Genomic DNA, 288,358 nt, shown 5'->3' with positions numbered 1-288,358 from the left:
TACCAAGTACCTCATCTATAGGTGCCTCAAAGAGGTTTTCACCGTTAGATACGTCTTTATTTTTACTATTCTTAGGTTTAGATACTGCCACAATGTGGTTTTTGCCATCTGACCATTTATTTTTTCTTTTAATTTTATGTCTAAAGTACTTGATATCTTATTCTATCATATGAATTGTGGGTTCACTGGTGGAAGAAGTCACAAGTTCAATGGCATTTAGGTAACATGCAATCTCATATATATTGTAGAAAGACAACATTTATGGTGTTTGATATTGAATGGACTAATCTATGAGATCAGGATGGATCAATGAGTGCGAGGTAGAAGCTTCAAGGTGATTAATGTGGAAAGAGTCATCTCTAGTGACATGCGAAGGTGAACCTATATTGAATGTTGCTAAGGTATCCAGATTAGGAATAGCCCTAGAGGAACTAACGTGATCCACTAAAGCATATTATGAGCCAAACTCATCTGACCCTACACTAGACTCATCGACTACATTTGGTTGAGTTACATAGGCATGAATAACATCCACTCCTAGTTCATAAGAGGCATCTGATAAACTTTCCCATTCATACTCTTGAGAATCTATACTCCAATCTCTAGCAAAAGACGAGCAATATTTTGTCAAATCCAGCCTCTATTTAGGTCCTCATGGTCGTATTCATCTTTTTCTAGTTGTCGAGAAGGGGAAGCTTCAACATCATTAGTGGTACTTAGAGTGTCTTCCCCCCAAAGAAGAGAACTTGTAGACACAAAGTCTTCATCTTGCAAAGTAGTAGCAACAAAGGGAGGATCATCATCTTCTAATTCATTAGATATGGGTGCATTTTGAGTAGACATTGTTATATCATCCTCTAGCCCAAATCCTAAGCCAACAGTTTCTTGGGCTTCATGAACTTGGGTATGACTTTAAGGTTTAGCTAGAGCTTTTTTGTTACCAGTTAAAGACCCATGACCTTGATAGCCCATATTTGCAAGCATTTTATATTCTTTTCCATATTGTGTGGGAGAAATAGGAGTGGTAACTATAATATCCTCTTCATCATCCTCTCCCCTATATATCCAGTCTTTAATAGCTTGTTCTTCTTTTTCCACTTCCAAAGGAACTGAGGACTAGACAAAAGTGAAGGGTCATGGCAGATGTAGAAGGTTTCTTTTTGGTGGATGATTTCCCATAAGACCAAGTGGAAATTGGTAGAGAAGCAATAGAGTCCAAAGTGTATTCTCTCATACTAGGACTCATCATTTTTATTTTCCACTCACACTCTGTAAGAGATGGTGTTGGCTCATGAGAAGAGCAATTGTTGGGAACTAGTGTTTTAGCAGTAGACAATGTGTTGATGGACATTGAGTTGTCACCAAGGACAACTACTTGAGTGCCATTGAAAGGGAACTTGATGCATTGATGATACGTAGAAGGTACCCTTGCATGTCATGAATCCATAGCCATCCCAACAACAAATTATATGCAATGGGGATATCTAGAACTTGGAAAACAACATCCTTTTCCATTGGACCAACTTGAATTGGTAGTACAATTAGACCCTTGGAAGGTCTTTCAACTTCATCATAAGCTTTTATGGTGATCTTGCACCTAGGATCAATAGCAAATTCTAACATGCCCAACTATTGGATGACATTAAAGGAGATAATGTTTAACCCTACACCATTGTCTACCAAGACTTAGCAAGCATGAGTGTGAAAGATTTGGACTTTGACATGGAGAGCAACGTTGTGAGGATGATTAGGAGCTCAATCATCTTCTTTAGAAAAGGTGAGGTAATATGATTCACCATAGCTTGGAATCATTCTGCATCAATAACTGTAGGAACATTGGTAGAGCGTAAAGCCTTTTCAATGATATCCTTGTGCAAAGGAGATAACTCCAACAACTCAAAAATGGAAATTTGAGCTGGAGTACATTGTAACTGACTGACAAGGTCATAGTTCAAGATCTTGGAAGTGGTTGGTTGTTTAGAAGATGAGGCATTTTTGGAATCTTGAGCAACTTTTAGAACAACCTCATATTGCCTCCTAGTACTAACATTAAGTGGTTCACTTTGTGATGAAAAAGAATCGGTGACCCAGAGCACCACCTTAGGTCAAGAGTCATTATGGTTTTGAGGAACAACACATGTTTTTAAGACAATTTTAGGTCATTCATCTACATATCAATTGTCATCATTAGAATTTGCCATGCATAAATACTCAACAGGCTCAAGCATACCTATGACATTGTCTGTGTTAGCATAAGCATAGCTGATCATGGCATCATGATTCTTTTTAGTAGCTGTAGAAGTTTCACTCTTCTCATATTCTGGTAAGGGTTGCTTAAAAGCTTTGTGATCAACATTTTTGGCAAGACCATCTGTGACAACTTTGCCTTCCTCAATAAGATCTTGAATCACATCTTTGAGCTTGAAACAATTTTTAGTGTTGTGACCCTTGCTTCTATGATAACTACAAATATGATCTTCTTTCCATCATGGGGGTTTGATGGGTGGGACATAGGGTCAAGAATTATCTCTCAAAGTAATCAAGTTCTTTGCAATTAAAGTTTTCAAGACCGTTTCATAGGGCTCAACCATTGGTGTGTAAACATGTCATTTCTTGGTAAACTTAGAGCTTTTGTCAAATGTTTGTGGTTTCACATTTTCTTGTTGCTTCATGGCGTAGATGGTAGTGGAAATATTAAACACAGGTTCCTTGGTCTTAGGAGTATCCACCACCCATCATTGACAACATACTTGTTTCTATTCCAAGGTTTACCTTTATCTTTACCATTTCCATTATTGTTCTTGTCTTTGTTTATGACAATATCACCCTTTTTGATAGCAAAATCTTCAATACGATACACACTCTCAACCATGGAATTGAAAGATGTGTATAACTATTTCCTTAGAACAAAGTATAATTTTGGTACAAGAGTATTGATGAAGATATCAATTTTTTAAAGCCTCAGGAACTTGTCGGGGATATCAAGAGTATAATGACCTCCATCATTGAAGATATGTTGCAAAAGGCTCTCCCAATTTTAGTTTGATGTTGCATAAGTCCACCACTATAATAAGATGTTGAATATTGTAGGAGTATTGCTGGATAAAATGTTGTGCAAGCTCATCAAATGTCTTAATGGGAGGGCTCAATTTAGTGAACCATTCCATAGCTTGCCCTTATAGACTCCTAGGAAATAAATTCATAAGAAAGGTGTCTTCATGCATAAAGTCCAACTTTAGTGGGTTCTCATTTTGGAATTATATGCTCTATACCAAAATCTTGGGGAAGTTTCCATCCTCTTATTGCCATGTATCAAAAATATTGATCTCCGTTTTCCTCTAAAGCTCTAAGCATCAATTTTTGAGCAAAGCCATTTAGTTGGAATTTTATAACATCTTTATTGGTTACTTCTTCATCACTTTCATGATGAGAAGGGCATGTGCCCATTGTGACTCTAGGAGTTTTTGGAGGTGCGTTGTTTTCATCATTGCCATCAAAAGGATTTCAAGAGCAAGTCCCTTTGTTCCCTTCATGGTGAGTATAGTTATTATTTTTAGCTTGTTGAAGCTCTTTCTCCCTAGCATACATGGCTTCAAATATCCTTTGGTTTTCACATGCTTGTTCCTCTAAATGACATTGGACTTCATCAAGGTGCACTATGGTGACCAAACCATTCTCACCCTTAGGTGTGTCACAAGGTGTGCTAAATGGATTTTCAAAACTGTAAAGCAGATTATGCCTAATGTTAGCTGTTTGTGTTTCAATTGGCTCAGGGTCTTCTAGACAAGGCTATTTGTGAGGACATCTAGGTGGGGTTTCCAATTGTTTGAAAACAAAAGGGGTATGGTTCCCACTCCCAACTTGAAATCTAGTTGTTACTAACATATAAAGACTTGTCTTTGTTTAATAGGACAATAAAAGTAAGTTATATTTGAAGCTTTTACAATCAAGATTAGTCACTTGTCAAAGTGTGATAGATGGCTTGTCAAGCAATGCTCAAGAATTTTACAGCACTAGTGACTCAAGTTGAGTAAGTGAGCAAGAAGCTTAATAGCAAGTAGCTAAACATAATGGTAACCATATTTTGACAAGTGATGTATCAGTGATGTTTCAAGACTTTCATTTGAGTTACTAGACCCATCTTTTCAACCTTGGATAGTTTCCTAACATATAAATATATAGCCATAATCTAGGAAATAGGGGTGACACACCCTAGACTAGAAAGATCAGAGTGAAGATGCTATTTTGGTAAGAAATAACCCTAGATGATGCTTTCTTAGTTACTAGGCAATAGTAGGACAACATAAAATTTCATACGATACTGTTCAAAATAGGAGGACAACACTTTTCTAGCAGGTGACAATTTACACAAAGCAATGCGATATACTTCAATACTTAGGACGATATAACTTACAATTACAATAGGCAGGTGATACAATTTTGAAAATTTTTAGTTGCGCAATATTTCTTTAGAGACCATGTGATAAAGTGCCAATTTTTGGACAAAAGACCAATTTTGACTCTAAAAATTTGTGTTTCAGTCTTGACAATTAGGTGATTTTTTGAATCAGACAGTGTAGGTTTCTAGTTTGTGTTAGTTATCAGCAAGGTTTGCAAATAGTAAATGTTTTAACATGTCTTCAAACAGTTGAAACAAGGGTAAAAACAACCTTGCCAACATGCACTTGTGATATGATGAAAACCTTTCTACTAATATTACCGCGATTGTTTGATGTGCAAGAATGTTAACACTGGTCAACATATTCAAAAATAGTAGCCAAGCAATCTACCTTAAGGTCATGGTTCATTACTCAACAACTTGGCCCACACTTGATGCTCCTTTGCCTCACACCAAGTGGTTACCTACAAGAGATATTGGCTTTTTCATAGAAGCGCCACAAGCACAACTAAGGGAACACATATGTTGAGTGTAAATCTTGGGATGATTCGGGTAGTCCACTAGGATCGATCCTTGTACCAAGAAATTGAGCAGCAAAATAGGGTGGATACTAACCTAGTGTGTCTAGATAGGGCTTCTGTTTATAATGTTCCTTTTGCTCCCAATTATGAGACACCCCACCTTGTAGTGGGTAACAAACCTTGTGACCACACGAGCATAGTAAGCATTCTTGCCTAGTGATCTCCCTATGTTTAAAATCTCATAAGCAATCACACTAAGCAAAGAAAAACACTACGTCTACCAAGGTTTTGTGTCCTTGATAGCCTTGAGTTTATAGTAGGTTGGAAGAGCCAAGTAATTTGTTTGTTCCCACTTGGGTCATTCCTCTCATGTTGTCCAAGAGTAGGCCCACGAAAGGATCTTAACTAAACATTGAGTGGATCAACTCTTGGAGGTTAAGATTTCTGATTCACCTAAGGGTGAAGAGCATACTCTCCTATTCCGACCACTTCACCCAAACACACCAAGAAGAGTAAATTATCCACTTACTTTCAAAATCCAAAGGTGGGTCAAGATTTCTGATTTACCGCAAGGGTGAAGAGCACACTCTCCTATCACCAAGGAATCTCGATAACAAGTTTTAATGTGCCTACGAAAATGGACAACTAGTATATGCCACACATTAAATAAAAAGAACAAGCAAGTTTTTAGTTTTTATGCGTTGGGTAGCCCTGCAAACAATCATTAGTAGCCCTTTTGCATTTGGAGCTTTAACATGCATTCTTTTAAGCAATGTTTCAAATTTTCAAAAGTGGTAACCTACAACCACAACCATTAGCACCATGAGTTAGCTTCCAAAAACAAAAATAAATCTACAAATGGACTTCTGTAAAACCATTTAGAGACTTGTAAAAACTAACCAAGACACCTCAAATAGCAAGAAAATATCTCTTAGGTGATAGTTTTTGCTGGAAGACTATTGTATGATACTTCATAGTATATCTATGCAACATAACTTCTTTGTGCGATACATTTTTTTAAGCCAAGCAATAGAAGTTTGCATACAGAGGTGATATAGTTTAGTATGTTCATGCAACACTATTTCCAAAAAAAGTATCACATAAAGTTAGTAGGAACTCTCGTATGAAACTAAAAAAAATCACCTAGAACTGCGACTATTAAAAAAAAGAAAATGTGGAACAGAAAATGAAAATGGTGAGGAAAACAAAAAAACTAAGGACAAAACCATTGTTCTACCCCATGGTGGGCACCAAAAATGTACACTAAAAAGAGTGCACTTCCCTAAACCCTTCTATTCAAGGTTTTCCATGGATTGGAAAGCTTGAATGCCAGCTTAGACCTCCCTAGTCATGGAGTGAAAAAGCATACAAATAAGCAAAAAATGGTTCTCAGCTAAGCCTTAGAGATGTAGCCCTTGCTAGTAAACCATGAAATGAGAGATTCTTTGAGCAAGAGCAAGGATGCTAGTGTCAAAGAACTCTTGATACATGTAATGCAAGAATACAACTATGCTAAAATGAGATGCACAATGCAACTAAGCTACACAAATGGAAGTATTACAGCCATCCTATTCGGACTATGTGATTTAATCTACTTGCAAAAGAACTACACTACATGCAAACTAAGCTAAGATGCCATGTAAAAAAAATGCTATGAATGCAAGGAATGAAGACAAGAAGATGATATTCTCCACAAAAGCTCTTAAACACTTCAAATAAAAATCATGTAGCATAATAATACTCAAGAGTGTGGATCCTTTGAGGGGATAAACCCTCTTCCTTTTAAAGCTATATGGACGATAGAGATCAATATTGAGAGGCTGGATGATCAATGGTTGAAATAAAAAATGGGAGGGATCCGTGTGCACACACAAGCCATCCAATAGAAAATGAGTTGACTTATCATATAAGACAAAATTCTTATAAGCTTTTCTTTTAATTTCAAAAATAGAAAAGAACTTTATGTGTACACTTTAGGAATGGGGTCTTTTATTTAATTAAAAGGGGACTTGTTCTTTTAATCAAACTATAGGTTATTATCAAATTGATTATTAGTAATATGACCTAGGTAAATGATTAATTAAATTAACCAAAATGTTGAGAAAGGGGCTAATAGTCTAGATGACCATTTTTAGGTGATTATAGATGTCAAAGAGAAATCTTCATTAAGAAAAATCTTATTAGGAGACTAAGAAATAGTAGACAAACACAACTAGAACAACTGGTGACTGACGCATTAGAGATCTTCTTTGAGAGGAATCTCAATAGTAAAGTAAGTGATTGTAGATAGACATGGCTAGAATAACTGGTGACTGATGCATAAGGAATTGTCTAAGAACCATAGGGTGTTGCTGCCTAGACTATGACCAATTTCAATCCATGTGGATATCGGGAAAAATCCTGAATGCAGCTGAGATCATATGCATGAGTGAAAGAAGAAAACTAAAGGAGGAAAGCAACTATACATGAGCCAGAAGATGCACTACAGGATGTAAGATTTGAAACAAGAGGCACCTATTTACTAGGTTTTCACCTTCTTGGCAAATATTCTATTTTTTCTACCACAATGCCTGTTTGCCAGGTTTTCATCAATGACACTTTTTCTTATTTTTTGTAATTTTTGATATTTTTTTTAGATTTTCAATTTTTTTTGGTATTACCAACGTGGCCATTGCTAGGTTTTCACCAAAACAATAGATTTTTTAGGACATTTAAGTATGTACAAAGAGATTTGAAAGCATGTCAGCTATAGAACCATTTTAGATGAAGGGTATTGATCGGTTCGTTGAACGATTCTCCTTCAGTTGTTGAAAGTTGATAAGCACCAGATTCAAACACTACAATGACTATGTATGAACCAATCCATTTAGGTTCAAACTTCCCTTTCTATATTAATTATTGTTGTTTCTTAGGATTTTCCCTGAGGATGAGGTCACCCACTTGGAAGTCACTTGGTTTGACTTTCTTATTATAGCTTTTAGACATTCGCTTTTGATTAGCTTATAGATGATCAAACAACACTTGTCAATGTTTATCTAGTAGTTCTAGCTCTTGAAACTAAGATATTATGTAATCATCATCATTAATGAGGCCTTTTAGAAAGATTTGCAAAGTAGGAATCTCAACCTCAATAGGAAGCACAACATCCACTCCATATACCAAAGCAAAGGGCATTGTTCCCATAGGAGTTTTGATACTTGTTCTATAAGCCCATAAAAATAGATTGATCTGAAGGTCCTAATCCCTTCCAAATTTGTCTATTGTGTGATGCAAGATCTTAAGAATAGTCTTATTGGATGCTTCTAGTTGTCTATTACATTGGGGATAATAGATGGAAGACTAATGTTGTGTGATTTTAAATTTTGAACACAGTTCCTTGAGATCCTTATTTTTAAATTGTTCCCCATTATCAGTAATTGTGGAGGATGGTACACCATATGTGTAGATGATGTAGTTGAAATGAAAAGAGCTATGGTTTTTCTATTAGCCTCAAAAAGAGGGACTGCTTCTACCCATTTTGTCAAGTAGTATGTAGCCATGATAATGAACTTGTGTCCATTCAAAGAAGATGGATGAATCTGACCCACTAAATCAAAGGCCTATTGTTGAAATGGCCAAAGTGTGATGAAAGGAATTAGCTCCCTGGCTGGAGCATGAATCATATTTCCATAAATTTGGCATTTTTTGTAGGACTTACCATATTTAATTGCCTCTTTCTCCATATCTGACCAATAGTAACCATCTCTAATAAGTTTGCGAGCCATTGTCAAGCCATTTGAGTGGGTTCCACAAATTCCTTTGTGTACATCTATTAATGCATGTTTCAACTCATTAGGTTCTAAACACCTAAGGAGTGCATATTCAAGACCTTTCATAAACAAGTCATTAACAATGATGATGTACCATGAAGCATTTTGGATTAGGTGACTTTTTTCATCCTGGGTTAGATTGTTTGGAACAATCTGGTTACATAGGTAAGAGTAGATACGATGGTAGCAAGAAGATTCATGTCATATGATAGAAAAGATCATCTGGGATTTAGGTAAATCATAAGAAGGTTAGGATAAGATCTCTACCAGGAACTTGTGTCAAAAGTTATTTTTTGGCATTTGTAGCATGGAAGCGAGAGTGGCCATTACATTGACTACCTTGTTATCTGCCTAAGAAATCTGTTGAAAAGTGACATGTGAAAAGTAATTTAACAAATAATCACCATTATTTTTTAGGGTGTCAAATTCTCATCCTTTGTCTAACAAACATCATTGACTTGATTGATTACTAACTATGAGTCAACAAAGATATTTAGTTCATCTACCCTCCATTCAACTACAATTTTCATGCCATTGATTAAGGCTTCATATTTTGCAATATTATTTGTATAAGTAAAAATAATCTTGTGCACCTTAGGTAAAGAATATTTCTATGGGTTGTAAATAAAAGTCCAACACCAGATCCGTGTTGTATGAAGAAACCATCAAAAAACATTGCCCATGTTTGTTTTGTTAGCAATAAAATAGATTCACCAAGGAATTCAATATTCAATGGTAAAAGACTTTTCATTGGTGCTTTTGTTAGTTGATCAACAATTTCCTATCCTTTGATAGATTTCCTTTTGACATATTCAATGTAAAACTCACTCATGATCATGATTCATTTAGCTAGCCTTCTTGTCAGAGTAGCCTTGCTAAGAAAATACTTCAATTAATCAAATTTTGCAATCAGTCACATAGTATGAGCGAGCATATAGTGTCTCAACTTTTGGGAAGTGAAAACAACTAACAAGAAAGCTTTCTCAAGAATGTTGTAGTTTATCTCAAAGGAGACTAATGTACATCTGAGATAATAAATAGTTGGTTCCTTGATATTGTTGTCTTCTTGAGCTAGCAAGATTCCTAGAGATGAGTCTATTGCAGAGATATGCAAAATGAGAAGCTTCACATAAATAGGAGGCATCAAGATTGGTGGATTAGAAAGGTATTGTTTAATCTACATTAAGCTCTGATTACAATCCTTGTTCCAGTTATATTTTACAACTATATGGAAAGTCTTAGTAAAAAGTTGTGACTTAACTGCTAACTAGGAGATGAATCTACGAGTAGATTGAAGTCTTCCTTGTAGACCCATCATTTGAATAATATTACAAGGTGGAGGCATTTCCATTATAGCTTGAACCTTTTTTGGGTCCACCTCGATTCCCTTTGTAGATATAATATGATCAAGTAGCTTCCCTAATGTAACACCAAAAGAATATTTATCAGGATTTAACCTGAGACTAAATTTCTCCATACGATCTAGGATAGGTTCTAGATCTTGAAGAGGAGTTTTTAGTTGTATTCTTTTGATCAAGGTATCATCAACATAGTATTTCATCATTTTATGCATCATGTCATGGAAGATTATTGTAACAACTTTTTGATATGTGGCACCAAGATTTTCCAAATTGAATGACATTACATTCCAGCAAAAAGTACCCCATGCACAAGTGAAAGTAGTTGTCTCCTGGTCTTCTAGTGAAATTTTAATTTGATTATAGTGAGAAAAAATGTGCATGAGTGAGTACATTTCATATCACACTATCATGTCCACTATCATATCAATAATGGGTAGTGGAAAGTCATCCTTGGGACATGCTTTGTTCAAATCTTGAAAATTAGTATAAACTTTGATAGACTTATCATGTTTTGAGACTGAGATTATATTTGAGATCCATTCAACATAATAAATAGCATAGATGAAACCAACTTTCAAGATCTTTTCTAGTTCAACTTTAACAAGTAGTTCCACATGAGGATGCATTTTCCTTAGTTTTTGTTTGACAAGTTTCAACCCTAGTGTGATAGAGAAATGATGCATTATGAGATTAGGGTCTAAACCTAGCATATCTAAGTAAGTCCATACAAAATTGATCTTCTTTTCTCAAAAGAAAGAAATAAATTCATCTTTTTCCTCTTTAGATAAAGACTATGCAATATGTATTATATGAGGGTGTTCCTCAATTCCAAGATTGATTGGTTGTGTTGATTCTATCAATACTCATGATATATCCTAAAAGTGACTCAGAAGCACATCAAATATCTCATCCTTAGGTGCCTTAGAGAGGTTTTCACCTTTGGATAGGTCTTTTGTTTTTACTATTTTTGGTTCTGATACTTCCATAATGTGGTTTTCACCATCAAAACATCTATTCTTTTTTTCTTAATTGTATGAATGAGATATTTGATTTCTACTTTAGTCATATTATTACTCTTTTCACTAGTGAAAGATGTTATTGGTTCAACAACATGTAGGTAATAGGTGAGAGCATAGTCATTTTGGAACATAGGGACTTCACTAGATGTAGTATTTGAATTCCAGTCTATTAACTCAGGATAAGTGGGCAAAAGAGAAATGGCAGGTTCAACAAAATTCATAATATAGTCATGAAATGCATGAACAAGTAATTTGAGATCTAAAATGATTTTTTCCAAAGGTATATTCAAATTCCTTTGAGTTTTAACAACATTAATCAAAGGCCTGTCAACATCAATAGGATGAGACTCATTCAACCAAAAACTAGATTTCTCTCCTATTTTGAGCTAATTTTCATATGTATGAACTTGATCTACATCCTTATTGGAAGTTTCCTCAGAGAGAGAATCAAATTCATATTTTTGAGAGTCTATGCTACATGGAGTTAAATTGTAGAATTCCCCAATAGTTTTGGGTATCCATTCTCCACTCTCATTATCATCTTGATTTTTACAAAGTCATTCAACAATGATAGTATGACTAGATTCACCCTGTTCCTATTGAATTCAAGGAGTATCAATAGTAGTTTTAGAGGAGTCATTGTCAGCTTCAACAATACTGACATATTTTACAAATTCATCTAGTTCTATGAAGTATGTAGCAAGATCTAGTAGAATAGGATAAGGACAAGTATCCTCATCATCAGAGTTGTTCACTTGATTATCATACTCAACTTGTGACTTGTGTTTAGATGAACTATCAGATTTTGGCATAAATTTATTAATCCTTAAATGAAAGGGACCTTTCTTGAATCCTAATCCTACTGTGTCATGAATCCTTCTAGATATTTCCTTGATAAGATCAATCAACCCATTTTTATTACAACAAATAGGACCATTTCCTTTTTAGCCAAGGTGTTTTATCAATTTAAGACTTACTCCATACTTTTCAGGAGTTATCTCACAAGACTGGTCTTTGAGATCAGTTGGGATTTGTTCTTTCTATAACAACACAATGATGTCTCTTTTTTCATCTTTGTCTTCTAGAGGTACAATGACCTTTACAAAGGCACCATTGAATATAGTCGTAGGTGATACTAAAAAAGGTCTCTTTTCTTTCAATGGTCTCTTGTAATAATGAGGAGATTCAAGAAGAGATGTCAAAGACAAAACTAGTTCAATGTGATATTCACCCATTCTTGTTTCTGTTAACTTGAGAGTCTTCTCCATTCATTTGAGCTTGTTGACATGATTGTTTGTAGATTCTCTATTATTAGGAACAAAACCATTAGCAAACTTGTGCAAGTTACATGTGTAACTAGTATTAGCAGGTATAGTAACTTCTTATTCTTGGAATTAAAAATTGATGGTATGTTGAAGGTACTACTTGCATTTCATGAGTCCATAGTCTCCCTAACAATATGTTGTATGCTATAGGAATATCAAGAACCTGCCAGGTAACATCTCTTTATATAAGACCAACTTGAAGAGGCAACACAACAATACCTAAGGATTTGTGTTCTATTTCATTATATGTTTTAATGGTTATTTTGTGATAAGGATCAATAGACTCTTCAACATAACCTAATTATTTGAGCAAAGTAGAAAAACAAATAATAAGACTATCTCCATTGTCTATAAGCACATGATGAACATATTTTTGATGTATCATGACTTCAATATGAAATGATTGATTATGAGGATGAATCAACTAATTGTCATCCTCTTTAGAAAAGGACAAATAATGAGGTGAGGTCAAGTGACCTATCATTGATTGAAATTTTTCAAGATCAAGATCTTGAGGTGTGCTTGCCTCATTGAGGGCTTTATCAAGAATCTGCCTACGAGTAGATGAGATTTTAAGTAGATCAAAGGATTTTATTTGAGCATTCATTCATTGTAATTGTTCAAAGATATTATAGTTTGTAGCTATGGAGGATGTTGCAATTTTTGTATTTTTGCCAAATGGATCAACAATAGGTTTGTCTTTATATTGATCTACCTTGGGAGCAAAAGACATCAATATGAAATGATTAATTATGAGGATGAATCAACTAATTGTCATCCTCTCCAGAAAAGGACAAATAATGAGGTGAGGTCAAGTGACCTATCATTGATTGAAATTTGTCAAGATCAAGATCTTGAGGTATGCTTGCCTCATTGAGGGCTTTATCAAGAATCTGCCTATGAGAAAATGCGATTTTAAGTAGTTCAAAGATTTTTATTTGGGCATTCATTCATTGTAATTGTTCAAGGATACTATAGTTTTTAGCTATGGAGGATGTTGCAATTTTCATATTTTTGCCAAATTGATCAGCAATAGGTTTTTCTTTATATTGATCTACCTTGGGAGCAGAAGACATAGGGCCTTTGAGTACTATCTTGGCATGAGAATATGTAACAATATTGGCACAAGATTGTGATTGTTCGTGATCAAATGTAAGAGATGTAGCACCTCTTAAGAAAACTAGAGTCTTGGATTTTGTATCATCATTTTTCCCTTTAATTGTGATAACATCACAATGTTCAAAGTCTAAAGGTTCATCACAATGTTCAAGATCCAAAGGTTCAACCATGTTGATTACATTATCATCACTAGTATATGTATAATTGACCTTATTATTGTTTTTCTATTTAGAACTTTCTCCCTTGTTACAATGTGGAAATGGTTCCTTAAAAGCTTTGTGATTTGAATTCTTGTTATGTCCACCCACAACTATTTCACCATCATCAATGATGTCTTGAACCTTATGACGTAGATTAATATAATTGTTTGTTTGACCCTTGTTTTGATTGTATTCACAATATGCATTCTCATTCCACCATGTGAGTCATGGTTGTGGATCATAACGATGAAATTTATCAAGTAGATTAATAATTTTATTTTGAAGTTAAGTTTTATAGACCATGTCTAGAGGTTCACCCAGGGGTTTGTATTCATGTTTGGGTTGAGCAATCCAAGATGAATTCTTTGCTTTGTTTCCAAATGTCTTGTTATTTGAAGTGGGTCTTTCACTGGTTTTAGATGCATTAATATTATTCATGAGATTAAAAGCTACCTTAGAAGGCTTGAAAGTGATATTATCCACCACTCCATCATGTGCTACCTCTTATTTTTTATTAACATAATTGGATTTATCTTTTCCATAGGTAGACCCTTGTTCGATGTCTTTTTGAAGGGTTAATTCACCTTTCTTTACCATGAACTCTTCTATGTAGATACCTTGTGTAATCATGTCTTTGAAGGTATGTGGACCTTGAAGTTGTATTCTATACCCAAAATCAGGTAAAAGATTATCCATGAAGATATCAAGTTTTTTAGTTTCGAGGATTTTACGTGAGTATTTGGTATACAATTGTTGCCATCTTTGGAGAAACATTAGGAAATATTCTCTAATTGTTTGTTTAAGGTTACATAGATCTCATATGTTGACTGTATGTGTATATTGTGTGAGTACTGCTGAATAAGCACATGAGAAATCTCATATATGTTTTAATTCTAGCAGGTAATCTTAAAAATCATTCCATGGCTTGACCACCTAGACTTTGTGGGAACAAACACATAAGATGTGTTTGATTCTACATGAATTCCATAGACAAAGTATCAAAATCCCTCAAGTGATCTTGGGGATCAAATGTTCCTAAGTATTTTTTGTATTTGGGTAACTCAACTCCTTTAGGAAAAAGAGGCATGTACAAGTCCTTGTCAAAAGGAAATGGACAAATAGTGTCTAATGTGTATTGTTTAGTTATTTTATTTTTGTCTTTCAATATTTGGGCCAACTAGTCTTGCATGGCCTAGAGTTATTTTTGTAACTTGGAGGTTTCAGTTTCCTCTTCTTGTGTGACAATTGTTTCAACGTTGAAGTGTTGAAGTATTTTTTCTCCTTCTTGAGTGAGTTTGAGGAAATATTTCTCTTTCTCACCATGAAGTAAGATTTCCATCATTTTCTAGAAGATTTAGTCATTATGACATTTCTCTATGTCTTTTAGGGGTATCTCTTCAGTATCCCCATAATCATTCATATAGGTGTAAGGATCCTTCTGTTGTAAATGTAGAGAAGGATAGGTGACTAAGAGGGGGGGGAGGTGAATCAAGAACCGATAAAACTTTTACTTCAATTCACCATTTAATCCTTCATAAAATAATATGATCTAATTGAATACATGAAAGACTAAAAGCAATAAAACATTCATAAAACTTGACACAATATTTGGTAACTCATAAACCTTCCAAATAGAAAGTAAAACTAGGGTGGGGATGATAGCCACAAGATTTAGTATTGTAGTATAAAGTTGGCCTATTAAGGCTTACAAATGGTTACTTCTAGTGATCTTCCCTATTAGGAGCAATAAGGACTATTAGGTCCACCTTGTAAAAGGATTTATACAATACAATGAAGTATGTACTTGGTTAGGAGATTTTGCATAAGACTGTTAAGTCCACCTTTTTAGAGGATTTGACTGATGCACCTGTTAGGATGAACCAATATTTGATGTCTACTCTGACACTCAGTTTGTTGAATGAGATTCTTTTGATGTAGAGTAATCACCTTAATGTGATGGATGAGACTCTACTTTTCCTTATATTATTTGTATCCTTCAAACACACATGTTCTTCATACTCATGGTTAATTCCATACTACTTTGGATATGACAAGATATATCTTATTTATACCAATCCAAATAATTACCTTCTGAAGTTGGCTACAATATTATATTAAACAATATTCACCTAGTCGGCTCAGTGCTGACACTCAGGATCATAAGTCCACTCAAGTGATATATCGGTACTCAACAACACACTAAACTTTGCAATCTGTGGCACTTGGTCCATATTGATCACTCAGAAGTAGGCATGAACTCAGTTAACACTGATGACTCAACAAACATTGAAGAGCTTGGTTGACACTACAACAACTTGGTTACTATTGTAGCTCGATCGGCGCTACTATTTGCTCTGCTTGGTTAACACTCCATGCTAAGTTGACACTATCTACAAGGCTTACTCAGTGGTGCTCGGTGCCAATGTAACCAACCAAATGACTAAGTGTTTTTGCATTGATTGACAAATAGTCTGGCCATAAGGTCAACAATATCCCCCTTTGGCATTAGTGAAAAAAAAACTTATTGTACCAAAATTTTTGAATACTCAAAATGATGAGTCAAAACCCCCTATCAATGTACCTAGGTCTATAGCTCAGTTTTGACTACTGCGCTAATACATGGCTGACACTGACTTTGCTTTTTATTTTTCAAAATTGATTTTGTAGCTTTACTATATACATAGATTCCTTCTTCCTTGTATAAAAGAATCGTTATATGATATTTATAACTATATTTCCCCCCTTGGATTCCTCACATGCTATATTTCCCCCTTATTTTTGACACAAATGCCAAAAATCCAAAAATGTATATGTACATGGTATGAATGCGTATTCATGAAATTTTAATATAGAATGCAAATAGACTGACAACAAACTAGACTAAACCCAAGAAATCATTATCAAAATGTAAATTCCATGAGCGTCTCATGTTTCCCTAAATACAACTGCTAAGAAAGCTCTTAGACCAACATCTTAGTGACAATTCTAGAATGGGAGTATGTTTAGAATGTAGATCTACAAGAATGCATGCAAGATCTATGACTATAATGCATATTATATGAAGATAAAAACTCTTAAAATGCTATGAAAATGGACATACAATGATCTACCATGTAATAAATGATGCTAAATGATATAAAAACAATGCTAAAATGCTATTAATTCACTAGAATGATAATGCTAAAAATGATAACTCAGAGTGTGCCTATAGTGCAGATGCTTAAAACTTGGGTCCTTTGGCTCTTGGATTTCCCTCCTATTTATAAGATTTTGGAAGGGGTTGGGGTAAGAATCAAGATTTTTACCTTTGACTGGTGGATGGAAGTGAAACTGAATATATCTCATAAGAGACCAGGAGGAAGAATCCAATAGACTTGGTTTTGAGGATAATTGAGGACATTTCTAATTCTTTTAAAATGAAAAAGGGAGATTTTCAATTTTGTGAGGATAAATGGTTTTTTTATAATAAATGTCTTATTTATTCATAACACTTTGTCTTTTTCTCCTCCTTTTTTGAATTTGAATTATTTTTCTCCTCTTTTAAAGTTGATTTAGTTCTTGTTGATTTGATAGATAATTAATGACCTGATGTGAATTTTGATTTGAAAGTCTATTGTGTTTCTTCTATTTTTCTCTTTAATTTGCATTGATTGATTAGAATTGCGTGATTTAGGTCTTTGCCAATTTTTGGGTGTCTACAAATTCCCCTCTTTGAGCTAATATGTGAATCATACTAGTTCAAAGAGTGTCTTGTCTTTCTGATTTTAGGTAAAATTTTGATGATTGGGTGTCTGTTTGATGATGTTTTGACATTTTGTAGTTATCGTGGTGTTTGTTTGTTCATGGTTTGATGTCTGATCATTGATGATTTGATGTTTTGGTTATTGTGGATTTGATGATTGGTGTTGTGATGTTTTTTTGCTTAGATACCCTAGTTTCGATTAATTTGATTTTTGAAATTTTGGCTGGGGTAGAACATTTTTTATTTTTCAAAAAAATTTAATGCCCCAGTTTGAATGCCCCAATTTGATACATCTATACTGCCCCCTCAGAAATGAAATTGGAAAAAAATATGGAAGTACAAAAGTTAATAAGGTTCCAATTTTATTTCTGAAAGTTGGATATTTGACGGATAAAGATGATAAGGTTGGATTGATACAATGCTCATTCATGGAAATGAGCAAAAAGATTCCATGGGTGGGTAAATAGGGTAAAAAGTGATATAAATGCCCCTTGGGAGGGTTAAATAGGTCAAAGGACCTTTTATCCTTGTCATTTTCACACTCTCCTTTTGCATTTGGTGATTTGGAGCTTTGAGTCAGTGAGGATGGTGGTCCCCTTACAAGAGCACAGATTCAAGAGGGGTCATTGGTATGAGCATATGGCAAACTATGGTGCCTCGATAAGTCGTCGAGATCTACCATTTTTGAGATTTTGCATTTGTACCTGTGTTTTTGGATTTTTGCATGAATTTTTATGATAAATGTGGTAATTTGAATCTTTTAGCATATTTACATTTTCTTTCAGTGCATATGCATTCTTTAAGCTCATTCGAATACTCTTGTAGCGCATACATGCATCAAAATAATGCATTCAAAACCCTAAGTTAGGAGTAAAATAGTGCATGCATTAGGGAAACAATGCATTTGGTTGTTTTAGTAATGCATATGCATGTTTTAGCACATACAATTGGTCTTATAGTGTATAAGTCTGATATTTCAATGCATTTGTGTAGAATAGTGCTTCCGACTATATAACAGTGCATATGATCATTTGAATGGTGCTTAGACATGTTATTGTGCATATGATGTGGAAAAGAGTACTTTTGAAAGTTAAAGTAGTACATCTACCTATTTTAACGCATTTAATTGATGTGGCAGTCCATATGCCCTAGGAAATAGCACGAATGATTATTGAAGTGCAAAAATTGAGTGTAGGGCCTTAGTTGAGCATAAGATAATGCAAAAGGCTAGATTTTAGGTCTGTCAACCAGGGATGCATCGTAGTGAGGAAACAATAATGATCAAGTATTCATGAAGTGGTGTTGTAGGATCAATTTAATGATAGATAGGTAAAGAGTGATGACCCAACTTAGGATATAGAGTAGGGAAAACAAAAAAGTCTAACTCAGTATAGAGAGAGATGAGTAATAGGTCCAAGATAGAACTAGTAGCTAGGTAGCTAGATATAAATATTAGACTAATGTCTGAAGATCACTTTGTGATGAAAATTGACGTGTTTTATTTGTCTGATGAAAATAGGTACATGGGCAAAAATTCATGGTACGAGGACTATATCCTTGGCCTTTAGAGGTAGTGGGCTGATTTTCAGGTGCAAATTGTTAGGTGATAGATAGATGTGGGTTCACATATTTGTTACAGATGCCCCAGTTCTGAGTGAATCAGGGGCTATTGATAGATGTGGCTGAGCGATGACACTTAGACCACAACACCTTTCATTTGCTGATGGGGGAGATGACAGTGACTCTTGAGGATGTATATAGGATACTTTGGATCCCAACAATAGGATATTTGGTTTATTATAATCAGATTGTTGATGGTGCTACTTTCCAAGATTTGTTTGGAGATGCTAGCATTGGTGATGACAACACGTCATGGTTCCAGATGCTGCAGTATGATGCATTACTAATAGTTTTGGTTGGTTTGATAGGGGGATTTTTGTTGCCAGATCAACAAGGGTGATGATGTCTAGTTGGATGGGGCCAATTGATACAAGATATGATTGATCAACCACATATATTTGCATGGGGTAGTTGCATTTTGTCCCACTTATATCACAATTTACATGAGGTGGTGTATTCTAATGCATCGTCGTTACCAGTAGGGGTGATTTTGTGACAACTATGGACATGGGAGAATTTTCCCATTACTCATCCAATGTGTGTGCAACAATGGCCTCAGGGTATGCCATACATGTATACTTATTCTGGTATGATCATGCAGCCCCATTTGGGCAAGGAAAAGTATTGGTGATAGATTTTGGATGATATTGATGAGGTTGTGTGGAGACCTTACCAGTTCATAGAGCCATGGTGAGACAATTCAGTCGATGGTAGGGCATGCCACAGGGGTCAAATCATTATGCTCGAGTGCATTCAGAGGGTAGTTTAGGGGCCAACATTGGAGTATGAGGCTTTCCTAGAGGCCTTTTTGCAAATGATAAACACACCACAACCATGGGCCTTGTGAGATGAGGTGGCAGATGTAAGGATGGAGGGGGATTATGCATAGTGGTTTCAGGAGCATCCCTTCCCTAGATACACAGATCTAGCAGAGCCTATTTCAAGGATTGATAAGCCATCAAGTGGGAGAGAGGATGATGATGATGAGGGTGGCCTAGGGATAGGCAAAGCGAGACAACAAGCTAGAGTCAGGGTGAGAGGTGTGGTCAGAGCACGGGGGAGGTGAGGCTGAGTAGTCATGGTACTACCAAAGAGGGGAGTGGCACAAGGCCTAGTGTAGGGAATAGTGGGTGCAGAGAGGGTTGGAGGGATCCAAGGCCGTGGTGGGGAAAGAGTGAGAGGAGGTTCACGCAGATGTTGGTCAACGGGATAGAGGGGCAGAGAGAGCTAGAGCAGAGCAAGTGAGGGTTAGGTTGCTAGAGGATGTGTAGTTTATCTGGTGCCAAAGGCCATGGGTGTAGGATCCAATCAAAGATCCACCAGGTGCACAACCACATGGATAACAATAGGTGTTACTAGAGGCACAACCATAGGTATAATAGTCGATACCACTAGATGCATAGCCGTCGCCTAAGAGGCTAGGGGGATCAACTGGTTTGGAGGCTAGGATGAGTGCCATGGAGGCTCGGATGGGTGAGGTGTTGAGTACCCCATAGACATTTATAACTATGATAACACCAGGGCCACCACCGCCACCACCACTACCGAGGATAGATGGGGCATTAATAAGTTAGGCAATTGTGATCAAACAGGTTGTACCTACGATAAATGCAACAGAGTAGGTGCCTTGAGAGGGGACGAGTGCCCCTATGGAGTAGGGACCATCAGATTAGGCACCTACACATGGATGAGTGTACATTATGTGTTGTGGCCTTACTCCTCATTATGTATGATTATTCTTTTGATGTTCATTTGATACTCATGCTGATGTTTCTTGGTTGATCCTTGGATGCTATGATTTATTGACATACATGTTATGTGATCTTTGGATGTTCTCATTCATGCAGTTTATCTAATATTTATGTGGATTTTGGCCTATGGATGTATTGTTTGATTGTTGTTTTTGCTATATGAGATATCCGAGCTTATTGATGTTCCTGATGTGTGCACTTGTTATATCATTGACTTATGTATGCATGTGATGGTTTGATTTGATGGATATGGTAGTAGTAGATGCAGATGTGTATATATATGTGAATGATTAATGGAGCATGACAAAATGGATAATGATTAAAATAAATGACATGGAAATAATGATGTAATGAAAATGTAATGCAATAATATGAGTGTAATGACATGAAATGAAATGTGGTAGAATGATATTGGATTTAATGAAATGAGATGTAATGGAATGTAATAAACTGGAATATAATGAAATGCAGTGGAATGTAATGTAACGACATGAAAATATAGTAAAATGGAAATTAGATGCGATGAGATGAGACGTAATGGAATGTAATAAAATGTAATGTAATGAAATGACATTTGGTGTAATGTAACATGATGCAATGAGATGTAATGTGATATAATGAAATTAATTGTGAAAAATAAAATTGTAATGGGATGAATGCAGTGGTAATGTAATGAAATGTGATAAAAACATGATAAAATGTGGAAAGAAATGATATGTGATGAAATAATATGTGAGGCAATGAAATGAAATAGGTAAATGAAATGTCTAATGAATGGAATGATATGTGATGAAATGAGAGGTAATGAAATGATCAGAGTTGATGTAATAAAATGAAAAGAAATCAGTAAGTGAATAAAAAGGTGATGAAATGACAAGAAAATGGAAGTAATACAATGTAATGAGAGGAAATATGATATGAGATATGATAAAATAGGATTGTAGGTAATGGAAATAAAAATGAATGTAATGTAATGATAATGATATGTTATGAAATGAAATTTGTTGTGATGTGATGTAATGTAATGTAATGATATGAAAATAAAATGAATATGTAAATGAAAATAAAAATGTAAATGAATGAATGTGAGGCAAAGTGTCATTGAATGGAACATGATAAGATGAGAATAGAAATGTGAAGATGGGATGTAAAGAAAATATGGGAAAATGTAATGAGAATGTAATGGAATAAAATGTGATAAAATGTAATGTGACAAATGGAATGTGAATGAAGGTGAAAAATGGAAGGAAATGAAATTTTTTGAGATTCAAAAGTTATGATATGGGATGTCAACTTTTGAGATTCAAAAGACACGAAATGAAATAGTTGAAATGCATGAATTAAAGGTATTGCGAGGAAGAGCACGAAATGCAAGTCACAAATGTAGAAAAATAGGGAAAGTGAAATATAAAGAAATGAAATGAATTGTGATATGTAAGGAAATGAAATGGGGGGGATGACATGTGATGTAGTGAATTATGGTGAATGAAAAGGAGATGAAATGGGATATGAGGAAATGAGATTCAAAAAGCCATGTAATGTAGTAGATGATGGGGTGTGATGAGGAATTCAATTTGATACAAGGCAATAGTGACTAGAATTGTTTGAGATTCAAAAGCTACATAATGCAATAGGTGGGATGAAAATATAAGGTGATGATGTGAAAAAATGAAGTGTGATGCATGGTGGTGATATTGTGAAGAGACAAAGTCCATGATAGTTGAGTGCTAAAAGCTTATCTAAGTGTTGATATTGTTGCCTGTCATTGGATAACCAGTCATGATTTTGCTGAAGGAATGTGTGAAGGTCTTCTTGTGTAAGCCTAATTTGTGTGCCAACTGTTTATTTTTAAAGAACCCAAGATGAAAATGTAAACTAAATGAATGCAACTAACTGTCACTTTGTAAAGAGATGCAAAATTAATTGTCATCATAAAGTGTTTAATAAAAAATGACTGAGTACAATCACCACTAGCTCAGCTATGGTGATATGAATACTCTATCACACCAAGGAGTACCAAAAAAATGAACAAAGTACATAAATAGTCACATGTCAGATGGAAAACCAATAAAATATCATGACTTCATCCTAACACCTCTAGGAAAATAGATAATTGAGGCACTGGAAGTACATAATAGTGAAAAAACTAGTATTTGTAGACCAGGTGTGCTGCCAGTTGTGTGTAATAGTGTCAATTTTGTTCAGTTCTATCTAGGAGCAACTATTTGTACTAGACATATAAGAAAATGTGGGATGTTTCAGTAGTAATTTAGCAGCAGATTCTATCTGGCAGTGTGTGTCGGCAGGAATTAGGATGTTTGAGTGGTGAAGCCAAGGGTCAGGTGTACCTAGTACCAACATGGTGGGATGTAGAGAGTAGATACATGGTAAGACTAGTAGAGAGAAAGTGACAACTATAAGTAAGTGGATATCGTGGGAATGGAACAAGGTGAGGTGGAGAGTAGAATGTGACTAGTGGATATATTAAGAAGTTGTAGGAAACATGCAAGTGGAAGTATGTCGGGGTCACCAAATTAGTCACAACATGAGGGTGATGTTAGCCAAGGGAGGTGGACGAGGCAAGGGTGAAGAGTGAAGCATGTTTGGTCATCCTCTAAGGAATTGGTGTATCAATCAAAATTACAAGTGGTAATTCTAGAGCTTGGTGAAGCGAGTCATGTGGGACAATGGTCAATGTAATCTAAAGAGGTGGGAAGTAGGGTAGAAGAAACACCCTTATTGATGTTGTAAGGAAAATCGACAACAAAGAATATAACCATTTCCACATAACCCATAATAGATCTAAAATAAACACGGAATTAAAATCCACATGCAAGAGAATAGACAACATACCCACAAAATTGTGGCACAAGATATACCCTGGGAGACCCTCACTAAGGGAAAAACCTAGCCTCCAAAAGCATCCATCACCATGTATTATTCAACAAAAATACCATTGCCATACAACCATGGAAGCCTTCATGGCCATAGACACAACCGAGCAAACTATGCGAACAAGCATGAATCCACACATCCCATGCCATGCTTTCAACATTCACAAATGCTCCCTTGGCTAACCTGTCAAGCCTTGTCCCACTCGACTCTTGCCTTTCTCACTCTTACTCCTTGTCACTCTCTACAACAAATACCCTTGTAGCTGCTTATATAGTAGCAAGTCCCACAAAAACCACCAAGTGGTATTACATAAACCATATGCTAAAACCATGTGCTACCTAACCCATTGACCCCACATTTAATATTGGGCATTTAATTCTTTTCCCCAATATTAAATAATTACATAAAATATTATCACAATGTTACAATACAACTCATCAAGAATATTCTATGGGAATCTTTACATGTTGCACGCCCATCTAGGTGGAACATTACATGCTAAAATAAAATAATAAAATATAACAATATTATGCAATGTGTGCAACACCCATTATCTCAATAGACGCTAATGATGTTGTTGGGGGCTACAAAACAATAGGCATTGTAGGTGATATTGGATGATGAGCCAATGGCGCAGGTGGAAAACATTCTGCCTGGGATGACAAAGAGTGTATTGGGAGTGGAGGAGGAGACAAGGGAGATAAAATCTTCTAAAAAGTCCATGGGAGAAGCTCCAAAGGATGCAGGAGGCGTTAGTGGGGTAAGGAGTGGATCACATTGGTTGCTTAGCCTCGAGATTCTGGGACAAGGGTTACCGATAGGGAAGTGAGCGAGGTAAATGTGGAGGAGCTCTGGCTAGAAGCGAAGGGTGGAGATCAAGCATCAAGTGATGTGGGGGAATTATGGAGAATGTTGGCCATAGAGAGAGTCTAAGTGGAGAATGTGGAACAGGAAGTCACATTTCTTTTAGGATTGATGGAGAAGGTGCGAGAAGATGGAGCACAAATAGAAGCAAGATGAATACAAGTAGTGGTGGATGTAGAATGAGTGTAGGTGCAATCACTAGAAGTGGAACTATGTGTGGAGCAATCACTGGTAGAGGGAAATGATGCAGGAATGCAAGTAGAGCGGTTGCGGGCTTAGAGGTTGCAGGAATCACTAAAGATGGCGCAAGTAGGTTTAGAAAGTGCTTAGAATGAGCTGGTGTTGTTGCAATCATAGTCTAAGTCATTTAGGGAGGCGATTGCAAAAGAAAACTCCCTTTCATTGAAACTATAGGAGCAGTTAGCATTGATTGAGGGGAAGGTTAGACAGTTGTATTAGCATTTGGGCGAGGAAAAAGTAGATGTGGAGTGCTAGAAAATGGTGACTGATCATATGTAGTAGGAGTGGGATGTGGCCCAATGAGTGATTATTGCACCAGGAGTAAACAAGATGGTGGAGAATGTGTTTATAGAAATGCTTCAGACGACAAAAGTACATCGAGAAGTTGCTTATTATATGGGACATTTTCATCAAGCATTCTTGAATGATGACCAACAAGAGACACAACTCATGGATAGGGAATTCACCCAACTGTTAAATGTGCAATTATATGGTGGGAGGTTTCCCCTACCCATGGATGTAATGTGGGCACATAGAGGATGAATGCAAGGAGCTTCTTCTGGAGCTAGGTCAAAAGAAACACCATTCGTTGGACACCCTGTCTTGCCACCTCCTCTAGGGAGGCCAAAATAAATGATTTTTCAAACATTTATTGAACGCAAAGTTGTTATTAGTGTCATAGTAGAATAAAAAGTTTGTGCTTGTTGTTGTGGCATGCAAAGGGACAATTGATGTTGATTGTAATATATTGTCATGTTTGTTTTTGGTATTTTAGAATATGTTTAGATGTTTTTAGCATTTTGAGGAATATGTGAACGTTTTTGGGATTTTTGATAGATATTTGAATGTGTTTGTGATTTTTGGAAAATGTTAGAAGGGTTATAATGTCCATAAAAGTGGGAACAATATGATCTGTAGAGGAATGAAAACCTTTACTTATTTGCGTTTGGGCCTAAAAAGGCACTAGAGGGGCCTTGAAAGGGGTGCTTAGGCATGAAATGGCACTTGAGGGGCCTGAAAAAGGTGCTTGGGCCTAAGAAGGCACTTGAGGGGCCTTGAAAAAGGTACTTGGGCCTAAAAAGGTGCTAGAGGGGCCTTGGAAAAGGCACTTGGCCTAAAAAGGTGCTAGAGGGGCCTTGAAAAATGCACTTGGGCCGAAAAAGGCACTGGAAGGAAGGCAAGCTCTCATGCTTACACTTACTTATTCTATGCCCCTAGTTGAGTGAGGATGAAAGAGTTTAACATATATCTAGGCTTTTGAGATAGCATGGCCTAAAAAAGGTGCTTGGGCCTAAAAAGGTACTAGGGAAGGCGAGCTTTCATACTTACACTTACTTATTCTATGCCCTTAGTTGAGTGAGGATGAAAGAGTCCAACAGATATTTGGGCTTTTGAGATAACATTGATATATTTGTTGAAGGAGGCTAGACCAATCATGGCCATTGCAACATAAATAAGACAAATGATCCATTGGGAATAGTTGTTTGTGACAAGAGGAAGGAAAAGGGGGCACCTCTTGCACTATCTGCATTGTGCCAAATTTTCTAAAGCCTAGCGAAATGTTTCAAGACTACGCTACTTCGAGGCACATTGGATTCAAATATTGATTGTCTTGTTGTATAGCCTAATTCAGCTAAAGTGAGCCACGTTTTATAGGAATATTGAGGTGTTGTCAAATTTTTGAGCTGTTATAGCCATGTTTGGCGATTATGTCCCCCTTTTGAATTTTTTGATAATTTTGGACAATTTTTGAATTTTTTTTGATAATGTTTGATAATTTTTTTTTGGGTGTGGAATGAGGATGTGAGTGAGATTTTTTGGAATACAGGAGCAAGCAAGACCATATGAGGTACCTAAAGAGACAATGAAGGGAGTGTGGGACATCAAATGGGTTGACTAAGGGCTAAAATAAACATTGGAGATTGTTGGTCAAGGTGGATAGCTGAGATGTGCATTGGTTTTCCTGCAATTCATGTCTATGGTATCTCAAGACATAATCTGACTCCCTATTTCTCCCAATTTGTGGTTCTTCCCTTTGTTGTTGTCATACTGGTTGTCTCTGCTACTACAAGCTACACTGGATGCTAAGGGACTACTATAGCCCATATGTGTTTCTCAATTGGGTATGTGTGATGTAATGCCCCACCTGGAGATCCTTGGAAACAAGGATGAAAACAAGTCAAAACAATTTTTTTTTTTGCAAGGGTAAGTGCACATGATACAACCTACACAAACCAAAAGATCGCAACAGAAGACTGAAAGACAACCAAGCACCAATGGATCTCCAAACACCACTACCAACAAGAACACAACCACGAAAACCACAAAGACCTACCAAGCTGAAAGACATAAGCTGACTCTTGGAAACTGGCTAAGTCTGAATTTCTGAAGCCCTGATTTTTCCTAGAATCTACACCTTAGCTCGTAGAGGTCTGAAACCCATCTCAAATGAATCGTCGCATATATTAAAATATATCTTAAGTATAAGCAACTTATACTTAAATGATATATTTTAAACCTCGAAGGACAACAACAAAAACCCAAAATTGAATTTCAAAGGAAACCTCCTGAATTCAAAATGCAACAACATAGGCTTCAACAACCCCCAAAAGGGTATCTAGATCAACTCTCAAAATGATCAGAACACTAAAAAAAATGCCCGCTGTTGGCACACACAAGTTTTAATCAAAAGGCGTGCGACACTTTTTACTAAGGGAGGGCGACACTTCTCCCTTACTGCGTGCGGCACTTCTCAAGAAGGCATGCGATACTGGAAAAGTATCACGCAACATTTCTCATGAAGCCGTGCGACACTCTTCCAGTGTTGTACGACACTTCTCTAGTAATGTGTGCAACACTTTTTTGTTTCGTGCGACATTATTTCTATTGGCGTGCGATACTTTATTAGTGTCGCACGATGCTAAAAAAATGTTGCCCATAGAAAATAAAAACACTTCCAAAACTCGAAAATGGGGAAAAACTGACAAGAGAACCTCCACACCGGGGAGTACCAGATCCACATCTCGAGGCCAGAGCACTCGAACTAGAATTGAGTAACTAAAATACAGAAAACAAAATCTAACCATCTATCAAACAAGGAAGGGAAAGTACATAAAGGAAACATCACGACAACTGAAATAACATTGCAATAACATAGATAACATTGCAATGAGCAAAAATAACCAACTAAGTACACGGTTCCTCCCAACCATCAATGGCATCATAAGACCATCGTGGGCCCTAGCCATCCCCCGCACATAAAATCCCAAGTCACCGATTAGATCATCGGAGCTGTCGTGATAGGGACATCACTACTAAACATGCTACAATATAAGTGAATGAAATCTAACATGCTAGTAGTAACATAAGATAACCCTATAATCAGATAACATCATCTATTATATGCTAAACATCATAACAAGGAATGCGTCAAACCAACATCATGTAAACATGGAACACAACATCCCAATGAAAGCATAAATCACTAGAAAGCATACTCTACACATCGAAGTACCAAGTGACACATCAGCAACGATCATGCTAGAACAATAGACCGTCTCTGTACACCAATCCCTAGCAGTAGTGAAGGTAGCTATGCCTCCCAACCACGTGGCACCTGTAGGTCCACATCCGTCGTGCTGATGGAGATAATGATCCAGCCACAAACACACAAAAACACAACAACCATGGCTAACACTCATGCCAAGCAGTATGATGATTGAAACCAAGACATAGACAATGCATAAACTATAGGTCCTAGTCAGACACCTCAATGGACTTACTATGTAGGGACTAACATCATGGAGAGTCGCTTGGCATCGAAAAGCCCAAGCTAGGACTTGCGCAGATTCAACATCGCTCAACGGAAAGGCTCTTGCACCCCAAATATTTTATTATCTTAAGATTATTACCACCCAATATTTATTTAATTTTCACTTAATTAAAGCTTCCTTCGCCAACCCTCTGGGCACAATGATCACCAGGCTGTGAGGTAGAAGCCCCCTCCATATGCTACCCTACCCTACCCATGCTCATCCAACGATGAGTGCCCGTAGGCATGCAAAATCCCAACCCAACCCCAATGATCACAACTTTTGGAAGTACCACAGAAGATCGAGCCCCGCAGGTTACCCGACAATGTACATGTGTGTGGCGCACCACCATCATAGAGATCATACACAAGGACAGGATGAGAATGCAAACAGAAGTCGATCGACCTAAAAACATAATCGGGATGACGGATGCTACACGCATCCCAAAGAAATGAAAGATGCAAAAGTGTTCTGACTGGTATCCAAATGGATCATCCAGGTCCACGAATCACAATATGCCAAGAAAACTTGAGAAAATAGGGCAGCACACAAAACGAGGTAAAAATCCCAAATTTTGGAAAAATTTCAAAATTAAAACCCATTTGGCCTTTAGGTCCAAAAACCCCAAAAATCCAAAAATAATTGAAAATGGGCACCGTATGCAAAAACGGCCAGCATAACAGCCCAAAAACCCAAACCCCCATTTTAAAAACAGGGAAAACGTTCATACCCAACCAACCGGGTAGAACCAACAAACAGAAACGGAGGGGAAAACTAGTTCTCATCCTCCTAACATACAACTATAAGAAACGGAAGAAAAAATGGAGTAAAACCAATAAAACGGGAAGGCCCTACCTGATGGAAAAAGGGGCAGAAACCGAAACCCACACAATAAAATAATCAGTCTGCCAAAACTGCTGAAACTGATGGCAAGGCAAGAACTCCTCGAGCTGAATCCAACGAAACCAACCTCGCAAAGATCCCACGCTCACAGCTCCCAGAACGAACAAAACAAGAATCCTACAGAAGAGGATTTCCAAATTGCTCTCCAAATTTCCATTTTCAAATTGTGAGAAGTGATTTATGAAATCACTTTTCCAATACTTATTTACTTTTTGGGTGAATAGTCGATTATGGAAAAATAGCTAGCTAGAGTAGTTAAACTCCGAATTGACCCAAACGAAAATAGGTTATTATCCGCAACGGGATTTCACCTAAGGCGAAGCTGCCAGAAATTAAGTCTGAAAAGATTAAAACCTGAAAACCCCAAAAACATAGAAAAACACTTAACACTTTTGCGACAAATGTGAACTTCTAGATGCACAGACATATTCACTGGTCTAATCACATAATGCAAATGAGTTCGGATTTACTAATCACCGAAAGGTTTTGATCTAAACAATAACAATAAGGGTACGTCGACCATATAGGAACGACATGGGTAAATATGAATAGCTGAATCACTAACTCCATGTGCCACTGCCAGGGATATAATTCCTGCACACTAAAACACACAATCAAGTGCAATGGCAAATAATATCATAGCCGAAGCAACATGTATTAAAATACCTATTTAATCCATTTACATCACTCACATTCGCAGAAAGCGTAAAGATACAAGAATGAAGTAAATAACCATAGCATAAAATCCATCTCATAACATAGTCAACAAATAGGTCCAATACATCATCTACTATCATCTCAAAATAACATCAACATGCAAATATGATAAACTGAACAAAATAGCAACAAAGCATCTATGGTATGGAAATCAAAATATAACATTTGACCCTCAGGTCGTCTCAAGGTACAAATATCAAAAGAGTATCAAGTATCTCTCGAATCAAAAATAGACAAGGTATAGACTGCAAACACGAGAGGCACTACATGTGAAATTAACTCAACTATGCTAGATAAGCCTCAAACAAGTAAAATTTGTCACAGAGATAGTTGATTAAGTACTGTCTTGATTTTTTTTCAGCATTGAAGGACTTCTGTTGTTCAAGGAAGTCTAAAGGTGCTATCTCTCGCTCCTTTTCAAACCATTTTAATTTTTTTTTTAATTTGGTATTTTTGAGTTTTGTCAAATTTTTTGGTATTTTTTATGTGCTTCTCAAGGCTCTAGACATAAAATCTCTTAAGATGGATGCTATTGATGGGTTTTGCTAGGTTTGTGCCATCAAATCTAAAAGTCTATAAGTACCAGTCCTAAAGGACTCTATGATAATGTAAGGACCAATCCAATTGGCTTCCCACTTACCTTTCTTTTCTCTAGCCGCTTGGTTCTTAGGGTTTTCTCAGAGCACTAGTTCACCAATCTGAAAAACATGGGGCTTGACATTTTTGTTGTAATGTGTTGATAGCCTATTCTGATACACTTTGAGATGTTCATGTGCTACACACTGATGTTCTTCTAACAATTCTAGCTATTCTAGATGGGCCACTCTGTAATCCTCATCTGGTAGGATGTCCCAAAGAGTAACTCTCAAGGATCGAATCTCCACTTCTAAAGGAAGAATAACTTCACAACCATAAACCAAGGAGAAGGATGTTGCACCTATAGGTGTTCAAACACTTGTCCTATAGGCCTAGAGGGTAGGGTTTGTAACGCCCCGCTTGGGAACCCAAGAGAAATAAACCTAACATGTTACAATGTTTACTGAACTATTTTTTTTTTGAATTTTAAACAACATCAAGATAACATTAATGCGGAAGCAATATGAACATACACATCAAATACACATATGCAAATATAGATACAGTTTGAATTCCTCAAGAGTTGCTTTACGTTGAGTCACATTTAATAATTTTTAAATTAATTAGTTTAAGTTCCAAGTACAATGTCTCAAGATCATAAAGAAATAACAGATACATAATCGCATAAGCAAATGCATAAGTATAAACAATACAATGAAAGTACATCCACTGCACATGTTGCAGGGTATGTGAAAATAGATACTGTACAACAGAATACATGATAACATATATACTTCATCTAAAAAGGAGTCTCTGAGATAAGAAGTAAGAATGATAAAGGTACATCTTCTACAATGAACATCCAACAGCTGGCAATGTGAAGGGGAACCCAAATGGTAAGAAGGCACTACCTCCCGACCGCGTGGTTACCTAGTCAGGCTTCCACTCCCACCGTGCAGGGAAGATAATGAAAGATCCACAAACGGCTATCAAACATAAAACACTCCTAAGCATGGAATACCTACTAGCCAAAACTATCTCAAAGGTAACACATACTACTCAAGAAGATAAAATAAACCAGAAAGAAAGAACACTCAATCCAATACTGACATCACATAACCAAACATCATACACAAACCAAGTATAAACCAAATACCAAGATCACAAGATAAAGTCAACAAAAGATAATCCTCCTCAAGTCAAAAACCACATGTCAAAAGTACAACATAATGAAACACCAATCATCATCAATGAAAGTAAGTAACCACAATAAACACATCCAACAATAGATACACCACCAACAATAAGTACACCACATCCAACAATAAGTACACCACCAGAGATACACAAAAACTACAGAGGAGACTTAGGCTACATACTAGGGAGTGTCATCACATGGCTACTTGAGTTACCCTGGACTGATCTCTTAATAGACCCCGAACCCTCAAGCGTTGAGTTACCCTAGACTAGTTACTCTGAACCCCGGACCCTCAACATCACACATATGGAAACTAGAAAGCCCTCTCAAGAAGACGAGGCACTCATCTCATTCCCATCCTTAGTCTGTACAAGCACTCAAGGCATGGGTAAATCAAAAATCTCTAACTTATCTTTTTAGTGTGTTTTCCCCCCCATAAATTTTAATTACTAGGTTATCACTTATTACATAACTTGCATTAGGTTACCCTGGTACTGACCACTTTGGGTCCCGGACCCCTATGCAAGCCACTCCCAAGTCACATACCTAGACAACCTCTCCTAACCACATAAAAACACAGTTGTGTCCCATACCACAACACCCATAAAGATCAAACTTGGTTCCTTAATAGGCAACCTGATAACAAGATGGATCAAACTAAATCCAAATACACATAAATGCTCACAAAACAAATCTCATAAGTATAAACTCCAATTTGAATCACAAGAATCATAATAACATCTAGCCACATAATAGTATCCAAGAAATCTCACAAAACCTCTGGTGTACATCCTAGACTGGTCGACATCTAAACAACACCAAAATCCAAAAAGAAATATAGATAGTACATAGAAAACATCATAGTCTCACAGTTGGATTTGATTGATAATATATAGTTGAATTAATGTAAGGTTTCAATTTTCGTTTTCAATATAAGTTTCAATTTGTGTTTCAATGTATGTTCAAGTGTATACGATTCTTAGTATTACTCATACAATACACCCGTGTATTTGTTTGAATTAAGGTTTTAAATTTCCAGTTTAATACATGTTTTCAAGTAAGTAAGTTTTTCAGTTAACCTTCATAATTAACCCTTGCAATTAAACTTATTCTTGTTCATATAATAACATATCAAGACTTAGAAGTAATATTAATCATTTATTAAATTATTCGATTACTAAATAGAAATATTTCCCAATTCCATTAATAATTCAAATGGTTAAATAGTAAATATTATTAACCATACCACTGCTGTCGTAGCCTGTGTCAGCAGCGTACGGCGCCGGCAGGGGTTATAAAAAATTTTTTTTTTTAAAAAAAAAAAAATAAAAAAAAATTGATGTAGTGCTTGCCCCTAGTTCACATTCTATTATCATTGTCAAATTCTTTTAAGCTAATTTTATGCATTGATTAGTTTTAGAGATACTAGATTTACATTATTATGATATTATTTCATGACTTTGATTACAAATGCATCGGTTATTATTGCTTAGTTGATTTCATTCATGTGTTGTTAATGGTATTTTGATGATCCTAGTTAGTAAATGTGGTTTCTTTCATAAAAATGTTAACATGATGTCTTTAATGATGATTATGTTGTATTGATAGAGATGCATTATTATATGTACGCATTTGATCTTAGATTTGTGATTATTATACTTACCCCATACTTGCATGTGTATGGTGTGTGTGTTTATTTTATCTTTCTGTCTGACGTGTTTGATGTGGTTAAGGGAGGGAGTCGTAGTCACCTGCTAGTCGGGATCTACACGATGAACCACTCCCCGCCATTGTCTGTTTAGTTTAGATATATTATATACATGTACATGCTTGGCTTTTATGCAGGATGCAGGTACCGGGCATCGACTTCCCTGAATTGCCAGGATGAGCGTGCCCTATTACAAATACTCAAATGGTGAGAATGGGAAGATAATGATCAGGTCCAATCCTAGCCATAAACCTATAATACTTGTCCTGCAAGGAGGACTCGTAACAGACTGTCTACCCTTTTTAAACCTGTGTGTATTTTGTGCGTATGTTGTTTTGTGAGTCTTTGATGAATTTCTATTAATTAAGTCTAATTAATAGATTAAATTAATAATTTAATTTAATGGAAAATTATTATGATATTATGAATATTTAATTATATTTAATTAATTGAGAAATTAATTAAATATAAAGAATTAAATTGAAGATAAAAGTTTTAAGAGTAAATTTAGAACATGATAATATTTATTTAATTTAATAATAATATATTTAGAGTTCATTTTTAAATAAATGCTAAATATTATTGTTATCTAAGTTAATAAATATTTATCAAGTTAAACGTTCAAAAAAATATTAAAAGGAGAAAGATATTAAATTATGAATATGTTTTAAGTTCGCATGAATAAGTTTAAAATATAGAAATTAATTTAAAAGATAAAAACATGTGAACTTGAATAAAAGTATTTTAATAAAGTACGCATGAGATTAAAATTATAAATTAACTTTAAAAGCAAAGTCAAAGTGGAAAGTTAAATAAAGTAATTTAACAATTCACTTAAAGTGCATGAAGGATTAATAAAAGAATATCTTAATTAAAAAGAAAATTAATTGTGCATGAATGAATTAATTAAATAAGAGAGAATTAAATATTGGAGATAAAAGTTAAAGTTTAAATTTAGAACGTGATTATATTTATTTAATTTAATAATAATATATTTAGAGTGCATTTTTAAATAAATGCTAAATATTATTGTTATTTAAGTTAATAAATATTTTATCAATTAAGTTTCTAAAAATGAAATTAAAAGTGAAAAGATATTTAATTATCATAAAGATTATAGTTCGCATGAATTATGCATGAGTTAAAAATAAAAATAATTAAAAGATAAAAATGTGAACTTGAATAAAGATATTTTAATAATGTGCACATGAGATTTAAAAAGTTATAAATTTATTAAAGTAAAGTGGAAAGTTAAATAAAGTAATTTAACAATTCACTTAACGTGCATGAAAGGAATAATAAAATAATAATTTTAATTAAAAGGGAAATTAATTGTGCATGAATGAATTAATTAAATAAAGTAATTATTATTTTAGAGTTGTGGGGACAGAAGCCCTAAAAGGTAATTAGATTCTATATTAGAGGGTTTTGGGTCATTATTGCACACACAAGTTTTCAGGGAACACACTTTTGGAAAGGGGAGCAAAGAAATCTTTGGAAGCTTGGAAGGGTTCGGATTAGCAAGGGTTTCACCAGATTGTTAGCATCAGATCAAGGTAGGGTTTGTGAACCATTCTAGAAACACTTTCGGATCTTTGTCTTCTTCGTGCTCGTTGGAAATTGCTTTCTCAAATTTTATTGAATGAATCTTGCTACTTTTCTTCTGAATCTTTTGCGATTTGATTTCTTCTGGGAATCGGGATTAAAAAAAAAACTATTTAGAAAACCTTGTTTTACTTCTGAAAGAAATTTAGTATTAAATTGAAATTTGGGTTTTGAATTAAAATGGAATTAAGAAATTTAAATTTGGAAGGGGTTTGTTTTTGGAAATGAAAAGCTTAGGATTGAAAATTCGAAGGGTTCAATTTATTTTTCCTATCAGTTTAATATCGTAAATGTTATTAAAATATGTATATATTAAAATAATATTGTTATGAAGTTCGTTGAGAAAAATATTATAAAATAAAGAATATAGAATTATAATACAATTCTTAAAATTTTCATATATAATAATTTATCTAAATTTATTAGAAGGGTTGTTCTTCTAATAAACAAAATTATTGAAATTTGACTTAGTTAAAAAAAAAAAAAATTAAAAAAAAAAATTAAAAAAAAAAAAATAAATAAATAAATAAAATAATAATAATAATAATAATAATAATAATAATAATAATAATAAAATAAATTAAAAAAAAAAAAAAAATTTTAAAAAAAGAAATTAAAAAAAAAAAAAAAAAAAAACGAATTTTTTATAACCCCTGCCGGCGCCGTACGCTGCTGACACAGGCTACGACAGCAGTGGTATGGTTAATAATATTTACTATTTAACCATTTCAATTATTAATGGAATTGGGGAATATTTCTATTTAGTAATCGAATAATTTAATAAATGATTAATATTACTTCTAAGTCTTGATATGTTATTATATGAACAAGAATAAGTTTAATTGCAAGGGTTAATTATGAAGGTTAACTGAAAAACTTACTTACTTGAAAACATGTATTAAACTGGAAATTTAAAACCTTAATTCAAACAAATACACGGGTGTATTGTATGAGTAATACTGAGAATCGTATACACTTGAACATACATTGAAACACAAATTGAAACTTATATTGAAAACGAAAATTGAAACCTTACATTAATTCAACTATATATTATCAATCAAATCCAACTGTGAGACTATGATGTTTTCTATGTACTGTCTATATTTCTTTTTGGATTTTGGTGTTGTTTAGATGTCGACCAGTCTAGGATGTACACCAGAGGTTTTGTGAGATTTCTTGGATACTATTATGTGGCTAGATGTTATTATGATTCTTGTGATTCAAATTGGAGTTTATACTTATGAGATTTGTTTTGTGAGCATTTATGTGTATTTGGATTTAGTTTGATCCATCTTGTTATCAGGTTGCCTGTTAAGGAACCAAGTTTGATCTTTATGGGTGTTGTGGTATGGGACACAACTGTGTTTTTATGTGGTTAGGAGAGGTTGTCTAGGTATGTGACTTGGGAGTGGCTTGCATAGGGGTCTGGGACCCAAAGTGGTCAGTACCAGGGTAACCTAATGCAAGTTATGTAATAAGTGATAACCTAGTAATTAAAATTTATGGGGGGGAAAACACACTAAAAAGATAAGTTAGAGATTTTTGATTTACCCATGCCTTGAGTGCTTGTATAGACTAAGGATGGGAATGAGATGAGTGCCTCGTCTTCTTGAGAGGGCTTTCTAGTTTCCATATGTGTGATGTTGAGGGTCCAGGGTTCAGAGTAACCAGTCCAGGGTAACTCAACGCTTGAGGGTCCGGGGTCTATTAAGAGATCAGTCCAGGGTAACTCAAGCAGCCATGTGATGACACTCCCTAGTATGTAGCCTAAGTCTCCTCTATAGTTTTTGTGTATCTCTGGTGGTGTACTTATTGTTGGATGTGGTGTACTTATTGTTGGTGGTGTATCTATTGTTGGATGTGTTTATTGTGGTTACTTACTTTCATTGATGATGATTGGTGTTTCATTATGTTGTACTTTTGACATGTGGTTTTTGACTTGAGGAGGATTATCTTTTGTTGACTTTATCTTGTGATCTTGGTATTTGGTTTATACTTGGTTTGTGTATGATGTTTGGTTATGTGATGTCAGTATTGGATTGAGTGTTCTTTCTTTCTGGTTTATTTTATCTTCTTGAGTAGTATGTGTTACCTTTGAGATAGTTTTGGCTAGTAGGTATTCCATGCTTAGGAGTGTTTTATGTTTGATAGCCATTTGTGGATCATTCATTATCTTCCCTGCACGGTGGGAGTGGAAGCCTGACTAGGTAACCACGCGGTCGGGAGGTAGTGCCTTCTTACCATTTGGGTTCCCCTTCACATTGCCAGCTGTTGGATGTTCATTGTAGAAGATGTACCTTTATCATTCTTACTTCTTATCTCAGAGACTTCTTTTCAGATGAAGTATATATGTTATCATGTATTCTGTTGTACAGTATCTATTTTCACATACCCTGCACATGTGCAGTGGATGTTATTGATTGGATGTACTTTCATTGTATTGTTTATACTTATGCATTTTCTTATGCGATTATGTATCTATTATTTCTTTATGATCTTGAGACATTGTACTTGGAACTTAAACTAATTAATTTAAAAATTATTAAATGTGACTCAACGTAAAGGAACTCTTGAGGAATTGAAATTGTATCTATATTTGCATATGTGTATTTGATGTGTATGTTCATATTGCTTCCGCATTAATGTTATCTCGATGTTGTTTAAACTTCAAAAAAAAAAAAGTTCAGTAAACATTGTAACATGTTAGGTTTATTTCTCTTGGGTTCCCAAGCGGGGCGTTACAGGGTTCAACTATAAATGCTAATCTTTACCAATATCATTGATGGTTCTTTTGAGGATGTTGATAATGGTTTTCTTGGTGGCCTCTACTTGGCCATTGCCTTGGGGGTAATAAATTGACGAGGAGTGGTGTATAATGTGAAATTTTTCACATAATTCATCAATTATTTCATTTTTAAAGTATAAGGCATTGTCTATGAGAATGGCATGAGGTATGCCAAATCGACAAATGATATGGTTTAGAATGAAGGAAGAGATTTATTTTCCCATAGAGTTAGCAAGTGGTGCCACTTTGACCCACTTGGTAAAGTATTCTATGGTGGTGATAATCCATTTATGTCTTTTGGAGGAAGGTGAATGAATGGCTCCAATCAAATCAAAGCCCCACTGATAAAAAGGCCATGGTGTGGCCATAGGGTTGAGCTTTTGGGTTGGTGCATGAACAAGGTTACCATGGATTTGGCATTTTTTTCAAGTTTTAACATAGTCAATAGAATCCTTTTCCGTGGTTGTCCAGAAATAGCCCATCCTAAGAATCTTCTTTGCTAGTGTAAACCCACTAGAGTGCGATCCGCAAATCCCTACGTGGACTTCCTATAAAGTGACTCTAGACTCATCCTTTTGAAGACATCTAAACAAAGTACCTTCAAGACTCTTCCTATACAACGTATCGGCAACCAAAGTGTAATGTGAGGTTTGTTACATGAAATTGCATTTTTGATTACATGAGAAGTTAGAAGGAATGGTGTTATCATGGAGGTAAGTGATGATGGGTTTATACCAAAGGGAATTAGAGGCGTCTAGATGGAAAATGATAAGGGAATTGGGTTGAATAAACATGGGTTGAACCATCTCTTCTAATAAGAACTCATACTGCTCGTGCTGCTCTGGGAGCTAGAGCAAGGAGGCCAAGGTGGCCACAACATCTGCTACTCTATTTTTATCTATGGGAATTTGTTCAAAGGTAATATGAACAAAACATGCCTTGAGGGTGTCAATCATATGTTTGTAAGGCAATAACTTTTCATCTTTGGTCTGATAAGTGTTAGTGACTTGATTGATGATCAACTGGGAGTCTCCATAAACCTCTGGTGCTGTCAGTTTCCACTCTAAATCTAGCTTGAGACCCAAGACCAAAGCTTCATATTCCATGATGTTGTTGGTGTAGGGGAAAAATAGTTTGTAAGATTTAGGGATGATAATACCTAGTGGCGTGATGAACAAAATATCGATGCCTGATCCATGATGTGTGTAGGGACCATCAAAATAGAATTTCCACATTATTGGCTCTATTTGAAGAATGTGCCTATCAAGGAAGTCAACTAGGATAGGGTTTGAACTCTCTATAGGTTCCTTTGCCAATTTATCAACAATGGCATGTCCTTTTATTGCCTTCCTATCAATGTATTCAATGTCAAATTCACTTAGGATCATCACCCATTTGGCCAACTTGCATGTTAATGCTATTTTGTTGAGAAGATATTTGAGGGGGTCGATCTTGGAGATAAGCTTGACTTTATGTGTTAGAAGATAATGGCAAAGCTTTTGGGAAGCAAAAACTATGGCTAGACATGACTTTTTAATAAAAGATTAATTGAGCTCATAGTTGACCAAGCTAAGACTTATGTAATAGATGTCCCATTCATTTCCTTGGTCATTTTCTTGTGCTAGGAGGACTCCAATTGATTTATCCATTAGAGAGATGTATAGTAACAAAGATTTGTGTGATACTAGAGGTACCAACATTGGCAGGTTCATCAAGTAGGTTTTGAGTAAGTCAAAAGCTTTCTAACACTGATCATCCCATTAAAAAATTATATCTTTGTGTAGTAAGTGGGTGAAAGGTACACACTTTTTTGCTAATTGAGAAATGAACAGATGAACTAATTGAAGCTTGCCTTGAAGAGTGTAACTGACTCAAGTTTTTTAGAGGCTACATGCTGATTATGGCTTGGACCTTTTCAGGGTCAACTTCCATTCCTTTGGCTGTGACAATGTATCCTAGAAGTTTTCCTAATTTAATGCCAAAAGTGCATTTCTTGGGATTGAGCCTAACTTTGAATGCTTCTAGGCGGGTGAATATCTTGGCTAGTATGGAGAGATGTTCTTCTTGACTATGGGATTTGGTGAGGATTTCATCCACATAATCTTCCATAAAAATATGCATCATATCATGGAAGATAATGGTTGTAGCTTGCTGATAGGTGGCCCCTGCATTATTTAGCCCAAAGGACATCACATTCCAATAGAACGTGCTCCATGCATAAGTAAAGGCTATTTTCTCTTGAACTTCTGGTGCTGTCCTGAACTAATTATACCCTAAAAATCCATCCATGAGTGAAAATGTGGAATTGCCCACTGTCAAGTCTACAATGGTGTCAATGTTGGGAAGAGGGAAGTCATCTTTGGGACATGCTTTATTCAAATCTCAGAAATCAATGTAGATGCGTATGATACCATTCTTTTTTGATATGGGAATAATGTTGGATATCCATGATGTGTACACCAAGGGCCAAATGAAATTGGTGCTAATTAACTTCTTTAATTTTTCTTTGACTAGTAGTGCTATATGGGGACGCATCTTTTGAAGATTTTGTTTTACTAGCTTGACCTTTGGAGAAATGTTGAGATTTTGGAGGATTAAGGTAAGGTCTAATCCAAGCATGTCTACCTAAGACCATGAAAAGTTTATTTGTCTTTCTTCAAAGAAGCAAAAAAATGCATTTCTTTCCTCTATGCTTAGGGACTGTGCTAAATAAACAACCCTTAGTTCTTGTTCAGTGCTAATATTGACCTATTTTGTTGGTTCAATCAAAATAGAAGATCTATCCTTGGAGTGTTTGGGTAAAGTATCAATCACCCCATCCATGGGTGCCACAATTAGGTTTTCACTTTGGTATGCATCACTTCTATTTGTTTCCATTTTTTTCTCAAGATCAACTACAACTTGGTAGTGATCATTAAGAAAATGAAATGCTTGACCTATTTTAGTGTGACTGAGGTGATTGATATCAAACCCAATTATATGCCTCTCTTCTATTCTTCATTGACAAGATGGTTCAACCACGTTAAGCTAGACAAAAATGTGATGGTCAGTGTCAAAATGAGGAATGTGGTGTGGCTCAGTTGTATCCCAGCTAATAAGTTTGGGATGGACTAGGGAGAGTGGTTCACAATATGGAAAGGATCCAGCGGGGTTTAAAGACATGACTTCATTGGATGGATTGTACGCTGTATCAGTTAGATCTATGACATGAGCTTCTTCTAGAGTATCAAGAATAGTAGAGCTTTTGAGTAGCTTGTAGTAGTCATCTTCAACTTATATTGGAAAGAAGTTATAAAATAGGGTTTGAAACCAAAAACCTTCAACGTATTCATCCGTTTTTAAGCTGCTTTGTTTTACATTGACTCTCGGTGAAGTGAGTCTTAGACAAGAGGGTGTTCCTTGTGTAGCTAAACTATTAGATGCAGGTATGTGAACAACATCGCATTTTTTGTCATGGAGAGACTCCTTGGATAATGATTCAAATTCCTATTTAATGAAATCATCATCATCTTTTTTAGGGGTGGGATGTGAACCTAAGAGGGATAGATTTACATTTATAATGTCATTTGTTGCCTGGAAATTATCATCCCTTTGTTTAGGTACCCACACCATGGTGGAAGAGGAGGGATCACTATGCTTAGGATGAGCCTCATGAAAGGTTTGTGTCTTGTCTTGTTCATCATACACTACCCCTGTTTTGGACCTGTTGGACCTAAATTGTGCTATCAAAGGTTTGACTATGCCCGTTCCTTTCCCCAAAGGATCATCTCCCATATATCCCATTTTTTTCATGAGATCAAAACCTTTTCCATGTAGGTGGGGGGAAATGTCAATGTTTCTTTGGCTGATTTCTTCTATTGAACTTGGAGGGGTTCCACTTGCTTTGATAAAATGTGTGTGATAAGGCTTAGTGGCAGATGCTGGTTTCCCATGTGATTTTAGAGAAAGTGGGGGATCAAATAAGGAGACTGAGCACTCACCCACCCCTTTGTGTTGCAATTTATACTTTCTATCAAATTCTTTCATCAATCTATCCATTTCTTCATAGTGTGACTATTTAGGGTCTTTGGATGATGATGGTGAAGGAAGGGAAGGACCTGAACAACCAACTTTCTCTTTTCCCTTAGTTGATGTTGATGAGTGGTTGTCATTTTGACTAGTAGAGCATGAAGCATCTATAGGGGTAGATTGATTGATGTTATCTGTCGATGTGCCAATTTCTTCCCTATTATGAGGGACAAGGGAATTACAATATTGAGTAAACTGTTGATCTCTGGGTATGGTCACCTCTTGACCCATGTAAGGAAATTTAAGACACTAATGGTAGGTAGAGGGAATGGCCTGCATGTTATGAATCCACAGTCTTCCCAATATGATATTATAAGTTAATTGTAGGTCTAAGACCTGACAAATAGTTTCTTTCATAACTGGTCCTACACTAATTGACAGAATAACCATGCCTTTGGAGGATTTCTCCTCATCATCGTAGGCTTTGATGGTGATTTTCTTTCTTGGGTCAATAAAATCCTTTCCATACCCTAGGGATTTTACTAGATTGAGTGTGCAAGTATTAAGGCCTACCCCACCATCGACCAATGCTCTTTTAACTCTATTTCTGTGGATAAAGACTTCAATATGAAAAGGAGAGTTTTGTGGCTGAATGATAGACATGTCATCTTGTGCTGAAAAAGATACATAGTGAGGGGAAACTAGATTGATGACCATATTTTGAAATCTACTCACATCTAGGTCATTTGACACAAAGTGTTTTGTGAGTATTTCTATATGCTTCGAGGAGATTTTCAATAGTTCAAAAATGGAGATGTGGGCTAGAGTCTTAAGTAATTGGTTGACCAGGTTGTACTTAGGAAATGAGGAACTTACAATTGCATGATTGAGATTCGTCACAAGTCCTGGTAGAACAACTTTAGAGGCCTGGCCTCAAGTGACAACATTCAATGATTGTTTCTTATTTTTTCCCTTAACTATGATAACATTCATGACATCAACAAAATTGGAGATCATGTTAATTGTGTTGTCGTAATGATGCACATAATTAACCTTAGTCTGATTAGCTTTGGAGGATTCCCCCCTTTCATGGCTCATGAAGGGTTTCTTAAAGGCCGTGTGGTCTTCATTATTGGTAAGATTGTTCACTTTGATGGTTCTGTCATTGATTAATTGCTATATTGCTCCCAATTATTTGTCAGGTGCCCTCTGTTTCAATGGTAGGCACAGATGTGCTTATCATTCCACCACTTCAGTCTGACTTGGGGTTCATAGGGTTTGGCCTCAGGAAGTACGATGCACTCATCAACCAAGAGGTTTGTAAAACACTTTCTTAAGGCACCCTGATAGGAGTATACACCTTGGGTATATCAGAGGATTGATATCTATGGGAAGCAAGAGCTTGATTGTAAGCAACTTATTGATTGGTTGTTGAGGGAGTTTCCATATTACGTTAATAGAATGGGTGGGTATTGTCTTGTTGGGGTGTGTTGGAGTTGTTATTTTTGATGATGGGATACGAATGACTTAGACTGGTTTGAGGTTTGACATGGTTAGTTTTGACCATCCCATGATTAAAGATGTTCTTGTTGTTATTTCTCTACCATGGCTTTTGTTTATCAGTTGCCTGATCAGAGGAATTATGAGTCTATGTGGAGTTATTTGAAAAGCCCTTACCATCTTTTGATAGTTTAATGATGTCATTATTTAGTAAGGTCTCTTCTACCTTAGCAACATTCTTTAAGTTAGTTTTGAAATCTTTAGGCCTCTGGAGTTGGAGCTAGTAATTCATCAGTTTGGAGAGACTATTAACAAAGATGTCAGTCTTCTCTTTGTCTAGTATGTCTCTATGATACTTTGTGAATGTGTGTCTCCACCATTGTAGGAAGGTCTTAAATGACTCATTGGGGAGTTGTTTTGTGTTGCATAAGTTTATCATTGTGACTTCTCTTTTGATATTGTAGGAATGTTGGGAGATGAACATGGAAGCCAATTGGTCAAAGATCTTGATATTGGAGGGTAGCTTGGAGAACCACTCCATGGATTTCCCTCAAAGGCTCCTAGGAAATAGACACATCAGGTACGTCATGTCATGAACAAATTCCATACCTAGGGTATAGAATTGTTTGAGGTGGTCTTGTGGATCTGATGTGCCAAAATATTTATCATATTTTGGTATTTTAACATTTTGTGGACAAGGTGTGAAGGTAATGTTTTTATCGAAAGGGAGAGGACACACCTTTTTGAGGCTGAATTCTGTGGGTTGTGTTTTTCCTCTCTTCATTCTTTCCATTTCCATTTACAGATCTTGTAACTTTTGCATGAAAACATCTGGGGGTGACTCTTCTTCATCTCATTTCAAGTTGGTCACATCAAAATCAGATAGTAATTTCACACCTTGTTGTGCTAATGCTAGTATATAATGCTCCTTGTATTTCTCGAGTATCTTGTCCATGATATCAACAAGTTTGAGATTTTGTTGAAAATCTTCAATTTTAGTTTTGATACTCCTATCGTCCCATATGTTAGATGAACCCATTGTGGCCAAGGATTTTGAATTTTTATTGAACAAGTGTGACTTGTGAATAACTACATTATGTGAACAATCTATTGCTGTAGTAGGTTCAAGGAGATTTAGAGGTTTTGTGTATTTGATGGTTCTGCTGGCTATTCTAGCACTCACTTGTATAGACGATCATTTTAGTTTTGTAGCTATACTAGTTTTATGCAGTGGCATGAAATGTGAATTGGATTCCTTTAGTTTTTAGGCATTTCTAAAATGTGAGGGTTTCCATTGAATGTGATTTGTCTGGAGTAACAAGCTAGGTTGGCCAAGGTGTTTGCTAATGTCGATAGGATGAGCTTTACTTTTGTAAAGTCAGGTAAATGATGGATGTGTGCCTCTAAATATCTTTGGCTTGATGTGAAATGATAACTGTTGGGTTGATAATGATGTTTGTAGCCTTGCTTATTTTGAAAAGATATTTTTCGGTCAAATATGGAATTTCTCAGACTTTGTAAAATACCAGTGAGGAAAAAGGTATCCAAATTTTTTGCTTGTTCGCAATTATCATAATGTAGATGGCCTTTGTTTAGTGTTTTTTCTTAGATGCGTTACAAGATTGGTCAAATGCACTATTTTATTGACCATATGCACTTTTTAAATGCTCAAATGTGCTATTCTAATTGTCATATGCACTATTTAATGTTTTAGATATGTTGTTTTACTGTACAAATGTGTTATTTAATGGCTTAGATGTGCTATTTTTTAGGAATATGCATTATAACAGAGATCAAAAGCATCATATGAGTGTTCAAATGCATTGTTTCATGTAGTATACATGCTACATCAAGATTGTTCAGCAATGTTCTTGTTTTGGATTTGGTTTCTCAATGTTTAGTTTGAAGTTGCATCTTTCAGAAGGATAGTGATCCGTACTGGTGTTCTTTATTAAATTTTTAAGACACACTCAAGCAAAATGGTAGTATAAACCAAAGTAAAACATAAAACCGCACACACCTATAAAGTGAAGGGAAAGAGCTTCCTAACAAGGTTATCTAAAGTCAGTGACTAATGGGTCTTAGTGTTTAACCATGTTTGGATTTACCTCTCTTGTGACAGAGAGCTTCTCGCCAACACTAAGGAGGTTTGGCACAACCCTTATGGAACTAATAGAGGAAGGCTATATTCTGAATATGGGTGGCTTGCATTCAATTGGAAATACAAGATTGGGAGGCAATCCCTCTCACCAACCCTACTAAGGCAACTTGGGAGGTAGCCTTTCTATGGCTAGATAATCATACCTAGTGAAAAGTAGGAAATGGAAGTCACAAACAGGTTTAGGAATATGATCACTTGAGAAGATTGAGAGCATATCCCTATTGTTTTGGCTTCCCAAACATAATAGACACAAAGGTTTAATCACCAACCCTTATACTACTAAAGATAGAGGGGCTCCTAGTTAAGCTATGTGTGGATTCTTTCCTCATTCAAATGTAACTGATCTTTACAAAAGGCCATGCATTCTGATCAACTCGAAGGAGTTGAGAGCATAGGCCTAGTTCTATTTTGGATCAACGAGATTGAATGCTTCTATTAAGATATCTTTGGAACTTTGAAATGTTGCACTTTATATTGAAAATAGTCGAGGTCCACTTACCTAATTTGGAGCTAGCAAAGGCTAGGGGCTTTTAGGAGGGTCTTCATTCCTATCTCATGCTGTCTGCAATCTAAGAGCTTTTCGTTAACTCAAAAGGGACCTGTAAGTAAATGATATTCAGATTTGGAAGTTAGATTCGGGAAACTATAATTTTTACCAGATGTCTTATAGAAATACTCATGTGCATTACATAAATCTTTGTATGCACTATTAAATCTATCAAATGCACTATAATAAAAGAAAATGTGTTGTAAAACACTTTATATGCACTTCAAAAATAATTAGATGCTTTACAAAACTATTTAAAAGCACTACAGAAAGATGTAAATGCATTAAAAAACCATTCAAATGCACTTTAGAAATATTAAATGCATTAAAACTAAGTTTAGAAGGATCAGAATATCTCTCAAAAGTGTTAAAACAGAGCTCATAAATGTTAGAAGGTTTAGATCTGGCCCTTATGTGCTCGGGGAAGACTTCAGGACATTGTTTTCACTGATATGAGGCCTCCAGAATGCCGTAGAACCTGTAATTGATCACATCTGCACAATGAAATAGCAATAAACACAAATCTATACTAAAAATGAATAGAGAGGCTTTGAGCTCAAGCCCCATAGTGGGTGCCAATTTGTACATGGTATGAACGCGTATTCATGAAACTTTAATGTAGAATGCAGATAGACTAACAACGAACTAGACTAAACCCAAGAAGTCATTATGAAAATGTAAATTCCATGAGAATCTCATGTTTCCTTAACTATAATTGCTAAGAAAGCTCTCAGACCAACATCTCAATGACAATTCTAGAATAGAAGTATGCTTAGAATGCAGATCTACAAGAATGCATGCAAGATCTATGACTATAATGCAGATTATATGAAGATAACAACTCTTAAAATGCTATGAAAATGGACAAACAATGATCTACCATGTAATAAATGATGCTAAATGACATAAAAAAAATGCTAAAATGCTATGAATTCACTAGGATGATAATGCTAAAAATGATAACTTAGAGTGTTCCTATAGTGCAAATGCCTAAAACTTGGGTCCTTTGGCTCTTGGATTTCCCTCCTATTTATAAGATTTTGGAAGGGGTTGGGGTAAGAATCAAGGTTTTTACCTTTGATTGGTGGATGAAAGTGAAACTAAAAATATCTCATAAGAGACCAGGAGGAAGAATCCAATAGACTTGGTTTTAAGGATAATTGAGGACATTTCTAATTCTTTTAAAATGAAAAAGGGAGATTTTTAATTTCATGAGGATAAATAAATTTTTTTGTTTTAATAAATGTCTTATTTATTCTCAATACTTTGTCTTTTTCCTCCTTTTTTGAATTTCATTTTATGAATTTGAATAGTTTTTCTCCTCTTTTAAATTTGATTTAGGTCTTGTTGATTTGATAGATAATTAATGACTTGATGTGATTTTTGATTTGAAAGTCTATTTTGTTTCTTTTGATTTTCTATTTAATTTGCATTGATTGATTGGAATCGCGTGATTTAGGTCTTTGCCAATTTTTGGTTGTTTACAGTATATTTACAAGGTAATACCAAAATGTGAGAGGAAATCACTACATATCTTTAAAATTAGAGACATGGTTTTGTCCCAATTTTCTTGGAAAACTTTAGAAGTACGCAAAGCTATATGAAATTCAATTGATAACTCGATCGTATGATCCACAATAGAAAATTTGTTGTCATGGATTAATGTTTTTGCAAGAACAATGTGTTTTTGCATTACATCCATCTTTCGAATCATCAAACTCTAAATTTCTGATGGTGTAGCCCTAGTTCTTGCTTCTTCTCTCAATAACTCTCCCTACAAGTTGGTCAAACACCTGATCTTGACAAAATGTGTTGAGCTAGTACTAGGGTCAAGTGACAACTATTTTACACTTTCCTTTAGATCATTATCAATTTTTGAAAACTTGTCTATGATTTCCTTGGTAAAATTTGTGGTATCACTTAATTTTATAAATAAGGAAACAAAATATTTATAGTGCTTTCAAAAGAAATAAGAATAGTGGATAGTTCCACTTGATCTATGGAAATCTTTTGTGCCACATTATCCAAAACCCTATTCTCAAATTTTCTTTCTACCCTCTATAGTAGTTTCTCTTGACCATTCAAATTGTCATTAAACTTGTGGACTATGTCAACAAGTTGGTCCAAAATAGAGTTTTTTCATCAACTTCAATACTTAGGGCATCAAGAAATATACCTTTAATGTCTTCCAACACTTAATTGATTTTCTTCTTCCTTGCTCTAAGCTTCTACTATTTGGGTTTTTTCTTCCAAAGTTCTCCAAGAGTGTCATTTGATTAGGAGTAAGATTGAATAGATCTCAATTTGGAATTCCTATGTCTTCATCCAAATCAACTTCATCAATGAAATCTTCCATCTCTTTCCCTTTAGCCTTTGAAATGGGTGAAGGAATGATTTCCTTACCTTTACTCATATCTTCAGTGCTCAGTTTAATATTGACTTTAATTGGCATTGCACTTGTTGTATAATCACTTGCAATAGTAACAATATGACTGATTAGAGAAACAACAACAATTGTAGGAAAAATTATAGTGCCTTTTTGTAACTTGGTTTGATTTGATTTTGAAATGAGTGGAGCCTATAGCTTGGTAGATGAAGTAATGGTAACAATACTCACCTTTAAACTTGATAAGACAAATCCAACAACCAATTGAGTGCTATGTTGAATAATATTTATCCCAATGGTCTAAAACTTAGATGCTATCTTCTTTGAACTTGATGTTATCGATGCTTTCCTAAAATAATTAAGGAGGGAGGCCATTACCTCTACTAAAAACTTTTTTGGATCTCAATGTTCAATGTTATGAATTTCAGGTAGATCTTCACTAATTGTTTGATCTCCCTTGTCCTCTTCATCATCATTCACATCATCTATTTGAACAACTTCCTCAGTGGCCTTTAAAAAATTCAATCCATAAATGTTCTTCCATGCATTTGTATTAGATTGCACTATAGATTTAACATCATTTGATATAATTAAGAATGCATTGAACTTAGGAGTTAACATTTGTTCATGCTTTTTTAGTGCATCCTTCACTTCTTTTTTCTGATAGGTTTGGTATTAGCTTTCTCAAGGTTTGATCATGAATATCCTTGAAAACCATTACTGCATTATCCCAATGATGTGATACTACCTTAAGTAGAATATCAGGAAATGGTGTTCTCAATTCACTTAGAAAGTATTTCCATTTTGCCATCTTTTCTACTAAGGCTTCTTCTATTTGTATCTACTCTTCTTTATTTCTAGTTTCATATTTAAGAAATTTAAAATATTCCATACCTCCACCTTCTTTGAATAATTTCGTCTTTCTTCAGAGGTTGGAGTAGACATTTTTAATGATATACATTTTTCTTCCTCTTCATCTTCTTCTTCATCTGCAACTTTGAGTTCCTTTCTTGATCTAGTGGCTTTGCTCATGGTAAAAGTAGGAGTTGACCTTGTAACTCTCCTTGATGTAGACTTGCCCTTTTTCTTAGGTGGTTCTTCTTCTTCTTCATGTTCCTTTTCTTCTTCTTCATCATGCTCCTTTGTTTCTTCTTCCTCTTAATGTCATCACCCTTACCTTCTATGAGTAGAAGAGGGGAACCAGATTTCACATTCTCCTTCTTAATTTTATCTACCTTCTTCCTTCTTCTCTTCAAAATTTGAGGAATCTTGGTTTCAAGTGAAATTTTTGTTTTAGCTTCTTCATAGGTTCCAAAGTAAAGTGTTTTGGGGTCCACAAGCTCATTGACAAGAGCCTTAATGATGTCCTTAGTATCAACAATATTCACCTCATAGCCAAGAGGTCTTATCCATGCAACTCTAGGCCCGACTACCTAAATATATACCTTATCATAGTCTACAAGGAAACATATGTCTTGTTCATAGTCATCCACTAGTTGCTTAGCAATTCTGAATTTGATTTTCATTCTTTCCTTGAAAGTTTCAAAATATGCATCCATGATGCCCTCAGAGTTGTTTCCCATTTTAGTTATGAATTCATTAATTTGATACACAATGGGTCTATCCTTGAAATGGTTGAATCACCCAATTCATTGACTTTGGTGTCAATGCTCTCAAGACTTTGACTTGCATTGTTTGAAGATTTGTTTGCCATTGCTACCTCATTTGATTTATGACATTGTTAGCCTTTTCTTTCTTTTCATCTTCATCTATAGCTTGGTTCATACAGTTCTTGGCTAGAGGACCAAGTTTATTGCATAGAAAACATCTCTTTGTAGGGTCCCTCTTCCTCATGCGAGTTCTTATACAATTTTCTCCAATGTGTCCATGCTCAAACTTGGTTTTCTTTGTGCATTCACTTACTTTGTAACCTTTCTTGTTACAACTATAACATTTTCCACTGAATTTTAATCTACCATTTCTCCAACACTTGTTTGATCTATGCTCTATCTTTCCACAATGATTACATGTAGGCCTTTTGTTCTTCTGAGCTCCTTGCTGTGATGATTCAACTTCATCTGTATAGCCTAATCCATCTTTTCCTTTGTGTAAGAATTGAGTTTTCTTGACCAATTAATTCATGCTTTCTTGAGATTTCATAATCCTTTCATTGGTTTGCTTTTTTATGATGAGACCATTCTGCAATTTTGCATTATTTGTCCTTAAGTTGATAAGCTCTTGATTTGCACAATTGAGTTGATTTCTCAAATTTTCTTGCTGAAGAGATAGGTGTTAAATTTCATTATCCTTTTCTTCTATCTTTTCAGTTAGCAATATTTTCTCTTCTTTTTCTATCTTTTTGTTCCATGTCTTCACACATTCTAACTGATTGAATTTCTTGTTCTCTTTTAAGCTTTCTGACTTCTTCATGTAGAGTAATATTATTTTCAAGTAGATCTTTAATTGCTACATCAGCTTCATCTAAATCTCTGTCTTGACAAATGTCTTCAATTATTTCTTCTATGTAGAGATTGTCATTCATCTGTGTTGTTAGTTCTTTCCTTCTTTGCAAGGATTTAGAGAGTTGCTCCTTTAGTTTCTTCAATTGATCCATGGCCATCTGTAGATCCAAATTTTCATTTTCAATAGCTTTCTCTAGTCTGTACACTTCCATTGCCTTTGATCTTTTCTCAAGCTACTAAACTTTTGATATGAGAACCAAATTCTCTGATACCAATTGTTGGAAATGTAGAGAAGGCTAGGTGACTGGGGAGGGTGAATCAGGAACCAATAAAACTTTGACTTCAATTTTCCATTTAATCCTTCATGAACTAATTTGATCCAATTACATGCATGAAAGAATAAAAGAAATAAAACATTCATAACACTTGACACAATATTTGGTAACCCAAAAACCTTCTAAATAGAAAGTAAAACTGGGGTGGGGATGATACCCACAAGCTTTAGTCTTGTAGTATAAAGTTTTCCTGTTATGGCTTACAAATGATCACTTCTAGTGATTTGCCCTATTAGGAGCACTAAGGACAATTAGGTCCACCTTGTAAAAGGATTTATACAATATAATGAAGTATGTACTTGGTTAGGAGATTCTACATAAGATTGCTAAGTCCACCTTGTTAGAGGATTTGACTGATGCACCTAGTAGGATAAACCAATAGATGATCTTTGTTCTATAACTTGGTTTGCTGCATGAGATTCCTTTGATGTAGAATGATCACCTTAATGTGATAGATGGGACTCTTCTTTTCCTTATAGTGCTTGTAGCCTTCAAACTTGCATGTTCTTTATACTCATGGTTAATTCCATGCCACTTTTGATATGACAAGATATGTCTTATTTATACAAATCAAAATAATTACCTTCTGAAGTTGGCTATAATATTATATTAAACAATCTTCACCTAGTCAACTCAGTGATGATATTTGGGTTTAGAAGTCCACTTGGGTGATATGCTGATACTTTGCAACATAGTGAACTCGACAATCTCTAGCACTCAGTTGACACTAGTGCTTGGTCCACATTGATCACTCATGAGTAGGCATGAACTTGGTTAACACTGATGACTCAATGAACATTGAAGAGCTCGATTGACACTACAACAACTTGATTAAAACTATCTACAAGGTTTACTCGGTGGTGCTCATTGACAATGTAACCAACCAAATGACTAAGTGTTCTGGCACTAATTGACAAATAGTTTGGCCATAAGGTCAACACCTTTATCCTTTCATTTCTTTGGAAGTCTTCTCTGTATTGTCTCCTACCATTTTCCTCTGTTTTTTGATCTTGATCTTGATCTGCCATTCTAAGGGTGTAGAAGTTTTTAGTTTGTTTATGTTGTATAGGTGTTTTGAATAGAAGTTTAGCTAGTTTTCTTAGAGATGTAGGTGTCTTTTCAATGTTCAGATGTGCTTGGAATAACCAATTCCTAATTTGTTGCAAGTTTATCAAAAATACTCTTCGAGCACAAGGTGGACCGATAGGTGAAAGAGATTGTGAGGACCCTTCACTATACTCGAACTCTATGTAATCCTAGCAATGCTACCAAAATTTCTAGCTCTATCTCTACCTTATCTTGGCCTATGGGGAGGAAACATGTTTCCACTCCTAGTTGCAACAATCATAGACAATGACTTATGACAAAGTTTGAACAAGGATCACACTAGAACATTGTCTCAAAGTCAGTAAGATTTAGTAAGTGTGTTGTATACCTAGGTACTTGTAGTCAGAGAAATGGCTGGAACAACCAAGAGTTTTGACTAGCATGACACAAGATATGACAAACACAAGAGAGAAAATAAGACAACAAAGTAACAAGACTAGTTTGTGTGTAGATCACAAGTGATCAACTAAGCAAGATGTCTAAGTTTTAGAATACTGTAGATAGAGGAATGACTTCATATTTTCAGAAAAAGACCAAATTTGGATCAAGATTTGATGAGGGAGCTCAAAATAGCTCACTATTTTTGGACAATTCTTGATAGAATTGCATAAGGAAATGACTCTAAGGTTGTATGACTACCCTTACTTGACTTTTTTGAATTGTATTGTTGGATTCTTTTAGGCCAATTTTTTTATTGTGTTTTATGATTATCGGTACTTGGTTACTGGATTAGATTAAATGTATTTCATATTTAGTTGATATGTGTGTTGAGTTACTAAGTTAATTTACTTATTTCATGTGTTTATGTTTACCCTTTCAATAATGATATAGGTATGTTTAGTTAGTGATTTTAGTTATCTCATGATGGTTAGATAGATGGATTTATTATATGTAGTTTATATGGTTACTTACCACACACTTGCATGTGTATGGTGTACCTATTTGTTTTACTTTATGTGTGATGTTTCTGATGTGGTTGAGGAAGGGAGTCGTAGTCCCCTGAATTGCCAGGATGAACGTACCCTATTGCATTATCTCAATGGTATAAGTGGGGACATAACTCTTGAGTCCAAATCCTTACCTAAATCAATTGTCCTAGAAAATAGGACAAGTATCTGAGTTAGTTTACTCGCCCAAATTTGTCAAGTGACATGAATTCATGATTTTAACCCTGGAATTTGATTATGTTCTTTGTCTTTAGTTAAATTGTCGTATTTGGTTTTGTGGGCCTATTGTGATTTTTAGTTATAATTAAATCAAATTAAAAGATAATTTAATGAAAATTTTATAACGAATTTTGATATTTAATAATATTTAATTAATTGAGAAATTAATTAGATAAAATATTAATTTTAAAGATTTTATTAAAGTTCTATTTTTGGTATATTTATATTTATTTAAGAGTTTTATTTTAATAATAAAATCTAAATAATATTATTAGTTGAACTAATAAAAATATTACTAAGCCGTCTCATGATCTAATAAGAGAGAGAAAATATAAGTTAATAAAGTTTATTTTAATTAAATTGCAAAAAGCTTATGCATGAAATTAAAACATAATAAATTAATTAAAGAGAAAGAAAATTAATTTAATAAAGATATTTTAAATTGTAAAAAGTGTGCATGAAAATGTAAAAGATAATTAAATATTAAGAGACTATTGATTAGTGAGTTCCCTCACATGATTGCACAATTAGAGCCCCAAATTAGGGGAGAACTCTTTATCAGAGATCTAGAGCTCATTTTGCAAGAACTGGGTTTTGAAGAAGCAATTTCAAAAAAGAAAGTTTTCAAAAAGAAAGGGAAATACTTGTGTGCTTTGTGTGTTGTCAGATTAGCATCAGATCCAGGTAGGATCTCATGGTTTAATTGTACAGTAGTTTTCGTTCTTCAAATTCTTGTCTTGTTTGTGTCTATTGCATTTCTGTTTTCAGAATGTTATTTGGATTGAAATCCTTGTATGGGAACTTATTATTCTTTGATTGAGAAATATCTGTTTATGCTTTGAGAATTTGAAACCCTCATATTGAAATTATCGTTCTTCATTTCTTGAAAATATCGGTGAATGAATTTAGTTTTGAAACCCTTGCTCAATGGATTTGAAGGGTTGTTTTGGATTGTTAAATCGGGTTGTGGGTTTTGAAATGATAACCAAGCTTGTTTTATTGATTTTAACTGTTTAGTCCAGATTTCTCTACTAGGTTTAAGTTGGAAATTTTATTAATAAAATAAAATAAAAAAATTACATAGTAATTTATAATTACTATGTAATAATATTATTGCATATATTAAAAATGCATTGGGCGGGGGGGCTATTGTTTTGGTTTAAATATAATAATAATTATAATAAAAAAATAAAAAAAAAATATTTTTGGGTGGGCGGGGGCCACCACCACCCCCACCCTCCTTTCTCCTCCCCATTTCTTATTTTCTAGAGGCAATCTTAATGCTACTACAATGACAACTTTGTTGCCGGTTGTGTGGGCCTAAAATGCCTTTCTTTTTATTTTTTAAATTATGATTTTGTGTTTTGTTTAAAATTTAATTTATCAAATTGATTAAATTTATAAAAATATTTAAAATTTTAGTTTATGATTAATTTAAATCAAATTAATTTGATTTTAATCAATTAAATTAAAAGGTATGTTAATATTAAATATGTTAATATATATATATTTTTTTCAAAGAGGGGTAAACACTTTGACCTGGAGCTATGAACTAGTGAGGCCACAAACAGGGGACCTCATCCCCATAAGATTTGAACCTTGATGGCAAGGATAACAACTAGACAACTTAACCATCACAACATGCCACTATTGGCTAGATATGTTAATATTAAATATGTTAATATTATTCTATTAATTTTAGTAATGAGATTATTTATAAATTAAAATTATTTATTAATAATTGATATTTATAATTATAATAGTTAAAATTTTGTTAAGATAAATTTGAAACTATCATGTTAGTTATTGAATTGCAAGTATTTGGTTAATGGATTTTAGTTTCATTATCAATCGAGTATATTGGGATTATTTATTTTTAAATCTATTAGTGATTTAATTAAATAATCATTTATATGTTAAAGAGGAACTTGTCAACTTTTTTGAAGTCTAAGACTTAAAATGAAAACTTTATCAATCTATCATGTTTGTAAAGACAAAAACTGTAATGTGTATGCTTAGTGAATATTGTATTCTGGAAAGAAATTGAACTATGAAACTATGTTTAAACAACTTTATATGATTTGTTGAATTGTCTGGAATTCTAGTGAACTCAGAAAACCTTAGTGAATCTGGAAATAAGAGAAATGAAAATTGAAACCCAAATTGTGATCGAAAAATATTATGAATTGATATACTTGATAATGAAACTAAAAACTTGAAAACCTATAAGTGAAAATGAAACTGGTGTGTTTTCAAAACCTAATATATTGTGAAAGTAAATTTTATATGCACTCTTTTTATGATGTTTGATTTTACTATTGGGTGTCAGGTTGACTTAGCTTTGACCAAATCAAGATGTTTACCAGAGGCTTGGGAGGTCTATTTTGTGATGTCATGATGATGTTTTGATCATGATATTTTATACTCAACCATGGTAATGTGCCTTGTATGCTCTATGAGGTGTTTTGATCTATTGATTGTTATTGCTTTCCAATGTTCTTGTGTGAAATTGACATGAATGGTGTGACCTATTTGATATAACCTTTGAGTCTTTAATTAGCTGTATTTGGATTTTTTTTTGTTGCTTGTATAGGACTGAGGTATTTGTATGATTTTTTCTTGGTGATGTCATGTTATGACATGGATTGGTTTATGTGTACTTGATTTTTGATTAGTCTTATTAGGATGATTGTAGTGGTGGAATGTGCAATTTTGATCAATGATTTTGGTACTTGTCAGTTGCTTGTGTAAGAATTGATATGTGGTTTATGGTCGTATGAGACCTTTTGATTTTACTAAGTATGTCATGTTGGGAAGTGACTTGCAATGCAGGTTGAGGCCCTAAAGAGGTTGATGAGTAACCCATTGTAGGTTATTTAATAAGTGAAAACATTTCATTAAATGGGTTTAAAATGAATTAATAAGATATTGGCACCATAGAAAGGCACTAGGGGGCCAGAGGATTAAAAGACTAGCTGGGTAACCTTAGAGCTAACTTGTTAGTATGCCTTGTTAGTACAAAAGGATACTAGTGCAACATAGAGTCACTAGGGGGATGGAAGATTAAAAGAACAGTTGGGTAACCTTAGATTTGGCTTGTGTGATGACACTTGTCCACATTCATAATAGATTTCCTACATGTCTTTGTTGCCTCTACGTTTAGTTGATACTTGTTTCTTTGTACCCTTTGAGATAATTTTCTTTCAAGTGATTCCTTTAACCTAGATGTTGATTTTGACTTTTGAGTTTGTTATCCTATTTGGGACTTGAGTTTATCTCCTCAATGTGGTGGGAGTGGACTTTTTTGGGTTCTAGGAGGTCAGGTGGTAGTGCTATTTCTTATACCATTGAGATCCGACTATTGGATGTCGTGACTAGAGTTCCCTATTTTGTATTCCTTTCATTCTATTCTTGTGTACTATGATGGTGGGTTATACCTTTTGTATTGTATTTGATTTCGTGAATCTTATGAGATGTTGTAATCTATTTTTATGTTGTATATTCGTTCAATCCTTCATACCCTGTGACCTATATAGTGGATGATGGTGCATTATGATTATTGCTAAGTGTCATTCGAGATGATTGTATATTATATAAATGGATTCATACTAGTATTTTATTATTTGGTGTGAATTTATTATATATTGGATTTAGTGTTAATTAAAATTTAATTTGATTCATCATATTGGGACCCTTAAGAATTGTAACATGTTTATGTGTTGTTGATGTATAGGTGTATGTTAGCTTCCACTATTCTATAACTGTTGTTGTATCTTTATCTTAAAAAAAAATGTTTGACAAACCTAGTGAAACTTTAGGTTAACTTCCTTTGGGTTCCTTGGCAGGGCATTATAAAGGTGAGTAAATTTTGTGAACCAAGTGAGGAAAGACCTATGACAGACCAATTTTGAACAAATTTTGAAATTTTATTGACCAAATCTCCTGCAAAGATTCTGGAAGAACTGTGTGAGGAAGTACAAAGACCTGTGCGAGGAAATAAAACAACAATATATAGGGTATTTTCTCGCACAAAGTTATGCTTTGAACCACATGAGGAAATGATATGTTGATTGTTTGAACAATGATTTTACCAATTTGATACCAATTGGTAGTATTTTAGTAGATTATTGTGCGAGGAAACTTAGCCTCCCGTGTAAAGAAGGACAAAGAACTGTGCAAGGAAATGCAGATTGATAGACCTATAGGTCTTGATCACACTAAGTTTTACATAAGTGTAGGTGAGTAAAGGACACACTGATAGGTTTTGACTAAAATTGAAGAGATTATGATAAGTTATGATAGTTTTTGGATAGAGTACCAATAGTGTTTGTAGTTTTTAGTCAGATGTGCACATTGTTTTCAGATTTGGACACCATTTTGGATTGCAAGTAGATAGTTTATTTTAAAAAAAGAGAATACAAGTAGTAGTTGTAAACAATTTGATCAAGAAAAAAGAAACTTGAAGGGATGGGGGAGTCTTGACCTTTTTGTTTGGACAGTTTGGACAATTTGTAGACTTGAAAAAGACACTCTTTTATCCCTATAACTAGAAATGATAGAGGCAACAAAACCTTTATCTCACAACTTATGTGCATGCATTCACATTACAAAATCGTGTCATTCCAATAGAGGGTGCCTATGTTTTTGGTGTATTCCAAGGACTCAATAACATATACACTCAATGATCACCTTGTGGTAGGAGTTAAGGACATATACCACCTTCTAGCATCTAGGTACATGCCAATGGTGAGGATCTACAAGAGAGATTCTTCCCCCACGCACAAAAATTATGCCCCCTTTTAGAGGTGAACTTTGCAACAACTAACTACAAGGTTTTTTTAATAGGCTTCCATTCACATTAATCCTTGGTGGCCTCACAAACAAGGTTAAGGCCAATAGCTCACACCTATACCTAAAGATACACGCACTTGACTAGTAAGATTGGGGGCAGCATCGCCCAATGCAATAAACATAGCCTCTTCTTAATATGTGATATTAGGATCAAGAAGAAGAAATTAACATAGCTTTGGATTTTTTGACTCTACAAAGCTTCTTTATTATAGTGAGATAGAATCAGTGGCATTAGGTACATGCTCACTTGGGTTGTTCCCAAAAGTTGGATCACTTTGGTAGGCCCTCTAAAGGTTGACTCAGACTATAGCTTGGATTCAAGGGTCCAAGGTTTTGATTTTTCCAAAGGGAAAAGAGCATACTCCTCTACCTCTTCACCTTACCCAAACATGTAGAACATATTCATCACCGAGCTAGCTTATCAATCCTAACTTGTCTTTTTCTAAGATTTTGATTTTCCTAAAAGGAAAAGAGCATCGTCTTCTTTTCGTGGGAGAACCACTACTTTTCTTTCCTCCCTTGGGTACCATCTTCCAAAGGTGTCTAGGTTTATAATTTACTCTTGGAAATCACTTCCAAGTAGCAAAGAGTATATTCCCTTATTCCTTTGTTTAGAGCCCAACAAAGTTCACAAGCCCTATTAAACTATGTGTATGAAAAAGCATGAAAAAAACACATTGTTTGAGTGGATTTGAATTGTTCTTTGACAAATGAATCTTTAACAAAATGTCTTGCAATCAAACCATTAGTATTATTTATATGTTTATTTCAAGGAATCTATGATAGATGTCCTACAAACCACTATCAAGTTGCTTTAGAAATCAAAATCATAAAATAAATGCTTTAGAAACAAAGGTTAGATAAAAAGAAACTGATGAATTCAGACTTCTAAATGTAAATTTTCTCTATTCCGATATCAAGTCTCACGTGAGACTTTGTAGCTTATTGCATGATGATTCTCTTTGTACCATGTGAGAAAGTACTTTCACCGCGTGAGCATATGAGTTACCATGCGAGGAAGTATAGTAATTGGCATGAACTTTTAGTTTTCTCATGTGAGAAAACTTCTCATTGCATGAGGATTTGCTATTTTGTATGGACAGGAAATAAATTAATGTCAAAAAATGAATAAAATGAGGCTAGAAAATTGATTTTTCTACCCCACAATGGGCACCAGAAATGTGAGTGTTAAATATGGGCCTCTAATACCACACACACTTTAATATCATTATTATTTGTTAGTAACATGCCGAAATGAATATGAGATTATTCATTCGATATGCTTGTACAAGGCAATCTGTTGCCTTCTAACTAAATGGGGTTTTACTATTCACTCTTAGAATTGAGAGTTTAGTAGCCAGACCAAACTAGTATGAAGGATTTGTAAATGAAAATGAATTATAATATATGTTTTTGATGTTTTTGAATACACATATTATGAATTAATCTAAATGAATTAATATAAGAACAATGAAGAGTAAGTTAAGCTAAATAAGCACTTGAGTGATCAATCCAAAAATGATTCGATACTCTTAATGTGCGTCCTCCCTAATGAGAGGTCGGGGGGGTCTCTTTTTACAGAATCTTGGACCCAATCAATGATCAAGATTAAACCTAGTGTATGGTTTAGATTGAAGGTGAGATTGAGTCCTCCGTTTTTGATGGAGTTGAATGAGATGAAATAGGAGATAACATTGACCCATTCAAATTTGTGCTTATAATTATTTTTGTAATTAATTAAATAATTAGTTTCAACAATTATGATGAACATATTTGATTTAATCAATATATTTAATTCATTTTTCATATGAGATGAATTAGGAAAGTGATCCATTCAAATATGACATCATAATAGAATATTCTAATTAATTAAATAATTAGTTTCAACACTTATGATATATATATTTAATTAAATCAATGTATTTCAATTCTATTTTTATGTGTATTAGCTAAAGATGGTGGATTTAGTTTAATTAAAGTACTTAGGACTTATAATTAAATTAATTAAATTAGGATATTGATTTAGCTAATTTCAATCAATATTTAGGAATTAGATGAAGTATGTGATTAATATAGATTAGTGATTTTCTACATTTGATACTTAGGTCGAGTAAAGATGACAAAAATAATAAATGGCTAGTACAATAGGACTTAGTTGATCAACAAATAGATGTTGTGAGATTGATGCACTGAAATTGGTTCAAAAAACCAATGTGCCAATTTAGGGGCATTACAAAGATTTGTAAATATTCCAAGTCATGTGCTAAGCATTAGTTACCGTCGATGGGCTAATGGTCTTTGAGTATTCCAATGAATGTTGAGTTTGTTAGGGATATCATTTGACATCAAGTGATACATAGGTTAAGTTATTCAAATCATGCCAAGAACAATTAAGGTTGATTGGTAACATGAAGAAACAATTTATGTTGAATGTTTGTGTGATGTAAGTGCTGAGCAACACAATTTAAAATATTTGTTTGGAATGACACAAAATCTTATATTAATAGTTTTTATCAAGCTAGAATTTTATTTTTGAAGATTGAGGAGGTAATCAAGGAGGTGATTACATGTTTAAAGGAAGATCATTCATCCCTAGGTAAGGGAATCCACTTATTAGAATAATGCAAATACTAAGCAGAAAAGGGATTGATTCTAGATCATTGATTTGGATCTAGAAGGTTCACCTAATAATCTATTTAAGGAGGGTCTATGATATAGTTTGATGCATGAGTTTATGGGTGCATATGTGTGAAGATTCTGATTGCATGCAAAGTTTTGGAAGTGAATTAGAGTATAGAGACTAAGTAGTGTTGATTCACCCTCCCCCCCTTAGTATCACACTTTCTCTATTATATTTCCAACAATTGGTATAATAGCAACGTGTTGGTGTTTTGAAACAACATGGTTCCAAATTACCCTGATGAGAACAAGATATATCTAGGGGCAGCTATTTCCCATCTTTAACATACCCTTTTAGACACTAGGCCAACTGTAAGGCTTTGAACCTTCTTCTACTTCAGGCTCTACAAAACCTAGGTGGGTGGACCTCAAATTCAATTTATATGGTACTAGTGCTAAACATATTCCTGATTCTTGACAAAGTAGATATAACCCTTAATCTTCTAAGAGGGATTACTTTAGCGGTGAATCTTCGCCTTTTGGAAATCCCGTCTGATGGGTCAATCATCATTTGGCAAATATTTATCATATTTGGGTCTAACCATGTTGTCGGATATTTATCATATTTGGGTCCAATGCCGGGGTGGTCGCCCATTAGTTATCACATGATTGGTCAAAAATATCATTGCAATTGCCAATGTGATATACAGTTTGGATACATTTATTTTAAACATATTGCCAGCCTTTGCATGCTATTTCTTATTGGCCAACATTATTTCACCATTACTACAACCATATAAATTTTACCTTGGGTTGGGTGTCGCCAACCATTTTACTGATGTGTGTCGATGACAAGCCCCATTTAGCCAATTCTTTCCTACTATGAGCTTGCATAGGAAGGTGCATTTTGCCTACATTTGACATTCTTGCTTGTTAATCCCACCTAATTTGCCAACCTAGATTAGACTATAAGAAATTATTATTCTACACAATTCACTATTTTCTAGTCTAGAGACTAACATTTCTTATTGCTGCCAAACTTTCAGAGTGCTGAGTGCATTGGCCATTGACTTGTGGACCCTAGTTTTTGTAAAAGGCAAGTGATTTTTAAATTATTTTGTAAGTGGTACTGGTTTTTTTTTTAGTTTCACTATCTAGTGTCCACTGGTGACTGGACATCTCACATGCTAAGATAGCCTATAGGTATTAGGTTTGCAAATTATATTGGGTAGTACTGTAGACTGTAGTACTATAGTAGTAGTACCTTTTTTTTGAGAATGAATCATATTATTGTTATTATATGTAGTCTAAGTAGTTAAGTCTTTTGTTCAACAACTAAGTTGATATTTTTTGCAGCCTTTATTAGTTTGCCATGTCAAATAAGAGGGGTCTAATCCCTGAAATCCAAGAGAGGCCACCATTACCAAAATGCAGAACCATAGCGACATATTTTGGTGGTGGAAATTTTGGAAACCTAGAAGATTCACAAGTTAGATCTCTAGTGGTTACTGAAAAAGGAGATTCATCACAAGTTGGACCCTTACACAGTATTGAAGTTCAAGTTGGTGAACCTGATATCTCAGTTGAGGAAAAACTTGAACAAGATCTGGAGAAACTTCCCTCGAGTAGGGAGTCACAAAATAAGATTATAGAGTTGGAGTCAGTCTCAGACTAGTCAGTTGAGAAAACCAAAATTGATTCCATAAATCAAGTTCATGCACAAAAGGGGAAAAGAAAACTAGAATTGAAGAAAGATCGATCTCACTGGGATTTGTCCAAAAGGATTTTTTAATTAGAATGGGTGGAAAAGTACTGGTTCATGGAATCAATGCCCAATCCAAATGATGGTGAACCTCCTATAGGATGCAAATGTAAGATTTGCACAGAGATAACAAAGAAGGATAAGATGCTGTAGCTTAAAATTGATACCATAGAAAAGCATGTCAGTAAAGTTTACAAGAAGGAAATTATAGATGGAGTCAAAAAATTTGTGCTAACTTGGAAAACAAAGGAGAACTATCTACATATCAGGAATGCTGAAATATACGAGTTACATCAGCAAATATGGGAGAAGCATTTTGCAATAAAAGGTTCCATTGAAGATTTCATTTGGAAAGAAACGAAAGTGCAAAATATGGGAAAAGTAGTTCAATTAGGTGTGGTCTTTTATATATTGAGTAGAGGATGCCGTATGATGGACTACCCTTCAATGACTACATTATTGCATTTTTTGAAAACTCAAAACTATCCTAATAGTCAATTGTTAGTAAATAGTGGGTGGGAATGGGCTAAATGTCTTGCACAGGTTGAAATAGAAGATATGAAGGAATCTATAAAAAATTTATATTTCATTGCATTGTCTCTAGATGAAGTTGCAGCATTTCATAATACTTCTTGGGTGTGCATACATGTTTATACTATAAATAATCTTTGTCGTCAACCATTTCTACTATCTGTTGTTAAATTGAATCGTAGTGCGACAGTTGAAAACTTATATGAATTATTAAAGACTACTCTAATTGAATCTAGAGGTTTGGATAGCATGGAGATTGCCAAAAAGTTGGTGTGTGTTCTAGTGGATGGTGCTTCAGTTATGCAAGGTCATAATGCGGTCTTTGCAAAAAGATCAAGAATGATTTGGCACCCTATGCTATTCCCATTCATTGCATGGCCTATTAATTGAATCTAACTTTTGGAATTGTCAGCGATTTTGGTTGTGTAAGTAAAGTGGAATCTCTGATCAAAGAGATTTACCAATACTTCTATTGAAGTCCAAAACAAGTCCAAAAATTTCAACACTTTGCTACAAGACTTACTAATGGGAGGAAGCTTCTTAAATACAATGATACCAGATGGATCTCTTTGGATGGACTAGTGCATCAAGTAATGTCTGAATACTCATCATTGCTTGGACTAATCCACTCTATGCGAGATAGATCCCTCAGCTATATTCAAGCCTAACTAATGTTAAGGTACTCTTAACTTTAGTAGCTATTCTCCCCATGCTATAGGACATGCGAAATATTATAAAAAAGGTTCAACAAAGAGCTATGTACATTGCAGAATATAATAAGCTGCATAAAATGACATGTAGTAACCTGGATATTGTGTACCGATTATTACCATTAGATGAAACAAAGTTTGCAAAGTGGTTAGAAATCTCAAATTTGAACAATCTTAGGAAATTTTTACATATTGGTGCAAACGATGAGGTATATGCCAGGGTATGTGGAGTTGACATACCAATGTAGTACTATGCCTGCCTCAACCCCAACTCCAACCCCAACGAAGAAAGAAGCAAAGTTGAATCAGAACCAAAGAAGGTACTTTCACATGTTACAAGTGAAGCCTTCAAGAAGATCAAAGACTCTTTTCTTGACTTTGTCAAACGAGTTTGTACAATTTGTCATCAGAAATCAGATTTAGATTCCCTCCAGAAGAACTGCTAGAAACAATGTCAATTGTTTTTCCACAATATTGGTCTCTAAACAGTCCAACTGATTTTTGAAGAAGGATGGTGACTTTGATTCAAAATTTTTGTACACCTAAAGTAATGGAGTCACCATAAATGAAATTTTAGATGAAACTCAACTGAGAGATCAATCATACTCTTTTGAAAACATAATGAGAGAACAATATGCTGTTATAGAGAACCCAAATGAAGAGGGGGTGATAAAAAAGCTTTGAAAAAACCTTGGTGAGAGCAATCAATTGAGAGAGACAATACCAAAATATTTCAAGCTTACCAATTTATGTTCCACAATGATATTGGGTTCAATGGAGGATGAGAGAGTTTTTAGTACTTTGGGCTTCCTTACATCAAAGGTTAGAAACAAATTAGACAAAAATTTGGATAATTGTCTGAGTCTCTATAATTCTAGGTATGAGGTAGAAAGTTTCCCTTATGATAGAGCTATCAGAATTTGGAGAAAGCAATGTCAAAGAAGAGGGATTGCCAACATTTCAAACACAAGTGGCATTGATAGTGGTGGTGGCAGTGGCAGTGGCAGTGGTGGTGGCAGTGGTTCATATTGTGATATTGAAAGTCAAAGCAATGAAGATGATATTGAATTTGGCATACATAGTGATTCTGACGTTGACACTGAATCTAAAGAAAACACAACAAACAATGAAATTTTATATACAATAAATGAGGAGGATTTTGATGATAGTGATGCTGAGCCGGTCCAGGCAGAATGGCAATTATAGCAGCTTCTCAACCTTCTGCATCAGTCAAGTAGTAGGCTAGTAGCCCTGATCTAAGACTTTGCCTACTAATTAATTATGTAACATGTTTGTAGAAGTTAATTTATAGCCTTCATTCACTATCCATTTATAGATGCTTTTAATTTATTAATTTTTTTTTGAACATGTTGATGTTACAAATTTAGTACTTACATGTGGAAATTTTCATTGATTGTATTTTTTTAACATGTTGAGATTTTCATTAATTCTAGTTTCTTTAAGAAATTGTAACATAATGCATTTAATAGAATAAGCTCCATTTAAAAAAAATTGTATTATAATTTATAATTACAAATCAGCCTATAACATAATACATTTAACGATTGTCAATTACAAATAATTACAACTCTTTGCAAATGACTCAATGTCAAATTGCAATGACCATGAATTCCCTTTTGTAGATACAAGAGAGAAACAATAGCTATAGGTCGGTTTGTAATTGTATATATGATCAGATATGCTGGTTCTTGATTCCTGATATGCCATACTATGCTAGTGCCTAGCTGCCCAACTATCCTGATATGCTGGCTCTTGATTCCTGTAACAATTAACATTAAACAAAGTTGAAATTAAATCCAAAATTTGAAATTAAAGAGTAACAAGTAACAAAACAATTATAGTTCTATCACTTACTAATTTATTACAGTGTTACTACTTAGTGCTATCAGCTATGACTACCGCTGATAGCAACTGTAATAGTTTGAGAAGATGAACTAGCTTCACTGAATTTCTTGAGGGTGCTCCATTCTACATCATTTGGAAGCCCCATTTTTTTGAGGTTGTAGCTAGTTAGTTGTAGTCTCGTCAACAAAAAATCCTTCTGAGAGATAGAATCATATGATAGGAGGAATCTATCTATAACATCACTCATTGTTTACAATGGTTTGATGCAACTTGCAATTCCCTTTGGAGTGAATTCCTCAGGCAATTTCCCTAAATTAGAACTCATCCTGCCCTGCAAATTTTTCATGTAATTTTCATTTCCAATGAATGTGCCTTCTGAGTTAGCTGGATTTGGTAATCCAACATTCAGCAAGTTCACTATGGTGTTATTTATCTTCATCAACTCTTTGGAAGTAGAATTGAGCAATTCACCAATTCGCGTTACTTCTTCACAATGTTGAGAGACATTAATGGCCATTACACAAGCATCCAAGTGGTTTTTTATTCCATGGTTTTCCAAATCCCTATCATTGGATCTCTTTAGTTTATTGAGAACTTGGTCAGAAAGATCTTTTAAGGAACTGGTGAAGATTTGTCTTTTAGCCTAAAAATCAATTTTTACATTTTCAAAGACAAGTCCGAGATTGCTATTTAAATCAAGTCATTCAACCAAACCATCACTGATCGTTATTATTTTGTCCCAAATTTCTTGTTTGATAAGCTTAATTGTGTTTATTATAGTATCCTTCACATGATAGTCTTTGGAAGAGGTTGTTCTATTTTTTTCCATTACATTCTCCACCTTTTTCTTCATTTCAGACATTTCTTTTTCACTCTTTTTCTGCATTTCCTCTAGTTTCCTTTGCCAATTAGTTGCTCTTTTTCTCTCATCCTCCAATTTTTTCTTCAAATCTTGGATTTTATTTGCAGTAGTTACCTCTTTTTTCTTCTTTTCCTCGAGTTTCCTTTTCAAATCATGGATTGTATTTGAAGTGGACTCCTCCTTTTTCTTCACACTATCCAATTCCTTCTTCAAATTATGGAGACTTTGAGTAGACTCCTCTTTCTTCATGTTCTCCAATTCATTTCTCAAATTGAGGTTTTTCTTTGTAGTCGACTCCTCTTTTTCTTTGCATTCTCCAATTCCCTCCTCAATTTGTGAATTGTGTTAGTGCTTGTGGTAACACTAGACTCTGTTTTCTTTGCATTCTTTAATTCCTCCTTCAAATCATTGATAGTTTTTGCAGTTGAAAAATATTTTTGTTTCATATTCTCCAATTGCTTATTCAAATTGTGGATTGTGTTTGCAGCAGACTCCTCTTTTTTCTTCTCATTCCCCAACTTTTACAAATTAAAAATCATACTTGCCCTAGACTCCACTTTTTTCTTTTCCTTCTCCCATTCATCCTTCAAAATTTTATTTTCCCTGGCAGCAGATTCCAGCTCAGTTTTCAATTAATTGATGACCTATACACTACTCTCTACAGACTTGAACAACTGTGCAGTAGACACTTGTTCATTCTTAAGTCTTTTTTGGCACTCATCCAATTCTTTAGTCAAATGTTGCACTTGTTCATTCATCTTTTCTTGTTGGACAATTGCCTCTATAGGAGAAGATTTCTTTATCCTATATTGCAATTCTTTGAACCTATTGTCTACTGCTTTCTCCTTTGCCTTTACATTATCAAGGTCTGCCTGTAAGTTTTCTATTTGCTTTGTAAGCCTTTTGTTTTCCCTCTCCGCTTTCAGAAGTGTAGAGTAGACCATTTTGTTGCTCTATTTTGATATATTGATTTTGTCAATATTTTTCACTTTTGACAAATCCATTTGAAGACTGGTAACTTGTATATTGTTACGATTTGTTACATTTTGTGGTGGATTATTATGTCTACCTAGGGGCATAACAGCCATGAAGTTCATCATTTCATTATTTGGATCATATGTTGGAAATATTCTGTTAGTAGATCTTTGACATTCGACAACTGCATCACTTTTCAAAGTCTTCATAATTTTCCTATTTCTTTTGCTTGTCTATTCAAACTTTGATGCAAATTCGTTCAAACTAAAATTCAGGTTTTTTGACACAATTGAGTGTTTGAAAGGTGAATTATCAATTGTATTGTTGAATGCTGATGCTCCTCCATCTCCAGCTAAACTTACTCCACCTACAATTGTATTTTGAGTATTGCCAACATATTGAAGATGGCCCATTCCAAATCTTGGCGTTTTAGGACTATTTTTAGGGTTTTGTACAGAAGCCACTGGTGCATACACTGCTGAAGTAACTACTGACATTTCGTACAGTGTAATTGTCATAAGTTTTTTCTTTTTTGCACAAGGTTCATCCATGCTAGTGCCAATGCTAGTGGGATCAACTACAACTGGATTTGAAGATTTACAAATAATGTGTTGGGATGACCTTCCGAAGCAGAAATATAATATTTTTTGCCCTTTTTAGATGAATCATCTTCAATCTCGGAGCTTCCAATGATTGGTTTATTTCCTCTTTTGGGTGGGTCTTGTATTGGAATTGGATTCCAAATCCCATCACCACTTGCACCAGTGGGCCCTATACCAGCATAACCCATTTTTTGTATCATAGTTGCTCCTTTACCATACATTTGTTTAGTAGAATCACTCATTTGAAGTTTAATAATATCTCTGCCCCTGGTTGACTCAAAATCCTCAATACCTTGAATGTTAACATCAGATTGGAGGTCCTCCTGTCTTTGAATATCACTATCACTGCAACTGCCAAGTTGATATAGTACAGTTGGATGCTCTTTATCCCAATAAGTGCTGAAAAGGTCATCCTCATCAATTTCTTCAAAATTTGCTGATGTCTTTGGTTCACCCAAATTTTGCCTTATTTTCCAAAACTTAGTTATCTTGGTTTGATACCACATTTCAGATATGCATGCCTCTTTAATTGCTTTCAACATAGACTTCTTAGAAGGTTCAGATGCTTTCTTGTAGAAATTTAAGTATGTCAGAGGCCCTAATTTGTGTGACTCTGATATGTGCAATGTCATAATTTGGGATGATAGTTGTTGCATTGAAATATTATTCTCTGCTACATGTTTCTCCATCTCTTTCTTAACCTCATCCCACGAAATCCTTATTTTTTAACTTTTCTATCAATGGCATCTCCTAGTGTTGATATTTGCTCCCAGAGTTCTCATTGGCAATAAGTCTTATTTTTATTATGTTTAGTGGATCATAATTCCAATGACTAACAAAATGAAAGCCAAAAAAAGTTACCAATTCATTTGCCACTTTGAAAGCCTTTCTCTCAAATGTGAGGCCTCTAATTGTGAAAGGCAAGGAAGGAAATATCATTTTCTTTTGTTGTCTACTGAAAAGTTCATCTGCACTCTTCATCTACCTTAGATATTCCAGTGTAAAAACCCTTTCTGTAACATGCATTAGAAGTTTGCAAGGTTCAACCGCTGAACCGTAAAACCTTAAGACAATGTACTCTTCCATGAAGAACCAGTTAGCCAATTGAATCTGACTTCCCAATTGAATGCAATCTTTACAAGACATAGGCAATCTAGGTATTGTAGTGCCTGTGATTTTTTTGTAAATAGGTGCAAAAAAGAAGTCTAAAAAATGGTTGTAGTTTTTATTGTTAGTAGTCATCCTCATCTTATGTGTCCATTCATATATTGGACTTGGTGTCTCTAATTTCTTCTGATTTTTCTCATCAAACTTATAGACCTCAATATCAAGCTTGTTGTTCTCTGTCTCAAATATTGGGTGATGCTCTGCTAAAAGAAGGTAGCAAAAGTAACTTGTGAACCTAAATGTCTTCACCTTGCTTGTAGTTGTACTTTGTTTAATCATTAGTAATTGTTGTTGCATAGATTCAACAACGTACTGAACAAAATCATATCTTACTGCTCCATTGTCAACTGACTGACCTCGACAATGAATATTATAAATCATTTCAAGAACATTGGCCCTTACTTCCTTGTTACTGTCCAATCCTAGAAAAAATGATAACAAAGAAATAATATTTTGAACCCATGGCACAAAAATATCATACTGATAAGGAGGCTTATGGTCTTTGTCCAGTGTAACAGTAACACTAGTAGTGGACTTTGAGGGTATTAAACCATTAATATATGAATCTTGAAAACTTCTTTCCAGCTTGTCATAAGCCTGAGCTAGTTTATCCAAATCAATGCGCTCCTTAGAGCTTTTTGTTCTAAACCCTAACCCTAAGTCTAATAGAGTGAAAAATTCACTCTCGATTATTGATAGAATTTTCTCCTGAGTGTTTTGATTTACAATTGCCTTTCTATTTTCATCATAATTCTGAGCACATAGCATTACAATTTCAGGGCAAGGGAATACTTGGGGTACAACGAGGTTTGCTAATGCAGTAACTAGAGCAGCTAGTTTATTTGTATATGCACCAATACTATTGTTATATTTGTAATAAATTCTCCCCTTCTGGGGATCTTTCCACTTACTAAACAATGAATGTCTAATTTTCATAATTCTAGAATCTCCATGGATAATAGGATAAAAAATATCATGACATTCATTGGTGAAACTTGAGGTTTGTAGCACTTGTCTGAGTTGTATAATGGTGTTCTTTTCCTTTATGGGTGCACTTGTTTGGGAGGTTTTTGACTTTGTTTTGCCTATGCCTGGGTGCTACTGGTTATTAGATTTCAGACCCTATTCAAAATAATTATAAAGTGTAAACCTAAGACAATTAAAATTAAGATTTCTATTGCTGCAAATTGCAATATATTTTTTTTGAAAAAAATTAAATACTTGGAATTGAGATTAGATAATTGGTGTTGTCGTCTGATACCCAAGTTTCACACTTTCAGTTTTCAGAAATCAAAACACAAAATGGAATTTTACTAGTCTTTGAAAATTTAAAATTTGAAAATCCTACGGCTATTGTATTGGACTCTCGTCTTACAGTTCCAGAACTCTCAACTTCATACTCTAAAAAGGTAATACTTGAAGTTTAATAGTTAAAACAAAAGTAATAAGTAATTAATGGTTTTAACTTTTATGTAAAATGTATATCTAACCGTAATAAATTGTTAAGATTCAAAGTCAATATTAAATAATGTAGTGATGTATACAAGTTACACGTGTCACGATTCTGGATGAATCTTGGCAGATGGGAAAGCATTCTTCAAATCGGCTCGAAATTCATCTCAGTCTGTCGATCTATAGACTATCAAATGGTTATTAAATTTATTATTGTTATTATATTATATTATTTAATATTATTTATATAATATTATATTAAATAGTATAATATAATAATAATAATGACTATCTCAATCTAATAGATCGACGACCCGAGATGAATTTTAGACCGATTTGAAGAATCTTTTCCCATCTGCCCAGATTCATCTGGAATCGTGACACATCGTGTCACGATTTCGGATGAATCTGGGCAGATGGTTAAAGATTCTCCAAATCAATCCAAAATTCATCCCGGGTCGTCGATTACTCGATTGTCATTATTATAATAATATTATTATATAAATATTATATGGTTATAATTATATTATATTATATGGTTATGATTATATCATATGGTTGTAATTATATTATATTATATTATAGTATAAATAATTATATCACATGTTCTATTATTTTTAATTAAATTATTAAATTATTATTGTTGTTAAATATTTTAAATTTTTTTTAATGTAAATGCATTGGTTTATATTATATATTTTAATAATGTATTTTTTTATAAATTATAATATGTTTTTTGGCATTCAATTAAAAATAATATTACTTATATTATGTATTCATTTAAGATTTATTATTATTATAAAAATAATATTATTTTTATTTATAATTATTTATTATATAATAAAACATATAATATAATAATTTATACTATAATATAATATAATTATAGCCATATGATATAATCATAACCATACAATAAAATATAAATATAACCATGTAATATAATATAATAATATAATAATAATAAATTTAATAAAATATATAATGACCATCTCAATCTGATAGATCGACGACCCAAGACGAATTTTGGGCCGATTTGGAAAATCTTTTCCCATCTGCGTAGATTCATCCAGAATCGTGACATGTGTCACAATTTCGGATGAATCTGGACAGATAGGAAAAGATTTTCCGAATTGACTCGAAATTCGTCCCAGACCATTGATGACTCGATGGTCATTATTATTATTATTATATTATATAAATATTATATGGTTATAATTATATTATATTATATGGTTATGATTATATCATATGGTTGTAATTATATTATAGTATAAATAATTATATCATATGTTCTATTATTTTTAATTAAATTATTAAATTATTATTGTTGTTAAATATTTTTTATTTTTTTAATGTAAGTGCATTGGTTTATAATTTATATTTTAATAATGTATTTTTTTTATAAATTATAATATATTTTTTGGCATTCAATTAAAAATAATATTACGTATATTATGTAATCATTTAAGATTTATTATTATTATAAAAATAATATTATTTTATTTATAATTATTTATTATATAATAGAACATATAATACAATTATTTATACAATAATATAATATAATAAAATATAAATATAACCATGTAATATAATATAATATAATATAATATAATAATAATAAATTTAATAAAATATGTAATGACCAACACGAATCTGGGCAAATGGGAAAAGATTCTTCAAATCGACCCAAAATTCATCTCGGGCTGTCGATCTATCAGATTGAGATGGTCATTATTACTATTATTATTATATTATATAAATATTATATAGTTATAAATTATAATTATATTATATTATATTATAGTATAAATAATTATATTATATGTATATGATATGGTTATAATTACAATTTAAAAATATAATTGCAAATGCTCTATTTTTATTCATATGTATTATTTAGTTTCAAAATTAAAATATAATATAGTTATAATATCTATAAATTATTAAAATTTAAAATATATTGAAAATTGTGATAATTGTTTATAAACTATTCTTCATCATTTAAAATATTTCATAATGAAAAAAAAATTAGAAATAGGTGACAAGATAGGTATGAAATAAAAATTTGACACATAAATTATCAAAATTATATTTAACTTTGTTAAGGTTATAATCTATTAATCTTTAGTTTTCCTTGAAGCTCCATTTGTTAACTTTTAACCAATCAGATTAAAGGAAAATAGTTAATTATTAACAGTTCACTATTTTTAACTAAGTCGCAGACTAACAGTAATATTTCAACAGTGCATAATTTGAGAAACAAGATACCAAAAACAAACTTACAAAGTCGTAGACTAAGAAGAACAATGATTTGAGAAGCCAAAAACTATTGTTTTTATTGATAATATTTTAGACTGTACAATGTACATAATTCTGATTCATAGCTTACATATTCAAAATAGTTGATTAAATCACTAATCAGCCTAATTTTACTATTTCATAATTTACAAAAAAGGGCAGGGCTCAATCCAAAGAAAATTACAGATATCTTGAAAATATTTTTTTGGCAACTTTTTCCCTAATCAAAACATTTTTTTCCCTAAAGGGCCAAGAGAACAAGGAACCAGGGAGGCTGGAAGCATGAGCGGGCAGAGGGACCAAGGGATTAAAGCCTTTAATTAGAAAGGTCTTCAATTCTGTTTGCGAGGAATCTATTGGAGAAGATGATGTCACTAAACTTGTCCAGCCATGTGAAGTCCGTCTTGCTGACATCATCATCCAACAACAACCTTTTTCGCAAAAAATCCCTCTTGAGTTGTGCCCACTTCCGATGGCGAGTTAGTTGTTGTTCATTCATGCCAAGCAAGAAAAGATGCTTATGTATAATGCACCTTATGCCTTCCTCCTAGCACTTGTCTTCTACATCTGCAAAAGGGATGCCAATACTTGGCCCTGGTACCTACTCGGCCAATACAATAATTTTGGCATCATCTTCTAAAAATGTTTCCTTAAAAATGTTATGCAGAAGCATCAACATGTTTATTTGCCTGCCTCCAAGGTCAAGAAGAGATGCAAGAAAGTGGGAGGTAATATTTGTGGACACATGGTACCTCTTATCATTTCTCAAGAATTCATGGCCAAGTACCATGCATATAGCATGGTGAATAAAATAAATTTAACCATCTACCTTGCAAACCATGGCAAGGACATCATCAGGAATTTTGCCTAGAAAGGGCTTTTGCAGAGCCATATTAGTGCATTTAAGGTGAATTGGTGTATCCATGACTACGATTCAAGAAACTTAAAACTCTGCAAAGTGCAACTACAAACCAAATTTAGATTGAAGAAATTAGAATATGAGAAATGATATTGAAAGAGGAATTGAAGAGCCTATTTAATGGTAGACTGCAGTTGCATCTAATTCTTTGGCGTTCGCGATCTTCCATATCTTATTTTTTTGTATTCTTATTAATTTTTAAGTGTGTGAAACGCCAAAATGTGCTGACATTAATGTTGGTCAGTCAATAGTGCCTAAAATGATTAATGATTTCCATGCAAACTTTTTCACATGTCTCCATTCTGGAGAATTACTTGCAACTCCAAGTCTTTCCAAGCGAGTGGCCTTGAGATGCATCTACTATCGTTGATCTCTAACTAATCAATGGTCAATAAAACTATTATATTTACTATTAACATAACAAAAGTGACGGTAGTCAACTTGGTAATTGTGACACTAACATAATGATGTTACGACATTATTAATAACACACATAAGACAATACACAAGTTGAAACTTGAAAATGAATACTCAATAGTCAGTACAGTCACTAGCCAATACATGTGCAAATTTCGCTTTTAGATTAAACAATTTTTCAGTTTACCACTGAAGATTAGCCAAGACCATTATTATTAATTTTCCTACAAAATAAGTAACTCGCCTCTAACATTATTAATTCATTTTTGGCAAAGGAAAAAATAGCCATCATTTATATATCTGTCAGTGAAAAAAAAACATTAATTCGCTACATTTAAAATGATTTTTTATAGGGCAAGAAAAAAATTGCCACCATATAATATTTTATTTCCTTATATGGAACAAAAAAATCGCCCTCAATATTAAAATTTTCCTGTCCCCAAGATGTTTGATTCGCCAACATTTTAGGCTTTTTTTTTGGGACGGGTTTCTTAAAATTATCCCTGTCTTCTAATACTTATGCACATATCTCAAAAATGGAATAGCTAATAACATGACCTAAGAAATAGATAAGCTAAGTGAGGGCATCCTTTTCAGTTCTTCAACATGAAAGGGAAATACATTTGATTAATGATGTTGATTTCAACATAATCCCAAAATATGTAGCAGTAAGAACAAGTTGATCATGTAGCTGATTAGTGCCTTATCTATTGGGAAATTCTATGAATCAAACACATACATCTATGATATCAAGGATGTCTTCCATGCACCAAGATATTAGATCTATCTTATCACTTTGTGAATCAGACATTAGTGTTCATAAAGACCTCATTCTTATGAAGTATCCTTCTCAAAATAACCAACAATCCTATCAACACATCAAGCATTTACTTGGCCCTCTGTTCCAATAGTAAAACATATCAGACATACAATCTTAAAGGGATGCAAATGGGTCTCAGTTCTTTGTCCTTATACCACATAAGATTACATATTATAGAGATAGGAGATGAGAATCAAAATGAAACTAAGGAAATTTTTTCTCATTTGTATTCATTTCTTTGAAACTATACATTCAGATGCATGAAATAAAAAACATAAAAAACACTTGACAGATTAGAACTAGCTATATTATCTTCACTATTGCTATTTATACAAGAGCAATATGCTGAAGAATAATGGTGGAATCATAGTTTTTGGATCCAACAATGTGGTCTCACAAACAAATTGGAACCAACAATGAGGTATCACACTAAAAATTTCCAACCATTAAAATGGATGAGAAAGAGAAAGATATAGACAAGGAATGAATTCTCAGATCTGATCTGAAGACAACATGTGTCCACTTGAAATTCCTTCCTCTACTATTGTAAAACCTCTCTTATCTTTCAACCCATGAAATTTGATTTAGTTTTCATCATTATTCTGTAACAAACTTGAAATATCTCCTGTTCAATGATAAAAACAATTTATTTGCTAAAATATTTAAAAGCATCATGAAATGCTGATGAAATCCCCATTTAACTGATTTGAAGGTGACCAAACTCGACCCTAATTGCATTTTTATACCTTTTACCCACACTCAGCTCATTACCTTGCTCGAAATTAGTTTTGAACTTCAATACCTAAATGCGGTTGCAAGTTGAGAATCTAGGAGAAAACCTCAAATAACCTGAACAGATAGCCTCCTGTGCAAAAACAAACTCCAAAAATGGAAAGTTCATCTTCTCTCAGTTCTGATGATATATAATATGCATATACTAGCCAATTGGAAACTCCTAGAATACTGTTTTGAAAATCATGGCTCTACTACAAATCTTTGGTCTGCAACTTACTTTTTTAAAAATTTGAAAATTCCTAAAGTTTAAACTTTAAGATAAACCTTTTAAAGACTTAAAGATTTCTATACATGCTTTTTTTGAAAAACATTTAAAAATTGACATTTTGAAAACATTTTATTTTTTCCTCACCCTTGAATTTTGGGTCAACCCTACTTGACTGGGCTACCATGTGGTAGCACCTGATTGGCTCACCTATCCACCCAGTCAACTACCACTTCACCACTCTGTCAGTACTTTACTAGCAACTGCTACATCACCACCATGTGGCACAACACTATTGGTCTAGAGGTATGAGCAATATTAGTATGCTAATAGAAACCAAATTTAAATAAAGCTTCTACAAACTAAACAAAATTCATAAACTTCAAGATAGACTAAGATGAGCTCTCAATTGAGAATATGAGCCATTGATGGACTCTCTCAATAAAAAGCTCTCTTGTTGAGTGGCTTTTTCTAAATAGATAGGATGTATGCTCAAGCTTATGCTTCAAAAATGGCTTCAAATGGAGTTGGAATTTGGGTGTGAGTGTATGGTTTTGATGTAAAATGGCTTCTTAAAATGACATTATGAATTTACTTCATGGATTGTGTTATTTTGCAAAGGGGAAGGATCCAATTTATAGGCAAGAGGCTTGAGGGATTGAGGGCTAAGATGCAAGGATGAGAAAAAGCTCATGGAGGGCTCAGATTGCATGAGAAGAGAGCACATGGATTGTGCTTCCTTACAACCAATTAGGGAGTGACACATATCACAGGGTGAGAGGATGGAGGAAAGGGGAAGGATGAGTCAACAAAGGAGGCTCAAGGGATAAAATCTTCATAAAGACCCTCATAATGACTTGTAAGAGCAATAAAAGGGCTTGGAAGAGTCATTTATGGCCTAGTGGGCTTCATAAAGTTTTATGGTTGAGATATTTTGAGGGAGATGAGAGCAATTTCGACTTGGGCTTGATTAGGAGGGTTTTAAGCTTGCTTAGGATTGTGCAAATGATTAGAGGATGGATTAGGATGGTTTAGGATTAGCTTAGGGATAGGCAAGTGGATGGCATTTAATGAGGGTGGGTGAAGGAGGAGATATTTGTTAACTTTGGCTTGGGTTAGTAAGTCTTAACCCATGTTTAGGGAATGTGACAAGGTTAGGAGGGGATTACGATTAGGTTTAAAGACATCTTCTAGAAGAGTCTAGACTTTGGATGAGGATAAAGACTTTCAAAAATAGTCTAGAACTTCCTAGGATGAGGATGAAGACTTTCTAGAAGAGTCTAGAACTTCTTAGGATGAGGATAAATTATATTTTTAGGAAATAAATAAAGTTTTATTTATTTCAAGGGTTTGGGTTGAGGATATATTTATTAATTTTTTTTTAATAAACATGAGGATTAATATTTAATCTTAATTAAATATTTTGAGTTGGGATTAGGGGTAGGAAATGATGGGATTAGCCTTTAATCAAAATTAAAGAAGGATTAGAAGATTTTGGAAGAGGTTAGTGGTCTTAAGGAAATTGGCCAAGTTTTGGGCAAAAAATAATTTATTTATTTATTTTGGGTTTTTTGGTCAATTTATTAATTAAATAATTAATAAATAAGGAAATAATGTTTAAATAAGATTTAAACATTTTTGGGAGGGATTCCTTAATTGAATATTTTTAATTAAGATAAAGGGATTTAATGGCATAAAAATAAATAAATTAATAAATTAATAAATGATGATGTCATCAGGATTTTTTCAGAAAATAAAAATACTTTATTTTCTAAATGTTTTTAGGTGTCGACATTTTTCCCCTCTTTGATGTGATGCTGCAAGTGGCATGGCATCAACGATAAGAAAATAAGATGCCCAAGGCTAGATCAGAAGAGGAGAGAATGGACTATGAGATGCCCCCTCAAGAAGGCGACGGGGAGAGAAAGCGAGGCTTGATGGCTTCTTGAAAAGTACAAGAATCTCGGATGAGCAAGGAAACTTAGATTGGCAAAGAGAAGGGGCTGAATTAGCTCAAACTCTCACTATGGGAGAATGATAAAGGAGAATTAGATGCACAAGAGGAAGCAAGCTTAAGACTTCAAGGATTGCAGAGGATGAAGGAGTGGAGTGCTATAAAAGGAATCTAGGATGGGGAGATGGATGAGGGGACTATAAAGCTGATGCAACAAAATTTCAAAGAGTCAGATTGGTGGAAGATGGGTTTCGGAGATCCCTAGGACTAGGATTGTGGATCTCAAAAGATGAGGCTTGGTGGATTGATTGGATTGGTGGATCCCTAAGACTAGGATTGTGGATCCCTAAAGCTAAGAGTGATGATTGATTCTGAGAGATACGGTTGCACAAGCTGGGGTAGGAGAGACATATGTTGGATATGGATGGGGGATAATGGAGATGAAGAGATTCCATTAAAGCATTTTGACCAGGAGGATACTTCAAAGAGAAGTACCACCATGTAGTTGAGCACTAGATTTGCTATAGGACTGTTGGTTAATTGCCAAGGTTACCAAGAAAATCAAAGCCTTTTCACCAACTGTCCAGAGGACTGACGAACTGACTCAAAACAAACACACAAGGATTGCTCTAGCATCACACATGATTCCTAAAGGAAGCAACATGGAACTGACACTGGGTAACCCACAAGCAGAAAAGAAAAACAAATGAAAGACCTAATCAAGACCTTATGCTCAGATTGCCCCATTCGCAGTATACCATGATATGGAAGATCGTGGCAACCTTGAGGAGGGAACAAAAGGATTGCTTGGAAAAGATACTTCAACACCCAAAAGGGAAGATTTCAAATCGAAAGAAAGTGAAAATTCAAAAGAGAACTATTTGCCAACGAGATGGGTAGGACAAGGTACTAACAGACCAAGATCAGACATGAGGAAAGCTATATCCTGCAAGGATCTATCGAAGAGCACCTAAGCTGATGGATCTAGATGAGTGATGTGTTTGGCAAGCTGAACTAAAAAGGATAACACTTTGGTGACAGAAGATCTAGTTAAAGGATGCATTGGAATAGCTAACCAAGGGTTGTGCGATGTGTGCAAGATGCTAATCAAGGAGGAACTGACATGAAAGCTAGATAGATACAATGGTACTAAGCTAAAGAGGATGTACAAGTTGATGGACCAAGATATTTACAAGTGGGTTAATCAACATATGGTACAAGCTAACGGACCAATGATAGGTATGCTACAGATGGATAAAAAGCTCAGGATGAGAGGATAGCAGGATGGCTCAAGTTGGTGCAAGAGGCAGAAGCTAAGGATGAGGTGATAATGAAAGATATGGATTTGACAAGATGCATCCAATGATGATGATGGGGATAATGCTAAGGTTGGTGGTAGCTGAACGGATAGATGGCGCTAGAGTGAATGGCTAATGAGAGGATGACATTGGATTTGCATGAGGATAGCCTAGAGCGAGATACTAATGACAAGGGAGGATGGACAAGACAAGATCTCCAAGGAATACAGTGCCCCTAGTCAGAAGATGACATGTGGAAGGAGGTCTTACGATGGATGTGATAGGATTCAAGCTAGGATGGAAAAGCAAAAGGTGCTAGGGAGATGGATGATAGCTAGGATGATTGGCTGAAGCTGTAGAAGATCAGTGGATGGTGTGAGATGGATGATGGAGGGTGGAGGATAGGTGGATAGATTGGAAGATGGAGTTGGATGTCAAGAGATGACCAAAAGCATGAGGGTGATAGGCTAAGCTGGGGATGGCGGGATTACGCATGATGCTTGTTTGCCAAGTTTTGATCATGGTACTTGTCCAAGGCGCTTGAATTGCCAAGTTTTCACCAGTGGACGCTTTATTTTTCTTTATTATTATTTTTGACTTTTTGACTTTGGACTTAGCTAGAATGATTTTGGCTTTCTTCAGCTATTTTGGCTTTTTTGGGATTTTTCACTAGTTGTTGGAATGTTCAATTTTGTTGTTAGCTGTTGGTACACTGGATGTGTGATTTATGCAATAGATTGGATTAGATGGGATTGATGGTAGGAGATGGAGGGATGAAAAGGTTGGAAAGGAGCATGAGATGGGGATGCTTGCAAGAGCAACATTGGCACATGTTGGGATGGGTGTGAAAAGAGCATATGGGGGATAGATGGTAGATGCGGGCGTGATGGAGGATTTGTGGAAGCGTGCTTGGGGATATAGGCAACCAAGATGGAGTTAGGAGATGGGGGACATGAGTCAGTGGATGGAGGATTAGCAATGGTGGATGCCATTATGCATTGGGTTTCAACTTTTTTCTTTGGGATCCACATTGTTTTGGATTTTCTTTTCATAGGCTTTTGCATTATTTTACATTCTTTGATTGGATTTTTCCTTTTTGGAGTATATCTTTTAGAATAGACATATGATTTTCTAGGATGTGAATTTTTAGCTTTATGCATTTTGAAGTTGGCATTCACATTGTTGTGGTAAGCTTTGGGAAGATGTTTATGAGAAGCTTTGCGAGATGGAGAGAATATGTAGGAGCTTATAGTGGGAGGATGATGATGGATGATGTGCCTCGATATGTGCCTTTGCTGATCTTGCATAGGAATGGAGGGAATAGGATTTGAATGATGGCTGATAGGAGGATGGAGGATGGTAAATTTTGGGACATAGGGACCCAAAATGGATTTAGCGGATGAAGGGGGGATATGGTAGGTTGTTTTAGTTTGCAAAGATGGTGGAGGGGGTATGACATAAGATTTCTTGAAGGAGTGATGGGAGGCTGGCATGGGGGGTTTGGAGATAGGCTTGGTTTGGGGGTGTGGTGTACCAACACCTTTAGATCGTGAGCCTTTGGATACATATACAAGACCATGAAATCCTAGATTTTTTTGTGCAATAATAGGCTTTTTGATTCCTTGCTCTTGTGGTCCTAAATCTTGACCTTGATAATGCCATCGATTGAGCATTTGAACGAGTTGAGGAAACTTTTCGCTTGTAGAAAATGGTAGAAGTGCTTTATTAGATGTATTGCAATGGGGAGATACTGTGCTTAATTCTTCTACTGAGAGGGGGCCACCATGGATGAATGTAAGTGAACCAAGAGGGTAGATTATAGATGGTGGAATAGCTTAGATAGGTGGTAAGATGGAAGCATGGAGCGGAGGAGATGGTAAGATAGGATCTTGATTTAGCTGATGGGATGAAAAGATATCTTGCAGTAGAGGAGGTATGGCTTGAGGTTTTGGAGATGGAGGGGATGGTGACTGCACTATGGATGAAAGAGATGGTATGATGATATCTTCGTTTATGCTTTGGGGGATGTCATCGAGTGTGCCAAAATGTATATGAGCAATATTAGTATGCTAATAGAAACCAAATTTAAATAAAGCTTCTACAAACTAAACAAAATCCATAAACTTCAAGATAGACTAAGATGAGCTCTCAATTAAGAATATGAGCCATTAATGGACTCTTTCAATAAGAAACTCTCTTGTTGAGTGGATTTGTCTAAATAGATAGGATGTATGCTCAAGCTTATGCTTCAAAAATGGCTTCAAATGGAGTTGGAATTTGGGTGTGAGTGTATGGTTTTGATGTAAAATGGCTTCTTAAAATGGAATTATGACTTTACTTCATGGATTGTGTTATTTTGCAAAGGGGAAGGATCCAATTTATAGGCAAGAGGCTTGAGGGATTGAGGGCTAAGATGCAAGGGTGGGAAAAAACTCATGGAGGGCTCAGATTGCATGAGAAGAGAGCACATGGATTGTACTTCCTTACAGCCAATCAGGGAGTGACACATGTCATAGGGTGAGAGGATGGAAGAAAGGGGAAGGATGAGTCAACAAAGGAGGCTCAAGGGATAAAATCTTCATAAAGATCCTCATAATGACTTGTAAGAGCAATAAAAGGGCTTGGAAGAGTCATTTATGGCCTAGTGGGCTTCATAAAGTTTTATGGTTGAGATATTTTGAGGGAGATGAAAGAAATTTCGACTTGGGCTTGATTAGGAGGGTTTTGAGCTTGCTTAGGATTGTGCAAATGATTAGAGGATGGATTAGGATGGTTTAGGATTAGCTTAGGGATAGGCAAGTGGATGGAATTTAATGAGGGTGGGTGAAGGAGGAGATATTTGTTAACTTTGGCTTGGGTTAGTAAGTCTTAACCCATGTTTAGGGAATGTGACAAGGTTAGGAGGGGATTACGATTAGGTTTAAAGACATCTTCTAGAAGAGTCTAGACTTTGGATGAGGATAAAGACTTTCTAAAATAGTCTAGAACTTCCTAGGATGAGGATGAAGACTTTCTAGAAGAGTCTAGAACTTCTTAGGATGAGGATAAATTATATTTTTAGGAAATAAATAAAGTTTTATTTATTTCAAGGGTTTGGGTTGAGGAAATATTTATTAAAACTTTTTTAATAAACATGAGGATTAATATTTAATCTTAATTAAATATTTTGAGTTGGGATTAGGGGTAGGAAATGATGGGATTAGTCTTTAATCAATATTAAAGAAGAATTAGAAGATTTTGGAAGAGGTTAGTGGTCTTAAGGAAATTGGCCAAGTTTTGGGCAAAAAATAATTTATTTATTTATTTTGGGTTTTTTGGTCAATTTATTAATTAAATAATTAATAAATAAGAAAATAATGTTTAAATAAGATTTAAACATTTTTGGGAGGGATTCTTTAATTAAATATTTTTAATTAAGATAAAGGGATTTAATGGCATAAAAATAAATAAATAAATAAATAAATAAAATAATTAATTAATTAATAAATGATGTTGTCATTAGGAATTAAAAAAAAAATAAAAATACTTTATTTTCTAAAGGTTTTTAGGTGTCTACAACTCGTACCATGTCATTGTTGACTGGGCCCGCTGCTATGTGGTAGCTTGGGGCTTCCCCACATTACAATCAACAACTACTGACTGTGCATGTAGGAATACACCTTTGCAACTCGTTGCACCTCATGCCACATGTCACCTATTGATCTATCTCTTACCACCTCATCTCTAATTGGGTCCTGCTAACATGTGTTAGCTAGGTGCTTCCTCGCATTACAATTAGCAAGGTGCTAACTGTGTATGTGGGGAAGTGCCTTCACGACACGTGTCCCCCATGCCACGTCAGCACCTAGAAATCCATCCCATGCTAGGATCCCTTGCCACTTGTCATTGTCTATTTCACTCATAGGTTTCCACATGTCATTCCTCAATTCGTTAGTTGCCACATCTGCATGACATCATCACCTTGAATTGTGTGTGTTTAGTCAAAAATTTGATCTTCTTTCCTCCAGCTAGGACCCACGCAAGAGCTTGAGGCTTCCCTAAATGGGTAATGTCTTTAAGACATTCTATATTTGGTGTGTTATTATATTTAAAAATCTCTATGCTCATGTGTACAAGCAATATGGGATAAACATCTAAGGTTTTTCATTTTCTCATCCCATGCCTTGCCTCTCAATCCTCCATCATCTTTAGGTAAATCATCTCTAAGGCCTTTTATTCTCTCCTCATTCTCTATCAACAACTCTGAATGTAGCATGGATGCTTGCCCACTACAATCAAAACAATCACTTGATATCCTCATCGCTAAATCCATGATTTCAACTAAAAATTTGGTCAATTGTGGATGTTGCAGATGCCATAGGAAACCTTCTATGGTTTTCCTCACCAACTCCCATTACACCTTCTATGCCTTCTATCTGACGTAGCTATGGACGCCCTTCAAGTCTGTTGCATTCCACCTCACATTGGCCTCTTAGATAGCTCAATGTCCTCTTCTTTCCATGCTGTGAATTCTCCCCTTACTTTGATGTGAGCTATGGGTGGAGCTTTGTTTTTATAATGCCGCTATTGCCTTGGTCGTGGGATGTTGTGCTGTGGGATGCCTCCCTTGTATCTAATCTGCATGTGCTTTAATGTCATGCCCTACTTGTCTTGGACTTTAAATTCCTCTTACCTTCCTCTAGTGGCTTCTCTACCTATGGATGCTTGTTCACCCAAACAAGCATGAGTACTGAACCCCACATGGAGGCGAATCTTTTGGCACTAGTTATTCTCCCCTGCCACTACTTCTGTTGTTCCATTCTTTCGATGGCTGTGACTGGAGATGGCTTAATTCTACAAACTACCTCCTCTTTTGGTGTGGGATATCTTGCAATGGGCATGGGAGATTTCTTTAATTGCTATAGCTTGGATTTTGATGGCACAAAATGATTACAAACTCTCTAATGATGCATGCAAGTCGCATTGAATATATATTGCTACTTGGTGGAATACATACTTTTATTATGTGATGACATGCAAGTTACTTGCGTAAGTGTATTTTGTGATTGTAGTTCTAAGACTTGCACGATAGCCTCCTATAACTATTGCCAGTAGATTCCTACTACCGGTCATGAGTTTGAGCCTTTGTCTTTGTCCCATGTTTTACTTGTTCCTGTAGATGAAAAAAAGGGGGCTCAAGAATAGTGAATAAGAGAAAAGTGAATAGAAAAGAATTTTCAGTGCACAATTGTTCAGATTTTAGGCCAACTTCCTCAAATAGTTGTGTTGCCTTGTAGTGTACAACACAACATGAAGCATTCACTGAATCAACATCCTCTAATTTAGGTTTTCTATTTGGTTTACTCCTTGATTGGATTCCTTCTATTGTTGTAAGTCTTAATTTGGCTTTTGGAATTCTAAAAATATGTCTTGATCTAAATCAAAGATTTTGAAGGAATATTTTCTTGTGAAAGACTTCGATCCCTACCATGTTTCCTTAAAATATCCTCAAAATTTTCCTTCTCATCTTGGGTCCAAGATGTAGCTTCTCTTTGTGGTTTTGATTCCCCACCAACTAGGTTTCCTTTGGACCTTGGCAAAGTAGTACAAGCAACTATATATACATTTGATATGACAGGCTCGAGATGTGTCTGACTAAAACTACTGTGTGATTTTGGAGTAATATCAGGGTAGTCTTATAAGGGGTGATTGGCAGAATACTATGGATACAATTCCACATATTTAATCACCCTCAAAAATGATATTTCTCCACTTACACTTGATACCCATGTTACTACTTTATAAATCAATATCACTTTACAACTCACAACATCTTTAGGATCCAGAGACATTTCATTAATCTGAGGCAGTCACTTAGACCCCAAAATGGGTCTGACTAATTTTTTTTTTGGTTTTCAAACACCCAAACCCTCAAATTGATCTATAGAACATTTGATACCAATTTTATCAAGAATCAATTAGTTTGCATCATTGATTTTAAATTTTAAAAACTCAATTCACCTCTTTCTGCAAGTAGTCAACTTTGTGCTAAGAGATCCTTTGACCGTCTTTAAAAATTGACCAAAAGACCTAACCGAGCTCTGAAATCAAACATACTAATTCTTTGCTTCATACTCTTGTACCTTGTTGAATCTCATCTCATGAAAAATTCTCAGTCAAAAGATATTGGCTGTCAAAGTTGCTCTCTCAGATCTTCTTACAAAAAAACATGTTAGAAAACCATAAATCACAATCGATTTCAGTTCCTAAAACTAGGTAAACTGATACTTGGGGGCACAAAAGCTAGGGCATTGGTTAAATGTCATGAGGAGAGTATAAATCTATGATTAGGGATCATGATGAATAATATGGCACAAATGATGAGTGGTCAAAGTAGGTTACTCAAATTTTCAGATTGGAAACAATGGTAGAAAAGTGGTTTTTGCAAATGGAATGGACTTGGGAAAGTGTGCAGACAAATTCGCCAAGACTTGAAAATTGGTACAATTAAAGTATTTTTAGAGTAGAATGTAGTGGTGCAATCCATCGATCTCACCTATCATGGATTCAAATGACATCACGAACAAGGGTACTGACCAATCTACATTTATTGACACCAGTAAAAAGTTACAAATTGCATTTGGAATCATGTTTAAAAACTGATCAAATAGATTTGTGATAAGCTCAAAATTGAAACATAGTAAGTCTATAACCTCTAAAATTCAATGCAAAAGGAAATTTTTTTTAAAGTCAACTGGTTCAAAGTTATAACAATTCAAATAGGGCCTCCCAGAATTTAGAATAATTTGCATCAACATGACAACAGTAAATGACCAACTTTGAGGGACTCAAAACCTAGTTAAATAGATTTGAAATGACTCAAAATCTGAAAGATAGGTTCTCTAGTATGGACACTAAACACTCCTAAAGTAGTGAGTCATGAAACATTAATGAGTGTGATATATTCAATTTCAAACACGACCTCCTGTCGCTGTTTGACACAGGCAAAAATGCAGATTTTGAAATTGCTCAAAACAAGACTTCACAAAATGGCTCAAAATGGAAATTTATCTTCATGGGAAAAGTGGATATACTAAATGGAAGGTTTTATAAAAGTTAAACACCTCTTAAAATAAACAAGGATAGTTGGGTGCACATGCATTAAAAAGTTCTTATAGGGCATTAGTTTTCAATTGTACTCAAAATTGGGGATTCAATTTTGAGTCCCAACACAATGCACTCTTAGAAAATAGTCTAACCACTTGGGAGTTAGAGATCTTGATGATGGAATGTTACAAACTGGGAAAGATCATTAAGAACCAAAATATTGATGTTCAACTTGCTATCACTATGGAAAACTAGGCCATACAACAAATTTTTGTAGGAGAAAGATTAGTAAGTCCAACCCTAAACCTAAATTCAATGTTTATTTCTTTACTTGCAACATTCAAGGTCATCAAGCACATGCATGTAGATCAAAAGTCAATAAGGCACCAACTACTTCTAGATTCAAAGGTTATTATTATACATGTCAAAAGTATGGTCGTAAGTCACAAGATTGCAGATCTAAGGAAAAGAAAAATTGGACACTTAAAGATTAAGACAAAGAACCTAAGCAAGGTGATACCGTAAATTTGGATTATAATACGTGGGTAAATTGTCAATATTATGGAAAGTATAGACATATTGTAGCAGATTGTGCTAGGATACGTCCTAGAGGAAAATCTAGTAATAGAAGGAGTTTTGGATGAATATGTTTCAATTTTTAGAAGGCCAGTCATCTAAGAAAGGACTATATGAACCAAGCACCAACACCAAATGTTGAGGTAAACAATAGAATGGAAAAGGTCAATACTAAAGAAGTAAGGTCATCATTATGACCCAACCATCTTATATAGGTCAAGCTAAAGACTGAAGACTTGTAAATATTCCAAGTCTTGTGCGAAGCAGTAGTTACTATCAATGAGCTAATGGTTGTCAAGTACTCTAGTCAATGTTGAGTTTGAGTTTGTTAGGGATATGAGTTAACATCGAGTGATATACAGGTTGAGTTATTCAATTCACGCTGAGTATACTTAAGGCCGATTAACAACATGAGGAAACAATTTATGCCAAGTGTTAGTGTGATGTAAGTGCCAAGCAACATAATTTAACATTTTTGTTTGGAATGACAAAAAATATTATGTTAATAGTTTTTATCAAGCTCAAAGTGTGTTTTTGAAGATTGAGGAGGTAATCAAGGCGGTGATTACATGTTTAAAGGAAGATCATTGATCCATAAGTAAGGGAATCCACCAATAAAATAATGCAAGTACTAAGCAAAAAAATGATTGATTCTATCTTGTTGATTTGGATCTAAGAGGTTCACCTAATCATCTATTTAAGGAGGGTCTATAACCTAGTTTGATGCATGAGTGTATGGGTTCATTTGTGTGAAGATTTTGATTGCTTACAAAGTTTTAGAGGTGAATTAGAGTGTAAAGACTAAGTATAGTGCTGATTCACCCCCTCTCTTAGTATCACACTTTCCTTATTATATTTCCAACAATTGGTATAAGAGAAGTGTACTCTTGGAGAAATTCTAACCACTTGGGAGTTAAAGATCTTGAAGATGGAATCCCACAAACTAGGAAAGATCACTGAGAACCAAAAGATTTATGTTTAAGTTTCTTATGAACAAGTTAAGGTTGTAAAAGAAATATTAAGGTAATCTTTGAAGAGAAGGAAGGATATAAAAATACAACAAAATGACACCCAATACAAAGAAGAGACTTTTGAAGAGCTATTTGATGAAGAAAAATCTAGTGAATCTGATGCAATAATTGCATATCTTTTGGAGAGGAATAATGACTTTTGTGAGGCTATGTGAAGTGATGAAACAAAAGAAAAAAGGCCGAGGAAGATAAAGAAAAGGATGAAGATGACAAGGCACTAGTTGATGAAGACAAGAGATAGTTGGTTACAAGACTTGATGAAATGATCAATGAAGTGTAGAAGCTAACATAGAATTAGTTTGATATTCTCAATCAGTTACTAAGTGAAAATTATAAGATTCCATGAAAAGAGTTGGATATTGCAAATTTGAAATCTAAGAATGATAGACTGATAAATAAGTGCAAAGTTGAAAAGGAGTTTTTGAGAGGTTGAATAAACCTAAAGAGGCTATGAGATTTCTTAATGAGTAGATTAATGCACCAATGAAACCTCATGGCACCTATGGACTAGGCTATGCTGAGTTTCTATCAGGTGCCAAGCAAGGACAATCATCAAAGAAAGGAGAACAAAGGAATGCAAATAAGAAGCCAAAGAATAAGAAGCCTACATGTTATCACTATGGAAAACTAGGTCATACAAAAAAAGTTTGCAGGAGAAGGATTAGTAAGTCAAACCCTAAACCTAAATTCAATGATTATTTCTTTACTTACAATAAACAAAGTCATCAAGCACATGAGTGTAGATCAAAAGTCAATTAGGAACCAACTAATTTTAGATTCAAAGGTTACTATTATACATTTCAGAAGTATGGTCATAGGTCACAAGATTTTAGATTTAAGGGAATGAATAATTAGACACCTAAAGGTCAAGACAAAACACCTAAGCAAGGTGATACCATAAATTGGGATTACAATACTTGGGTAAATTGTCAATATTATGGAAATTATAGACACATTATAGAAAATTATGCTAGGATACATCTTAGAGGAAGATCTAGTAACTAGAGGAATTTTGGATGAATATGTTCAATTGTCAAAAGGTCGGTCATCTAAGTAAGGACTATATGAATTGAGCACCAATGCCAAATACTGAGGTAAACAATGGAAAGGAAAATATCAATGCTAGAGAAGTAAGGTCATCACTATGACTGATCTATCCTTATAGGTCGAGGTAAAGAGTGAATACTTGTGAATATTCCAAGTTGTGTGCCAAGTAGTAGTTACTACCAATGAGCTAATGGTCATCAAGTACTCTAGTAAATTTTGAGTTTATTAGGGATATTAGTTGACATCGAGTGATACAGATGTTGAGTTAGTCAATTCATGCCGAGCACAACTAAGGCCAATTAACAACATGAAGAAACAATTTATGCTAAGTGTCAGTTTGATATAAGTGGCTCACAACACAATTTAACATATTTATTTGGAATGACACAAAATGTTATATTAACAATTTTTATGGAGCTGGAAGTGTGTTTCTAAAGATTGAGGAGTTAATCAAGGAGGTGATTATGTGTTTAAAGGAAGATCATTAATCCCTAGGTAAGGGAATCCACCAATCAAAATAATGCAAGAACTAAGAGGAAAAATTATTGATTCTAAATCATTTATTTGGATCTAGAAGGTTCATCTAATCATCTACTTAATTAGGGTCTATGACCTATTTCATTGCATGAGTGTATGGGTGCATTTGTGTGAAGATTATAATTACTTACAAAGTTTTGGAGTTGAATTAGAGTGTAAAGATTGAGTAGTGTTGATTCATCCCCCTCTTAGTCTCACACTTTTCTTATTAGATTTCCAACAATTGGTATCAGAGCAATGTAATCATGGAAAAAGTCTAACTACTTGGGAGTTAAATATCTTAAAGATAGAATCCTACAAATTGGGAAAGGTCATTGAGAACTAGAAGATTGATGTTCAACTTTCTTATGAACAAGTCAAGGTTGTAAAGGAAATATTAGGGAAATTCTTGAAAAGAAGGAAAGATATGGAAATACAAAAAAATGATACCCAATACAAAGAAGAGACTCTTGAATAACCATTTGATGAAGAAAGATCCAATGAATCTAATGCAAAAATTGAAAATCTACTAGAGAGGAACAATACCCTGAATGAAGAATTTAGAGCAATGAAAAGAGAACATGAAATTCAAGTAGTGAAGCTATGTGAAGTGATCAAACAAAATAAAAAGACTGAGGAAGAAAGAAAAGGCTGAAGATGACAAGGTACTATCTAATGAAGACAAGAGATGGTTACTGTAGGACCAAAAAATGGGATAATATCTAACATACTATGATCAAATAACAAACTCAAAAAACATAAATTGATACCCTCTAGTCTAACAGGAAATCCAAATAAACAAAGAAAGCAAGACAAAGTTAAAACCCCCTCTTTCATTTGTAGCTCCCATGTCCTTCTTTCCTCTCCATATGATGTAGCTCTAATTGCCTATAATTCAGATAATTAGGAAACAAAAGTCTATGATAATGATAATGATATGAGAGTACTAGAAGAAGTGATTTGAAGCATCAAGAAACTAAGAAGTTAGGACCTTACAACTTAGGATGGGAAATGAGAGGAAGAATGCTCAATTTATAATCAATATGCAAGATGAGAGCATTGGACTTCTCACCTTGGATATGTGACTTGGTAAGAGATTCCTTTGAAAATCCATGACACAAATGACAGAAGATGCCAAATTAAGATTGTATGACACTTGGAAGTTAATAATGGCTAAAAATAGAAGTGGATCTATGATGCGTCATGTGACACCTCAAACCCACTTAAAGCCAAGAATCTATGACAATAGAAGTCAAATATAGATGTGCGGAAGGGAATACAAATCTGTGGATTATGACATATCTTAGCAAAGTGTAAGGATAAAATCCATGATGTAAGATGCCCATGTGTCATGATGATGTCAATCAAGATTATGTCAATATTATGTGGAATATCTAAATTAAAAATCCATATATCCACACAAATATAAATTAGGAATGGAAATTAATGGTGGAAAATATGACTTAGGAAATTGTGAATTTCTATAGTTTGCATAGACAAATAAATAAATTAATGAATATAAATTAATTGAGAATTTTAATTAGGAAGAATAATTAGAAAATGTGAGATGAAAATGATGGGGAAGATATAGGATTAAATTATGGGTTATTTAATCCTATAGAGAAAATTAGTAGATGATTGGCCAATTTGATTAATAAATGTGACAATATCCTTTGATGAAAATGTGATGAAAATGTAGATCGACTGGGATGATGATGAATAGACTAAAGCCATGGTCAAATGGATTGATTGAGTGAAATTGATAACATGCGAAGGACACATGACATGAATTAAGGACACACAACATTTAACCAATATAATAAATGCTACATGATTGCACACTAGTACATTTGGGCTCATTTTTTGACCATTATTGGTCAAAATTTGGACCAACCAATTGGTCATAATTTTTCTCATTGAAATTTTAACCAACTTACTAGTTGGTCAAAATTTTGTCCAATACGATGGTCGAAAACTTTCAAAATTGCCAGCACAATTTCTACCAAGCGTTGGTCAAAATTTTGACCAATGCTGGTAGAAAACTGCACAAGATTGGTTGAAATTTCAACCAATGCTTGGTGGAAAATTGCCAGCATTGGTTGAAATTTTTGAACAATGCTTGGTAGAAAACTGCTAGCATTGGTTGAAATTTTTACCAATGCTTGGTAGAAAACTGCCAAGCATTGGTCAAATTTTTTTTAGGCATTCCATAAAATAGTTCACATGCCTTGCCTATGTTTTGAAATTTTGCATCATTTTTTTAGATCACTCTTTGTAATCCATCATCAGCTAGATGAGAGAGTGCATGATGCATGGAAAATGTCAAATCATAGGTAAGACATGTGAACTATTTTATAGAATGCCTAATGGAATCCAAATCATTGCAATCAACCTGTTAGCAACCTATTGAGATAATAATCATCCCATTGATACATATATCAGCAACCATTATGTTACAATTGCCAATAAAATAAATGCAACATGAATATATATACATTGAAACTAGAATGTCAAATACTTATAATAAGAATTCACTTTTCTAGAACTATGATATTAGAGGATGAGACATAATCCTTACATAAACCAAATTGATGTTATTGATGGATACACACAAATTACAATAATCACCCAACATCCACACAAAAAGAATTCCAATACCCAAAGTATAGTGCCAGTTGCATTTTAGACAACTACAAATATTCGTGGATGAGGGGCAATCCTACAAAAATCCAGTTGGATGCAACAACCATGCATTGATGCCTACCCGAATAGTTCCCACATACATGCATATATCAATAACCAATCAATTAATCAAATAAGTAGAGGGAAAATAATTTAATGAAGTCTAAGAATTTAAATACCTAAACAAACAAGCTAGCCAATTGCCAGAACATCAAATGATACAAGGAAAAATCCTTACAAAAACACCAAGTCTATGGATACATCCATATACATATACATACAATAATTAGACCCGTTTGCACACACATAAAAACCAAAAATCAAAACATAGACATACACTATGTTTAGTAATAATACAAGTGTCAAGAGTTCTTAGTTTACAAGTGTCTCTTTTCAGAATCCTTACCTATAAGCCCACTGTCATGCTCAAGAAAACAATGTCATTTTTTCTTGCTATTAAATGAATACAATGCATGCATAACATGGGTTAGTATGACCTTGAGACCTGTGTCCAAATGCCAAGAGCACATAGTACATGACAAAGACAACATTAAGCTCTGTTACAGAGCTATAAAGAACAAATGGTTGCTCAGATAGTCCATTTTTCTAATTATTGTAGCTTTGATATAGCCTTATGGATAGAGACCATAGTACAACATGAGAACTATAATACCAAACCAAAAAATGCCAACCCACTGACTCATTATTTCCAAGGAGCTCATGTCTACATGATTTGGTTAGCATTATCAGATTGACATACCAACAGAAATAGCCTGTCACCAGAACCATCAAAAAACCAAGCATCTTTCTCATAATGATGGACTCCAACATATACATAAGAGATATTAGAAACAACCATCCTTCACACCCAATGCATAACCCCCCACCCTGTGTTGTAGTAGCTCAAATCCCTAAAAATAAGGAACAACTAATATTTAAAAATATGAAAACAAAGAGGCTTTCACAATAACAAATATCAAATTGAAAAAAAAAAAAACTTGATCAACCAAAGTTAAATCCACCAGATGGCACTATTGGTTGATTAGCACCAAAATTGAAAGTTGGCTGAGCAACCTCAGTTCCAATAGGTAATGCTTAATCATCTTCTTCATCTTCTAGCCAATATGTTTCTAATATGGTTATAGCTTTCTCATAAATCTCATTGTTATCATGACTTTGCAAGTTCTCAATCTTCTCAAGTCCTTTAGCATCATCAATATACTGAGCATATAAATTCACACCTCCTGTATTACCAAGGTCCTTCTCTTCTTCTCCTACTTTCAATATGTTCTCTAGTCCTTCAAGACAAATAGTTATAATCCTTGGATCTATATAGACTAAAAGGTGACATAGAGGCTTTATGAATCCTTGATTATAATCAAAGTAGGCATTGAAGGTTAAATGCAAGAGAATGAAAATTTGAACATATAATTAATGATTCTAGTACATCATTATCATTATTATACCCATTCAATTATGCTAATATCTCCCACACCAATTTAGATTCACAATTTTATTGTGAGCTATCAAAAAATAAAATACATACTTAATCTGTTCATGTGTACCACCGGAAGTAGCATTTGATATGGCCCATGCTGCTTCCTTTTTAATATCAAACTTAGTAGTTTGAAGGAGTTGAACTAGGGGAGGAATGATGTTTGCATCAATCACAAATTGAAAATGAATATATTAGTTAGTATAAAGCAGGCCTTCAAATATCTTAGTTTCACACCATTCTACATTTATGCCTCTATACTCTAGATAATAAATTGAAAGACCTGAATATGTTCTTTATTGCTAGCAGTTATGTTTGAAATGGTCCAACAAGCTTCCTTCTTGATACTCTTCTTATGATTATGGGTTAACAATGCTAAAAGGCAAGGAAGTGCTTGGTTGTTGATTATGTACTAAATTTACACAAAACAAACATAATAGAAGTAAATGAAATTAGTCCAATGACACCAACATACACTTGTATAACAACTAATTATTAGTATGTAAATCTAACAAAAAATAATGATATGAACATGTATACCCAAGTCTATAAATCATCACCAGTTACAATATTACCCACTATTTGGAGAGCTAGGATAAGGATGAATGGAGAGAGGTGACTGAAGCATGCATGCATTTTTTTATAAAAATCCAAAACAAAGCTATAGTGCACATTAAAAACATCTATTAACAATAAAAATCAAGCCAAAAAGGATTAATCCATTATTTATGGCACCTTACAAAAAGAAATAAGAATGATAACACCTATCTATCATTACCAAAAAATGATCTACACTTACATTAAGAGCTCAACAAGCCTACAGAAGACACCGGCCTCAATCAGAGCTTAAATTTTATCATTTGTACCATCAGAGAGATAAGAAAGAGTCCAACAAGCACCTGTTAGAACTTCTTCATAATTTGAGTGAATAAGTCACTGTAGTGCAGGTAGAGCTGGCTTTTTATGGGGGAAAACATAATTCAACAAGTGCATGACACAAAAAACAATATAAAACTTAGTTTTTTAGAAAAAATGTGGGTAAATTGACATACTTGCTCAAATGTTGGTTGTGGTTTTCCTCGGCAGAAATACTTGCTCAGTCAACTGAGCAAGAAGTGGCATGAGAACGCCATGAGAAAGAACTAGATCTCTACATTTGGGAGAGTCACCAGCCACTTGAGTTAGTAGATCTTTGCATTTCTAAAAAGACATCACATTTACATTAAATTCCACTAAATATTAGTAGTCAAACATTATTGGAAACAAATATTCAAAACATGATATTATTGAATTAGTACGGATAATTTTCAACTCTTTGCATGTAAAAAATCACATCCAATGATTCATTAGAATGTGGAAAACAAAAAATAAATACAAGTAGAAACAATATAAAGAGAGCAATCAAACTCAGGTCTTTTATGGGATCAGTCATGGAACTAGGGCAATATGTCCAACCCCATCCCTTCTTAGGAATTGGGGAATTATCTTATAGGTAGTGACACAACTGAATCTATGAGTCATTCCCTACAGGTGTTGGAGATGCAGGTCAACTTCAAGACTTCCATTAAATCCTTGAGAGATTCCCTATTGAGCATTGTCATTCTTTTACCGTTTAACTTAGACATCAATTAGAGATGTTAGAAAAAATTGATTATTTTGAATCACTGGAACTGTACATCAAAGATATTGTTCACAAGAGCATTTAACTCTTCCATTAATAGTGTAGCCTCCACCTACATAATCATTCAACATCAATGCTTGTTTTCTAACTTATTTTTTGATGTGTCTAGAGTATATCGCTTAACCCTTCAAAAAATATACCTTTGTGATACTGATAATAATATAGCACGTGAATACATTACTTCATGAGCTTTTCTAAATAATGGACTAACAATTTTATAATTAATAAAATTATATATGAATCTATCCTCATTCCTAAATGTTTGCATAGCTTTTCCTATAAATTGCAACTCCTTCTCTAAAACTGGTAGAAAAACTAGAAGGAAACATCTTCAAGAAACTAGTTCAACTGCTACTTTTGATTAATATATTTCTCAAATTCTTCACTATCAGACTCTTTAGAACTAGTCTCTTCATTCTTTGCAGGGACTTTCCCTTGTGTATTCTATGCATCAAGATTTTAAATTTTCCATAAGAAACAAAGAATCAATAAAATGTATTAAAAATATTGCTTACCATTTTTTTGTTTATTTGATAAACATTAGCTATAGGTTCACTTGTACATGAATACAAATTAAAACAGAATGCAGAAGAGAAAAATAGCTATTTCTACAATAGTATAATAGGATTTATTAATCTAATTGATGCAAACACAATGTACTATAGTCTATAATCTCTATTCACAGATTATCAAAACTCAAGTCACCACTCACACCCTAACTCTCTAACATTTACCATTTTCTAAAACTCAAAGCCTCTTTGTAGTCCTTCAATATATTTTACACATTATATGTAATATACCTTAGCTTTCAAATTTTTGGGAGCAAGTTCTTCATCACTATCCTTGGAAGTTTCTTCTTCACTAGAGCTTTCTGGTTTGGATATCAATTCAGCAATGGGTTTCGAACCAAGTTTCTGACATTTGAAAAAAATTAACAATTCTACAAAGCCTTTTTTTTGTTATAATAAGAGAAACAATAGAAACCCATAGAAGAATACCAATTTATAGTATATACACAAAAGGGGAAAAAAAATATTGCTAGAATAGTATAACAAGATCATCAATTTAATTGGTGTAGAGATAATAGCTATAGTTTATCATCACAAGCATAAATGAACATTACACATCATATTTCACTGATGTTTACCAATTTTATCACCTCGAACTCTCTTTCTAGCACTACAATACTATTTAGTAATACACCTTAGCTTCCAATTTTTGGGGTGCAGGTTCTTCATCACTATCCTCAGAAGTTTCTTCGTCACTAGAGCTTTTTTGTTTTGATACTGATTTAGCAATGGGTTTGGAAACAAGTTTTTGACATTTGAAAAAAATATTAAAATGCTTCCACATAATTTTCTTTCTGGTGCAAAGACAATGAACTATACTTTGTTTAACATAAACATAATTCAAGTTACTACACATTCTAATTCACTAATATTTACCATATTCATGACCTTGTAACTATCTTTTTGGCACTAAAATACTATTTAGTATTATCGCATGTTTGTAATATACCTTTGCTTCTAATTTTTGGGGTGTAGGTTCATCATCACTATCCTCATAAGTTTCTTCTTCATTGGAGCTTTCTTGTTTGGATACAGATTTAGCAATGGGTTTGGAAACATGTTTCTGAAATTTGAAAAAAAATTAAAAAACTTCCTGAACACAAATATTTTCATCTATAATTCAGAAATATAAAAAATAAGTTGAACCAACCAATTGTCACATTTGGAAACTAACATTGTTTTCACATAAGAAGCATCTCATAGAAGTATATGTCCCATATAAGAAACAAACATATTTTAATAAATAGGTGACCTATCTTTTGAGAAAAACATTCTTAAAACTAAACCATCAAACAAGTTATAGAACATGACCAATAATGAGAGCTAAACATTTAACATATCTTAAACTGCATGTTTTATATCATCAAAAATGAAAATACCAATCAATTTAAAAAAAAACAATTTCAACTACACCCCATAAAGTCATTTCAAATGAGGAACTAACTTAACTATAAACAATTAGCAAAGTATACTTAATTTTTTGATAATATTTATTTAATAAAACATGTATTCAGGCATGAAAAAAATAAAAAAGGAGTTGTGTAAATAAATAAGATTTGTCAAGAATACTTTTTGACAATTGAACTAGTAGTAGCACACATAAATAAATGCTTTGATATCTGTCAGGAATTACAAAGAAGAAAGTATTTGAACAACAAAATGGTTCACTCTTGATGAAAAAACTCAAATAATCTACCTATGCAAATAGTTCCATGCATGCAACTATGAGAGTGATCTTCAAAAGCATCAAATGCCTGCTGAATAGACGTGGCATTCTGCCTAGGATTTTTGAAAATGCAAAGATAGAAACAACTTGAAGAAAACTCACATGTTAATTAGCATTATCCTCATTGCAAAGAGATTAAGCAATCTACCTTTTGTATAGTATCCTCTTTAGACTCTTTACTGTCTGATTCTTTAGAGACTATGTCTTTCTTTGGGGGGGCTTTCACTGGTAAAAAAACATTCTGTAAATGCAAAATACAATAAAATTGTTATACAAAATATATTAACAAGCAACTTGAATTTCATACAAGAGAAACCAGTTGATATTCTCACACAGAGAATGGACTTCATTAGAAACAACATCAAGAAAAAAGTGGCATTTTAGTTTAAAAAGAAATTTTAGGCACACCATAAACCCTAAACAAGAGCTTAACTACTTGACGACATCTTTTATTTTATTATGAATACATAACAAATTAATAGGATAATTGAACATTTGAGGTCAAGAAACTAGGTATTGAAAAGCTATGTTCCCTAGTCAAAAATATTTAGATAGACTTTCCATACATAAAGGCATACATAAAGGATCACAAGGCTATGTGCTTCAAAGAAAAAGTACATTTCTTTTTAAATGCATATAGAAAAAGAATACATTAAACAAAATGAAATATAATGCTATCTAGAATTGCCTCAACTTCAAATAGAGTATGCCTCTATACCATTCTCTTCAGATTCTTCAGTATTAGATTCTTTAGAACTGCTGTTATCCTTCTTTTTTGGAATGGCTTTGACTAGTATTGAAGCATTCTATGAAACAAAATGATTAGCAACTTTTTAAAAAACATCAATTAACAAAAAATAATATTAACAAGAGAAAAGTTATAAAAATATGAACTGGTATCATGGATTTTGTAGGGCAAACAAATTAGGATGTTATACCTTCTTAGTGCCTGAAATAAGGGTGTTAGTTTTTATTAGATATGTACATATAAGTATATATGTTTAAAAACATATATAACATGTGTGTTTATATTCAAGAAAATGCAATTGGCAGGTATAAAGCTAAATCACACAACCTTTTCTAGCATTATTATTGCCTATGCCAAAAAAAGAGCTTTGGATGGTGCAGATGCTATTGACATGCCCATGATACTTGGTTAGATTTTGTAATTATGCAGATTGTATTTGTTGAAAACAATCTAGTTTTTCATTTCCAGGATACTTCTCTTGTTGAACCTTTAATTGTTCTTGATGTGCTCACCTTGGAGAATTTTTGAAATCTTTGAGTTGTAAATTGGGGACTCTAATGGCAAAAATATAGTAACAAAATAGCGAGGAAATTTGAGTTATTCCACTTTACACTTCTGTCCAACCTTGGTAAAAAATTGCAATGATCTCAATAAAAAAGAAAGTCAATATAAGACTAAAAGATTTCGATTAAAATTGCCCAATTCGAGATGACTAATGGATGTATTGTAGTTATGATATGATGCAGAGAAGAGTTGCAGTGCCCTACAATTGTAACTTAGGCAGATCAAGGCAACAGGGTAGAGCAAGGACAAAAAGAGTGTTAGGTAAGGTTACCAAAGTTGCTAGATTAGGTACAATTATTGGCCCTGTCTATATCTTGGCCTGAACTTTGGTACTTGAAAAATTGCGTAGAGGCTCATTTCCTCATATGAACTCATGGATCCCTATAATTGGTAAAATTCATGAAATGGTAGACACTTCAAGGGAAAAAATGCACGAGGAAATTTTAGTATATTACCATATGGAAGTGCAAAGAAAGAATTCCCAAAAGGCATAATCATACTATGGAAGGACTTCAAATTAGGTATCAAAAAATATGACATGATTTAAAGGAAGAGCATATAAGAAAAGAACAGTCTCGCATAGCAAACTTGTACCTTACTCATCTACCACCCATAAAACTACCTTTACCTTTTATCTTAAGAAAAATGACTACTGCTTAGTATAGAAAAAATAGGTAAAACTGGAAGGGCTTATTATCTAAATTCAAGAGATAGCACACTCAACAAGAACAAGAGTAGTCTCACACAACAAATTTCTATCTCGTTGATCTACAACCCATAAAACTACATATACATTTTGCTTTTAAACAAAAGGCACTATTTGCTATATGGAAAACATATAAAAAATGAAGGTATTTGTAAGTTAGAAAGAAATAAGTACTAAAGGATAGAATTGAAGGGCTTGTCACAAGCACCATTATTTAGTTACCTTTCCCCATTTTCCTAAAAAACCAAAAAAAGGTTAGCAAGTGGAAACAACTAATAATGGAAGCTCTCAGTAAGGGAGAAATTGACTTAAAAAGTATTACTTTGCAGTCAAAATGTGAGTAAAGCCATAATAGTTATATTTATTATACAAGGAGTAAATACAAAAAAATATAATACCTTCATAAGGGAAGTATGTAGAAATAAATTTGCTTCGTAAGGGGGGTCAATAGATTAATCAGGATTACTTGGTATAGGAAGAGCCTAGTTTTTTTAAGAGAAATTTCTTGGCAGGGGGAAAATAAGCAAAACCAAAATTGCTTAGCAGTTAGTAAGGAAGGTAATTAGAACAAACAGAAATAGGCCAGTAATGGGATGCAACTTAAGCCACACTAGGTGGTAAAGCTCAAATCTTGAGTTTCCAAACAACGAGTCTTGAGTTTTTGAACCATGAGGATTTTCCCATAAAGAATTGGTTGGTAAGGAGGTGTCAATTAGCAAACAACTTAAGGGCAACTAATTCATGGGTGGGCTTAGCCAAAATCTATGTTCACAATCTCCAGTATCCAATACGAGGATATGCCAAAAAAGTACTCATATTGCAAACTCCATCTTTACACAAGAATTGGTAATTTCACAATAAAAAGGTAGGATGAGAAATGATTTAAAAAATTATAATTGCTTATTAGTGGTAAAATAAACATGTACAGAATTGAAGTTAAAACAAAATTGTTAACTCACAGAAAATAAACATATATGGAATTGCTTCGTAGAGGAAAACAAGAAAATGCATATTTACTTGGCAAGAGCTTACAAGAACAACCATAATAGATTAGCATGAAAATTATAGGAAAACATATAACTGCTCAACAGGGAGAAAATAAACAACATACAGATTGGTTTAGCAAAGGATAAAGAAGTCACTTACCAGGTGACTAACAATGTGAAAACCCAAAGTATTCCCCTTGGAGTTGTGTAACCACTTCCTGCAAGATGGTACATTACAATGAATAATACATGCCATATTGTGAATCCCATAATATTTATAGGCATTCTTAGGAGTATCCCTCTTAGAATAATCATTATACCATAAACTTAAATTCAATGGTTATTGCAAGGGCAAGGCAATTGGACACCTAAAGGTTACAAAAAGAACCCAATCAAGGTGATAGCATAAATTGGGATTAAATTAATTAAGTAAATTGTCTATATTATGGAAAGTATAGACACATTTTAGCGAATTATGCTAGGATTTTTTTTTTGGATGAATATCTTTCAATTGTCATAAGGTCATTCATCTGAGAAAGGACTATATGAACTGAGCACCAACATCAAATGTTGAGGTAAATAATGGAAAGTAAAATGTCAATACTGAAGAAGTAAGGTCATTACTATGACTGAGCCATCCTATATAGGTCAAGCTAAGGAGTGAAGAATTGTAAATATTCCAAGTAATGTGTCGAGTAGTAGTCACAACCAATAAGCTAATGGTCATTGAGTACTCTAGTGAATGCCAAGTTTGTTAGGGATATCAGTTGATGTCAAGTGATATATAGGTTGAGTTATTCAATTTATGTCGAGTATAGTTAAGGCTGATTGACAACATGAAGAGACAATTTATACTAAGTGTCAGTGTGATGTAAGCGTCAAGAAACATAGTTTAACATATTTATTTGGAATGGCAAAAAATCTTATGTTAACAATTTTTATCAATTTGAAAGTGTATTTTTGAAGATTGAGAAGGTAATCAAGGAGGTGATTGTGCATTTAAAGAAAGATCATTAATCCCTAGGTAAGGGAATTCACCACTCATAATAATGCAAGGATTAAGAGAAAAAATGGTTGATCCTTGATTATTGATTTAGATCTAGAAGGTTCACCTAATCATCTATTTAAGGAGGATCTATGACCTAGCTAGTTTGATGCATAATTGTATGGGCACATGTGTGTGAAGATTCTGATTACATGCAAAGTTTTGGAGGTGAATAAGAGTGTAGAGACTGAGTAGTGATGATATCCCTCCCCCCTCTCAATATCACACTTTACCTATTAGATTTCCAACAATTGGTATCTTAGAAGTGTACTCTTAGAAAAAGTCTAACCACTTAGGAGTTAAAGATCTTGAAGATGGAAGCCTACAAACTGGGAAAGATCATTTAGATCTAGAAGATTGATGTTCAAGTTGCTTATGGACAAGTCAAGGCTATAAAGAAAATATTAAGACAATCCTTGAAGAGAAGGAATGATATGCAAATACAACAAAATGATGCCCAATACAAAGAAGAGATTGTTGAAGAACTATTTGATGAAGAAAGATACAATGAATCTCATGCAATAAAGTGCACTTCTCTAAGCCCTTCTATCTAAGATATCCCATGAATTGGAACACTTGAATGCCAGCTTAGAGCTCCCTATCCAAAGTATGAAATGAGCTCTCAAATGAGCCTTAGAGATGCAACCCTTTCTAGTAAACCATGCAATGGGAGGTTCCTAAGACAAGAACAATAATGCAAGTTTCCAAAGGAGTTCTGAAGAACACAATGCAAGAAATGATCTAAGCTATAATGTAATGCACAATGTAACTATACTAACAATATGACCATGTTACCAAGCCATACTAATTAACTAGGTGATTTGAGCTATTGTAAAAGTAAGCTAAACTATTTACAAATGTATCTAAGATAATATGAAGATGATGATGAGAGAATAAGATAAGAAGTAGGAAATTCCCCATTAAAACTCTCAAGAAAACCTCCTAAGAAAACTATAGCATAAAAATATTGAAAAATGAGATCATTTGAGAAGGAGAGAGCTCTCTCTTTTAAAGGTAGACAAACAGTTGAGATCAAGATCAAGGAATGGATAATGAAGGGTGGGAGTTGGCTTTTGGTATGATCCATGTGTAAGAGCAAGTGACCCAATGAAAAGGAGTTGACTTTTAATGTGAAACAAAAGCCTTTTCTTTTAAATTGTAAATAGAAGAAGGACTTTATATGGGCACATTGAGTGGGTTAAAGGAATGGGGTCTTTTATTTAATTAAAAGAGGGACATGTTATTTTAATCAAATATAGAATTAGGATACTATAGGAAAACTATAGATTAAAATAAAATAAGTTGATTTTTAGAATTTTGGCCTAGGCAAATGATTAAATAATTTAGCCAAAATAATGAGATGGGGGCTTATAGTCTAGATGACCATTTTTGGGTGATTAAATTTTCCCCTCTTTGACTAATGTGTGATCAATCTGGGAACACATGGGATCAAAGATACATAAGTGAAGTAGGTAGCAATAGGTAGAGAGATTTGATTTTAAAGCATGAAATGCAAAATGAGATAGCAATTCTTTAATGTGCAGCTTGGTAGTGATAATACTAAACACTAGGAGAGAGAATAAATGCTTGTGTAATAATTATGGGGTCTAGTAGAGCTCTAGTAGGTGAGAACCTGGTTGGTAGGAATATAGCTAAAGGGATTCACCTTGGTGGTATAGGGATTTTGGAAGCGAGGAGTTTAGAAGGGGGTGCAGGGAAGGTAGATACATATTTTAGTGGGCCTTTGGAGTAGGAAGAAGACAAATTTTTGTTGGGTTTATGTTCTAGAAGATGTGGGGTCTCTGAATATAATCATTTTGATCCTCTAACCAAGAGCTTAGTCCAAATAAGGGACCCACTAAAGGAGGGGAATATCTCAGTGGATGTGGGTAGGAATGCTGAAGGATCACATGCTAAGGAGTAGAAGAAAGAGGATTTTGAAGTGGGTCAATGAAAGTGGTCTTCTTTTTTTTGAAAAAGGCCAGGAGGAAAGTCATCTTTTCCACCTGTTACTTCAAAATCCTACTGGGAAAAAGGTGAGTTTTAGATTTTTATCCTAGATTTGATAGTTTATTATTCTATTTTGAATATAAATTTTACCCTAGTTGGGAAATTTCTGGGGCCCTAACCAGATATTGGTGCCCTTAGAAAAATGAATAAAAGGAAATGGGCTATTTGAGGTCAAGTAGATATCACTATAATGGTGAAAGAGTTCTTCTCCTTTATTTTCACATGTAAGGAAGATTTAAATATGGTTTTATGTGGAGGTCCTTGGTCTTTTGGTAATAGCACCTTGATGATTAAAAAGTGGGAACCAAATATAGATCTCTTTGATGCTTTCTTCCTTACTACTCTAGTATGTATTAGACTCCCAGGGCTCCCTCTTGAGTTTTGGCATGAAGATATTTAAAAAGGGATAGTTGTTTCTTTTTGAGAACTTATAGCTATTGAAAATATGATGAAATCTAGACCTAGAACCTTCCCCAAAAGGTGGAAATTAATTCAAAATTAGGAAAGTGGATGCAAGAGATTTGTTTTCAAGATCTTCCTAATGCTTGTTTTGTCTTCAAAAAATAGGGTCACTAGGCAAAAAACTGTCCATTGAAAAATAAAAATAAACTAAAGATGGTGAATATGGAAAAAAGGTTGAAAAAAGGGTTTGGAAACCTAAAGCTCTCTCTGATAAGATAGTCTTGCATGAACTGAAAGATGACCAAGTGAATCAAAATAAGGAGAAGCTGAAGCAGGAAGAGGACAAAATCCAAAACATTGAACATATTAGTATCAAGGATAATGAGGATGCCAATATTCCAATGAACTAGATGGTCATATATCGAATTAAGGATGATGAGCTAGAAGAAATAGAAGATTTAGAGAAATTCTTGAGGAAAGGAGTAGTCAACTAGATGAGATTGAAATTTTAGAGGAATCATAGGATGAAGAAACCCTCTCTCTATTGAATCCTCTATGTCAAGATTTTCCTCTTATTGAAAGTGTATTAGATTCTAAGTGTTTGGATCTAATATTTGAGAAGAAAAAACCTAAATAGAAGTAGGGTCAAAGGAAGGAAATAGATAAAAAGGCTAACCCTTTTCTCATAGGAGTTGTGAACCAAAGAAGTAAATTGGAAATTGGCTCTCTTAAATTGAATCGAATGTTGGGACTCTAGAGAAAGTTGGTAGAAAAACAACTAGGAAGATAAGAGAAAGTGAAAGTTTGCAAAATATTGTTGATGGGAAGCAGACAACTATTCTGGATTTTATCCCTAAAAAGTTATTATGAAAGTTATCACCTAGAATATTGGGGGGATGAATAGTATCCATAGACTTGATGTTGTTCAAAATTTTGTTAGAGGGCACAATCCTAATAAATTGGTGCTCCAAGAAACTAAAATGGACAAAAATAAAGCTTTAAATTAGAAATATTTCAATAACTACTATATCATGGCTAGTAGTTCTGAAGGTGCTTCTAGGGGAATGATGATTATGTGAAAGCATTCTTCTTTCTCTAGTACCCTGATGGATGCCAAAAAACTTTTTATTTCTATTAAGATTCAAATTTTATCCCTAGATAACTATTGGTATGTTGTTAATGTGTATGTTTCTAATAATAAGAATTCTAGAAAAAAATTTTGTGATTCTTTGTCTAAGCTTAAGAGTGTTGACTATTATGGTAGATGGTTATTTCTAGGGGATTTTAATGTTCCTCTTTATGAACATGAAAAAAAAGGAGGTAATGTTAGTCAACTGGAAGGAAGACTATATTTTATGGACTTTATTAATAATGAAGGCTCAATGGATTTAGATCTTCAAGGGATTGATTTCACTTGGAGTAATAAAAGAGTTGGAAATGATTGTATCCAATCTCATTTAGATAGAGTCCTTATATCTCTAGATTAGACTATAGATATTTTGTGTAATCTCAATGCTATTTAGAAGATTGCCTCTAACCATTTTCCTCTTTTTCTTAAGGTAGACGCTATTCAAGCCAGGAATAATTTCCCATTCAAATATGAGAAAATGTGGATGTCAAAAAGAGAATTAGAGAATGGAATAAAAGATCCTTTGGGAATTTTTTTGAAAGAAAATCAAATCTAAAAAATGATCTTAAATCTATCCAAGATAAAATCCAAAATGAGGGATACTCAATGGAGTTGGTTAAGGAAGAAAATGAAAAGTTATGGATGACCATGACATCATTTCTAAAGAAGAGGTCTAGATCCTTTTGGCTAGAAGAAGGGGACAAAATACTAAATTTTTTCATCTGTCAACTATGAAACATAGAGCCAAGAATCGTATATCTAACCTTATTAAATGAAGACAAAAAACTAATAATGAAAAGGATATTCCTAATGAAATAGTCTCCTTTTATTTTCTCTATTGTCTTCTAACCCTAATGTTGATGAAACTAAATAGTTTGAGCTGCTTGAAGCTATTTCCCTTCTGGTGTCCAATGAGAAGAATAAAATGCTACGTGCTTTTTCCAAGTGAGAGGAAATTTTCAAAGTTGTATGCTCTTTTGAAGGAGATAAATCCCTAGGGCTAGATGGATTCCTTATGTTTTTATTTAAGAAAGGGTGAAAACTATTATAAACAATAGTCCACCAAGATAACTGAGGGGAGGGGGGGCTGAATCAATTATCCAACAATTAAAACATTTATCTTCTTTTAAAAAACTTAACCATTCAACCAAAGTAAACAAAAAGCATACAAAGATGCACATAGACAATTACACCAAATATGTTGACTAGGGAAACCCTTGATCAGAGAGAAAACCCTAGTGGAATGATGCCCACAAGATGATGTAATAATATAAATATTCCTTGTTAGAGGATGGACCCTATTAGGAGTCTATTACAACATTTAGTAAAATGAGTCCTTGTTAGGAGACTTTGAATCCTTGTTAGGAGATTCCAACCCTATTAGGAGTTGTGGCAACCTTGTTAGGAGTTGTGGTATAATGTATGCAAGAAGAGCCCATCGCCCAAACATGCAATTTCAACTACAAGAAGAGCTCACTACTCAATCATGCAATTTACTATTATTTTCTTCTTTCCTCTACTCTTTCCTCTATCCTATCAATTAGACCAATCACTATCAAACCTTGTAGACTAGGTCTCAAACCTTGGATCCAAATACCAAACCTCAGATCATTTAGTAAAACCTCAGTAATGAAGTTTCCTCACTTCCACACTGCTTTGTTCAACTTTTCATTCCACACTCTCTACTGCTTATCATTGATCATTCAATCATATCTTCACATTCCATGATAAAGGAAAACATCCTTCCTTTATACCAAGTCCATAACAACAATTCCCTAAGTTGACTATTAGACCTACTCAATTAATTATTATAGGACCACATTAAGAACATGTTATACTTAGTGATAACCTTAATCTTTTTCCTTGAAACTTGAATAACTTTTTGTACATGCAATAATATGATGAGTGAGCTTAGCCATGTCATCCTCAGCATGTCTTCTCCATGTCCTCAACCTTGATCATCAAGATATAAAATCTGCTAAGAGATATAACAAGTTTACTAGAACATGCCTCTATAAACTCTATCTCAAAATAGACATCACCAAAACTTACATAACTTCTTTTAGACTTATCCTTTCTACTTCTAACATTAACTACATATATCAGATACTTAGAATTATCTTCCATAACCTTTGGTGGTTATCATGCTCAATTAGGTATTTGTGCCAACTTGATCTTTCCAATGTTCTTTTGATAGATACCACAGAAGACATTAAACATGCTATGTTGATATCAATGAAAAACTTAGTCATGAATGTAACATATCATCATATCATCAAAATTCATGCTTCTAACCAATCTTCTAACAATATCCCCAATCTTCCAATAGAAACTGGTTGGCAAAGATGTGTGTGATGCTCTCAAAGAATTATTTGGAGCTAAAAGAATGCTAAAGGAAATTAACTCTACCTTTCTTTGTCTTATTCAAAAGAAGATTGGAGCTGACTCACCTAAATAGTTTAGACCTATTAGCCTTTGTAATTCAAGTTATAAAATCATTTCTAAAGTCCTCACTTTGAGATTATTGAGCATCCTTCCTAATCTAATTTCTAAGTAGCATAATGGCTTTATTCCTGGAAGACAAATTCTTAACTCTATTATATATGTTCATGAAAATATCCATTCTTTATCTCTTTCTAATAAATAAGGATCTATTAAGATAGTTGATATTGATAAAGCTTATGATAGAGTTGAATGGAATTTTCTTAACAAGGTTTAACTTTCTTTTGGCTTTAGTGATAATGTTATTAAGTTAATTATGCAGTTGGTCTCCACTACTTCTCTTGCAGTGTTAGTCAATGGGAGTTCCACAAATTTTAAAAAATCCTCTAGGGGGTTGAGGCAGAGTGATTCTATCACTCCTATTCTCTTTAATTTTATGGAAGATAGCTTGGGAAAATATATATGGAAGTTGGTTTTAAGAGGGGAAATTCAAGGTTTGAGACCTTCTTCTCATCCTCTTATTTTATCTCATAAAAAATTTGTGGATGATACTATTTTGATAGGTAAAGTTGATGTTAGGGAGGCTAGATGCTTTAAAAAGGCTCTCAATCTTTATTCCTGTATTTATGGGTAGCTGATTAATTGGAATAAGAGCTCTTTATTTTTTATTAACACTCCTATAATTAGAAAAAGAAATATTGCTAATATTCTTGGATGTTCTATAGGATATTTTATGTGTTCCTATCTTTGTCTCACTCTAGGGCTTAGCCCTTCAGATACCTTTTGGGAGAATCTAGTTAAGAAATTCAACAAGAAATTAGTTGGTTGGAAAGGTAATATGTTGAGTCAAGAAGGTAAAGTCACTCTTCTCAAAGCTTTCCTTCAAAGTATCCCAACCTATGCTTTGAGCTTCTTTAGGATTCTAGCTAAATTTGTAGATGCTACTAATAAAATTCAAAGGAATTTTTTATGGTCTAGAACTGAGGAAAGAAGATAATGGCTTTGATTTCTTGGGAAAAGATATGTAAACCTAAGATGGATGGTGGCCTAGGTATTAGATCTATAAGAAGTATGAATAAAGCTTTATTGGCTAAACAAGGGTGGAGAATGTACCATGATAATAAGGAATAGAGTTCTATTTGTAAACATAAGTATCTTTATGAGGCTCCAACTATTTCTAACTTTTTATCCTCCCCTATTATTCCTACTTCTTTTTCCATTCGGAGTGCAGTCCAAGGTGCTAAACATATCTTGAATAAAGGCTGTAAATGAAAAATTGGTAATGGATGTAAAGTCATATTCTGGGATATGAGTGGCTTTTGGATCACCCTTTAGTTGAGGATTTTGAGGATATTGATTCTATAGAAATTTGTAAATATATTTATGGTGAATTTTTGGAGAATTATTGGATTAACAATGAGTGGGTTAATATTGCTGAGATTTATCAAGAATTTTCCACTATCCAAATTTCCCTAAATGCTTGTAGCCTTAATCCATAGTAGGAGGATCTTATGGTGTGGGGGATTGATCTTGGAGGCTACTTCAAGGTCTCTTCTATGTTTAGATATGAGAACAAGGATAATTATCCAATATGGGCTAAACCATGGATCAAAGGACTTATTTCTAAAATCAATATCTTTTTCTGGACTATGATTCAAAATAAAATTATAACCCTGGATAATTTGCAAAAAAGAGGGGTTTATTTGGTTAACACATATTGTCTCTACAAGATATATTTAGAAGATAGAAATCACCTTTTTTTGAATTGCACATTTAGCTAGAATGTTTGGGGTCATCTTCTTCAATATTGGAACATCTCTTGGGTTCAACATAATAAGATTGATCACTATTTTTAGAGTTGGATATGTTGTATAAAGAATGCTGAAATTGGTTTTCTTTGGAAGATATCTCTTCCCCATCTCTGGTGGGGTATTTGGAAAGAGAGGAACAATATAATTTTTAGAAATAAGGAAACTCTAGATTGGGTTTTGGGTCAAAATATTATTAGAGCTATTAAGGAGAATTTCAAATCTCAAAACAATTTTTTTGATGAAACCCAAATAAGTCATCCTCTAAATAGTAAAGGCACTAAAACTAAATAGGATGACCAAAGAAAATATGTGAAATGGAGATCTCCCCCTTTGGGATGGGTTAAAGGTAATTTTGGTGGCTCAGCTAAAGGGAATCTTGGAAAAGTGGGGTGCAGTGGAGTATTGAGAGACCATTATAGTAGAGTAGTGGATGCTATTGCTATACCTATAGGTCAATCTACTGGTCATAAAGCTAAGGCTACAAAAAAATTATTCATGATAAGGATGGCTTTGGAATATGAATTCCCAAATTTATGGCTAGAAGGGGATTCTCTTAATATTGTCAATATGTTGAATAGTAAGAGTATGATAAGTTGGAGTATTGAGGGCAACATCATGGAAATTAAAGATCTTATTAAATTTTTTGGTAATGTGATTATTACTCATATTTTTTCTTGAAGGTAACATATTCAGTAACTGGATAGCCAATAAAGAAGATTATAGGGAAGCTAAGATGAGTTGGTAGGATTACCTTAGCAAGGAGTGTGAGTTGATGACATTTTTAAATTATGATATCATTGAAGGAAAGATTACATAAGATTGAGAAATTTATGATGAGAACTGATGATTTAATGATAGATTATTTGTGTATCCCAAGAGGTACCATTGTGCCATCATGGAAAGTACTTAGCACATTTTTAGGGTTAAAAGTTTTGTGGAGATTAAATATACTTTGTTCTCTTTTTTGGTTACCATTTTTTAGATTTGTTGCAGGTGTAGAACTAACTACGAGATGGGTGGAGAGCTAGGGAAATAAGAGCTAAAGACTTGCAAGGAAAGGAAGGTGAATTTGGCTATGTGAAAAATTCTCCAAAAAGGGAAAGTTAAGGTGTATATTAAGAAGCTTCATGGTTACAAGTCCCACATAATAGAGTATTTTTTCAAGAACTGGAATGAAGATAGTGTTACAATACATGGGGCTACTATGAAACTGTCTAAGAAATTTCTCGTTGAGATTATGGGATTTCCTATGGAGGGCCTAAAATTTAGCAAGGAGACCAACATTTCGAATGTTACCTTCAAGAAATTTCCAAAAAGTGATGAAGAGGAGAAAAGGTGTGAGAAGAGTGACAATTTCTATGACTTAAGTCAGATTAAGGTTATATGGAGGGATGTTTTATACCATATTCATGAGTATTTCATCCTTGATGGAAGATATAAGAAGGTACACAAGTTTCATTTTGTGTTTTTAAATCACTTTTGGTATATAGATAGGCTGTCTTTCCCATTTTATTTGAAGTTCTCTTTGATTCATAGTCTCCAGGCCCATAGGAAGAAGGAGTCTAGACCCATGCTCCATGAGGGGCTAATTTTACTTATTGAAAATTACTATAAAAAGAAAGATGTTAATTCCTCTCCCATTGTGGAGAAGAAGCATAAATAGCTTGCTAGTGAACCTTATGCAAAGAAAATTAAGGTTAAAAATGAGGAGGGAGTTAGAGATAGTAAGGATGCCAAGAAGGGTAACAAAAGTGAGATAAAGAAGAAAAATGTGGAGGAAGTTATGAAGTCTAAAAATAATGCTGAAGATGAAGATAAAATAGAAATGGGGGACCTCAGTTCAAATCTTGATGGTTACTCTAGAAGAAAAGGTATTTTAGCCAGTAAGGATAACATGGATAGTAGTAAAGAAAGGAAAACAAAGTCTAATGTTGGGTTTGAAGACTTGGGGCATAATGAGGGGAATCAAAGTGCTCACCCTTCACCCATAAAAAGGGATTCTACTGAGGATAAAATGGATATGGAAATTGAAAAGAATAATGATGGAAAAGAGCTTATCATGAAAGAGCATGGTCTAAGTAAGGAGAATAAAGAGGAGCTTAATGAGCAACATGGCTTAAACACCAAGAACCAAGTCAATATAAATGATAACTAGAAAACTACCATTGACTCTAGGAATAAGTCTGCTGAAGGGCTTAGGGATGATTCTCATTAGGTGAACTTATCTTTCCTCCATAGAGCCAAGCATAAAGCTGATGCATCTCTTCAAGGAGATTCATGGCTTTATAATGAGATTATGGTGCTAAAGAAAAAAGTTGGTGACATGCAGAAAGAGTTGGATCATGAAAAACTTTTGAGAGCCCATTTGGAAATCCAAGTTGGAAATATTCCTAAGAAAATTAAGGAGTATGAACTAGAACTTTGACAATTGATCAAGGATATTGGGAAGAAGATGGATCTTTTTACCTCCAACTTATGTGTTGCTATGACCAGTTTAGGAAAGAAAAGCAATGATGAGATTATATCTCCAAATACAGTTGGGGTTAAGAGTCAGGCAATCCAAGTAAGAGAACAAGGTAGAGTATGAAGAAAAAGGTTATTGAGGCTCCTAAGGTTCCTAGATCTGCAATAGAAGACATCATCTAGAGCACTATGGAGGCAAGTAAGGAGATAGTGAAGATCATCAAAGAGCTTCTTTAAGAGCTGGTCGAGCTCACAAGAGTGCTAGTTTCTGCTATGTTCTCAGTTGTTGGTTCTATTTTTTTTGTTGTTTCAAGATTTTTATATTAAACTTTAGGTTCCAGGTCCTTGTAAAACCAATGTTTTCTTCTGTTTGTTTTCTCTAGTGGTTTTAGGTCCTTGTAAAACTTGGTTTTTTGATGTTTTGTGGTCAACTTCAAGTTTCAAGTCCTTCTAAAACCTGGTGATGCATCCTATTTATCTTTAGCTTTTGTAAAGGGTTTTGGGTCCCTTCAAAACCTATTTTTGCATTAATCTAAAACATCAAGGAAAGTAGATAGATCAAGAGAAAATGAAAGATTGAAGTGTATGCTCCTGAGAAATAGATAGTTGTAGCAAGCAACCGATGATAAAGTATTTCTACCCCCTTGGGATTGAAATCAAAATGAGGTAAAGGAAATGCAAAAATTAGATAAATATGAGGAAATCAAGATATAGAAAAATCCATGATGGTAGATAAGCGATTAGAACCAAAGAGTGAGCATAAAGAAGTGATAAAATGCCCCAATTTGACTAGAGTTGACCAACAAGGATAAAGCATGAAAATTAGGTTAAATCAAGTAGAATGATGAATTAGAAGTGAAGGACGTGAATTAAAGTTTTAATGGAGTGTAGAAATGATGAAGACATGGAGAAGTGAAGATGCCCTAGTTAAGATTCAAAGATAAGACCTTAAAAGGCCAGCTAACTGCATAGAAGAAGACATGATTTAAAAATATGATTTTAACCATCATGATGAACCCAAATTTTGATTTTGATATCTAAAAATGAATCTAGGATGTCAAAATTAGGCCAAAATAAGGTCAAAAAGTTCTATGGATATGATGACAAGTATGGAAGAAGCAAGAAAGTGGATATGATGGACAAGGAATGAAAGACATGTTTGAGAGAAATATTGAGAAGATATGAATGCAGTTAGCTAAAGTGTCCATAAAAGATGAAGAGAGAGATCTCTCCATATGCAAAATGAAATACTAAGCTAGAATAAGCCTATAATCAAAACTAGCATACAAAATAGTTTACTTGCAAGGGACACAAAATATTTAAACTCCAATTTCATCATTGAGCATTATTAGGGACATCGAAAGATCATACAATGCTCACTCGTATAACCATGAGGATATGAACAAGATAAATGTTAGATAGAGATGTGGGAATCAAACCTAAGAATCAAATGTAGGTCAAGATGACTAATGTAGTTAGATTCCCTAGGTTTAGTATAGCAAGATTACACCTATATCAAGGCATAAGTGCCAAGATAACCCCCAAGTGTGGTCTTGTGAAAATAAACAAGGATGATACATTGTAGGCTCAAAGTGTCAAGTAGGATAGGTATGAATTCTTTAAACACCTTAGGATAAAAAGTATACCCACAAGAAAAAAGCAAGCAAAATATGCTCCATGCACCCAGTCTTCTAGTCCATGACATCCTCGAAAGATTATTAGGGAGCGAACACTTGGTAAAGAAATCATCATAAACAACACACAAAGATGATAAAGTTCACCATAGCTTAAGAATTTTAATGTTTAAGTGTGTGTGTCTATATCACATGGATATTTCATCATAACTAGAATATGATAGTGAGAAATATTGTAGCACCCTAGACAATAGGTAGAGTATCCAAAAAGTGTTAAGAAATACTCGATGTCAAGGTGGGGTAGTGTTGAGAAACACTATTTTGCATGAATTCTTCCCCCAAGATGAGGACAAGAGACAATTCTAAGCTAGGAAATGTGTTGTGTAGGGAATGAGTAAGACTGATAGACATAGGTGCGAGGGTCTCAAGTAGTGCCTATTTCCAAGTTTTCACCACTTGGTAGATTTTTTCAAGATTTTTTTCAAATTTTTTGTATTTTTCAAAATTTTCATATTTTTGAATTTTTTTGGTGATACATCATTGTGCCCATTGCTAGGTTTTCACTGACATGATCATTTTTTAGGACATTTTCTAATTTTAAGGATTTTTTAGGATCAATAGATATATACAAATAGCTGAGTTGCAAGCCTTAAGAATAGAATTTCTTTAGGTATAGAATGTTGATAGGCTTAGTAAATTGTTCCCCTTAGGAAGTGGAATGTTGATAAGCACTGAATCCAAATACTATTGTGACAATGTAAGAACCCAATCAGTTAGGCTCAAATTTCCCTTTTTGTTCCCTATTTTGTTGATTCTTGGGGTTTTCTCGAAGCACAAGCTCACCCACTTGGAACTCTCAATGATGAACCTTTTTGTTGTAGGTAGTAGACATCCATTTTTTATGAGCCCTCATATGATCAAAAGAAGCCTTGTGGTGCTCATCAAGGGTTTCTAGCTCTTGTATCCTCATATCCCTACGATCTTTATCATTTATCAACCCATATAGGGAGACTTGTAGTGAGGGAATCTCAACTTCTAAGGGTAAGACAACCTCAAAACCATAGACTAACAAAAAAGGTGCAGCCCCTATAGGAGTATGTATAGTGGTCCTGTAGGTCCATAGTGTTGAATTGATATGTAGGTGCCAATCTCTACCTGATTTGTGAACCATTCTATGTAGGATTTTGAACAATGTCTTATTAGAGGCCTCATCTTGGCCGTTCTCTTGGGGATAGTATATTGAGGACCAATGTTGCTTGATATTGAATTTCTTACAAAGCTATTTTAGTTCCTTGTTTTTAAATTTTCCTTTGTTATCAATAAAAATAGAGGATAGGATACCACAGAGACAAATAATATGGTTAAGAATAAACAAGGCAACATGCTTGCTTGTAGTAGTAGATAAAGGTACAACTTTAACCCATTTTGTGAAATATTCAATCATTGTAATGATGAATTTGTGACCACTAGACAAACTTGCATGAATATTTTCCACCAAATAAAAGTACCACTAATGGATAGGCCAATGTGTAATAGAAGGTATAAGCTCACATCCAGGAGCATGAATCAAGTTACCATGTAGGTAACATTTTTTACAAGATATAACATGTCAAATAGTGTTAGCCTACATGGTTGACCAATAGTCGCTCACTCTAAGTAGTTTTGAGAAAGTGCAAGGCCATTAGAGTGTGCCCCACAAATGCCATCGTGAACTTTGACTAATGCCTTTTTGGACTCTTATAGTTCTAGAAACCTATGAAACATTCCATCTAGAACCTTCATATACAAGTCACCAGAGACTAGGGTGTAGTGTGAAGCATTATGAAGGAGTTAGCATTTTTGGTTTCACTTGAGATTTTTAGGAATGATTTGATCACATAGGTAGGAGAAAATGGTGTAGTAACATGAGGAGTCCTTACCAAAAATAGTGCAGGTCACATGATTGTTGGAGAAGTCATATGTGGGGTAACATAATTATTCCACCAAGAACTCAAATCATGATTCATGTTCTTGTAATTGAATAATAGATGCTAGAGTGTCCATAGAATCTACAACCTTATTTTTTTCCTTAGGAATTTATTGGAATGTCACAAATATGAAATAGTTACATAAGGCATCAATCAATTTCTTGTAGGGTACCAACTTGTCATCTTTGGTTTGATAATCATTAGTAACTTGATTAATAAAAAGTTGGGAGTCTCCATAAATGTGTAGCTTTATGATCCTCCATTCTAAAGCCATTTTAATCCCATTCATTTAATCCTTATGCTGGACTATATTGTTAGTGTATTGGAATAAGATTTTGTAAGACTTCAAGATTGTGTAACCATGAGGTGTGATAAACATAATGCCTACACTAGCCCAATTGTGGGTGTGATAACCATCAAAGAAGATCTTCCATGTTCTTTTAGTGATATACATAATGGAAGCATTAGGAAATTCAATTTGCATAGGAGCGATATCTTGCAATGGAAAATTAGCAAGCTGATCAACTATGGCTTGCCCCTTGATAGCTTTGCATTTAATATACTGAATGTCAAATTTGTTGGAATACTTTAGAATAATTGAGAGGGAGGTGGTGGTGGGGGGGGGGGGGGGGGGGGGGGGGTGTTAAATTAGTTATCCAAGGTCCAGATGTATAAGTAAAACTTTTCACAGCTTAATGAACCCATAAAATATTCATATCCATGCATGCATCCATAAGATTATGCAATCACTAAAACTTGTAGGTTACTGTCAAATCAACTTGCAAAAATGTAAAGCATGAAACATAACATATTCATCAACACACTTGACATAATGATTTACATGGAAATCCAATTTGGAAAATACCACCAGTAACATGCTTCTCTTTTCATTCTTCTAAAGTGATGCCCTATGAAAGGCCAACCCTGTTAAAGGTTACAATACACATTGTTAAATGTGACCTAGTTAAGGGATTTCAATCACCCTATTAGAAGTGAGCCTTGTTAGAGGACTTTAGGCCATTCACTTGGAATGCCACCTGGTTAAAGGATTTACAAATGACTATTAGATCAACCTTAATCCAAAGGATTTACCCTAGATTGATACAATTGTTAGAGAGTAACAATAGAGCTTTGATCTAATACAACCTACAACTTCTCTTGCATATTAAAAATCTCTATTCAGTCTTAAATTCTACCTGGATTTCATGCTTTGCAACTTTGATAGCTTGTTCACCCTTCAAGCTTTCATCTCGTTAAGGCTTCTTGCTTAACATGCCATTGTAGACTCTTCTCTTAGGTCACTTGATGAAGCAAAACCCTTAATACCTTCTCTTCCTTAGGTTCTTGCACATGACAACTTTGCTTCATGACCAGAAATTCCTATAAATATAAATTAAGATATCTTCCCACTCATTTTCCATCATCAAAATCTAGGGTTTGGATGGATGAGGTAGGATACGATGTATCTACCCCATATCTCATATCTCTTCTAGAAACTTCTTCTAGAATCCATTTGAATTCACCTAAAAATGGTTTACCTCAAATTTTATGCTACCAACTCGTTAGCCTTATCTTCCACCTGATTCAAAAAATTCAAGAAAACAAATTTGTTAGCTCAGATTCAACAAATCTTTGATCTTTTAAATAATGCAGTAGCTCGACATTATCAATCTTATGATGCTCACCATATATTGCATTTCTTGGCATCCTCTATAAAATCACTCAGCATCAACTAAAGTTTATTGATGCTTGGTGTTAACTAAAGTTTACTCAGCATCAAGTATCTTGTTCGACATCCACTAGAATTTTCTTTTACTTGGCTCCAACTAACTTTCTACTCGGCTTGCACTGAATTTTCTCGACATATACTATCTACTCAGTCAAGCTTGGCAAACAAACTTTGTGTAACTTGTTCTTCTAAACTTTCTTAGTGTAGCCATCATTTGTAACCTTAAGTATATTATAAATAAATCATGCCATCACCATCTTAACTAATCCTTGCACTTCATTACATAACCATAGCTCAACCTTTCCTCTAGGTTCTTTTGTTACATCTTATTGATCAAATTCTCTTCAATAATCAACTAAGTGATAGTACTTGAATCTTATAAGTAGTTGTCTTACCAACAACTAGTAGGTTTGACATCAATGACAAAAAAATTATTGAAACACATAGTCTTCTTCAACAATCTCCCTCTTTCGATGATCTCTTTCAATAATGATCTTTTCAATGTTATCTCAACAAAATTCAAAGAGAATCATCATCCATTTAGCAAGATGTCTGATAAGTGTAGCTTTACTCAATAGATATTTGAGGGGGTCAATCTTTGTGATGAGATGCACTGTGTGAGCCAACATGTAGTGTCTAATATTTTGGGAGGAAAATACCACTACAAGGCAAGCCTTCTCAATGTTTTTGTAGTTCATCTCAAATTAGACACCAAAGTGAGATTGATGTACATGCTCTTTTGTGGCCTAATCACTTTGTGCTAATAATGCTCCTAGTGAAGAATCTATAGTTGAGAGATATAGTATCAAAGGTTTTCTTGGTATGGGTGACATCAATACTGGAGGTTTGGCAAAATATCCTTTAATTTGATCTAAGTTTTGTTGAAAGTATTCATTCCAAATACATGTGGAGCCTTTGTGCAAGTTCTTATTAAAAGATTAAACTTTATCAGCCAATTGAGATATGAACCTCCTAATAGATTGTGGACATCCTCGAGGACTTCTTAATTGATTGATATTCCTATGAGGAAGCATTTCCATGATGGATTGCACCTTTTTGGGATCAAATTCAATGCCTTTTATTGATATGATATAGCCCGACAATTTTCCTAATGTGACACCAAAGGCACACTTTTTGGGATTTAACCTAAGTTGAAATTGTTCCATGCAGTACAATATCAAACTAAGGTCATCAAGATGTGTATCTCTTTTTAAAGATTTGGCCAATGTATCATCAACATAGTTTTCCATATTTGTGCAACATATCATGGAAGATGGTGGTCATGAATCGTTGATAGGTACCTCCTACATTTTATAACTCAAAAGGCATGACATTCCAAAAAAAGGCACCCCATGCACATGTAAAGACTATTTTCTCTTGATCTAGAGGGGAGATTTTAATTTAATTGTACCCAGAGAAGCTGTTCATTAAAGTACATTTCATAACCCATGGTCATGTCTACTATCATGTCTACGTTAGGTAGTGGAAAATTAGCCCTAGGGAATGCTTTGTCTAAGTCTCTAAAATCAGTGCACACTCGAACGGACTTATCATGTTTGGACATAGGTATAATGTTGGAGATCCACTCTACATAATCAATAGCTCTAGTGAATTTTTCACTTAAGATCTTTTCTAGTTTTTCCTTAACCATGAGAGCTACATGTGGATGTAGTTTTATCAAGTTCTTGATAGGTTTGACACCGAGAAAGATAGACAAATGATGCATGATTAAATTAGTGTCAAGGCCAGGCATATCTAAATAGGTCCACATGAAGTTTATCCTTTTGTCTTGGAAAAACTTAGTGAAGTTCTCCTTTTCTTCCACTAATAGAGATTGAGCCACATGAATGATTTCGGGGGACTCTTCTATATCTAGATTAATAGGCTACATAGGCTCAATAAGAACTAAAGATCTATCCTAAAAATAGCTTGGTAGACTACTAAGTACCTCATCTTTAGGTTCCTCAAAGAGGTCTTCACCTTTAGATACATATTTATTTTCACTTTTCTTTTGGGTTTAGATACCACTACAAAGTGGTTTTCACCATTTTACCACTTATCTTTTATTTTTATTTTGATTTTATGAATAAGGTACTTGATATCTATTTCTATCATGTTAATTGGGGGTTCACTAGTGAAATATATCCCATGTTCAATGGCATTGAGGTAGCAAGTGATCTCATAGTCATTATGAAAATATGGCAGTTCTGGTCTTTGGTGTTCAACAAACCAATCTATGAGATCTGGGTGGATTAATGAGAGGGATGTGGAGGCTTCAAGGTTTTTGATATGGAAAAAGTCATCTCTAGTGACATGAGAGGTCGAGCCTATAGTGAAAGTTCCAAAGGAATCCAAGTTAGGAATAGACCTAGAGGGACCAATGTGACCCACTAGAGAAGATTTCAAACCAAACTTGTCAGACCCTAGACTAGAATCTTTGACTACATTTGGTTGGGTAGCATAGGAATGGATTACATCTACTCCTAATTCACAAGATGCATTAGAAAGGGATTCCCATTCATATTCACCAAAATTTGTACTCTAGTCCCTAGTGTTCAAGAAAGAAATGTTCTCTTTGATCCTTCTTTTATTTAGATCTTCATGATCAGATTCATCTAATTGGTGTTGTCTAGAGGTAGAAGCCTCAACATAATTAGAGGTAACCATATGTTCTTCTCCATAAAGTAGGGAAGTGGGAGGCATGAAATCTTCATCATGTAGAGTAGTAGCAAAAAAAGTTGGTTCATCATCCTCTAATTCACTAAACATGGGGGCCCTTCTATCAAACCTTGGTAATTCATCTTCTAGGCCAAAGCCTAACCCAGTAGTATCTTTTTTTTTGTGATGCTCAGTATGACTTAAGGGTTCTACAAGAGCTTTCTTATCATCGATTAAGGACCCTTTGTCCTGATAGCCCAAGTTTTAAAGAAATTTTTAGTCCTTTCTATAGTGCTTAGGAGAAATAAGAGCAGTGACCATAACTTCCTCTACATCTTCCTCTTCCCTATAAACCCCATCTCTTATAGCTTGATCTTCTTTTTTTGCTCCTAAGGGAATAGAGGAATGAACAAAAGTGCTAAAAATGGTCATAATAGAAGTCAAGGGCTTCAAATTTTTAGAAGGTTTCCCATAAGATCAAGGAGAAATTGATAGAGAAGCAATAGAGTCTAGAATGTACTCACCCATACCCAAGCGCATCATTTTCAATTTTCGTTCACACTCTTTTAGGGACAATTTAATCTCATGAGAAGAGCGATTATGAGGGACTAGTATTTTAGCAGTAGACAATGTGTTAATAGACATTGAATTTTCCCTTGGAATAAATATCTTGGTACCATTGAAAGGGAATTTGATATATTAATAATACGTTGATGACACTACTTGCATATCATGGATCTAAGATCTTCTTAGCAAATTTTTTTATGCTAGTGGGATGTCTAAAACTTGGAAGACTACATCCTTTTGAACATGACCAACATAGATTGGTAGCACAATAAGACCTTTAGAAGGTCATTCAACCTCATCATAGGCTTTGATGGTGATCTTCCACCTAGGGTCAATAGTGAATTTGGACATGCCTAGCTATTGAATAACATTGAAAGAGATGATGTTTAACCCTGCACCATTGTTTATCAAGACTTAGGAAACATGAGTACAAAAGATTTGGACTTCTATGTGTAGGGCTAGATTATGGGGATGATTAAGTGACTTGTCATCTTCTTCAAAAAATGTGAGGTAATGGGGTGAAGATAGGTGATTCACCATAGCTTGGAACTACTTAACATTAATATCTATGGGAACATTGGCTACGTGTAGAGATTTTTTGAGAATTTCCTTGTGCAAAGGAGATAGTTATAACAACTCAAAGATTGAAATTTGTACAAGGGTTCCTTGCAATTGACCAATATAGCTGGGGTAGCTTCTTGTTTGTACAATGACAAATTCTTAGGATCATTTGCAACTTTAAGGACAACTTTTGATTGCCCCTAGTGCTAGCCTTAAGTGTATCACCATGCAAGGAAGAAGGTTCCATCATTCTAAGAACTACCTTAGGCCAAATGTCTCTATGATGTTGTTGAGTACTGCACATTTTTAGGACTACCTTAAGTATTTCATCATTTGTATCATAATTGGGTTCCTTGTCAAATTTAGGACTCATCACATCAAAGATATTCAACAGGTTCTAGCATGTTTATGACATTGCCAACGTCAAGGTAGGTGTAGTTGATCTTTGCATCATGATTTTTCTTGTTATCCTTGGATGATTCCCCTTTTTTATACTCAAGTAATAGTTGTTTGAAGGCTTTGTGATCATATTATTTTTACTAAGCCATCCATTACGAATTTTCCTATATCAATGAGGCCTTGGATAACATCTTTGAGTTTAAAGCAATGTTCCATGTTGTGCCCTTTGCTCCTATGATAATTATAGAGATGATCCTCTCTCCATCAATTAGGTCTAATGGGTGGGTCATAGGGGAGGGAGTTGTTTGGAAGTGTGACAAATTGATTTGCAAGTAAGGTCTTCAAGACCACTTCATAAGTGTTAGTTCAAGATTTTTTCAGAGTCACCATTTTTATTTTCCTAGTTCACTCCTATTTTCAATTGTTTATTTTGAATCATTGGTTCTACTTATTGTTAGTCAAAATTTGAGGTACAAATAAAATCTTTCAGTAATTCATTCATGAACCTCATCTTATTTTCATTCGCTCCTTTATGCTTATTGTTGACCAAGTCTAATCTCCATATTTCCTTGGAAAGTGTGTTGATTGAAGCCGCAGCCAAAGATTTAAATTTTTTGTATGTAACTTCTAAACCCTTTGTACCACTTGTAACAAGAACAAATTCACCTTGAACATCTTGTACCATTTAAACCAAGTTCAAAAGGTTCAACAAGTTCATTACTTCAAATGTGTTTTGGTTCTTATGTAATATCATTGGTGGGCCCTACCCTAGTCTGTCAGAGAATCCAAAAAGGAAATTTATTACAACTAGATGCCTCGTTGAGTTTGACACACTCCTGTGTGAATTCATCATTTGTGGAAAGGCAGTAAGATTAGTAATGTCTAAAGTAAAGCAATAACTAATAATCGCCCCATGATTTAGATTTGAAGGAAAAAAAGTGAAGATCTAGCACATGCAAAGGCAAAATATCATTTAAATATCTTACTTTCTATTTAACATTGGATGCCACTTTGTCCCATCACCCTTTTCTCACAGCATTTGTAATTTACTGTGTCCTTCCCATAATTAATGCCCTACCTCTAGTGTGAAGTGTATATGATGAAAATCTTTTCTTTTCAAAAGGAATAAATTTCTTCAACTGGTTTAAGTGTTAGCAATGAGAGTTTGAGGAAGGAGAACCAACTTTCATAGTTGTCATGGTTGTGACTCTTCAAGTAACCCTTCTGTTAACCAATTATTTTTCTTCACCTATTAGCATAAATATTGTGACTACTTCTTGAATTTAATTCAAAGGGGGGAATTCTAAATCATGAGGTCCACATCACATATATTTAGGAAACCTGCAACTTACATAGTAAGTCATCCTTCATGTCTGATACAAACCTCTTAGGAGTTGATTTAAGAGGAGTAACAGAGAGGTTATGTGAAAAGATTTCAAAACCCTTTTCAACTAAAATCATGGATACCAATTTCCTTATGGACTCCACCTTTCTATTAGCATACCCATGTCTAGAATTCATTAAAACATGTATCCAAATGTATGATACACCTAGTGGAAATATTTTGAAAATGGATAGAAGTGTATTGTTGAGCGTCACTAGAGAAAGTATATCCAAGCCATTTCATCTTGAAGAGAAAGAATTTTCTTATTTGACCCCTGCATTGTCATTGTCCAAATTTTTAGAAGAGTCTAACATTTATAGAAATATTATTGCAAAGACTCAGACTGAAGCTTCTTACAAAGGTGATTCTATGTTACCCAAAACCCTCAAGAAAGGCCAAATGACCTCACAAGTGCATGATGTAATGGTTTTGTTGCACCAAATTTTTGGCTCTCCTGACGTGTTTTCTTTTGAAGAATGGATGTACTTTTATATTTAGATTATGTTGAAAGGGTCTCAATTCTTGAACTAGGCTGAGTTGATTTCTAGTTCCCTGAGAAATCAGCTCAGGGGAGCTTTAAACCTGAAGAAAGACTTCTATATGTCTTCATATCTAACATATATGTTGGCTAGTACTCAAGACTTACAATATTTACCCCATGAACCTTGGATTGAAAATATTACTATATATAATTACTATCCTGTATTACATAAAGATAAAGCCTTGGGAAACTTTAGGAAAATGATATTTTTCAGGGAAATTGTGCTTTAAAATGAAGAGTTTTCCCCATCATAGATTCTCTCATGAATCTCAGAAGTTTGTTCAATCTTTTGGTAGCATATACATCCAATTTCCCAAATTCACTTATGTGAGGATAACTAGTTTTGATGAAGAACCCTTATGGCTCCCCAAATTTTCTTTAGATTGTTTTATCTTGGCAGAGGTGTCTTAGCAATTGATTTTAGTCATAAACAAGTATACTACTGATGAAGCTTCTAATATAATCTTCCCACTCAAACTAACCTGTCAAAGTATGGAAGACGCTACATGTATAAATTCATGTTTGATTATTTTTCATCTTGGTTTTATTCATGCTAGAAAAAATTTTGATAGCAAGGGGATACCTTATAGCTTGTTTGAATCTTGTGTGAAGTTTTTACATGTCCCTAATATCAAAGAATTTTGGGAAGAGTGTGCAGATGAATTGGAAGTTTGGAAAAGGGAGTCTACCAGGCTCACCTTTTCCCAAATTATGTTTTTTCAATTAAATTTGGATGTAGATGTCATGGGTATTGAAGAAGATAAAGAAGATTTGATAGACGTCCAACTAACCGAGTCTTTGATTTCCAACAAGGCCATTATAAACTAGGATTTTGAGGAAGAAGATAATATTCTTGAAAGAACAAAGATTGTGCTTGAAAGAAAAAATGCTTCGATAAAAATGAAAAAGATCAAACATGCTAAAGAACCAACTAATTCTAGTTTTGATTATAATCTCAAATGTGCAAGTAGTAGGAGATCCTCAAGGATTAATAGAGTGCAAGGTAGTAATCCCCCCTTAGTACAAAAGACACATTCCAAGAAAAAAACCAAGATGTTGACACCTATTGGAACTAATGAAGCTATCTAGATTGATAGTGAACCTGACAAAGATATGGCTGGGGTGCTCATCAACAATCTCCAATGAGTTCAAATGACAATGGGAACCTCTCCTAAGAGGATAGAGAAGCCTAGTCCCTATTTGTTCTCCTATTGATGACATTGTGATAAAGTATACTAATAAAGCCTCAAAATCCAAAAGAACTAAAAGCTTGATTAGAAATAGTGTTCGACCAAGAAATAAGCAATATCATTGTAGAAGTAGCCACTTACAACCACAAAGAGGACACAAGTACATTGGATTTGAGTAATTTTGAGATTAATCTCACAAACTTAGGGGTGATCAACCGAGAGATGAAAGAACACTGGGTGGAATCATCCACTAAACAAATTATTCTACAATTACAAAAGGATGATGTTAAAAGAAAAAATTGAAGGCCAAAATATATGCAATGACACACACACACACACACACACACACACACACACACACACACACACACACACACACACACACACACACACACACACATATATATATATATATATATATATATATATATAAATTAAAGCTTAAAAATAATTAAATTGGTTTTGATTGTGAATTCAATAAAATTTTTTACAAGAATTAGTTATTTTTATTTTTTAATTTTGATGTGCACTCTATATGAAAGAAATTTTTTGTTTAAATCATAATTAAAAATATTAGTATAACATAATCTTAAAACAAAATTAATTTTGTTAGTCTTCTATAATTATTTGGTTTAATTTTTATTCAATAATAATTTAATTCACAATCTTATAATGCGTCATTTAAATACTAATTTTACATTACTTATTTTAATTAACTAAATAATTATGAAATAATACTTATAATTAAGTTTTCAATAAAAAAATATTTAATATCATTTTAAGAATTATTTAATTATTTCTAAAAGATAATAATTATTTTTAAATCTTTTAATATTTTTTTATTCTAAAACTATATAATTTTTTTTTCAAAAAATTTATAGACGTGAATCTGAATATTTAAATAAAAAAATATTATTCAATAATTTTTATGCACATTAAACTAAAACTAGGAAAACAAATACACATCTTAAGCCAATAAAAATATTTTGCAGGCAATAACTATTTGGCTGATAGCATCTGACTGTACTCTCAACAGAGGACATCATAGTGTGGGCAGCAGGCATGTATACTTGCCTGGCTCGATGAAAATATGTTGCATCGTAGCTGGTGCCGTATGAGATGGAGGCAAGTATAATCCATAAAAAGTACTTTTCTGATCTGTTTGACAGTCAACTTTTAAATGTACACCGACAGTCTTAATTTGTTTCTCCCCAAAAAAAATAACATGCTCTACGTTTTCGTATGCGTCTCACATCCTCTATTTTAGTTTTAAAGCTTATTTATAAGCTATACCAAAATTAACATGTAAAAAGTATTAAAAAATCTAAGAATATTAGTAAAAATAAAAATATTAATAAGTTTTTGAAATATATTTACATGTAACAAACTATTTTTTGAAAAATAACATTTTAATGTAAAACAATATTTAAATTTAAGATTTTAATGATAAGAAGCAAGAGTTTATATGACGTGTTAATTAAATTTTAAAAAAATACATTTTATGGAAAATCTATGATTAACAGTGTAAACGGCACTGGCTAACAACCAATGCATATATTTGGCTATTTAGCTAGGGCATCGGCTACGGTGCAACATATTTGCACCGGCCAGATGACTGTCATGTCCTATGCACTTCATGTACCTGCACTTGAAAAATAAATGTTGTCAGAATGTATGTAGTGCCGTATTGGCAAAAGTGCAAAGTATTGTTTTTGGAATTAGCATATTGTTTTATTTAGTTTTGTTTTTGTAACTATTTTGTACTTTTAAGTCAATTTGTTCAAGTAATATTTTTTAATGAACATTATCTTTATATCATTTTATATTTATATAATTTTTAAGTTTGAATTTCATAATAGATAGGATATCTACAAATTCATTTTTAAATCAAATCATTTTAGAAATAAAATAAATAAATGTAAGATAATTTAAAAAAAAGTTTTATATAACAATATATAAAATTGACCAAATTTAATTATGTTCTCATTTATTTATTAAAATAAAAAAAATTACATCTATTTTCTTTTTCTCCATGTTATATTTCTATATACTTTTAAAACTTAATATTTTATTTAAACATTACATTTAATAGGTTATATATATATATATATATATATGATGTGTGACAATTAAATAATTTGAAAAATGCAATGTATTAATATAGTGACAACTAATTATTATATATATATATATATATATATATATATATATATATATATATATATATATATATATGTTATTGTTTATATTTTTATAGAAAAAATCTAAATCTATTTTGTATCTTTATATATATTTTTAAATATAGATAATACAAATCTATAAAAGTACAAACTATTTATTAATATTTAGAAACTTAAAATAATTGACAAATATATTTATAAATATTTAACTATTAACTAGATTATATATTTTTAAATAGGTAGAAATATTTTTAGATTATATCACTTTTATTTTTAGAATAATTTACACTTACTAATAACTAAATGTCAAAGTTTGTTAAAGAATTTTTTAAAAAAAATGATGTCTTAATTTTTAATTTTTTTAAATAATATTTACTACCATCTTTTTTTACATTCTTATCTTTACGAAATGATCCTTTAAATAAATAGTAAGACATTCTTATCTTACTTTTTAACTATTTAGAGATCCAATTCAACTCTATCATGAATATAACTACACCAACTTAAAAATTAACTAATTTATTAATCATATTCTTTCAAATTATTCAATTTAAAAATTAACATTAAAAAAAAAATTAATGATAGATTGTAATAAAAATAACTAATATTATTTTTAGTTAATATAAAGCAATAAAAATATTATTGTTTTGTTTAATGTAATTTATTTCAATTATCATAATGTTTACATGCAAGAGCCTAGAACACATCGGTAAATTGTGAGCCTCTCATCGGAAAGGTATTTTTATCATAAATTTTAGTATATTTGTTATTTATTTGAGATTAAAAAAAAATATAATTTTATTAAAATTTTGAATATATTATTATTATTATAAAGACAAAGTATTAGTACATAGTTAAATTAAATTTTAATTATTAGTATAATTTTATTAGTAAAAGTTAGTAGTAATTTATTTAATTGATATGATTATACTATAATTTCTATTATTGTAAACTCTTCTATTTTTTAGATATGTCTATATTGAAATAAATTTGAAAAAATTAATATTTAATAATAAAATTAATATTATTTATTTTGACATTTATATTCATAAAATCTAATCAAATAATTTTGCACATTATTAATTAAATTTATAATATAACATAGTTACATATATTTAAGATTTCTAATTATTATGACAAAATATTTTGAAAAGAAAATAATTGTAAAAATAAAAATGAAATCTACCAGTGCCTGTTAGAACAAAGAAACTCTTGTAATCATTTCAATTTTATTAATATACTATAATAGAATGCTACGTTAAAACTATTAATAATAAAATTATATTATATTAATTAATTTTTTTATATAATATTATGAGAATTTTATGTATCATTCAGATTTACTTTCTTGTTTTGTCTATTATATATTATACACATATTTTGGTAAATTGTTTTTAATTTGAAAGATGCATAGTTCATGATGAAAATTTTACATTTTATTACAAGTAAATAAAGAAAGAAGACTTGTATAAGTATTTGTTAGTGTAGTTTTTTATTTTTCCCATTTTGCTAGGTTTTTCCTACACTTTTAATAATCTCGCTTAGGTTAATAAAGCATGTCTTATTAGGTGAATGGTTGTGAGGTGTCACCTTCCTACATGTGAGCATCCATTAGCTATCTTGGGAAGATACTTTTCTATCTTTAGTCCGATAGATGGTTGCTCCTCATTGGTTGGTGTTGCCACCTCCTCCCTCTTCCTAGCCTATATAAGCATGCTGCCTGGCTTGTATTTGCATCTCTTGTTTTTGCATCCTCTTAATGCTATTTTGCTTCCAGTATTTGCATTACTCTCTTGGAGACTAACTCTATGATGCTATTTTGATTTTGTATCATTTGCATTCATAGTTTAGATATTTACTCTTTGCACTAGTTTTCTGGGTTATTAATCTTATCAAATTCTAACATGGTATTAGAGCTTTTCTATATGCAAGAGTAGATTTTAGTTGCCTTATTTGAGAGATTCGGAGGGGGCGAATAAAATTTATTGTAGTTTTTTGAAAAATGAAGTATTCTCTTCTCTTGAATCTTTGGATGATCCTGAGAATAAAAAAAGTTTTGACAAAAACAGTTTTCCTTTGGGGTTTCAATCTCAAATTTGACAACCAACTTGCATATTTAGAGTTTTCAATCAGTTTTGCAGGTTCTAGCATGCCATTGAAGGACTTAGGAAGCTGATCCAACATTTGCATGTCATATTCCAGTTGCTGGGGTCATTTTTTGATTTTTGAAGCCATTTTTTATTGTTAAAGGTGTCTGATTTACACTACAGCAACATCTTCTGTACATCAACAAGAAAAACACTTTTTGAGTTTTGTTCGCAGCCCCGAAAAACCATCTGGGTATCTTTTAAATTTTACATGCAAGCTGTATATTTTGCAGAATCTAGCATGAAAGGCTACAACCATACCCCTCGCCGTTGGCATTCGCAGATTTGAATGCAGTTTTCAAATATCTCGTTCTTGCTCATACGGACTCCGATCTTGATGATTCTTGTTATGACCTTGGCTATTTTTTTGTGCTCTATCCACTAGTGGAGTTGTTTTTTGATTTTCATGCATGAATTCTTCAAAAATTGCAGATTCTCAGCTGTGACTGTGCACAGTTCTCATTTTGGAAACTTCGGAGGATCATAACTTTCTCATACGACCTTGTATCGAGGCGATTCTTTTTTTCAAAGTGCATGATTTTTCAAGTAGATCACAGTGATGCTATTTGTTACCTTGATTATTGTGCCCAAGTTTCACTTCTAGCATATGCTCTTCATGAGGGTTTGTAATGCATTGAAATCAAGACCACTAAGTATTTCTTTCTAGTGGTAGTTGTAAATGCACTAAAATAAAGTGCCAAATAATATTTCTTTGGGGGGGTTCTTTGATTGAGTAAAAAGGGGGGGGGGGGCATTGTCATGGCTGGGTTCTCTTCTTTTTAGCATTTCTTCTCTGCATTTCTTCATCATGGATCAAACAAATATACCCATCCTAACTCCATACAATTACTTTGAGTGGAAAATCACGCATGACAATTCACTTAAAGAAAGCTGGATTAAATAGGATAACTATGGGACTTGAAACTGAACTTGCTAAAGATGAAGATAAGCCTAAGTGGTTTAACAAATGTGATGAGGCATATGGAACATTGTGTTTGTCTGTTTCTCCTAACTTGCTATTTCACATTGAGTCTTTGGATACACCAAATGAAGTATGGACAAAGCTAGAAACACTATTTGGCACACAAGATTCAATGAGGGGTCATATGTTGGAAAATGAATTAATTAGTTTGAGTCCAGGCAATTTCAACACAATCCAAGATTTCTTCACCAAATTGAAATCACTAAGGCTGTAGTTAAAACAATGTGGAATTGAAAAGAAAGATGAACAAATAATTCTTAGTATTCTCTCTAAGCCAAGTTCAGAATATTCTGTGTTTGTCTCTACCTTCTATGCTACTAAGGGTGCACTTGGTACTCAATTCACCATGCCATCTTTAGATGATTTTGCTGTCAATCTCAGTCGAGAACAGGACAAGCTAATCCAGATGGGCACTCTTAAGTCCTCTAAGTCACATGCCTTGGCTACCAACCAAGGCACAAAAGAACAACAAGGACAAAGTAGTAACAACAATAGTAAGGACAAGAAACAAAAGAATAGCGAGGAGAAGAAGGATCAGATATCAATTTCTTCAAAAGAAACTATTGATACACCATCTTCCAAGAGCGATAAGCCTAAGAAAGAAAAGGTCAAATGTGCCTATTGTAAAAGACCTGGTCATGATGAACATAAATGTTTGCAGAAACAACTTGATCACTTGAAATATATTCTTGAGAAGAATAATATCAGTGTTTCTGAGTTTATCAAACAAAGTTCTAATGAAGGGCCTAACAAGGAAAAATAAAATAGCAAGGGGAAAGGAAAGGGCAAGGCCCTTTTTGTAGTTGCTTCCTCACCATCCACTTGTGTTCTTGATTCAGGTGCTTCACACCACATGGCTTTATCTAAGGAAGAACTTGCATCCTTGGAGCTGTGTACTATGCCTTCTATTTTGATGGGTGATAACACTCTTGTTGAGGTGTGTGGGAGAGGGTCTGTTGATGTAGGGGATGACACATTCCATGATGTTCCTTATGTACCCTCATTGTCAACTAATCTCCTATCAGTAAACCAGATCACTCACATAGGTTTAGGCAAGCGGGTTGAGTTCACTCCTGATTCAGTGGAGATACATGAGTTGCACAATGATTCTATAGTTGCAGTTGGGAGAGTAGATCATCAGTCATGACTCTATATGTTTTCTCACTTTGTTCTTGATCCTCCTTTGACTGTTTCACTCACTCACTCTAATGATGTGAGCAGATTATGGCATGAGCAGTTTGGCCATCTTAACTTCCACTACTTGCATTAGCTTAACCAGTAGAGCATGGTCATATGGTTGCCTTCTATTTTGACATTGGAGTCACTTGGAATACATGATAGATCTTCTAATGGGTCAGATTCACTTGAGTAGTCTTCTACCTCCACTTCTGATGTAGAGAGTGATTCAAAGGATTCACCTCCTTCCTCTCCTAGTCATCATTTACAGGTTGATGATTCTCCTCTAGATTCTCCATCTTCTGGTCCACTTTGGGCTAGACAGACCTTGCAGGTTGCATGTGATTGGGTTGGGGATCCATCAGACACCAAGCAGACTCGTTCACAATTCCAGTATGCTCTACATATCTTCATTGCTATTGCCTCAAATCCACAGTCCTTTCATGAGGCTTCTAGTATTTTTGAGTGGGATACAGCTATGCAGGAAGAGTATAGTTCCTTGATGAGGAACCACACTTGGGATCTTGTCTGTTTTCCTAAGGGAAGAAAACTTGTTCGATGTAAGTGGATCTACCGGACCAAATTTGCAAGCTTTGGTGGGGGTGTGGGATGCTTCATCTTTTGGGGGGGCCTCTTCCTCTCACTTGGAGTCCTAATTTTCTTTGGGGAGTCTCTTTTCTATCTCTTTTGGGGGAATTTTATGTACATGGGTACCTCATTAGGCTTGACTTGTCGGGACCCATTTCTACATCCACCTAATCTTCACTTATGGGGGGGTGTTAGTGTAGTTTTTTATTTTTCCCATTTTGCTAGGTTTTTCCTACACTTTTAGTAATATCACTTAGGTTAATAAAGCATGTCTTATTAGGTGAATGGTTGTGAGGTGTCACCTTCCTACATGTGAGCATCCATTAGCTATCTTGGGAAGATATTTTTCTATCTTTAGTCCAATAGATGGTTGCTCCTCATTGGTTGGTGTTGCCACCTCCTCCCTCTTCCTAGCCTATATAAGCATGCTACCTGGCTTGTATTTGCATCTCTTGTTTTTGCATCCTCTTAATGCTATTTTGCTTCCAGCATTTGCATTACTCTCTTGGAGACTAACTCTATGATGCTATTTTGATTTTGTATCATTTGCATTCATAGTTTAGATATTTACTCTTTGCACTAGTTTTCTGGGTTATTAATCTTATCAAATTCTAACAGTATTTTAGTTATTGAAAAATCTAACTCCAACTAAATACAACAATAAAGAAAACTTACAAAAGAATTAAGTTATTTATGTATATCTTGTCAAATTATTTAATTTAAAAATTAACATAAAGGTTTAATATTAAATATATTAATAATATTGTCATTAAAATGGTAAAATAATAATCTTTAGATTATATATTATCTAAAATATAATAAAAGAAAAAGAACTTTTTAAATGAATTTCTAATGCCCACACTTTGTACAGGCACGACTACTATTATTGTCATTGCTAGTTGTCACAAAAAAAATAAAAAAAATTAAAGTGCAAGACAAATATTATTTTATGACTAATATAATCATGTTTTTAAAAATTTTATGTAAATAAATTTATAACTTTAAAATTTAAAACTTCTAATTGAATTTATTTAAATAGTTTTTCTTTTTTCCTTGTAGTATATAATTTTAAATTTAGAAAAACTAAGTTTAATTTTAAATTTAGAAAAACTAAGTTTTATTATTATTTTTATTACAATCTATTATTAGTTTTCTTTTAATTTTAATTTTTAAATTGAATAATTTGAAAGAATATGATTAATAAATTAGTTAATTTTTAAGTCTTTTTATTGGTGTAGTTATATTCATGATAGAGTTGAATCGAACTCTAAATAGTTAAAAAGTAAAATAAGAATGTCTTACTATTTACTTAAAGGATCATTTGGTAAAGATAAGAACGTAAAAAAAGATGGCAGTAAATATTATTTAAAAAATAATAATAAGACATATCATTTTAAAAGAAAAATTCTTTAACAAACTTTGACATTTAGTTATTAATAAGTGTAAATTATTATAAAATAGAAGTGATATAATCTAAAAATATTTCTAACTATTTAAACATATATAATCTAGTTATTAGTTAAATATTTATAAATATATTTTTCAATTATTTTAAGTTTCTATATATTAATAAATAATTTGTACTTTTATAGATTTGTATTATCTATATTTAAAAATTTATATAAAGATACAAAATACATTTAGAATTTTTTTATAAACATATAAACAATAACTCACACACACACACACACACGCACGCACGCACACACATATTGCATTTTTAAAATTATTTAGTTGGTAGACATCAATGTAATGTTTAAATAAAATATTAAGTTTTAAAAGTATATAGAAATATAACATGGAGAAGAAGGATATATATATATATATATATATATATATATATATATATATATATATATATATATATATATATATATATATATATATGAGAACATAATTAAATTTGGTCAATGTTATATATTGTTATATAAAACTATTTTTTTGTAAAAAACTATCTTACATATATTTATTTTATTTCGAAAATGATTTGATTTTAAAATGAACTTGTAGATATCCGATCTATTATCAAATTCAAACTTAAGAATTATATAAATATAAAATGAAAATGTTCAGATTGAAAAATATTACTTAAACAAATTGACTTAGAAGTACAAAATAGTTACTAACAAAAACAAAACCAAATAAAACAACATGCTAATTCTAAAAACAACACTTTGCACTTTTGGCAATACGTGCACTATGTGCATACATTTTGACAACATTTATTTTTCAAGTGTAGGTACATGAAGTGCATAGGACATGATAGCCATCTAACCGGTGCAAATATGTTGCACTGTAGCCGGTGCCATTTAGCCAGTGCTGAATTTTTCCCTTTGGATAGCATTCAATACATTGGGTTTTTATGGCACTTGGCTACAGTGCATATCATTTGATGGATGGACGCATGACATCTCTCATTTTTGTACTTGTTGCATTTTTGTACTTGTTGCAATGTTCGAGGTGTACTCAGATGGAAGGGTAAAAGGTGAAATAAGCACCCCTTACTTTTCTTTTTAAGCGTTCTAACATTTAAATGTTTTTTCATACCTTTTTAAATTTTATTTTAAAAAGTTTTTAATAAACTAAAAATCAATTTTATAAAATAATTGTAGAAGATATTAATGTGGAAAATAGATGAATGTTATAAATAAATTTAATGGTTTATTTCTAAAAGTAATCTTGAAAATTAATATAGTTTTAAATTAAAATTTATTTAATTTTTCTTAATAAATTTTATTGGAGAAGAATTAAATTTGGTCAATTTAGATGTTAGAAATCTATTTGTATTCGTAATTTTTATAATGTTTTTAAAAATATTACATGTGAATTTTTAATAATGTTTAAAAACTATCTATAAGAAATCCATACAGGTTGCATAAATTTGTACACAAAAGAGAATAAATAGTAGATTAAACACTAAAAAAATTAGGTAGATGAAAGATTCATGAGTTAGATGAAAAAGAAAAAGTATAATAGCCGTGTTTAATATTTTCCAAAAAAAAATTATAGCTATAATTATTATTATAATTATAATGTTAGTTATAAATTTATAGCTATAATAATAATAATAATTATAATGTTAGTTATAAGAAATAGCTCTTGAGGTCTTGGCTTCAATTATACTCAATCTTAAGTAATAATCAAAATAATTAATCATAATAAATAATAATTATTAATCTTGAGCCTCTTATTGATTAAAATACAATATGTAGAAAACATAAGGTAACAAGTGCCACATATGACATGTACTTGCCTTATAGTAATTTGTATTGATTTTATTGATTATAATTATTTATATGTAGTATATTTTTATAAAAGTTTATTCAAAATAATAACATTATTGTAAATTATTGTAAAAAGTAAAGAAAAATTATAATGAATAAATTTTAAAAGTAGTTAGATAAAATAGTTTAAAAAAATTTACATTTCTATATATATTCTCCCAACTTAAATAGTTTTGAGTTAGAATATGTCCAAAAAAAAGAGAGTATCAAATGGAGCATATTCATTAATATATTTATGATATTTATCATTGTGAATTTTCCTTGAATGAAATTAAAAATTACATAAAATTGAATAGAATACATATAACTAAATCTTAAAAGTTTTTTGTTTGTTTGTAATTCAATAATATTATTATTAAATATAATTTATATTTAGAAATTATATCAATTGTAATGCATTAATGTCTTGTAGTATTAATTACAAATATTTATTTTATATTAATATATCTATTTTTATATAAAATTATTTTAATTTATTAAATCTAAGAAATTTTTACAACAAGTTCAAATATAATCTGTTGACAACTTATGTAAAAGATTAAGTATAAATTAAGATATAATTGAAAAGTGCTATGTAACTATCCATTTACATGAATTTAGCAATAAAATTATAGTATATAAAATTTATAATTAAATAATTAAACTTTAAAAAGACTTAAAGTATTTAAAAATATTTTTATGTGATTGGTTTAAACTAATTGAGTTTTAGAGAATGCAGTAGTACTAGTACAATGCTAATCTATGACAAGTACAATAAGGTAGTGGATTCTAAAATATTATTTCATTTAAATCATTTTAGTTGTATAAAATCGATAAATAAGTTTGATCATATTATTACTTAAAATTTTATCATTTACACTAGAAAAAACTTTACGTTTTAAACAGATTAATTAAATTCTAAAAAGATAAATTTACACTAATTTTAAACAAACAAAGTAAAATACAATTAAGAATTAGAAAATAGAAAAACTAAAAAAAAGTACATAGTATGTAAGTTTTAAATTGGAAAATGGAAAAATATAGATTTTCTAAATAGAAAAGGATAGATTCTACAATTATAAAAAATACAAAAGACAAATTTTAGAATTAATTAGAAGAAATGAAGTAAAATATAAAATATAATATTAATAAAATATAACACAGTTAAGAGTTGATTACACTAATAATTGCAAAATAAAAGGGCTAAATTCTACGATTATTTAAAAGAGATAAATATTTTTTATTTTTATAATGAAAAAATAGAAATAATACATTGTACTAGCATTTAAATATAGTAGCTAAAAAGTGGTCAAGAAAATATAAAATAGGAAAAAAAAAGAGATATGTTATAGTAGCTAAAAAGTGGTCCAGAAAATATAAAATAGGGAAAAAAAAGAGATATGTTGCTTGATTTTGTAAGGTAAATAGAGTAAGTAAAATTTATATTTTAATTTATTTAAAATAAATAAAATAGAAATAGGATTGCAAATTTTACAATTATTTAGATAATATGAAGTAGAATCTAATTAATAATTTAAAAAAAAAGTATAAGAAAAATATATTTTTACAATTGTTAGAAAAGATATATAGCACAAGTTATAAATTAAAAAGTATGAAATATAGGCTTCTTAGGTAGCTTTCTTTTATAACTTTGTATATCTTCTTGTTTGTAAATATATGGAATGATGCTAGGTTTTCTTATTGGTTCTTCCTTTTTGGATCAGTTTTTATTAATAATATAATGGTTTACCACTTTTGCCTAACAAATTTTTAAAAAAAAATTAAAGTTTTAAAATAAATTAATTTTCAAAATTACTTTTACAATGAACCATTTCATTTATTTATAACATTCATATATTTTCTAATTAATGTATTTCTACACTTCTTTCTAAAATTATTTTTTTATTTAAAAAATAAAATAAAATAAAATTAGAAAATGTATGAAATCAACGCTTAAAAGAAAGTAAGAAATCATACACAGATGCTGATTTGTTGATTTTACCTTTTACCTTGCCATCTTAGTACACCTCAAATAGTGCGACAGTTACAGAAATGAGATACCATCCATCACATGACATGATCCACATTTGGGCACAGTTTTCTACAGGAGCAAATAAGTTGCAGTATAGCCGGTGTTGAGTTTTTGTTTGTACAATCTGATTATGAGCCCATCTAACTCATCAATGTTCTCTTTGAAAAAATACATGTTTTTAAGTAAATAATATTTTAGTCTTTTTCTAAGCATAAGCATCAGAAAATGCTTTTTTTTAAGAAATAATGCTTTAATTGTATGTTTAGAAAAATGATAATTATTTCTTTATAAGATTTTAGATTTGTATTTAGATATTATTTGAAGGTTAACCATGTCTTTATGTACTTAGTGAAAATCTCTTGTGTGCCCATGGCAATTTCATGTCTGTGGCAATTTTGCATCCGCTTGTAGCCTTGCTCATTGCTAGCCCCAGTATGTTTTGGTGGATGGATTTGGCCCTATTGTTTCTTATGTGGCTAGTGGACTATAGAAAATCCTTGTCCAAAAAGAAAGTAATTCAATGCATTTTTCACCATTTCAGGAAGAAATCAAGCTATCAACAATTGGAATTGCAAAGAATTAGAAATATGAGGTCTCTGAAGTTGCGATTTCAGGAGTAACCAAATATTTGATCTTTGAAATCACTATTTTTCTAGCAACCAGAAGGAAAGTTCCCGAAATTGCAACTTTGCAAAAGACAAAGAATGAGTTCTGAGATTGCAATCTCAAGAAAGGAGTTGAAGAAGCATATTGAGATTTTGAAAATCACAATTTTGGAGATGATTTCATAACGATGGTGCAAGAATGTGAAAGTAACTTTTATTAAGTATCAAGAGGGAAATTATTAATTTAATAGTTAAAAGTATGAACCAAGTACTCAAGTGATGTGACATATTGGACAACTTGCAAAGTGAATATATGCACAAAAAATTATGAACCATAAATGCGAAATAAAAGTGAATTAATCACCTTGGTGAAAAGTGTCCTTTTCATAAACTTCATTCAAGTGAAGTTGCAAAAAAAGTTGGTGAAAAGATTTGGAGGCCTTGGAAACTTGCAAAAAATAGTAAGTTCAAAGCTTTCTTCTTGCTCTAGACATTACTTGTTTGATAAAGATGGTTGTTAAAGAAGATCCTAGTACTAAAGAGTCAAAGGAAATTCCTATTGAGAAAAATATTTAGAAGATGTTGTTAGAAGTATTTCTTGATTCCTCTTCTAATGGTCAGAAGTCTGTCTTCTTGAACAAATTTGAGAATTGTAGAAATTCTAACCTTCCATTACACGGTAGAGCTTCATTCTGGTTTTTCTGTGCAAATAGAGATAATAAAGAACCTAGAGAGAACCCCTGGAGGTTAGATTTAGGCAATATTGTTGCCCCTAATGTTTTTGTGGATACAAAGCTCATAGATATTATAGCAAACCATTATGAGCCAGCCACACGGACTGTAAGGAAGATCAACAGAATGCCTTTTTTGGTCATTACAAAATCTTTCCCTAAAGAATGTTTTGGACTGAACACTCAAACCCTCACAAAAATCAATAGGTAACAAGACAAATACAAATATCAGAGAACTATGAAGTTCGACAAGTTTAGATAAATTGTAAATTTTATGTATAGAGGTCACAAGAATAGAGTTATGTATGCTGATCATATGGATCCTTAGTCCATTGAATCCTTCATGGATTTTTTCAAATACACCTTCTATGCATGGTTTAAATTGTTTGGAAAAGATGGTCAAGAAAAGATCTCGTTTGATCACATTTACGTGTGCATGAAAATTTAGAACCCTCACACAGTGGAGTTTGATTTTTCTAGTTGGATTGTAAAAACCCTACACAACCAATTAGTCAATTGGAAAATTACCAAGTCCTTTAGGAACTATTCTCTGCTATGCTATTTAATTCTTCATCAAAATGTCAACCAATTGAGGAATTCTATGAAGTTAGCAACAATTGATGGGGAAGGTAAAATACAACCCATTCAACTATGGTGCCCACTTTGGGATACACATGCTAGGGATGGGGATCTCATAACCTTCAAGGATGTGCTTGTGTAGTTGATAGTGAGAGCACTTGGAGGAACAATTAGTAGTATGCCTCAGATAATTAAGAACATGTTGAGACCCAAGGAATTTTTAGCTCGTAAAGATTATGAGTACAACTTGGGTGATTGGATTCTTAAAGAAAAATACTCTTTGATAAGGTTATATGGGTGTAAAAAACCACCTCACATGCTTCCTATGTTTGTCCCTAAAAGATTAGGTTTCCTATAAGTCACGTGGCAACTTTTTATGGGTTGTGAAGGAATATATTCAGCCAAGAAAGAAGGGCATTATGATACCTATTTTTATAAGATTTGATGGGTACGTAATTGGATGTAACAAGATTCAAGATGTTCGGGAGGTCCGTATGAATAAGTACTAGTTGGATAGTGACAATAGCATGGATCATGACCTTGAGGGACATTTTAAAGCTATAAAAGATACGTATTCTCATCAATTGAACACTGAAGATGATATTATAAAAAAAATGTGATGATATACAAAAAATATGTCAGAGATTCAAGAAATCTAATGGCATGAAAAAAATAGAGAATCATAGGTTAAGCAAAGGCTTGCCTTGCTTTCATTTTGATGAAGATATTGAAACCCTTAGGATTGAAAAATGTATTCAAGACTTTGAGAATTTACATAAGGAGTATGTTGAACAAGAAATAGGAAAGGGAATAGAGCAAGTTTCTCCTCCACCCTCCAAGTAAAAAAGAGAAAGTTGATAGGTTCTAGTTCTCACCCTCTTGGCCCCAAACCTTAGAAAGAAACAATCAATGCCCCTTTGGTGGCTTATGAAGATTTCAATGACAAAGGTTCAATAGAAATTGTTAATATTCTTAGAAAAAATGAAAGGAGATAAGAATGTTGAGGTATTAGAGCCACCTCCTAGGTTTTTTGAGGAAAAACATGGCTATTGTGCTTAGACAATGGAAAATGATGTTCTAATTGATATTGAAGATAAGAGGGAAGATATTTTCCTTAGATTTATTGAACATGAGAATTTCACCTAGACACAAGGATTCAAAGATTTTTGGATCAAGTTTAAAAATAGGGATTTTGAAGAAAAGAAAAGGAAGAGACTTAAAGGTGTTGATGAATCTCAACATACTTCAATAATTCAAAAAATGATGGGAGAATTGAATTTGGATGATATATCATGCACTAAAGAAGAGGCTAGAGAGATGGTGAAAAATAGTGATATTTTGATACTTTCCAGATTGAGTCTGAAAGAATTGTTTTTGCTTGATCAAGTAAGGAAGCAAGAAGACCAAAATTTTGTGTTAGAATTTGAATCATTAGACAAATAGAAGGCATAGGGTATGATCCAAAAACTCAAACCCTTGCTACTTGGGTTACATTCAAGGGAAATATGCCTAAATTGATTGATATTGCTAAAGGAAAAGAAGGGATGGCTCTGGTATAGACTATAGATAATACCGATCCCATGGTTGTTGCATCACATTTGATACATACATCTATGTTTAATCAAGCCCAAATTAAACATATTAAAGAGAAAATCATAGAATAACAAAGAAGAGAAATGGAAATGAATTCAACCATAAATAAGATGCATGTGAAAACTAGGAGATTGGAAACAAAACTACATGATTCAAAATCTGAAAGTGCTCTAGTCATTGTGATACATAAACCTTTAGATGTTGATGTTGAAAATCAAAATAAATAAATAACCACAAAAGTTAATCACAAGGAGTGTACTTTCAAATTACTGGATGAAATTATTGTTTATAGAATAAATCTTATTTTGGCTAAATGCGATGAAGTGTATGATGGGTTTAATAACATTTTCAATATGTTAGATTTCTTTATAAAAGGAAAAGATATACTTTTTGAAATAGAGAGGAAATGGGGACTCTCTAGGTATGAATTAAGCATACTCTTTGGAGTTACAAAGAAGGATCCTGATGCCCCTACACAGATAAAAGGTGCTATTGATTTCATTGATATCGTTACAAAGAATTTGAGTTACATAAGCCAAGAACATCCAAAAGTGGAGAAAAAGATGAATCTAATTGTTCATGTTGACCATTCATGCATCCCCACTCTAAAAAATGAAGAAGGGATGATCAAATAGTTGGAAGAGTGGAGACATGAGTTCACAAAATTACCTCAAGTAGTATCAACAAAATTTAGGGAGGAACACAATTTCTAAATTTATTTATTTCACAAGTTGTTGAATAAGATAATTGACACAAAGGCAAAATTTGTAAAGTTCATAACATATGTGAATATTGCTCATGGAAAGAAGTGGGTTGATTTGCAGCCTTTTCCCCCAATAGTTACAAAATTAATATGGCCTACTCATACCCAAAATGCCAAATAGATTGAAGTCTACCTCAAGGTTCCTGAGGATATTCCTAAAGAGATCGTGGCTGCTAATGAAATTGAGGATAGTTAAAATCATTTTTATGTTTTTCAATTATGCTTTTAGTTAATGGGTAGTTATGTTTATGAAGGGGACCGAAGCTATGTTACACCTTTTCATTTTTATAAGAAAAGGTACCAAGGCCTAATTAAAGAAGAAACATTTTAAAGACATATGGGATGATATATTTTTGGGGGATATACAATATAAGATACTTCTTACACTGGATAGTATGAAGTAATTTTCTATTTTCATGTAATTACTTGTTTGGATATGCAATGAAACTACTCTATTGTATTTCCTTGCAAATGAATTAATACAATGTTGGTTTCTCTATAACTAAAATATTTGGTGTATGAATATTTAATTTCTCATGTTTTACATTGTCCCTTTGGATTATGCTATTGTTTTGATGGATGAGAATAATGCATGAACTTGATTCTTCAAATATTATCATACAGAGTTATGATATCTGTCTCATTGGCCTCCTTTAATTGAGCTTAAAAAAAATTAGACTAGGAATTGTATTTATATCTTCTCTGTACAATAGTTGATGGGGTGCACATTGTCTCTTAACGTTTGATAATAGGATTATATGGCAATTGAGTCTATACTGACCAAATGAATTAAGGATTGATCTTTGTATATTTATTTTGAGTCGATATGTACAATTGTAGACAAGTAAAATTTTATCCACAAGTATTGCATGAATCTATTCTCTTATTTTTCATTCACATTTTAAATATTATTACATTTGAGTTCTCCTCGAGAAGAACTTTTCTAAATAAAGGTATAGATTATAAAGTTTGTATTGTTAAAGCCTTAAGTTTGCCTTAGCAAACATCAACATAGGTACAACCACCTAGGTCTTGAGGAGCCTGGAGTGTGGAGATTGATTAATTACTTTTTCAACCTTCTTCATTGACCAAAATTTTGTTGAGATTCCCAACATCAAGAAGACAAGGCTTGTATGAATTAAACCAATAATCTTGAGAACTAATAGTGGTTGCTGAGGCTTTTAATACTATTTCTTGTGTGCTTGGGTGCACCTCTATTGGTGCCAAGGCTCCATTGGTTTCTTATTCTAGTTGCTTGGTCCCTCCTCTTTCTACAACTAGGGGAGCTAGTAAGGTCTTATCCTCTATCACTCCTCCAATTTCTAGGCTCAAGATTTCTCACGTGGATTCAATTTGGATTAGGTCTCCATTTTCTCATTTTGTTGTTGATGGGGTGATTATGTAGGAAGTTGTGGCTTGGAATGAGGCTTTTGTGGGGTTTTGCGGGGTATGAAAGGGCCTTCTTACACCCAATCTATTTGCAAAGGTAGGGGTTTGGGGGATGACACTAAGTTTTCAATTTCTAAACCTTTTCCTACCCATAAATCTATTATAGTTGATTTGGCTAAAGATATAGTTTCAAAAATTGAGCAAATATTGTGGCCCTTAGGGTGGATGAGATTATCTATTGATTTAAGGGCATTTGACCCTCTCTCAAGGAGCTTCACGCTTGGATCATTAAGCTATGAGAACCATATCTTATTAAAATTTCCCAAATCTTTCCTCTCATGAAAGGTATTTTTATTGCTAAATTTGATAATGTAGATGATACGAGAAACATTTTATATGACCATTTCCTCACATGGGAAAATTTATTTCCTCTGATGATCAAACCTTGGCCCATAAGGATTTCAATCCTTTCAGTGGATATTTTCACAAAATACCTACCTAGGAACAACTCCCTAACCTCCCTCTTCATCTCTAGCATGATCTTGTCCTTGATAAGATTGGTGAGGCATTAGGTGATTTCTTTATGGCAGATTTAGATTCTTATGCTATTTTGCATTCTACATATGCTTAGATTCTTATTGATATAGATGCTTCTAAAGGACTTTTGAAGGAGATTAAATTACATTCTCTTATTGGTTCTTGGATTGAATATCTAGATTGTAAAGGTCTTCCACTTAGATGTAGAAAATGCTTTAATATTGGGCATGTTATGAAAAAGTGTGAGATTGTCAAATCTAAATCAAAGAAACCCTCCTCATGGTGGATGGGTGCTTTGAAACAACATTATAGAGTGGCCAAGAAGCCTACATATAAAGTGGTAGCTTCCTCAGATGCTACTTTTTCTTCTCAACATCATGAAGGTGATACTATTCCTTCTCATGATAATTTGTTGGAAGTTGGCATTGATCAAAAAGATGTTGATGTAGTTGTTCATGTGGTTGGCTCTATTCATGGAGCCTATGTTGTTGATCAAAATAATTTTTTTGGCTATGACCAACATGGTCTTGTCATGCATGTTGGTACAAGAAGTGCCATTGTTGTGGCTTTCATGGGAAAGTCTAATGTTGTTTGCTCTACTTCTGATAGCCCTTTCATCATTTTTGTTGAATCAATTGGTTCATAGTTTTCTATTGGTTTGTTAGCTTGGTAACATGTGGCTCCTAAGATTGGGGAGGGATGGATATTGGTTAAGGGACAAACTTCAAACATTTTTCCTTCTCATTCTTCTCCTAAAACCCATAATGTGGAGGCTAAGGGGAATGCTTAATTCTACAATCTTTTAATTATTATTGGGTGGTCAGTTTATTAAAGGCTTAGTCTTTCCTTGGCCACCAATTTGTGTAGGTGGGGGTTGTGAGATGTTTGGATCTACACCTTTTGTTTTTGTTATGTTGTGTCTCTATACTATTTCTCTTTGGCAAGTGTATTGTAAATCTCTTGATTTGGTTTCCAAGTTGGCTAGTTTTGCACTTGGCTTATATTTGGGTTTTAGGGCCCTTTCAAAACTTGTTTTACTTCATAAAAAAACTTATTTCTTTTTGTAGTTACATTATACATTTTTTACTTACATTTAAACATTTAGAATATAGAAATATTTCTCTATTTGAGTAGACCAGTCTATCTATTTGTAAAATGTTTATGGCTTTAGAAATTTTTTCTTGTAGGATTTTATTTTCCAAAAATAATTGTACTATATTTTATTAAAAATATATAAATAAAGATAAAAACAAGCACACAGTTACTTAGGGGCCACCAGTTGCACAAATTGTTGCTAAAAAATGAATAAATTTTTTCTTCTATTTGCCTTTATATGACTAAAGTTTTAGTTTACTACATGAAGAATTTCCCTAAGAAGTGCTTTAACATTTTCTTTTGTTGATTAATAAAAGTTGTTAGTACATTTTTGTTTGGTTAATCAAGTGGGTCCAACATAAATACCACTTAAATTTTACACTAATAGGTGTTAGAAAGTAAAGTCCACCTTGATAACTAGGGGGTGGGGGGGTTGTGAATTAGTCATCCAACTATTAAAAACATATATGAATCTTATTAATCCTTAACCATGTGAACGATTCAACTAGAAACCATAAGAAGATACACATGCACAATAACACCATATATCTTAACTAGGGAAACCCTTTGTTAAGAGTTGTAGAAGGCACATGGACCCATTTTCCAAACCACTTTAGGGGAAAGACCATCAAAATCACTATCCAACTAGCCTATATATTATTGCTTATAGAATAATAGAATGAAATAACTTGAACTCCTTCTCTATACTCTTTACTAGAAAACCTCTTCAAATCTCAATACTAGATCTTCCAACTTGCATCCAATAATCCCTTGGATCACTTACACACATTTATCAACTTTTCATATCACTTGTACAATAATTTACATCACTTACATACTTCACCACAAGGAAAATAACCTTCCTTTATACCATATCCTCAAAATAAATATTTGAGTCAACCTTGAGGCTTTCTCAATTAAGTATACTAGGACCTTATTAAGATACATATTCATTTTATAGTTACACACAACTATTAGTGTTGGAATTCTTTAGAATAATTGAGAGGTGGAGTGAATTAGTTATTCAAGGTCCAAATGTCCAAATAAAACTTTTACAATTCAGTGAACCCATAAAACTTTCTCAACCATGCATGCATTCATTGTGTGTTAAACTAAACTAATATGTTACTATTAAACTAATATGCAAAAATGTAAAGACATAAAATATAACACATCCATAAGTACACTTGACACAATGATTTAATGTGGAAACCCAATTTGGAAAAATCCACAAATAACATGCTACTCCTTTCTCACTCTTCTAAAGTGATGCCCTATTAAAGGTTACAACACACATTGTTAAATGCGATCTAGTTAAGGGATTTCAATCACCCTGTTAAAAGTGAACCTTGTTAGAGGACTTTAGGCCATTCAATTGGAATGCCACCTTGTTGAAGGATTTTCCAATGACTGTTAAGTCAACCTTTCTCCAAAGGATTTACCCTAATCTGATACAATTGTTAGAGAGTAATAGTAGAGTTTGATGTGATACAACTTACAACCTTACTTGTAGATTAAAAATCACTATTCAGTCCTCAACTCTTCTTGGCTTCCTATCTTTGTAGTTCTGACAGCTTGTTCACCCTTCAAGCATTCATCTTCATTAAGCCTTCTTGCTTAGTGCACCATTGCAGACTTCTTCACTTACGTCACTTGATGAAGCAAACCCTTCTTCCTTCTCCTTGTTAGATTTTTGCATCCAAAAACTCTTTGACCTCTCAACCTTTGCTTCATGACCAAGCATCCCTAGATATAGGGAATTAGAACTCTTTTTCCCACTCATTATCCATCTCAAAAATTAGGGTTTTCAATGGATTAGGTACAATACAATTTATCTACCCCATATCTTGTCTTCTCTAGAAACTTCTCCTAGAATCCATTTGAATTTGCCTCCAAAATAGTTTACATAAGATTCTGTGCCTCCAACTCATCAATCTTATCTTCCTCCCGATTCACAAGTTCTAAGAAAACAAACTTGTTAGCTTTTATTTGGCAAATCTTAGATCTTTTTCATAATGCAACAACTTGACATTATCAATTTATGGCATCAACTGGATTTTACTAGTGCTTGGCACATACTGAAAATCACTCAAAATCTACTAACTTTCTTGGCACCTATTAGTTTTCTCAACATCCACTAAAAAATGCTTTCACTCAGCTCCAACTTACTTTTTCCTCAGCTTGCACTAACTTTACTCAACACCTTCTATCAACTTTCTCAAGCTTAGCAAATGAACTTTATTCAACCTTTTTCATTTGAACTTTCTAAGTGTAGCCAAACATTTTGTAACCTTGACTAGATCATCAATATATTATATTATCACTGTCTTAACCAATTCTTGCACTTCAATACATAATCATAACTCAACCTTTCCTCTAGGTACTTTTGTTACATCTTGTTGATCAAATCCTCTTCATCAATCAACTAAGTAATATTGCTTGAAACATATAAGAAATTATCTTACCAACATATAGCAAGTTTGACATTGGTGACAATACAATGATTCAAAACACTTCTTACAACAATTTTCTAACTCAAATGATCTTTTCAATCATATATTAGCAATCTTTCTCTTTGGCATTGATGGAAAACCAAACTGATCAACCAGTCAATCAAATGATAAACTAACTAGGTTAAAATAGTAAGGCAATACCAAAAGGAAAGCTTATAAATAAAATGTATCCCTCTATTAGCAACTTCTTCTTAGGTTACAAATCTCACCTATCTGATTCTCTTTTGTCATTGATTAGGAGATTATTAGAATATCTCCCTCTTTCTTGCTTCCAATCTTTTGATCTTTTGATGATGTACCTTTACTTCATTTTTCTTCTTTTACACTATACTTTCTCCCTCTAACTTGATTTTCTGCTTTGATCATCTCCCTCTTTGATCAATATGCACTTGATCAATTTACTGAACATTCTCCCTCTTTGACAACAAGGCCAAAGACATGTGCTTCAACACTTGGCATCTTAATATATGCAAACATAGACTTTTGCAGGCTCTTCAATTTTCTCCCTCTGTCACCTTTCTTGTGACTAATTTGAAATTCCAGCTTTATGATTACTTTAGGCAACTTCCTAAATTAAGATCCACTGCATCAATTTGTATGAAATGAATGTTAGCTTGTTTGATGTAGGGTACTCCCTATATCTTTTAAATAGTCTTTAATAGGGGTATCACCCCTAATTTACCTCTCAGATACTCATAAGCATCCTTAGGTAATGCTTTGGTGAAGATATCAACAATTTGCTCCTTTGTGTTTATATATTCCATCTTCACCTCTTTGTCTTGAACCAACTTCATTACAGAATGATACTTTATTTCAATGTGCTTTGTCTTTGTATGCATAACATGATTCTTTGATATATTTATAACACTTGTGTTATCACAATAAAGTGTCACTGGTTTAGTGATTTTTTCCTTCATTCCTTTCAGCAACTGTTTGGTCCATACAATGTTTGTGCGATTGATAGTAACAGCAATATACTATGATTTAGTAGTATATTGAGAAGTATAGCTCTACTTCTTGCTTGTCCATGTGACAAGTCTCCTACCTAAGAAAAATGCTCCTCCACTAGTTCTCTTTCTGTCATCAATATTTCTAGCCCAATTAGCATCAATGTAGGTTTTTAGCTCAAACTTTTCATTCTTCTTATAGTATAAGCCATACTCTTCTATTCCTTTCAGCTATCTCATTATTCTTTTCACTACCATCAAGTGATTCTCTCTTGGGTTAGCAGAGAATCTAGCAACTATCCCCATAGCTAATGCAATATCAAGTCTATTGTGTACTACATATTGCAACTTGCCAATCATGGATCTATATAATGTTTGATTGACCCTAGCTGATTCATCATTCTTTGATAGCTTGAGTGCTATTACCGTAGGTGTACTTATTGGTTTTGAGTCCTCAAGTCCAAATGTCTTCAATAACTCCTTGATATATTTTAACTGAGTAATATATACACCATATTTCATTTGATATACTTCTAGTCCCACAAAGAATTTTATCTCACCAAACATTGACATTTCAAACTCTTGCTTCATCTAATTTACAAAATCTTTACATAAAGAATCTTGTCCTCCAAATATAATGTGATCAACAAAATTTTTAGATAATAGTATACCTTTTTCTTCATTTATCTTTGTGTACAAATTGTTGTTATCATCTGTTCTTTCAAATCCAATCTTAACAAGATAAGTAAGAAGTCTTTCATACCATGCTTTTGGTGCTCGTTTCAATCTATATAGGGCTTTGTGTAGTCTACATACCATGTTATTATTGCTTTTATCTACAAATCCTTCTAGTTGTTCTATGTAGACCTCCTCTTCTAATATTCATGCAGACTTGACATCCATCTAATAAACTTTAAAACCTTTGTAAGCAGCATAAGCAAGCAAAATTCTTAATCCTTCCATTCTTGCAATAGGGGAAAATGTTTCACCATAGTCAATTCCTTCTTCTTGTGCATACCCATTGCAAACTAGTCTTTCTTTTTTTCTTGTTACTTCATCATTCTCATCTAGCTTGTTCCTAAATACCCATTTTGTGCCAATCACATTCTTGTCCTCTAGTCTAGGAACTAGGCTCCAAGTCTTGTTCTTTTCTATCCACTAAATTTCTTCTTCCATGGCCTTGTACCAATCATCATCTTCCAATGCATCTTTTACTATCTTGGGTTCCTTCATCCTTAGCAGACATGATTCACTTCTTAACCTATTTCTTGTCATTAGCCTTGTATCCTTGTCTCCAATGATTTGATTTGTAGGATGGTGTCTTTTGACATATTTGGACAATCTAGGCCCAGTTCTTATGGCTACATTTTGTCTCTTAGCTTCAGTATCACTATGTGCATCTCTATGAGGTATAAAAACATCTCTTTCATGTGTGCCAATCTCAAAATCAGATTGTGCATTTTCTTAATTTTGCAACTCGGCATCTAAATGCAACTCAACATTCATAGGATCTGACTTAGCAGTTGTTGAAACTTGCTACTGATTTGCTGCATGATTTGTAGCACCTTTTTCAGTAGGCATTCCTTCATACTAGTATACAAATGTCTTGTAATCTTCTAGTTCTTTTATAGGTTCAACTTCATGTGCTTTTGTAAACTCATCAAAATTCACATTTGCACTTTCCACAATTTTGCTAGTGTTAGTAATTAAACACTTGTAAGCTTTACTTCTTGTGGAGTAACCAAAGAATATAACTTCTTTGCTCTTTGCATCAAACTTTCCACTCCTAATATCTTTGAGAATTTAACATTTTCTTCCAAATACCTTAAAGTATTTCACATTAGGTGGATGACCATACCATAGTTCAAAAGGTGTTGAGTGAGCACCTTTCTTTACTTGCACATAGTTCAGAGTGTATACTTCAGTACTTACAGCTTCTCTCTAGTATTTCAGGGCAACATTAGTGTTTTGGCATAGTCCATTATAGATCTATTTCTTCTTTTAGAAATTCCATTTTGTGGGGGAGTCCTTGGTGTTGATATCTATCTTTTAATTCCTCTGTCATTGCAGAACACTTCAAACTCATGTGAAGTGAACTAACCTCCTTTGTCTGATCTCAAGCATTTCAAGCTCTTGTTTTTTTCTCAACTCTTGCCAAGTACCATTTAAACATTTGAAAAGAATTTGATTTCTATTTTAGAAACATGATAGTCATCATCCTAGAGTAATCATCAAAAAGCAACATTATATACATGTCTCCTTTGTAGCTTTGCACCTCAATAGATCCACACAAGTTAGTATGAACAATTTTAAGTATTTCCTTAGAGATATAAGCTTTACTTTTAAAGCTTGACTTTGTCATCTTTCCTAGCTAACATTGTTTGTACATTATATTTTTTGGTTTCTTTAATTTAGGCAAACCTCTAACTCTTTTCATGTTACTTATACTAATCAGATTATCAAATTTAACATAACATAATCTCTTGTGCCAAAGCCATATATCATCAAATTTTGCAATAAGACAAGTAGTATCTTCTATATCCAAATAGAAAAAATTACTCCTAGTTTGATCATCTTTTCCAATCAAATTTCCATTTGTATCATATATCTTGGCTGACTTATTTTCAAACTCAACTTTGCACCCCAAATTATTCAATTGTGACACACTCAACAAGTTATAATTCAATCCTTCAACATAATAAGCATTGTCACATGAAATCTTGTCTGTAAGCTTAATAGACCCTTTTCCTTTTATTGAACATGGTGCATCATTACCAAATCTTACACTATTTCCATCATAATAGGTTAAGGTAATGAACTTACATTTGTCTCCAGTCATGTGATGTGCGCATCCACTATCAATAATCCATTTGTCATTCTTGTTCACACAAGTCATAAGTGTAGTAGCTTCATCCTCATCTGATTCATCCTTCATTGCTACATATACTACTTCATCATCATTTTCATCAAAGTTGTTTTCATCAACAATGTAGCATGACTTCTTCCATTTATCTCTGTAGTCTCTTCCATCATCTTCTCTTCCATTTTTATACTTGTTCCCTTCTCTGAAGTTCTTCTATGTACATCTTGCTGCAATATGACCAACTTCACTACATATAAAACAAATGATAGGCTACTTACCTTTGAATTTACCTTTGCCTTTGTGAAATCTTCTAGCTAGTAGTGCTTCCAATTGTTCAATGTCATCTTCATTTGTACTATTGTCACTAGATGCATACTTTATCTTTCTTTTCTTCTTCTTTAGCTTTACCTCCTTAGAATCTTTTAGTAACAATTTTACTTTGAAGAAGCTAGTGCTACTTGCCATATAGTTAAACTAGCCTTGGACATGGGGTTTAAAAAATTATGGTTGGAGGGGGATTCTAACAACATTATAAAATTTATTAAAGGAATCATTCCACCTTCATGGTCTATTGCTAATTTAATTGAAGAGACCCAAACTTTCCTTGAAAATTTTGAATGTGTCGACATCCCCCATGTTTATAGGGAGGCTAACCTCATGGAAAACTAGTTCGCCAATGAAGCCGTCAGGCAAGACAAGGTGATGAACTGGAATTCAGGTGGGAATATTTTGGAAGAAGTGAAGAGTCTTATCAAACTGGAAAAAATCCAAGGAGGTATGATGGAGATCTTAATGTAATAATGATCAATAATGGTAGCTTGGGTGTGAGCTTTTGCAATTATGGAGTTTATGGTAAATGTAGTCAAGTGAGGTTATTAGTGTCATATTGACACATTTTGTGGGTCAATTTTTTCATCCACCATTTTTCTTGAGGTATAGAAAAATATATCGATGCTTTTTAGAGAAGTAGAAACTAGAGCATTCAAAGGTCTAAGAAGGGTTTGTAGAGGTTGGTGTTTATGATAATTGTAGGGGTGGAGAGCATAGAATGGTGGGGGAACAAAGTAGGAAGGAGACTATGGATGAAGCAGAAAAATGGAAACAAAGGGCAAAAGTATGGGAGAAATTGGAGAAGGGAGGTATAGCAAATTACATTTCTAAACTCCATGGCTTTGACCCAGATGTTACCAATAGTATGGTTAAATCTTGGAAGGATAGGAGGGTTAAATTGAATGGAGTTACATTTTAGATTACAGAGGAAGTCATTGCTCTTGTGTTTGAAATTCTAGCAGAGGGTTTCAAATTTTATAGAGACAAGAAGCTATCAGTGAATGCGTTCAAGGATTTTACAAAGACCTTGGAGGAGAGGAATGATTTGGTAAAATGTGAAATGTACTATGAAATGGATTCTATCAAAAAAATTTGGAGGTATGTTTTATGAGCTATTATAGAGTATATTTTGTTGGATCCTATATTTGATCATGTGAGAACTCATCACTTTGTTCTTCTCAACCATTTCTGCCATGGCATTAAGATTTCTTTCCCCTTTTATTTATTTACTTCTATGAGCAAGGTTATTTTAGGATTCAAGAAAAAGCCCTCAATGAATCCTACCTCACACAAGGGATTATTACTATTAATTTATGAGCATTTTAAAGCTTAGACTTTATGCAAAACTCTTTTTCATAGTGCGGATGCCTTTGAGGACTCAGGAAACTCTAGTTTTTCCTCTAATACAGAGGATATCCAAAGTATCAGCTCGAAGGGGGAAGGAAAACATTTCCTTTGGAAAGAAGGCCAAAGAGTTGGAAAAGAAATCACCCTCATCTATTACCCCAAGCAAGAAGAGCCCTATAGGACATGGGCCTAAAACTATAGGCTAGGGTGACGAAGATTACAATGAGGAAGGGGAGGAAATGAAATTTGATGATGATGATGAGGAGGAGAGAGAAATTAAGAGGGAAGAACTAGTTTCTAAAAAAGAAAAGAGGGTTAAAGAGATGGAAGCTGAGGGGGTTTTGGGTTCAGGGTTGGAAATCTTAGCAATACCTCTTTCCCCTATTCATCCATAGGAGTAGGAGAAGGAGAAAATTGGTGGAGAGGATGGAGAAGTGGTTATGAAGGATAGGCAAAAGGCATGGAGAAATTTTAATGTAAGAACAACCAAGATGGGAATTTAGAGAAATAATGAATCCCCAAATCTTGGAAGAAAAAAGGGCCAACTCCAGTTTGAAGATCTCATCAATCCAGCTATATTGGCAATAATAGATAATGCTAGGGAAATGAGCATGAATTTGATGAATAATGCTTGAAATAGCATGATCAACAATTTTGGGTCAATCAAATGGCTTTACCATGAATTGGAAGATTTCAAGGAAAAAATTGACCAATTAGAAAACAATAGGAAGGAGCCAGGTTTGGGAAATTAGAAGGATCAGGAGGATTGACTCAATTTGGCTGAGAAGAGAATCCTAAATCTGGAAAACTATAATCATAATCTGGTGAATCAGATGATTTCCATCCTCAATTCTATCAGTGATAACATTCTGTCCCTTGCTCGAATGTTAAAATCCAAAGGTCTACTGGATGAGAGTGAGGACAAGGACAAAGAAAGAGCCAAGAAGGAAGAGGACATGATGATAGAAACAACTTTTAGTAGCCTGGATTAGGAAGCTCATAAGACTCAGGAGCAGATGGCTGAGGAGACTCACAAAGTCTATGAAGAAGCTCAGATGATGTAGGAGCTCAAGCAAAAGATAAAAAGTAATCATGGTTTATTTTTTCCTATCTTTTTTTGTTAGTTTACTATTGTTTTTTGTCAAGTTGGCTTTTTCTTGTTCTAGCTTTTGGCTGTAAGTTGAACTGGCCTTTTCATTGCCCTTTTTTTTTGGCTAGGCTTTCATGCTTATTATCAACCTTGTGACTTGTCTATTTTTGGTTGGGCTTTAATTGCTTATTATCAGCCTTGGTTTTGTCTTAACTTTTGGGTTTCATGGTCCCTATAAAACCTATTTTTCTTATCAAAAATTATTTTACTTTGAAGGCTAATTCAATACTTTTTGGATGGTAGTTGTCAAAATTAGCTAATTCAAATGCAGCGAGTCTCCCAACCAGAACTTCAAGGGTTAGATCATTTCTTGGTATACATCTTATCTCTTGGATTGTAGATACTCTAATGGTATACACATGTAACAATGTTCTCAAGACTTTACTTAGCACAGTATCATTATCTATTTTACTAGTTGCACCTTTTATAGCACTAACAACATATTGAGAAATGTTTTCACCTTCTTCTATTCTCATGTCATCAAACTTACCTCTGAGGCTCTCTGACATGGCTCTTTGAACATTTTTGTCTCCTCCATAGATGGTTTTTAGGGAATCCCACATCTACTTTGCATTTTTGAGGTCTTTAATATCATCAAACTCAGCATAGCTCAGGACAAAGGCAATCTCCAACATCACCTGATTGTGCTTTTTTTTCCCTTCAAATCTTTAGCAGTTAGGGCACCTGCTAGATCAATATGTTCTACTATAATGCAAGTTTGTGTATAATCTCCAAGTCCTCCAAGGTGTAGCTTCATCAAACTTTTCCATGTAGGAAAGTTATCCTTGTTCAGCTTGGATACCTCTCTCTTTGACATCTTGATCTGTATGCTTTTAATACCTTGAAACTAATCCTCTTAAGAAACTACACTCTGATACCAATTTTTGGAATTCTTTAGAATAACTAAGAGGAGGGGTGAATCAATTATTCAAGGTTGAGATGTCCAAATAAAACTTTTACAATTATGTGAACCCATAAAAATTTCTTAACCATGCATGCATTCATTGTGTGTTAAACTGAACTAATATGTTACTATTAAACTAACATGCAAAAATGTAAAGACATAAAATATAACACATCCATCAGTACAGTTGACACAATGATTTTATGTGGAAACCCAATTTGGTAAAAACCACCAATAACATGCTACTCCTTTCTCACTCTTCTAAAGTGATGCCCTGTTAAAGGCCAACCTTGTTAAAGGTTACAACACACACTGTTAAATGTGACCCAGTTAAGGTTTTTCAATTACCCTGTTAAAAGTGAACCTTGTTAGAGGACTTTAGCCCATTCAATTGGAATGCACCTTGTTAAAGGATTTTCCAATGACTGTTAAGTCAACCTTTCTGTAAAGGATTTACCCTAATCTGATACAATTGTTAGAGAGTAATAGTAGAGTTTAATCTAATACAACTTACAACCTTACTTATAGATTATAGATCAGTATTCAATCCTCAACTCTGCTTGGCTTCCTATCTTTGTAGTTCTGATAGCTTGTTCACCCTTCAAGCATTCATCTTCATTAAGCCTTCTTGCTTAGTTAGCCATTGCAAACTTCTTCACTTAGGTCACTTGATGAAGCAAACCCTTCTTCCTTCTCCTTGTTAGATTTTTGCATCCAAAAACTCTTTGACTTCTCAGTCTTTGCTTCATGACTAGGGATCCCTAGATATAGGTAATTAGAACTCTTTTCCCACTCATTATCCATCTCAAAAATTAGGGTTTTTGATGGATTAGGTAGAATACAATGTATCTACCCTATATCTTGTCTTCTCTAGAAACTTCTCCTAGAATCCATTTGAATTCATCTCCAAAATAGTTTACATAAGATTCTGTGAATCCAACTCATCAATCTTATCTTCCTCTTGATTCACAAGTTTGAAGAAAACAAATTTGTTAGCTTTTATTTGGTGAATCTTAGATCTTTTTCATAATGTAATAGCTTGACATTATCAATTTATTAATGCTCGACACATACTGTGTTACTCAATATCTACTATAAAATCACTTGGCATCAGCTAGATTTTACTAGTGCTCAGCACATACTAAAAATCACTCGGCATCTACTAACTTGCTTGACACCTATTAGTTTTCTTAGCATCCACTAGAAATTTCTTTCACTCACCTCCAACTGAATTTTTGCTCGGCTTGCACTAGCTTTACTCAGCACCCTCTATCAACTTGGTCAAGCTTAACAAATGAACTTTGTTCAACCTTTTTTATCTGAACTTTCTAAGTGTAGCCAAAAATTTTGTAACTCCAAGGAGATCATCAATACATTATGTTATCACTGTCTTAATTGATTCTTGCACTTCAATACATAATCAAAACTCAACCTTTCCTCTAGGTACTTTTGTTATATCTTGTTGATCAAATCCTCTTCATCAATCAAATAAGTAATAGTGCTTGAAACATATAAGCAATTGTCTTACCAACATAGAGTAGGTTTGACATGAGTGAGAAAACAATGATTGAAAACACTTTTTACAACAATTTTCTAACTCAAATGATCTTTTCATTCATATACTAACAATTAGCTCACAGTAGATGGAATTTTTTGTATGTGTGAACTTTGACCTTGTGCACTCATCGATGTCATCATCAGACTATCTAATATCACTTTCTAACTTTTCTCATCGCGATTCTATTCTATTAAAGAGATACAATCTATACATCAGTAACTACTTCTCAAGTACTCTGTTGGCACAATGTCCTCTATATTTCTTGAATAACTGTTGCATGTCTTCAAATATATGCACATACACTTTCCCACTTCATCAAGACACACTGTAGACTATATCCTCAACTGCACTTGACCTCATCATCAATATATAGTCAATATAACCTCATTCTCTATCTACTACTTTGTTAGTCTTTATAGAAACAATACTATGTTGAAATCAATGACAAACAAAGTTAGGAATATAACTTTTCAATCATGCTAACCATCTCTCTAATGCTTAGGATACACCCCCAAAGGAATACCATCAACATTCATGCTAACAATCTCCCTCTTTTACATTTATGACAACATAGATGAAAAACATCTAAGTTTCAAGAATTCTAAATCAATCATTATTGTTGTTGGTACTCTCTTCTTTTCAAATCCTCTTCATCAATAAAATCTAAAACTTAGAGGAACTATTTGCATCTGTGTTTTCTCAAACTTACATGGATAGGAATCAAATGTTCACACTTCTCCCCCATTGATACAACTCAATATTTTTCCTCATTGACATCAATATATCCATGAATAGTTCTCCTTCATACATACATCTACTAGAAGATCATGTACTCTCTCTCCCCCATTGTGCTGGAGAATTTTTTTCATGTATGCTTCTCTTCTATTGACATCAATGAAAAAGGCTTCATTATGTCAATCATCTTCTCAAAGTCTTCAACTAGCTCAAGTGTTGAAAGACACTATTCTATACCAACTACCAAGTGTTGAAAGACACTATTCTATACCAACTACCAAGAGTCCCTGATGTCTCTACTCATAATAGATACTCCCCCATATAGGAAGCATCATCATTTAGTCTAGATAAATAATAGTGCTCTATATAACTAGTGTAATGCACTTTCTGCATCATTTACTTAGAAGTAGGTAGGGGCATAACCCAAAGCATACCTCACAAATACTCAAATGTATCCTTAGGAAAATGCTTCATAAAAATATCTGCAATTTTCTATTTTGTATTCACATACTCTAATCTAATTTCTTTCTCTACAAATTTTTCTCTCAAAATATGATACTTAATGGATACATGCTTAGACTTGGATGTTAGATTGTGGTGACTGATCAGGAAAGTACTGTACATCATAAATTCTTTTGGGCTCAAAATTTTTATTTTGGGACCTATTTTATTGGGATTTTGGGCTGACATGTAATTATTAATTATAACCCTAAAGTGGTAAAAACACTTGTATAAAAGAGCTTAGGGTTAGGGATTGTTTCATAGTTGTGATGCAAAATAGGTTCTTGTAGTGGTATTGAGCTGTAAGGGGTTACAGATTGTAACCAAGTTATAAACACTAGATCATTATAATATCAGACTTTTTGTTTGGTGGATGTAGCCCAAGATTTGGGTGAACCACATTAAATCTTGGTGTCTTGTGTTCTTTTCTATGTGATCTATTATTTTATGTTAATTTTTATATTTGCATGTAACTGTTATTTCTGTCTATGGTTTAATCCTAATAAGTGGTATTAGAGTGAGGTTATTTTTTAGTTATCCTCTGTAGTAAAGTCTCACAGTTGAGTGGGAGTGATGAAAAATGAGGGTAAGCTGAGGGTTGATAGGTTTAATGAGAGAAAATTCTAGTTATGGAAGATGCAAATGGAAGACTATCTTTATCAAAAAGATTTATGGAAGACATTAGAAGGCAAAGCCAAGAATCAGGGATCTATGTCAAATGATGAATGAGATCTTTTGGATAGAAAGGCACTTGGAAGTATTCAATTATACCTAGCACCATCGATGACATTTAATATTACAAAAGCAAAGATGACAAAAGAATTGATAAAAATCCTAGCGAAACTATATGAAAAGCCCTCCACTTCAAACAAGGTATTTCTCATGAAGCATTTATTTTAATATGAAAATGGTAGAAGGTGGATCTATTACAAATCATTTAAATGAGTTTAATACTATTACTAGTTAGTTATCTTCTGTAGGTATCAATTTTGAAGAATAAATTAGGTCACTCTTGATTTTGTATTCTTTTCCTAAAAGTTGGAATGGATTCATGATGGCTATGAGTAATTTTGTTCTTGGATCTAGTACCCTAAAAAATGACGATGTGATTAGCATTATTTTGAGTGATGAAACTCGTAGGAAATCCTCAAGTGGATCTACATTAGGAAGTGCTTTAAATGCACAAAGTAGGGGTAGAATGACTGAGAGAGGAAGTAATTCTAGAAATCATGGAAAATCAAGAGGAAAGTCAAAGGGGAGGAGGATTGAATGACTACTGGTACTATGGGAAACTAGGTCATAAAAAGAAAGATTGCTAGAATCAAAAGAAAAATGAAGGAGATAAACTAGATGGAGACAAGGAGGCAAATGTAGTAAGTAACAAATTTGAAGAGGATGCTTTGCTTCTGTCTTCAGAAAGTGTTGATAATTCATGAGTTTAAGATTCTGGTGCTTCATTTCATGCTACACCTCATAGAGGTTATTTCATTGATTATGTCCAAGGGGATTTTGGACTTGTTTAATTAGGGGATAATGAACCTTGTCAGATTGTTGGAAAGGAAAAATTTAAGATTAAGTTGCAAAATGGAAATCATTGGCTACTACATGAGGTAAGACATGTTCCAAGGCTGAGTAGGAATTTAATTTTAGCAGGGCAACTTGGTGATGAGGGTTGTGTAGTTACTTTTATGATAAAAATTGGAAGGTTTCAAAAGGTTCCCTTGTAGTAGCAAAAGGTGTGAAAGTAGGCATCTTATATCTTTGTATAGGTCATATTGTTTCTTCTACTTTAATTGTTTCAGAGGAAAATGAATGTTTAGGAACAATTTCTACAACTGAGTAGGGAGAATAAATAGCTGTTGTAGATTTTGATACAACACTATGGCACAATAGACTTGGGCACATGAGTGAGAAAGGTATGAAAATACTTTATTCAAAGAAATTTTTACCAGGCCTAAAATATGCTAATATGGATTTTTGTGAAAATTGTGTGTATAGAAAACAAAAGAGATTGAGTTTTGTGAAGATTAGGAAGGAAAACAAAAAGGAGAAATTAGAGCTTGTGCATATAGATGTATGGGGACTGGCTCAAGTATCTTCCCTTGGTGGCTCTAATTATTATGTTACATTTATTGATGATGCAACTAGAAAAGTATGGGTTTATTTTCTTAGACAAAAAATTGATGTATTTCAAACTTTTAAGAAATGGAAATGCTTGGTTGAAAATGACACTGGTAAGAAATGAAAATGTCTAAGATCTGATAATGGTGGTGAGTATTGTGGTCATGAATTTAAATATTATTGCTCCACTAATGGTATTCATAGATAGAAAACTATTCCAAGGACTCCACAAGAAAATGGAGTGGTTAAACACATGAACAAGACTATAATGGAGTGTGCAAGGAGCATGAGGTTGCATGCTAGGTTACCTTTACACATGTGGGTAGAGGCTATCAATATTGCTACATATTTGATTAATAAAGATCCCACAACTCCTTTGGGATATGGTATTCTAGAGGAAGTATGGACTGGTAAGAAGGAGAGTTATTCTTTTCTCAAAACCTTTGGCTGTGAAGCATTTACTCACATAGATTTTGAAAATAGAACCAAGCTGGAAGCTAAGTCAAAGAAATGTATATTTGTTGGATATGAAATTAATGAATTTGGTTATAGGCTTTGAGATTTTGAAAATCATAAAATTTTAAGAAGCAGGGATGTCATATTCAATGAGAAAGTGTTGTAAAAAGATCTGTTGTAGCAACATGAGAAGAAAGAAGATGATTATGTAGTGTTAGATGATACTTCAAAAGCTAATGTTCCAGCCATTCCTCATGATGTGCAACAACTGCAACAACCGCAACAACACACACCGATGAATGTTAGACAGTCAACAAGGCAAATTAGACCTCCAAAAAGATTCTCTCCCTCTTTGTATTCAATTTTACTTACCGATGCTAGTGAGCCTGAATGTTATGATGAAGCTATGTAGGTGGATACTGAGATTCAGTGGGAGTTTGCAATGAAAGATGAAATGGACTCTTTGCTAAAGAATAAGACATGGGATTTATTTAAGTTTCTTGCAGGTAAAAGAGATTTACAGAATAAGTGGCTTTATAGGTTGAAAGAAGAGGAAGGAGGTAAGAAAAGATTTAAAGCCAGGTTAGTTGTGAAAGGATTTGCATAGAAAAAAAAGAATCGATCTTGATGAGATATTTTCTCCTGTCGTAAAGATGACTTCTATCTGTACTATTTTAAGTCTTGTGGCTATTGAAGATTTGTATTTGGAGTAGCTTGATGTTAAAACTGTAGACACCTAAAAATCCTTTAAAAAATAAAGTATTTTTATTTTTTGAAAAAATACCTGATGACATCATCATTTATTAATTAATTAATTAATTAATTAATTAATTAATTTTTATGCCATTAAATCCCTTTATCTTAATTAAAAATATTTAATTAAGGAATCCCTCCCAAAAATGTTTAAATCTTATTTAAACATTATTTCCTTATTTATTAATTATTTAATTAATAAATTGACCAAAAATCCTAAAATAAATAAAAAATTTATTTTTTGCCCAAAACTTGGCCAATTTCCTTATGACCAATAACCTCTTCCAAAATCTTCTAATCCTTCTTTAATTTTGATTAAAGGCTAATTCCATCATTTCCTACCCCTAATCCCAACTCAAAATATTTAATTAAGATTAAATATTAATCTTCATGTTTATTAAAAAAGTTTTAATAAATATCTCCTCAACCCAAACCCTTGAAATAAATAAAACTTTATTTATTTCCTAAAAATCTAATTTATCCTCATCCTAAGAAGTTCTAGACTCTTCTAGAAAGTCTTCATCCTCATCCTAGGAAATTCTAGACTATTCTAGAAAGTCTTTATCCTCATCCAAAGTCTAGACTCTTCTAGAAGATGTCTTTAAACCTAATCCTAATCCCCTCCTAACCTTGTCACATAACTTAAACATGGGTTAAAACTTACTAACCCAAGCCAAAGTTAACAAATATCTCCTCCTTCACCCACCCTCATTAAATGCCATCCACTTGCCTATCCCTAAGCTAATCCTAAACCATCCTAATCCATCCTCTAATCATTTGCACAAGCCTAAACAAGCTTAAAACCTTTCTAATCAAGTCCAAGTCGAAATTGCTCTCATCACCCTCAAAATATCTCAATCATAAAACTTTATGAAGTCCACTAGGTCATAAATGACTCTTACAAGCCCTTTTTTTGCTCTTACAAGTCATTATGAGGGTCTTTATGAAGATTTTATCCCTTGAGCCTCCTTTGTTGACTCATCCTTCCCCTTTCCTCCATCCTCTCACCATGTGACATGTGTCACTCCTTGATTGGCTATAAGGAAGCCGAATCCATGTGCTCTCTTCTCATGCAATCTGAGCCCTCCATGAGCTTTTTCCCATCCTTGCATCTTAGCCCTCAATCCCTCAAGCCTCTTGCCTATAAATTGGATCATTCCCCTTTGCAAAATAACACAATCCATGAAGTAAAGTTATAATGCTATTTTGAGAGCCAAATCTATACTAAAGCCATCTATCCACACCAAATTTCCACAATCATCCATTGGAGCCTTTGGAAGCATATTGAGCATACATCCTATCCATTTAGATAAAGCTACTCAACAAGAGAGCTTTTTATTGAGAGAGTCCATTAATGGCTCATATTCTCAATTGAGAGCTCATCTTAGTCTATCTTGAAGTTTATGATTTTTTTTTAGTTTGTAGAAGCTTTATTTAAATTTGGTTTCTATTAGCATACTAACATTGCTCATATACATTTTGGCACGCCCTGTGGGACCCCGCATGGATCATCTTCATTAGCTTTTTAAGTCAAGTTTTGTATGTCATTTGCTGATTTTGGCTAATTTTGCTTGTTTTTGTGATTGGTAGGAATGTATAAATTGGTTTTGTAGGTCCACATGAGCATGAAGAAGACAAAGGAACTCATAGTCTATCTCATAGTATTTGTAGATTTTTCAAGCTTATAGGTGGACAAAGCACTTGGAATTCTTCTTCCTCTTCTTGTCTATATTCTTCTTATTCCATCTACTTCTTCTTCTTCTTCTTGTGGGAGATCTTGGCCATTTTTTTTTTAAGGAAGGAAAATCATACACACTTCTTTTTAGTGCTTAAAATGGACCCCCAAATCATACTTAAATCCATTAAAAAATTAAAAATTTGCAAAAAAGAAAAAATCTTTTAACAAGTGAAACTAAACCAATCTAATCATTTGCATCCTTGCAACATCAAGGTTTTAGATACATTCATGCAAAGTTAGGAACACTTCATTTTTGGGAATTTAAAAAGAACTTCAAGTTTCCATTTCAAAAGGTTCAAAATCAACACTAAGTGCACACTAAAATCTAAATCAAATTCAAAGCATCAATCAAGGATAAAATGAACCTCATTTGCAAATATGTTAAAGTTCTTTTAAAAATCTCATGAAAACTAAGAGTCCTAAATGGTTGCCAAAATTGTCCTAAAAGCTTTGTTATTTGTTCCAAACAAATGTCTTATTGCAAAATCTTGAATGTTTCTTAGGTTTTTCATGCATCAAAACAATCTAGAAATATCATTTTTGAGCTTAAAATATGCAAACTAGAACACAAAATCTTGAATGAAAACCAAAGTTCAAAGAGTCATTTTCACTTTTGAGTCCAAAACAATCTTGAATGATCTAAGGTTAAAACAAAGCACTTCAAAGTTCTTAAAACAACACACAAAATCTCAATCTTGAATGCTCAAAAGAAAACACTTGAATGTTTAACCACTTGTCTTTGAAAGCATGTTGCTAAAATCACTCTTGAATGCCATGGATTAAAATCAAATTTTCCTTGAATGCATGATTAAAAAAACAAATCCAATCTTGAATTCTAAGGATCAATTAACCATTTCAATATCAAACACTTCATTTGGAGCTTCTAAAAATTGAACAAAACAAATCTCTTTTCCACATGCAATCTAGGTAAAGTTTGATTTTTGGACATTTAAGAAACCTTGTTAAGTTAAAATACAAATTTGCAAAAATCAATTTGAGTAGTTCCTTGGACTCACCTCTTTTCTAATCACCCATCAAATATTAACCATTGGTTGCAATCTCAGCACCATTTATGGGGATGGGTCTACTTGAAAAAGGTGTTAAATGTTCCACAATCTAACTCACTCACTTGGTCTTTGAATGTTTGCTTTAACTTTATCAAAATTCTTAAATGATCAAAACTCTAGATTAAATTGATCACACTTCAAGTTTGGGCACTAAAATTGAATAACAACTGACGTGGAGAGCCTCCGGGCACGCGCTTGAAATCGAATCTCACACACTTTTATTTTGGGCTTAAAACAAACTCACACTCAATCTTGAATGCCTTAAAGAAAATTAATCGATACTTGATGTGGAGGGCCTCTGGGTGCGCGAGTTTGCTTTTGTTGACCCTAACTCTTCTTATTGTTTGCATTCTTTGATCGATTTACTTTTGTTGGTGCTTCAAGTTGGAATTGAACATTGTCTCTTAAACATGAGTGCTTGCAAAGTCTAGATTAGCACACATAAGAGTCAGTTGGTAAAAGAAGAAGCGTGTTTTTTTAGCCCAAGGTCATCCAAGTCTTCTCTCCCCTTGTCGTCTTTCGAGGCCATCTTGGGTGCATAAGATTAGGATCCAAAACCTTGTTTCTTTTTAGGAGGCCTGCTTGGGGATTTCATCACCCCTTGGACAACCTCAACTCCAGCGTTCTGGCAGAGTATAAGAATCGGGAAGTGAATCAAAAGACACCTCTCTTGGGATCAAGATTTTGTCACTCGGGCTAAGCCTCAAGGAACTTTATACCCTTGAGAAGTGAAAGAGGAGAAGTGGGTTACCGCTCCTCTCGGCTGTGTGACATTTTTTTGGTCTCATCTATGGATTTGGGCCTCATGTACCTTGGGTATATCGAAGACTCCTTAGCTAAACCAACTGTCAGCCTTGTAGACAACCATCTAGGATGTTAATGTGTTTGAGGTGACTGATCGAAAAATTTGTAGAAAATACACACTCCTTGGCGCAAGTATCACTTTCTGAGAATCAAAAAATTCTATCTGGTTGTTTCCATCTATTGCTTGATCTTTTATTTGTTGAATGAATGTTTGCCAAACTTGGTCAATCCTAGCTTAGGGCATACTTAGCCTAGTCACTGCCTATTCCAGAAGTTGAACGAGTTGAAGCAAAACAACCAAGATCTCTCAAAGCCAAGCAGATTCAGGAATTGATGTCAGAGCAACCCAAACCCAAACAAAAGTTCCACAAAGTTAAACTCAAACCATCTCTAGCATACCAAGAACTTTCAGCCAAGAGTAAAGAAATAACACCAAGCCCATAAATTGCCAAACTCAACAAAGAAGACGACAAAGCTATCGACAAAGCACTTCAAGAGGCCTGGTTAGAGCACAACATCAAATTTAGCCAACATCCAGGAGTTAATCCTGCTTATGCCTTACCAACTAGGCATGATTTCTATGATTAGACACCCTTGTTTCTCCACATATTCTTGGATAAGCTTCACTTTAGAGTCATCTTTGTAAAAAATCTAGCCATCTTAGGTTATCCCCTTAAGAATTATTAGCTCATTCATCTCATTTAGAATCAAACCATCTAGCCAGCAATCAAAACCTCACATCCAAGCCTTCAAAATTGTTGTCACTTTTGCCAAAAGTTTGCCACTCGTAAAATCTTCCAAATCCATCAATCTTACCAAGGTTATCCCTTTGACAGAGCTTTGTCTAGGGTAATCCAGCTTTGTCACTTGTTATCCCTCATCACCTTGAGCTAAAAGTTGGGATCCACAAGTGGTCAATCTCGCGTTCTTCCTAAAGGATCATCAGTCTATCCTTAAGTTGACACAATCACCACCAAGCTTGCACATAGGAAAGCAAACCTTTCATGCTTTGGCAACATATCTTTGAAGTTAGAATCTCCAACCCAATCCTCCTTAGGTTTTGTCATATAGCTTTGCCTTAACCTAGGAAATCATTTGCATAGAGAAGCCTTCCCCCTTTTGCATCCATCAGCATTATTGCATCTCATCCCTAGGAGCATTTTTCATGCCACCCATCACTCGCTTAGCCAAGAAGAAATAAACAATGGAGCCCTATCATTTGGATCGAACAACCTCACCCCCCTTGAGCACTCAGCCATCCTTCAGCCCAGAGAAAGCTATGCCATCATGTACTGACATTGAAGCTTTCATGAACCAACCAGGAAATGCAGTATTGGTAAATGCCATTATAGACAAGAACAAAGAGACAATCATGGCTAATTTTTGAAGAGAAAATGTAGGAACCTTTGACTTTGGAAGACCCCCTCCATTATTAGATCCATCTCACCCATTTTTTGGGTAGCTACCACCACCCATAGGCTCTTATGATCCAAATTATCCTCAATATATGCCAAAAGAAGAGCCTCCAGCCAATCCATATGATCCAACAGACCCAAACATACCATCATCCACCCAAGTTGAAATCTCCATGCCATAAGCCAACCCAGCCACCACCACTCCATCCTTGGTTCATACCTCTCTGCTCCAAACCCCCTTTACCCAAAATAGCTCACCGTTCACCCCCTTCACTATTGCTGCTACTGCTCCCCAACCCAGCCTTCCAAATCCACCCATCTCCCAAATCAGTGCTAGCATCTTTGGCCAACCTCAGCAATATACAATAGGGATGCCACCCATGGGGCCAAGTAATCAACCTTTCATCACCCCTAGCTTGTTCACTGTAGCCCAAAGCACAATCCCATCATTTCCATTAGGTCTTGGGAGCTCAATACCATTAGCCACAAATCTACAAGCTACTACCCTCACTCCACAAAGCTATCAAATCTCACAAGCTACTACCAATTTTCTACCAAGCTCCCAAGTGACCCCAGCCCTTGCCACCACTTTACTAAGATTCCAAATCCAACCACAAAGCTATCAAACCCCATCAGTTCCATTCCCAAGCTTTCAATTCCCACCACCTCTACCACCAACTAATCCATTACCTCCAATTACCAACTACTTTTCAATGCCACTTCTAGGAGGTAATCCATCACCCCAGCCAACCACCAATTATTTGCAGATACCATCCCAAATGGGGGCACAACCCACATATATTGGTCAAACCCCACAAGCCCCTCGATCCTTTCCCCAAGCCTCTCAACCATCTTATACCTTACCTCCACAAAGAAATCCATTTATCCCACAGCCAGCTTATGTTCCTCAATCCCAACCTCAAATCCCATATCAACAGCAAGCCTCGCAACACATGCAGAAATATGCGCCACCTCCCCCTCAACAACCTGTCATCCACCATGCAGCTGCCCAAACAATGAAAAATCCCTATCAGCAAATCCCTCATAGCCATCCATATTCAGTGGCCCCATCCAACACATACCTACCTCAAGGCACTCCTACATTGGGGGCACCCCAGCCATCACCTATAAATTCAGAATGGGAGCAAATGAAGATAGCTCTGAAAGCCATCCAAGAAGGGAATGATCTAAAGACATTCAAGTTTGAGAATGTGTGTCCTTACCCATTTGACAGAGCCATTACCATGACACCATTTCCCAAACACTTTGAGGTACCCAAATTTGACAAATTCAGAGGAAAAGGAGACCCTGTCACACATATCAAAGAATTTTACATGCACTGCCAGGACGTAGCATACAATGATGTCTTCATCTTGCACCTTTTTCCCAAAAGCTTGGCTGGACCAGCTCTTGAATAGTTTTATAGAATCCCCTATGGCACAATTAAAAACTTTGCTGAATTATCTGAGGCATTTGTAGCCCAATATGCCCATCTTGTTGAAACAGAGCTATCAATAGTTGATCTCGTCCACACCAAGCAAAAAGGTGGAGAAAGCCTTGCCAAATACCTGCAAAGATGGCAAACCCTTACCACCCGCATATCCTGCACCTTGCCAGAATGCCATGTGGTGAAAATGTTTATTGATAATGCCCATCCTAGCTTGGCTCACCACATGACCATGAACTGTTTGCAGACCTACAAAGATATCAAAGAGAAAGGAATGATCCTTGAGAAAGGACTCATTAAAGATGGTGTGGTCAAGATTTACAAGGAAGCCAACCAAAATCAATCACATTCCAATGACAAGTCTAGGTATTGGAACAAAAACAAGCACGTTGCAACAGATGGCGTCACTGACACCAGACATGTGAATATTGTTGGTCCTTCTCACAACTAGTCCAACCCACCATATCAACCAAACAATCAACAAGCTATCAACTACCAACAACAGAATAACCAAAGCTATCAAAACCACAATCCAAGACCCAACTTCCAAGGGTCTAGCAATCAAGCTAATGCCATCAATGTAGCTGCAGGACAAAAGCCTAGATTCCAACCTACACCTAGAAACTATACACCCCTTGGTGAGCCATTGGATGTCATTTTTGAGAAATTAGTCAAGGAAAAACTCATCAAATTTCCTCCTACCCAACAAATTGACCCAAGCCAATCCAAAGCTGCATGGTACAAAGATAATGAGTACTGCAAATTTCATAGGGTAATAGGTCACACTACCCTCAGATGCATGAAACTGAAAGACTATGTGCAGGACCTCATTGATCGGAAGGAAATCACTGTTGGTGCCCAAACCTCTCCCAATGCAGGCTTACAAATCTATCAAAATGCTTTTCCTCCACACCACAACCAAATCCTGGAAAAGCACCTATCCAAACCAACAACAACAACACCAACAATCGTCAGCCAAACCAATAGCATGGGAAGAAAAATGACCACACTTCATCCTATATAGACTATGGTAGCCTTATAGGTTGTATATCCGAGAAAGAGCCTTCCGTCAATGTTATCAATATCCAAGGACCAAACAATGAGTGTGCAGTCACCACTTGAAGAGCACGATTTAACATCGCAGGCCCACCTATTACACCAACACCATCAACTCCATCAAAAAGCCAGTGCAATATCTTGGAACACCTTGGGAACATGCCAGCCCAAATCTCCATTTTAGACCTTCTTCGCACTAGTCCTGTGTACAAGAACATCCTTGACAGTGCTCTCATAGAATGTTGTGTCCCTTCTGATATCAATGCTACTGATTTTCGTAATCTTGTTGGGCACCTCTCATCCTCATGTGCCCTATCATTCAAACCCACCGACATACCCGTGGTCGAGCCAAATCACACCCTTTCGCTTCGCATAGCCATCATGGTATCCAACTTTGCTATGAAAAGAGTAATGATAGATAATGGATCAGCCTTGAATATTTGTACCCTAAAATTCATAAAACAAGCTAGGTATACTGAGGCAGATATCATCAGTGAGGTTATCACCATCAAAGCTTATGACAACTTGGAAAGAACCACAGAAGGAACTATTTTGCTACCAATCAAGGTTGGGCCAGTCATCCAAGAGACACTCTACCATGTTGTTGATCTAAACCTACCATTTAACATCCTCCTCAGTCACCCATGGATTCATGCCATGAAAGACGTTCCATCCACTTACCATCAGTGCATCAAATTTTTGCATCAAGGCACTGAGGTAACCATCCATGCCGATCCAGAACCCTTTGCTTACTACAATGTGATTGAAGCTCATATACAAACCATTGCCCTGGAATTGATATCGGCACATCCATCACCAGCTCATCCCACACTTATAATGACCCAAAAACCATCCTCGCCTCTACCCTATCTACCGTGAAGATCAATAACAAAGGTTGTGGAGAGTATAGTCTGTCAGATGCATTTGCTGTCGGGGCACTCCCACTTGATCCACATGCCCATGGATGACCGACATATCACAAAGCTAAGGAGATTCCACCTCCTCGATACAAACAATTTGGACCAACAACCTTTGTATCCTTGAAAATCCCTCTTCATGAGGAGCTCACTCCAAATATCAACAAATGGTTACATAAGGATGCACCTCAAAGAAATGAAGCATGCCTTGATCACTTCAGCCAAAAGTATCTCCAAGAACATAAGCTCATCACTGACAAATGGAACTATCAAGGTGGTGGTCTAGGACCAGAAGAACGAGGCATGCAGTGCCCCATCGACGCACACAAGTGGGAATCGAAGTCAGGTCTTGGCTTTGGCATACCCACAACTAGGGGCACCAATGAGAACGGTCACACTTTTTCGAACATTCACCGTAACCTTGTCAAAATCGAAGACATTCCTGAGGAAGTTGAAAAGAGAGCCTACAACGATATCCTAGACCAAATCTCCCTTGGAGACTCTGTTCTCCAAGAACTATCCATCCACCTCATTGACCTACCACTTGCCCATCCACAACTCATAGATTGGGACCAACCAAGTGTCATACACATTAATGAGTTCACATTAGAGGAGGCACTTCTAAGATTAATGGGAGCTGAAACTCCTCACAAGAAAACAAAGCTAGATTCTACCTATATCTACAAGCTAGATCCCAAGGGGTATTTTGGAGAAAATCCCCAACCTAGTTCTGATACACCCAAAACTGGAACTAAGGTGAATTTGAGACTAGCTAAGGCAACAAAGAGAACCCCTCAGTAAGAAAATCCAGAGCCACAAGAAGAACATGAGGATTTAGCATTGCCTCCTCAAGATAATCGACCAGAGGTGTCTTCTATTCTAATTGAGGATACTCGAGAAGTCAACATTGGTTCTTTAGAGATCCCCAGACTTGTTCACATTGCTGCATCCCTATCACAAGACCAAGCTGACCTCCTCTATGAGGTCTTAAGAGAGAACATTGGCCAATTTGCATGGTCATATCAGGACATGCCAGGACTTGATCCAAAGCTTGTAGTTCATCATCTTGCAGTTGATCCAAAGATCAAGCCCGTCAGACAAAAGCTTAGAAAAATGCACCCCAAGGTGGCATTATTGGTCAAAGCTAAATTAGAAAGAATGTTAGCTGCTAAGGTTATCCGACCTATCGACTACTCAGAGTGGATCTCCAACATGGTCCTGTCACTAAACCTTTCGGTGACATCAGAATCTGCATTGATTTTAGAGATCTTAACAAAGCTTGTCCAAAAGATGATTTTCCCTTGCCCAACATAGATATGATTGTAGATCTTATAGCTAGACATGAAATTTTGTCCCTCGTGGATGGATTTTCTGGGTATAATCAAATCAAGATTGCAGAAGAGGATCAACATAAGACAACATTCACTACCCCTTGGGGAACCTTTTGCTACAACATGATGCCTTTTGGCCTAAAGAATGCTGGGGCTACCTATCAAAGAGCTATGACAACCATTTTTCATGATCTCATCCATAGCATTTTGGAGGATTATGTGGATGATATCCTGGTCAAGTCTCATTCCTTCATGGATCATCTTGCTGACCTGGAGAAAGTCTTTGATAGGTTAGCCAAATATCATCTCATGCTGAATCCCAAGAAATGTGTCTTTGGGGTCACATCTGGCAAGCTTCTAGGCTTCATAGTTTCTAAACGAGGTATAGAGATCGACCCCAAGAAGGTCAAGGCTATCTTAGACATGCCTCCTCCTCAAACACTGTGACAACTTCGCTCTCTTCAAGGAAAGCTCCAATTTGTTCAGCGCTTCATCTCCTAGCTTGCAGATAAGTGTACACCATTTTCACATTTACTGAAGAAGGATGAGAACTTCAAGTGGGATCCTTTATGTCAGCGTAGCTTTGACCATCTCAAGCAGTATCTCATCAATCCCCCTATCTTGGTTCCACCAGTTCCTGGTCGTCCCCTAATTTTGTACATATCAGCAACACGTACTGCTCTAGGGGCACTTCTAGCACAGCTTGATGACTACAACAAAGAAAGAGCCATCTACTACATCAGTAGAACCCTAGTTGGTTATGAACTCAATTACACTCCTATGGAAAAAGCTTGTTTGGCAGTTGTTTTCTCAACTCAAAAGCTTCGCCATTACATGCTAAGTCATACCATCCAACTAGTCTCCAAGATTGACCCTCTCAAGTATATGCTCTCTAGAACAACACTTACAGGCCGTTTGGCCAAATGGGTTATGCTCCTTAGTGAATTTGACATCCAGTATGTGGATAGAAAGGCAATCAAAGGGCAAGCTATAGTAGATCACCTAGCTGATGCACCTCTAATAGATGCTTATCCATTAATCACAGAATTTCCAGATGAGCATATATGTCTAATTGAAGAACAACCCCCATGGAAACTTTATTTTGATGGCTCATACACATCTCATGGATTAGGGGCAGGAATATTGTCGGTCACACCTCAAGCAGATTACATTCCAAAAGCCTTCAAGCTACAATTCCCTAGCACCAACAATATAGCTGAATATGAGGCCCTCATAGTAGGATTAAAGATAGCTGTAGAATGGAACATTGTTGAGCTACAAATCTTTGGCGATTCTCAGCTCATCATCAAGCAAGCCCTAAATGAATATCAAACCAAAGATGAAAAGCTATTACCCTACAAAGAGCTAGTTGATCAGCTAACCCAACATTTTACAAAGCTCTAGTTTACACAAGTGCCTCAAATACAGAACAAAGCAGCAGATGCTATGGCTACTATAGGCTTGCTCTTGGAAATTCCCCAAGTAGCTACACAGTATGAGTTTTTAGTGGAGCAGCTCCTCACACCCGCCTATGCGAATGAGGATTCAAACCGTGTTTGTATCTTGGTTGGTCTCCAATCCCCTTGGTACCATGAGATTCATGCTTACCTTAACGATGGTATCATATCCCCTCACCTCACACGTACCCAACCCCAGAACCTCATTCAAAAATCATCCCGCTATGCTATCATAGCCAATACGCTATATCGTCGGGGTTATCACGATACTCTCTCTCGATGTTTAGACCAAAATGAGGCCGCAATGGTGTTAAAGGAAGTACACTCTGGAATTTGCAGTGCCCACACGAGTGGTATTGTCCTAGCACAAAAAATCCTTAGAGCAGGCTACTATTGGCCTACCATTGAAGAAGATTCCTATGACTTTGTCAGAAAGTGTCTCCCATGTTAGCAGCATGCAAATCTCGTGCACGCTCCAGCACAGGATCTACAACCTATTGCACCACCTTGGCCTTTCGCTTGTTGGGGCCTTGATCTAGTTGGAACTATCACACCCCTCTCATCTGATGGACATAAATGGATAATAACAGCTACAGACTATTTCACTAAATGGGTGGAAGTAGTCCCCCTAGTCTCAGCTATAGGAGTTCAGGTCTCCAAGTTCATCTTGTACCACATTGTTTGCCGCTTCGGCATCCCATCCACCATCTTCACCGACCATGGAGGTAACTTTGAAAATTTCAACATGGAAGAATTATGCACTTCCCTCTGCATCCATCACCACTTTTCTAGCCCATATTTCCCACAAGGTAACGGCCAGGCAGAGGCAACTAACAAAACCCTCCTCAAAATCCTAAAGAAAGTTGTTAATGATTCCGACCGTGATTGGCACCTACAAATAAATCCAGCCCTATGGGCCTATCGAACTTCCTTTCGTACATCCACAGTCACAACTCCATACTCCCTAGTCTATGGTGCCGAAGCGGTACTACCTATAGAGGTTGAACTTCCCTCCTTGCGCATATCTTTGCAAGGGCAAATATCAGATGAATAATATAGAGTAGCTCGGCTAACCCAGCTAGATCTCTTAGACGGGAAGTGACAAAAAGCCTATGATCATCTCATAGTCTATCAGACTCGTCTCAAAAGGAATTTCAACAAGAAGGTTCTTCCATGACACTTTTAGCTAGGTGACATGGTCCTTGAAGAAAACATGAAAGTCCAAGCAGATCGAGAAAAGAAAGGCAAGTTTGAACCTACATGGCTTGGTCCTTATGTTGTCACTGCTTCCTTTGGCTCTAGAGCCTATCAACTATCTACACTGGAAGGATAACTCTTGAATGATCCTACTAACATCATTCATCTCAAGAAGTTCTATGCTTGAAGATCCTTGGTATACCTAGCTTTTGAAAAATACAAAAAAAAATAGTAAAGAGAAATAAGCGTCCAATGGTGAAAACTTGGCAATTCAAGCGCCTTGGATAGGTACCTTGGTGAAAACCTGGCAATTCAGGCACCTTGTGAACTAAAGACTAATCCATTATCTATCACTATCCTATCGCTCATCCATTCACCCACCATCCCATAAGACACACTTGCTTGTTCCCTTAGTGTTCCAACCAAATATCCAAAATCTGACGAAGCTTGTAAATACCTCCTGTACAGCTTGTAAATCTTGTACCAAAGCTTGTATTATACCTTGTAAATCTTGTACCATACCTTATCTATCCGAATCTTGTCCAAGGTTTGTACCATATTCCAGCCTATAAATAATCCTGTATCCTAGCTTGTATACTATCACGTGCACACACAAAACCCCATTTTCACTTAAGCTTTTCGCAAACCATCTACCTATCCACCTATCACCTATTATAGACATCCCATCCTTCACAAACATTTCCATCTCACAAAAACCAAAACATGAAAAAACTTGTACATTTGTAACATATCTTGGTCCATCAGCTTGTACATCCTCTTTAGCTTAGTACCATTGTATCTATCCAGCGTTCGTGTCAGTTCGTCCTTGATCAGCATCTTGCACCCATCACACATCTTGGTTAGCTATTCCAATGCATCGTTTAGCTAGATTTCCTGTCACCAAAGTGTTATCTTTCTTAGTTCAGCTTGCCAGATGCATCACTCATCCAAATCCACCAGCTTCGGTGCTCTTCGATAGGTCCTTGCAGGATATAGCTTTCCTCATGTCTGATCTTGGTCCGTTAGTACCTTGTCCTACCCATCTCGTTGGCAAACGACTCTCTTTTGGATTTTCACTTTCTTTTGATTTGGGATCTTCCCTTTTGGGTCTTGAAGTATCTTTTCCAAGCAATCTCCTTGTTCCCTCCTCAAGGTTTCCACGATCTTCCATATCATGGTATGCTGCAAATGGGGCAATTAGAGCATAAGGTCTTGATCAAGTCTTTCGTTTGTTTTTCTTTTCTGCTTGTGGGTTCTCCAGTTTCGTTTCCACACTGCTTCCTCTAGGATTCATGTGTGATGCTGGGGCAATCCTTGTGTGTTTGTTTTGAGTTAGTTTGTCAGTCCTTTGGACGGTTGGTGAAAAGGCCTTGATGTTCTTGGTAACTTTGGAAATTAACCAATAGTCCTATAGCAAATCTAGTGCTCAACTACATGGTGGTACTTCTCTTTGAAGTATCCCCCCGCTCAAAAAGCTTCAATGGTTTTCCTTCATCTCCATTATCCCCCATCCATATCCAGCATCCGTCTCTCCTACCCCAGTTGATGCATCAGCATCTTTTTGAATCACTCATCACTCTTAGCTTTAGGGATCCACAATCCTAGTCTTAGGGATCCACCAATCCAAATCAACCCACCAAGCCTCATCTTTCGAGATCCACAATCCTAGTCCTAGAGATCTCCGAAACCCATCTTTCGCCAATCTAACTCTTTGAAATCCTGTTGCATCAGCTTTATAATCCCCTCATCCATCTCCCTATCCTAGATTCTTTTTTATAGCGCTCTGCTCCTTCATCCTCTGCAATCCCTGAGATTTTAAGCTTGCTTCCTCTTGTGCCTATGATTCTCCCTTTATCATTCTCCCATAGTAAGAGTTTGAGCTAACTAAACCTCTTCTCTTAAACCAATCTGAGTCTCCTTGCTCATCCCAGATTCTTGTATTTTTCAAGAAGCCACCGAGCCTCGCTTTCTCTCCCCGCTGCCTTCTTGAGGGGGCATCTCACAGTCCATTCTCTCCTCTTCTGCTCTAGCCTTGGGCATCTTATTTTCTTATCTTTGATGCCATGCCACTTGCGGCATCACATCAAAGAGGGGAAAAATGTAGACACCTAAAAATCTTTTAAAAAATAAAGTATTTTTATTTTTTGAAAAAATATCTGATGACATCATCATTAATTAATTAATTAATTAATTAATTAATTATTTTTTATGCCATTAAATCGCTTTATCTTAATTAAAAATATTTAATTAAGGATTCCCTCCCAAAAATGTTTAAATCTTATTTAAACATTATTTCCTTATTTATTAATTGTTTAATTAATAAATTGACCAAAAATCCTAAAATAAATAAAAAATTTATTTTTTGCCCAAAACTTGGCCAATTTCCTTATGACCAATAACTTCTTCCAAAATCTTCTAATCCTTCTTTAATTTTGATTAAAGGCTAATCCCATCATTTCCTACCCCTAATCCCAACTCAAAATATTTAATTAATATTAAATATTAATCCTCATGTTTATTAAAAAAGTTTTAATAAATATCTCCTCAACCCAAACCCTTGAAATAAATAAAATTTTATTTATTTCCTAAAAATCTAATTTATCCTCATCCTAAGAAGTTCTAGACTCTTCTAGAAAGTCTTCATCCTCATCCTAGGAAATTCTAGACTATTCTAGAAAGTCTTTATCCTCGTCCAAAGTCTAGACTCTTCTAGAAGATGTCTTTAAACCTAATCCTAACCCCCTCCTAACCTTGTCACATTCCTTAAACATGGGTTAAAACTTACTAACCCAAGCCAAAGTTAACAAATATCTCCTCCTTCACCCACCCTCATTAAATGCCATCCACTTGCCTATCCCTAAGCTAATCCTAAACCATCCTAATCCATCCTCTAATCATTTGCACAAGCCTAAACAAGCTTAAAACCTTCCTAATCAAATCCAAGTCAAAATTGCTCTCATCACCCTCAAAATATCTCAACCATAAAACTTTATGAAGTCCACTAGGTCATAAATGACTCTTACAAGCCCTTTTTTTGCTCTTACAAGTCATTATGAAGATTTTATCCCTTGAGCCTCCTTTGTTGACTCATCCTTCCCCTTTCCTCCATCCTCTCACCATGTGACATGTGCCACTCCTTGATTGGCTATAAGGAAGCACAATCCATGTGCTCTCTTCTCATGCAATCTGAGCCCTCCATGAGCTTTTTTCCATCCTTGCATCTTAGCTCTCAATCCCTCAAGCCTCTTGCCTATAAATTGGATCCTTCCCCTTTGCAAAATAACACAATCTATGAAGTAAAGTTATAATTCTATTTTGAGAGCCAAATCTATACTAAAGCCATCTATCCACACCAAAAATCCACAATCATCCATTGAAGCCTTTGGAAGCATATTGAGCATACATCCTATCCATTTAGATAAAGCTACTCAATGAGAGAGCTTCTTATTGAGAGAGTCCATTAATGGCTCATATTCTCAATTGAGAGCTCATCTTAGTCTATCTTGAAGTTTATGAATTTTTTTTAGTTTGTAGAAGCTTTATTTAAATTTGGTTTCTATTAGCATACTAACATCTCACAGTCCATTCTCTCCTCTTCTGCTCTAGCCTTGGGCATCTTATTTTCTTATCTTTGATGCCATGCCACTTGCGGCATCACATCAAAGAGTGGCAAAATGTAGACACCTAAAAATTCTTTAAAAAATAAAGTATTTTTATTTTTTGAAAAAATACCTGATGACATCATCATTTATTAATTAATTAATTTTTATGCCATTAAATCCCTTTATCTTAATTAAAAATATTTAATTAAGGAATCCCTCCCAAAAATGTTTAAATCTTATTTAAACATTATTTTCTTATTTATTAATTATTTAATTAATAAATTGACCAAAAATCCTAAAATAAATAAAAAATTTATTTTTTGCCCAAAACTTGGCCAATTTCCTTATGACCAATAACCTCTTCCAAAATCTTCTAATCCTTCTTTAATTTTGATTAAAGGCTAATCCCATCATTTCCTACCCCTAATCCCAACTCAAAATATTTAATTAAGATTAAATATTAATCCTCATGTTTGTTAAAAAAGTTTTAATAAATATCTCCTCAACCAAAACCCTTGAAATAAATAAAACTTTATTTATTTCCTAAAAATCTAATTTATCCTCATCCTAAGAAGTTCTAGACTCTTCTAGAAAGTCTTCATCCTCATTCTAGGAAATTCTAGACTATTCTAGAAAGTCTTTATCCTCATCCAAAGTCTAGACTCTTCTAGAAGATGTCTTTAAACCTAATCCTAATCCCCTCCTAACCTTGTCACATTCCCTACACATGGGTTAAAACTTACTAACCCAAGCCAAAGTTAACAAATATCTCCTCCTTCAACCACCCTCATTAAATGCCATCCACTTGCCTATCCCTAAGCTAATCCTAAACCATCCTAATCCATCCTCTAATCATTTGCACAAGCCTAAACAAGCTTAAAACCTTCCTAATCAAGTCCAAGTCAAAATTTCTCTCATCACCCTCAAAATATCTCAACCATAAAACTTTATGAAGTCCACTAGGTTATAAATGACTCTTACAAGCCCTTTTTTTGCTCTTACAAGTCATTATGAAGATTTTATCCCTTGAGCCTCCTTTGTTGACTCATCCTTCCCCTTTCCTCCATCCTCTCAACATGTGACATGTGCCACTCCTTGATTGGCTATAAGGAAGCACAATCCATGTGCTCTCTTCTCATGCAATCTGAGCCCTCCATGAGCTTTTTCCCATCCTTGCATCTTAGCCCTCAATCCCTCAAGCCTCTTGCCTATAAATTGGATCCTTCCCCTTTGCAAAATAACACAATCCATGAAGTAAAGTTATAATGCTATTTTGACAGCCAAATCCATACTAAAGCCATCTATCCACACCAAAAATCCACAATCATCCATTGAAGCCTTTGGAAGCATATTGAGCATACATCCTATCCATTTAGATAAAGCTACTCAACGAGAGAGCTTCTTATTGAGAGAGTCCATTAATGGCTCATATTCTCAATTGAGAGCTCATCTTAGTCTATCTTGAAGTTTATGATTTTTTTTTAGTTTGTAGAAGCTTTATTTAAATTTGGTTTCTATTAGCATACTAACATTGCTCATATACAAAAACAACCTTTCTTTATGGAGATTTGGATAAAGAGATATATATGGCTCAACCACCAAGATTTGTGGTCAAAGGTAAGAAGAACTTAGTGTGAAAATTGAAGAAAAGTTTATATGACTTGAAGCAAGCACCTCAACAATGGTATCTAAAATTTGATAGTTAAATGCATAAGCATGGATACAATAGGTGTCATTAAGATCATTGTGTTTATTTTAAGAGGTTGAATGATGACAACTATATTATTTTATATTTATATGTTGATGATATGCTTGTAGCTGGGTCTAACATGGATCACATTAAGGGGCTAAAATGCAAATTAGCAAATGCATTTTCTATGAAGGATTTGAGGGCAGCAAAACAAATCCTTGGTATGAAGATTTGCAGAGATAGGAAGAATAGAACATTGATGCTATCTCAGGATGATTATGTGGAGAAGGTGTTGCAACATTTCTCTATGGAGAATGCTAATGCTATCAGCACACCTTTACCTGGTCATTTGAAGTTGACTAAGGAGATGTTTCCTAAGACATAGGAAGAGGAGGATAAGATGTTCAAGGTACCCTATGCTTTAGCTATAGGAAGCTTGATGTATGCTATGGTATGCACTAGGCCAGATATTGCACATGTAGTGGGAGTAGTTAGCAGGTATATGATTATCTAGGAATTGACCATTGGAATGCCATCAAATGGATTCTCAGATATTTGAGAGAAACATCTAATAAGTGCTAAGACTTTGGGGGCTCTACTACTGATTTATAGGGCAATGTTGACTCAGATTTGGCAGGAGATATTAATACCAGGCAAAGTACTACATGTTGTCTTTACTGTTGGTGGGGTAGTTGCGAGCTGGGTTTTTAGGTTACAGAAGGTTAATGCTTTATCCACTACAGAGGCAAAGTATGTAGCTACTACAAGGCATCCAAGGAGATGATATGGCTTCAATTCTTCTTCGAAGAATTGAGACATCCTTATAAGGATAATTATTTGTTTACAGATAGTTAGAGTGCTATTCATCTTGCAATGAATATAGCTCTCCATTTAAAAACCAAACACATATAGTTGCGGTACCATTTCATTCAATCAATTTTGGAGGATGGAAAGTTAAAGCTAGAGAAGATACATACAAATGAAAATCTAGCAAATATGTTGACAAGGCTAGTAACAAGGGAGAAGTTGAACTCCTCTTCAGTTTCGGTTGGTCTTCTTGACTAAACATGAATAAAAGAATAGCAAAGTCCAAGGTGGTTTGATCTAATGGGAGCCTCATGGAGTAGTAGCATAGCTATAGGATCAGTTTCCAAGTGGGAGATTGTTGTTTAGTGTGGAGCCTGCTTAGTCCTCAACTAGGAGATTGTTAAATTGTGGTGACTAATTAGGAAAGTACTCTACATAATTCATAAATTCTTTGGGGATCAAAAAAAATTTTGGGCCCTATTTTATTGGGATTTTGGGCCAACATGTAATTATTAATTATAACCCTAAAGTGGTAAAAATACTTGTATAAAAGAGCTTAGGGTTAGGGATTGTTTCATAGTTGTGATGTAAAATTTCTTCTTGCGGTAGTATTGAGTTGTAAGAGGTTATGGATTGTAATCAGGTTATAATCACTGGATCATAATAATATTAGACTTATTGTTTGGTGGACATAGACCAAGAATTGGGTGAACTACGTTAAATCTTGGTGTCTTGTGTTCTTTTTTGTGTGATCTATTATTTTCTATTATTTGTTATATTTGCATGTAATTGTTATTTCTGTCTGTGGTTTAATCCTAACATTAGAATGTAGCACATGATTCTTAGGCATACTTACTATACTTGTTTTTATCATAATGCATGACAATAGGTTTTGGAAACTCTATCCCAATGTCCTTCAACATCTATATCATCCATCTGATCTTATTACAATTGTTAATTGCTACTACATACTCTACTTTTGCTATACACTATGAGATATAGTTTTATTTATTGCTTAGCTGAGAAACCAATCTTCCTCCAAGGAAAAATTCTCCACCACTTGTATTCTTTTTGTCATCCATATTACATTCCTAATCCACATTAGTATATGCACACATAGTAAAATTACTTGATCTATCATACCAAAATAAAAAATTAGGTATACCCTTCAAATATATAAATATTCTCTTTACTATTGCATAATGTGCTTCTCAAGGATCTACTTGAAATCTTGCTATTATATTAACCAATTGTATTTTCTATATCTATCTTGGTGTGAGTTAGATATTGTAAACCTCCAATCATGAATATGTACTTCTTCTATTTAACTTTAGGTGTCTCATCATTGCTAGATAAATTGTGACTAGTTATCAATTGTGTTCCAATAGGCTTACAACTTTCCAATCCAAATCTTTTTAACAAGTTTTTTAAATAATTAGTCTGTGATAAGAAAATACCATCAGACTTTTATATAATCTATAGACCTAACAAATATTTCATCTCACCAATACTGCTCATCTCAAATTCATTCCTCATCTCATTAGTAAATTTGTCACTTGCTTCATTATCACCTCAAAGATTATGTCATCCACAAATATCACAATCGTGGTTAGGTGCAGGATCATGGTCAACCAAACTATGGCCTTAAGTGGTAGTGAAACACAATTAAATTAGGGTTATGTTAACTTGACATGTAATTTTAAAGTAGTTATGGGATTTATATCAAAAAGTTGTGAGAAAAGAATATGTACGAAATTGAATGTAATTTCTAAACTACTAGGCCTTATTTAGAGAAAAAATAATTTGATTTATCAAAATTTTGGATTTTAATGCAGTACAACAAAAATTTTAGGGAAAAAATAAAAAGTAGGCGTGTGTCTGACCACCTTAATCAAAATTAAATGATAATATATTTTAGTACAATTATAGATTAGAAAAGTAGACTCATGGCCAGATGTGATGCATATTTTTGGCTATTTTTATTCCAAATAAATAATTAAATATAAATTTTCTACTATAAATTTTCCAAAATAAAATAACTCATGTGTCTAACCACTTTATCTAATTGAAAACTTTATCAAATTAATTTTTTTTCCTTATACTAGGTGAAGCATAGAATGTGATGTAACTTTTGGATTTCAAAAATGTTATATCTTTTGAAAGTTATAGCTATTTTTTAATTAGTATGTCAATCAACACTTTACAAACATCTTCATTAAAAATTAACTAATAAATACTTATCAAACTTAGAATTTGACAATAATTATATCGATGGAATCTTGAGAGTGCTATAAAAAAACCCTTTTTGTTTCATTGAATTTCAATAAAAATAATATTGTTAGATGGCTACTTGAAGTCTAAATTTTAGTGAAACCTATCTCAAACACATTTTTTGAGTTGATCAAATAGGTTTGGTAAATACCAAGCCCAATCGAGTACCCAATTTCAAATCAGCTACCTGATACTAGACCGGGTACCTGATAAGTGGCGACCAAAATTATTTCAAACATTCATAGCCCAAATTTTGAGGGAAACCAAAATTTGGGAAGTGTGGGCATTATTATTATTAACTATTATTATTATATATGATTATGATTATTATTATAATAATATGATTATTATTTAATAATATGATTATTATTATTATTCTTATTATATATAGTAATATTATATTATTATCATATATGGTAATATATATGATTATTATTATTAAATAAAATATAGTAATTAATATATAATTATAATAATAATAATTTTTTATTAAGAAAAATAGGTTTTATAGGGATCTTGAAACCCAAAAGTTTTTACATAATATCTGAAATAATAATATTAAATAAAGTCCAGACCTTATGCAACTACCTATAAAAGTTGGAACAAAAAAAAAGGCCCATGGCCAGGAAACAAAAGCTAGGAACAAAAGACTGACCTACAACTAGTAGACATAGAAATACTTAACTAAATAAAGAACGAAGCAAAAATATAGACCACTAGCAATTATTTCTCACTATCTGGATCTTGCTAATTTTCTACTTCCTCATTGGCACTTTGGATCTCCGTACCTGCACATTCCTAGTTTGAATCATTGGTTTGTTCCACTTGGCCCCTAGTCTCTTTCATCTCATCCTCAATCTTCCTAAAGTTCAAGTTGGACTTTTCACCCTTTTCCCCACCAATTCCACCATTTTTAAGTGATTCACCCAGACTATTAATGTTCTCATTCAAAGTGTTTAGGTTTGGAATCACTTGATTAGCTAAGTTTTGGTTCGATATCTCCATATTTTGCACACTTTTCTTAACCTTCAAGATATGATCCTCCTAGCCGATAAGATGGCTCTGGTTTCTGCTCATCCTGTGGCCTTCCTCCAAATTCCTTTTCTCCTTGAGCACCTCAATCTCATGGAACAACCATTTGATAGAACAAAAATTGTCTATCGTGTTGTTTTTTGCATTGTTGAGAAAATTGAGCCTTGTTTCCTTTGCAATATTAGATATTGCCACCAAAATAGGGTCTATGAGGTCATCGAAGTGGGTTTTTCCTTCTATATCCTCTAGGACTTGCAGATTCACTTTCTCCCTAACAATCCCCATCTTCATTTTTTGGGTGTTGAAATTTCTCCACAGCCTCCTTTTGTCTTTCATAACTATCTCCCCACTATCTTCCACCATAGCATCTTTAATCTCCAAAGATGGAGAAATAGAAGGTAAGGGCCCCAAAGCCTGTGGGGTTTGATCTTTTTTCTCTTCTGGCTGCAACTCCTCCTTAGCCTTTCTCTTTTTGGGGTTCCGTAACTGAATAGACATATCTTCTCCCATCTTCCTATTGTCTTCCTCCTTCTTCTCTTCCTTAGACTCCATTGCCTCTTCCTCTTCATTATAGTCCTCTTCCTCCTATTTCACTAGATTAGGGGTTAATCCCTGAGGGCTCTTTCTGCTAGGAACTAAATTGGAGGGAGGAGGAATTTTCTCCCCCACCTAGGCTTCTTGCCTTTTGAGGAGGTGTTTTCCTCCTCCTCCAAGCTAAGACTTTGAACATCCTCAGAATCTGAGTACTTCAAACTCCTCATATCCTTTGAATCATCCCTAGAGTGGCCTAAAGGTTTCCCCCTTATTTGAGTCTTTAGATACTCATAAACCAACAAGAGTAAACCTTCATCTAGAGTTGGGTTTGCAGTGGGTTATTCTTAAAACCCTCAATGGCCTTACTCATTGAGGTAAAGAAATAAAACAAAAGAGAAATTTTTATGCCATGCCTAAAATGATTAACATAACAAAGTGGTGTGTTTTGACCTTATCAAATCTAGTGTCCAAGGAAATGTATTCAATAACAACTCTTAAAACATAACTCCACAACTTTTTGATTGACTCCATCTCGTGGTATGTCTCAACCTTCACTAAATGCTTTCATTCTTCCTCATTCTTCACAAAATCTTTAACTACATTGGTAGACATTTTCTTATCCCTATAAAAATTAATCCCCTCCATGGGTATCTCTATGATCCGAGCTATCATATATGCATTGATTTGATGAGAAACCCCATCAATTTTAACATGACCATCCTTCCAACTATTCACCATGAGTTTGGTGATCTCCTTATCACATCCATGGAGTTTCTCAATATACCTTGCTATCCCTCCCTTCTCCAGTTTATTCTAGACTTTCATTCTTTTCTTCCATTTTTTTCCCTCTCCAGTCAACTCCTTCCTGCTCCTCTCTCCAACCATCTTGAAATCTTTTTCAACAACCCAACATTCATAGACTTTGGCTTCTTGCAATTTTTTAATCCCTAAAACCTTCTTACCTTTGGAAATTTTAATGGGGATAGGAAAATCGACCCATAAAATGTGCCACAAGTACATGAAATGATGGAGAGTAATTAACTTTCCATGATATTCATTAACATCTTGTCTTATTTGCACTGTAGCATAAATTTCCATGATTAATGCTAGATTTCCTTCATACTTCCTTGGATACATTCTAGCATTATGATATCTTTCACGGCCACTAGGAAGAGATCACCATTATTCCATGTTATTGCTATGTTTTTGACTATTGCCTTGTTAACAAACCAGTCTGCGACTAAGTTGGCCTCTCTATACGCATGGCTGACATGGACCCTTTTAAATTTGCCCAAGTTTGTACAAATCTCCTCCACGACATTTGCGATGGTCCAGGATGGCTTAGTGCAACCCTTTAAACAATTTATTATATTTAATGAATCTCGCTCCAACCAAAGGTTCTCAATTCCAGTAGCTAGAGCTAGTTTTACAATATGACAGGCCACCTTGGCTTCTGCAAAATGATTTGTCTAAAATCCTAAGAAAAAATAAAAAGCCACAACTCCCTTACCATGACCATTTCTAATAATTCATCCACATCTAGTGGGGCTAGGATTCCCTTTCATTGCCTTGTCGAAATTGGCTTTATGCCAATCTTTAGGGGGGAGAAGCCACTTAACTTCCTATCTTTTCCTCTCCCTATCCTTTTTCTTTACTATGTTGTTTCCTCCTCCTTTAAAATCTCCTCCCTTGCTGATGGAAAAATTCTCCTTCATGGTAGAAACATATAATTACTATTATGATTATTATTATTAAATTTAATATAGTAGTATATATAATTACTATTAGATATAAATATACGTAATAAATATGATTATTATTATTACTAAATATAATATAGTAATATATCTAATAATAATAATAATTATTAAATATATATAGTAATATTATATTATTATTATTATATATAGTAATATCTATGATTATTATTGTTATGTGATCTAGTGATATATTATTATTATATTAAAATATATAGTATTATATTATTATTAAATATAATATAGTCATGCTATACGTCGAATAACCTATGACCCCTTTCGACCCATTTGATTGAACCAAATAGGTCCCTAGGGGTCCTAGGACTTGTAAGGAGATATGTTGTCATGAAATGCATCAAAAGGGGTCATAGGTTATCCTATGACCCATTTTGAATCATTTGAACGAACCAAATAGGACCCCTAGTGACATGTTACCACAAAATGTATTGAAAGGGGTCATAGCTTATCCTATGACCCCCTTCGATCCATTTGATTGAACCAAATAGGTCCCTAGGGGTCTTAGGACATATGTTGTCATGAAATTCCTTTTGATGTATTTGATCGAACCAAATAGGTCCCTAGGGGTCCTAGGACCCTAGGGACATATGTTGTCATGAAATGCAGTGAAAGGGGTCGTAGGTTATCTTATGACCCAATTTGATGCATTTGAACAAACCAAATAGGTCCCTAGGGATCCTTGGATCCCTAGGGATATATGTTGTCACAAAATGCATTGAAAGGGATCATAGGTTATCCTATGATCCCTTTTGACCCATTTGATCAAACCAAATAAGTCCTTAGGAACATATGTTATTGTGAAATGCATCGAAAGGGGTCATATGTTATCCTATAACCCCTTTCAATGCATTCAAACGAACCAAATAGCTTTCTAGAGGTCCTTGGACCCCTAGGGACATATGTTGTCATAAAATATGTTAAAAGGGGTCATAGGTTATCCTATGATCCCTTTCGACCCATTTGATCGAACCAAATAGGTGACATATGTTGTCATGAAATACATCGAAAGAGGTCATAGGTTATTGTATGACCCCTTTTGATGCATTTGATCAAACCAAATATGTTGTCATAAAATATATTGAAAGGGGTCATAGGTTATCCTGTGACCCCTTTCGATGCATTTGAATGAACCAAATAGGTCCCTAGGGGTTCTAGGACCCCTAGGGACATATGTTGACATGAAATGCATCGAAAGGGGTCATAGGTTATCCTATGACCCCTTTTGAAGGAGTCCTATGACCCTTAGGGACATATGTTGTCATGAAATATGTCAAAAGGGGTTATAAGCTATCCTATGACCCCTTCCAATGCATTCGAACAAATTGAATAGGTCCCTAGGGACATATGTTGTCATGAAATATGTCGAAGGGTCAATGCATTCAATCAAACCAAATAGGTTCCTAGGGATCCTAGGACCCCTTGGGACATATGTTGTCATGAAATGCATTGAAAGGGGTCATAGGTTAACCTATGACCCCTTTCAATACGTTCGAATGAACCATATAGGTCTCTAGGGTTCATAGGACCCCTAGGGACATATGTTGTCATGAAATACATTGCAAGGGTTCATAGGTTATTCTATGAGTGCTTTTGACCCCTTTGATGAAACCAAATAGATATGTTGTCATGAAATATGTTGAAAGGGGCCATAAATTATCTTATGACCCCTTTCGACCGATTAGATTGAACCAAATAGGTCCCTAGGGGTCCTAGGACCCATAGGGACATATGTTGTCATGAAATGCATCACAAGGTGTTGTAGTGTATCCTAAGACCCCTTTCAACCCATTTGATTGAACCAAATAGGTCCCTAAGACCCCTAGGGACATATGTTGTCATGAAATTCTTTGAAAGGGGTCATAGGATAACCTATGACCCCTTTCAACCCATTCGATCGAACCAAATGAGTCCCTAGGGGTTCTAAGACCATTAGGGACATATGTTATCATTTAATACATCAAAAATGACCCCTTTTGATGTATTTGATCAAACCAAATAAATCCCTAGGAGTCCTAGGACCCCTAGGGAGATATGTTGTCATGAAATGAATCAAAAGGGGTCATAGGTTATCCTATGACCCCTTTCAATGCATTTGAAAAAACTAAATAGGTCCTTAGGGGTCATAGGACCACTAGGGACATATGTTTTCATGAAATGCGTTCAATTGGGTCATAGGTTATCTTATGACCCCTTTCAACACATTTGATCAAACCAAATAGGACCCTAGGGACATATGTTGTCACAAAATGTCTTGAAAGATATCGATGACCCCTTTCAATGCATTTGAATGAACCAAATAGGTCCCTATGGGTCCTAAAACCCCTAGGGACATATGTTTTCATAAAATGCATCGAAAGGGGTCATAGGTTAACCTTTGACCCCTTTTGACCCATTCGATTGAACCAAATAGGTTGCTAGGAGTCTTAGAACCCTTAGGGACATATGTTTTCATGAAATGCATCAAAATGGGTCATAGGTTATCCTATGACTACTTTTAATGCATTTGAACGAACCAAATAGGTCCCTAGAGGTCCTAGGAGTCCTAGTGACATATCTTGTCATGAAATACATTGAAAGGGGTCCTAAGTTATCCTATGACCCCTTTTGATGCATTCAATTGAACCAAATAGGTCCCTAGAGCTCCTAGGACCCCTAGGGACATATGTTGTCATGAAATTCTTTGAAAGGGGTCCTAGGTTATCCTATGACCCTTTTTGATGCATTCGATTGACCCAAATAGGTTTGTAGAGGTCCTAGAACCGCTAGGGACATATGTTGTCATGAAATGCGTCATAACATATGACCCATTTTGACCCATTTGATCAGACCAAATAGGTCCCTAAGGGTTCTAGGACCCCTAGGGACATATGTTATCATGAAATGTGTTGAAAGGGGTTATAAGTTATCCTATGACCCCTTTCAGCCCATTCGATCAAACCAAATAGGACCCTGACATATGTTGTCATGAAATGTGTCAAAAGGGGTCATAGGATAACCTATGACCCCTTTTGACCAATTCAATCAAATCAAATAAGTCCCTAGGGATATATGTTGTCATAAAATGCATTAAAAGGTGTCGTAGATTATCCAATGACCCCTTTCAACCCATTCTATTGAACTAGATAGGTCCGTAGGGGTCTTGGGATCTCTAGGGACATATGTTGTCATGAAATGTGTCGAAAGGGGTCGTAGGTTATCCTAGGACCCCTTTTGACGCGTTTGATCGAGCCAAATAGATTCTTAGGGGTGCTAGGGACATATGCTATCATGAAATGCATTGAAAGGTGTCATAGGTTATCCTATGACCCCTTTTGACCCATTTGATCAAACCAAATGGGTCCCTAGGGGTCCTAGGACCCCTCGAGACATATTTTTTCATGAAATTCATTTAAAGGGGTCCTAAGTTATCCTATGACCCCTTTCAATGCATTCAATTAAAGAAAATAGGTCCCTAGGGGTCCTAGGATCCTTAGGGACATATGTTGTCATGAAATGTGTTGAAAGGGGTCATAGGTTATCCTATGACCCCTTTCAATGCATTTGAATGAACCAAATAGGTCCCTAGGGGTCTTAGGACACTTATGGACATGTGTTGTCATGAAATGTGTTGAAATACATCATAGGTTATTTTATGAACCCTTTCGACCCATTCAATCATTCAAATGCATCAAAAAGGGTCATAGGATAACCTATGACCCCTTTTGACACATTTCATGACAACATATGTCTCTAGTGGTCCTAGGACCCCTAAGGACCTATTTGATTTGATCGAATGTGTCAAAAGGGGTCATAAGATAATGTAAGACCCCTTTCAATGAATTTCATGAAAACATATGTCTCGAGAGGTCCTAAGACACCTAAGGACCTATTTGGTTTGATTGAATGGGTCAAAAGGTGTCATAAGTTAACATATGACCCTTTTCAACCAATTTCATGACAACTTATGTCCCTAAGGGTCCTAGGACCTATAGGAACCTATTTGGTTCGATCAAATGCATCGAAAGGGGTCCTAGGATAACCTACGACACCTTTCAACGCATTTCATGACAATATATGTCCCTAGGGATCCCAAGACCCCTAGGGACCTATTTGGTTCGATAAAATGGGTTGAAAGGGGTCATTGGATAACCTATGACACCTTTTGACACATTTCATGACAACATATGTCCCAAGGGGTCCTAGGACTCCTAGGGACATATTTGATTTAATTAAATCAGTTGAAAGGGGTTGTCATGACATATGTCAAAAAGGGTCATCTATTATCTCCTAACCCCTCTTGATGCATTCAAATGAACCAAATAGGTCCCTAGGGGTCATAGGACCCTAGGGATATATGTTGTCATGAAATACATTGAAAGTTGTCATAGGTTATCCTATGACACCTTTCGACACATTCGATCAAACAAAATAGGTTCCTAGGGGTCTTAGGAACCCTATAGACATATGTTGTCATTAAATGCATTGAAAGGGCCATAGGTTATCATATATAATATAATAATCATATATAATATCCTATTATATAATAATAATAATCATATATTAATATATTATATTTATAGGTCATAATAATAATAAATATTACTATATTATATTTAATAATAATAGTTATAATTATAATACTATAATATAATAATCATATATATTAATCATATAATAATAACAATCACATCTATTAATATATAATATTTATAAGTCATAATAATAATATTATATATTACTATGTTATATTGAATAGTAATAGTATCAATTATAATAATAATAGTAAAAATCATAATAATAACATTTTTATTAATAATCATATAATAATATATCTTACTATATTATATTTAATAATAATAATCATAATAATAATATTCATAATAATAATTATATTATTAAATTATATTTAATAAAATACTAATATGTGATAATATAGAAATTTGTTCACATTGCCCACACTTGCCAAATTTTGATTTCCCTCCAAAATTTGGGCGTCCATTTCGGGTACTCGATATCATATCGGGTATCCAATCTAGAATCATATACCTAATATGGGATTAGGTAGCTGAAATACTGGCATACTTTTTCCAAAATATTCTCTATCACTGTAGACTCAACAATCACATTTTTTGGGGGCCATTTTCACGGGTTTGGATAAAAATGATTTCTTGGGGCCCATACGATCGAAAAAGTTGCTATATGTATGATTAGGTGTTTTATATTATTTTCTAAATGGGGAGTAGTAGTCATCAAAAGGATAAACACAAAAGGAAGCTATCGAATGAAGACATTGCAACATATAAGGAAAGGGACAAGGTAAATCACCGAAGGAAGAGACAAGGTATGTTAAATATGAGTCAAGTTGATATTGTATTGATCGAAGGTGAAATAATAGAATCAAATAATGCATATGTACAGTTGGGTAATGAAAATGTATCAATTTATAATGATAATTTTAGGATCGAAAATTTAGAGAATGAAAATTTGGGGAATGAAAATTTACTAGTCATAATGTAAATTGCATGATTGACCATGTCAAAAATGAAAATGCATAGGAATGTTACATATCTCCTAATTATAATCGACATGAAGGTCCTAGAACACCAAAATGGATAATTGAAATTAATGAAATGATTATTGCCAATTTGGAAGGGAACAAATCACAAAGAATCATTTGGTTATGGGCTTCAAGACTATATAAGATGTTTTTTGACAAGAAGACAGTGGTGGAACAATGTCAAATTTTTATGCACTTATTAAAGATGCAAAAGATGAGACCTATGCTTTCCAAATTGAAGGTTTGTGTCACTAAAAGAATGGAAAGAAATTCCATTATTGTGAAAAATATTTTTAGTGCTCTTAATAGCATTAGAAAAAATAGCAGGGAGAAGGATAAGAGAGTTGCTTGAAGGGTTATTACAACCTTTTTGGTAAGTCATCATTTGAGAAAGGGTAGATATATGAGACAAACTTGTATTGACTTGAACCTAAATCATACTACTTTGAGATAAGGACTTAGTAGATGAGAGAGAATTGATGATCCTCTTCGAAATGAAATATGGGATTTTGGTGGGAGAGTTTCATGTTTTGATAAGAAGCTATTGATGATGTGAAGGAAGAAATTATATAGTTTTGGCACTCTAGCTCAAGAGTATTATCCAATGCTAAAGGCATGTTAAAGTTGAGAATTGGCATCAAAGACCACACACCTTATCCTTTAAAACATTATTTAGAGGTAAGTCAAACTATGTTGTTCAAATAATTTAGATAGAGTCATCCAATATTGCATATATATCACAAAGAGATTTTAAATCTTTGAAGTCATTTTATTGTGTGCCACTTCAAATTTGAAATACATGTTGTTGCAAATATCATGTCAAATTTCTTATGCACCATGAACTATTATGCTCCATCCATTCTACTTTGCATAGTAAATAAATGTTGGAGGATTGCGGTGCTAGTGGGCTTCCAAAATCATCAAGAGACTTGCTAGATGAATTTTTATATCGTAGAATTGATTGTTGTTTCTTTTATAGATATGCTTGCTTAAATGAAAAGTGTTTAGGATGTGGTGGCTTATCCAAGTTTGACACATGTTAACATGAGGGGTGCAAACAAGATCTTGGGAAGACAATAGTAAAAAAAATGGTATATGATATGGTGAAATACACATTGAAGAGTGGGGGTGAGGTCTCTAGATGTGAATTGGTTTCAAAAGAAATCAGTGTGACTAGTTTTATTCTAGATTTTGAAACAAATATTTTCTACAAGTATACAAGGCGTAGTCACAAGTCTTAGTGGTTGGATCAACAATTTAGATGTGTAAGGAGAATTTTCCCATTGGCACTATTATATCAATTGTTGACTTTCCTAAGAACTACACATTGCAGCCTCAAAATGAGACACAATATTAGTATTACAACTCCATTCAAATTGTTATTTTTGTCTACATAATATATAGAAATTCCCCTGATAGTGCAAAAAATAATAAAAAGATTATTAGAGAGTACCATTTTTATATGAGTGATGATAGATCTCACTCTCATGAGTTTGTGCAAAATTGTTTTGAGAATTATTTTTATTTTTGATAGGAGCATGAAATTGCTATAGATAGACATATCATTTGGTCATATAATTGCACAAGTCAATTCAAAAATGTTCACATGCTTTATTGGTTGTGTAGGATGCGCATAGAGAGGGGGGTGCCTCATATTTGGGGTTTTTTTGAATCTAGCAATGGGAAAGGGGAACATGATGAAGTAGACACATGTGTGAAGAGAGCTCTAGTTAAAGAGCAATTAAAGATTTCAAGAACAGAGCTTCTTGATGCTCGTAACATTGTTGATTGGTGTAGTTCAGCATTATCATATGGGGGACTCTTGATTTACTAGTACGTAGGTTGTTTTGGTTGGTTGAGGAAGGGTCCATAGGTGAATGATTAGATTGTGCTATAGTTAGAGACTCATCAAAAATGCATTCATGTTGGAGCTCTGATTCTAGTACATGGACCATTTGGACACAACAACTAGCTTGGTTTTGTCCTAGTTGTTTTTAGTGTGATTGGGCTTACTGTGAGTCAAGTGAATGGGTGGACACATGGGCTCCACATTGTCTTACTCCATTGTCTATCATACCCTCTATCAGAAATGATGACAGGGAAAGTTCACTTGAGCATAACCATCTATCGGATCTTCTTCAGCCAAGACATGTCTTTGCATTGGTTGCACCACAGGAGAATGATGAGAAATAAAATTATTGGTTAGCATGTTGTGTAAGAGGTAAACAAAAGCTTACACAACCAATCATAGATGATGATGGATTCACATATCCTACTAGTTTAGTTGTTGTTGCTAGAACATGGTTGTAGACATACATGCTTAGAAAGAAAGGAATTTGTGCATTCAAAGACTATCAAAAGCACAAAACAATTCTCATATATTCACATCTTATTGTAGCAACAAATGTGAAATTGTTGAAGCATCAAGGAAGAAAAAAAGTAAAAGAAATTTTTACTATTACTAATGTTGATCATGAAGCCCTATTGGAGACCCTAAAACAAAGAGAGGACTCTACATGAACACTCAACTAGGTATATTTACTTCTTTTGTTCTTTTGTTCATAATTATTCAGCGAACTGATGATTATCTCATTTAATATAATAAGTTACTAATATTTTTTATGATATTGGATTGTAGGTACATCATAAAGAGTAGCCATGCATGAAGATACAAAATTAAATAAGGAGCAGAATGAAGAAAAAACTATTCTATTTTTAACACTACAATTTTTGAGACTACGATTTTTGATAGTTGTGTATTGATGTAATAATGATGAAACACTTGACATATTGTAAATGTAAACTTGTTGATTTAATGTAAGAAACAAAGATGATTTTACTTAATGCAATTATAGTGGAGGGAACTAAAAAATGATGATTTTAATACATACTAACACCAAACTTGCATTAACTGAGTTGAGGGATGGGCACGGTGAGAGAGAGGGATGGAGCGGGCAGGAACTTCAATTTGAATCACGTTGTTTCGAATCTGGAGAAAGGCGGGAGACAGGAGAGCACGTCTGCAGGAGGGCATGCAGCAAGGCATGCAGCAAGCGCAGGGCAGGAAATGAAGGGGAAAGATGAGGATGCCTCAAAGGATGGGGACCCACGGGTTATGATGCCCCATCCAGGTGAGAAGATTCCCCCTCCCCCCCATGTGGGCAGTGGGCCGTCTGGGGCATGGGGACGCTGGTCGAATCTATTTGGGATAAAACCATCAGGTAAATCGTCTTTCCCAAAAGTCATTGACAAATCTGATAAGGAGAAAGGTATTTTTGCTCTGGAAATCCCTAGGGAAATTATTGACCACAATATCCTAAGCATGGCGAACACTCTGGTAGGAAAATTTGTAGGGCCAAGACCTAATATTGATGTAGTGAGGACATTTACCAGGAGAAAATGGGACCTTAAAGGGCATGTAGAAGTGACTGCTATGGCCAAAGGCTTCATGTCTTTCGAGTTCTCTTGCTCGGAAGATTTTTCCCGTATACTATGTGCTGGGAACTGGTCTTTGGGAAGATCCAACCTAATATTGCAAAAATGGACATCCAACTTGGATTTGAACAATGATTTCCAATCTCAGGTTCCAGTTTGGTTAAGACTTCCGAAACTTCCTTTGGAATATTGGCATGAGGATGTCTTTGATGGCATAGCCAGGACCTTTGGAGAGCTCCTCTCCATTGACCCTGTCACAGCAGCTAAGAAAAGATTGAACTACACAAGAATCTGTGTAGGAGTCATCGAAGGCCAGGACATGCCTCAAGTTTTAGAACTACAATCTCGTCTGAGAAACAGATCTCAAAAGATTGACTATGAAAGTGTGCCTTTTGCTTGTTTCCATTGTAAGAAGGCTGGCCATAAGGCTGGATCATGCCCACTTTTCAAAGGGAAGAGTACGGTGGGAAAGGCTCGTCCACAAGGGGGGATAAAAGATTCTCTAGATCTCAAAAAAGAATGGAGGAAAAAAGCATCGCAAGTCAAGGCAAATGGAGAGGCAGAAGGAAAAACAAATTCTACTCCTAATGCACCCTAAGAGGAATCAGGGCCTCCTCAGGTGACTGGAAACGTAGGAGGGGGAGAAGAGAAAGGAGTGAAAGATGATTCAACACCTCTCCCCAATGCAAAGGAATCTGAGAAGAAACCTGAGGAGATAGGTGAAAATATGACTCTTCCCCCTCTGGATTCTCAGGAGGATGACTTGAAACTATCCTTTGTCCCGAACTCCATGGAAGAACTAAAGGAGGGGGAACCCATGTCCCAGGACCCTAACCTGGTGTGTTGTCCCCCCCCTTCAACAGTAAACAGAATCATAGAGAGGCTATCTGCATCGACAATGGAAGATTTGGCGAGAATTGATGCTTGGCTGGACAAAGGACTAGAGGGAGAAGAGAATCCCTAGACAGAAGTCAGGAGTAGAAAGAAGAAGAATAGCAGGGACCCTTCTCCGGTATCTCCCCCTTCTACTAGAAGCATGGCCAAGGCTGATCTCGGCCACAAATCTAACCTAGTGGGAAGGAAAAACAAGAATGAAATCAGGAAAGAGGAAGCCAGAAGAAACATTAAGGATGGTACGCAGCGCACCATCCAGGAAGCATGTTCAGTAGTTAAATCATGAAGATCTTATCTTGGAATATTCGTGGACTCAATGGAATCCACAAGCAAGAAGTTATTAGAAATATGATAAGGGACCAAAGGCCTGATGTGTTTCTAATCCAGGAAACTAAAATGAAGAAGGAAAGGATGGAAAATATTAAGTTCAACAATAGCATGAAGGGCATAGCCTCTAACTCTGAAGGAGCGTCTGGAGGACTGCTGTTACTTTTCAATGATAAGTATTTCAAAATAGTAGCTGAGTATGATGAAGATAAGATTCTTTTCTGTAGAGTTCAACATTTGCACACCAATGATTCCTGGTTTTTAGTGAATATTTATGCCCCCAATAATAAGAGAGATAGAAAAAACTTCTGGACCAAAGTTGATAATATGGTGCAAGATTGTGACATTAAGAAAGGTATAATCATGGGAGACTTTAACACACCGCTAGAAGATAAAGAGAAAAAGGGAGGTATGCCCCCGGATTGGGAAAGTAAACAGGATCTTTCTAACTTCATAAATAATCTGGCCCTTATGGACGTAGAGCTTAAGGGCGGATCCTTTACCTGGTCAAACAAGAGAAAAGGCCATGATTGCATTCAGGTTAGGCTGGGTAGAGCTCTTATATCTTCGGACTGGCTTCAATCCTTCAGCTGCAGACTATCTCTGCTTCCCAGAATTGGTTCAGACCACTCTTCCATTTCTCTTTTAGTTTCCCCTCTGGTACACAGGAGATACCATCCTTTCAGGTTTGAGAAAATGTGGACCTCTCACCCTAACCTCCTGGATAATATCAAGAAATGGTGGGGGATAGAGGTGGAGGGCTCAGCCATGTTCAGAGTCACCAAAAAACTTAGCAATGTGAAGAGGATGATTAAAATTTGGAACAAGTCTGATTTTGGTCATATCTTCCATGAAAAGAAAGAGTTATTTGATAATCTAACTATTATCCAAGATTGCATTCAGAAGGAAGGTTACACTAAGACCAACAGGGTTTCGGAGCTCAAGACCCTGTCTGAAATTCATAACATTATTAATAAGGAAGAAAAATTTTGGAGGCAAAGATCGAGGATCACCTGGCTAAAGGAAGGAGATCAGAACACTAAGTTTTTTCACCTAACCACCCTCAAGCACCGTGCTAGTAACAGGATCTATGGTATCAGAAAGGGGCAGGAGCTGTTAACTGAAGAATCTGCCATCTCGGAAGAAGCTGTTTCCTTTTTCTCTAGCCTTCTCTCTCAGGACCCAATGCTTTCCAATTTGGACCAAGAGGATTTGTTACACTGTATCCCTCAGCTCATTCAACCTATCCTTAATAAACAGCTCTGTGCTATTCCTAATGCTTCAGAAGTTAGAGAGGCTCTCTTTTCTCTGCCTGTTGACAAGGCTCCAGGCTCGGACGGTTTTCCCACTTTTTTCTTCCAAAGGTTCTTACCGGTGATCATGGGAGAGGTTGTTCAGGCTGTCCAAGAATTCTTTGGAGCCAAATCTATTCTCAAGGAGCTAAACTCGACTTTTGTGGTTCTCATTCCTAAATCCCCTGGGGCGGACTCATTGGACAACTTTAGACCTATTAGTCTGTGCAACTCACTCTACAAGATCATCTCTAAAGTTCTCACTTTAAGAATGCTCAAGATCTTGCCCATGATAATCTCGCAGCATCAATCGGGTTTTGTTCCAGGGAGACAAATTTTGGATTCTGTCCAGATGGTGCACGAAGTCATCCACTCTCTTGAGGCATCCAAACGGGAAGGTATGTTTCTCAAACTGGATCTCTCTAAAGCTTATGACAGGGTGGACTGGTCTCTCCTTGGGAAGGTCCTCTCGACTTTTGGCTTTGACAGTAAAGTTTGCAAAATTATCTCTCAATTGGTGTCCACCTCCTCCTTGGCTGTTCTGGTTAATGGAGTCCCTTCTAATTTTTTCAAACCTTCTAGAGGCCTCAGACATGGAGACCCCCTTTCGCCCATTTTGTTCATCATTTTAGCTGAATGCTTAGGAAGGATTATAGACTGTAGAAAGCGTGAGGCTTGTATCAAAGGGATCCTTCCCTCCTCTAATTGCATTCCCTTCACTCATCAGCAATTTGTTGACGATACTATCTTGGGGGGGGAAGCTTCTGTCAAAGAGGCTAGAGCCCTGAAGAAGATTCTTGATACTTACTCCAGTGGGACGGGTCAGCTGATTAATTGGAACAAAAGCTCGCTCTTTTTCATCAACACCTCTGAGGTTAGACAAAGAAAAATCGCCAGGATTCTGGGTTGTGGGGTAGGCTCTTTCCCCTCTACCTATCTTGGTCTCCCTTTGGGATCCTCACCCCTGGAGTCTTTTTGGAATGGTATTTTGGATAGATTCAATAGGAAGATGGCTGGTTGGAAAGGGGTCTCTCTTAGTCAAGTGGGAAAATGCCTCTTAGTCAAATCTTCTCTTCAAAATCTGCCAATCTACGCCCTAAGCCTCTTTGGAATTTCGAGGAAAATAGCTGAAAGAATGGAGAAAATCCAGAGAGACTTCCTTTGGAATGGTAATGAAGGGAAGAAAAGATACCCTCTTGTTGCTTGGGAGAAGGTTTGCCTCCCTAAGAGGTACAAAGGTCTGGGCATTAGAAAGATCACCCACCTCAATAAGGCTCTCCTAGCTAAACAAATATGGCGGATCTTCAGTAGCACCAGTGAATGGAGGGACACCCTGGTAAACAAGTACCTTAGAAGACCCACTCTTCTTTTCACCCTTTTTAATGAAGATATCCCAAAAGGATCGAACATTTGGAATGGGATCATGAAAGCCAGGGACCTGGCTAAGGCCAGGATATCATGGAAATTGGGAAATGGGAAGGACATCCAGTTCTGGTTGGATAGATGGCTTTCCCAAGATCCACTTATCAATAACCCTATTTTTGAGAGATGGATGCAAGCTTGTACTGATCAAATTGGGTCCAAAGTTTGTGATTATTGGAATGGCCAGGAATGGAGTGACCTATCCCTCATCTCTGAGGACTTGACTCCTATAATGCTTATGCTCAATTCCATGATTCCTATCAATTTGGGGGATGAGCTGGTCTAGAGGGATAATCCCAATGGAAGATACTCTGTTGCCTCAGGCTATAATTCCCTTTGGAGCTTAAAAGAGAAGGCCCCTTGGGCGGAGGCTTGGATTCCGGGTCTCACTCCAAAGATCAACATTTTTTACTGGCTGGCTCTTCAGAACAAAATCCTTACTCATGACAATCTCATGAAGCGAGGACATGTTATGCCTAGTAGATGTCCCTTGTGTAAGAATCAGGCTGAGACCGAAAATCACATTTTCATCTTATGTGACTATGCCAGGGAGGTGTGGAATGTCATCACACATGATAATGAAACCCTCTGGTGCAAACCGGATAATCTCATGGATTTTTTCCATCAGTGGAAAGGTCTTTGTAAGATTTCTGGTCGGCAGGATCACTCGGACTGGATTTTACCCCATTTTTGTTAGGGAATTTGGAAGGAAAGGAATAATAGAATATTTAGAGACAGAGAGGAGCCGGTTATAATCCTTGGCAGGAAGGTCTCAAAGAATATAAAGGAAAATCTCCAAGTGCTGAAGGAGGAAGAAGAAGAAGAAGGGGACATAAAGATAGCTAAAGAAAAAGACAGGAACCTCAAAAGGCAGGATGCTAGCTGGCTTCTCCCCCCAGATGGTTGGTCAAAAGCCAACTTTGATGGGGCTTCTAAGGGTAACCCAAGCCCTTCAGGTTGCAGTGGAATCATAAGAAATAGCTATGGGGAGGGAATAGCTGCCTTTGCTTCCCCGCTGGGAATCCAGACTATTCATCTGGCTGAAGCAAGAGCTGCGAGTAAGGTGGTCAAGTTGGCTTTTGAAGCCGGGATTACTAAACTCTATCTTGAGGGGGACTCCAAAAACATTATTAATACCATTAATGGTATTTCCCCTCCCTCGTGGACAATTGCGAACATAATTGCTGAGACTTGCGCCACTCTCACAAAGTTCGATAAGGTCCACGTCACTCATGTTTACAGAGAGGAAAACCCAGTCACTGATTGGTTTGCTAATAAAGGGGTTAACGCCACCAATAATCTGACCTGGCATGTCGGAAAAGATTTTCCGGTGGAGGCAAAGTTGCTTATCGACCAAGATAAAATCTTGGGAAGGACGGCTCAAATCCAATGCAATTATGGATAATAAAGATTGCTTAATAAATGGTAAGTGCCATTATTGGCATCGTGATTTTCACTAGCAAAAGGGGTTTCCTCTAACATTTCAACACGTTCGAAAGGACGATACCATTATTTTCAAGAAGGGGTATATTCATGGGTATCATAAAAGAAACATCACCATTTTTTCGAATGCAAATTATTTTCACAGTTCAAAGTTCATGAGAATTGTGGAAGTTGATCAGATAAACATGACGGGTGAGAGGAGCAGAAAGGAGCCGGTGGGGGAAGTTCAGAAGTGGATGAACAAGGCCAAAGTTTGGAGAGAGCTGGAAAAGGGTGGGGTTACTAATTTCTTCAAGAAACTTCATGGCTCGGATCCTGAGATCACTAACAACATGGTGAATTCATGGAATAATGGTAAGGTTAAGGTGAACGAGGTCTACTTTCAAATTACTGAGGATGTGGTTGCTGAAGTCACGGGGATTCCAATGGAGGGGCATAAATTCTTCAAAGACAAGAAGATGTCTTCTAATGCAATCAAGGATTTTGTGAAAAACACTGAAGAGCTGAACAAGCTGGGCAAGAAAGAGATTTTGTAACGGATACTATAAAGAAGCTCTGGAGGTATGTTCTCTACGCTGTCATTGAATATATAACCCTAGACTCCAGGTTTGATAGGGTTAGGACTCACCATTTTGTGATTCTGAATCATTTTCGCCATGGTAGTAAGATCTCCTTCCCATATTATCTTTTTAACTCGATGAACAAGGCCATTTCTAGTTTTAAAAAGAAAGCTACCGTCAACTCGGCCCTGCATGAGGGTCTTCTGCTTCTGATTCATGAGCATTTCCACGCTCAAACCATTAGCAAAAACCCTATCCAAGGGGCGGATGTTGACAAGAGCAGCTCCAATTTTTCCTCAAATTTTGACGATGTCGAGAGCATTAGCTCTGATGAGGTTTTTGAGCATTCAGGTAAGAAGACTAAAATCCATAAGAAGGATTACCCCTCTATCAAATTACCCAGCAGAAAGAGCCCTAGAGGTCATACCCCAGCTAAAACTGGCTCTGCTGAGGTGGAGGAGGAAATGGATACTGATGATTCTGACAAGGTTTCGAAGGAGGAGCTGGATGAGGAGAAACTAAGAAAAAGACAGAAGAGGGAGGGAGAGAGCATGGAGCGCTCCAGTAGTCAGGGAAAGGATTCTCTGCCCATTCCCCTCTCCCCTATACATCCTCAGCCTCCTTTGGAGGAAAATGACAACTCTGGACAGATTGAGGGGGAAGTGTAAGTTAATAATAGAAGGAAGGCTTGGAAGAACTTCAATGTGAGAACGGCCACTATGGGAATCTACAGAGAGGCGATGAACCCCCAACTCCTGGTGGACGACCTCGAGAAGCCTAGACTCAATGAGCTAATTAACCCGGCTATGGTGGCTATTTCTGATAATGCAAGAGAAACAGGCATGAATCTGTTGAACAATGCCCACAATAGCATGATCGACAACTTCAGATCAATTAAAGGGCTTTTCCATGAGCTTGAGGATGTTAGAGATAGGGTTTCCCAAATGGAAAAAATCAAGAGAAAGACAGGTGCAGAAAGCCAAGGCGACTGGAATAGCTGGGAGACTCTGATGGAGAGGAGAGTAAAAAATATTGAGAACTACAATCACAACCTGACAAGTCAAATGATCTCCCTCCTCGCTTTGATCAACGACAACATCCTCTCTCTCTTGGAAAATCTCAAAGACAGGAACCAAATGGAGGAAGATGATAAACAGAACAGAGACAAAGATAGGCTGGATGTGGATAAAGCCAAGGACAGCACTATGGAGCAGGATTTGACGAATGCCCAGGATCATAAGGTAGAAGAGCAACAAGAGTGCGCCGAAGCTGCCCAGACCATGCTCGAGATGGAGAAGTAGTCTGCTAGGTTGGGTCCCTGTCCTTTGGTTTTTGTTTCTCCTGGCTTTGGCTTTTTGTCTGGTCTTTGTTTTTTTGGTTGGTTCTCTGGCCTTTTTAGTGGGTAGTTGTTTCGGGCTGGGCCTTTGGGCTTATTTTCAGCTGTAAGGCTTATGTTTTGGCTGGGCATTTTTTCGCTTATTTTCAGCCTTTCTTGTTGTTAAACTTATGGGTTTCAGGACCCCTTAAAACCTGTTTACCTTATCAAAAACACCAAACTTGCATTGTGCCCAATGGCAAAAACTTGAGAGAGGTAAAAAACAATATGTTTACTTAATACTAACCCAAGTGAAACCATTGTTTCAGCCACAAAGAGTCTCCATTGTTCACGGCCACCCTATATTGAAGAGTCTCCAAGGTGCTCTAAGTGCATTTTCAGGTCGATATTTCGAGGGTTGTAAGTTGGATCTTGTGGAGGATATCAATGAAATGTCAAATGCTATAAGAAAATCATGTCGAGGCCTATAATAACCTATCTCATTTTTAAGAGATCATATTTTATTTGGATTTGCCACAATGATCTCGCTCGATGCCAATACTCAAAGTGTGCCTCAGTTCATAGGTGCATCATTGCATAACTTTGAAACTGCTGATCTTGGCATCAAATTGTTAGTGCCATTAGCTTTTAAAGGGTTGGTGAACCCTAGTGACACCCTTGTTCTAGCTATGGAGAGCCTCCATCATTCACGACCACCCTATATCAAAGAGTCTCCAAGGTGCTCTAAGTGCGTTTCATGGTTGATCTTCCAAGGGTTGTAACTCAAAGCTTGTGGGGGCTATCATTGAAACATCAAATACTATAAGATGTTCATGTTGAGGCATACAATAACCTATCTAATTTTTTAGAGATCACATTTCGCTTGGATTCAGCATAATGATCTTGCTCGATGCCAAAACTCATAGTGTGCCTCAGTTTATAGGTGCATCACTACGTAACATTGAAACTATTGATCTTGGAATTGAATCATTAGTGCTATTAGCTTTGAATAGGAAAATGAAACCTAGTGAAGTTTTTGTTCTAACCATGGAGAGCTTCCATCATTCGAAGTCACCTTGTATCGAAGAGTCTCCAAGGTGCTCTAAGTGCGTTTCAAGGTCAATTTTTTGAGGGTCATAACTCAGAGCTCATGGGGGGTTATTGATGAAATGTCAAATGCTACAAGATAGTCATGATGAGGCCTATAATAAAATCTCATTTTTAAGAGATCACATTCCATTTGAATTTAGCACAACAATCTCACTTGATGCCAAAACTTGCAATGTGCCTTAGTTCATAGGTGCATCATTGCATAACTTTGAAACTACTGATCTTGGTATTGAATCATCAGCACCATTATCTCCATATGGACAAGTGAACCATAGTGACATGATTTTTTTAGCCATGGAGAGCCTCCATCATTCGTGGCCACCCCATACCAAAGAGTCTCCAATGTGTTCTAAGTACATTTCAAGGTCAATCTTATGAGGGTTGTATTTCAGAGCACATGGTGGCTATTGATGAAATATTGAGTGCTATAGGATAGTTATACCAAGGCCTACACTAACCCATCTCATTTTTGAGAGATCACATTCCATTTGGATTTGGCATGGCAATCTTGCTCAATGCCAAAACTCAGTGTACCTCAGTTCATAGGTACTTCACTGCATAACATTGAAATTGTTGATCTAGGCATCAAATCATCAATGGCATTAGCTCTAGATTGATAGGTGAACCCTAGTGATATGCTTCTTTTGGCTATAGAGAGGCTCCATCATTCATATCCACTCCATATCGAAGAGTCTCTAAGGTTCTCTAAGTGTGTTTTGAGGTCAATCTTCTAACGGTTGTAACATAGAGCTCATGGGGGATATCGACGAAATGTAAAATTATATAAAATGGTCATATGGAGGCCTACAATAAACTATCTCATGTTTAAGATATCACATACCATTTGAATTCAGTACAATGATCTTGCTTGATGCCAAAACTCATGTGTGCCTCATTTCATAGGTGCATCATTACATAACTTTAAAACTACTGATATTGGCATCAAATTGTTAGCACCATTCACTCCAAATGAGTGGGTGAACCCTAGTGACACCCTTGTTCCAACCATGGAGAGCCTCCATCATTCTTGACCACCTCATAATGTAGAGTCTCCAAGGTGCTCTAAATGCATTTCGAGGTTGATCTTTCAAGGGTCATAACTTGGAGCTCATGGGGGTTATCAATGAAATGTTGAATACAATAGGACAATCATGTTAAGGCCCACAACAACCTATCACATTCTATTTGGATTTGACACATGATCTCCCTCAATGCCAAAACTCATAGTGTGTCTCTATTCATAGGTGCATCACTATGTAACTTTGAAACCACTAAACTTGGCATTGAATCATCAACTCCATTAGCTCTAGATGGGTAGATGAACCCTAGTGAAACTCTTGTTTTGGCTATGGAGAGCCTAAATCATTCACAACCACCCTGTGCCAAAGAGTCTCCAAGGTGCTCTAAGTGTGTTTCAAGGTCGATCTTTCGAGGATCGTAACTTTGAGCTCATGGGGGATATTGATGAAATGTTGAATTCTATAGGATGGTCATGCCAAGGCCTACATTAACCTATCTCATTTCCAAGGTGCTCTAAGTGTGTTTGGGTAGGTGAACCATAGTGACATCTTGAGGGATTGTAGAGTTCATTTCAAATTAAACATATATGAGAGCATTTCAAATTAAACATTGCATCAAAATTTGATAATAAAGGTTTCTAAAATATTATTCACAAATTATTGGATTTGAATTGAATTTAAAAAACATGATCAAAATGAATGATATTCTATAAACATGAATAATAAACATGATCCATGATAAATTGAACAATACTATACTAAATTAATATGTATATTATTATGCACATAAACGACAAAAATATATATCAAAATACATGTATCCATAGACAAATTACACAAATATATATCAAAGTTCATGTATCCATAGACAAATTATGCAAATATATATCAAAATACATAGATCCATATACAAAATGTGGCTAATCATGACATCAGAATGTGTATAATATCAATGTTTCTATATATAATGTGGCATGTGCCATCTCAAAATGTTCATAAATACTTTGTAAGAGCTTTTAATTCTTGTGTAAGAGTCATAAATTATTGAGGGTGAGGGTGAGGATGATATTGTTGACTTTGTCTTGGGTTAGCAAGTCTTAACCCTTGTTTAAAGTTGTGCACATGTTTAGGAGGGGGATTAGGCTTAGCTTAGAAAGGGGGTTAGGGGGCAAGTGGCTTAGCTTTGATGCGATGGGTTAGTTAGGTGGTGAAGTGAGGTTTAGTATGGGTGAATGAATTGGATTAGGGGTTAGGATAGGGTTTAGGGGTGTTTTAGGGGTTTGGATATTTTACTAAATGATTTTTTTAATAAAATGGGGATATGGGATTAAATTAAATAGATTTGAGAATTCATTTAATTTAATAGAGGAATAGGGATTGAATTGATAATTTGATTTTGGTTTATCATTTGGTTTCATCAATTGGGATATAGTTAATTAAATTAATTAATTAACTAGGGGATGATGATTAATTAATTAACTAATAAATATTTAATCAGTATTGTCCTAAGAGATGGCTAAATAAGATTACCTAGTGATGTAATCAGATTTAGGTGTCTATATTTTTCCCCTCTTTAACATAGTGTTGAAATAACACCATTTCAAAGAAGTTTGAATATAAACAACGTGGAGAAATTTTTTTGAAGCAACATAGTTGCCCTAGTTTTGAGTAGAAGAAGATAGAATGGACTGTGTGATGCCCCCTCAAGAAGGTGGTGGGGAGAGAAGGTGAGGCTCGAAAACTTCTTGAAAACTACAAGAATCTAGGGCAAGGAAGAGGACTGAGAGTGGCTAAAAGAGGGGTTTTAAGGAAGCTCATACTCTCACTATCAGAGAATGATACAAAGGAAAACCTTGTGCACAAGGATAACCAAGGGGTAGGAATATTGGTTATAGGGAGAGGGGGGTTGATCAACTATTTAAGTTGAACCCAGGGAAGTGACTTGGAAGATGGTAGGGTTGGGGAGGTTGTGATTCTAGGATTTATAATTAGTGATGACTCAGATTATGATTGATGTAGGAGCTTTGATTATGATCAATGCAGTACTATGATTATGATTGATGTAGGAGTTATGATTATGATTGATGCAAGAGTGATGATTATGATATGGATAAAACTAGTGGATCATGATTGTAGGATTGATTGGATGTGATGCTTGGAGAGGATGGGATGTTTTGATAGGATGGGATGCTTGGATAGGATGGGATTTTTGGATAGGATGGAATTCTTCGATAGGATGGAAGTGTGAAGGAATCTATTGAAGCTTGAGCATGGGGTTGTTCCAAAGGGGAGCACCACCATATAGTTGTTCACTTATTTTGATATAGGAATATTAGGTGTATGCCAAGGTTACTATGAAAATCAAGGCCTTTGTACCAATATTACATAGGACTAATGCGAAACAAACACACCAAGATTGCCCCAACATCACACATGAATCTTGGAAGAATCAGAGTGGAAATGATACTTGGTAACCCACAAGAAAATGAGATTTCCCAAGTGCACCATGGAACCACAAGTGATCACATGTTTAGACTATGCAAGGGTCATATCCGATTGAATTACAAGCATAAAAGAGAAGACAAAAGTGACTTAATCAAAAGCTTGCTCTCAAAAAGATCATGGTGACCTTGAGGAGGGAACAACTCAAATAGCTTGAAAGAGATACTTTAAGAACCAAACTTGAAATCTCAAAAAGAAAATAAATCAAAAGAAAATGTGAATCCATGAAAAAGTAACCTTTTGCCAAAGAGATTGGTAGGACTAGATACTAATGGACCAAGACTAGATGAGATCACTAGTACAAAAACAACAATATATTACTCAATAAACTACTAAAAATTGTAGATATGTGACTAATTTTGATCACATGACCAATGGTAGTTTATTGCCAGACATTTATCTCCAACCCAAATTTATGACTAAACTATTTTAATCATTGATTTGGTAATTGATTTAGTCATTTATTGTTTTCACTTGGTAGTTTATTAGGTAATTTTGGTAGTTTATTTGGTAGGTTATTTGGTAGTATATTTGGTATTTTTTGGGTAGTATATATGGTAGTATATTTGGTAGTATATATGGTAGTATATTTGGTAACATATTTGGTAGTTTATTTAATCATTAATTTAGTCATATTAGGGCACGATGGAATTGAACCACCATCCTCCTACTTACAAAGTAGGTGCTCTTCCATTGAGCTAGTACCCTTTAAAGAATAATGCAAAAAAAATTGACAAATTTGTTTTCCCAACATTAGATCTACCATGATCATGGTCACCATAACATAATATACTCTTCTCAAAGAACACAAATTTTAAGTATTATGAAAAACAATAATCTAAATCTTTATCAATAACAATTCAGCAATTTTAAATTATTTGTTCAAGCATTTTAAAATTATATTTCGTTTCAATTACACTTCTTTAAATTATTGAAGTGATTGACTCTTATAAAATATAATTTGGAGAACTTTAGCCACACACAAGTATTGTTTCTTGTGCTAACTTTTCAATAAATAAAATACAAATGATTATGTAATTTAGGTCAAGAAAATAGGGCTTCACATAAAATAAAAACATCAAACCCTATTAAAAATCACATATATTAAAAACTATGGAACACAATCAATTGAAATACTCACTTTTTAACATATGAAAGTGTCAAAGGATCAAATATTTCATCTTCCTTATGCTCAGGTGGGTGTTAAAAGTGTTCATTACACTTGGTGTTGACATTTATTGAAACTTAGTCTACAAACACATAAAAATAAGAATTTGATAAAAGAAAAGGCACATGAAAAGAGAGTTTTTATCAATGAACTATATAATAAAGTTATTCCTAGTAATAGGGAAAGTGGTGCCAATTCATAAATGTAACAAAGAACTAAATAATATTTTTATGATAAATTGCTTAAAAAAACCTATAACAAAAGGAAATAATGGGCTAGTAAAGTTTGGTAGGCAATGGCTATGATTCACCTATTGATAACCCCAATTATAGGATAAGCCCCAGAACTATACATTGATGGATCATAAAATGGTTGATCGTAACCATAAACTTCATATCCTTGACCATAATGTAATGTCCCCTTTTTAGAGCTAGATTTGAATGATAATAGAGCCAAAATACAAAGTTAAACAATAAATTAAATTAAATATAATCATAATCATAATAATAATCATGTTAACTATCAAATAAATAATAATACACTATGAATTTTTATATATAGAGAGATTCAAACCCCTAATTTGGTTCATCACCAAAATTTGCACTATCCAAATAAAAACATAAATTTTATGAAGAAGAAGAATCACATCTTGAAATTTAAGAAAACTTTGAAGCAAATGTGATTATCTAAAGACACTTTTTAAATCATTTAATCATTTGCTATAAGATCTTTAAGAGTAGTTATAGAAGAAGAATTATGGGCTTGGAGAAACATACAATTGACTTGCAATTGAGGGAAAAGAACTATTGACAAAATTACTATGTGAATAGTATGTAGGCCATTGTACGTCTCCACCAGCATTTTTTTCTTTTCATAGTCTCTGCAATAATTGACACTAGCTTGTGTGCATTGCAAAAATAGAACCACAAACAATTAGTTTGTAAAAAACATTTAAGAAAAGATTGTTTTCTTATAATTGAGTCACAATTCAAGGAAATCAAACAACTAATTAAATCGTGCAATTGGCTTTCATAAAATGGATACCTTATGAATATATTTAAGAGCAACTTCAGCAGTATGATCATCCAAATCTGAATTTGGTTTCATCAGACCACATTAGATGTAAACTCCCCACATAAATCCTAGATGGGGAGGGCATGTTGCACTACTACTAGATGCATCTATATTATCTGGAAAAGAGTGTCAGTGCATGAAATAATAGTAAATCATTTTCAATCAAATGTGTTAAAACACCAAACAAATAAACCTTTGAAATAGGCATAAAAAACATTTCATTAAAGCCTATTTTTAGATACCTTTAATGTCTTCAAGTATAGAAGCTTGCGCCTCTCTACTTTAGATAGGCATCATTCTTCCATCACAAAATCTCTGTCTTTTCCTTCTGATTATACCCAATGAAAAAACATTGTAATGTAATATTTGTAAACTTTTAGAGGAGAAACGTACTCAAATACAACACCAATAATTAATACTTACAATCAATAGCTTTTTCAAATTATATTTTTTGCAAATAGGAACTCTAGAGATGCAAAATTCTTAAGACATGACACTTGAGCTTAGAGTTCCATAGCAATTTTCCTTGCAGGAGAGGTATGATTTTCAATAAAATGTGCAATTCTAGAAGCTTCATCTTGTAAAATTTGTGCATGAACAATATAGCAAGTACTATCTTTGGATTTCTACTTTCCATATATTCTATTTGTTTTGTACTCTATTTAATCTATACTAATGTAAAATTCCTATTTGACAATAAAATTTGCACTTTGCTGCCTCTAAGAATAGATAGCTTGACAAAATAGCCTAAGATATACTAAAATACTTCTTCAAAATATTTTTTTATTTTTTGGCATCCCCCCATTTCAGTATTAAGAGATAATATTCAATAATAATATGTACATGCATAGTTTGCATTCTAAAATATAAAATATAAATGAGCTTTATAGACCAACTTGTCTCTATTTATCCCTAGAATATCTAATGCATAAATATCCATGTGTCTAAAAAATGTCCAAAGCCCCATGCCAAATATGGAACCCACACAAACTATAAAACAACCACCATGAAATTATGGTGAGAAGCTAATAAATGCACAAACCAATCAATATATAGCAATCTAAGATAAGCATTGAAACCAACAATCAAGAAATATAGTTAAACTCTTTAATCATAAATAAATCTATCTTTTATGGATAGTCATATGAAAAATCTAAGGTCAAGAAACAATAAAAATGTAAACAAAAGTATAAATATCAAAATTTCATGCTATGTAAAGAGATGAAATAAAAAGGGGTCAATGATTTATAGTAACAGTTATCTCAAAAGGAATATAGACATGTATCATGACAAGGATTTATGTGACCATACAACACCCCTCCTTGCCTCATCCTCCCCTTGTTGTCCTCTCCTCCTCCCCCCCCCACCATCATCCCAAAAGTGAGGCCCATTTTCTCCACATCTTGGAAGCTCATCCCCCCATCACGATGTACCCTAGTATTGGTGTTACACTGGAAATTTTTTTTGGTATTCCTCATTTGATGGATACCTTTAGGTCTAAAATATTGCATAAGTGGGAAATTTCATGCAAAAAAATGATTCTCTCAAGATATGAAAAAACTTTAAATCTATACTGTAACAAGTGGTAGATAAGATAATTTGATTAATGTCTAACAAAAGACCACAATGTGGGTCTATGGGATTGGAAACTTACACCAAGAAGAAAGCAAAAAAATGGAGCACCAAATGATGTCCAAAAAAGAATAAGTACAACAAAATAAGAAGAAAGTAGGAGACATCATAGAAAAGAATAGGTATCTATCCTCACAGGGAAAAATTCAAACAAAAACTAATCTATGTGGCTACCAGAGACCTTGTGATGAAGTTGAGTGCTACAAGAGGAGTGTCACTGGTGAGGAGATCCCCTATGGGGTCTCACAGATCTAGATGGCCCATGCTAGGGAAATTGTATTGTCGCTTCACACCTCAAGCCGAAGCTAAGGGTGAGAAGAAGGTCATAATAAGATATGCTTGGGTCATAGTAGAGAAGAGGTCTTATTATTATTTATATGCTTATTGATGGTTTGCAAAAACATTTTCATAATCTTGTATTCTTTGATGGTATGCAAGCACCTTCAATATGTTATAATGGTTTTGAGATTTTCCAAGTATAATGTGTTATAGTAAATCCTCTAGAATTCATCTTGTTTTTTATTATTGATGATTTTCTATACCTCTATATTCAAATATCTTAACCAAATTTTCCTACCTTAATACAAGCTTTGAATAGATCAAATAAAAAATATTGTAATGATCTGTGAAAACGTCCAAGAATTTTTTTTCATCTAGTTTTGTGTGAATTTTTTCTATTATTGCGATATGTGATAATATGAATATTAACTTTAAGAAGTGGAAGGAAAAATATTCAATGAAATTTTTTTTGCATATGATTTCAACAGGTCTAATTACTTTGCAGATGTCAATATTTAATATTATTATTGAAGATCCCTATATGGATAAAATGATTCTTTGTCAAAATTTAGCATTGTCTTTGAACATATCTGTATGGATAAAATGATTCTTTGTGTATAACAAAAGATTACAAACTGTAAGGTTTTGTGTAAACAATAACCTTATGTACAAGATTATCTTATCAAACTCTTGGTATTTCTAGGGATGTACACTCCTAATGTTGACATGGCAAAGGAAATATCCAAAGCTTTAGAGGCCACAAGAGATTTTTTTTGGAGAATGCCACTAGATGATAGCTACTAGAAAAGCATGAAATCAGGGATACCACATATAGTAAACACTGGAGGTCATCCAGGTGGCTCTATTACTGCAACACTTTTTTTGAAGAAGGTATACTAGATTTCTTTGAAATGTTGATGTGGAGGTTTATTAGAAACTTGATTGAGTAAAGGTCCTCATGGTTTCCAGCATCAAGCTCAATGTATTAAATTTATTTATTAGGGATCAACTTTGGGGTCCCATTCCAATTATAGAATTAATTGTACAAACATCATTATTGTACTCTGTAGCAATGAATTCTTTTGAAAGAGATATTTTTTGTTCTCCATATTTTACTACTTCAAAAATATTTACTAACAATTTGGACAATGTCCATTTAAAACTTCATTAATGACTATTTGAGTGTTTCCCTCAACTTCCACTTCTTGAAAAGTCACCTCAAATGAAGCTTTAAGCCCAGAAGTCAATGTTGTCCATTTTGGATAATGATCATGTAACACATATCTAGTCTCAACCCTACCTGTGTTTCCTTCAGATGCCTTGTCAAAAATTTACTTCACCTCTTAGCTTGGTCTATTCCACGTCAATTCCTCTTTGCACTTATGTTCTTTATTCAATGTTAACATGAATAGAGAAACTGATTAAATTGGTTAAAACATAAAAAACATTAATGTTGCCTGCAACTTTCCAAAGATGTTTGGTTACATTGGGTTCCAACTTTTGGCCTCATAAATAACACCCATTCCTTTGAACCAAAAACCCTACAATATACACAAATTAACTATTTTCCATAGGGTCTATAAATTACTCAAGCCTTTTTGCTAGGTTTTGAGCTATAGATTGAGCACACTCAGAAAAGGCCAGAGCATTTTCAGCTATAAGAGAAGCTTTGAGCATATGGATCAGGCATAGTCTGCAATAGGATACATTTTACCATCTCCTCTTCATTGTAGCATGACAGATGCCTAGAAGACCCAAAAATATTTCTCCTCATAAAATTGTCAAAATTAAAATCTGATTCCTTGTAGCTAGCCAAGCAAAAGTACATGTTGGCAGAGCCTTGTTATTCCAGATTAGATTAGGAAGACAATCATTACCAATAGAGGAGAGAGAATTTTGTTTTACAGCATATGCAATTCTTACACTATAGGCATCCTCTTTATTACCCTACCACCATACGACATGATGAGGAAATGTACTATTTTTTAGAATGAATTTCTTGTTTCCAAAGTAATTTTTTCTCTCATTCAAAGATTTGTCTTCTTGCTATAATTTTTGTTTTAAATGTTACTATCTACCCTTTCAACTTAGGAGAATTTTTTTTAAATGATTGGGCACAACATAATTTATGTGCTAATTTGATTATCACTACCTTCCAGTTTGTGAAAAGAAATGTTGTGCAACAGGGTTCGTTGTCTCAACCTTGGTGGAATGGGTATTGAAAAACTCATCGTGAGTGATAGTTGGAAGACTGACTGCCTGGTTTCTTGCATATTTTTCAAAAGTATTATCCACATTAGCAAGAATCAGTATGCAGTCTTTCCTTTTTCTTTTTAATATTTCAAATGTGGGATCCCAATTTCTTTGTTAAGTACTCACTTTAGGTATAAATTATTAGGGAAAAAAAGAATCATACAAAAGTAATAAATCTTGCTCTATATATGTTGATTGCATTTTTTATATGAATTCTGCATAGATTTTGATATGATAATTTTTTTCCAGAATGACTGAAATGAATGACATTGTTATTATTAGCTAGGACATTTTCAATGGTTCTTTTCTACCACCCATCTTTGTTGTGTGCATCAACTATTTCATGAGGCACAAAATATTGCCTCTTCAAAATAGGGGTTACATGCTTTATCTAATTGGTTACTAAAATTTAAACATAATAAGGTACTCTAAATCCCTCTTCCTAATAACAATTGTAGGTTATAAGGCAACCTTAAAACTATCCTCATCACTTAAAACTTCCACTATTTCATGCTTTCTCAGACCCATTGCACCTTTTTCACTATTCTAAAAGCCCAAATGAAATCTCCTTGAAACAAAAATAAGATGATAAAGGACAAAAGGGCCTTAATCCAACCTGCAACCAAATGAGGAAATGGATTAAAGGTTAAAATGAGAGGAAACTAGGTTCTAATTATAAAAGAAAACCCTAACAAGAGATGGTCATGACATCATGGAATGTACTGTTCCCCTACTTGTAAAGTTCGTGATTAGGCCTCTCAGGTGCATCATTGTACATGCAATCTAATGGAGTCCATATAAACTAATGAAAGTATAAGAAATTAAGAATCTCAATAAAATCTCAATTAAGGTAATTCACTTCATTAAATGCACTCCTTGAAATTGTAATAGGCCCACCTGATGAATGAATTTTATCAAATTTGGTATGAAGTTTTCTCAAAATACTTTTTGTTTACATGTGTTATAGATACTATCAAAAAATTGCAGTCACAACAAGACTAAAAATGGAGATTACAAAATTTCTTTAAGCCATAGATGCTTGGAATTTTTAAATCTCTAACCGAAAAATGACCTTTCCAATAAAGAGGTGAGGAAAAAAATTTATAATAAGATTTTCAATTATCAACTAATGTGATGAATAACTTCAGCTATTGTGAAAATGGACATGACAAATTTCTCAAGAATTGGCCTAATCACTACTTACCAATGGTTCAACAACCTATTTAGTTGATAGAGAAATGACCAAGTATATAGAATAGTTCTTCTGCTTCCAATTCACAGTGGGATTCACCTCCCAACCTTCTTCAATTCCCTGTAGTGTGGATGTAGATGTTCATTGTTGATGAGAGTGCTCCCAATTCAATGTTACTTTTAGTCAATTCTTTGATTATTCTGCACTGCTAATGTAAATTATATTTAAAATAAATAGAAAAGCTCAACTATTAGATTGTTCTACTCCAATGGAAATCTAAACCTATCATAGAGCTTGTTGTTAGTTTCATGGGAGATTAAATCTATTGTGACAATGGTGGTAGTGTTTATATTTGATGCTATTCTAGATCTTTTGAATTTCCCAATTTGTGTTCCTGAGATCTAGATGTGTGTTGCTGCTGGAATAACTTCAGAAAAAATTTTACTTACCATTTTTGATGACTCTATATATTCCATAGTTAGAGACTTTGAAACTTATTGAAGTTGTTGTCTATGTTTGTTTTAGTGCCTCACACATTCGGTAACCTACATTTACAATTTTAGTGGTTTTAAGTTCTACTTGATCATTTCCCATTGTGAATTCTATCCATACCTTAGATTTAGAGTTGTTTTCAGAAATTTCAATGCCTGCATCTTCAGCATTATAGTCTTTTGCATTTCCATTCATAGTTAGGATCCCCATCTCCTTGATTGAATCTGATAGAGCTACACCATGACTCATGTTTTCCTTGTAATTTGACTTTTCATTAGCCAACTCCTTGTTGGAAATTGCTGCACTAGAATGAGTATTAATGGTTGTCTTCTTAATGATCGACGTATCTTCAGTCCTACAATTGTCTATTTGTGTACAAAGATGAACGGAATTCTTTGGCAGTCCTTCAAAACCCTCATTATTTGGGGGTCTCATGATTTGCAACATTTCAAGATTAGTGGATGTGATGAAGTATATCTTGTTGAATGTTACTATAGGTGACTCTTCCACATCTGTATTTTTAGCAGCCTTTATTATTTTATTCAAATTATGGGAGTACAGGGATCCTGCCAAGAAAATTGTAAAAATTTTATTTGAGATGCTCTCCTCACTTGTATTTGACTATTGAGGAAGATGAGGTTCTTCTTTGTGCTGAGTGTGGGATAACCCATTTATGTATTTAATATTTGTGGATTTCTTCCTTTGCAACTAGAATTTTCCAAATAACTGTATATCTTCCCACACATCATAATTTTTTGTGATCTGAGAGCATGATCTTTGTATACCACTTCTTGTATTTAACATTGTTGTTTTACCTTGGTATGTGTATTTTCTTTTCATCTCTTGTGATTTTACAACAGTTTTTCTTTTCCTAGTAACTGTGGTTCTCATTTTGTGAAAATAAGTCTTGCAATAAGTGGATCAAAAATTAAAGTTTCATCATCCAAATATTCTTCATTTTGTTCGGCTATTAAATGAATATTACTAGTTTATTCTGAATGATGGATTGTTTCTGATTATCAAATTTGGATTGTTGTATGATTAGTTGATGTACCAGTCTCAGCATTCACAACTATATCATGTGATTTAAGAATAGTTTCTTCTTTGACTAGAGACGGCGATTCTATTTCTATGGAAATATAGCCTCGAAAAAATGGATCATACATTGAAGTTTTATCATCCACACATTCTTCATTTTGTTTGATTCTAAGTGATGGATTGTTTTTTATCGCAAAACACAGATTGTTTTATGATCGATTAATGTATCAATCTCAGATGTCATAACTGTCTCTTGTATTTTAAGAACAATTTCTTCTTTGACTAGAAACTATGGTTCTCTTTCCTTGGAAATATGGCCTGCAGTTAATGGATCACAAATGGAAGTTTTATTATCCACACAGTCTTCACTTTTTTTGACTCTTTGATGAATATTACTAGTTGATCCTGAATAATGGATTGTTTTGGATTCTGAAATATAGATTGCTTTATGTGCAATTAATATATCAGTCCCAGAATTTACACCTCTCTATTTCCTAGTTTGAATCATGTAGAGAATCTTGGTTTGTGACCTCAATTTGATATGATATTGAAGCTTTTCAAGTTATTGGCATACATGACATTTGTTTTCCCATTTCTTGTGGTTGAGCTTCATTTCCTATTGGAGTTTGTACACTATCATGCTCAGATGTGAGATTGCTTTCTCCTACTTCTTGATAGGACAATTGACTTGGCATATCTGGAGATTTTATATGATGAATAGTTTGAATTTTCCTGCACTTAAGAATTTTCTTTGATTGTTGCCTCGTTGAGATTGACAGATCCATACATCTGCCTTCTCAATTTCTACATGCCCATGGGCCATAGTAATGTTTTTTTCTACAAGCAAATATAATTTGGTCTGTGGTGGCATCAAGATCTGGGAGCAACTGTCTGGTAGTGATTGTGTTGTTACCAATTGATGCATCTTCATTAGTAGATCTTATCTAGCAAAGATGACTAGAAATCTCTAATGGTGCTTCAAAATCCTTATCATCTTGCAATGTAATGTTTTGTGACATTCTGAGATAAGTGGATATAATGAAATATATATTCCCAAATTTCATTATAAGAAACTCTTTAGAATCTAGATTTTCAACAGCCTTAATTATTTTATTAGTGTCATGAGATGTCAAAGTTCCTACCAGGAAAACCACATGGTGCTCATCTGATATGCTCTACTCAGTTTTTGCTTTGATCCTTTGTTGAAGATGTAATTCCTCTTTGGTCTAAAAGTGGAATGGTACATTTTTTTCTTTGGGAATTGTGGACAACCTTGTTTGTAAGCAGAATTCACCAAATTATTTGATGTTTTCCCAGACATGAGAATTTTATGTTGTCTAAGAGCTTGATATTTGCCGAATGCTCTTATTATTAGATACTGCTATTGCACTTTGGTTTGTCTTTGCCTCATCCATTTTTTGTGATTCTAAATTTTTTCCTCTGACTAGAAACTATAGCTCTATTTCTCTGGAATTATGGCCTACATGAATTGAGGTATTAGCCTCAGAATTCACGCCTTTCTATGCTACTTGGTCCTCATTATGTACATCATCTAGGCTTGTGACACCTGAATTTTCTATTGTCTAGGAATGCAACATTTCTTGACTTTTCTCATTATCAAACATTGCATTTTTAGTTTGGTTTGTCCTTATCTCTTCCATCATTTGTGATTTTATAAAATTTTCCCCTTCAGTTAGAAACTGTGGCTTTCCTTTTGTGGTGTTATGACTAATATCAGCTGGGTCATATCTTGAGGGTTTATCTTCCATGGAAGCTTAATTTTGTTGGACCTCCTATTGAGATTGGAAAATCCCATGTTCTATCATCTCAAGTATTGTAATGCTCTCAATCATAGGAAAAGTGCACACACAATTAACAATACTCTAGCTAATGTTCCCATCATGATTTTACAGTAGCTGACTAGTAGAGATTGTTGTATCCATCAATCCATCACCTTCTATTTGCCTAGATAGTTGAGTTGAACTTTCTAACCAGCCTTTGAAATCATCATTTTCTTGTTGTGTTATGGATGTTGTAGTGGGCCGTGTCCATTAGAACAATGAGTGTGTTTGCATCTATGTGCATGAGTGTGTTTTTTTATGCATAGTTGTGTCAAGTTTAATAGTTATTGGTAGGAATGATATTATTTAGTGCTAGTTTTGAAATTTCCAAGGTTGACTGGTAACAAGAAAACATAGGATTAGTCTTTTAATTATTTATCTATGTAGGCCAATGATATCAAAAAAGAAACAATCAAATTATTCATCTAGATTCTCATCGTTATATCTTCACTTTGTATATTTAGTATTCCTATATTCGGCTATGTTGGATCCTAGAGGGGTATTTTGACTGCATGCTAAACAAGTGCCACATGGTGGCTATTTTCCATTGTAATTAATTTTAAGTATTACAACATTAAATACACAACATTCTACAAGTTATTTTCCAACAACATTCTACAAGTTATGCCAGTTTGATATTACAACATAGAATCTACAAAATAGTTAGGGTGAACCTGCATGCCTAACATGCCAATATTGGACGTTCAAGTTTTTACCATTTACATTGTGTTCCCACAAACACTATAATTTCCTGGTCTATTAGAGAAAATTACATATCCCCTGCAACACAGATACTTTGTATCTATGCTTTGAGCTCAAGTGTTAAAAAAGTTGGAATCATTTTTTTTACTCATGAGCCTCACCAACTCAAAATTTGTGATGAAATTGTTCTCATCAAGTTAGAGTAAAATATTTTGTAAGGTCAGTCCACACTCCCTAAAATAGAATGTATTGAGGTCTAGGAATTTATTGAACATTCAAAGTCCTGAAGGTTAGCACTACAACACTCAAAGTTCCCAAATTTGATATTTAGATGCCTCTTGATAAAATTTAATGTATTAGAGCCATAATTGCTAAGATCAAACTGCAAATGGTTTGTTATGTCTTGAAAGGTAAATACACACTCAAAAAGCACTAAATGTGAGAAAAACCATTATCTCAGTGGTAGGGCAATACATATCAGAAGAACTAAGTAAAGTCATAGCTAGCTCACTCTCTTGATGAGAAAATAAGGTTCCTAATCCAAATGAATGTTGACCATGTTGCTTTTCCTTTAATTCTATTATATTTTAATGATTCAAAATTCAAACTCAAACTTGAGAAACTTTATAAAGATAATCTTAAAAAACACATAAATCTATTTCAATTTATGATTTGCATTGTGCATACATACAGGATGTAGAAAGGAAACACTTAAAATTACAAACTAGTTTGGGAACATACCTGATTAACAAGCCTCGAAATAATGTTGCGAGTCCCAGATTTAAGAAATGAGAAATCATCATAGATAACAAGGTTTCTCTGATGCTCTAGTAGATGAAAATGTGTATTTTAAGTTGACATTCAATGAGGGTGATTTAAATGGTGTTGCTTCTAGCTATCATCCATGGCACCTACATTGAAAATATCCTCATAATTTCTAGAAGTACAATCTTGGCAAATGATATTAAGAACTTATTTTTATTACAATGTACAATAAGATTCAATCTTAAAAAGGTAAAAGTAACATTTTTCTAAAACTTCCAATGTCACTACAATGGCAACACCAAATAGAAGAATATTCTCTCTAAGAACTCCACTCATAGCTCTCTAAGATGGCAGAGGCACACTGAAAGTGTCTTGCAAAATATATTCCAACAGGAGTATAAATAACATTATAAACATATGGAAACTAAAAAGATCAAGATAATACACTTAGAAGAGGAAAATAAGTGAAATGGAACATCATTGAATGCCACAAATGAGAGTAATGAATTCACTAATTCCAACAGAGAAAATTTCACAATCACAACAATCATAAAAACTTGAATTCACCACATCAACCTCCTAATAAACATGGAATTTACCCAAAAGAGGGTATTTTCACATAGTGAATTTTTTGGAGGCACTCAAATTGTACGAACAAGCCTGGCATCAAATTGAAGAGCACATTGGCACCAAGACTTCTGTTCAAAATAGAAGCCACACTCAAATATTCTTGTCCAAGTTGGTAAGGGGATCTTCTAGTAGAGGCATGGCCTTGTCGATAGAGAAAGTAAATGATATAAAAATTCCTCCACGAAGCCCATCCTTATCCCCGTAGAGTAGGTTCTACCCAACTGAATGCTAAAGATTAGACTACATCATTGGTTTCCATTTCATCACCAGCTTTACTTAGCTTGGGACATACATGTAACCCATGTCCCAATGGATTCAGACACAACAAGGAGATGCATCTATTGTTGAGTTAGTTGCAACAACAACTATTTCTATTGACCCAGTTTGTTTATCTTTGTGTGGTGTGGTGCCCACTTTTTGGCACCCAAGTATTTTAGGAGAGGACGAGGTGCAATAAATCCTTTATCTACATGTAGAGATGAATAAAATATGACAACTACAAAAAAAGAAGGGTCAAGTACGGTTGAAAGAGAAGGGGAAATCATATTATAGGGCTCATGTTTTGAAAATAATACATGGAATCAAATGAAATAATTTAATGGTCATCAATATCATGGAGAAAAGTTAAGTTCCTAGACTAAAGAATAGAACCGAGTAATGAGATATGGAGAGTTGAAAAATGAAAGGTCATTGAATGGCTCAAATACCACTTCAAGCAATTATCTAGAGTTTTATCTTGACATGGAGACTACCATTAAGGACAATAGAGACTGCCACATAAAATGCTTCTAGTTCAATAGAGAAAGGTGTGCTTCTAAAGGATATTCTTCCAAAGAGGAGGAAGACGCACAAGTTAACAAAAATGGGAAATTGGACAAAGCTTAGAGACATTTTCTTGCTGAAGCAAGTACCAATCATTCTTAAGTTAGAGACCACTGCATAGATAAATACAATTGCGGTCAAACTCTATTTAATTCTCTATTTTCCCAAGAGGTTTTGTCTCAAATGTTTCCTATGCCATTTATTGCAGGTGGTGGCTCATCCTGTAAAGGAATCATACAAAGATCAAAAGAATTTGTAAACAAATTATAGAATTTATGTCACCTTTTCAAAGTAAGTCTTTCAAATTATTGAAATTTGGGTTCCCGCATAGTTGAAAGCATTGATTTTAAATAAAAATTCATTCTGTCACAATTAGTAAGTGGCCCATATTTGATTCAGTTCAGGCTGTTTCCTAGATTTAGCTCTACTCCCTAATTCGGTAATTTATAGGACTATATTTATTCAAAAGCATTTGTAAACAAATTACAGAATTTATGTCAAATTTTCAAAGTGAGTCTTTCAAATTATTGAAATTTGGGTTCCCACATAGTTGAAAGCATTGATTTTAAATAGCAATTCATTCTGTCACAATTAGTAAGTGGTCCATATTTGATTCAATTCAGGCTGTTTCCTAGATTTAGTTCTACTCTCCAATTCAGTAATTTATAGGACTATATTTATTTTATCTAATACAACTATCATTTTAATGTATTTTGCTATTTTGGCTCAATTTTTGTATCAGACTTGGGAGTTAATGCTATTGCATCATGTAAGAGCCTTTATTTCTATATACTTTATGGGATGTCGAAGGCAGATAACAAAGAAAAAAAATTCCCTTAAAAAAATTATTTGGATTAATGATGCTTCCTATAAGTCTATATCTTTAGATCTTTAAATGCCAATAACTGACTTTCCTAAAGAAATGGATATCAAATAGTTGGGGCATAGAGAACCTTTCATAATTAAGGGGTCTTATGGCTAGAACTAACCTCTATAATTTGAGGGAAGAGGTTGTGTTAAAAGTGGATCTACCAATTTAGTCTGCATAACACCAATTCCATATTGCCATTACACAATTTTTTCTCATTGTTGTTGATATACACCAGTCCATCTTTAGTCCTAGTCATTTTATATCACCGTCCAAATCAAATTATATTCAATCCTTAATCCACTCAAAATTTTGTTTTGGTGTCACCAACAAATAGATATGGGTAACAGGGATTGAGTCATCTGTTTGGATTATGAAAACAAACCAAGAGTTTATGAAGAGGGAGAAGACATTATTTTTGAAGTTTCTTTGAAAGTTTCTAAATCCTTTTCAATAAACACATTTTGTGTGTTCCCTATAATCATGATTGTCCATGAGATTACATATCATTGAGAATTTGTGTAAAATAGTTCCCACGCCTTTTCCATGTTTCCACATTTTGTATACATGTCTAGCAGGGCACCTACAATAGTGAGATTTGACAAAATCTACTCTTAATTAAGATTTCATGGATGTTCATACCCTATTCCAAATATTTAATTTGACCACATATAGTGAGAATATAGGTGACATTTGAGGAGTCTGGCTTAAAACCAACCAATTGCGTGTACTTAAAAGTTTTTTGTTCATTTCTAACTAATCCATCTTTAGAATATCCTACTATCATCGCTAGCCATGAGACTATATTTCTTAGAGGCATTTTGTCAAATAGTTCACATGCCTTTTCTATCCTTTCAGATGCTGCAAATGAGATGCCTAGTACATAAGAATGCATGAATTCAATGGTTTCTACTAGAGAACAATGGTTATGGAAGTAATAATATCAATTCAATCACTTCCCTATAGATAGTAGGGGTTTTACATACCTTTAATCAGTTTGTCGGTATGGAATTTCATGGAGATGGTTCAGAGGCATCATGCGGTGCTTCCACCCAGTTAACCAAATCCCTCTATTAATCTAAGGGGCTCTAGTGCTAGATATGTAACTCAAGGATCTGTAATGGGGCTTCCCCTCCTATTACTTTTAAATTGATTCATTCTGAGTCACCCTACCCTGATGCTTGTGATCGCTGCGTTCCCACTCATGATGTTTTTGCACTGCCATACATCTATAAAACTAGGAGCTTCATATTGGTAATGGTTGTGATGGGAGTGACATATACACACTTATGGGCCCCTATTTTGTTTTCATGTCTACAATAGAACTTACAACTACAAACCCTGACAAAAACCCCCTTCAATTCTGCTATGATGTATATGTATACCTTGTTTGAAAGATCTTGTTTTGGCTCTGGCCACAAGTATACTGTCAAATGTGAATTGATGGAGTTAAACCCACTCCCATGACTTCTACACACTGTGAATGTCACTTATTATGACCACTATTGCTATAGCTGTATTTGAAAATTTGAAATGAATATTTAGTTTTTGCAAATTGAATTTGATGCCAAGAGACCGTTGGTCATATAATTCATACTACACAACTTTTTATTAATAGATCATAATACATGGTATTATATTATAATAAATAGTAATGATATATAAATTTACAATAATTTTTGTACTCATTATTTTAGAAATATATTATATTATATTGATTTGTTTTATTTTGTTTTGTATAAAAAATTTAAAAAATCAATATAATTTATTAACTTATTTTATAATTGTTCTATAGAAATAATTTATATGATTTATTTTATAATACAATTAATCATATTTAAATTCAATCAGACTTTTACTTTATACAACACCTATATGCAATTGTACTTAATTTATGAAAATAAAATGTTTTGAGTATATGCATTCAAACAAGACTTACAATTTTATTTTTAAAATAGTTTTTTGACTTGATATAGATATATCTCTACTTATCAATGTTTAACAATAAGTTTGTACTATACATTTTTAAATTAAATGAATTGTTCAATATAATTCAAATGTATTTTATTTAATTTTAAAAATGAAAACTAGAAACTTATTTCTTAACATTGATATACAAGAGTTATTTTACATAAATTTACAAAGTAATTTTCAAGAAAAAATACAAATATTATTTAAATGTACTTGATCAAAAGTGCACTATGTGAAAAAGAATCAATGATAGCACAAAAAATATAATTAAATACATCTATGTTAGTACTATAAAAACATCAATAAAAGACGAGTTGTAATTTATTAAATCAAGAAGGAAAAGCCATTGTATGGGCATCAAACAACATCAATAAAAGACAAGTTATAATTTATTAAATCAAGAAGGAAAACATTGTATGGGCATCAAACAACCTAATTATCAGGATCCACTAATTGGTCTAACTATTAGGGAGAACCCAAAGATAATTGCTCCCTATTCACTAATATTTTTTTTTAATACTTTTGAATAGTACACCTTGTAAAACTATGAATATGCACTTTCATAATGCTAATTGCAAAATACTTGATGAATTTCACAACTCTCTAACAAGACCTAAGAGACATACAATGTTATTTTACACTTTGAATAATAAACAATGACTAAAAATTCATTGATGGTAACATTCCTTGTGATTCCATTTTAAAGTATTTTTTATTCATCCAAGAGCAAGACTTTTCATATGTGACAAATGTACATGAATTTTTCATGCAATAGGCCTACTAGCAAATAATCATTACTAGTGAATGCAACTTCTATGTATAAAAGTGCATGATATTATAAAACATAATATAAAGTAGTGATCATCATTCATTTAGCCATTTTTGTTTGAGTGACTACTTAATTAGTCATTTATTTAATCATTTTTATTTGTCTAGCACTGCAATTTTACTCAATGACCAAATTTTTCATTTATTTAATCATTTATACCTATGAATTTCAAAATACTAGTAGAATTTATTTAGTTTTGGTCATGTGACTAAAAGTTTAAGTCTCATGACTAAACATTTTAGTCATGTAGTCATTTATTTGCCAAAATTCTACTAGTGGATGAAGGATGCATCCTACAAGGATCCATCAGTAATACAGAAGACTATGATGAGTTGGGCAATCAAAACTTTTTAGGACGACATTTTGATAACAAGGGATCCTGTATGAGGATTTGCTAAAGCAACTAACCAAGATAATTGCAATTTGCGATCAAGCATGAATGGACAAAAAGAGATGATATATATACAATGGTACCAAGTGAAGGACTAACATGCAAGGAATATATAGCTGATAGATCAAAGTATGTACAAGGGATTACTCTACAAAAGCTCATCATGATAGGATAATAGTGGGAAAGATAGAGATGAGAAGATAGTGTATTAAAATATTTGGATGAGGAGATAGTGGGAAAGCTTGGGATAAGGAGATAGAGGGGATGGAAAGCTTGGGATGGGAAGATAGTGGATAAAAAGCTCAAGATGAGGTGATAGAAGATGAAAGCTTAGGATAGTAGATAAAAATATGGGGATAAGGAGATAGAGGGGTTGAAAAGCTAAGGATGGGAAGATAGTGGATAAAAAGCTTAAGATGAGGTGATAGTGGATGAAAATTTTAGGATGAGGAGATAGCGAATGAAAAGCTCAGGATGAGAGGATAGCGAAAAAAGCTTAGGATGAGGAGAGAGCAAATGAAAAGTTGAGGATGAAGAGATAGATGGAAAAAGTGCGGGATAAGGAGATAGAGGGAATGAAAGGATTAGGATGAAAAGATAGTGGATTGAGGGTGGATGTGATGGGGATGAAAAGCTCAAGTGGGAAGGATAGTGGATAAAAATATTATGATGAGGAGATAGAGGGAAAATGTAGGATGAGAAGATAAAGGGGATGAAAAGCTTGGGATGGGAAGATAGTGGATAAAAAGATTGGGATGAGGAGATAGAGGGAAAGCATAGGATGAGAAGATAAAGGGGATGCAAAGCTTGGGATGAGAAGATAGTGGATAAAAAGATTAGTATGAAAAGATAGTGGGGATGAAAAAGCTCAGGATGAGGAGATAGTGGATGAAAGCTCAGGAGGAGGAGATAGTCGATGGAAGCTTAGGAGGAGGAGAGATATCTAAAGATAGGGAGTGGGAAGGATCGACCCAATGATGATGATCAGAGTGTGACCAAGGCTTTCAAAAAGGTTGGGTAGAAGATTAAGAATGTGATTGGATGTGCAATAGAAGGGTGTAGTTGATGGTAGATTTCTAGGAGCATGAGGATATGAATGATTGACATTGGGGTATATGGGTAAATAAGATAGTGTATCAAAATCTAGTAGTGTAATGTATCAAAATGTATCATCTAATCTATTAGTGTAATAAAGGAATACAAACTAATAATGAAAGTATATACAAAAACTAAATAGTTAACACTTATGATAGGATGAGATTATCACCAAAAGGAAGGCAAACCAAGAATGGTAAGCTCCTTGGGCATAACTTATGATGACGAAGCTATGTCTCTGATGGATGGGGATGTATGTTCACATTGTGCTCAAGCTTCCAAAGGATGGGGGTTTTTACCAAGTGCGTGTATGGATGAGGGTTTCAACAATGGGGGTATGGAGGGATTTCAACATTATGATGGTATTTTGGTAGTTTTTAGGCTCTCAAAATAGCATTATAACTTTGCATGAAAAGTGGATTGATATTTGTGAAGGGGAAGGGCTTTATTTATAGGCCAAGGGGTAGAGGGATGAATGGCCAAGATGCAAGGATTGGGAAAAGCTTATGGAGGGCTAGGATGTCCTAAAAATATGCACATGGATTGTGCTAGTTTGAAGAAAATTAGGAGGTGACACATGTCACAAGGTCATTGGATGTTTCCTTAAGGAGGTTTTGTATGAGCTTTGAGAAGGTAAAAGAGAATAATCAATTGGCATCGGCAGATCATTTTTAGGGGGTGTGGTAGACTTACAGGTAGTGGTGCCATTGGGAGTGCATAGTTTATGACTTAATACTAATATAAGCAAGAGTTGTTTCTTAGTACCTATAAGTTAGGTTTTCTATATAATGAAGTTGAGAGAAATTTTCTAAGTACAATTTTAGGGTGCAAATATCAAGACTTGGGCAAAAAGCATGTGATGAAAGTCCTAGTAATAGTAGAGATTGTAGAACCTTTAGATAATCACCATGAAGAACATATTACAAACCATAAAGAGTGATTCAGTTACAGTTAATACTTATATGACCATAAATTAAGCAGAAGATATGCTTATAGAATTATGTTCACAAATTTACACTATAGTATTTCTAGCTTTCATACATTCTTCTGCCATTTAGCCATATTAGGACCACAAATGGAGAAAGAAAAATTATTTAGGAGACCAAAAATAGGGTAAAAATGCAAAACGTTGATGCTTTGATTGAGGAGGGAAACCTTCTTGATGTAGATATATTCCTATTTATAAGAGGTGTGCAACTAAAGTGGAGCAATTTGTCATAAATCTAGGTCACCAACATTAGTGTTCTAATCTCAAAATACATATAAATATGTACAAATAAAAGGCAAAGCAAAGAAACAATTGGAACTCTATAATGGGTATAAAACAAATTTAAAGAACTTTGTATAGATTTTAATAGACCATAGCTCTCCAAATACAAAAGGAAGAAAACACTTAAGGTACTATTTCAAAAAACCCAATATCCAATTCTTCATTCAATCAAAGGAAAGTCTTTGTCAAATAGTTGCCAACATCTTGCGAATGAAAAAATTGATATCAAGTCTCAAAGAGAGTTTAATGGTTACTGTTTCAACCCATTATAAATATAGACATTTATTTTCCCTTTGCCAATCTAGGGTTACTATCCCATTGATTTCCAAATGTTTGTGCCAAGGAAAAGATGTAGCTTCCTGTCAACATTTGACCTTTAGATAGACTGACTCCCATAAAGTATACACAATCATCAAATTATTAAAATATTTAATACCATCATTAATTATTAGCTTGAACTTTTGTCTAACCTATAATCTAGATACACTTACCATATCTAAATACCAAATACTGAAAATCTTTAATAGCCTCATGAATTATTAGTTTGAACATTTGGCTAACCTATAGTTTGTGGGCATTGAGGGCCAAAGATGGGGAGCTTTGAGAGAATTAAGAGCAAGGAAGGCATAGAGTAAATCCACCCAATTAGTATTCTACCCTTTGAAGCCATCTATACATCCATAACTATCAATTTGATCTCTTTTTTCTTCCTCTTGACCCCATTTTAACTTGTCTTCAACAGTAAGTTCAAAGAAGCCTCTTGTTGCTTTTCTTGCATTCTCCACCACATCTAAAGGAATACCATGATTCAACACCTACAAGAAAACAATCACAAATGAATAATGTTAAACTAAGCAATTATTCATGGCTAAAAAATTGTTGGACAAACCCTATTTTTGTATATATCACTTGGAAGAAATCCCACAAAATCACGCTAATTTGAAATCCTACAAAATCACTAGTAAATGCGCACTCTATTATCTATCTCTCATCTTTCTTGGGCATCGACTTTATCATTCTATTATGACCCAAGTTGGTCAAAATTTTGACCAACTTGGGATGGGCAAACTAATGTTGGTCAAAATTTTGACAAAAGTGGGATTTTTTTTTTTTTACGACCAACGTGGGAATGAAAATAAAAAATAAGGAGGATTTATAGCTTTGGTCAAAAAATTTGATAGAAAAATGGGTGCAAATGTACTAGTGATATATACCAATCCAATTATACAAATTACAAAGTTGGCCACAATACAAGTTAACACAAATATTACAAAGTCAGCCCAGATAAAGAGACTGGGGTTTTGAAGACTGACTTAATGAGGGTTTGATACTTAGCATCATCATGCCTTTGGTAGACATAGAAGCTTAGTCCATACTAATCACTTCCAAGTAGTCTTGAACTCGGTCTACACTGGTGACTTGGTAGATACTATAAAACTCATCATATAAATTGAATAACTTGTTTACCATGGAAAGACTCGGTAAACACTGTCACCTCGAGCTTGGTATAAACTAAGTCACTTGGTTAACACCAAGTAGCTTAGTTAACATTGGACTCGCATCACATACACTATGAACTTAGTGAACACTACACAACTCAGCTTGCATTGGTAAACTTGATATAAATTGATATGTACAGTTTACACTATTGATCTTTACTATAAATGTGACTACTCGGTAACCACTGGGATTTGTCCAAAAGACATGGTGGCAACTGTAAAAATCGGCAACAACTAAAATGCATGGCAAATATTGATAGCTATACAATAAGCTTGGTAGCTATATACAATCTGAATAAGTGTGTGTCACTAATAACAAACTTGATTGATATGTCAATAGTCTCCCCCTTTGGCATTAGTGACAAAAATACTTATCAGCCAAAATTGAATTCAAAAAGTTTCTTGAATACCTTTATTCATCATCTTGTGGTACTAGCTCAGTAGACTATACTATTTTTGAGATTTTTCAAAATTGATTTTGTAAGGTATATATTTGTACATGGTAAGGTTCTTTCATACAATATATTGTATATCTACTTGCTATATACAACACATCTTTCTGTACATAACTTACTCCCCCATTGTTTTTACAACTTATTGCATGTTCTCCCATAACATGTCTTTCTCCCCCTTTTTGATATTAATGCCAAAGATTTTTTTGTTTAAATTTACATAGTAACACCAAAATGGGATAAAAATTCTGAATGTACCTTGAGAATGATTGCCAAGGTTTTATCCCAATTGTCTTGCAGGACCTTACATGTGTGAAGTGCAATTTGGACTTTTGCTAACAATTCTATCATATTGTCTGCTATGGAGAAATTATTTTCATGGATGAGAGTTTTTGAATGTGTGATATGTTTCTATAGTGTATCCATGTTGGGAATATTTTTTACATCTATCAATGTGGATCTAATCCTTGCTTCTTCTCTAAGAAATTCTGCTTGCATATTTGATAAAAATCTTATTTTCTTGAAATGTGCAGAGCTTGAACTAGGGTCAAGTTGCACTTGCTAAGTACTACCCTTCAAATCTTAATCTATTTTGGACAATTTATATCCTTTATTTCCTTAGTAAACTCATAAACATCATATAGCTTTCCAAAAAGTGATGACACATTTGTACAAGATGCTTCTAAATTTCCCAAAATTGTAGAAAGTTCTACTCGATATATAGCTATCTACTAAGAAATGTGCTCCAACACTTTATTGTCAAACTTTTTTCTACCTTCTACACTAGGTTATCTTGTCCATCAGTATCTTCATTAAATTTCTAGATTGCCTCTGCTAGCTGATACAAAATTGGTTGTGAAGAATCAACCTTAATACCTATGGCCTCTACCAAAATGTTCTTTTCATCTTCAATTATCTTGAATTCCTTATCTCTCTCCTCTCTTAGTCTTTGCTATTTAGCCTTCTTCTAGATGAGTTCACCAAATGACTGCATTTGGTCTAGAGTAAGCTTGGAAATGTCCCAATTTGAGATTACAATTTCCTCATCTAAATCTATTTCTTCCTCCATTTCTTTTCCTTTTCCCAAAAATTTTGTGCTCAATTGAACCTTGGGCTCAACTGTCCTTACACTTAATGCTAGTGTACCTGGAATAGAAACAATTGTAGATATACTAGGACTAGTTGTGACAATTGATTATGAACTTATTGAAAAAATATTTACAAAAATACCTAAAGAATCCAAAATTGATGTGCTCAAAACTATAGCAGCCAACTCAGTTGATGAAGGAAGAGTTTGTAGCTTGACAGATGAAGTGGAGTTCACTTTCATCAATGATGTGCTAAGCTGAGTAGGAGCAAAGAGTGATTGGACATTTGGGTTGGCACTGGTGGTCACAATCAAACTTGTTGGGCCTGTCTCTACGCTTGATGTTGTTACTAGTTTTTGGGAGAGTGAGGAAGTGAGGCAATGATTGTTGCAACTATCTTAACTAGATCAGTCTCCTCATCATCTTACTTTGCTTCCTTGCTAGCCTCTTTTTCTTGATCCTCTTCATCTTCTTCATTTTAAAAATGAGTTACTTCTTCATCTTTTTCTTTATCCTCATCATTATCAACATCATATTTAACATCAATTAGAAAATCACTTGGTTTGTGTAACAGATAGATATTTTTCCAAGTGTTTGTTGCATTCCTTACAACATGCTCAATGTCTTTATTCAAAACTAGACAAGTATTGAACTTTAGAGTCAATTTTTCTTCATTTTTCTTCAATGACTCTTTTACCTCTACATCTGATATGCTCAGTATAAGTTGCCTCAAGGTTTTCCCATATATGTCTTTGACAGTTTGCATGGAAAAATCCCATCTTGGCTTGATCTTATCCAACAAAATATTAGGGAGCTGACAAGTAAGCAGGTCTAGTGAGTATCTCCACTTACCCATTTTGTTCATCACCAAGTTTTCAATTTGCTTCTTTTCTTCCTCAGTCCTAGTCTCATTATTTAATGCTTTAAAGATTGTTATTCCTGCTCCTTCCTAAAGTTCTTTTAGTCTATCTTGGAAGGTGGGTGGAGGTTTTCTAAATATAATATCTCCTCCTTCCTTGTTAAATTTCTTCCTTGAAGATCTCCTCATAAATACTGCAGTGGATGGCTTGGCTAGCTTGGTAATAATTACCTTGCCTTTCTTCTTTAATGGCTCTTCTTCCTCAACTTCTTCATCCTCTACTTCCTAATCCTCTTCTTCCTCATCCTCACCTTTTCCCTTGGTCAAAAAAAGGGTTGAATTGGATTTTAGTTTTGCAATTCTTTTCTTTACTTTGTTTACCTCCTAAGGAATCTATATTTCAAGTTCAATCCTAGCTTTTGCTTCATCATATGTTCTAGAATATGCTACCTTAGAATCAATTGGCTCATTCACAAGAGCTTCAATGATATCTTTAGTTTCATCAATATTAACCTCATAACCAAGAGGTTTTACCCACACAATGCTAGGCTTAACTACCTAAATGTACACTTTGTCACTATCCACCACAAAATATACATCATCCTTATAATCCTCAACTAGTTTCTTGGGGATTTGGTACTTATTGTTCATTTTCTCTTTGAATGCATCAAAATAATTATCCATAATACTATTGTAGTTTTCACCCATTTCAACAATAAACTCATATATTTGATATAGCATAGGCACATCTTTTCTCCAAACAACAGTGCCTTTCAAAGGAAAGAATTTCTAAACATAAAAGAATAGAGAAGTTAACAAGGAACCAAACTTACATGAGTTATTCTTTAATGTCCTTATTCTTTCCATATTTTTGTTGAACTTTCTCAACAATAGCTTGCCAAGGTCAAATGATAAATTGTTCTTTACCACCTTGTATGCCAAGTCCACAGCTTCACATGACACACTGTTCAACCTACTAGAGTTGTATATCTTGTGTGAAATGATGTGAACACCAAACTTCAATTCCATATCTAAAACACTACTAATTTTCATTCCTCTATCATCCCATTCTGCTAGGGTTTCCTTTTCAAGTTCTGCCTGACCTAAGGTTTTTGTTGTTTTGGCTTTGGCTAGCATGGGAGACCACTAATTTGATGAATCATCCTCTTTGTGATCAATACTAGTTATTCCAACCACATCTATTCATTATGCATCTGACCGAGGATAAACCTAATCCAATTAACTTGAAATTTATAGGGCATGTGAGGAATGTGAATTAACCCTTTGTTTTCTAGGTGTTGGTGCTCGGGTTTCAAAACTCAATTCACACAAAGCTTCTCTGGGGCATTGTCCATTTCCAATGTACCAATCTCTTGAATAACACATTTGAAATGAGTTCAAATATCATTGATTAGAAGTAACTTTGGAGGGATTTGAGATTTCACTCCACTTAGATCTAGGGTTTCAGCAATCGCAGGAGTGAGCTTGAAGTTTGGAGCCTTCCATTCCACTCCATGAACCAACATGTTAGATCCTCACTTAACCTTGCTACTGTTGGATGCCATCTTCACTTGGTATAGTTTGAGAGAATTAAAAAACTTTCACTATCAATTCACTCAAATTGCTTGAAAGCTCTAAAGATCGCACTTCGCAATAGAACTTGAAATTTCATGGTAAGAAATGACTTCAATTTCATGCCTTTTGTTAAAATTTTGCCATAAATACTCAATACAAAGGGTAGATCAACTGAAAACATGTTGATAGACTGTTATCCATTACTTTGCATTGATTACTTGGTGAAGTCTTCGTGACTCGGTAACCATAAGCATCTCTATTACTCCTGACCTTGGTCAATGGAGTCTATGTTGCAACCTCACTCTATAGAGAAGATAACTCGATAGACACTTGTACTTGGTGATCCCTTTGTATCCTAAATACTAATTTGGATCATTTTATTCCTTCAATCTGGAACTGCTTTGGATGTCTTCTTTGATATCATAGTTCTAGTTTCTCCTTTGAGAACTTAAGTAGAAATGGTAGTCAACCAATTCTTGAGTGACATGATCACCATTTCTTAGACTTGTATCCTTGGTAGACTTTGGAACTCATTGTTGTCTCATCTATTTTTGGATGTTATCTACTTTTTCCTTTTTCTCATCTTCAATTCTACCAGTATTCATGTAATCCTTGGCAAGATGACCAAGTTCTATACAAATGAAACATCTTTTAGTAGTATCTCTTTTTCTCTCTTTTTCTCAAATAATGCTTTACACAATTTATACCAATGTGTCAAAATTCTCCATAGTAATGACATCTACACCAGGTTTTGTAGTCCCAACCAAATATTGCTTTCACAATTTTCTCTACTGGATTCAATATCTTGGTTTTTCATTCTGATGACTTGTGTCCATGTTTCTTACATTTGTGACATTTTCCTTCAAATCTTGGTTTCTCTTTGCATTCATTAGACTTATCGCCATGCTAATTGCAATTGTAGCATTTTCCATTGAATTTTTCTTTTCCATTGCTCCAACATTTTTTTGATGTATGACCTATCTTACCATAATGATTGCAAGTAGATCTTTGATTCTTTTGAGCTCCTTGCTTGGATGATTCTCCTTCTTTTGTATATCTAATTCTTGCTTTTCCTTTTGGCCTATAGAGGTTTTGCTCATTCAATTGATTCATATCTGCTTGGGATTTCATCATTCTTTCATTGATTTTCTTTTTAGAGTTTAGATCATTTCTTAATCTTTCATTGATTTGCCTTTTAGAATTTAGATCATTTCTTATTCTTTCATTTTCAAATCTTAGGCTCATGATTTCCTCATTTGCATTGAAGAGCTGATCAATAAGGTCTGTTTGCTAAAGGGATTGGTTCTGAATTTCATTTTTCCTTCCATCTATCTATTCTTTTATCTTTTTCTTCTACTCCATGACTTCACATAACCTTACTGATTGAATTTTTTGCTCTCTTCTTAGTTTTCTTACTTCTTCTTGTAGGGAACCATTCTTTTCTAGGAGTCCTTTGATTGCTCCATTGACTTCATTTGAATTTCTTGAACGAAGATCTTCAATTATTTCTTCAATGTAGAGATGATTATTCATTTTAATTGTAAGTTCTTTTCTTCTTTTCAGGGATTGAGAGAGTTGCTCCTTTGCTTTCTTGAGTTGGGCAATTACCATTTCCAAATATAGCTTCTCATTCTCAATAGCTTTGTCAAGTCTAAATATCTCCATGGCCTTGATCTTTTCTCAAGCTATTAAACTTTTCTCTTGAGAACCACAAAGCTCTGATACCAATTGTTGGAAATATTCAAAACTATGATAAGTTATTGAGAGGGGAGGGGTGAATTAGTAACTTCTAGAGCTTTAACAATTTCAACTCATAATCCAACAATCCAATTTGCATATAATCCATCACATGTAATATGATCTAACTACATCTATAAGAAACTAAAAACATGAAAGAATTCATAACACTATGACACAAAGAAATGGTGACCCAAAAACCTTCCAAATAGAAAGTAAAATTGGGGTGGGGATGATAGCCACAATCTCTAGTACTGCAATATAAATTTAGCTTGTTAAAACTTACATTAATCACTTTTGATGATCTACCTTGTTAGGAGCAATAAGGATTTCTAGGTCCACCTTGTGAGAGGATTTAAAAACATACAATTAAGTATCCACTTAGTAACGAGATTTAGAAAAGACTATTGGGTCTACCTTGTTAAAGGATTTGACTAATCCACCTATTAGGATGAAATAGTAGATGATCTCTGATCTTCAACTTGGTCTACTAAATAAGATTCCTTTAAATACAAATCACCTTGTTGTGATAGATATGACTTTGCTACTCCTTATACTATTATAGCCTTTTTATTTCACTCTTTATGCTCTTCTCTGATTATATTCACTTACATTGCATTCACATTCACATCATCATACTTACACACTTTGGATATGATACAATACATTACATATATACCAATTCAATTATACAAATTACAAAGTTGACCATGATACAAGTTAACACAAATATTACAAAGTCAGCCCACATGAAGACACTCAAGTTTTGAAGACTAACTCAGTGAGGTTTTGATACTTGACATCCACTGTCAATGCTTGACATTGTCATGCCCTTGGTAGACATAGAAGCTTGGTCCATACTGATCACTTCCATGTAGTCTTGAACTCAGTCTGCACTAGTGAATTGGTAGATACTATGAAACTCATCATATATACTGAATCACTTGTTTACCATAGCAAGACTTGGTAAATACCATCACCTCAAGCTCAGTATAAACTGAGTCACTTGGTTAACATTGAGTAGCTTTGTTAGTACTAGACCCACATCACATACACTGCAAACTTGGTGAACACTACACAACTTGGCTTGCATTAGTAAACTCGTCATACACTAAGATGCATGGTTTGTACTGCTAATCTTCACTATAACTGTGACTTCTCAGTAACCACTAGAATTTGTCCAAAGGACTTGGTAGCAACTGTAGAACTCAGCAACAACTAAAATGCTTGGCAAATATTGATAGTTTTACAATAAGCTCGGTAGCTATATACAATTTGAATAAGTATATGTCACTAATAAAAAACTTGACTGATATGTCAACAATGTTATGCCTTGGATTGAGAAAAAATAAAGTTACATTTTTTTGGTATGACATCTTTGTGCATTTACCCTATAGAATTGAGTGACAAAATATAAGAACTAGTCATGTCCATGAAGTTATTTGGCTCTGTGATGCCCCTAATGTGGATAAAATTGATTGGGATAACACAACTAGATTTGAAAAAGCACGTTGCTATTTTGATAGTTATGTCATTTCCTTGAACTCCTATGATATGCCCCTTAGAAATAATAGATTCTCATACTCTTTGCTAGATGACCCATGTGTATTAGGCACAATTGAAATCTTTGCTACAAATCCTCCCCATGATTAGGAAGAGATACTTAATGTCTAGAGACATACAAAATGCATAGAGAGAACATGCCTATGAAAGAGAGGGAAAATAAAATAATGTCGATATAGAGATGCATGGAAAGAACAAATTATCTCTAGTATTAGTGATAATGATAGAAATTAATAATATGAATCTTTGAGGAATGATTTTAGTTTAAACATACACAACCTAGAAATGCTTTTGATATGGAGAGCCAACATAGATTGTGAACTTTTTGTGTCATAGCAAATTATTTTAAAATACGTTGCAAAGTATGTAGCAAAATCAGAGAGAAAATAATCTTGTATTGATATGTTGAAAAAAAATTTAGCTTCTCACAATCCTAGTAACTTGACTCTTGCAACTTATCGAAAATTCCTAAGTAAAATTGTGGTGCACCATGAGAAACATGTCACATGCTTAAAAAATTACTGCTTGTTGTAATCAAACTTTTACATCTTTAAATGTTGAAAAGAAGTGTTCTATCAAATAACAAGAAGAATCGACAATGGACAAGCCCATTCAAGATACTTACAAACCTACATTAGCAGGCCTCTTGAAATTCATTTGCTAACACTACTAGAATTTGCAAAATCTTTCTCATACTTTTCTAACTAGAGATGATGAAAGTGGAAAGAAGGAAATGTAAAAGAAATTTGTAATGTGTTCCCAAATTCCTATAGCATCCTGAACAACTCAAAACAATTTCAAGTGTTTTGTCAGACTGAACTACTTATACACAAACATTTTCTCAATATTGATACTGAAGCAGATGAATGCAATAAAATAAGGTGTGTGGAACATTCTTTGTAACATCCATGATGAACTACACTTAGAAGATGAACAAATTAATGATGATATAGATATGAGGGAGGCATTAGATCTATATGAATCACAAATATATTCTCAAGTGGGGAAATGTAAAAGAAATTGCTGATTATATATAGAATTTGTTCGCTTGTGTTAGATTCCTGGCCACCAAGGTTGGAGTCTACTAGGGGAAAATGTAAAAAAATGGCTTCAACACAAGTCAAGAACTCACCTTTGGGCTTGAAAGAATATGGGTTTTCTTCTTTCTCACCACTCCGTTGGTGGGTTTCTCAGCAACCATGGCTTGAATTTAGAAGGAAATGCATTGACTTACTTTGTCCCCTCATGTAAAGATTTAGTAGTCCATAATCTGTCATAAGGTGCCTCTCAAGTCTTGATTCCAAATTTCATTAAACATAGTGTCTTGAGAACATCTTATTGCATGCCCATCAGTTGACATTGTATTTTTACATGATTTTTTATTAAGTTATTTTTAAGCCAAGAGGAATCGTGACATCAATATTCAATGTAAAGTTTTGTGACTTTTAAAAAAAGTTGACCATCATTCAACTTGCATACGATTAATATTCTAATCTAGATTGCTGAATATAATCCAAAAAACACATTAACTACAAATATTCATAATTGTTTGTTATCCAGACATTTTATAGAGAGTTTAATTATGTTAATTAATTAGAAAGAGAGAAATTAATCCTCAAAAGAAAAATCAAACTTTCTCTCTCTTCGTACTTTTCTCTCTCCACGTACTAAAACTTTTAGAGAGAAGTACGAGGTTTGAGTTAGAGTTTCATTCCCCTTTCCAACTTTTCTCTCTCCACATAATTTTCTCTCTCCACATACTAAAACCTTTAGAGAGAAGTACGGGTTAAGGTTTTGGTTTGGGTTTTCACTCTCTCTCTCTTCTCAATTTTTCTCTCTCCACGTACTTTTCTCTCTCCATGTACTAAAACCTTTAAAGAGAAGTATGGGTTAAGGTTTTGGGTTTGAGTTCTCACACTCAAATTTTCTCTCTCCACATACTTGCCATACTCTCTCTCCCCGTACTCCAAATTTTTAACCTAATTCTAACCCAAACCTCCCAACCCAACTTCAACCTTAAAACAAATGTTGGCTGGAAATGAAGTTCACAGATGTTTGGAGTAGTAGTAGGTGTGCTAATTCTTGATGACACAGGAGTTCAATTTGCAAATATTAAAAAAAAAAGGTTCTTTAGCAGTTCAAGTATTTTGTAGAGTACCAAAAGAAGGTGGCACAAATTGTTAGAAGTGATGAAGCAAGCAGACTTATTGAGGATGGTTTTTGTTTCCATTCACTCTCAATTTCTTTGAGATCAATACAGTATACATTATTAAGAAGATGGCATGAATTGGGAGCAAGCAGGGTGCTAATGACATCAATATGGCCATTTGGGGGTGCTCTTGCAGTCAGGTTTGTCACCAATAAAAAATAGTGAAGATATAGCAAAGGACACGAAAAGAGACTAAGAAGGATTAAGAGCTACTGTCAAACTTACTGTCCAAACCATCAGGCAAGTTAACGCGTATGCAAAATACAAGAACACAGACCTTGCACACTAAGTGTTTGACAAAATGCATACATCTAGGAATCCTCACTCAGACGGGGGTAGCAAGTACATCATCACCTTGTGAAGAGCGGATTCAAGTCAGAAGTGACTGCGAGTAATGGATTGGTGGATTTGTACAAGAAATTAAATCACGTTGAGATGCATGCAAATTGTTTGGCATCATGCCTGAATGAAATGTAGTTTCCTGGAGTGTAATGATTGTAGGATATGCACAAAATATAGGAGACATTATAGAAGCGTTAGTTTTGTTTCATCAGTGCAATACGATGACATGGTTTCAGATCCTATGACCACGATGAATGCTCTCCAAGCTTGCAGTCGGTTGAGTGATTTGGAACAAGTCAAGATGATTCATGGTTATATTAATAGATGAGAGATTAAGTCAGATGCTGTTGTTGGTATGCAGCTCATAGACATGCATGCGAGTTGACAGGGAAGATACCATTGCTTATATTCAATTGAATATATGTGTTCAATGGATCCTAGTTGCATGATGATATAGAGCCTAAATATCTAGCTTTCGATGGCTACTATATAACTTTGTATAATCTGCATGTTATAAGAACACCCATTATTCTAAGAGGGGAAGTCAAGAGTGTCGTTCCTTCTTGTTGGGAGCCTGAAATCATTGCCAAGTTTACTGATAAATCTAGAAGACACATTATTGTCGATGTGGAAATTGGAGGATAAGATGTGGTATTTGTGAGACAACATCCTTTCTCCACTATAACACCTGCTAAACTAAGAGACACTTGGAAAAACTTGAGGTGGATGTGTATCCTTACACAATCACTATGACTAGCTCAATACTATACATGATCATCTAGATGTGATACTTTTCTTGCTAATTCCAATTACATCGCTTTTGCAATGGGGTTACTGGCAATGACTTTTTGAGTCATGCAATCAACCTATGTCTTTGCTACAAGCCTTCAATAGATGATTTACAACACTTGGAATTCCAAGTTCTGCTGCAAATGGGCTCCAGTTTACAATGACCTGCTACTTGGAACCGCAAGGAAAAGAGCTTCATATTCTTCAATGAAATTTTGCTTTATTGGCCCAAAACTTTAGGTTAACACATCTCAGGTTTCTATTGATAAAAGAATTATAATTGGTTTACTGTTCTATCTTGAGGGCAAAAAGTGTAATCAGTTGGCCATACATCTCCAACATCTTTCTAGCCTTCCTCAGATTCTCCAACCATCATGGGATGAGAATGTCTTCTTTGAGCCTTCAAGGTGGCAAAGGTCAGATGAGAAGGATAGCTACTATTTTGTTCCTATACAATGGAAGAACTACTCACATGCATTGGCAATCTCTCTCACAAATATCAAGAATCTTACCTTGGCAAGTACAAGAAAAGAATATGAATTGCTTCCAAATGTTTTGGGAAAATCGTGTAATAGGGGATATATATGGCTTGATTCGCTTGATAGAATGTTTGAGAAGGCATAATCAATGGTAGAGGCTTCAAACCATTTTGCAAAAGCATCATGTAGAAGCAGTGAAGGCAGCAGATCGTTGGTCACCATTGAGATTTTAGAGTTCTCTGAGTCATGCAATAGGTTGTGTGTGGATTCTAAAGTTTCTGAGCTTTATCTTGGCTTCCTTCAGAAAATGGCTCATGGATTGAGAAAGAGGCATAGATGTTTCATCAATGACATCAAAGTCTCATTCTCACTTTGATAATATGAATCTCAAATCACTCTTTCGTAAAGTGATATAGGTCACTCCTTGTGATTGAAGAAGTCAAATTTAGTTTTAACTATTGTTTTAGTGTATGTCATAACTATTCTTAGTTGTGGTTAAGCATCTAGAGTTAGAGTTGTAAAAGTTAGGGTCGGTTACGAATCATCTCTAGAATAATCCAAACTCTAACTTTTTGAGTAGTTACGAGCCCGAAAAGTTAGTTGAGCTGGAAAGGCTATAAATTCCTGAAAATCAATGTAATTAGGGACTTTTTTTGGACTTGGATACAGCGAAACACTTATGCTCTGATCATAAAGAAATTTTTGGAAAGTGTGTACAATTGTTGTTTTTGTGTAATCAGTTATTTCTTTCTTTCTTGGTGCAAGAAATAAAAGAAAGTACATTTAGCGTTCTCTCTCTAAGGAATCTAGATTGTTAAAGTGTTGATTCATCTATGATTACTTTCATGGTATGATGTGAGTATTTGTGGATGATTGAATTAGCATTGTGTTGATGAAAGTTCTCAAGCGTAGTCCTTGATAGCTCTCATTAATAGTTTACATCATTTTTATGAAAACATTGAAGGCGTGTGGTGCATTCGTTGTTAATGGTTTTCCTTCCTATTTTCTAAGTTCTTCTTATCTTTATCGAAAAATGTAAAATTTCATCTTACAAGGGAGCTACCCCTCTAAACGCAGAGGAAGGCCGCATACCAAGGGCCTATCCAACTATTGTGAACAGTTTGCCACACACTCCGTTGGGAAAATTCTACTGTGACAAATCTATTTACCAACAAATTTTTGGCGACTCTACTGGGGAGACTGAACAAGAAAGATTGATAGTCGCCTGTAACAAAGCACAATGGTGCTTCTGCATGAAAATATTTTTCCTATTCTCCAACTGAGCCTTGGCTTTCAAGACACCTAGGAGGATATCATCTCAGACTTGAAAACTCTAGCCTGGAGGTGTAGACGAAGTGCACAACAATATCATCAAGTGAATAAAGTTCCTGAAGAAGAAGAAGAGTTTGGAGAAATCTTGTGAAGAGCCCCTATTGGTCAGAACATTGTAGTTGTTGAAAGGATAGTGGTCATCTCAAGAAGAAATAGGCAAAATCTTGGTCACATCCAAAACCAAGTGAACAATAATCAATAACATGGTTGATGAAAGGTACCTTCCCTGGAATGAAGGTTGGTGACTCTATTTTAAAGATTGATTATCGATGACTCTATTTGAAGGTGGTAATTCAGAATCATGGTTTGGTACAAGGGAAAAGTTGAAAGTGACAGTGATAGTGATAGTGATGATGAATACCTTTCATATCCTAAGAAATAGATTCCTGATGGGCCTCTGCAAGTTGAATTCTTGAAAAATTTCTATGGCGGTAGGAGGTTGGATCCTAAAATGGTTCATCCCCACTTACTTCAAATTTTTCAAAAGATTGAAGAAGAGGATGGAAAGGATTATGGTTTTCTTTTTCATGATCAAGAATTCTTTTTGGAAAAAGATTTAGTGTATAAAGATAAAGAAGTCTTTGCTAAAGAATATGCTTCATCTAAACCAACAATGAGGAATACTAAAAATGTCTCTCATGAACCTGTATCTCAACAAAATAAGATTTTTATTGGTCCTAAGAAGGTAAGCTTCTTGAAGAGTTTCTATGGTGGACAGAAACTAGATCCAAGAGGGATTCATCCATCTTTGCTCTGGGCTTTGCAAAAGATAGAAGAAGAAGATGGTAAAGATTATCAATTTTTCTCTCACAAGTCAAAATCATCTTTAGAAATAAGATCTACATGTAATGATTCATGTGAATCAAGGATGGATAATAGTGGTCAAAAAAATAGCCCAACACCTGCATGTATTTCTCATCAAAATCATGTTCCTTTTGATCCTAACCAGGTTGAATTCTTAAAAAGCTTCTACAAAAATGCATGTTTAGATCCTAACAAAGTACATCCTTCTTTACTTCAAAAATTGCAAGAACTTGAGAAAGAAGACCCATGCAAGAATTATTTTCTTTATGAGATAACATCACCAGAGCCAAATGTGTCATCTAAATCTTCATGTGTGAAAGAAGATGGGGATTCTATGTCTAATCAAGGAAATGGTCAAGAAATGATGTCTATGGAAGAAGGGTCTAGTAATGTATCAAGGAATGATTATGAAAATTCCATGAAACAGGAGAACGTATTCAATCATCTCAATCCTAATGAGAAGGGAAAAGAAATATCAAATATTTCTCAAGGAATTACAGAAGATATGATTAAAGATGGGGGAAATGTGGATCAAGTTGAATTTCATACTACTTTTATTCCTACTTGGTGCCTAAATGCTTCAGATGATGACTTTGTCTATGGAGAAGACCTTCCTATTAATCCACCCCTAATCATTAATGGTGAGGACTCTATTGATGAAGTCAACTCTTTAGAATATTTGTTAGAATATTCTACCACCACTGGTGAAGAAATAACCTCAAGTGAAATCTTGCAGACATCTCCATTAACTCCTGAGATTGAAGTCTTTACTTTTGCGGATGTTGAGGAGTTTTCAGAAAGTGGAATGATCATCACAAGAGTAGAAGATCATTTTCAAGAGAAATATGATGAGCTATCAAGAGATCCCCTTCCAAGTTACATGCAAGTGGAATATGAAGTTTTCCCATTTTGTGAAGACGGTCATCAAGAAAAATTAATGCACCAAGCTTGTGTAAACATTGATGAATATTTAATGACAAGTACAATAGATAGGGAAATAAAAGATAAGTTTCAAGTAAGAGGAGATGACACATCAAAATCTCACTCTTCCTCATGCATGAAACCTGAATTTGAAGCATTTAAGTTCACAAGTGAAAACTACAATGAAGAAAACATTGGGATGGTATCTCGCACTAGAGAAGTGCTTAGCCTTGAAGAAATATGTTGTGATCTAATGATTGAAAAATGTGGAGACAACGGTATAGATGATGATGCTCTTTCAAAAGAATTTCCCTTACATCAATATCAATTGATGATCAATTCTCCTAATCAGATAGATTCATTAGAGGATGTGTGCACCAAAATGGAAAAGATGATTGTTTCTTCTTTGAGCAATCTAATGGGAGAAAAGGAAGAACTACATAGTGGGAAGATTCATTATGACAAGGATGTGTGTTCATATTGGATTAATTTCATAGAGAATACAAACAAAATCATTCTTGTGGAAAAGGAAGAGTGTCTGGTGCTAGAAATAAGTTTAGGAATTCATGATGACCAATCACTAGAATTTCAAGTACAGGGCTTGTCCAATAAAGAAAAAGATCATAAATGCATTCAGGAACTGGAGAGCCTTATCCTCCAATTCTTTCAAAATGAAGTCATCAATGACATGCAACATGAAGCTAAGTTGATTCTGAAGTTAGAGATTTTTGATGAGAGATGTTTATTTGGATACATTCCTTTATCGAGTGATGTGAAGCATGCTAAGAATCTCAGAATTGGAATTCAAAGAGAGAACTTATACTTGAGTGCACAAGAACTTGAAAGTTGCCACATGTTAGCATGCCATGGTATCTATTTTCCCTAGCCAGTGAATGGATTTGCATGATTATACTTTGAGTCAGTGGAGGTAGGGACACCTGCCTTGTACATATCTTACCTAGGAGTTTTTGTTGTGCCTTCTTTTCTTTTTAGTTCAGTTGTGTTCCCATTTTTGTTGTGCTTAGTCCCTTTTTCCTGGATTTACCTCCTTTTGGTGTGACTCTATGCCCTTGTGATAAAGCACTATCATTTCTTAACTTTGGGTTCATTCTGCGTCCTGCACAGTCCTTGTCCCCAAATAAAGCCAGCTGTTATCCAGACATTTTACAGAGAGTTTAATTATGTTAATTAATTAGAAAAAGAGAAATTAATCCTCAAAAGAAAAATCAAACTTTCTCTCTCTCCGTACTTTTCTCTCTCCATGTACTTTTCTCTCTCCACGTACTAAAAACTTTAGAGAGAAGTATAGATTAAGGTTTTTGTTTGGGTTTTCACTCTCTCTCTTCTCAATTTTTCTCTCTCCACATAATTTTCTCTCTCCACATTCTAAAACCTTTAGAGAGAAGTACAGGTTAAGGTTTTGGGTTTGAGTTCTCACACTCAATTTTTCTCTCTCCACGTACTTTCCATACTCTCTCTCCCCATACTTCAACTTTTTAACCTAATTCTAACCCAAACCTCCCAACCCAACTTCAACCTTAAAACAACTTCTGGCTAGAAATGAAGTTCACAGATGTTTGGAGTAGTAGCAGGTGTGCTAATTCTTGATGACACAGGAGTTCAATTTGAAAATTAAAAAAAAAAAAGAAGGTTCTTTAGTAGTTCAAGTATTTTGTAGAGTACCAAAAGAAGGTGGCACATATTGTTAGAAGTGATGAAGTGAGAAGACTTATTGAGGATGGTTTTTGTTTCCATTCACTCTCAATTTCTTTGAGATCAATACAGTATACACTATTAAGAAGATGGCATGAATTGGGAGCAAGCAGGGTGCTAATGACATCAACAGGGCCATTTGGGGGTGCTCCTGCAGTCAGGTTTGTCACCAATGAAAAATAGTGAAGATATAGCAAAGGAAATGGCAAGAGACTAAGAAGGATTAAGAGCTACTGTCAAACTTACTGTCCAAACCATCAGGCGAGTTAACGCGTATGCCAAATACAAGAACACAGACCTTGCATGCTAAGTGTTTGACAAAATGCATACGTCCAGGCATCCTCACTCAGACGGGGGTAGCAAGTACATCATCACCTTGTGAAGAGAGGATTCAAGTCAGAAGTGACTGCGAGTAATGGATTGGTGGATTTGTACAGGAAATTAAATCATGTTGAGATGCATGCAAATTGTTTGGCATCATGCCTGAATGAAATGCAGTTTCCTAGAATTTAATGATTGCAAGATATGCACAAAATATAGGAGACATTATAGAAGCGTTAGTTTTGTTTCATCAATGCAATATGATGACATGGTTTCAGATCCTATGACCACGATGAATGCTCTCCAAGCTTGCAGGTATTTGAGTGATTTGGAACAAGTTAAGATGATTCATGGTTATATTAATAGATGAGAGATTAAGCTAGATGTTGTTGTTGGTACGCTGCTCGTAGACATGCATGCGAGTTGACAGGGAAGATACCATTGCTTATATTCAATTTAATATATGTGTTCTGTCATCCCAAAATTACGAGGGCAAATAGATAATTTTTTTTTTTTTTTTAAATTCATAATAAAAAAGCTCTAAGTTTAATAAGGTTGTGATCACAGCTAAAATAAAGGTACTCTACATTTCATCTTAAGTTTTTAAACTTGAGGAGGAATACATCGTTAAGATTTGAGCTTACATTTTTCCAAAATGTTATCGACCTTAATCACATTATTTTATTAACTTCACAACAAGATATGAAAGTTATTTAAATAACATTCTAAAAGAGTTCGGGTTTAGTTTAATCTGAAAATATCTAATCAAATAAAGTCTACATTTAAACTAAATTTGAATAGCCAATTAACCTTTAAAATTAAGACTACTTACTACTCAAAGATTAGATTTTACTATCAATATAAGACTAACTAACAATGATAACTAAATTTAACTAGACATAAAATTAGAACTTTCTAAAATAATTAAATAACTAAATTAATTAAAAAATATCCTAACTAAATCTAAACTAACTTAAATTACATTTTAACTTAACACTACTCATATTAAAACAAAATAAATATCTAACAAAATTCTAAATCTAAAATAACTAACTGAAAAAAATAACTAAAACTACTTACTATCAAATCTAAGACCTAACACTATCTTATTTAACATCAAATAAAACACAATTTAAAATTTAATAAACTAACTATTTAAAAACCACTAACCTAAGCCACCCTACACTACCCCACACTACCCTAAGACCCCACCTACACCCTAGCCCCCTGCGCACGCACTGCCTGAGGCCTGCACATGGCAGGTTGAGCCCCCTTATCCCACGTGGGCAGTAGTTTCGTAGTCTAGGGAGGATGCGTGAGGTGGTGTCCAGCATTAGGGGAGAAAATAGAACCCAAGCAAAAGAAAACTTTTGCTATTTGCTAAACCACCAAAATTAATGTTTCCCCCCCCCCAAGTTGATTAAGCGCTCAACAAGATTTGGAGGGGATTTCAAAGTTTAAGAAAAATCACTTGATTGCCATGAATTTAATACTTCAACCTCCATGCAAAACAAATGAGGTGAGCGCTGGCCAAGGAAGGAGATGGGATGATGGGATGGGGGATAGGTGATGTCACCCTCCCATCAGCAATCCAAAATATAAAACAAACAAACCTTTTTAATATGCAAGTTGAAAAGTTGCGTCCAAGTAAAGATGAAAATGCATTGAAGGCAATAAAGTTAATTAGGTAGTTTAGGATATTTAGATTTTTACAAAGTATTGTTTTTAAATCATAGAGGGTCTATTATAATATTAGACTGTAATAGTATGAACTCACTTTTTTTTTTTTCCATACAATTTCTAGAATGATATATGTGCTACTATAGGCCTTATTATTTTTTTTTTTCATGCATTTGAAACTTTCTTGTAGGTTTAAGTCTTACTATGGAGTTTTATAGGATTGGTGTTTTGAATTCATAATGATATTAACTTATCACCTTATTATGTATCATGCTCAACAAAATCAACTATTGCAAGATCATCAAAACCTACGCAAATCTCTTATGAATTCCTGGTTGATAATTTCTATGATCCCTAAATACTATGCATTTCAATGATACACACATTACATGAAATAATCATCTACATAATCTTTTAACTATCTATTATAACTGATGGAGCAAAATTGGAATAACATAGTGACTAAACTAGTCTTAAGGCAATTGAGAAAATAAGGAGATCAAGATGATGATGATTTATTCATTTGAAGGGAGTATCTAACACACAAATTTCTTGCAAATTTACTTCCAACACAAACAACCATGAACTAAATCATATCAAACCCAAAGGAGATACCACACATTTATAAATAGAATCTTGCATAATTGAACATCCTCATTTCATCTTTTCTTTTATATACATTCATATGACGAAATAAAATATGAAAATTCCAAGAGAAGAAAAAATTACTCAATCACTTATTTTATTAACAACCTGATTCAAGGGCTCAGCCGGGAAAGAATCAGGAAGAAAACCCGGCTTCGTTGCCAATCCAACAAAGTTTGAAATACAACTTACATAGGATTTCAATCCTAAATTACAACAGTTTCAATTGTATTTTCTTCATGACCCTCATCAAGGGATTCAAATCAATTTCTGCATCATATTTCTAGTACCTTGGAGGGAACAGAATCTGATCAAGTGACCAAAAGCATGACCAAGAACAATTCAAAACATGCACATTTATACAAGGTTTTCACAACAAGATCTATAATAAATCAACACTAGGGAAAGGTGGATTCTTCCAACTAGGAGAAGTCGAGCACAACACCAAATCAGATGCCCAATCGGGGCTATTAACCATGAACTTCCGTTCTTCCATTTAAAAATGCCATACTCATATGAGGTTTGTGCTAATGGGTAGGGGCCCATAACACCCTACCCTTTCTCCCTCTTCTCATCCTGAGAAGAGACTCTGCACTGGTTGGAGTCCAACTAAACAAACCTTTCCCAAAATTGGTCACTTCTGCCCTCTCCAAGGGTGAGTAATACCAAAACACCCATGCAAGAAAAATCTCAAAATTGCAAACATAAACATGAAAGGAAAACATCCACAACAATAAGGTTTTCAAATCTTCCCAACATACCCACAAACATACAAACATTGAAACAACAACAAAGTAGCATGAACATGAAACAAACATGAAAACTGAATAAGGGAGATGAGAATTTCCTACTTTCACAAAGAGGTAATGGAAATGAACAATTTTGAGTAGAGTTTCCACTTCCTTCCTTCAATCTTCAAGAACTCCTCTCTAAATGTAGAGATTGGGTAACAACCTCCACAAGTTTAAGAAGGGCCTCTAAATAAGCCTCAAACTCAACCACCAAAAGGAGCAATAACTATCTCCACCCACTAGCAATTCTAGAAACTCCTAACTCAACCTACACTATGGTTAAACCCTAAGTGGAGATGAGGTGAAGTAACTCAAGATAACCATGGTCAATTTTCGCACAAAGGCAAAAAGAGACTTTTTGAGTGACCTCAAAAGTCAATAAACGGGGCTTAGGGGTTGGAAAAGACCCCTAACCCATACCCATACCCTTTGGGTATAATAATATCAAGTTTTAAGCCTTAGGAAAGAGGTTTAGAGCCAAATAAAATCTAGGAATAAAATAGGACCATCAACTACTCTAACTTTGCAGATTAAACACTAATTCAGATTAAAGGATGACTAACCTTGATTAAGAATCCAATTGGAAAACTGACACCAACTAAACCAACTTGGGTCCAAAGGTTAAAGAACTAACCCTAAACAACACACTGAAGCACATAAACACTTTACAAGTGTCAAGCGACACTAAAAGAACATAATTACGAACATTAAAATTCACTGAACAAAGAAGATACATACATATATCTCACAAGACAATACGTGAATTACGAACAACAAGGTTTCCAAAATTAGCACAAAGAGACCAGTTCTATTCCTCTGTAGGGTTTCTCGGCTAAATATCTGCACACTCATTGCACACATCAGTAGTCTCATAAAATCACATGTACATAAATGTATACGTATCAGAAATTCACATAAATTAAAACATACATCAATAAGGGTTTCTTCATCCTACTTAATTCTTAATCATTTAAAATCTCTTAAATCAAAGTCTCAATCCTACATTTACTGATTTCATCAACATACATATACATGAAATAGTAAATGACAATCATCAAATATATCTAAAAGTAACATCACACATCATGAAATAATAAAGTATGTTCTAAGCATCAGATAATGTGTCGACATCTTGAGTCATGAATGTCAAAATAATAGTAATGCATCACTATGCTATGATGGGTCGGGGCGAGGCCTCACATGTTCAGTGGATCCTAGCTGCATGATGATATAGAGCCTAAATATCTAGCTTTCAATGGCTACTATATAACTCTGTATAATCTGCACGTTATAAGAACACCCATTATTCTTAGAGGGGAAGTCAAGAGTGTCGTTCCTTCTTGTTGGGAGCCTGAAATCATTGCCAAGTTTACTGATAAATCCAGAACACACATTATTGTCAGTGTGGAAATTGGAGGATAAGATGTGGTATTTGTGAGACAGCGTCCTTTCTCCACTATAACACTTGCTAAACTAAGAGACACTTGGAAAAACTCGAGGTGGATGTGTATCCTTACACAATCACTATGACTGGCTCCATACTGTACATGATCATCTAGATGCGATACTTTTCTTGCTAATTCCAATTACATCACTTTTGCAAGGGGTTACTGGCAATGACTTTTTGAGTCGTGCAATCAACCTATGTCTTTGCTACAAGCCTTATATAGATGATTTATAGCACTTGGAATTCAAGTTTCACTGCAAATGGGCTCCAATTTACAATGACCTGCCACTTGGACCCGCAAGGGAAAGAGCTTCATATTCTTCAATGAAATTTTTCTTTATTGGCACAAAACTTTAGGTTAACACATCTTAGGTTTCTATTGATAAAAGACATATAATTGGTTTACTGTTCTATCCTGAGGGAAAAAAGTGTAACCGGTTGGCCACACATCTCCAACGTCTTTCTCTAGAGCCTTCCTCAGATTCTTCAACCATCATGGGATGAGAATGTCTTCCTTGAGCCTTCAAGGTGGCAAAGGTCAGATGAGAAGGATAGCCACTATTTTTTTCCTATACAATGGAAGAACTACTCACATGCATTGGCAGTCTCTCTCACAAATATTGAGAATCTCACCTTGGCAAGTACAAGAAAAGAATATGAATTGCTTCCAAATGTTTTGGGAAAATTGTGTAATAGGGGATATATGGCTTGATTCACTTGATAGAATGTTTGAGAAGGCATAATCAATGGTAGAGGCTTCAAACCATTTTGCAAAAGCCTCATGTAGAAGCAATGAAGGTAGCGGATCATTGGTCACCATTGAGATTTCAGAGTTCTCTGAGTCATGCAATAGGTTGTGTGTGGATTCTAAAGTTTCTGAGCTTTATCTTGGCTTCCTTCAGAAAATGGCTCATGGATTGAGAAAGAGGCATAGATATTTCATCAATGACATCAAAGTCTCATTCTCACTTTGATAATATGAATCTCAAATCACTCTTTTGTAAAGTGACATAGGTCACTCCTTGTGATTGAAGAAGTCAACTTTAGTTTTAACTATTGTTTTAGTGTATGTCATAACTATTCTTAGTTGTGGTTAAGCATCTAGAGTTAGAGTTGTAAAAGTTAGGGTCGGTTACGAATCATCTCTAGAATAATCCAAACTCTAAATTTTTGAGTAGTTACGAGCCCAAAAAGTTAGTTGAGCTGGAAAGGCTATAAATTCTTGAAAATCAATGTAATTAGGGACTTTTTTTGGACTTGGATACAGGGGAACACTTATGCTTTGATCATAAAGCAATTTTTGGAAAGTGTGTACAGTTGTTGTTTTTGTGTAATCAATTACTTCTTTCTTTCTTGGTGCAAGAAATAAAAGAAAGTACATTTAGCGTTCTCTCTCCAAGGAATCTAGATTGTTAAAGTGTTGATTCATCTATGATTACTTTCATGGTATGATGTGAGTATTTGTGGATGATTGAATTAGCAATGTGTTGATGAAAGTTCTCAAGCGTAGTCCTTGATAGCTCTCATTAATAGTTTACATCATTTTTATGAAAACGTTGATGGCGTGTGGTGCATTTGCTATCAATGGTTTTCCTTCCTATTTTCTAAGTTCTTCTTATCTTTATCAAAAAATCTAAAATTTCATCTTACGAGGGAGCTGCCCCTCTAAACCCAGAGGAAGGCCGCATACCAAGGGCCTATCCAACTGTTGTGAACAGTTTTCCACACACTCCATTGGGAAAATTCTACTGTGACAAATCTGTTTACCAACATTATTGATGTTGAATATGAATACAATGGCACGTTACACAAATAAAAGGTTAAAACAGCTTGAATGAAATTGTCATGTGCATGGGAAAATGAATGATACCCAATTTGAAAATTTGTTAGACTTTATTTTTAATTTTTATTATTTCTATATATGGACGTCTTTGCATTCTGAATTCATGAGACATTTCATTTTTTTATAATAAAATCAATTTAGCTTGTTTTGAGGGATTTTAGAGTATTCAAGTCAATTTAACCTAGTTTTCATAATTGAATATGTCTTCTTTTTCTCCTTTCTCTTCTCCGTGCACAACCCTTTACCAAAAAATACTTTAAACTAATTGTAATGAAATTCTATTACATTTTTAATATTTATTATTGTTGTTGCTTTACACAGGATGCTGTCAATCTTTTCTTATGTAAGGGAAAACTATCACGTTTTATGTGTATATAATATTTTTATGGAAGAAAGAGGAAATATTCTTGCAGCTCTTAAAGAGCTGGCTATTGATGAGGAAAACAACACATGTAAGTGTCCACCCATTATTTGGTATGGGAGGGTCTTGAGCTCTGGCATTTGTTTGTCTCTTACAATTTTATATGTGCTAAGCTCTATTTTTTGTGTGGGCTTGAGATGCTGCCTAAAAAGTTAATATATTCATGAACCACTTGCAAAGAGAGATTTTTAAAGCCAATATTTCTACATTTTTTCTATATATGGTAGTTTTTTGGAGAGCTCGTATTGATCATCATAAACAACAGGAGAAGATTTTGTTTGCAGGTATGCTATACATTTCTATTGTTAGAGACAAGGAGAAGATAGTTTTGTATTTATTGAAGAAACTGGGGATAGTTTATTGAAAATTCTATAATTTTACAAATTAAGTAGTGATGTTTCTCTTCTTTCAAACATTCAAAAACAAAATAAAATGGGGGTAGTTTCCTAAGGTAATTTCTTATAGAGTATTGATGGTTGTGACATGGTAATTGCATGTAGGCCGAGTATGGAATAGAGTCCGAATTAAAAAAAGTAGTACATATTAAATATATTCTAGGATTAAATTATAGTACATATTCATATGAATACCAAAAAAAGAAGGAAAAAGATCTTTCACTGACAAATAATGTTTGTTTAGAACCCAATACCAGATCTGTAGAGTGCGATCAAATGCCTGTAAAGACATGTAAAATTAGGAATAATTATTTCATTCCTCCTCAACTATAGCATTTAAAAATGTCATGTAGTTTCATGCCTGTTATTTAAGTTATTTTATCTTTGTCACTCCTCAACATTCCATATTAAGATTGGTTCCATTCATTTAGCCCAACTTTTACATTTTTTTCACATAAAATAATAAGCCCTTTTCTTAAAATGATACACACTTGGATATGAGAATTTTTTTGGTACTTTAAATATTTTTTCATTTCCTCAAGATGGATAAGGATTACCACTGTAGAAACTCCAAAACCAGCGACATTTCACTAATACTAAAAATGGTGAGGAATTTGTCCTGTCCACTTGTGCATTTTTTATAATGTTGTATTTTATACAATAAAATTGATTGATTATCTAACAAATCTTTTTGTTCAATGATCTTGGATTTTATACAATCTAATTCAATAGGTTAATATTTTATTGTATATTTTATTTCACAATTGTAACTTTGAGTAGTCAGAAGTTTTAAAAGATATTTAGGATATTCCATATACTTAGATCATTTGATGAAACTTTTCATAGCATTTATTTCTATTAGTTATGACATAATTATAAATTTTAATTAAGATGAATTTGTCATAGCTTTTAATGTCTTTTATATTTAATGGTGCAAATTTTATAAATGTATAAGTGATGTAAAATATTTTTAAATGTAAAATTCATTTAATTTGTTTTAGAAAGATAAATATCTATTTTTTAAATTTATTTTTGAAGAAGTTGTAGATTTTAAGAAGTGAATCCATAAAGTAAATCTATACACTAAAAAAAAAAAAGAGAGGTTCTAGATACTGATAAAAATGTTACAAATATTTAATAAAATTTCAGAAATATAAGATTCATTTCTATTTTAATAATTTTTCTTATTTAATTTATTGATTTAGTATAGCTATAATTATCCTTTATATTATCTAAATATGAAGATTTTAGATTTGAAATTAAAATTATTTTTATATGAATTGTATTTAATATCTTCTAATTAATAAATTAATAAATTGAAATGGTATTTTTGTTTGTAATCATACACATAAGGCATCATAAATTAGTTCTATTTTTTATTTGTATAAATACTTTTAGTAAAATAATGATGATGTAAATTACATTGTTTTTGTCAAAAATATTTATGAATAATATGTATTTCTTTTTATAAAAATTAATTATTTTGTATTATCTATATAGTTATTTTCTATGTTTTCTAAAGTTAATTTTCTATTACTAACTTTTTATTTTTTATTTTTTATATAAATATTATTGTCTTAGTTCATGTGATAAACTAAATGTTGCAAGAAATAAAGTTGTTGCAAAAATATTTCCTAATCCTTATAGCAGTGTATGGACAATCAAGGCTAGAGTTACTACAAAGACTCATCTTTGCCAGTTCAACAATGCAAGATGAGGTGGGAAAGTTTTTAGTTTCAATTTGGTTGATTTTGATGGTGGGGAAATAAGAGTTACATGTTTCAATGTTGTTGTAGTTAAGTTTTATTATTGCATAAAGATTGGGAAAATATTTAAAATCTAAAAAGGGAGCCTTAAAACTGCACAATTTTTTTTTTAACCATTTGAAGAATGGTTGGAAAATTGTATTACAAAATAATTCAATAGCTGAATTATGTCTAGAGGAAGACAATTTTATGCCTAAAGAAAATTTAAATTTTATATCAATAAGTGAAATTGATGTCATGGAAAGAAACTCTCTATTTGATATCATTGGTGTTGTTTTAACAATTGATCTATCAAATTTTATATTAAAAATGAATGTCACACAAACTCAAAAAAGAACTCTTCAATTGAAAGACAAATCAGGTTTCATAGTGAAGTTCACAATGTGGGGTGACTTTTGCAATAAGGAAGGCCAACAACTCCAAAACCTATCCAAGTTAGAAAGTTATCCTCTTATTGCTATAAAGGCTGGACAGATAAGTGATTTTGGAGGAAAATCTATAGGGACAATTAGCAAAACACAACTTTTTATAAATCCAGATCTTGTAGAGACACATTAATAAAGATCCTAGTTTGACATAGAAGGGAAATGTCTTGCTTCCCCTTCTATTACAAAGCAAATATCATCTGTTGGACAAGCTAAAATGTTAAAAGCCATGGCACAAGTTAATGATTGGGGACTTGGTAGATCTAATGCACCTTATTGGGGTGTGATAAAAGTTACTCTATGTTTTATAAAGGTGGATAATTTTTATTACAAAACTTGCGCCTTAAAATTTGAAGATAGGCAATGCAAAAAGAATGTGAACAATGGTGGAAATGGTATTTGACATTGTTGAATATGTGATATGAGTTTTTATGACCGTGATTACATATACATGCTTCAATGTATAATGCAGGATCACACAACTTTGACTTGGGTTACTATTTTTGGGAAAGCAACAAAAGAGATTATGGGTGTTACAAAAAAGGAATTAAAGATATTGATGGATGGAGAACAAGATGATGTCAAACTAGGAAAAAATTATACAAAAGTCATTTTCAACAAATTCATATTTAAAGTTAACATAAAAGAAGAGACTTATTAGTTTCAATTATTGAGTTCTAGGTTCTACTTGTTGGAATTACAAGTGGGAAGAGAGTAAACTTCTAAAGGTGCCGGGGGGGGGGGTTGAATTAGGAGTTTAAATGTGGAACCATAAAACTTTCATCATTCATTCATCACATGCATTAATATATTGAACTAACATGTAAAGCATATGCATCTAAAATGTGTAAACATGTAATCAATCACACACATAACAATTGATATGATTACCCAAAAACCCTCCAAGTGAGAAGGTAAAACTGGGATGGGGATGGCACCCACAAATCTTCACTACTACAGCAATAAAGTGTATCCAATTAAGGTTACAATGATTTGACCATGAATCATGGTCTACCTTATTAAAGGCTTACAAAGACTGTTAAGTCCCACCTTGTTAGAGAATGTCAACACCCTGTTAGAAGTGTGCCTAGTTAGAGGACTTCAACTTATAATTAAGTAAGCACCCTATTAAAGGATTTTATACAGCATGTTAGGACTACTTTGCTAAGAGATTTAACTAAAATCACCTATTAAAATGTCTCAGCATAGATCCCATGATTGGCACTTGCTTGTTTGATAATAGATCACCTTTGCACAATGTCTTATTTAATCCTTCACAATCTTATGTAACAATTTTGTATCCTTCTCTAACTAATTTTAGAATTTACTCTTACTTCTAAGTCACTTTGAATTCTCTATAAACTATCTTGTTCACTCTTCCAATTTGATCATTCACCCCCTTTTTCATTGTTAAGAGTTTAGGGCTTTGTAATCCTTAAGAAGACTCTGTTGGCTTAGGGTTGGGTATGAATCTATGACTAAGATTCATCCATTTTTCTACTTAAACCTTTCCATTTTCTGATTGGCTACATGCAATTACATAGGGAATCCAAATATAGATTCGTCCTTATCTCCAAAAAATTGTAATCTATCCTTAAGTCATCTTAAAAATGGTTTGCATAGTTGTTTGTGCCATTACAAACAAATATGTCAAAACTATGTCACTTGGCATATGAAGTCACTAATGCTCGACATGCATTGTATTTCTACTTTTGACTCGGCACCTACACCACTTGACATCCACTATTTACTCAACACTTGAATCACTTGGCATGGTCTATCTGCTTGGCACTTGAGTGACTTGGCAGATGAGTGACTTGGCACTCATTACAACTCAACATGATCTAATATTTACATGTTGTGCTCGACATGTATTACTAGTTCAGCATGAAATGAGTAAATGGCTTAAGTGTGTTGACATTTACTTGTCAAAACCAATCTAAGATCAACAATCTCTCCTTTTGACATGAGTGTCAAAAACACTTAAATATACATAATCAATCTTAATCTTCTCAAACATAACATATCCATGACTTAGCTTATATACAAAACTTCAAAATTTCAAAATTTTGCAATAACCTATATACCTCAAAATTGATAACTCTCCCTGAGTTAATGTGGATATTTTGTATCCAAAATTTGTGCTCCTCTCTGACTTCAATGTGCTGTATCTAATATTATGACATCTAATATCCTCTGTCTTGGCTAATATTTGTATCTATTTTATTGCTTTCCTCAAAAATATGTCTCTAAAAATGTATATCACCCTAGTGATATAACTTTATTACTAGGCTCTCCCTATGTTATTTCTTCCTTTTTTTTATTCTCTGCTCCCCCTTTGTTCATACTCCCCATGGTATATTTTTCATTTTCTTTATCCTTCCTATTGTTTATGTCTCCACCTCTTTGACACTTATGTCAAATGGGCTATACACTTATAGTGTGTTTTTCCATAAAGGATTTATGGACTTCCATTATTATCTTGAGAGTTGCATCTTAGTCATCACATGCAACATCGAGTGACTTGATTTGGATAGCAAGCTCAACAGAAAGGTGTACTAGGCCATCTATGGTAGAAAGATTGGGGTCTTTCTTTAATAGAGTCTTTGCATAACCTAGTTACTTGTGCAGTATTTCCATGTGTGGGGTAAGGGATGCTTGTATACATGTTAATTTGGCTCTTATTCTAGCCTCATCTATTGTTAGTATAGCTAATTGACTTTGTGTCTAAAGAAATCTGATGGAGAAGGCTAGGATAGACTAACTAGTCTATGCTTCTCATCCAACAATAGGATCTTGGTGTTTTCACTACACCTATATGGTCTATAGGATTTTTTGCAACTTAGAACTTCCCCTAACCTTCCCTAACCTTCCCACCAGGTGAAATAATCAAATCTTGCTCCATGACTCACTTATCCTCCTCGGAGTGCAATTCTTCCAAAATGCATGTGTAGGTCTACCAGGGTTCCACAGTAATACCTAGTCCAACTAAGGTTTTGATGAGTTTTAAGGTGCTATTGGAACACTTTTAGTATTCTTGAATAGATGGTAACAATGGGTTCATACCCAATTTCTTGGTTTCTTCACAAAAAGGCTACTGGAAGAGCCCCAAATTAGGCCTCCACCTGGATTTGTAGGGCTAGTAACTTATTACCCTTAAGGATTCATCATACTTGGCCTTAATAAAAAATTTTTCATACATCACATACTCAAATATTTTTGAGGTTTTAAGCCACCAAAAAGCTGTACAACAATAATGGTAAAAATGAGGGTTTTGAGGGCTGCCTGTTGTCCTCAACTTTCAAAAACCTTATTCAACTCATAGAAACTTCTCCTCTACAAAAAAGAACCTTCTTATATCCCTCTTGAATACCTCCAAAGGGAAAGTCTTTAATCTTTATGCTTTGCTCTTGAGAACAAATTCTTTGATGCTTGCTCCTAGTCGGGCATTGCCTAGCTCGCCTAGGGCTTTGTCAAAAAAATGCTTGCACACATTTTTTGGACCCTTGCTTGAGATATGTTACACATTAGGGTCTTTACTCTTGGAATCCAAATGGCCATGGAAATACCACGGTGGAAACAAGAGCTACAGCCCGTTCATTGTTGACAACTCAAAACTGGACAGCAAACTCTTACTTTTAAAGAAATTTAACACAACCTTCCAAAACGTGTTTAGAAATATAATATAATGCATGGATAATGGATAATATACAAGATAATAACTAGAACATGCAAAAAAATGACAGTAAAAATGTGATTTTCTGCCAAACAACACCAAAAACTAGTCAAAACGTATTAAAAACCAGTCATAGTTTGCTGTAGCAGCACAATGCAATACAAAAAAATGACTTCCAACCCTTGGTTAATGTTTTTCCAACCTTAAATAGGATATCCCATGGTTTATGGGTTGATTTAGGGAATTTTTAGCCACTTAAACAAGTTAACTTGCTCTCTAACACAAGTTGCTTAACACTTTTACATAAGTGACCAGCAACTTAGCAATTTTTAGTTCTTTTTTTTTTTTTTTTTTCTCTTTGCAATTTTATCACCAAGACCATTTTTGGGTCTTATCAAGGAATTCTTGGGCTTCAAACTTCCCCCAATACACCATTACAATGTTTTAGGAACACCCTATGCACTAGAAATCAAAACATCACAACATGACAATACATTGTCAATCACTTAGACCAAGAGCCTAAACTAGAGCAAAACACACCAAATGAGATAGAAAATCTTATTCTATCTACATACTTCTTAGAATAAGTTCATCACACCAAAATTTGATATGGTGGGAGCCTTGAGAGGGTGCTCCTACACCATACTCCCCCCCTCAACACAAACTAAGGCACTTTGAGGTCAAGAAGAGCTGGATCAATGCCAAACTTCTTGAAATGTGCTTCCTCAACCTAGGTAGCTTCAAATTCAGGTTGATCCTTCCATTTGATTAGATGTTCCATATACACTTGATGCCATGTAGTTTTCTTCACCTTGGATTCCAATACTTTCTCTGCTTTGGCTGGTTGTTTCTTGGGCATTGCATTAGTGTCAAGGTCTTGTAGGACCCTTGGTGGAGCTGCACTTTGTTGACTGATTTCTCCCTTAAATCTGATTAGGTCTACAACATTAAACACTAGTGAGATAGCTAGGTCTGATGGCAAGTCCACTTTGTAGGCATTCTCTCCATACTTTGCTAGAACCTTGCATGGGCCAATTCTTTACATTCGGAGCTTAGTGGGCATACCTTGCTGCATTCTAGCTTTGTTAAGATGGACCATAACATAGTCCCCAATCTGAAATTGTACTTCTTTCCTCTTCTCATCCATTTTGGCCTTGAGTCTTTGAGTAGATTCCAACATAGTTTTCTTCACTTGTTCTTGAACCTCTTTTGTAGTTTGGGTAAAATCTTCAACTTGTCCACTTTTTAACTCTATAGGACCTAAGTCTCTCAACTCATTCACTCCTCTAGGGTGTCTACCATATACTATCTCAAAAGGACTTCTTCCTGTGGTCCTATTAACACTATCATTATAAGCATATTCAGCCTGAGAGATAACAAGATCCCAATTCTGCCCATACTCCTTTGTTAAGCACCTTAACAAGTTACCAAGCACCCTGTTGATGACCTTAGTTTGACCATCAGTTTGAGGATGGTATGCTGAACTGAAAGAAAGATTAGTTCCCAGCCCCATGAACTTGCTGTCCCTATACGACACAATACTCAAAGGAAGTCCATGAATCTGAACTATCTCCTTGAAGAAGAGATGTGCTATATAACTTGCATCATGAGTAGTCTTACATGGAATAAAATGACTCATTTTAGAGAACCTATCTACTACAACATAAATGCTATCCATACCTGATTTGGTTTTGGGAAGTCCAACCGCAAAGTCCATAATTACACATTCCCAAGGCCTATTTGGAATTGGCAAGGGTTGATAGAGTCCTGCATTGCTTGAACCTCCTTTAGCTCTTTGACATATTCCACATTGCTCAACATATCTCCATACATCCCTTGCTAACATAGGCCAAAAGTAGTATCTCTGTACTAACTCCAATGTCTTGTTTATGCCAAAATGTCCACTCAAGCTACCATAATGCTTCTCTTGAATCAAATTTTCTCTCATGGATCCCTTAGGTACACATAGCTGATTAACTTTAAATAGCAATCCATTTTGAAGGGTATAATCTGCAAAATCACTATGAAAATGATTCTCAAACTCTAGGCATACCTTGTAGGTTTGGGAGAAGCCTTCATCTTCTTCATACAAGTCTTTAAAACCTTCTATTCCAATGCTTTGTAGCTACACTTCTTGGATAGTCAAAGCTTCCTACTCAAGGCATCTGCTACTTTGTTGAGTTGCCCCTTCTTGTGTTTGATTGTGAATGTAAAAGATTGTAGATACTCCATCCACTTCAAATGCATGTTACCTAGCTTCTCTTGAGTGTTGATATAACTCAAAGCCTGATTATTTGTAAAGACAACAAATTCTTTGGGTAGGAGGTAATGTCTCCACTTCTTGAGATATTGTACTAATGCATACAACTCCAAGTCATAAGCTGAATATTTCTTCTTTGCTTCATTGAGTTTCTCACTGAAAAATGCTACGGGTCTTCTTTCCTGACCCAGTACACCCCCTACTGCTACATTACTTGCATCACATTCAAGAGTGAATAATTTATCAAATGTAGGTAAGATTAAAATGGGTTTTGTAGCTACCTCTTGTTTCAATGTTTGAAATGCCTTCTCTGCTACCTCAGTCCATTTGAACTTTGTTTTCAGCCCACCTTTGATGGTGTTTAGTATTGGTGCACAAATCCCACTAAAGTTCCTCACAAACTTTCTATAAATTTGTGCTAGGCCATTAAAACTTCTCACTTCAGTCCCTGTTCTAGGAGTAGGCCAATCTAGGATTGCCTGCACTTTGCTTGGGTCCATTTTCAGATTACCCTTGGACACTACAAAGCCCAAATAAACCAATTCTTGCTGCATGAATACACACTTTTCCAAATTAATGGCTAGTTTCTCTTCTTGGAGTCTCTTTAGGACTAACCTTACATGTTCTAGGTGCTCTTCTTTTGTCTTGCTATAGATGAGTATATCATCTAGATACACTACCACAAATCTACCTATGAAGTCCTTCAAGACCTCAATCATTAATCTCATGAAAGTGCTTGGGGCATTTTTGAGCCCAAATGGCATCACAAGCCATTCATACAACCCATCTGTTGTTTTAAAAGCGGTCTTCCATTCATCACCCTCCTTGATTCTAATTTGATGATAACCACTCTTTAAATCTAGCTTAGTAAAGTACCTAGCACCTCCCAAACAATCCATCAAGTCCTCTATTCTTGGAATAAGGAATCTATACCTGATAGTGATCCAGTTAATAGCCTTTGAATCTGTACAAAGCCTCCACTTTCCTCCTTTCTTCACTGCTAAGACCATTGGGACTGCACATGGACTAATGCTCTTCTTAATTAGCCCTTGATCCAATAATTCTTGCACTTGTCTTGCCACTTCCTTATTTTGATCTAGAGTAAGCTTATAATCTGCTTTGTTGGGCAAAGAAGCATCGGGTACAAAATCAATTTGATCGCTAATTTCTCTTTCAGGTGGTAGTATTGCTGGTGTACTATTTGAAATAATATCTTTAAAATCATCAAGGATTTGTTGCACTTCAAGAGGTATTGGCTGCAACTTCGTATCTTCTTCTTTTGGTTTCACCATAACTGCACATCCTATGGTTTCCTCATCTTGTAAATCTTGTAAGAACTCCTTGCCAGTACTAAGTAACAAACTAGGTGTCTTAGAGGCTTCCCCTTCATTCTCTATTAAGGACTGAATTTTGAAAGTCCTTCCATCTTTCTTGAAAGAAATGGCATTTTCTTCTCCATCATAAATCACCTTCCTGTCAAATTGCCAAGGTCTTCCCAATAGAAGATGGCATGCATCCATGGGTAAGACATCACAAAGCACTTTGTCTTTATAGGCTCCAATAGAAAACTCAACCCATGTTTTCTCATTAACAAGTACACTTTTCTCTTGATTCAACCAAGTTACCTTATAGGGATTTGCATGGGGAACCTTTGTAAGTTTCAGCTTCTTTGTTGCCTCCTCTGATATAATATTATCTGTAGATCCAAAATCTACTATAACCTTGCAATCTTTTCCTTGAATCTTACACCTGACTCTAAAGAGAGCCCTCCTCTGCTTAGGTTCACTTAGATTGGGCTGCCTTATGAGCACCTTTCTAATCATCAAGTTCTCACCCATTTTTGATTCTAGTTTGCTAACTTCATTAGTGCTTGAGCTGCCACCATCATCTTGAGCATAATCCACTCTTTTTTCATTAGTAGAGGTTGATGGTTTATCAGGACACCTGTAAGTAGGATGCCCAAGCTGTCCACATTGGTAAAACTTCATCATGGAAAAATAGGAGCTACTCCTTCCTACTCCTCTTCCTCTACTTCCTTGAGATCCTCTTCCTCTACCAAAAGATCCCCTTGTGCTGATTTCAGAACTTTGTTCCAAGAGTCTACTTTCCTCTTGGTTTCTTGATTCACCACCTCTACTAGAACCACCTCTTTGACCACCTCTAGAATCTCTGCCTCTTCCTCTATTCTTGGAAGTGTGGTCTTGCTTTCTTTTTCCTTTCTCTTCCAGCTTTAGGGCCATTTGATAACACTGATGAACTATTTTAGGAGTGACAAGTCTCATTTCTTCTTGAATAGACCATTTGAGTCCATTTAGATAACTTTCCAACTTGATACTTTCATCTTCAACCACTTTAGACCTCAAGCATAACTTTTGGAATTCTTCAGTATAGGAATACACATCCATGTCTTTTTGCCTCAGATTTTGTCTCCTCCTATGCAGCTGTATTTCATAGTCTTTAGGAATGTAGGCTTGTTTAATTTTAGCCACCATTCCTTTCCAGGAAGTAATAGGACATTTTCCTTCTTTTTCCCTCTCTGTTTGCACAAATTTCCACCAAGTGAGAGCAGTGCCTCTCAATATTGACCTTGCCACTTTAACCTTCCGAGCATCATAGAAACCATCACATTCAAAATGGTTCTCCATTCCTTCAATCCATTCCATGATGAGATCAAGATCCATCTTGCCACTGAATAGAGAAATGCCTTCCAAGGCTTTACTGTTTATTGATTTGATTGCCTTCAAGAAAGGCTCTTCTGGTAAAATAGGCTATCCCATGGTGTATGGGTTGAGTTAGGGAATTTTTAGCCACTTAAACAAGTTAACTTGCTCTCTAACACAAGTTTCTTAACACTTTTACATAAGTGACCAGCAACTTAGCAATTTTTAGTTCCTTTTTTTTTTCTCTTTGCAATTTTGTCACCAAGACCATTTTTGGGTCTTCTCAAGGAACTCTTGGGCTTCAAACTTCCCCCAATACACCATTCCAATGTTTTAGGAACACCCTATGCACTAGAAATCAAAACATCACAACATGACGATACATTGTCAATCACTTAGACCAAGAGCCTAAACTAGAGAAAAACACACCAAATGAGATAGAAACTCTTATTCTATCTACACACTTCTTAGAAGAAGTTCATCACACCAAAATTTGATATGGTGGGAGCCTTGAAAGGGTGCTTCTACACCAGAAATGTTCTAAAATGCTTCTCAAATTGAGCTGGGTTATGAGGTAGCTTAGTACCTAGTATGTTAAGGTTTCTTTCCAAACTCAAAATATGACTCCTGGTCTCTTGAGTAAATAGTATAGGATCATATAAATTTTTGTATAGTGAGAATATATTCTCAAGTACCTTCTTTACTTCTTCAACCTTGGTTGCCAATGCAACTTGAGTCAATGCTATCTCACCAGATATTGTAATGTCCCCTTTTTCTAGGACATTATAATTCTATGTGCTAAATCACTTGACCTAGGTTTTGGGGGTGAAAAGATTCTTTATGGGGTTCAGTGTGAGGTTTGGCCTAGAAATTTGCAATTTTAGACCCATTAGAGTAGTTTTGGCAGGTTGTTCATATACTTACTATTTTTAGTAAGTAAATAGAGCTCAGTATTCTTGATATCCTAGTGTTGATTTGGAAGCATCTCACCAAGAGCTTTCCAATGAGCTATTTCATGTGCTTATTCGAGTTCGTTTGATTATTTATTTTAATGTCTAATGATTATATGGTTTACTGACTAAGTGACTATTAAAGTTCATTTAACTTGTCACTTTATTTTTAAAAAGGATACCATGTTCACTTAAGTGACTAAAGGACAAAAAGCTTCTTTATCCCACATTGCTTAAAAGAGCATGCATAACATTGGGAAAGGGGAAAAATTTACATTAGACTTCACTTGGGATATATACGAAGATTATAATATTCAAAGCAAATATTAATCTCAGAGCTAGAAATAGTTGTTGGTTATTTCTTCTAGGATGCAAATCCTTGAGGAAGCACTTGAAGGTTGGACGCAAACCTAGCCTTCTTATAGGTTTCATCTACATTGCCAATTTGACTATCATTTCTATTTATAAGATTGGATCTTTTGGATAGTTGCATGTTATTGTATTACTATTGTATAATATAGTAACACATTTAGTGGTTATTTGTGTTAATTCTTGGTTTTTATATGTACTTTTTGAATATTGGAGGAATAAAACAAAGTTTTCTAAGTTTTCTCATATGCATATCTGCTGGTTATAAATCTGAAAAAAATTGTATCAAATATTGGTTTACTATTCGGATTTAAATATGTAATTTTATATCATGGATTTTTAGTAGAATATCCAGAAAGGGATATTATAGTGGTATCAGAGCCAAGAATCCTACCATCCTATGGAAAAACATACAAGAATTTATGAAAGAAGTATTGCACATTCTAGTTGCTTAAATGTGACTAGTTAGGACTGGGAGGATGAAACCCCTCTAAGTCTGGAAACATTTTCAGGAGTTGGATGCTACCCCAACTTCTTCATTTTGAAACATTCCAGAGGTCTAGGCAAGAAATAAATTGGAAAATGAAGTAATTTTTGTTTTTTTAAGGAGTAAAATAATTGTGAGTCTATAGTGGAAGAAATTTGCCAAGGTGGCCTTATAGGTGGATTAGCAAAATATACTGATAGTCAAATTTGGGCTCTAAGTTCTGAGATTTTAAAACTCTTCTAGCTTGCACAAGTTTTCATAACTTCCAAAGGAATTTTCCTTCCATTTTAGAAGTGAAACATAGCCATTCTTATATAGTCGACAGCCAACTAGAAAGGTGAATCGCATGAAGGGAGGTATGCACGTTAACATCAGTAAAATGCTTGAACACAGGGTAGGTTGTGACCATGCTAGTCGTATTTACTCCAAATAGATGTAAACTCCACTCTCAGGCTGAGTTAGGGAATAGTCAACATTTTTAAAGAGGTCATGCATCATAGATAAATGAGTATTTCGGCCATTGCAAATAACAAAAGTTCCATGTCTGCATTTATTCAGGTCTATTTTCCAACCCGCCCATTTTGCTTTCCATACTATATTGTTTTTGGTTAAGTGGTTAACTATGTCTACAACATGTGCATGAACTTCCCACATTTGGCTATGTATGAACATGCTAATACTACAGAGTTTGTAATTCCAGAATGATTCATATTGGACCAGCTTCATATTATTGTTTTCCAAGTAATTGTTTCAATAAATATTAAATTGCATGGGTGTAACTATTCTGAGATTTTCCATCAACTAATATTACATCATTTATGTTGAAGGTTGATTGTTATTGTTTTTGTGAAGAATGAAGGTGATAATGTATGGTCTAAGACTGAGTATATGTGCTTAATTTCTAAAACTATTATTGGTTACAGTCATTGATTTGTAAGTTAGAGGGAAGTCTAAGTAGTAGTGGGTATTCTAAACTTACATCCATTGTTGAAACATATGACATTCATGGCTCCTCTGATAACAATTACCAAATATGGATTTAGAACTTGTGATTGAGCTAGTGTAGTCCCTTTAATGCTGAGATAGTGATATATTTGGATTGTTTACAAATTGTTTGATGAAATTAATTTGAGTTCAAAACCATCGTTAATTATTTTCAAATCCATCTAAGGATATTATAGTGGTTGGATAGTCAAGTTCTATTTCACATAGATTTTCCCTATATGTTAACAATTGGGTGGCTCATGAGTTTTGTTTTTGATTAGATAAATAGGTTTTACAGGGATCCTAAAACCCAAAAGTTAGAACATAAAAGGTTGATAATAAGTATGAAAACCTAGCCCAAAAAGTATAATTTTGAAGGTTGAAAATAAGCATAAAGCCTAGCCAAAAAGTAGAGTTCTGAGAAAGGACCAAGAAAAAAAAGAAGCAAAACCATGGCCTAAAGCCAGAACAAAAAGCCAAAAGACAATGAGAAACAAAAGAACAGGTGAGAGTTATTCCTCATTCTTTCGCTCCAGCTCTTGCATAACTTGAGCAGCCTCGAAGGCCAGTTGATTCTCCTCTGCTTCTAGTTGTTGTGCCCTTTGGTTCCCCTGGTCCTGATCAGGAATGGTGTTATCCTTTGCAGAGTCATCCTCCGTTCTAGCTTGATCCTTGTCTTTTCCTTCCTCATCATCCTGCATTTCTCTATCTTTGATCCAACCCATAAGAGAGATGATGTTTTTGTTAATGTAGCTTAACAAAGAGAACATCTGATTCGCTAGGTTGTGATTGTAGTTCTCCAGGTTATGTATCCTTTTTCTACTAGACTGAGCCTATCAGCCGAATCCATCCTCTTGTTAGCATCCATCCCTTTCCTTATTGCCTCAAAATATTTCACCTAATCTTTGACCTCCTCTAGCTTGTGGAAAAGCCATTTGATTGATCTAAAATTGTCAATCATACTGTTATGAGCATTATTTAGGAGGTTCATCCCTATCTCCCTGGCTCTGTCTGAAATAGCCACAATCATTAGGTCGATGAGTTCTTCCAGCCATTGTTCTTCTTGATTTTCCACGAGGATTTGGGGATTCATGTCCTCCCTAAAGATGCCCATCTTTGAAGTCTTGACATTGAAGTTTATCCAAGCTTTCCACTTATCATTGGTCTGCACTTTCCCTTCTACATACCCAGCTTTCTCCTCTTTTTGCTCCTCAGGTTGGAGATGGATAGGAGATAGGGGAAACACAGATGCTTCCTCAAACTTAGAGCTCACTTCCTCCAAACTCTCCCTCTTGCATTTCTTCCTTCCACTTTCCTCCTTAATTTCCTCCTACATCTCCTTAACCACCTCCTTAGACTCCAACTCCTCATCATCATCACTGTCTCCCTCCTCAACCTTCTCAGGAGGCTTCTGCCTGAGATCCTTAGGGCTTTTTCTACTAGGGGTTATGGGGGAGGGTGATTTTTTAGCTTGGTAAGTCAATACTTTCCCCAAAGAAGAGGTCCCACCTTTCTCAGAGTTGAGGCTTTGTATTTCATCCGAGTTAGAGTAGTAACTAGAACTACTAGACTCCACATTCTCTACCTGAGGGGGAGTGATACTTATAGTCTGAGCCTTGAAGTGCTCATGAATAAGTAGCAGCAACCCCTTGTGTAGAGTCGAGTTTGTGGTGGGCTTCTTTTTGAAGCTGTCCACCACCTTGATCATAGAGGTTAACAGATAGTAAGGAAAGGAGATTTTGGAAATTTTTCAGAAATGATTCAATATAACAAAGTGGTGGGTATGAGCTCTATCAAACCTAGGGTCCAAAGTAATGTACTTGATAACAACTTTCAGAACATACTTCCACCGCTTCTTCATGGAGTCGAGGACATAGTAGGTTTCAATCTTTTTCAATGCCTTAAATTCCTTCTCACTCTCCACAAAGTCCTTAACCGCATTGGTCGAGAGCTTATTATCCCTAAGGAATTTAAAACCCTCGATAGGGATTTCAGTGATAGTTGCAATCACCTCCTCCATAATCTAGAAGTAGATACCATTCACCTTCACCTTTCCATCCTTTTGTTATCTGAGAATAGCATGGGCATTTGTGAAGAAATGACATCAACATTGGTCCATAGTAAAAGGGATGATGTTCACACCAACTAGCAATGTCCACCAGTATTCATAGGAGGCATAAAAAGTAAGAACTATAACTAAACACAGTAAGTTTAAGGTTGACAAGGTTCAGTATTGGGGACCTTGCTTACATTTCGAAGAAGATAGTAATGTTCTTAATAACTGTATGAATGCCGTGAGACTTCAAGAACTACCAAAAATAAGGAAATAAACCATTATGTCAGCACAAGAGGCCTCAACTTATAGGCATTACAAAAGTGTGTGGTGAATCTTTTGATCCTGATCTGATTGTCTCAAGCAATTTTTCCAGCAGCGGTCAATCTAAGTTTCAATTTCAGAATTCAATTCAATAGGTTCCCTTATTTCATACCTTTTCTATTGAACATGTTGGAATTTTCTTTTTGAGTCTTCATTCCAAGGTAGATGGAAGAACCAATTCAAACAGATATCCAAGCAATCAACAGCTTCCACATAGCTTGCTACCCACAAAGGATAATCTATCTATTGTGTTAGTTAAATCTTGGACAATATATGAACAATTTTGCATATAAATAAAAACATTGCAGGGGTTTTCTTCCTCTAGCAAACTATTAAATCTACATTCCTCAAAGATGCAAGGAACCCACTAAAGATTAAGTCATAGACATATTTTTAGCTTTCTCATAGCAAAGCAAACCTAACAAGGACATTACAGTCCCTATTTCTTACCTATTCAAAGGGGACATTATAGGATAATAGTGATGTGGCTATTCTCAAATCAACTGATGGTGATGATCCTATATCTAATTCTAGTGATGATGCTTATGATGAATTAAGTGCCAATGAGTTGGACAATAATTTATTCATAAGGACAACCAATCATGAGGAGTTAGACTAAAAAATTATTATCAGTAGATCTACTTTCATTGGTCACCATTTGAAGCTGAGATTAAGTAGTTTGATGGTTCTTTCCTTCCTTAATCAATCCAGTTCATTCCTATGTTTGGGCTATAGTTAACATCAACTAGACAAAATTGCAAATGGGGAAAATATATGGCTACAAAAAGGTCAAGAAAGAAATTGCTAAGTGGCAACAACTTTTAGGCCAAAAATTCCAATTCGATATGAGGATTGGAATAATGCACATATATGATGAATACAACAAATTCCCTCCATAGATTAAAAAAGAATTGCCTTTCATGGACTATGTTGACTTTCAACTAGAGCTACAAAACAAGATGGATATGATAAGAAACAAGTACTATGATTTGGCTCGAGATCTCATTGTAGAGGATAGTTATAGAAAATTGCATAAGGAAGACATTAATCAACTTGATAGTAGTACTAAAAAAGAAGAGCAACCTTCGAATGATAATATGCAAAATACTACCAACATTACAAGTATACTAGCAAGAAATTGGGAGACAGAAGTATCTTATGGAGCTATTTATACTAGTCCTTCTAATTAACATGTTGATGGCCCATATAGAAGAGTTGACCAACCTGCCAACGTTGGCAACTCCCCATCTTGTATAGACATGAAAAATACTAGCATCTTATTTGGGGACATGGAAATTAACTTAGATGAATTTTACAATGATAATAGGCTGAAAATTATGTCAAGTTTTAAGGAGGAAATGGACTACAATGTTGGCAGGATAGCTGGTCTAGCACACATTGAGTTAGAGGATATATCTAAAAATGTTGTTCCCCTAGATGATGAAAAATCAGAAAACTCTATGGAGAACAACCCACTTGTGTTTGAAGGAGATGGTCAAAACCCATTATCACTCCTTGATGTATTGGCTATGCTTTTGCTCAAAGAGGACAAGATTGTCCAAGTGTTGATGAGGATGGAAGATTCTTCCAATTTAATAGAGGATCTCATGTGGAAGTTTGTGATACACAAGAGGCCTGGGAATGCATGTGGTGTCACAAGTACTCTTTTACATATTATTTTTGAAACTTTGAAAATGATAAAATATGAGTACTTGCAACTATTAATGGATAGAGATCTAGTAATAAAATTTGGAAGGGACAAGGAAAATGAGGTAGATGACCTATGTTTCCAATTGAGCTTAACACATTATTCCATCCACAAAGCTGAAAATCAAACAAGTGGAGAAACCACTTATGAAGAAGATGATAGTGGTTCAAGGGCACAAGAAATCATGTAAATCATTGAGGGAATTCATAAAGTGGGTAGATTTCAAGGCAAGCAATGTGATTCAATCACATATTTCCCATTTGAGACTATCTATGGTGAGAATTTTTTTATGGATAAGCAAGTTGATAAGACTAAAAATATTGATTTTTATGATAGCAACTGTATATTTTCATAGGAAGACATGGTTAGTGATAGAACAAGTGAGGATAATTTAGAGTTTTCAGCTAATGGTGAACCATCCTTTTATAAAGACTTTGATATAAGCAAGAGTACTTATGGTGGAATAGGAAATTTAGATTTATCCTTAGCATGCTCTAAGGGAATCTTCAACTTGCCCAGAGTTTTATCACCTAGCTCTTATGAGATGGCCATGACCTACTTATTGATTGGTGATTTTTCTTATTGGTATATTTCCCCTATCATTGATTTTCTTGTGTATGTTGGTAATATATTTGCTGATTCTATTTGGTTTTCCAGGGTCAACAAGTTATTTGCAGGTGAGTGGAGAGATCACATATTACCCTATATTCCACATGAGGTGTCTACATTTTTAATTGAGCATGGTATTGAAGGCAGTGTTAGCACTCATGATGTTGGTGATTCACCAACCACTCTTTCATTTACCTATGATCCTATTGTTTGGGAAGTCAGGAATCCATGTGTTAATAATATCTTACATCTTGTAGGTTATTCTATGTTGCTACATAGACACATGATCATGTTCTGTGTGTTTCATCTTCCTGACATATTAGAGTTCCAAAGACTAGGACTACTCCTCTTACACCAGATTGATATGGCAGTGGAGTCAGATTGGCTGGATCTATCATTGACATTAGGATAGATATTATAGGAGTTGTACAATGGTATAGTGGTGTAGGTATTACAAGAACTAGTTAGTGGTATCTCAGATAGCGCACGAATCCTCACTTGGAAACTAGGTGGAGCATCCCTAGGTATTGCCTTTGGTTGCTATAATCTTGGGGTGGATATGGGTATATTGTTGAGCCCACATTTTCACTTGACAGTACAGACTCGTAGGGTCACTCATGGAGTGAAGTATTTCATTATGACCAATGGTATTGAACATAGGATAACAATACATGGCAGTTGGTGTCCCTTTATGGTGAGACTTGGGATCTTGGCATTTGGTTTCTGCAGGTGTGAGTGGATTGCTTGAGGGAAAGAAATCTTTAAGGAGGGAGGCTTTGTAATGTCCCCTTTTTCTAGGACATTATAATTTTATGTGTCAAATCACTATGCCTAAGTTTTAGGGACAAAAACATTCTTTACGGGGTTTAGTGTGAGGTTTGGCCTAGATATTTCTAGTTTTAGACCCATCAGAGTAGTTTTGGTAGGTTGTTCAGATACTTACTATTTTTAGTAAGTAAATATAGCTCAATATGATTGATATCCCAGTATTGATTTGGAAGCATCTTGTTGAGAGCTTTCCAACGAGCTATTTCACATGCTTATCCGAGTTCATTTGATCAGTTATTTTAATGTTTGATGATTATATGGTTTACTAACTAAGTGACTATTAAAGTTCATTTAACTTGTCACTTTATTTTTAAAAAGGTACTAGTTCACTTAAGTGATTAGAGGACAAAAATCTTCTTTATCCCACATTACTTAAAAGAGTGTGCATCACATTGGGAAAGGAGATAAAGTTACATCAGACCTCACTTGGGATATATATATGAAGATTATAATATTCAAAGAAAATATTAATCTGGGAGCTGGAAATAGTTGCTGGTTATTTCTTCTAGGATGCAAACCCTTGAAGAAGCACTTGAAGGTTGGATGCAAACCTAGCCTTCTTATAGGTTTCATCTACATTGCCAATCTAACTATCATTTTTGTTTATAAGGTTGGATCTTTTGGATAGCTGCATTTTATTGTATTGCTATTGTATAATACAATAATGCATTTAGTGGTTATTTGTGTTAATTCCTAGTTTTTATATGTACTTTCTGAATATTGGAGGAATAAAAAAAAGTTTTTTTGAGTTTTCTTGTATGCATATACTAGTTATAAATCTGAAAAAATTTATATCAAATATTGGTTTATTGTTCAGATTTAAATCTGAAAGTTATCTCATAGATTTTTATTTGAATATCTGGAAAGGGATATTATAGATATCTTTTCATTTACCTTGCTCTAGAATTTCTTTTTAGACCATTCTAAAAGTTTTGCAGTAGTATCAAGGTCTTCAATACTGACCTTTTCCACTATATCTATGAGTTGCTCTATTAGTGGCTTGGTCTCTTCAGGAGTTGGCAGGCTGAATGCATCTAAAAAGATGTCTTTAATATCTTGGAGAGCTTGTTTCTACGTATGTTCTCTCTTGAGCATTTCGTGATGCTTCTTCTTCTTATCTAAGGCTTGTTGCAAAATTCCTATTTGTTCCAGTGTCATTGTGTCATAGTCAAATTTTGGAATAATAATTTCCTCATCAAGGCTTATGTATCCATAGTGAATTACCTTATAAACCTTTGATGAGCTAGGGCTTGGCACTAAGATTTACAATGGTATGGCTTTCGTGATTAGCTTCTAAAGAACTTGTTAAAGAGGAGTGCTAGATGTTGGTAGAGTTACCAATGCTTAGATGGTTTCCTACTGCTTTAGCTTAGGTGTTTGCTCATGTTCTTTAGGCTTGACCTAATCTATTACTATGACTTTAATAGCACCTTGTTCTTGTGCTTTAGGTATAGATGTATCTATCTGTCATGTTTTATCTTTCTCTTCTTCCTGCTTCTTCTCAATAGTAACAACTTTATCACTTGTGTCAACCTTAGTAGATGTGTGTACTATTTTTTGAATTGAAGGTTGTACACTAGTAACTAAAGGGATTACAAAAGGTGGTTCTTGTGTATTCACTTTGTCCCTTGTGACCTCAGTTACTTCCTTTTGCAACTCTTCTACACTAACCAAAACTAGATTTTCACATAGCTTGGCTTAGAATGTAGATTGGTCTAGAATCTTTTTCAAATCTTCTAATGTAAGTGGATTGATATTCTAAGCTGATGCATCAGAAACATCCTTTACAATTATAGTCTCAGTGGTTGCACTTGTGACATGAGGGGGACTAACAATTGACATGTCCTGCACACTTTGTTCTTTGTGTTGTTGTTCAATTGTTTCCTTTTCATCACTTTTCTTTTTAGTCTCCTCTTCAACTGTATCATCTTTCTTATCATCATTTTCTTTTTCATCATCTTTTACATCATCCTTATCATTTTGTTTACCTTCAGAGGGATCAACTTCTCCTTGTTTAACAATGGTCAACCCATGGATAAGTTTACATATTTGGATTGATTTCTTGACCACATCTTAAATATTATTCTGAAGAATGTTGAAATCTCTATATTTAGTTATAAACCTAACCTCATATCTTTTGATAGCCTTAGCAATCTGTCCCTTTGTTATCTCTAGCATCACTTGAGCTAAAGTTGTTTCCCTAATCTGCTTTTCCAAATTTAAACAGTAATGCCACTTTTTCTCAACAATCTCATATAAACCTTTTGGTATAGTGTTGGAAAACTCTAATGGAGTGTTCTTAAACTTAGAAATCATATCATATAATGCCTCTTCCACTTGATTCTTTTCTTCTTTCCAAAGTTTCTCAAAATCAATATGCTTTAGACTAGATAAATCTGCATTATTCTTGACATTTTCACACAAATTTTCAAGATCAAAGAGTGGTTTGTGACTTACCACTTTGAATTGGATTATATCATCTGATTCAGTCCTTTCTTCATCTAAATCTGGTTGTGCAACATATTTTCTTATTTGTTTCTTTTGCACTTGACCACCTTGCTCTGTTTGCTTGGACTTCTCCTTGGCCTTCTAAGTTGTTGCTTGTGTGTTGGCTCTAGTGGTAGGTGCACTTGACTTTCCTTGGCTAGGTTTGATAGTTTTCTTTGCCTTTGCCACTAGCTATTTCTTAGCCTTTCTCTTCTTTGGCTTAGCATGAGTGGGCGCTTCCTTGGCTTCTTCTCCCTCAACACATTTTGTTTCTTCCTCTTCCTTGTCCTCTCTCATGCCTTGAGTCAATGCAAGAGGTAAGATGAGTTTGTTCTTGTTCTTCCTCTTCATCCTCTTCTTCTTCTTCATCTTCCTCCTCTACACCTTCTCCAAATTTGGTCTTTAGCTTCTAGACCAACTTATCTTTATTCTTGAGTGTGGAGGCAATCTTCAACTCCATGGTAATATTTGATTTTACCATTTCATAGTTGCCAAATATCTTTGCACTTTTACCAATTTCTTCTACTAGGAGTGCAGTGATGGCTGCAAAAGCTTCATCTATATTGATTTTGTACACAAGTGGCTTGAACCATCTCACCCTTGGTGTGGAAGCTTGCACAAAAGTGTAATCAACATCAACAAGAAAGCATATGTCATTATAATGTTGCTCAACCAATGAAACTAGTATCCTCATTCTTTCTTTCATTGATTTCTTAAAATCTTCAAAGTAACTTGTCATCAATGTTTCAAAGTTTTCTCTCATTTTCTCAATACACTCATTGATCTATACTACAATTGACCTATTTTTTTTTCAACTTATAGTACCAAATGAGGGAAATGTATTTTGTACATAGAAGAATATGCAAACTAGAATTGAACCAAATTTGTATTGAGCACTCTTGGTCTTTCTAATAGCTCCAAGATTTTCTATTAGTTGTTGTAACTGTAGCTCAGCCAAATCATATGTATGATCTTTCTTCACAATCTTATAGCCAACATCCACAACAATGTAGGGTACACTATTCAATCTACTAGATTGATAGAATTTATGGGAAATTACCCTTACAACAAAGTTCAATGATGGATCAGCAATAGTATCTATTGTCATGCCTCTCTTATTCCATTTTGCTCTAGTGTTTTTCTCTATTACTTCCTTGGAATCACTCCTCAGAGTCTTGGGTTGATCTAGGGTTGGGTAGCTAGTAACCCTGTGAATTACTCTTTTGGTAATCTTAATCGGTCCACCCTCCAGCCATAGAGATCCATCATGTATTTGACTCAATACAGTTCTTATTCATTTAGTTTTAAATATACTAAGAAAATATAGGGCATGCGTTAAACCCTTTTTCTCAATGATTTTATACTCTTCCTTCAAAACACCATTTTCACATAACCTATCATATGATTCTCTAATTTCTAAGTCCCCAACACTACCAATTTTACAATTATAACATCTCCTTACATCTTGTACCATAATAACGTTTAGCAAGATCATGAATAAAGTGCCAGAAGGATCTTGGCAATGTTAGGAATGTCCTTAAATATAGGTTTTTTAACTTCATTACTGACAAGCTAAACATTCAAAACCTTTTTCCATTCTACATTCTTTGAGCTAGATGCCATTTTTCAAGCTAGGGTTTATGCAAAGTAAAATTGTGTAACTCGGCTTGTAATAAATACCTTGTCAAATCTATACGCTAGTGTGAGATCTTTGCTAAAATCTCTACAAATGCCTTGAGCAAGTTTCTGAATCTCCTTTCATTTTTCTCACTCTTTCTCAAATTTGAAATGATGAATAATGAGCGAAAATTGATCATATACCCTTCAAAAACCTTGCATTTTATACTTAGTGCTTACACAACTATAAGCTCGACATCAACTCAATTTTAGAATCTCTTGATATCTATTGATATTTCCATCATTCGACAGCTACTATGAGCTAGCATCTAAACATCAACTAGCATTCAACTTGGCATACATATGAAATATTTCATGCTCGGCAACAACATGAAAATCTTAAAGATTTCACTTTGAATTTTCAACAACATCTTGCATCTTTATTCATGCTAATGTAGTCTTTTTAGTACTATCTTCTTTGGAACTAATGTATGATATAAGACTTGAATATCAGTCCCACATACCTTTTGATTATCTAGTTTGATGAGGTGTGATCACTTGACCCATTAGGTGAAGTGATCCATTCTCTATTTGATGTGTTGCAAGCATATTTCTTTCCCCATTTCTTGTTCATCTCATCTCTGATGTGTTCAACATCTGCCTTGCCTTTTCCTTTATCAAATTCACAACTTGGTGCCTTTGACCTAGTTGGAAAATGCTTGCTGATATGACCAGTCTTTAAACAACTAAAACATATAGTTTGACTCAACCATCTTTTGTAGTTACCACTGAAGTGTGTCCTAATACAATTCTCAAGAATATGTCCATATTCTTGACAATAGTGATAGCTATATCTTGTATTATAATCCCAATTATAAAAGTTTCCATAGCTTTTTACCTTTGATGGCTTGTTTGATGACCACATGGATTTGGATTTACATTCAAAGGCTCTATGTCCATACTTTTGATAGTTGTAAAAATATCATTCAAATATTTGTGCGTTCATGATCCCAATTTTGCATTCATGTGCCTGATGACCTTGCTTTCCACAATTATCACAAGTAGGTTTGGAGTTCTTACCTTTTATGTTCCTTTCTTCAGTGACTTTGGATGATTCTCATTCTTCAATGCCTGTGTAGCCCAATCTTGATGTATCTTTGTTGGATCTAGGAGATCTCAGTAATTGCTTAAAGTATTTGATGGCTTCATTTGGCTTGTTGAAACTTTCAAAAAATTCCTTTTCTTTTTTTAGGTCACTCTATAATTATTCATTCTACAACTTCAATGTAGTTATCTTAGTGTCCTTGACATTCAGTTCACAGTTGGCATTCATCATTTGACTTAGAGTATCCAATTGCATGTTGGAGATCTTGGTTAGCTCTGTTCAATCTATTTACTAGAATTCTTTTGTCTTCTTCAATCATGGCTTTTTCTTCCATGGCTTCCTTCTTTTTTTTAGTGACCTCACATAGTAGTATAGCTTGTGATTCTTGCTCTAGCTTGAGATTTCTAATTTTCTCAGCTTGGATTCTATTTTTTTAATTAGATCTACAACTGCTACATCAAATTCATTGGTGTTACCATCTGCAAATAGCTTGGTGGTGTTTATTTCTTTGTATAGTGTGTCATTCTTTGCAATAGTAATATCTTTCCTTCTCTTCGGGTAAAAGCACAAAGCTCTGTCACCGTTTGTGATATCTTGTACCATTTTGGCCGAAACGCTTTTGGCCTTAATAGTTTTGGTCATAATGTATTCGACCGTACAGACGTGGCAGTTTCGCGTGCCTATGTGGCACGTACTATTTTGGCCAAAACGCGTTTGGCTGAAAGGGTTCCGGCTGAAACCTCGAGCCAGAATAAAAATTGGCACAAATCTCTAGCGGCTATCATTGTTATTGTTGCGGTTCCTGGATATTTGGAGAGTGGGTTAAGGGTTTCGACTGTAACTAGTTGGTGATTTTTTCCTCCCCATTTTTAAATAGTTTTTAAATGTATTTTTTGATTAATGGATGTTAATCGTACTTAAAATAGTTGTTTTTGACGTATTTTGTGAGTGAAATGCTTTAAATTGTTTATTTTTTAATATGTTTACATTATTTTAATTATTTTAATTATTTTAGATTATTTTAGAATGGTATTTAAATTAATTTGTTAGCAAAAATGTAGTTAAACATAAGATAAAAACGTAAAAAAACATTAATTAAAAGTGTAGAAAAACATTAAGTTAAAATATAGAAAAATATTAGGAAAAACGTTAGGGTAAAATATAGAAAAACATTAGTTAAAAGTGTAGAAAAATATTAGGTTAAAATATAGAAAAACATTAGGTTAAAATATAGAAAAACATTAGGAAAAACATTAGGTTAAAATATAGAAAAATATTAGGTTATGAGGTAAACATGTAGAAAAATATTAGTAAAAAATGTAGCAAACTTTTAGGGAACATTATTTAATTTCTAACATAACCTGATGGATCTAGAGGTGAAACAATAATATCTTATGGTGAGATTAATTTTGACATTAAATACACCTTCTAACATAACCTTATATTAACTATAATCATAACCCATACCACATTCTAACCATAACATAGGCCCTCTACTAACCGAATGAACCACACTTAGATATTGATGATGTTCATTTTAACAACTAGTTATTGTTAGGTAATAATGATTCTTACATTACCAAATGACACATAACGACCTCATGATAGATTTCTAGGTATTTTTATCCATATATATGTTAAGGGGACCTAGGGACTCCTACTAGGTCATTATGTCTGTTATAGGTTGTAATAGGTATTCATATATTTACTAGCACATAATAGGTATTGTCAAGTAATAATGAGTCTTACATTACCAAACAACACATTACTTGATCACTTATGTCAACTGCGTTTTTCAATACGTTATCCATACATGTGTGTCTTAAGGGGACATAGGAGTCGTAATAGGTCATACTATTTTTTATAGGTTCTAATAAATCTTAATATGTATTATTAGGATATAATAGGTCTTATTAGGTAATTATGATTCTTACATTACCAAATGACACATAACGACCTCATGATACATTTTTAGGTATTTTTATCCATATATATGTTAAGGGGACCTAGGGACTCCTACTAGGTCATTACGTCTGTTATAGGTTGTAATAGGTATTCATATGTTTACTAGCACATAATAGGTATTTTTAGGTAATATTGAGCCTTACATTACCAAACAACACATTAAGATCACTTATGTCAACTGCGTTTTTCAATACATTATCCATACATGTGTGTCTTAAGGGGACATAGGAGTCGTAATAGGTCATACTATTTTTTTTAGGTTCTAATAACTCTTAATATGTATTATTAGGATATAATAGGTCTTATTAGGTAATGATGATTCTTACATTATCAAATGACACATAACGACCTCATGATACATTTTTAGGTATTTTTATCCATATATATGTTAAGGGGACCTAGGGACTCCTACTAGGTCATTACGTCTGTTATAGGTTGTAATAGGTATTCATATGTTTACTAGCACATAATAGGTATTTTTAGGTAATAATTATTCTTACATTACCAAACAACACATTACTTGATCACTTATGTCAACTGCATTTTTCAATACCTTATCCATACATGTGTGTCTTAAGGGGACATAGGAGTCATAATAGGTCATACTATTTTTTATAGGTTCTAATAAATCTTAATATGTATTATTAGGATATAATAGGTCTTATTAGGTAATGATGATTCTTACATTACCAAATGACACATAACGACCTCATGATACATTTTTAGGTATTTTTATCCATATATATGTTAAGGGGACCTAGGGACTCCTACTAGGTCATTACGTTTGTTATAGGTTGTAATAGGTATTCATATGTTTACTAGCACATAATAGGTATTGTCAGGTAATAATGAGTCTTACATTACCAAACAACACATTAAGATCACTTATGTCAATTGCATTTTTCAATACGTTATCCATACATGTGTGTCTTAAGGGGACATAGGAGTCGTAATAGGTCATACTATTTTTTTTAGGTTCTAATAACTCTTAATATGTATTATTAGGATATAATAGGTATTATTAGGTAATGATGATTCTTACATTATCAAATGACACATAACGTCCTCATGATACATTTTTAGGTATTTTTATCCATATATATGTTAAGGGGACCTAGGGACTCCTACTAGGTCATTACGTCTGTTATAGGTTGTAATAGGTATTCATATGTTTACTAGCACATAATAGGTATTGTCAAGTAATAATGAGTCTTACATTACCAAACAACACATTACTTGATCACTTATGTCAACTGCATTTTTCAATACGTTATCCATACATGTGTGTCTTAAGGGGACATAGGAGTCGTAATAGGTCATACAATTTTTTATAGGTTCTAATAAATTTTAATATGTATTATTAGGATATAATAGGTCTTATTAGGTAATGATGATTCTTACATTATCAAATGACACATAATGAACTCATGATACATTTCTAGGTATTTTTATCCATATATATGTTAAGGGGACCTAGGGACTCCTACTAGGTCATTACGTCTATTATAGGTTGTAATAGGTATTCATATGTTTACTAGCACATAATAGACTGACCTTACTATCAACCTTAATAAAACTATATCCCATTTACTTTATTAACATTCTTAACTCTAATTCAAACTACTAAATTAAGTCATGAGTTCTAAATTGTAAACTAACATTTGCTAACTAAACTCATTTACTTATCTAGTAACAAATTTTTCTATCCCTATGTCCTAACTCTCATCTACACTCCCCATAATCATCAAAGCATTTACATCAAAATTTAGATTTTAGTCAAGAATTATATTTTTTTTTATTGCATGTATGTACATGTGTACACTTAGTTATCATTTAATCAAGAAATTTAATTTTATTTTTATTGCATATACATGTACATGTACGAATATTTATTTTTCACATTTGCATGAGCATGTTACAATGTACATTAGATATGGTCTCTAAGATAATTTGTTTTAAAATACATATGTATGTTACATGATTGTTCATTTAGCACCATACATTAAATGTTGTGTATTTATATGTACATGTGTTTCAAATTAAATTTAGCTTTTAATTATTTTAATTTAAATAGACTTGTATGTTTATATTTGTATATATATGCATGTGCAAATCTCTAGATATTTATCACTTAGATTGTAGCTTCACATTCATATTCTCATATTTATTTTCATATATACATTATGGCATCCAATTTTGGGGATCGTGCTCCTACATCCTTAGGGGATGCTAGTGTTCGTTGTGGGGGTCAGAGTGCTGAGTCTGGTACAGCGCGTAGATCGACCTCCACCCATGATAGACAATAGTTATTTAGAGATACAGTGGCAAGATTATCTCATGCTATGCAAGTTTTGGATACCTTTCTTTCCTCTTCTACCACCCTCCCTAATAGGGAGAAGGTCATACCAATGCAAGAGGATTTATTTCGTATGATTCAGATAGTTGAATCATACAACCCTTTTGATGATATGAGCATTGCGACATTTTATTCTTCTTTATCTCACAATGTTATTAGCACTGTGAAGTACACACAGATTGATACTAAGGTTTCCACCAGCATGGTGAAAACCATGTTTCCATCTTATGCAGATTGTCGCAGAGTCAGAGGCTACTCTATGATGAAGTGTACTGATCCACTCGTCACACCATTGATGTATCCTCATTGGTTGGCTACTCATCATAGATGGCCACAGAAGGATGAGTTCCCCCTATATTTTTGCAAACAATTGTTTGTAGAATTTCATTTACACTATGATGTTGACTATACAGATTATCCAGGGCATGTTGGGCAGGGTTAGGGGAGACTTTCTGATAGATTTAGACCCGCGGACACTCTTGCGCCCGTTAACAAATGGGTAATGGTGGGTCCAAACCTTTTAGTTATGCCGAGAGGTCCACAAATGGCTACTGCAGGTGAGAGTGTTCCTGACGACACAATTAGGACACAAATTTTTTCGAGCATCGCCACCATCACCACATAGTTACACGAGATTTCTTTTGATCAATGTAGTCGATATATGCTATAGTCTCAAGGTATCGCTCCCAAAACTGCATCATCTAGCACACCTATTGATGATGATTATGGAGTTGCAGACATACCTTCTCCTATAGACATTTTTGCAGTCTTAGAGGTGGATGCATTGCATTGTTTGGCATCATATTTAGCATCTAATCTTTTAGATGCATATTGAGCATTATCTACACTCTCAAGGATTCCACTTTGTGACATGAGCTCTCAGATTAGACATATTTTGTCACATACAACAGTCCTAGAGGATTCACAAAGGCAAGAGGACATTCCTGCACCTTCTACTACTCCTACTGCTACACAGACCCAGGCTACGGCACCAGCCCGAACTACTCAGGACCCTACAACACCCCCCCCCTACTCAGGATCTCAGTGGCACCATATAGCCTAGTCTATTTACTTCCATGCTTTCAGATTAGGGCCGCACTATTGACTTGGATGCTGATACTATTTTTTCATTACATGATTCAGATATCAGTTAGATTGGTAGAGCATTACATAATGCTACGGTAAATATCTCTATATGTTTAGATTTATTTTTATTATGGTAAATAATATGTCTATATGTTTAAATTAATGTATATGTGTGTGTTTGTGTATGTGTTATAGGGTTTGAGTGATAGTATGTTACGTTTTGCTGATCTGCAGACACCGACAGATCCTACACATCATGAGTCCCAGGTATGTTACAATTTATATATATATATAAATAAATAAATATATATATATATATATATTTGATTTATATACATGTAGATCTTGATATAATTTGTCTGTACACATAATTAAATGGTTCACTTGTTATCATTTGACACAGGGTTCAGATGCAGCTGATAGACCCTTTTGGGGACAAGGCCTAGGATCAAGAGGGGGGATGTAGCTAATTAGATCATATGTGGCCTTTTATTTTATTACACACATGTTATGTCTAGATACATATTTATATGGATAGTTTGATGTTTTATATGTTATTTCCATATGCATACATTTTATATCCAGACACTTTGATGTCTTATATGTTATTTTCAGATACATGGTTTATATGGACACTTTGATGTTTTATATGTTATTTCTAGATACGTGTTTATATCATGGACACTAAATGATTTTTTATATGTTATTTCCAGATACATGTTTATATGGAGATTTTGATGTTTTATATATGTTATTTCCAGACATTTTATCTACATGATCTATTTTTATACATTTGATATGGGTACATTATATTCTCCAGATATATGCACATGTATGTTATTGATCTTTTAATGTAGACGTCTATTTTATTGATCTTTTGATGTCTTCATATTTTATGTAACTTATGTATGTGTTATGCACATGTTTCTATATGTTATTCATATTTTCAATATTCAAGTTTACATGTATATGTATAGTTATTCATCTTAATGCCTTAATCTAAGTGTAATTAACTATATAATTTTAATGGTCGATGTACATAACAATATAACATATATTTAATGACATGTCTTAGTTAACTATATAATTAACTATATTTAGTCTAATTATATTTAATGTAGATCATGTATTAACTATATTTAATGACATGCCTTAATTAACTATAATTAACTATATTTAACCTAATTAACTATAACTAACTATATTTAATCTAATTATATTTAATGTCTTACTAATTAACTCTATTTAATGACATGCCTTAATTAACTATAATTAACTATATTTAACCTAATTAACTATAACTAACTATATTTAATCTAATTATATTTAATGTCTTAATAATTAACTCTATTTAATGACATACATTCTTAATTAACTATAATTAACAACATTTAATTAATAAAATATAATGTACATGTAATATGTAACATAGTTCATATAACATATACATGTAAGAACATAACGATTATATACAAACATAAAGAATGTATCATATAAAAACATATAAAGATTATATGTACATACAAATACATACAAATACTAAAAAGGTTGTCTTAAGGGGAGGTCCTAAGAGACCTGGTCTTAAATGAGATATCCATGTCGAATTTAAATAAAAATAACAATACATGTCTAATTTTGCATATCCAAGATAAATGATCCAATGTACAAAAATTTATAAAACAAATATCCTATCAATATTAAATATGAAAGTATAAGAGCTATACAGGCATAACTCAACTAGAGCTCCACAAATAATGTATTGTCAGGATCCTCTCTACTTTTTATTATCTCTAGAAGTTTTTCATGTTCTTCAATAGGCAATTTCCACTTTTGATTTCCACAATGTCCTTTTCTTTGTACTACTTCAAATTGTAATTTGGTTGCTATAACATGGTTACTGTAGTGTAAAACCTTTTCTCCAGGCTTGTATTCAATAAATTCAATACCACTACCAATTACCCTTGTTTGTTGATAATATGTTCCTTCGATAAAAACTGATCCAATTGGATATGACTGCTCATCAGCATCTATAGTTCCTTCTAGCAACTTGTGTTTTGTTTTTGTGCATCTTAAAAGATAATAGTCCACATTTTCTGCATTATCTGGTAAGACTTGAACTGCAAAAATATCTCCTACATGTATATAAAAAGATAAATATAAATTAATTTTAAAACAAATATACATGTATATTAATTTATATATATGTATATATGCACATAAACCTACCACAACTAAATCAGAAATGCGCTCATAATCAGCTGAATATATAGGATCATGAATGTCAATGTCAATGTCAACATCTTCAAAAGGAGGCTTTCTAACTATCTCCTTCAAATCCCAATGTGAAACATATCCATTCTCAATATTTTCACATGCACTCACTACATTGTCCTTAATGCAATCATCACAAAAACATGTTTTCTCTCTTACTTTAAGTACTTGAGGTTTATGGTTTCCTGTAGTCATCACTTGATGTAAACTTCTAATTCCAGGAATCATTTGACAATTGTAAGGATTAGATCGATCTATATCTGTTACAAATACAAAAACTAATTGTCATATTTCAAAATAAATATTTAATTAAAAAATAAACTTGATTTGAAAAAGACATTAAAAATAAATATAACTTAGTTCACCTTTCACCTCCCAAAAGTAATGCTTATTGTATTTAGTATCTCGAGTAGCAAAATGAACTTTGCACCATTCAACAATTTGATTTGTGCTCTCTATCCTATTCCCTGTATGTACATAAAATATGCATGTATATAAAAAATTTAAAATATATGCTATTAGAGTATTAAACATGTACATTTAAAAAATGCATATATTTACCTGCAAGTTCATGTTGTCAAAGCGCACGTTTTATACATGCTCCTGCTCCATCATGCTCCCCTTTTCCGTGTCCCCTTTCAAAGAAATTCCATAAAAACTTAACATTGGTTCTAGCATGTTGCATTGCTAACCAATTAAATGCTTTTGCAGATTTGAATTGTCCTATGAACGTGAAACATGATAAGCATCTACAATTATTCAAGTACATATATAAAATAGAAATAGACATGTCCAAATAAATACAAGTTAAAATAAAGTAAAATAAATGTGTAACTATTTTGTGTATACTAACTTGCACATCCATCAGACCAAATCCAGTGCTCTAAAACATTTATTCCACGATTTTTGAGATCTTCAGAGAACATTGCAAAACAATGAGCCACATAACTCCTATCATGAACTTTATCATCACTAATATAGAAATTAACCTCTTTGATGATGATGCGTTCATTTTCATCTAATCTTTCTATCTAATCCACCCGAATTGTGCATGTCTATAGGTCACTTGCACAAGTATTGTAACTTGTTCAGAATGATAATATTGGCTTTGGAGCTCTGTATGAGGTGCAAATGTATAATTCTCAGAAAAATCTACAATTAAAAGTATACAACCAGGTGGAAGACAATTTTTGGAATCACAAAACTATTTAGCTTGCCATCATGTACCATGACAATGTTGGCTATGTGGATATATCAATGGACAGAACTTGGCCATGAACTCATCATAATGCAATTCACTCTCCTTCAATACAATTTTTTTGGATTCATCCCCTCTATTATTTTGGTATGTCTCATATTCATATCTCATCCATGAAACTGGTGTGGATTCATTAATATTCTCAACTTGCATAATTTTAGAAAATTTGTGTAAATCTGCACAAACTTCACACTGATTTTTGATGCATTGCACTTTGAATTCATCCGAATCTTCTAATTTATCACATAATATGGACCTTACAAATTGTGTTGTACTACTAGGGATGACCAAATTAGGATCAAGCATTGCCATAAATTTTTTAAATGATTGCAAGTGTAGACCAAATTCAACATGATTTCTACAACAACAAGTTTCTCGCATCTTATTTATGCGTACAAAGGAAGGACGTAAACTCTCAAACATTCTCTGACATATTTTGACATTTGAAAATTCTTGTTTGAATGCTTCAAAAAGTTCACTTTGAGTTATATCTATGAAATGTTTTGGATGATCAATTTTGGCCCCTATTTCTTGATCTTTAATTTGTATAGTATCACACTTGTTGGAAGAAACACGAGAATGTGTGGTCCAAAATTCAATAACTTGTCTTTTTACTTCTTCAGAAATCTTGACTTTTCGAGGAACTCTACAAATATTCACCCAGTTATTCTCAATTTTATCATCTAGCATATTTCTCCTCTTGATGTATCTCTGGACAGTTCTTCTAGATATATGTAGTACATCAGAAATTGCACGTACCTATTTTCTATGTGTCAATTTTCTACTAGATATAGTAGTCATGAATGCTCTATGTGCATTACTCAAAGCACCTCCTCGAGTTGTGTTGTCAATTTTGTTATAAGCATTTTGCAAATTTTAAACTATTGTTTTATTAATATTATGAGCATGGATTTTCCTGTTATCAACACCCAACAACTCTAAGACAGGTCTCGTATCTCTTCTCATAAATAACTTGGCAAATAATTGTGCCTGTCCAAATATACTTTTATCCTTGAAATATTCATCCCACATGTTCTGACAATGCTTTTTGATAGTGTTATCATTTATCATATCTTTAGATGGAATTTGGTTAAAAAGTAGTTCTTCATCCAAATCCATCAAATTTTTTATGCTTTCTAATTTGTCTCTATCAATAGAACTACCAATTTCTTCCTCTTCATTACTTTCATTTTCGTCATGAATCTCATCATGTTTAGAAATTTCAGTAGGTTGGTTTTGAGCATGTTTTGTATGGCCTTTCATTTTTTCATCTCTTTTTCTATCATATTTCCTTGATCTTTTCCTTTTACTACCCATTGAATATTTCAATCTATAGAAAATAAATAAATAAATTTAGATTTCACTAAATATAAACTAATGGTTCAATATATAATACATAAAAATAAAAATAAAAATAATTAGAAGAGAAAAAAAGCACCTTCAAAATATTCGATCCTTTGCAATATTGATTAAATCTGCAAAACAGTTGTTGAAAATTGCTTTGAAAAATCAATGGTTTTTTGCAAATCTTCTTCCAATTTTTGCTGTCCTTGTATATTTAATTTTTTTAAAAAGATAAAATAATATTTTTTTATATCAGAAAGTCACACTAACCACTAGCGGTTTCTCAAGCCGACTGGGGGTTTCGGCCGAAACAATCTATGTGGCAGCCAAACAAGCAAAAATCAGAACTTCTGTAAACATCTCACTTTGAAGGCCAATTTGACCTACTAAATTGAAGTATTTTTTAAAACTAAAAATATACTTTTTTAGTTCTCGGAGTCACGATTATGATTGTATAATTTTTTTTAAGGTTTTGATTATGAATAATATGTTATAATTTGAAAATATTACAAGTAGGTATCTTAAGATTTAGGAAGATGTCTATTCAAAAATAAGAAAAAAATAGTAAATCATGTTAAATTTTTTTTTTTTTTTTATGGTGCACTAGAGGAGAGAGTCTTCTTCAAGAATATGTAATTTAAAAAAAAAAAATGTAGATTTGATGGAAAAAGTTTGACGGGAGAAAAAAACTGTCTATTTTTGATAACTTTGACTTTGACCAGTTATAACTTCAAAAATATTAGCCAAATTTCAATTTTTCTTTTTTGGTGCACTAGTTATACATGTTAACTCTAACATATTCCAAAATCAAACCAAAATATGAATATTTGCATATATTTGTTTGACGGGAAAAAAATTTTATATTTTTAGTATTTTTAAAAAATTAAAAAATACACTTTAAAAATTCAAAAATAAATAAAATTTTCACTCAATTTAAAAAAAAAAAATTATAGACATAAATTTCATCCAATTTTACACATTTCATTAGTTTACATCATCTTCAAATTCTAAGCACAAATGCCACTTTTATTTCATTAAAGTTGAAGACTTTAAATTCTGATATCACTTCTCCTTTATAAAAGGTGACACAGGTTTGTGCTTTTACCCCTTCAAGAATTTCTTTAGTTCCTCTCTTGCCTCATTCAACTATTGCAGTATGAGATGTATTTCAATCTCCTAGTTCTCAATAGTGTTTCCTAGCTCATAGACTTCCATTTAAAGATCTTTCCTCAAAGTTGCAAAGCTTCTTTTTTGGAGAACCACACTCTGATACCAATTGTTGGAATTACAAGTGGGAAGAGAGTAAACTTCTGAGAGGGGGGGTAGGGGGGTGGGGGGTGTGAATCAAGAGTTTAAACTTGGACCCATAAAACTTTCACCATTCATTCATCACATGCATTAATATACTGAAATAACATGTAAAGCATATGCATCTAAATCATGTAAACATGTAATCAATCACACACATAACACTAGATATGATTACCTAGAAACCCTCCAAGTGAGAAGGTAAAATTGGGTGGGGATGACACCCATAAATCTTCACTACTATAGAAATAAAGTGTATTCAATTAAGGTTACAATGATTTGACTATAAATCATGGTCTGCCTTGTCAGAAGGCCTACCCTGTTAAAGGCTTACAAAGATTGTTAAGTCCCACTTTGTTAGAGGATTTCAACACCCTGTTAGAAGTGTGCCTAGTTAGAGAAATTCAAGTTACAATTAAGTAAGCACTTGTTAAAGGATTTTATACAGCTTGTTAGGACTACTCTGTTAAGATATTTAACTAAAATCACTTGTTAAAATGTCTCGGCATAGATCTTATGATTGGCACTTGCTTGTCTAATAACAGATCACCTTTGTATAATGTCTTATTTGTTCCTTCATGATATAATGTAACAATGTTGTATCCTTCTCTATTATTTGTTCTTCTCTAACTAATTATGCAATTTACTCTTACTTCTAAGTCACCTTGAATGCTTTGCAAACTATCTTGTTCACTCTTCCAATTCGATCATTCACCCCCTTTTTCATTGTTAAGAGTTTAGGGCTTCATCCTCCTTAGGAAGACTCTAGTGGCTTAGGGTGAGGTATGAATCTACAAATGAGATTCATCCATTTTGTTGCTTAAATCTTCCCAATATCTAATTGGCTACATGTAATTACATAGGGAATCCAAATATAGATTCATCCTTATCTCCAAAAGATCGTAATCTACCCTTAAGTCAGCTTAACAATGGTTTACATAGTTGTTTGTGCCATTACAAAAAAAAAAGTCAAAACTGTGTCACTTGGCATATGACGTCTCTGATGCTTAGCATGCACTATATTTTTGCTTCTGACTTGGCACCTGCACTACTCGACATCCATTATTTACTTGGCACTTGAATCACTCGGCATGGTATATCTACTCAACACTTG

The 288,358-nt window shown here is 34.2% G+C and overlaps 3 pseudogenes; 2 read left to right on the top strand and 1 right to left on the bottom strand.

Moving 5' to 3' along the window:
* Window positions 1–93,986: 93,986 nt before the first annotated feature.
* On the bottom strand, window positions 93,987–214,656 carry LOC149557184 (importin subunit alpha-1-like; annotated as a pseudogene).
* A 4,842-nt stretch (window positions 214,657–219,498) lies between these two features.
* Window positions 219,499–220,289, top strand: LOC149557183 (uncharacterized; annotated as a pseudogene).
* A 23,636-nt stretch (window positions 220,290–243,925) lies between these two features.
* Window positions 243,926–249,046, top strand: LOC149557182 (MACPF domain-containing protein At4g24290-like; annotated as a pseudogene).
* Window positions 249,047–288,358: the final 39,312 nt, after the last annotated feature.

Source organism: Cupressus sempervirens, chromosome 5 (assembly GCF_028749045.1).
Source record: "Cupressus sempervirens isolate cs-2001-9-10 chromosome 5, ASM2874904v1, whole genome shotgun sequence".
Taxonomy (NCBI): Eukaryota; Viridiplantae; Streptophyta; class Pinopsida; order Cupressales; family Cupressaceae; genus Cupressus; species Cupressus sempervirens.
The sequence above is the reverse complement of the archived record's forward strand: the minus strand, read 5'-3'. Positions and strand labels throughout refer to the sequence as shown.